The 249126-nt window shown below is 40.5% G+C and overlaps 1 protein-coding gene across 4 annotated transcripts; it reads left to right on the forward strand.

The window, feature by feature from the left end:
• The first annotated feature begins 39703 nt into the window (after positions 1–39703).
• Positions 39704–241227, forward strand: SLC24A3 (solute carrier family 24 member 3). 4 transcript variants are annotated; one of them, XM_042465485.1, is made up of 17 exons: positions 39704–39942; positions 79898–80035; positions 176797–176873; positions 190938–191012; positions 192484–192568; positions 195525–195628; positions 204387–204461; positions 207610–207635; positions 208753–208806; positions 209877–210022; positions 211491–211651; positions 212960–213233; positions 213963–214129; positions 215892–216006; positions 219248–219360; positions 229004–229070; positions 230016–241227. In XM_042465485.1, the coding sequence occupies exons 1-17, from the start codon at positions 39810–39812 to the stop codon at positions 230036–230038; spliced, it is 1833 nt and encodes a 610-aa protein (XP_042321419.1). In that variant the 5' UTR covers positions 39704–39809; the 3' UTR covers positions 230039–241227. The 4 variants fall into 4 exon arrangements, with proteins under 4 accessions (XP_042321419.1, XP_042321420.1, XP_042321422.1 ...); XM_042465486.1 differs by having other exon boundaries at positions 209877–210010; XM_042465488.1 differs by lacking the exon at positions 39704–39942 and adding an exon at positions 71715–71781.
• The last annotated feature ends 7899 nt before the right edge of the window (positions 241228–249126 follow it).

A 249126-nucleotide genomic window follows, 5' to 3' on the forward strand; every position in this document is an offset into this window, starting at 1 on the left:
ATGCACAATGCCTATGACAAGAAGGTGATTTTTCTTGTGGCAAAAATAGCTGCATAGGATTGAAAAGACTGTGCACCCTTCCCCCAAGATCTCAGTTATTCAGCTAATAATTCAATTCACACATCCACAAGGCAGGCCTTAGATGAACAACCATTCTGCTCAAAATTAAATAATCTGACAAGGTGAGGGGATGTTCTGGTTGTCAACTTTTGGATAGCATTAACAAGTGCATGTGGAATTGATAGGTGATCCAGTGGGTTGTAGTGGTTTGAGTATTGGACTAGGAGGCTGAGGTTTAAATGCCCATGCAGCCAGCAAGTCATACTGTCTCACCCTAAGATGAAAGCAATGGCAAACCTCCAAATTAATCTTATCAAGAAAATATTATGATAGGTCCACATAAATCAGAGCTTGAAGGCACATAATAACAATAACAATACAGAGCTGGTCCTTTGATCACACAATGCAGTACAATACCCTCAGTGACTTGTGCAAGAGAACATAGTACTGAATTGTGCCTCAAGTCAATATTTAGAAGGGGAAAGGTGCCATTTTATTTTTATTTTATTTTATTTTTACTTCAGACATCCAACTACGTCTCAGTTTAGCAAGCCTTCATTCCATTGGCACCTGTGTATGGTTCTATGCTTTTTAGTAGGAAAGATTCATGTTCACATTGTTCATGAAACAGAATGAAGTTTTGTAATGAAGTATTGGTGATATGAATGTGGGAAGGTTTGGGGTTCTTTGCAATTTGTAATTCATTGCTTAATAGTGGGCAAGGTCTTTGGTTACAGCATTCAACAGATATACGTACGCCAAATGACTTTTATGTCATTAAAAAGCTGTATCTAGGGAAAATGTGAGAACAGCAACTGTTGTCTCTGAAAGAACTAAAGAAAAAGGAAGCTGTCAATGTAGTTTCCTGCAGAGCTGCCATTAGCAAGAAAGCCTTTATTTTGAGTCTCTAAGCAACCTACTCATAATGCTTGCTCCTATTTATGATGTATTTAAGCCATTATATTTTAAAATCTATTCCTGACACATTCTACAAAGCAGTGACTTTAAGCAGAAACAAGAAAATGCAAACATGCATAAAATCCTCAGAAGCATTGCATGATTTCAGTGGGCAATGCCATTGGGCTTAGTTCATATAACAAAACTTAACCCCTCATAAGTGCAATTGTCTTAACATTTTTATCTCACTTTTCATCCAAGGTGTTCAAAGTAGCACATAAAGCACCCCCTTTCCCATTATCCTTACAACATTCCTGTGAGGCTGATTGGGTGGAAAGAGAGTGATGGACCCAAGATCATCCATGTCTTCATGGGGATATCGATCTAGGTCTCCCTGGTCCTATTCTGATTCTGGGTATCTCTAGATGAAGGAATCCTCCCACTAGCAACTGTAAAGCACTGTGTTACTATTCTGTATTTTTCTCTTTTTCTGTGCCAGAGAGAAAGATGGTAGAAACGATGTTAAAAACAAAGGAAGGTTATAAACAGAGGACAGTGGCATGTATATAAAATTTTGCGAATGAAGCAGGATGGTGTTAGGATAAAAGCCCCATCTGGATACATGCATTGCACCTAACCACTGCTCTACAACAGATATAACACCATATCTTTAGTGTCACTTCACCTTCAGCTCCAGACATCAAGTTTATCATAGTCAGATGATTCCAACCTATGCTGAATTAATCCACTGCTGGTGTCCTTGTACAAGATCATATACCAGTATGTCAATTTTATATTTAGCTTTCACTGACCTCTGTTAATTTAAACAAATTGAAGGTGAGGTTCCCATTACTCCCCACTTCACCAGTAAATGTTACCAACATGTATCAGTTTGTATGCATTTTGCCATCCCTTTTTTGTTCTTCACAGGTTCTTGTGCTTAGCAACTGACCATCTTCAGAAAACAATGGATTTGCACTATTTCTCTGTGTGGTTTGGATGGCATCTGGTTTAAGTTTCCCTTGTCAGCAGAGGGACAGGTCTGGTAGTCCTGGCATATCTTGCACACCTTCAGCCCTAAGTGAAAACCATGACTGACATTTTGCTTGTTCCTCTTAGCAGTGAGCCACAGGTAGCAAGCACACAATGATGCCCCAGTTTGGGATGGAGATAGGAAGAACTTCAAACAGGAAGAGGTTACCTATCTTCACAGCAATGTCAGTGTGCAAATATCCCATTCCAGTACATAATGAACAAGATCTATCTTAACTCCCTAGAGCAAACTTAGGCCTCATACAGACAGGCCAAAATAAAGCTGCTTTGGGTCACTTTGAAGGTATGCTGTTTAAATGACGCACACATCTTAAGAGGCCAGAAGCTGCATGAAAGCTGCGCTCCAGTACTTAGGATTGGAGCGTGGCTTTGGCATGGCTTCTGGCCTCTTAGGACACATGCATCATTTAAACAGCATACCTCCAAAGCTTTATTTTGGTCTGTCTGTATGGGCCCAATATCTGAGAGTCGTCACTGCTTAAAAAAAATGCAAACCAAACAGCGGAGTTTGTGTACATAAATGGGACAGATCAGCACATGGGGATCAAAAGTGGTGTTTAGGGGAAAGGTTTGCCTATATGCAAATAAAATCAACTGGTATTGCATACTGCCCTGTTCCTTATTAATGATGCTTCTCCTCCTCCCCCCTTTTTTGCCCTCCTTTTTCCTGAGCAACCTGGGATTTTTCCAGCATTGCCTCTAGTAATGCCACATGACAGCTCCATGACCTAGTTGCTCCCAGACATTTCTTTCTTCAGTTCACTCTCATTGTTTGCAAATTTGTGTTTCAGATTTCAAAAGATAGTGAGAGGTTGTGCTAACATTTGACAGGTATCGGGCTAAACATAAGGGATGAACTGAAAAGATATAGAGCAGCCAAGAGGGAAGCAAACTTACTCTTCCCACCACAGGAAATCTTGTAACAATCCCCCTTATTATCCCTATTCCACTGAACTGATTGCTGCTGGAGACACCAGGAACAGTCTAGGCCAATGTTCCTCATTCCTATCTGATATGGGAAACTAGGTTGTGCAAACGTTTGACAGGTATTGGGCTAAACATAAGGGATGTACTGGAAAGATATTGAGCAGCCAAACAGGGAAGCAAACCTACTCCACCCAGCACAGGGAATCTTGTAACAATCCCCCTTACTATCCCTATTCCATTGAACTGATTCCTGCTGCAGACACCAGGGACAGCCTAGGCCAATGTTCCTCATTCCTATCTGGTATGGGAAACTAGCATACACACACACACACACACACACACAGAGAGAGAGAGAGAGAGAGAGAGAGAGAGACTGGTATCATATCTGTGCGCATTGGCTATAACTGTTTCTATCATTCCTGGAAACCTGCAGCCAATGGCTCATAAATTGGCACTGGCCCACATGGACCACCACACTGATCTAAACTGCCAAAGCTAAACTATCTGAACTGGGTTGTAGTTTCAGTATAGTACATACCATTCGGAACATCAGTAATAACCAAAAATTACACTATCGGTGACTGGCACAATGAAACACATAAATCCATATTTGGACACTGCATGAAGATGTGGTCCCATTTAAAGAGTAAGCTGACTTGGGTTTATTATTATTATTATTATTATTAGTGATCTGCCAAGGTATTGAATCCCATAAAATGGCTTACAATATTGTGGCTATTTATTATATTGTATTATAGTATTGATATTTTTACTTTTATTTTAAAGGAACCATAACAAATCCAATCCCATATTTTGGCTGGAAAATGTTAGTATATTTTCACTGTTTGATTCTATTTTAACTGTGGTTTCATCCAGAAACAGCCATATTCAAATAGGACAGAGATGCTCAATTTCTCTGGAAAATCAACAAATTACCTGGTCAGTCACAGCTTCATAGGAAAAATTGTCACATAATTTCCAAACTATTGGGGAATTAATCTGATCAGGTTGTACAAATGCTAAAACAGTTGTTAAAGCCCCAAATGATGCCAAAATGTTTTTGTATTTCAAATGGGTAAAAATGTTACTCTGTGTCAGCAGAAACAAAAAGGACATTTATGTGGCCCTTTATTAAGGACTGATTGATTCATTATGGCATAATATTTTGCAGTTTGGAATCCAATTCATCAGATGTATATTATTCTGAGTTTGCCAACTCACATTCACAGTGGTGTGAAGAGAGAAGGAAGTAGCAGTTGAGATCACAGGGAAATGAGTTGCCAAAAACTCAGACTGCTATACTACTGTTAAAACTTAAGTTCAACAACTTCAAGAAGCCACTTAGCACAATTTACAGATTCTCTCTTTCTCATACTTGATTAGCAGATCTGTTTAATGGAGTTGTTTGAATTATGAGCAGTAATAACATAGCATAACCAACCAACTGTATTATGTAAAAATATATTTCAAATGAGACATATTAGGCAAGATCTGACATTTTCTTTTTGCTAAAAGCCAAATTATTGCATTAGTTAAAAATAGGCACCAAAATGAGAATTAGTCTTTCTGTCTCAGCTTACATTAGAATGGAAACTGACAGCGGTAGCTAAAAATATAATAGCACCCACATTATTGGTACCCAAAATCTAGTTAAATGGTTTAAAAACAACTAGTGGCTACACTCCTTGCCTTGAACACTTCAGGGTTCAAATATTCTCTTCCTGAGATCTCTCTCTCTTGTCCACTCTCCCATCATCCCGCTGCCCTGAAAGGAAGCTGATGGCAAATGTGATGTTTCAATGTTTTAGATGGCAAGCATCATGCGGTTTGCACTCCTGAGGACTTTCTGCACTCCACTGTTCTTTAACAAGGCAGGTCAAGCTCAAGTTTGGTCAAAGGGACTCCAATTTTGGTTCTTCTCCCCCATTTCAAATACCAGCCCCAGTCCTATAGCCAGCTCATGTCAAAATTACAGCTGTAGCAATTCACAAATGGCCACGCAAATGGAAGTATTTGTTTAAAGACTGGTTGTGTTTTCAGAAATGCGTAATGGGAGAAGTCAGGCTGAAAGCAAACTATTGCAGATTATAATACAGCAGCTACTTTCATTTTTAATAAATATGTATAATGTAAATAAATATCTGCTCCATAAATCTAATGAAAGTGCAGCTCATCATTTCTGGAAGAGCATGGTTAGCAGCAATAATTCACAAAGCTTAATGGCATAGTAATGAGTTGTATGGACAATCACTCATAATGATACTCTCATAACAGGACAAAAAACAGTCAGTCATTCCTAATACATTTGTCTTATTCATTTGCCTCAAAATGACTACCGCTCTATAAACCTGAGCAATACATGTCCAGATGTTGCCCTAGAGTGAGAGCAGCTGAAAATGCAGTAAATTATGGATATGTTTTTCATACTTCCACATACACTAATAACTGCAAATCTTCTCTACGCTAAAGGGATAGATGTAAGAACAGCTTAGCTCAGCCTGGTGAGTGGGAGCTAGACTTAGGCATGCTTAAAGCAGAACCACTGAAATAAATGAGAATCAGTTTATCATTCATATAAATTGCATTGATTTATACAGGTCTGACTCAAGGTTTGGAAACAACCCTGCACTATACCTTCTTGAAAGAAACCCTACCCCAGTGGAAAGATATTTTTGCACACTCCTCTAAAAGGAAGAGAAACCCCATAAGAGGATAATAATATCTGTTGGCCATATAGACAAGCAGTATTTGTTGTTGTTCATTGTTATGGAGTAGGCTTTGACTAAGGCAGGCTTATACATGAGAGCTCTCTAAAAGCCCCAGTCATCAATAACCCTGTTGAGGTCATGCAAAGTCAGTATATTAGTCTATAATTGTTTGACCTCCTGACCATATTGGTCTCTAAAATTCTAATTTCTCCACTTGTCAGATCATTGAAGAATTGTGGATTGTTGGCTTCATTTTGGGAACATACACATTCTAAGCCAAATGTTTGTTATTGGCAGTTGGGTGTACAGATAATGCGATGGGTAGGGTATGTACCTAAACATATGGATGACATTTGTCTGCAGTGAAGTGAAACTGAGCACAGGGATTGATACATCCTGTCATTCTCTGTAGTCGTGACAGTTCAATTAAACCTTTCAGGCACGGTTCTACTAGACCTGTGGGGTTTTTTAATTAAAAGCTGAGTGTACTCGTGGGTGGCTGTTGGTGAGTCACCATAGCAATCTTTGTGGCTGCTTGAAGGTGGCTAGCAGTGAGGTCTGACATTCACCTGGTTACCTCCCACTCACTCTAGGGTTTCTCTGGAAATGTACAAGTTGGACTGGCTTAGGTGTTGTACATTTTCCCATACGTAAAACTGGTTGATCTTCCAGCAGGAGACTGAAACTGACAAAGGAGCCCTCTAGGCTACAATATGATATTCAAAACACTCCTGGCTGCAGTTATCATTTATATCAAAGCAAAATATATGTGGTGGAAACATACAGTTTGATTGGGTTTTAAATTATTTTATTTTATTTTGGTTTGTTTTAAGGGAACACAGGAAGTTGCTTTATTCTGAGTTAGACCATTGGTCCATCTCACTTTTGTTCTTCACATGGCCTGACAATGGCTTTCCATCTGTAAATATGGAATATGCCCACATAAGCTATGCTTCCCCCCCCCCCCAAGTGTACACTTTGCAGACAGTGAAGATGCCTCCGTACCCATTATACCAGGCTCCTGGTATAATAACCGTAAACTCACTTCTGGATTGTTCAAAAGGGATTTTTAGCCAATGGGGGAAATAATTGAAAACAAGCTATTTCAAGTAAAACAGGCAAACAGGTTTTTCACATCTCATGCAAATAAAAGAGAGACTTTGCTTGCCCACATGACCTAGGATAGACACTGAGATGGCAAGTCTTGTCCTCAGAATATTAAATAAGTATCAGTATATCAGCAAAAAATGCTTGGCTTTAGAAAAAATGGAACCACATGGGTTAGTTGAACAAACCTTTAGAAATCCAACCAATACACCAATTCAACCAACATCACAGGGTGTTGCAAAGTTTCATTATGATCTGCGTATTCCCCAGAGCCAACCCAGGATTGAAGAGTCAACTTGCATAATCCCCAGAAAGAAATCTATAATATGAGTCCCTGAAGTGTGGGCTCCTTCTGACATGCCATGAGGCTATGTTTGATAGAACTGCTCAGCAAGTGGTCTCAGTAAATGACAGCACTTTCTGGACAAAGTAGGCCTGCAAATGCTAGCTTCTTATCATTGCCTCGTTGTTCTTCACCTATTACTTCAGTTCTTGATTTTTCAGACTCATCAGCCTGACACAAGAGGAGCATTCCGTCTTGTCTTGGAAAGAGTTGGAAAGAATCTTCCTACACACTTTCCTGTTTGGGGGCATGAGGCAAGGTATCAGCACCAAGGACAGTGTTCCAATTCTAGGTTTCATCTTTCCATGCTTCTCAAACTCCTCCCCACTGAAGATGTGCATTAATAATAATAATAATAATAATAATAATAATAATAATAAATTATTTATTTATAGTCTGCCCAGTCACAAGGAATCCGGACAGATTACAGTAATAAAAATACATAGAAAATACAATAAAATTCAAACTTAGTCCCTTCCCATCCCCCCATGCAATACCAAAACTACAATTAAATAATCACTATTTAAAACACAATTAAAATGCAATAGTATTAAAATTAGGGGAAGAATTGGTGGACAGAGCGACATAAATCATAGTATGGGGGGAGAGGGGCTAGGTTGGAAAGGCCTGTCGGAAGAGATCCATCTTAAGAGCCTTCTTAAAGACTGTAAGAGTAGAAATGTGGCGGATCTCCTCCGGAAGGTCATTCCACAGCTTTGGAGCAGCAGTGGAGAAGGCCCTCTGGGTAACGGATGTTAGCCTAGATTTTGTCGTCTGAAGTAGAGTCTTCCCCGAGGACCTTAGCGTGCGGGACGGACAGTATGGAAGAAGGTGTTCCCTTAAGTATTCTGGACCCAAGCCATGTAGGGCATAGGAAGGGCAGGCTGACTTAACCGCCTCTTTTGGTACCACCATCTGCTATATTCTGGGCTTCTGAAAGCAGATCTTAAGAGCTGCTGAATTTGCTCTATCCTTAGATCAATCAGCCCAAAGTACCACCCCCCCCTCGGATGGTTTTCCTTCCTGGAACAGTAACAAAAATAAGTATTTTCCTGTGTGGCTTCCACAGACAATACCCCCCATCTTAATTTTCTAATCTTACATTAACAAGTCAGACTTGTAACTCAATGTTTCAATTTTTAGGGTCTTAGCTATCTCCCCGCTCTGCCTAGCATTATTTAGTTGGGCTTACATGGATGTCTGTGTGCTCCCCTAGTTTTTTTTTTTAAATAAGGTTTTTATTTATTATTTTAGATCCTGGGTCTCATGTCAGCATGCTGATACTTTCTGCATATTTTCTAGCAGTCCTGGTTTGATGCCCACCCTAACAGCATGCAGTATCTGAGTGACACCCCAAGGTTTTTTAGAGTGGCTATGCTTAGGTCATGAAATATGTAGATTAGCACTGCAAACTGCTTCTCAAGACAGAGGGACAACAAGGTCAAAAGTCCTATTATGGAAGGGGGATCAATTTTAAACAACTAGGGATTGCAGATATAAGAAACTTAATCTCCCCATGTCTGCCAGAGTTTCTTATGTAGGTCCATCAGTGGTATGCAAGCCGCTCCTAGCAGCAGGCTTTAGGACCATAGCTTTTTTTCCTCCTTGCTCACATCTGGCCTGAAATCCATTCTGAGAAACAAACTTATCTTTTAAAAGTTCACTAGTTCATTATTGCTAACAAAGACAGGAGGTCCTGTGCTTCAGAGATAGCTATTGATGAAATCACTTGATTCTTGTACTATTCGTGGTTAAAATGTGTCAGAAAGTACATGTAAAAAACTCATATCCTAAGAACAAGGAAAACAAGTCACAGGAGATCCGGAAGACAACTGACAACAGGAAACGTGAATATTTCCTGCAAGAGGAATGTTCTGAGCTGCCAGTTTTAGCATTTTCTTTTTCAAGATATGAGGCCCTTTCACACATTTTATAGCACTATAATTCCACTTTAATGCTATGGGACCATCCTATGGAATCATGGGGTTTGCAGTGTAGGAAGGAGCATATAGAAATCTCAACCAGAGAGTTCACTAAGTAACTCTCACCATACCACATACCCCATGATCCCCCAAGGTACAGTTATGACAATTAAAGTGGAATCATAGTACTATAAATGTGTAGTGTGACAGTGCACATGGACAGACATGATAGTTATTCCACTGCTTTCTCTGTACCTGCTTGTCAGACTCTGGCAGAGACTGCCATAAAATGGATTCTGTAAATTGGTTGTGTAGTATTATATCTGATTATGGAGATATATAGATCATAGAATCATAGAATCATAGAGTTTAAGAGTTATGCAATATGTAGAGTGGTGTTTATTGGGAATGGTGAGAAGTATAGTGTTGTATCAAAGAGCTACTGGTGGTTCAAAGGAGAGATAATTGCTTGGCTCAAGAAAGCACACGTCTGCGGGATGGTTTTCCCAGGGGAATCTCCTGGGGAAAAAGACAGAGACAGAATCCAAAATGTATGAAGGGGGGTGGGCACATAAGACATATAAGGATGGGGTGCAAGTATGTTTTAATTAGTAAATGAATTAAAGTAAAGCCCATGAAAATGTAGGAAGGCATTGTTAACTCTATGTTTGCAATTGTAAAAAGATATTAGAGGGGATATTATATATGTCTGGAGAAGATATATATCCTTCAGGGTTACACTGGGCAGTGAGTGTAATGGATTTCTGAGGACGGATGAAGGATATAGACAACTGGGTAACACACTGAAAGTACCAGAAGTCCAAGTCAAACCAAGCAAAATCTTCCTTCAGAGACAGCAGAACATTATTTAGATCCACTTTTCTTCTTGAGTGGAGTGTCTTAACAGTTTCTTCCATTTCTGCACAAGGAAAGGCTCCTCTAACTCACCACTTATTGTCATGCAATTGCCCAGCAGAAAGTACCAGACTCCCAGTATGACTGGCAACACTGAGCTGACAACATGCTGGGGCAACACCATCATTGTAACAGTAACCACCATGTCTTGAGCTGCTCCTGAGTGGTGTTGCTACCTTTGAGGACCAAAATCTTTGAGAGGAACTCAGTACTGAGCTTAAGCATGGGAGGAAAAGGAGCAATGGTATGGTCAGCAAATTAACAGAACACTTGTCCTGTTTGATCTATTCAAAGGTTGGCTAAGATCAAGTGTCAAAGGTACAAGGACTCAAAGCCAGGACTCTGCTGGACAGAAACCTCAACTAGAGAGTGAAAACTCCTGTAGACTATGATGGTTTCCTCCCAGTCATCAAACCTCTGTTGATTCTTCACCAAAAATCCAGGAAGACAGAACTAGGACGGACTAATTCTACACAAAATCTTGGATTATCATGGTTTACCAAATTGACATTTAGCAACAGCACTTGGTGGTGTGTTGACATAATAACCAGAGTAATTGTGGATGGGAAGGGAATGGATGCTATATTTCTATGATCCTTCTTACACTCAACCAGCTTGTCCAGTTCCCATTACCATGTCTTCCCCTGTCTATTCTTGAGATGCCACATAGGAAACTGGTACCATTCCTAAGAATGAGGGTGAACATGAAATTTTAAACTAAGCAGGAACAAAATACTAACAAAATGTGTCATAAAAATGAGATAGATCAAGTCAAACAAACAGAAAATAGATAAACGGAATAAAAAGCGGCCCCTCTTCTACTTCATCTCTCTCACATAAGTTCCAAAACTGGTCACTCTTTAAAATCTTCCCTTCCCAATAACATTTGTTAAAACACACATTTTAGGGGTGGTGAAGAACACGAATGTTTTGTTAGTTGTAGGGTGTGAAGCAGTTATATTAGTTTATTGCAGCAGAAAGAAAGAGTCTTGTGTCACCTTAAAGCCTAACCAGTTGTACAGTGGTGTCATTTGTTTTGCTAAATGTTTTGATACACCAAGTACAAAAGTGTAAGCTTGAAGTAATTGGCCTGTAGTCAGCAACACCAGTGCTAACTCTTAAAGTCTCCTGTGGGCATTAGTGGAGAAATTTGCTGTTGGCTCCTTGTCTATCGCGTGCGACTGTGGTTTCGTACTGCTGTTGCTGCATGTCATTTCTCATTACTCTTTTCTCTCAGCAGCCTACATAGAAGCATAGGGCACAAATGAAATTGACATAAAAATTCCTGGTACTCCCTACTGGGCTGCTGGTCTCTCGAGATGTGGTTCAGTGCACACGGATGGTCAGGTCCCTCCTGTGGTTGCATTTTGACAGGGCTTGTCATGCTGGTACATAGATCTGGAACTCTAACCTAAGGGGAAAGGGAACCATCACACCCTGATCTATGAAGAAACATCAGCAGACAGCTCTGTGGGGGTTTGAGAAGCAAGAGACAATGTGTTGAGAAGACTGGTAGGATAAATGGCCGGAAGGCCCTTTTACAGTTTTTTCTCTTCAGTCTTTTCTCCAAAAATAAGCCTGCATTAGAATTGCAATTTAAAAATGGAAGCTATTGAATTAGTGGCTAATTCTCTAAGCAAATTATGCTGGAGAAGTGATTCAACACCAGATCCTGCAAAATTTCGTATACATTTCTACAAAGATCCTCTTTCCTCACGAGCACTCAGTATTCAGCGTCTAAAAGTGCAGATGAAGGAATGGTGTAGCTGTCATCAATGCCAATGTTGAAAGGACAGGACAAACATGCATTGCACCCAGCAAATTAGGATGAGCAGGTTGGTAGGGAATCAGATCCTGAAATCTGAGTATTTGTTGGCGCTGTTAGCAATGTTCTCCTGGGCTCAAAAAAATAATTCAGGAACTGTTAAATGAACTCAGAGCAGGAGGCAAGTGTCCATTTTCTTCTCTAGATCAGAACATAATTCAAGCCACAGAAGAATTCCTGGTTACCCTCACCTCCGCATCTTACTGCCACTGCTTTCATTACCCAGATACTCTTCCACTTCCTAATGACTGGAGCAGCAGCAAAGGCCACACTTTCTCCATACCTGCTCTAAATACCCAAAATTTAATTTAGGCAGTAGCATGAAGTGATATGACAAGTCAGTGCAATTAAATAGTTTTAATGCATCCAATGATAATAAGAATAACCTTTGTTTCTCCATATTGCAATATTGCACCATGCTGAGTGTACACTGAATGTCCAAGCTTATGTTGAAGAGCCATCACAGTGGCTGTTCCCAGCTTCTGGAATTCTTTCCCATGGGGGGTGGTTTGACTGGTCCCCTGTCTACTCTCTTTCTGCTGGCTTTTTTTTTAAAATTTAGGCAGGCCTTTGGCACTTAAGTGTCAGAAAATTCTTTTTAATGGAGTTTATTTTGTTCAATGTGCTTTTAACTTGGGTTATTTAGAGTATCAGGCCCCAAGTATGACTGGTTGCTAGATGAGTATTATCTTCATCTGATGTGAAGACACAACAATCTTAGTTTATGACCAGCTCTTCAGTATTTGTCCTTTAGACAGAAAATCAGCAAAGAAAGACTTGAAATATAAAATCAGGGTATCACTGAAGGTTTGTAGTAGTCTGTAAAGAACCTTTCTGTCCCTGACAAACTTCCACATGCAGTGTTTTGAATTTCAGTTTTGCTTTCTTCTGATCTTCTGGATGGGTTGGTTGGTTAGTGATAAATGAATCCTACCACCATCTAGAGCACTATTATCTGTTCTTTTCAGTTTGAGAAACTTCATTTATGGGCAGGCCCCTAAGTACTGCTTCCAAAGTGTCACATAGTAAGCCTGATGAATCCAGAGTTCTCTTTATATAAGTGTCTAATGGAGTCACTCCTTTAATCAGCCAACAATCGGCCTATTATGTGTCCCAGTCCACTGCTCATTTGAAGGGACAGGACCTGCACACCACTTTTTAAAAGGCTTGTAAAGATCTTCTTCAGCCTACACAGATCTCAAACCAGAAAGTGATCAGAGCTGCTAGAATTACTTTCTTTCAGGAATTTCTTGGCTAACAAAATCCACATGCCTATGATGGAGAAAGGTAATCTGTTCACCAAGCACCAACAGCCATAGAGATCTGCTTTCAGAGTCTGGCTGCTTCTTGTGTGGATTGCCATTCAGTTTGCTGCCTTATATCATCATGTAAATTTAATAAAATTACATTAAAACAAATTAATGCAAAATGGAAAATTAATTATGAAGTATTCTGGTATTGTTAATTTGGGTTAATGTACACTTTATGTAATACAATTAGGTAAATATAACTTCAATCAAATTTAACAAAATAAAAAATTAATACATTTAGGGGGGGGGGAAGCAAATAAAATAAAAATAAAAATGTGGTCCATGAACTCTTGGGCACCCCAGAATGTGGTCCCTAGCTTGGTTGCAGTTGCCCCACCCTGATAACCGGAAATTGCAGTAAGTATAACAGGAAATAAAGTTAGTCACTCTCTAATAATTTCCAGTGATATTGAGTTGTGAATCATAGTTACATAATGTGTAAGTATAATATAATATTATGATGTGTTCTTTTTTTGCATTTGTTTTTATTAATTATATAAAATAACATAAAGTATTTTATACGACGTCATTATGATGTGTTCTTGAGCATTACTATTTTAAAAGAAAAAGTGGTACCAGAGTGGAAAATAACATGGAAAGAATAGGAATCTTTCCTTCTCGAGACCACTTGAAGGCTTTTTTGAAACTGTATTCACACTTCTTTTCACTAGCCTCCACTTGTCTTACAATTTCCATTTTAGTGGCCAAACATAGATCTCTATTTCTTTTTTCAGCACACTGAGATAGCGATTGAAACAGGCTTATTTTTCTCCTCTTTTCTCTTTGTTTTGCTGTACACTGCCTTGCCTTGCTTAGTTGTAGGCAGGCACACACAACTACAGTAGGACCAGCTACAGCAGAATGCTATTCTTTCCTAGTTCAAGCTTTATTGCTGCTGTGCCCTGCCTCTAGGATCCTGGCATGACTTCTGAGTCTGAAAGCTCTGACAGAGAGAGTCTGAGAGCCCAGGGGACATCCCAGGGCTGCAGCCACAACTACAGCAGCCCTGGGAGGTTTGCTTGCTGCCAGCACAGGTACATGGTTCCCTGCACCCATAACCCTCAGATGAATAAACATCTTTGTCTTTTATCCCCCAGATCCAGGCCACAGCCAAAGCCTGCAGATTCTTCTTCACAACATTGCCAAAATTTATCCATTTCTCTTGGCCTCTACTGCCAAGACTCTGGTCCATGCTCTGGTGGTCTCCTGACTAGATTACTGTAACCTTCTTCTAGCAGGGCTTCCTCTTTCTCATCTTCGCCCTTTAATTTCCATCCAGCATTCAGCAGCACGCATCATTATATCCGCTTGCCGCTTTGACCATGTTTCTCCTTTATTATCATCCCTTCACTGGCTGCCTTTCCCTTCCGTATTCAGTATAAGCTTCTATTGTTAACTTTTAAAGCCCTGCATGGGCTGGCCCCTCATTATTTATCTGAACTTCTTTCTCCTTACTTTCCCACTTGTACCTTCCATTCTAGTAGTCAAGATCTGCTGTCCCAGCCTAGGATTTCCACTGCCCCATCTCGGATTTGTCCCTTTTCACTTGCTGCCCCTCACTCCTGGAACCTTCTTCCGTGACCCCACCCCCATGGCACCATTTTGGTGCACACCCGTTTACATGGTGCATGCCATGGTGACACCACTGTGGTGCAGTGCCCAAATGGCACAGCATGGCAGGGGCATCATCATGGTGTGCTGGAGGGCCTATGACGCCCTTTCCAGGATGTTGAAAAGAAGCTGTTTTTCATGGCTTCTTTTTGTATCCTGTGAAGGTGTGCGGTTGCCGCAGCCCCAATCCAGGACGAAAAGGGGCCGCTGTGTAGCCCCAAACTTATAGATACCCACCCCCATGGAGAGACACCAGGAAAAAGAACGATGCTGGCAAAGTTTAAATAAGAAGCATTCTGCAAATAGAGAAAACCTGTGACTCAGCACCTCCCTCAGTCCAGTATGGCTGACAACCATCCTTTTCCTTGGGAGAAAACCACAGTGGTACCTTGTTCTTCGATTCATTGCCTGTTGCCTTGGACTTTGCCTGGACTCTAACTATTCATTTGGCTTATCTTTCCTAGATTAAAAACTCTCTCATGAATGATCCGGAGTAGACTTTACTACTTCTGCTTTTCTCCTGATGCCTTGGTAAGCTTTGACTCTCTCTTCCTCTCTAGAGTTGCCATCTTCACAAGATGCTGAGGCTTTGTGTTGCGAGTCTGGTTAGTTTTCCGAGAGTAAAACAGGTCAATTCAATTGTTTACTTCAGATATGCTGCTGCACCCCAACACAGAAAATATTGTGCTTTTCTAGCCTTCTTTCACTCTCCTACCAAAGCTGATAAAATTTTTGGCTAGAAAGAGGATGAGAAGGAACATGTGACTGAGTTGGTGTAAAAAAACTAAACTTTATAGAACGAGCTTCTTTGCCAGAGGCTTTGTTAATTGAGGTATTCCTGTAAAAGATACAAAACCAATAACCCCTGTTCAATGAGACTCCTTTGTCTAACAATTTGTAATGCAGATCTAATAACAAATAGACTCCTGATAGACCAAAACCTCTCCTACTAGATAGGTAACTATTCATTCTCTCTCTCTCTGACCAAAGATAGAATCACAAACTTTTTAGTTTCTTCTCATGAGGAACGTGCGCCTCACAGGTCATATCATTCTCCCTTCTAACATTTTACTATCCAGGTGTCTACAAATATAGGTTGACTTACAGTTGCCAGGCTGGTTATATTGCACAGAGAGGTGGGGTATAAATAAATTTTATTCTTTTTCTTACAATTAGAGGTTAATTCTGTCAGCCATTGGAACCTATTAAATTGCTATGTGGAAAAACCTGTATTGTTGCTCTTTCCTTTTTGTTGGTGACTATGCAAGGGTTTGCCAAAGCATAAGGGTCATCTAGTGAAGCAACTGGAGGCAGTGCTACTTCTTTTGGTATGGAAACGGCCAGTACCTCACCAAATCTGGCTTTGTACCTTAGCCAATTCTATGATGCTCTCCACCTTCTTGAAATATTAATTTAAAGATGGAGCCTCATCTGTATCTAATGATACTTACTCTGAAAGTTACAGTATACAGTAGGTCTTTTCTTTTCTTTTCTTGAGAGTATAAGGAGGCAAATCTTGGAATACCGGGAATTTGTTGCCTTGTAGATAGTGAAGGTCGTTCAAAGCCTTCATTATCTGGCATTTCGTCAGCTAACCCCATGAGATGTTGTGCGGTATGCTGATATGAGTGTTAGACTACAGTTTTGGAGACTAGGATTTGAACCCCTGTTCAGCCCACATTTTCTCAGCTTCAGAGGGAGGCAAGGGCAACCTTCCCCCCCGAACAAATCTTGCCAAGCAAACCCTGTGAAATGTTCATCTTAGAGTTGCCATAAGTCAGACATGGTTTGAAAGTAAGAAGCAACAACTGCATGATTATATCTCAGGGATTTAAGGCTTTTTTTAAAAAAATCTGGGTCTCAAAATATGGCATGCTCTTTCAGTATTGTTACTTAGCAAGTTGACTGTTTGGCACACTTCATTTCTGCAAGTAAACCAGGAAGATGATTATATTACCTCCCCCCTTTTCCTTCTCTGGAATATTCTTGAGGTGTACATTCATCCTTGTTGTGTGCTTTCAAGTCATTTCCAACTTACAGCAACCCTAAAGCAACCATATCATGGGGTTTTCTGGCAAGATTTGTTTAGAGATGGGTTGCCTTTGCTTTCTTTTAAGGCTGGGACTTCCCCAAATTCACCCAGTGGATTTCCATGGTTGATCAGATATTCGAAATCTGATCGCCAGAGTCACAGTTCAGTGGTCAAACCACTAGGCCACACTGGTTCTCTTCATCCATCATATGAACCCCTGTTTTCCAGGGGCCCACTCAAGCTGTGCAGTTATGGCACTATTATTCCACTTAACTGCCATGGTTCCATCCTATGGAATCCTGATGTTTTTAGTTTGGAGAGGCACTAGATGAGTTCTTTTGCTCCTTCCTTAACTACAGATCTCAGGAGTCCAGAGGACAAAACCATAGACGTTATAGAGGAATAATAGCACTATAATTGTGTGATGTGAATTAGCCCAAAGCCTTTAGAGTGCAGAGATATTGTCTCGGCAGTTTTAATTTTGATTGAATGTTAGACACATGTTTGCAGCCTCATTCACTACTATTTTGATGCCTGCCACTTTCACTGACATTTTAGTCAATTACATTTTTAGTCAATTTCAAGTCTATGAATGAGAAAGTAACCTTCCAAGCTCTCTGCAGCTCAAAGCTTAATTACAGAAGCATATTCCTAAAACTGAGCACTTGGTTCTTATTTCATTACTCCTTTGGTACCCTTTCCATGTTGCAAATCTCTGGGTCTTGGTCATGGGCTGAAAACCCCAGTTACTATAGGACAGGAACTGCTAAGCAAAGTTCTGTTCCAATAAAGATTTCAATGTTTCAATCTTGAGTGGAATTTTGCTCTTTAAGTTTTATCCATGTTAGAATCTGTCCGATTTTGTCAGTTGAATTTTCTTGGCAGAAAAGGGAGTAATCAAACCACAAGCCCATCTTGATTGCTGATGGTCCTGCCTTCCAGCCCACTTTGTTTTTGAACTTCTATCCTCTCCTCCATGCATTTGGTACAATTTCATGTCTGAACATATAATTGCTGCCATCAAATCTAGTTCGGCCATCAGGAAATCTTCATACCCTTCCTTTGTGCTGCTTTTCTTTCTTTTCTCATTGCCTTCCTCAAGACGTTTGCTCTTGTCATTCTAGCAGACAGGTGTACTTTATGTAGGTAACCTATTGGATGACATACCAATGAAAGTGTGAAAAGAGCCAGCTGAAAAGCATTGCTTTGAATTTATGGCAGGTGCTGTTATGAAAGTTCTCTTGGGGTTGTGTGATCAGTGACGATCATGGATTGAAACTATCCTTCAATGCTACAGCCCTCAAATGACAAACCTGCATGTGGGGACTTGTCCTCAGTTTTCTGAAGCTCTCTTGCTTCTACACTGAAATTCAAATTTGAAAGATGGAGTAATCAGGCAATTTAAATAAACTGCATTATGAATGCATTCAAGGCTCCAAGAGATTTAAAACAAGTTTGGGAATGAAGAACGGTTGTTGCTAGTGCCCACTATTATTCCTGTTGTACACACACACACAGAAAAAAACCCTCTCCAAATTTCTCTGCCTTTTTTGGGGGCATTATTATGTGTGAGAACTGCCCCATTCCCATCGCTATCTTTGTTGTGACAATTAGTTGTATATCCGAGAACATCCCCCTAGCAGAGAAACTGGCCAGGTTGACTCTCCTGTGCTTTGTTGACAGTCTCATTCATGTAAGCTAATTTAATTACCAACCATGCATATCAATTTGTTCATTGTTCATCAAAACTGAATCATGTCTCTATCAGTTTTAGGGTGGGAGAAAGTCGCCAACAAGCAGATGGGATGGAAAAAGAGAGGACTGAACATCTTACTTGTTCTCCTTGTCAAACTATATACAGCATCCTGATATGTGTTGGTTGTTCTTAAAAGTTGAGAGGCAACTGGGGGATAGGGGTTTGCTGCCAATTTGATTTGAACACAGTGCACATGTATGTGTGACTCCTTTTGTCATTTTTGTTCTCTTAAAATGCCCCTCCACAAGTTGTTTTTCTCCTCTTTGGGGGAAAATAAATCCTTCTTGTAGGAGGAAAACCGCAAAAGAGAAAAAGGTGTTGCATATATTTGTCTCTGTTATATGCTAGTTTATTACCTGAAGGAGCATTTTACATGAGGAGTATTCAAAGATATGTATCCTCGCTACATCCTTTCGAACACAGTCCAGATTGAAATGTAAAAAGTAAGAAGGAAGGAGGAGAAAAAGAAGTGTGGCAGCACCTTTAAGGCTCTTTTTAGATAATCAAAACCTCAGATATAAAGCATATATATATATATATATATATATATATATATATATATATATTCTGCTTTTTTCTCAGAACTGGGACCCAGAGCGGCTCACAATATTAAAACAACAGTACAATTAAAAACATAGAAAACTGATACATTGAAATCAAATTACATTATTGCAATACTGAAATATTTAGTTATGTGGAACAGAATGTAGCAGGACCGAGAAATCCAGAACGTAATGGGATCTTATTACATTCTATCCCACTCCCATAACTGTATAAATAAGTTTTATACCTGAGGCTTTAATACCATTGGTACTGCATTCGTGAAATCTCATGCAAAAATAAAAACCAGTTAGTCTTAAAGGTGATGCCACGTTGCTTCCTCCGCCTCTCATTCCTCATTTTCATGCCACAAGAGACAAACACAGCTACTTCTTTGAAAACTATCAGACTGAAGTGGTACATTTTTTTATATCAAAAGGAAAATATGGGCGGTTGGAGCTGAACTGGGTAATTGGAGCTGAAACCTGTCCTCTCCCTCGCCTACATTTTTACCACTCTGCTGCTGCAGGCATTTTCCTACCAGTCTAGCATTATTACTATGATAATTACTGAAGTGCACAGCACTGGAGAGATATGTACCTGAACACATGGGATCATGATGAGAGTAAGGCTTTAGCTCCTCCTCCAGTCATGTACCCAGTTTTCATGTGAAAATCAGAGCTCTTCCCCATGGCTTTAGACATAAATGGTACAAACACACGAATAAGCAATGTGGCTGCCCCCTGCCATGTCTAATTTGCCACCGAACTCTTTGCAGCTGTCATGATTTTCATCCACTCACTGAATTATCCAACCTGTTCTTCTAACCTACTTTTGAGCATTTGTACTAACATTTTATGTACAGTTCTTGCAAGGTCACTGTTAACATCTCTACGGCCTGGGCCTCATGTCATGATCTTTGAGGCTGAATGGCATATGTTCTCATTTGAAAGTGTGATTTTAGTTTTGACTTTTTTCAAAGTTGTATTTTTAAAAAGGCTGGAGCAATGACATTGCCACTTTAACAAAGGACCACAAACATTGTTCCCCAGGAAATGAGAAGTTAGGGAAATTTTTGTAGCCTCCCTTTCTTCCCTGGAGGGTAGAGAGGCAAGATGACTATGTAGATATGAAAACCTGTTTTTATATACAAAAGTACAGACTGAAAGAGAAAGTAGCACAGTAATAACCAGCACAAGACAGATAACATGCTAGTCTCATGCTGCATCTGCACTGCAGAATTAATGCAGTTTGACACTGCTTTAACTGCCAGGGCTCAAAGCTATGCAATTCTGGGGTTTGTAGTTTTGTGAGATACAGTCAGCCCTCCTTATCCACAGATTTTTTTTATCCATGGTTTCAAGCATCCACAGCTTGAAAATATTCCAAAAAAGTATAAATTCCAAATAGCAAACCTTGATTTTCCCTTTTATATAAGGGACACCATTTTGCTCTGCCATTATATTTAATGGGACATGAGCATCCACATATTTTGTTATCCATGGGGAATCCTGGAACCAAACCCCAGAGGGTAACAAGGTCCCATTGTACTTAGCCTTTACTCTCAGGGAGCTCTGGAGCCACAACAAACTACAAATCCCAGGATTTTATTGAGCCATGGTAGTTAAAGCGGTGTCACACTACATTAATTCTGCAGTGCAGATGCAACCTCAGTCTATAAACACTTCAGAACTCAAAGTCTGAACAGTTAGCTAGGGTCAGAACATACAAAAGCTACATCTTTCTGACCAGGAAATTCAAAACTAGGGCTCAGTAAAAACTATGCATTTTATGAATATATTTAGAAGCATCAAATCAGTCTTTTTTAGGGATGTGTGTATATCTTTGTAAAAAAAAAATTCACTTGTTAATTTACACTGCCTTCACTTGCTTTCACCTTCAACTGGTTTCATTTCCCTTCAATGTCATCATCAAATAGCCAAATCTAATTGGCTATGTTAATAATGTCAGTCTTGATTAACTGGGTTCAAACAAGTGTCTAGTTCAAGAATGCTACTGGAGATATGTTGGTTGGTTGGGTGAGAACAAACAAGGCTAAAACAATTCACATTTATCGGGAATAAAAATACTACTACATTAACATGGCAAATGTGGATAGTCTAAATGATAAAAACAGGCTATATGGTAAAACTGGATAAATAAATAAAGTTCGATCAAACTACAGCAACTCCTTGGGGGACAGCATGTTTTCATGTGCATGCCAGGGAAGATGCAGATATATCTACTAAGAGCTGATTTCCCATTCTATAGTTCATACCAAAGCACTGAGTAGAGGTTTGATGTAATGTGTGAGCATGACACTGGTAAACAAACAAGCTGGTTTGGATAAAGATGCTGCTTAGTCAACTTAAACTGCACCCATGAATCACTGGGATAATTGTAGCTGAGTGCCACCTTCAACAGCTTTCAGTTTCCAGTGAGAACATGCAACTTTTATTACCATATTAAATTTAGCCTCGATGACTTCCCTTTGTAATCAGCAACTCAGGGTGAATGCAGACATCTGTTGACCAAGTATGTGGCAGACTGGTATGTCTGCAGCTCCATCCCTGCAAAATAGGTCAAGTTGTCGAACACCTTGCCTATAGTCTTGAAAGCATCTTTCATGTTGCACATAAAAGAATACAGGCTTCTATAAATGGAGAGGGATTGGCTCCTTCTCCAGAGTTTCCTTTCCACTCTTTAACCAGGTTAGTGCATTTTTTGTTAAGCAGTCTGGTTCATGGATTGGGCCAAATCTTTGTTTAGGGACAGACAACTAAAGTAACTCCAAATGCCAATTTACTGTATTTATAAGAGAACCATATGAAGAGGAGCACACAAATACTCAATTGCTTTTAATATTTCCCCCCCTGAAAACAAGGAAACAAATCATTATCTGCTGCTGCTTCTCTTACCTCCTCTTTCTATCCCTCTTTTCCCCCAAAAATTGGCGCTCAAAGCGGCTTAATTTATCAAGATTTTATGAATAACTCACCAAAGCAAATTTCAGTTGAGGGTGATTCCTGAATGTTCTTGGACATATCTTAGACCAGTGTCACCTCGTGGCTATCCAGCTGAAGGCAAAGGAAGCTTCATTTAGAACCAAAGGTATGCCTCTGACAGTGAAATTACACTGCAGAAATAATGCGGTTGGACACCACTTTATGGTTTCCTACAGAATGCTGGGATTTCTAGTTTTGTGAGGCAATAGAGTGGATGCAAGCTACAGGAAAAGAGATTCCACCTCAACATTAGGAGGAATTTCCTGACAGTAAGGGCTGTTTGACAGTGGAACAAACTCCCTCAGACTGTAGTGAAATCTCCTTCTTTAGAGGTTTTTAAACAGACGCTGGATGGCCATCTGTTGGGGATGCTTTGATTGAGATTTCCTGCATGGCAGGAGTTTGGACTGGATGGCTCTTGTGGTCTCTTCCAACTCTATGATTCTATGGCCTGTTACAGACTGCCAAAATAAAGCTGCTTCGGGACTCTTTGGAGGTATGCTATTTAAATGATGCATGCATCCTAAAAATCCGGAAGCTGCACCAAAACTGCACTCCAGTGCATAGGAATGGAGTGTGGCTTTGGCGCAACCTCCGGACTCTTAGGACCCATGCATCATTTAAACAGCATACCTCCAAAGAGACCCAAAGCAGCATTATTTGGGCCGTCTGTAACAGGCCTATGATTCTATGTTTTGCTAGAGTTTTGGACCTCAACTCCCAGAATCCCTCTCAATTGGCCAAGATTTTCTGGGGCTTCTGGAGTTGAAGTCTAAAATATCCAGAGGACCAAAGATTGAAGCATTGCTCTTGTTCATATTTTTCTGTTTTCCACACTCTTACTTTGCTTATTTCCTTAATTTCCTCTTTGTCTCCATGCTCCTTAAAACTCTTTGGGAATTGATATTATTTTAACTGATGGATTCCCTTTTTTAAAAAAACTATCAGACTAATTGGTTCTATATTATTGATTTTAGCTTGTTAGTTTTATCTTTGCAGTGTAATCCTATACAGACTTGCCTGAGAGTCAATGACATTGAACTCAGTAGAGGATTACCCTATTAGTTGGAAATTCTGTCTAAATAAGATTACTGTGAAAAGTAAAGGTGTGTAAACTGAAGCTCTTGGGAGAGTGGCCAACAGCAGAATTGGGCACTGTTGAAATTTAGAGAGGTGGGTCCCAAATGTTGACCTGTTGGGCATCGGCACGATGGGCAGAGGCTACTGGTGGGTGATTGTAGGCTGGCCAGCTCCTGATGAGTCTGGCTTCATTTCCTGGTCTTCCCAGCAGCAGTTTTGAGACTCTGGCAGACTATCTAAACTTTACAGATGATTTCGAAATTTCTATATCATTATTTTATTTCAAGTTCACTGGTTTTCCAACGGATGTTTAAAGCAATTGACAAATACCAAGGGAGACAAAAACATATATGGAATATATGGAACATTGTCACCCTAGTATTATCCTGGCTTCCCCCCAGATTATTTTGATCTGGAACTGATCAAACCTCTGGCAAGAGGGATCTGTCCCATCCCCATCAATCTGCTATATGGGATGAAAAGGGAAACAGAAAGAGAATGTGGTGTCAGAAGGAGCGGAAAGGATATAACAGAGAGAGAGAAAGAGATATGGACAGAAATTTTGGAATAAAATGTATGGTTCTGTTCCCACCCATGTTTTGTATGGTAGTCCCATTATGGTGGAAGTGGTGGTGGTGGTGGTGGTGGTGGTGATTATGATGTATTTATTCTGAACATTTATACTCCAGCCTTCTGAACAAACAACCACCATTCCAACTTACACCAGAATGTAATAATAGGAAGACAAACAAGCAACCAAAAGTGATGATTTTTTAAAAGCTCTGTTCTGCAACCAGTGCTGTTTTGTTATCAAAATACATTAAATTGTGAGCCATATAATCAGCAAGAGAATAAAACTTTACACTCAGCCAAGAGATGGCTAAAAAGTTTTTTTAAAAAACCTTTTTAATAGGAATCTAACTCAAACATTTTCTCAAGCAGCCTATTTATCAGGTTCTGCTTTGCCTGGGATCCCTTGATCAAAACATTTGGGTCATCTGTTGCTTTCATAGAAACCATGGCAACAGTACTTCCAGTAAGCTGGTCCTTTTTCATATCTACCACTGCATATGTGTAGAGTGCCATCTAATAGCATTTTTCCCCCAGGAAGTTTTCAGCATTCTCTGACTTGACCCTCAGAGAGATGGGGAAAGAACTCTCTGAAGCACATCATGATATGTTTGCTAAGCACTTTGAGGATAAAATTGCTCGCCTTGGTTTGAACATAATTAGCTCTGCAGATCAGTCATGGTATTTTTCTAGCATAGGATTTGGGATGGGGGGTGGGATTTCAACTATTGCATGTTGAAGAATCAGACAAGATTTTTGCAACAATATGGGCCACCCCATCCTTGCTTGTCCCTCATCCCTCTTGGTGTAGAACATCAAGCAGAAGAAGATATCTCAGTTGTAGTCAGGAGGCAACAATGTTTCTTGATGAGAGGAGGTAGATTTAGGGCCTGAACAGACAGGCCAGAATAAAGTTGCTTCTGATCACTTTGGAGGTATGCTGTTTAAATGATGCATGCGTCCTAAGAGGCTGAAAGCCACGCCAAAGCCACGCTCCAGTCCTAAGGGCTTTGGTGCAGCTTCTGGCCTCTTAAGATGTGTGTGTCATTTAAACAGCATACCTCCAAAATGGCCTGAAGCAGCTTTATTTTGGCCTGTCTGTTTGGGTCCTTAGGACTCGATTGTGGCTTTGGCGCAGCTTCCGGACTCTTAGTACGCATGCATCATTTAAACAGCATACCTACAAAGTGACCCAAAGCAGCTTTATTTTGGTCTGTCTGTATGGGGCCTTAGGCAGGGTACAGACCGCCCAAAAAGGGCTGTCTGCCGCGCCTTGTTTTGCTGCACAAGGAAGCTTCAGTGGACAAACCGCACAACTTCCTCATGCAGCAAAAAGAACCCACAAAAAGCGGGGTCTTTTTGCAGCACCATTGTGACAATAGCATCGCAACGTGCAGAGGCTAAGCATCCGTTGCATCAAAATGGCGGTGCCCATCTGTACAGGGCGCTGCCATTTTGATGCCCTCGTCACATGCGAGGGGTGAGGGGCATCGGCAAGCGCCGCCCCTCGTATGTGACAACAGCGCTCCATTGCACCCGTCTGTATAGTGCCTTCGTTTCCCTGAAAAGGGCATTGTGAAACCACTCAGAAAGAAACCCTTCCTGAGTCCTAAGGATTGCAACTGTGATTAGCCAGTCACACACAACCTCTTTTGGGGACAAAGTACCTAAACAGGTCAAAGGTTTTGATCCCCAGTTGTGAGCCTTTGAAGAATAGAACTATTAGAAAGGTTGCTGCAAGCCACTCTGGGCTCATGGAACAGCGTAAGGGATTAAATAAATTTGTCATTGCTTTGAGCCTTCAAGTGGATTCAAATTTATGGTGACCTTATCAACCCAGGGAAGAATTATTCTGAGGAATGTGAAGTCGAAGGCTTTCATGGCCGGCATCCATAGTTCTTTGTGGGTTTTTCGGGCTCTGTGGCCATTTTCTAGAAGAGTTTATTCCTGACGTTTCTCCAGCATCTGTGGCTGGCATCCACAGATGCTAGCGAAACATCAGGAATAAACTCTTCTAGAACATGGCCACAGAGCCCGAAAAACCTACAAAATACTATTCTGAGGAAGTTTGCCATTGCCTTCCTCTGGGACTGAGGGAATGTGACTGGAAACCATGCCCGTGAGAAGCAATTTAGGGAGCTGGGTATGTTTAGCCAGGGGAAGAGAAGGTTTAGAGGTGACATGATATCCATGTTTAAATATTTGGAAGAGTGCCATACTGAAGATGGAGTGAGCTTGTTTTCTGCTGCTTCAGAGACTAAGACATGGAGCAGTGGATTCAAGCTACAGAAAGAGAGATTCCACCTCAGCATTAAGAGGAACTTCCAGATGGTAAGAGCTATTTGACAGTGGAACACGCTACCTCTGGGAGTGGTGGAGTCTCTTTCTTAGGAGGATGGCCATCTGTCAGGAGTGCTTTGATTGTGTATTCCTGCATGGCGGGTGGTTGGACTGGATGGCTCCTGTGGTCTCTTCCATCTCTATGATTCCATAAAATGATCTGGTTTGGGGATTGGGGTATGAGAAGTTGTTAGTTCCATCTTTACTTAGAGGGCCGATCCCAGAAAATGGTACTCCAGAATTGTTGTTCAGCCCTGTGGCGCATGCAGCAGGAATCCCCCAGGTTCTGCTTTGGGTAGATGCTTTTTAGCATCTTCATACTGCTGACTGAGGTCACATGAAGATTCAGAGAGAGATGTCATCTCTGATGAAATACAGCTGTCTATTTGTTTTTCATTTGAGTCAGAAGAGTTACTATATCAGGGCCTACAATCAGTAATGGACTGTATGAGGCTATTTTTTTCTCTTTATCAGAGGGGGTAGATTTAGGGCCTGAACAGACAGGCCAGAATAAAGCTGCTTCAGTAGCTGAATGGTAGGTTGGAGATAGGGTTGCCATAAGTCAGGAGCTCCAAACTGGGACAAATGTAGGGCAACATTTTCAAATGGAGGACACATTTTATAAAAATGGAGAATGTGCAAAAAAAATTGAGGAAAGTGGCTGAAGCTCAATGACCCCCACAGAAAGTGACCAGCCAAAGACAGATTTTCTGCCCCTCTAAACATATCATCTCAATTTCAGCTAAAGGAAGGGATAGGCACTGCTAGGAACAACACCAGAGGAGGCCAAGATTGGTAAAAGTAGCAAAAGATAATGAAAGAAAATGAAACTACGGTATGTGCACATATTGGTTATAAGGAGCTATATTTTTGCAGGTTCCTTGGAACAGTCCCTCTTCTTTATTCTTGCTTGCTCCATTGTGTGGTTCAACCTATTTGAGTTAATTTGTAGGCTAACAGTGTGCAGAACAACCTGCTTTTTGAGAACTGAATTTATGAGCTCCTGGTCCATAATCATATGAGTCACTCAACATCTTTCTTAAGAGCATAAACAAAGCCTAATTATGTAGCTTCAGAGCCAATCATGATTGTCACATTTCCAGGTGTGCCTGCCTAAGACTGGGGAAGTGGCTTTGCAGTGATTCTGTAGTGGCACTTGTTGTAGAGTCTGAGTGCCCTAGTTGTCATAGGTACAGTTGGCCTTGTGTAATCTATCAACTTTGGAAAAAACCAGAGCAGATGAGTTCTTCAGGCTTTTCTCCTCTGACTTTTGTGGCGATAAACTTGTACACAACAGATCTAGCTTGAAATTTTATCTCAGCAAGAGAATATACGAAGCAGAAGTTGGTCTTGTCTGAAGCTACCATTACTCAACAGAAATAACAACAGCCATAGATGAAATAAATTAGATGAACATAAGAAAAGATCTGATGGATCATACCAAAGGTCTATGTAGCCTCAGCATTCTGCTTTCACAGTGGCTGCCCTAGTCCCTTGTAGGAAACCCACAAACAGAACAAGAAGCATAATAAAAATCCTCCTGTTCATCTTTCCCAGCAACTGGCACCCAGAAGTACAGTATACTATACATAGTGCCTCTGATACAGGAAATATATCACCAGGACTACTAACCATTGACATATGTGGACTGAAGCCAATCATTCAGATTGCCTTACCAAGTAGTAAAGAGGATAAGACTTCTTCCCAGCCTCCCTCAATTTCTCTTAACATGTGAACACAATAATATAACCTTGGGACCCATTTAAGTGCAGTGGCCATATTGACAATAAGGCAAACTGAGTGTACACTTTCATTAGTCCAACAAAAAAGGCACAAAAATCTCATCACAAGCTTTCACTGTCCTAAGATATGTTTCATATCATCATATAAGTCATAGTGCATCGTACCTGAGAGACAGGTGTGTGGTCAAATGTCTGCCTTTAACCATTCCTGACTAAGAGGTTATACAGTATACTCTGAGAGGTAATTTCATATCATTTATGATGTACTCCACTATTCCCCTTTCTCTATTAGAAAGAAGAAAGAATTCTGTCCAGCCATGTCAGGCTGCTGGAAACACCAAGACCTGTAGCTGCATAATGTTTTTGATAGGTCAGTTTGAATTTTCTTCTCAAGGACCTGCTACATACACTTAGGGTATATCTACCATTTTATGTGCTGTAGCTTCATCATATGGAATCCTGAGATCTGTAGTTGGGCAAGGTCATAAGTCTTCTCTACCAAAGAGTGCTGGTGTCTCACAAAACTATCTCTCTCCTCAATATGACATCCCTTCAAGTATTTAAACAGGGTTATCATATCATCTCTTAACATTCTCTTCTCCAGGCTCAACAGCCCTAGCTCCCTAAGCCATTCCTCAGAAGGCATGGTTTCCACACCCTTCACCATTTTGGTCACCTTCCTTTGGACACACTCCAGTTTCTCAACATCCTTTTTAAATTGTAGTGCCCAGAACTGACACAATATTCCAGGTGGGTCCTGACCAAAGCAGACTAGAGTGGCACTATTACTTCCATTGATCTAGACACTATACTTATATTGATGCAGCCTAAAATCGCATTGGCCTTGTTAGCTGCCACATTGCACTGTTGAATTTGTGGTCTACTTGGACTCCCAGATCCCTTTCACACATAGTCTCCTTAAGCCAGGTGTCACCCATCCTATATCTGTTCATTTCATTTTTCCGCCCTAAGTGCAGTACCTTACCTTTCTCTGTGTTGAAATTCATTCTGAAGTTTGATCCTGTCCTCAGGGATCCTGTCCTCAGGGGTTGAGAATCTTTGAACAAGAGCAGTGGTCCTCAGACTTTTTCAGGCCAAAACCCAATTTCTTCTTGGGTGACAACCCTAGCACCTCCCATGTGTATTTCTTGATACTAGGTCTATTGTCCTACTGCAAATTCAAATTTTGGTCACTGCTGCCTTTGAACCAAGTTACCTTGGAAGCAGCAACAAAGCAGCTGGCTGAGCAGTGACTGAGAAGCTTCTCACTTGTGCTGGCCTTGCAGCAAAGGCCAAAGTAGACAAGAAGTTTCTTATTTGCTGCTGACTGACTGCTTGGTTGTTGCTCCCTGGGTGACCAAGTGCAGAGGGAGAAACCCTTCCCTGGTGAGGAAGGACTCTCAATCCTTCTTCTTCACATGCTTTTGACTGGAGAGTGACATAGATGGGGAAAGGGAGAAATTTTAATTACTCAAGCCATTCCAAGGTGAAGGATTCTTTCCAATAATCAGCTCCGGATACTCCTCCCTGTCTTTTGCCACACAGATTCAAGTGCTCCCCCACCCCACAACATTATTGCTACTTCTACCTCTTCTCTCAGCCTGTCTGATGAAAGAAAGCAGAAACAGCAGTGCAGCTCCAACCTGCCAGCCAAATCCTGGCAAAGCTGACATAGCTGAAGCAGGGCCCCAAATCTGAAATCTCTTTTTTTGCTGCCACTTCTCCCTCACTGCTATGTGATCTAAGTCCTTGCTTCAGTCACTTTGTCTCCAAATGGTGCCATGCAAACCCATGGAAGCAATGTCCTACATTAAAGCCTCTGAAGAATTTCCCACCCACCACTGGTAGCAAAAGGCGTGGCTAAGGGAGTGAGCTCACTTGGGGGATGTGAAGAACAGGAGACACCACTATACAAAGTGATCAGCAAGGCTGTGCAGTGATTTTAAGGGACCCTGAAAAGATGTTTCATACAACCCTTACTCTCATCCTGGCCCTTAAAGCTGCTGATTCTCTTACCAAAGCGGAGCAAAGAACCTTTTAGAACTGATTTAAACTGCAAGTGGGAATGGCCCCCTAGTCTTTCTTGCACACCAATATTTTGACTGAAAGCCCCCCTGCTGCCCCCTTTCCCTCTCAATGCCCCCTTGGATTTTTCCCCATCCTCCAAGGGATCATACCACCCACTTTAGCAATCACTGAACTAGAGGAAGAAGTGTGGAGTCTGATGAGCAATAAAAAATCCGAAGTAACATAATATAGAGAAGTCAAGCAAGAGTAGTAAAGAGTAGGATACTTTTGAAGATAAGGAACTGAATCAAACTAAAGTGGTAATATGGACAGGATAACATAATGAATAAAAGTATATAGGCAGAATCAGAGAAAGAAATTATCTAAGATTGTTGTGGTGTGCCTTCAAGTCTTTTCAGACTTATGGTGACCCTAAGGCCAAAGAGTGTTCTGGAGCTGAGAGAGTGTGACTCACCCAGGGTAACTTAGTGGGTTTCCATAGCCAAATGGGGTATCAAACCCTGCTTTCCAGAGCTGTAATCCAACATTCAAACCTGTAAGCCATGCTGGCTCAAGCACTATTTATTTACTACATTCAGAGAGAAATAATTGTTATTTCAAGAAAAACTTGAAGAGAAAGAACAAAATTCCCACACAAGGGAATCCCCAAGGTCCTGTCCAGTCTTGGGCTGGAGATAATGAGGACTGCTTCTGATACTGGCAGGAAGGGAAACCAAGCTTCAGGGATGGGAGCCTCTATTGGCCATATTCAGACCCTCCAAGGGCAAGGGTCTCCTTAGAATCATAAAATCATAGAGTTGGATGGGACCAGAAGAGCCATCCGCTCCAACATCTACCATCCAGGACTACACAATAAAAGCACTCCTGAAAGATGGTCATCCAACCTGTTTAAACGCCTCCAAAGAAGGAGAGTTGCATACACTCTGGGGCAGCCTAGTCCACTGTCATACAGCTCTTGCCATCAAGACATCCTTCTATTGTTTATGTGAATTCTCTTTTTTTGTCATTCGAATCCATTGGTTTTTGCGTCCATCTTCTGAGCAGCATAAAACAAGCTCACTCTATGACCTCTTTCCCACTATCTTTTAAATTGGATTGCAAATCAGTTTGAACCAGTTTAAATGACCCTGGTTCGCACTTCAACTGAATTGCTGAAGTGATTCGGAGAGCGGGGGCCATGTGCCAGACCCATTTAACCCACGTCTTTTTGACGCTGATTTTTTTCAGCCTTTTTTTGGATAAATCAATTCCGCGCAAGTGTGAACCAGATGCGGATCAGAATCGATTTAGATTTGCCCTTTGGCTGACTGGAGTGGGTCCATTTTGAATCGATTCAAGTATTTAAATATTGCTACCATATTGGCCTTAAAGTTATAAACAGCTCGGGATTGGGTTGTGTGAAGGTTTGTCTTCATCTGTATGAACCTGTTTAGGATTGGCTACAGAGGGTACCAGTGGCTTAGGTCCCCCCTAGTAAAGTCCAGCAGGTCAGTGGTACAAGAGAACAGGGCCTCTTCTGTAAAACTGCCACACTTTTAAATGTCCTCCCATAAGAAGCCTGCCTGACTCCCTTTCCATTTTTTAATAAGTCTGAAAGAATGTGTTTCATTCCACATTCTATTTGCTGCTGTTTTAATTGCTACATTTTTTTGACTAAAAGTAACAGCTTGTGTTGTTTTAGTTAACTATTGTTTCCTGCTTTTAAGAGGGAGTAGAGAAATAAAAATTGTACTACCCTGAATAAATAACAAAGCAGGAAGAACAGGAAAGTTAGAGAGGGGAAATTAGAACAACCCCATTTAACTGTACTGAAAAGTCCCACCCATTGAGTACAATAACATTTCCATCCATGAACTGTGACTATAGCATTGCATTTTAATTTTAAAATGAGTGGATGAGTAATGGTGAATTGCCAGCATAGATGTGATAACTGATGCCAAAATAAAGAGGGCCTTATGGATAAAGACATAGAAAAAAAGAGCCAAGGAGCTAAAGCAGAGCCCTGGCAAACCTTGAGCTAAAGCAGAGCCCTGGTAAACCTTGATAGAAAGAAGAGAAAGAGACATTAAGAGAAACATGATAAGTACAGTTAATGAGATAAGAGGAAAATCAAGACAAAACACAACTATGAGAACTGAAATCATACAACAAAGAATGAATGAATAGCATGTTCCTGAAATACTGAAATCAGACTCAAACTTTATTAAAGTGTTTTGAGTCATGGAACTAGGGATGTAGCTATGGTGGCAAGGAATGAGGACAAAGTACTCCTGAGCAAGAATTCTGCCCTAAATTCAACTTTCCACCAGTTCTCAAATTTCTAGCATCGCAGTGGAGTGGAGTGCCAGTGTGGTGTAGTGGTTTGAGAGTTGGACTACAACTCTGGAGACCAGGGAACAAAGCCCTGGTTGAGCATACAAACCCACTGGGTAACCTTGGACAAGTCACACTCTCTCAGCCTCAGAAGATGACATTGGTATGAGCTCCCTGATGCAATCTCCAAAACAGCTTCCATGCATCCAGCTGCAGAAGCTGACCTTTGGTCAAATATTCTATCCCTGCAGTTCTCAAGGGTGACTGTTCCACGGGAACAGGATCAATCCCCCAAGCCCTTCCATGCAGAGCTGAAGGGAGGTCCCCTTCATGACCAACAGCATTAAACAGGTTGGCCCTGGCTTTTCCTTCATGGGCAAGATATGTTATGGCATCTTAAAGACAAACAAGTTTTGTTTGGCACAAACATTTATGGACTGCAGCCCACTTCATAAGACGAAGATCACACCAGGGGAAGTTAATTTCATTATGGGCTTGTGAAACATGTTAAGTCTTTTAGACTCTTTTGTTGTGTTGGTTGCAAAAGGTTAACATAACTTCTTGTTGTTGTGTGCCTTCAAGTTGTGTCTGACTTATGGTGACCCTAAGGTGAACCTGTCATGGGGTTTTCTTGGCAAGATTTGTTCAGAGGAGGTTTGCCATTGCCTTTCCCATAACATAGCTATACGCCAGGTTTTTTTTTCTGTCTAGGCAGATTCCTCCCCTTTGCAGGGTTAATCAACAGGATAAAGTGATGTTCTGGGAGTGGAGCTGGAGATATCAGGCACTCTGCTATGTTGCTACAGCCCTGCCTGCCACAGGTCAAGGCTAGATCAATTGGCAACTTCACATGTTGGTGATATGATAGCACTGTATAAGTATTTGAAGGGATGTCATACTGAGGATGGAAGAAGCTTATTTTCTGTTGCTCCAAAGAATAGGACACAAAACAATGAATGCACCTCAACATTAGGAGGAACTTCCTGACAGTAAGAGACAGTGGAACACACTCTCTCGGAGTGTGGTGTAATCTCCTTTGGAGGTTTTTAAACAGAGGCTGGAGGGCCATCTGTCAGGGATGCTTTGATTACAAGTTCCTGCATGGCAGGGGATTGGACTGGATGAGCCTTGTGGTCTTTTCCAACTCTCTGATTCTGTGAAAGCTTGACAAGCTAACAGGCAGTGATCCTTCCCCTCATTATTCTGAATTGTCAGCAGGCAGGCCCCTGAGGCTGCATAAAAGGTTGGCACTGCCAGGAAGTACAAAGGACATAGTTGGAGGTGTGGGAAAGGAGGGGAAGATAAGAGAAAAGGGACAAATAGGCATATGACCAGGCAGGACTGGCTTGGTGGGCAAGGCAAGCAGTGGGATTGACACATGGACTGTCAAAATGTGCTAGAATGGATGAAAAGGGTTAGTTGGCCCAGAATTGGCTCAGCTAGCTGGTGAGCTGTATCCTCAATTTGAACATAAGGCTTCCTGTATGGGCAACATGACTTGTTTTTCCCCATACAGGGCACGACCTGTAGTCTCTGTGCTTCCAGCCTATATATCACCCAGGAGGTCTTCAGGGTAGGGCAAAACAAATATCCTGTTGTGTGTCATGATTGCTGTTGTGGCTGAGGAGATAGGAAGTTGTCCTGTGGGGTGTGTAGGAAGAAAGTGCATCCTGGATGTCCTCTCTCTTCTTTTCTCTGTGCCCAGATTCTTCCCACCTCTAACTCCTCCCCACCTGGGCCAAGGTGAGTAGAGGCATGGTCTCTCCTTCTTCCTTGAAAGCTTCAAGTTTTCACCTGCTGCTTCCCAACCTCCTGCCCTATAAATAGGGTTGCCATAAGTCAGGACCTCCAAACCGGGACAAATGCAGGACAACATTTTCAAATGTAGGCCATGTTTTTTAAAATGGAGGACACACAAAAAATTGGATGATTTTTTTTAAAAATGTTAATATAAATGCATGTTTCTTAGGCATGATCAAAATGGAGGACATTTTGGCATTATTCCTAGACAGATGGCAGAAATGTACTTCCCTTTCTGGCCAAACCACACCTCTCCCCATTCCGTCATCATCACTATCATTTTTAAAATAAGGCAGACCTGTTAGCATCAAAAGCACCAAAAATACACAAAAAAGATACTTTGAGGGAAATAAACCTTTGGAAATGGGCACCCACCTCCTCCTGTTCTTCCTCTTACTTCCTCCTCCTCCTCTTCCTCCTCCTCCTCCTCTTCTTCCTCTTACTTCTTCCTTCTCCTCCTCCTCATTGTTGGTTGAATGGCGCTTTTCCCTCCCCCTGGCCCAGCGGCCTATCTTCCTCGGTCCTCCTCCTCCCAGTCCTCATCCTCCTCCTTCTCCTGCAAAGCTCATTGGCCAATGTCTGACTGGGGCTGGAAACAGGCCAGCCCCCGCTCTTCTGCCATTGGCCAGACAGCTTTGGGGACGCACGCTCCTTTTTAAGCCCCGCGCACGGGTACGCAAGATGGGCGAGCACCCGTTGCTGCCGGCTGCTGCCCGGGCAGGTGGCACAGCAGCTGTGCAGAAGAAGGAGGAGGAGGAGGAGTGGAGGAGGAGGAGGGCAGCGCGGCTGAGGAGGAGGTGGGTGGCCAGCTCAAACCCGGGATTTAGGGGGAACCGGGCCGAAGCGGGCCAGGTTCCCCCCAAAAGCGTGATTGTCATGGGAACTGCCGGGTTATGGCATCCCTGCCTATAAAGTAAGCCACTGCAGACTGGGCAGAACATCCCCTTCACTGTTAAGCCCTCACTCCTCTCAGCAATTTCCCTCCCCAGGTGACATTTGAACCTTGGTCCCAAGACATCTGTGTGTGCTCTTTGTCTTGATTTGGGAGGTGCATGGGCATTGTAAGGTGTGAGTACTGTATTTTCTGGCGTATAAGACTACTTTATAACCCAGGAAAATCTTCCCAAAAGTTGGGGGTTGTATTATATGCCGGGTGTCATCTTATAGGGCAGGTGCTGAAACATCTGAGCCGGACTGGAGAATCTGCAGTCGCTGCATATGTAACTGAAGGGCGGAGCAAGCTGCAGGCGTCCGGGACACCCGGGGTATGGAAAAAAGAACCGTGTTTGCAATACCACTCTGATAGTCTTGGAGACAGGGAGGGCTGGGCAGGCAGGGAGAGCTGACCAATCCAAGCAGGCTTTGTATACAACAAGTTTTCCTGCTAAGTACCTGCATGTCATTTGAATTAAAAAAAAAAAATCAAATCTGATTTAAAAAAAAAATTATTTGGCTTGCATTGGAAGAGGGGTAGTCTTATACAGTATATCCCAAACTCTATATTTTAACTGGAAAAGTTGAGGGTCGTCTTATACACCCAGTCGTCTTATACGCCGGAAAATATGGTACCTTTCCTTTTCTTTCTGTATTGTTGTGCTCCAAAACACTGTTTGTGAGATACAGGGATGTATTGCTTGCTTGTTTATAGAATGCCTAAGAATTCAGGGTTTCTGGGTGGTTTACCATAAAGAACTGAAACTATTAAAGTAAAATACAAGCATGAAGTCAAAAACAGAATAAAAGCAGCAACTGCATAAAACCAAAACAGAACCAAGAACAGGGGATAACTCCTGTGCAGAGAACTTTAAAAGCAGTGGAGATTTTAAAAATTGAAATAAAATAGAATTTTGGTTTGGAATAACAAGGATGTCACCTCGAGCTCAAAACACTGCAATGTATGTACCATGCAGGCTTCTCTTTAGAGATAGAATACCCTAATTAAGATCCAGATATCCAACCACAACCGATAGTTTTTAAATTGATTTTAATATGCTATGAGACTTTTATTGAATTGTGTAATATTGCTGATGTAATTGTTGATATACTGTATTGCTTGATTATTGTACTGCTTGGTATTGTACTGTATTGTATTGTGACATATGTCACATAACCGGTATATTGTGAACCGCTTTGATCAGATGGAAAAGCGGTATACAAATAAATTTATTATTTATTATTTATATTCTGTGTGAAGGGTTCATCACCTGGGTGCCACTGCTGAGAAGGCACTTCCTCTTGCAGCTGCCTCCTTTGGCAACGGTGCCAGGAGATCACATTTAATGAAACGGTGACACAGAGGTGGGGCTTATATGATGGCATGGCATCAGATGACCTCTCCCAGCAGTTTCATGTAGATGTTATACACCAGGGATGATAAATCAGAGCTTGTAGGAACCCATGGCTTAACTGCAAAGTGGTAGACTCCTCATCCCCAGCACAACTTTATGAAATCACCCATCCAAACATGAATATAGCATAGTTTTATTGAAGCCCAACCCAGACAACTTCATCCAGAAGCATGTCTGGGGTGATGGCATCAAAATTGCCTTGAGGTCCAAAAGAACCAGATGGGTTGCTTTCCCGTGTTCATTTTTTCATCAGTTATCATGGCACAAAGCAGATCAAGGCAGTTTCCATCCATAAGGGGATTTAACCCTACCTGTAGATGCCTAAAGACTAGCAGTAGCAGGCATGTTGCTGGGTGAGTTGGTGAGGCTGATGGATCAGGAATACTGTGGCATCATTATGTGTGCCGTGAGATGCAGGGATAGGAGCTAAGGTGTGTTAGCAGCTCATTAGAGCCTTCTACTTGTGAACTTTGTTGTCAGTCCAGTTCCTGATCGATGGGCACTTGAGACATATCTGTCATATGGATGTCACATTTTGATTTTCTGGTTCTCTTTTCTCATCTCTTCCCAGGCTCAGCATGTGCCAGATAACACAAACCTCCACCAGCACAGAGCTTTTGGTCCCCAGCATGATCTGACTGACTTCCGGATTGTTCTGCCAAGTAGTTTTGAATGGCAAGGTGTGTATCACATTTTTGAGGGTGAGGTTATTTAGAGCAGCTCCTTGGATAATGATTTCATACCACCAGCAGTGACTTCTGAATATAAACTATTTAGGTTTTGAAAATTTTAAATAGCAAGAGGATTATGCAAAGCTTCTATGAATATGAATGTAAGGTTGAATATTTTAAGGACATACCTTCACCATCTGTTGGTAAATATGGCTAATTAGGGTGCCTTTTTTTTAATTGTGGAGGACCCCAGGGAAGAAAAGTGACTTGAAATACATTTGGGGAGTGTGTTTGGAAAAATGTGGAAGAAGAAGAAGAAGAAATCAATAAATAGCAACACTGATTTACTGCCTTTTCTCTCACTCCTTTTTGTTGCCAGTCAGGCTCCACTTGGATGTGGAGACAGGTTTCTGTTGAAGAAGCAAGTTTCTTTCTCTCCTTTTTTCTCCAGCCAGGGCAGAATTTCTAAAATGAACATCCATCCAGCTTTCTCTGATGTGGCCTCTTTTGACTTGTTCACACATGCACCTCATCACCTGATGACGGCAATGTCATCAACACATATGCTACTCTCACCCTTCAAAGCGATGATTGGTATGTATGAATGAGCCCATTAGAGAACAGGAACAGGAACAATAGATTCAAACTGATTCCACCTCAACATTAGGAAGAACTTCCTGACAGTTAGAGCTGTTCAACAGTGGGATACTCTGCCCTGGAATTTGATGGAGTCTCCATCTTTGGGGGTCTTTAAACAGAAACTGGATGGCCATCTGTCACCGGGGGGGGGGCTTTGATTGTGAGTTCCTGCATGGAAGAATGGGGTTGGATTGGATGACCATTCAGGGTCTCTTCCAACTCTACAATTCTATTCTGTGACCATCAGGGACAGGGTATCCTCAGTCCTCATCCCGTGTACTCATTACCAGCAGAGGGCTGCCAGCCCCACAAGCCCCATTCCTTGCCAACAAGGAGGGATCAGTTCTGAAGTTCAGTTCTAAAAATGCATCTTAAAAATTATGTCACATTATGGGTGAAACCTGCCAGGTGGGTGGTGGTGACAGTGGGCACAACAAGGGCAGGCTAGACTGAAAAAGAAGGGGCTGTGAAGAAGGCAAGGCGACCCAATATCCCCACCGCAAAGGAGGACAACAAGGCACCACAAAATGGAGGACATTCATGCCACCGTTTTCCAAGCCCAGTGAGGTAGCACCTTCGAGAAACCAAATCACCCACCCCCTTGGAGGAGAAAGCACTCTGGATGTGCTCAAGGGAACTCTTTCTAAGATTCAACAAAGGAAAGCCCTGGTGGCACGGTGGTTAAATGCCTGTACTGCAGCCACTCACTCACAAACCACAAGGCTGTGAGTTCAATCAGGGTTGATTCAGCCTTCCATCATTTTGTATGTCACTAAAATGAGTACCCAGGCCACGTTTTCTTCCTCACCCTTTCCACCTCGCTACCTGTTCATGATTGTTGTGGGTGACTGCATTTCCTGGTGGCACAGTGGTTAAATGCCAGTACTGGAGCCCTGCACAGCCTCAAGGTTGTGAGTTCGATCCCAAGCAGGGCTCCAGGGTCAACTAACCCCTCCTTCCTTCCGTAGGTTGCTAAAATGAGTACCCAGATTGTTGGGGGCAATTAGCTTACACTTTGTAAACTGTTTAGGGAGTGCTCAAGTGCACTGATAAGTGGTATAGAAATGTACATTCTGCTGCTATTGCTAAAACACTCTGAAGGGGTTGGGGATGGACAGCAGCAGGGAGAGCCACTCCACCAAAAACATCTGAGGAAATGGACTTGAGTCTAGGAAAGCCCCTGCTGCCAACTTCAACTTCTTCCTTTCACTGACTCTCAAATGGGTTACAAGATGTCTCTCCACATACATTTGGGTACTGCATGACACAAATGTATCTGAGGAAATAGACTAAAGCTCATGTAGCCAACTTTCTTTCAGTGCGTCTCAAATGTGCCACAAGACCTGCCTCTCTGTACATTTGGTCATTCCTCAGATAAATTCAAATGTATCTGAGGAAAGAAACTTGAGTCTAGGAAAGCTCATGGGGGCAACCTCTTCCTTTCAGCGAGTCTTAAGGGGGCTACAAAATCTCTCTCCATACATTTGGACATTACACGACACAAATGCATCTGGGGAAGCAGACTTGAGTCTAGGAAAGCTGCGGCCAACTTCTTCCTTTCAGTGAGTCTCAAAGGTGCTACAACACCTCTCTCTCGCCATACATTTGGACACTGCATGACATAAATGCCTCTGAGGAAACAGAGTGAAGCTCATGTAGCCAACTTTCTTTCAGTGAGTCTCAAAGGGGCCACAAGTCCTCTCTGCACATACATTTGGACATTGCATGACATAAATGCATCTGAGGAAGTGGACTTGAGTCTAGGAAAGCTCATGTGGGCAACTGCTTCCTTTCAGTCAGTCTCAAAGGGGCTCCAAACTAACACTATATCTCCAGACTAACACTATATCTTTGAACCCCCCCCCCCAGCTCAGGGGGGAAGGGGGCTTTGGCAGAAGAAGACAGCAGCCAACCACCTACTTCCATCCCTCCCTCCCAGTCTCCCCTCTCTGAGGAAGCCCTCCCTCCCAGTGGCCCAAGTCAGTCTCTCTCAGGGGCTGGAGGGGGGGTGGTCTCCTCAGCAGCCAGAGCCCCATAAGCCCTCCCTCTCAGGGGGCGGAGCCTATCCCAGCGTAAGCAGCAGCCCCCTCCCCTTCACTCTCTCTCTTACCAGCCCTTAGTCCTCCTCCTCCTCCTCCTCCTCAGTGGCTGCTGAGAGCCCAGCCCATGGCGCAGCGCTTCCTCGCCTCCGCTGCCTTCCCGGCTCCTCCAGGAGCAGAGTGAGGGGCTCCCAGGGCTCTCCATCCTCCTCCTGCCCAGGGAAGAAGATGCTGCTGCTGCAGCCCAGGGGCCAGCCTCGTCGTGGGAGGAAAAGGCTGCTCTTCTGGGGCCACTTGGGAGTCCTGGCATCCATGCTGCTGCTGCTTGGAGGAGCCTTGGAGGGGCAGAGGGAGCCAGCTGGTGAGTGGGGCTGGGGAAAAAGAAGAAGAAGAAGGGGCTCCTCAAAGGCTGGCTAGGGCAAGCAGGAGGGGCAGGGACCCCCTTCTCCTCTCCCTGCCCCTCCTGCTTGCCCAGGCCAGCCCCTGGCATTTGGGAGAGACCACCACCTTCTTGTGTCTCTGAGGCTCCCTCTACAGAGCTTTCTTTGCTCTTACAGCTCTGACCTCTCCCCCCCTTTTTGCTCCCCACTTACCCTCAATACACACACACAGCCCTTAACCTTGGACCAAATCTGGAAGAGAGGACCCCCCTCAAACACACACACACACAAACACACACACACACACACACACACCCCTTAACCTTGGACCAAATCTGGAAGAGAGGACCCCCTCAAACACACACACAAACACACAAACACACACACACAAACACACACACACACCCTAACCTTGGACCAAATCTGGAAGAGAGGACCCCCCTCAAACACACACACAAACACACACACACCCCTTAACCTTGGACCAAATCTGGAAGAGAGGACCCCCCTCAAACACACACACACACAAACACACACACACACACACACACACCCCTTAACCTTGGACCAAATCTGGAAGAGAAGACCCCCCCTCAAACACACACACACACAAACACACACACACACACTGTGGGATAAGGTATTGCTATTATATTTGCTATGATGTATTTGGTAGGGGGTGGGTGGGTGTATTACTTATTTGCGATCCCTTTACTTTGTAATCCGCCTTGATTCTGCAAAGAAAAGGCGGGATAGAAATAAATCTTATTATTATTATTATTACTATTATTATTATACTACTCTGCCCTGTAGACCACAATTTGAACCTGAGTCAGTGACCCTGCGATGCAGCAGCAAAAAAGGCCAATGCGATTTTAGGCTGCAGCAATAGAAGGAGGGGGTTGATTATTATTATTATTATTATTAGCCTGCCTTCCTCCCAGTACGGTGATTCAAGGTGGCTAGATTAAGAGAAGTAATAGTGGCACTCTATTCTGCTTTGGTCATGCCTCTCCTGGAATAGTGTGTCCAGTTTTGGGCACTACAATTCAAAAAGGATGTTGAGAAACTGGAGTGGGTCCAAAGGAGGGTGACCAAAATGGAGAAGGGTCTGGAAACTATGCCCTGTTTATGTTCAGCCTGGGGAAGGGAAAGTTAAGAGGTGACATGATAGCTCTTTTTAAAGTATTTGAAGGGATGTCATATTGAGGAAGGAGCAAGCTTGTTTTCTGCTACTCCAGAGAATAGGACCCGGAACACTGGATGGAAGCTGCAGGAAAAAAGATTCCACCTCAACATTAAGAGGAACTTCTTGACAGAGAAGTGGAATAAGCTGCCTCGGAGAGTGGTGGAGTCTCCTTCTTTGGAGGTGTTTAAACAGAGGCTGGATGGAGGGTGCTTTGATTGAGAGTCCCTGCGTGGCAGAAGGGGGTTGGACTGGATGGCCCTTGGGGTCTCTTCCAACTCTATGATTCTAGGTGAAAGGAACTCGCCTCGCCGAGGAAAAAAACCCAGGAGAGAGCCACCTTATTTGTGGTGTGCTTTCATGCCATTTCCGACTTAAGGTGAACCTTTCATAGTTGGTTGTTTTTTTGGGTTTTTTTTTTTTTTGCAAGGTTGGTTCAGTTTGTTTTGCTTTCTTCATCCCCTGAGGTTGAGAGAGTGTGACTGGGCCGCTCCCAAGTGGGCTTCCATGGCTGATCTGGAAAGCATTGGTCTCCAGTGTCACAGTTCGCAACACTCAAACCATAGGGTCTCCATAAAGTCTCCATAAAGGACTTGAGAGCACCCAACAGCAACAACAAATGGATGTACCTTTGTGGAGACCTTCACCAGCCCTGGCCTTTGTGACTGGGCATCCTCCTTTTTTCCAGGACACAGTCTTCCATTTCAGCCTTCTGCCCAGGAGGAATTCCACATTAGGAGCATGATTAAGAAGGATGGATTTAGATTTATATGAGTGTTTTTAGCTCTTTTTTTTGGGGAGGGGGGTGTTCTACATTTCTTCTGGAAAGTCTTACATTTTTTTCCACAATGTCTTGTCCTCTGTGTAGAGGACTTCTGGTCCTGGCATCCTCCTCTTCAAGATGGCTGAGTGGTGTGTGGGTTTTAAAGGAGGAGAGGGATTGGAGGGACAAATCCCCCCCTTCAGGTAGCAGGGCAAGCCATCCATCCTTGGATTTTGAAAGGTTTCTCTTTTTCCAGGTAACCAGATATCCTCCTTTTCCAGGACATGTCCTATATTTCAACCACGTCCAGGACTAATTTCAGAATGTCCAGGAGGAATGTCAAAATGTTCTCCCTTTGGCGCATGATGAAGAAGTATGCACTGACAATCATATGAGTGTTTTGAGCTTTTCTTGGGCCAGGTCCTCCATTTTCCTGGTCTGCCCTGCTTTTTGTGGTGTCTTGCCCTCCTCTGTGGTTAGGACACTTGGTCATCCTGCCTTTTGCAGCCCCTTCTTCTCAGCCTCACCTGCCCTTGTTGTCTCCCTTCAGCTGGCAGGCTCTATCTGTAGTGTGGCTTCATCCCTCTTTGCTGGTAGGAAATGTGGTTTGTGGGGCTGGCAACCCTCTACTGGGAATCAGCCATCTGTAGTGCCATTGGACTGGCATGCCAAGGGGAGCTCTGAGGCACCATCATTGATGGGGAGGTGGGTGAGTTTGACCCATTGGGGGCAAATTCCTCCCCTTCCTCAGGAGTTCAGCTGGTATTAACTTGATGTCACATCTTTGGGAGTTTCTGTCTCATGTACTGAAATACCTTGAGTCAAATCCTGTCAGGTCTATTGGTGACTTTACATATCAGTTGATGCATCCCCACCCCACACCCTTTTTTTTGCATGTTCTTGAATTTCCTTGCATTGAAACAATCGTGTACCACAAGAGTGGGATTTGGCTGGGTTCCCAGTGATTTTAGTGGCCTTAAGTGCACCAAACACTGTGGCCAACCTGCATACATCATAATTTAAACAGGAACCCAGGCATTCGGCTTGTCATTCGATAAATCGTATTTGTAGGCTACATCTCAGTCTGCAATCCTGTACCGGAGAATGACTATACTGTACTGACGGGCTGGGGAATGACCCCATTTGAACTCAGTAGGACTTTTTAGGACACATTTTTAGAATGAAACTGTTGCTTAATAAAATCAACTATTTGATTAAAGATCTGCCCCCCCCCCACCCGAAGAGCTAAGGAAATCCTTATTTTTATTGGTAAAGGGGAAGAATGGGAACAGTGGGCTGGAAGCTTAGAGCTCACTCATGAGACAACATGTTGCTGGTGCTCACCAGATCTCCTGGAGGAATCAGCTTGCAAAAATGAAAAGAAAATTAGCTCCACCAAGGAAGGCAAGCAACATTACCTTCACTTCCAAGCGGACTGTAAGGCAACAATTCTCCCATTTTTCATGGGAATAGCTCTGTTGAACTTATTTCTTATTAACCTGATCTAAAAAAGATGCTCTGTTTCTTCAGAACATTATGCAGTTGCAGATGAATGAAAATTTCATCAACTGACCAATGGCTGAAAGTCCTAGGCTTGATGAACTCCACTTTCATTCATCAGGTGTCACCCTTAATTGTAAGCTTTGAGGAGTTTGCCCCTTGTGTAATAACTATAGTTAGCATGTCGACAGCTACACTGCACATATGTTTTATAGTCATCTTTATTGCAGCCCTGTAAGGTAGGTTATTCATATTCTTGTTCGTGTATAAGTCCAGGATTGTGTCTAAGGCTTGCCTAATAGCTTGGTGGCAAAGGGTGGAACCAAAATGACATACATTTCTCAGTCTCTTAGCTGCTATACTATGACAGCTCTTGTTATAACAATTCTTTCCCCACTGTCAAGTTGCCTTGTCAAGTCTGAGCTTCCCTAGAACCCAAGGCTTCCCGTCCATCGGTTGCATCAACCAGCCAATTTCAGTAGTGGTCTTATCAGCCCAAGCCTTCATTGGAGGATGTGGGATACAACCATGCTCAACAGCATTGTGGCAGCAGATGTGCATTTTCACGAGTTGCAAATCTCTGTTTTGCTATGGTTGCATAACTCTGGTGGAAAGGCTATTCATTAGATTTCTTTTGTAATCCCCTCTATGCTGTTGGATTTTGTGAAAGGAAAGGCTGTTTACAATGCATCACCTATCTTTAGACAAAGGGAAGCCCTTCTGAATTCAAAGGGGGGACCCATTGTCTGTCCCCTGTTCATATAGAGAGTGTCACCGAGTCACTGAGCCTACAGTTTTAGAAAAATGAACTGTCTGACACAGTTTAGTATTTTTGTATTGTGGCAGAATACAATGGAATTCTGAGCTAGATGATAGTTTTAAAAAAGAAACAGGGATAAACGTAGCATATCCAATTTAGTGGTTGGCAGACTGATACTTAATTCCAGTTATCTATGGAGTCTTTTTCATATAATTGCCATAAAAACACCCAGAAATGAAAATGCAATGATATGGGATTAATATTTGCATTTAAAGTTTGGAAAAACAAACATAAAGACAAAACTGTGTGAATCATTCCTGTGGTAGTATAATATGATACTTCCTTGTTTATTGTTGAGTGCTGTAAAGTTGTTTCCAACATATGGTGACCCTAAAGGAAAACCTAGTATGGTGTTTTCTTGGAAAGTATCTTCAAAGGGGGTTTGCAGTTGCCATCTTCTGAGACTGTAAGAGTGTGACTTGCCCAAGGTCACCCAGTGGGTTTCCATGGCTGAGCAGGGATTCAAACCCTGTTCTCCAGAGTCATAGCCCAACACTCAAACCACTACACCACACTGGTTCTATGTGCACTCAGTATGCACTCGGTATGGATTTATATAAGGAACATCAGACTTGCCTCCCCTATGCATTCATGAGCCAGCCTCTCTACATGCTGCCAATAATGTACACCTCTGCATGCACAGAGCCTTCTGTCATACAGGCCAAATGTAGAGATGGTGGATGACATAGAAGATAGGTGCAAAAGGATTAGCCTACACAAGCCTTCTCACGTTTTCCTAAAGTATAGGGGAGATTCACTCCTCTCACCTTAAAACATGTGCCTGGCTACTACTAGATGTATGCTACTGCACATTCTCCAAGTCTAAGCTTGGAGAAGCAATAGTCTCCCCCAGCACAACATTTGGTCACATGTGCAATATGGCTTGCTCTGTGCTGGAATGTGGGCCTCTAGGATGAGGTAAACTTCACACCTTAAGTGCCAAGATGTCTCCCAACAGCCAGAGTATTTTGTGGCCAACTGAAATGTGTTCCTTTGTCAGTCCTGTTCACATATAAGGAGATGTAGTGCTAACTTTACCATTGAGAATAATGTGCAGGATCCTTTTGTCACCTGAACCTTCCCTTCTGTTCTTTCTTTGCCATTCCCAGCTAAAAGAGGTCCAGTGGACCGAGATAGGCATTTGGCCTATAGTCAGTACTTCAAATCCCATTTTCTCACTGTTCTCAAAGGAGTGGACCTGGCAAATCATAGTGGTAGCACAGGGCTATTCCCTTGCCTTTTCCCTACCAATGCAGAGGCCTTCTGTGTTGTTATAAAACATAACAAGAAGTTTCCTACTGGGAGGGAATGTAGATACTGGAACCACTTGCTGAAAATAGCAGGGGTGCTTTCTGCAAGCCCACTAAGAAGATGTTGCACCCATACCATCTAGCTTCATACCAGATTTTTCTTAATAGGCCTTTGTAGTTCCACCCTGACTGGCATATCAGCGGAAGCCTTGAATCTGGAAGCACTTAATAGAGGGTCTCCTCTGGAGGAACAGAGTTTGATGAAGGAAAGCTTTGATGTCTGAGCAACTGCGCCATCTTCTAATAGGAGCTTTTCTACATGTTCTAGAGTACCGAAGGCATGAGATTTAGAGATTTCAGTACAATGCACTGCCTTTTCTTTTGGTTTAATGAACAAATCATTTAATGAATCATGATAAATTTCTAGATTGGGACTGGCCCTCGTATGAACTAAAGTCTGCTACCAGGGAGTTTATGTATGTGTCCTTCATACTGAAGTTATGTAAGATAATGGAGTGGTTCCCAGGATACATATTCAGCTTCATGAGATATTGATCACTTAAGATGAAGTGAGGCATTTTTTAAAATTACGCACCTGAAACTTTGAAATCTGGAGAGATTACCCCAACCTATGGCAGAAGTCTACAAGGAAACAGCTGCTCCCCCCTGAAAGAAGACCAAGATCTGATGCGTGGTAAAAGATCATGTGTTATAAATTGTCTTCAGCATCAGAATAACCTGCATGCATTTTGCAGGATTGTTGTAAAGTAAGGAGGGTAAATAAGAACACGGACATGAAAGGACTGTACAGAATGAGTGTGATAGCCATATACTTATTTTGAAGCAGAACCATGCATGCATTGTTTTTGAAATACTAAATATGACCATAAAGACCCAAGTAAGGTTATGAATTATAATACAGAGCAAGCACATTTGCAGAAAAAACTATGGTTTTGCTGATTTACTTCCAGATCAAATAAATTAAGCAGAAGAGCAAGAAAAGAGGAGATAAGCTTCACCTTCCAAAACGTTAACTGCTGTAGCTATTCATTTTAAGAGGAATAGCTTACATTGATTGAAAGTAACCTTCTGTTTAGCGTATCAGATACCAAGGTGTTGCAGAATATTTGCAAACATCCCAGCTTCTGAGAAGTTTTAAAACTGACAACACAGCGAGGCTATACCCCAAGGAGGTGGAAGATTTGTTTGTGTAAAGAAAGGCAGCAGAGAAAGCATTATGCACTACAGTCTCTCTGTATGTGTGTGTTTGTAAGAGAAAAAGAACACGTACATATATGAGGGTAGTATCATAGAATCATAGAGTTGGAAGAGACCACAAGGGCCATCCAGTCCAACCCCCTGCCATGCAGGAAATCACAATCAAAGCATACCTGACAAATGGTCATCCAACCACTGCTGATTAAAGACCTCCAAGGAAGGAGACTCCACCACTCTTGGAGGAAGTGTGTTCCACTGTTGAATAACCCTTACTGTCAGGAAGTTTGTCCTAATGTTGAGGTATGTGAGTGACATTTCAGTTATGCATACTTATAAGAACTGCATGAATGTGGTGTAGTATTTGTGTGGGGAGGAAAGGGGTGTTTGTGAGAGAGTAATGTGGAATGCATAAGACAAAATCTAATTTGCAAAATTTTCAGTGGCTGCTCCCACCCTGTGGAACTCCCTTCCATGGGAGACTTGGCTGGCCCCCTCACGGCTGGTCTTTCGCAGGCAGGCAAAGACATTTTTGTTTAAACAGGCCTTTTGAGATCTGGCAGGCTTGGTTTTATTGAGAGATGAGAGGGTTGGTCTTGGATTGTTAATTTTAACTTTGTATGTTTTCAATTTTGTATTTGTAATTTTTATATTTTATGATTTTAAATATACAGTTTTAATTGTGTTTAAGTATGTTAGCCACCTTGGGTCCCACTTTGGGAGAAAGGCAGGATAAAAATAAATAAATAAATAAATAAATAAATTCTAGAACTATATTTTTGTTATCTATTTCTTCACCAAAATGTGTTCAGGAACATGTTGACTTAGGACCATTTAAATTTCATTGTGTTTGTTTGGAGTAATTTATTTCTTGGGTCAGCATAAGTGGGACCCCAAATTCTTATCTTTGCCTGGCTTTTTTTTTAATGTGTTTTGCCCTGTTATGCTTTCCACTCCTCTGGCAGAGATTCCTAGTGCCCGCTTGCCTGAAGGGAAATATAAGGTCAAAAAAGTCAGGGACAAAAAAAACAAACAGTTACACATTTGCCTAGAGGACTTGTACCTGTATGAATGACTGCCCTTATGAAAGAGGCCGGAGTATTCTGTCTTTCTCGGTTACTTACTCATCACTCCTAAATTTCAGCTACCTCTGGGGATATCTGCTGAACAGAGTGCAGCAAGACTACAAAGTAGTTCCTAGATCAGGAAGAAAACAACTGATCTATAGCCAACTATGTAGGGCAATATTTTCTCTGATCTGCTTGGTGGGTTTTCCATGTTCTGGCTCCCTATGGTTTTCCTATTTTGATGTCAAAAGAAGTTTTGGAGATGAAACAGAGGCAGGAAAGAAGTTTTACCAGAGTCTGTGGGTTTTCTGTTTTTGATCTGCTGTGCTAGAGATTTCAGAAGTGCTCCTGGTGCACTACTGCAAAATCATGGTGTCAAAGGGCTGGCTTTTCCATCAGGAGCTTAAGTCATGACAGTTGGCCTTCCACATCTAAAAACAAGACAACTGAGAAGAGATTCATACGGTGCCTACTGCAATGGATCCCTCTTAGGGAAATGGAGTGGATGGATGAGTATTTTGGGTCTAGAGTTGAAAGGAATGACAGAATGCCTAGTTAGGTGGATCTTTCCCCTGCCAGCCATTCTTTTTTCTGTTAGGTAGATCCTGATGGACAGAATCTTTAATCAGGTCAATCTGTCTCACACTCCTCCTTGGTGACTGCTCCCAGGCTGTGGAATTCCCTTCCATGGGAGGCTATGTTAGTCTAGTCTAGCAGGCAAAGATCTTTTTATTCAAACAGGTGTTTAATGCTTAATTGGTTGAAGGGAGTATTTTAAGGGATGAGCGTGCTTTATTTTTAACTTTATTGTTACCTTTTTAGATGAGATTATACTTTTGAAATTTTAAAAAAGTAAAGGTAAAGGTTTCCCTTTGTTTAGTTGTGTCTGATTGTAGGGGTGGTGCTCATCTCTGTTACTAAGCTGGCTGAGCGAACATTGTCACATACAATTCCATGATCATGTAGGCAGCATGACTGCACAGAATGCTGTTATCTTCCTACCAAAGTGGTACCTATTTATCTACTTGCACTTTTACATGGTTTTGAACTGATAGGTTGACAGAACCTGGGACTAGTGATGGGAACTCACTCCGTCATGTGGCGCTTGGGTCTCAAACTGACAACCTGCCGACCATGCGATCATGAAATTTACTGATACCTTAATATGACAACTTGTTTAACTCAGCTCTAACTTTTTATTGCAAGGGTTTTAGCTTATCTTATTTTAGCCTTTTTGTACGCTGCCTTGGGCCCCATGTGGGGAGAAAGGCACTATAGAAATAGAAATTAACTAACTAAATTAGTCAATTCTGTCATTGGTACTTGTGTATGGGGGTAGGGTAGGGAATGTGAATTTGGAAGGGGAAAAGCTATAAAGGTTTGAGAAGTGTAGTGATAGCAACAACTTTTTAAGGAGAAGTGACTTCTGTAACTAGAACCTCTTTCAGACATACACAAAGGGAATTTCACACGCTTGAGGCACAGCAGGAACTGTCCCATCTCCAAACACCCACATGTTAGGTTGTGGGGATTCTGCTGCCATGGAGTGGAGAGCTGTGGACTTGTGTAGGTTTCTGCATGAGCTTGAACCCCAATTACATATGAACAATATATGATTAAATCTTCATGCACATAATGGGTGAGAGGGGCCAGTGTCTTTTTGATGAGTAGAAGTATCTTTTCTAGGGATAAGTGCCAGCTGTCTTCCAGACTTCTATTGTTTGTATCAAATTGTTTTGCCTTTCTTTTAACTTCTTTTATGTTTTTAATTTGCCTATTTCTAAGTGGTTACCTAAGGCAGAATTTCCTTGAGAAATGTCTGCAGAATGCTTATGCTGTAGGTATTTTACCTGAGAATAAACTTCCAGTGTAATTTTGGATTGCACGTGTGGGACATATTTAGTGACAACTCTGTGGTATAAACATGCTCTATGTCATTTTAAACATAGGGAACAGATGTGTGCTTTTATGTTGAATCATAACAAGGGAACCAGCTTTAATGGAAAAAGCAACAATTATCCCATTCTTTCCTATGATTTTTTTAAATACACTGGTGCCTCGGGTTACGAAATTAATTCGTTCCGCCATTCCTTTCGTAACCCGAAAATTTCGTAACCCGAAAAGGCTTACCGTTAGCACTGGAAAGCTTATAGCATTTGAATTTCGCGCCGAAATGAATTTCGTAACCCGAAAAATATTTCGTAACCCGAAACAGTTTTTGCCAATCCAACTTTTTCGTATCCCGGAAATTTCGTAACCCGATCATTTCGTATCCCGAGGCACCAGTGTACCTGAAACCTATCAGCATATTCCTTCTTAATCTTCTTTTTTCTTTTCTTTTCGGCTAAGCTTACCTGTTTCCATCAGGCACTTCCTTTTGTGTCCTTGCTAATTCTGAAGAGAGTGATGCTATTACTTCTGCAGTCTTACAACATTGCTCCTAGAATTGTGTCCTGGGATGGCCCTTTGAACTCGATCATCATATTTCTGGCTTGTGCTCAGTGTAGTTCCTGAAATCCTTCTAACAAGAGTTGCTGTCTCATCAGTTCTTCTTCCTGTGTAGTGTCTTGGTTTTCTTATTATCTAGACAGATCATTTGTATTGTAACCACCCTTCAAGGAATTCAGGAAAGTCTATATATAACTCATCACCACTTTGCCTTACTAGCCCCTCTTTTTGCCTTATTAGCACCTCTTAAAGAAAGTTTCCATTCGCTCCAGTGTGTGTTTCTGTAGATTTGGTAAATGTGCTATCCAGTCTTTTATCTAAGAGCTGATATAAAAATACAAGTTTCTTTTTCTGATTGTCAAAATCAACATTTCTAAAACCATATTTTAGAGGGTGCCATATTCAGTGGCTGCTGTCTCAGATTAAGAAACTCTATCAGAAACTCCATAGAGTTACTCCCAGACAAACTGGTCCAATGACCAAGTAAAAGGAAGCTTAAAATATCCATACATAGTGGACTTAGCGCAGAAACCCAACGTTTCTTTTTGTGATGTTTGGATATTCTATTCACAGAAACAGCATAGTGGGAAAACACCCATAAATAGGAAATGCTGTGTGAAATTAATATTTATGAGTAAATTAGAATCTTTTCAATTTGGAGTTAAGTGAGACAGTGGATTTCTTTTATATCACACAGGTAAAACTGGTGTAGCCTCCAAAGTGACCCAAAGCAGCTTTATTTTGGCCTGTCTGTATGGGCTTATAAGCCTATTATTGCTTCTAAGATTTCCTGGTCCTTGGGACACACAGTTTATATTATGAATCTGTGTGCATCTGTGTACAAATATATTTGTGTGTAGAATTCAAAGACATAGCTATGTTAGTTTGGCAAATCAGTATGCAAAGGGATCTTGCAGCGACTTTGAGACTAACTGAAAGAAAGAAGCTGGTAGCATGAGCTTCTGTAGACCTGAGTGTGTTTCCTCAGATGCATGGAGTGGAAGGTCCAGAGAAAAACCTATACATGCAGGCTGTGTGTGAGAAAGCAGTAGAAATGCAAAACCTGTGGATATGAATATCTCCATATTTATAAGCTTTATATTCTATGGACATTCTCACATAGAGCCTGCTTATATAGCTCTGTCCTTGGTCCCTCCACTCCATGCTTCTGAGAAGTAGACTCAAGTCTATGAAAGCTTATGCTATCAGCTGCTTCCTTTTTAGTTAGTCTCAAAGATGCTACAAGATTCTTTTGCATAATCTTTGTGTGTAGTGGTAGCACAACCAGTAGTTGTAATTAGTGATCAATGGGGTTAAACATGTTTCTAATAAATTGATTTTTTATCCATGACACTTTATGCCTGGGGTTTGTGTGTTTCTCCACAACACTGAAAGAGCAAATCAGGAGATTATGGGCTCCCACAGATGTGCCCCTGACCCATCTAGTAGCCACACCCCTGTCATCTGTGCATTTAGTCAGCACTGAAGACTAATGATCACTGCCTCTAGAGCTTCTCCATGTGTGGAGATGATATTACTTGGGTCAGAATCCTTTTTCTCATGGAAAAGGTCTACACATTGCTATATGTGTATAATGCTTGTCACATGCATGTAATCCCTGCACATGACATGTGCATGATGGCTTAACATACAGAAAGAGAGACACCTTACTGCAGCCTCTAAAATCTAGGCTTGCGGCGACCTCCCAGAGGGCATTTTCTGCTGTCGCCCCCAAACTCTGGAACGACCTGCCGAATGAGATCCGTCAGTTGACATCATTAGACAGCTTTAAAAAAGCTGTCAAGACGGATCTCTTCCGGCAGGCCTTTCCAGATTAACCATCCCGGCCTGGGCTCCCTGATCCCCTCTTTCCTCTCGTGGCCCCATCTTCAGTGATGGTTGAGGATCTCCAGAGGGACACCAGGGTTTTTAGTTTGTTTTAACTATATTTTATGTTTTGATATTGTGTTTTTAATCTGTCACATTTTTTAATACTTTTATAAGGAGGGGAGGGATTATAATGTTTTTAATTTTATATTTTACTCTGTTATAATCACTGTTGTCAACCGCCCGGATTGGTTCGCCACAGGGCGGTATACAAATAAATATTATTATTATTATTATTATTATTATTATTATTGGTACAGCAAGAATGGGGCTAGCCTGTATGGCCTCAGCCTGATTTTTCATGACGTTCCAATGCAGGAGGTGGTATTTGTTTGATTTTGTAAAGTTAAGACAAGTTTTAATAACTATTGTTTTCACTAAGGATACCACTCTTCTAAAGGCCTTTGAAAAGGGAAACTCTCCCTTCTTGTCACATTCTGCCCTGATTGAACCAACTATAACACTGTCTAAGTTAAACTGATTTAAACCAAGACCATTTAAACAAGCAGTTTAAATCACTAAAGTGACAGGGCTATTTTGTAGCATCGATTCAAACCGGGCATCCTATTTACACATTCCTTGGACACAAGATCACTCTCGGTTCAGAAGTGGCCCATTTGCTGAGCTTTTTCTAGAAAGAATCTCAGGCTGAAAATTTTCTGAAGCTTCAGAGGGCGAAAAAAAAAAAACTTAGGGAAGAGGATATTGTAGTGAGGCTGGCACTCTCCCTAATGTTTAATGGAAGAGAGGGATGTAAGCAAGGTAAGTGGAGGAAACACATCTAAAAGGAAGGCTGGCAGAGAAGTGTTTGGAATGCATTAGAGGTTGTAAAGGAGATATTTCCATTGTAAAAATTAATGTGAATTATAGTTTGCCTAGGCTTTGTTGCCATGATGGCTTTCCAAGGTTCTTATTAAGGGCACAGGAGAGGTCCTGTCAAATGATAGTTCCTAGGAAGCTTTGCACCAAGACTTTCCTCTTGGTAAGGATTTTGAAATTCCTGAGAAGAATTTGTGTCTGTCCCCCTAGTGTTGCTGTTTTTAGGATTAGTTTTAAGAGGTGGAAGCAGACAATACTGAACAGTCTGAGTTCTTGAAATCTGGTGACATCACTTTACTATTTGGTTGCTGTAACACTTAAAACATACTGGTTTACAATAAGTCCAAAACTTTAATAGAATCTGCAAGCTTTTCATTCAGCTAGTAACAGTCTCAGATGTGAAAGGAAGGTCTGAAGTTGCACAACACCTATAGTAGAAACATGGGATGTGAGACGCATCAACCGGGGAAGCTAGAAATCATAGAAGAAAAAGGGAAAATATAAACAATGCAACAAAGTAGATGGAGGGTAGGAGGGCCATTTTCTTTCAGATAATTATATAGTAAATGTGCATAACAATTTAAGAAGAAATGAAGTAGTAAAGTCGAAGACTTTCATGGCCAGCAGTCATAGTTTTTTGTGGGTTTTTCAGGCTGTGTGGCCATGTTCTAGAAGAGTTTATTCCTGACGTTTCGCCAGCATCTGTGGCTGGCATCTTCAGAGAATGCCAGCCACAAATGCTGGTGAAACATCAGGAATAAACTCTTCTAGAACATGGCCACCTAGCCCAAAAAACCCACAAAAAATGAAGTAGTGTTCGTAGTGAAGCATTATGTAGCAAAAAGCAGTCAGGGGATCTCCTATTCACAGGGCCACCATATATCAAAGCCGCTGCACCCCTTCTGAAAGAAATCCTTGGTCCTATACTATCCTTGGTTCTTCAAGGGGTGGCGGTGATGAAGAGCACATTTGCCAAACTACAATAAGTGAACCAGTGGCTATTCTTGAGCCAGTCTAGGCTGTGCAGGAGAGGACTTCCTCCTCAGGTATTCTCTATGGAGCTGTATGAATTGGTCTCCAATCTCTCCACAGTCAGTAATGGGTCAAGATGAGCTTATTTTTTTTCGTTTAAAAGTGTTATAAATTTCAGCATTTTTTATGGTTTTATTGTGCATCATGTCACCTTTATTTTATTTTTGTACACCATATTGGTGAGTTTCAGAAAGGCAATATAGAAGTACCATAAATAGGCAAAGAAACAAGATTCCCATCTGACAAAGTGGTCTGAAGTTCATCTTCTTCCTAATTAGTTTCAGAGATGTTACTGGGTTCCTTCATTTCTTTTTTATGATGAAATAGCAATAGCAACAGCACTTACATTTCTACATCACTTAAGAGTGAAGTCAGCACTCTAATCAGTTTGCAATCTGTAAGCCAATTGCCCCCAACAAACTAGGTTTTACCGATCTATGAAAGGATGAAAGGCTGACACGGCAATCTCCTGATGTTCAGCAAAGTTAGAAATTTTAACCCTTATGCACTGGGGAAAGCTACTTTAGCATGCTCAGAGACATTTTTAAAAAACTTTCCTCCCAGAACTCACAAGGAAGGAGATTTGCTATAGAGTGCAGTACTGTCACCTAACAATTTCCCTAGAGTTCAGCTACTTGCCCTGCAGAGTCCTTCTCCCAACTCAAAATGGCTGCAACAACAATAACAACAAATCTCTCCGTCAATCCATTAATTTCTATCATTAGGGTAAATAATCTAACATCAGGACAAAAGTGTTCCATGCAGTTTTGCATTGAACAGTGCTACTGTGAAGCAGGAATTATGTGCTCTGGTTGTCAGTCAGTCTTATTTGGGAGAAAGTGAACTTATTTTCATTATGTGTCTGTGTTGGACTCTAGAATTCATTTTGATCAGGAAACGCCCGACACTGCATCTGATTTTATTTCAGTTTTATTCCACCTTGTATATTTTTGGTGTTTGGATATTTGGATGGAACGAACTTTATTCTGTATGCAGAAACACTCCTTTGGACATAGGGCATTTGTACTGTATAGATAAATGAATTGAATAAATAAATAAATAAAAATATATTCTATATTATATTAGAACTGGGGTCAGAAAATAACACATAACTCACACAAGTGCAAGTTTTCTCCCCTATCCTAATGCATGAGGGTTAATTACTAGGCATGCCATTGGAAAATGCTGTACAGATTTCCTTTTTAGGGAACAGAGCAAGAGGTTTGAGGTGGAGCTGTTCTGTTGGGAGGGATGCTCACCCACAGCTGTTTTATCTGTTTTGAGTTTACAACTTGAATTTGCTTTAAAAAATAAACAGGAAAAAAAAAAAGCCCATACACATATGAAGATTTTGAAGGAATTTATTCAAAAAGCCCTATCTCCATAGAGAGTCCTCCTTTATAGCATCACTAAGTGTACTGAACAAATAAAATAAAGTAATTCTGCATCAAGGCAACACACATTATTTGCCAAATTCTCTGGCTGCGTGTGGTTGCCCAGTGTCTTGAGCAGGGTCTGTCTTTCCCAGCTCTGCAAACTTATTTTTGACCAGAAATGGTTAGCATGAGGATTGAACGTGGTAGCTTCTGTAAACAAGACATGACGTCTGCTGCTGGATTCCTGCATACATTAAACCAGCCTTGTGTCTTCCAGATATACTGTGTCAGACTACAACTTCCATCATCCCCAACATCTTGAACGACCATGTTGAGGGTTGTAGTTAACTAAAGGACACCAGGTTGTGTAAGTCTATACTGAGCAAAATGTGTATAAGTATGTATGTTTGTTTTTGCACAATGTCTCCTTCTGCTAGGATAGAAATACCAAAGATAAGAATTCTCCTAACCCTGTAAATTGTATGATTTCCCACAAATAGCTGCTATATTGTCTCAAAAGTGGCATTTCTTCAGCCTGGTCAATGCTTCTTTGGGGAAAGGCATTCACCTACTTCAGGAGCTTCTGGGCAGCTTTTCTCTTGCTGCTTTTTTGCGTTCTACATTACAGCCCTGCTAGTTAGTATCCTTTCCTTCCATGCCATTCAACCAAATAAACTGGCATGGTCTTCTCTTAGACTGCACCCAGCTGTGCCACTACTGCTTTCATGCTCTTGAAAATGGTAGGCCTGGTAGGATGGATGTGGTGTTATCACCAGTCCTGAAAATTCTTGGATTGCTTTGAAAGGACTTATTGAACATTTCACTCAGAGTTTCAAAGGTTTAATTTACCCCTGTGGGTTGACTCAGAGCTTGGAAAAATTACTTTTTTTGGTTTATGATGACTGGGATTTTTTTTTAATTGTGGCACCAGAATACTCTGACAGAGAAGACTAAACGTCTCACAAAACTACAAATCTCAGAATTCCATAGTATTGAGCCAAAGCAGTTAAAGCGATGTCAAACTGCATTATTTCTGCAGTGCACATTAAAACTTGCCCTGCTATGACTGTCCATAGCCTTCTCTGTTCCTCTATAAAATGCCTTTTAAAGTCATCATTCATTCATTCATTCATTCATTCATTCCCTTTCTCTCATTCTGGGACCCAAAGCACCATACAATATAGCAGTGATGGAGAACCTTTTAGAGACCAAGTGCCCAAACTGCAACCCAAACTCCACTTATTTATTGCAAAGTGCCACGTCCCTCTGGATTTCTAGTGACAAACTCTAGTGAAGTCTGTGTTGGGGCGATGATGCATGTGCCCACAGAGACGGCTCTGAGTGCCACCTCTGGCACGTGTGCCATAGGTTCGCCACCACTGCAATATAGGTTAAAACAAAATATGGCTAACAATATATTGTACAAAAGTTAAAATACCATTAAATACTAATTTTAAACAAGTGAAAACACATTAAAAGCATAGAGAAAGAAAGAAAGAAAAGTCTGAACACCCTATTTAAATAATCCTTCTGGGCCAACCTGTTAAAAGTTGTACTATTTAAATAAGATAAAATGTCAGGTGGAAATAAGAGATGAGAAGGGGAACAAAAAAACCTCCCTGGGGAGGAAGTTTCATAAATTAGGAGCAGCCACCAACAAGACTCAGTTCTATGTCCTCACTAGACAAGGCTGGGAGAGTGGTGAGACAGCAAAAGTTATCTCCTGAAGATTATAAGGCTTGTGCAGGCTTATATAGGGAGATATAGTTTTTCAGATGTATGGTTCCATTAAGCATGTCTCTTTTTTATTTTTAATTGCATTGGAGAAATGGATGATCAGGACCATGCCTAAGGCACAGAGGGAAAGATAAATCAGACTTCCCCCCTTCCTATAAAGTGTGATTTATCCCATGCTGTAACTGTCATTGGCACGTAATATATTACTCACAGCTCACAGGCACCACTCTTTACTCTGTCCCAGCTTGTTCTGCTATACTTCCTTGATTGCATTTTCCTGGTCAACTCTTCTTTCCACATCTGCCTTGCTTGTCTGGACAGCTTTCTGGGAACTGGTTTCAACTTGGCCTCAGCTATTTTGACTGACAGAACATTAAGATTTCAGAGTAGGATAATAGGTGGGAGCATTTTAAATAAATGGTTTGAAACGAGAAGGCTGCCATTAATTCCTCATTCCCATGCCTTTGTAGCCTGAGGCTTGGCTACTGTAGTGATTGAGGGAAGGGTGCATCCCCATTCCCCACTACATAACATTTAGTTTTTCATTTGTTTATTTCAATTTCATCATGGTTGGGGTTTTTTAACTATAAAAATGCATTATTTGTATTTGACAGTTGCATCTTTATGGATCATTTGATTCTCTTAGCCCAGTCTGTTAAACTCCTGTGAAGTAATTAGTTTTAAAGAGCACCAAAATAAGTTAAGGAAGACAACAGAAAAAGAAGGATCCCCATTCTAACATCAATATATATTTCAGCCATTGCAAATGAATCAGTGTTTTTTGGGGTGGGAAGTGAATCTCTATATGCACATAGATCTTTAGATGCAGTTCTGGAAGCCTTCCTAGTTGCCGCCCAAAGAAAGCCTTTTGTGTGTACAATTGTACTCAGGGTGGCTTTGGACAGATCTCATGAGAAGATCTGAAGCAGAGACTGTGTGCAAAATTGCGCACACCCTACAGAACATGCATAAGCACATTTGCACCCAATAATCCCTTTGCTTATAATTTCCTCTCCCTTCTCTGTGTTGTTTTCCCAGTGTTGAAAGTTATAGTATAAATTGTTTGGGGCAGGGATTATGTTTGGGCAGTGTCACCATGTAATGGGCTGTGCACAGTGATAGCAACGTATAATCAATGTGTAATGTTTTAAAATATGAGGCAGGATAGAAATTAGCGGCGTCCCTGCCACTGGTGTCACTGGATGTGGTGGGTGGTGCTTCAGAGGCGGAGCATCCACAAGGAGGCACCGGCACAGTCAGCCCGAACGCATGCCCATGCCCCTCCCTGCCATGGTCCCCATCGTTGCCTCCTCCTCCTCCTCCTCAGAAGAGAAAGGTGTGATGGCAAGGAACCCAGAGAAGCACGCATGCCTCCTGGTAGTCCTTGCCATCACCCCCTTCTCTTCAGAGAAGAAAGGGGAGGTGGAAAGGAGCCCAGAGAAATGCACACCTCCCAGTAGTCCTTGGCACAGCTCACTTCCCCTCAAGGGAAAAAGGGGTGGTGGCAAGGAGGTGCCGGGACACACATGTTCAGCCTGGCTCCTTGCCACAGCCGGACCATGGCAGGGATGAGTGGAGGGCCCAACTGGGTGTCACTCCCCTCTGTCATGTCACCCAGTGCGGTCTGCACCCTGCACCCCCTCAGTGATGCTACTGATAGAAAGATTGCAAATAAAGAAATTTATTTATTTATACAGCACACCCGCGGCAACTTCAGATTTGCCATCTACAGATCTGAGCTTCCGCAGGCAGCAAGCCCCGGTTTTTCAGTGGGTGGGTGTGCATGCTGCTGCGCATGTGGTGAGAGCATGTACGCATGCCCATTGAAATGAACACACATTTTTTGCTATCTATGGGGGGTGGGGGTGGTCTAGAATGGATCCCCCTGCAGATAGCATGGGATGACTGTATAGGATAATGGTGTCTATATGGAGGGCAGTCATTCCTATGTGTCGACATTTGCAGTGTAAAAGTCTGAAGACCAGCAATCCATTTCCAATTTTCTCGTGCTGTTCCAGGTCAGAATAGACACCATGACTATCATCCTGTTAAGCAGTTACGATGTTATAAGCAAGAAATTAAGATCTTGTAACTCTTTTGCAACCATATTTACAACCATGGAACCATTGTCATGACACCATCTTAAAATCCAAGCAGCTGTACTGAGCAATGGAGTTCCCTGGTGCTGGTGAGTATAGTGCTAATGGATGAAGTGTCCAGCTCTCTCCCACCAGTGTCCAGTTTCTGCTCATTGTATTGTGGTTCACTGGTGGGAGGGATCCAGCCATATCATACTTCCTAGCACCACAGATATCCTTCAGTTGGCGCAGCTGCTTGGCTTTAAAGGGGCCAGATCAGGAAATGAAGCAGAGGCTTTCAGACTAAGGGGCTTGATAGACTACCCCTTTCTGCTGCCCTTTTCCTTGCCAGATTGGGGCTGTGGCAATTGCATGCTGCACCCCCAATCCAGTGCTTTGCCAGCACTAAAAAGAATGGCAAAAGGCAGCTCCTTTTAGTGCCGGCAAAAAGGCACCCTTGCCACTGTCCTTTGATGCAGTGTGTCTAAATGCTGCACCAACGGAGCACCGTAACGAGCCCTGCTGTGTGGTTGGGTGCATGGTGTGACGCCGGGATCAGGGCACATGTCGTCAAAATATCAAGGTCTGTTTAGCCCCTAAGTTTGCAGATTTTCTACCCTACCAGCCAAGGGGATTCATTTTTCTTTAAATCCCAAACTGAGGGACTTGGTTTTTCTCTGGACCCTCACCCAGGGTCTGATTCATGGCAAAAAAGCCTTCAAAGTCCTTTCTTCCCAGCTTTCTCTGTAACATATATTCCTCTTTCCCAGCTTTATGAGATTTTGACCTTATATGTCCAGATAAGCCCCATCAGACATCAGTGCTCTGTTGGGGCTTTTCAAGTGGATATAGGCAGCTTTTCAGTAGAACAAGGCAATTCCCTCATTCTTAAGAAGAAATGGAAAGCATCAAAGCAAAACAAAGATGACTTCCAAACATCATAAATGGGATGCCCCTCAGTCTTTGCTATCTCTTAGATCTTTGATACTGAGGCTCCAATATTTTTTGATGTTACATGCCTTAATTAGATTGCTTAAATGCCCTAAAGGCACCAGATCCTGTCTGATCTTGGAATCTAAGCAGGGTCAGGTCTAGTTAGTACTTGGAAAAAAGGCTTGCAGGGAATATCAGGTGCTGTAAGTTACATTCAGAGGATAGCACCTGTATGTATTCATTGTATGAGAAAACTTTGTCAAATTCATGGAGTCTCCCTAGGTCAAGAGATGACCTGAAGGCACATACTTAATATGCCTTAATTATTTGTATTTGTAACCTGTTGTACCTACCACAGTTGCATTAGTTTACGAATGAAAACATACCAGTTTGGAATCATTTCTTATTTCATTTTCTCCCATAATATGCTTTGGTGATCTATGAGAGCATTATCTGTTAGTCGCATCACCAAATGCCGTCTTCTGGGAAGAAGAGTGGGAATGAGTGAGTATGGCTGTTAACTGCCTTCCGAAGCTGGCTGGTGTGCCATACTGTACTATACTATACACAGCAAGGTGTTGGCTACTGTGATTGCTATGAGGGGGGAGAGGAGCAGAATCATACCCACTCACATCATGTGTCTGCATTAAAAGTTGAACTGCCATGGAAAGAACTTATCTCATAAAAGCAGTAATAGAACAGCAGTAAGATTGAGAGCTTAGTAACAGGTTTTGTGCAACAGTGAAAAGGTTACTACATTAATGAATGGATTGCAAGGCAGCAGCAGAATGGGCACAATGTGGTGTGATAACCTGATAAAATTCCACTTTTCTAAACTCATGTGATAATGTCCGAAAATAGAATGCAGATAAAAATTAATCATGATGTTGATACTGAAGAAGTAAAAGGAATGAAATAAGCTATCACAGCAGTGAATTTAGAAAATAATTTACAAGCACTTGAAACAAAGTAAATAAAGGTACAGCTCCCTGTCCCATTAAAAGATCCTCCCATAAGAAATATTTAGTGGCCCAAGTCATATCTAAATAAGTTCTTGGCCTGCAGAGAGGAGACTACCCTAGACTCAGACTGGAGCAAGTTCCACAGTCAAAGAGTAGCCATCGAAAAGGCCTTCCTTCATGCCATTACCCAGTGTACTTGTGAGGGATGTGGAACTGAGAAATGCTTCCCTGCAAAATCTCAAAACTTAGGCAAGCTTCCAGGCATTATTGGTCACTTCCTTCTCTGCCTGTTGTGCATTTAAAAAAACTTACAAATGTTTAATAGTCTTTTCCATCTCTCATTGGAGCCAGCTGTGCCTATTGGGTAGCTTCCACTGAAACTCATTCAGTAGCTGTCATTGTCTCAGTAGATGGTTATGTGTACATACTTGTGTCATAAGTGCATGTATTTACATACATGTGTGTTACAGTCAAGCATGTGATCATCAGTCAGTAATTTAGTTTCTACAGACCCCCCCAAAAGGAGGCTTAAAAAAACTCTTGTTTGTCAACACAAATACCACAAATAACTTTAAAATAGGAAATCTTAGCATCTTCCCAAAAGGAAAAGCAATCACAAGGATCAGAAAACAAGGACTACCCCAGTTAATAAATAATGGAGCAGATAGAAACCTACTACTAATAATTATGTATCCAAGCATATTTAGTATGAATACTAACATCTGGTGCCAGAAAGCCTTTTAGTTTGGGCACCAGGTCCCTAAAAAGTTGGCCATCACTGGCTAGTATAACCACAGACTGCTGTTTACTTCAAAACAGAAACGTTATGACTCCAGTGCAGCAGCATTATCTGACTCAACAGTTGTACTTTGGAAATAGAAAAACACAACCTCATGATGGACAGTAGTGTTTCCTTTAGCTATGTAGCAGATAACTGAGGGGCGTCTCAGCAGTTGGAGGACTTGCAGTAATGGGAAAGTGGAAATGTATTGTTTGAATTCCTTCAGAACAGTGACATCAGAAGGGCCTGCTGCACCAAAGGCTCATCTGGTCCAGCATTCTGGCTGCCCCAATGCCCATCCTACAACCAAGATATGTGTGCAACAGGACTCTCCTGCTTATGTTTTCTAGCCTCTGATAACCAGTGCTAATTTATAGCTATCATGATTAGTAGTCACTGAATTTTTTCAATAATGCCTTCACACATTCCCTGGAGTCTGCTTTTACCTCTTTCTTCTGTTTCCCATTTAGCTATGTAACTGGCAGGAGAACTGAATTTGAATGAGAATGGAAAGCATACATAATCTCTCTCTCTCTGCATAAAACAAAACAAAACATTTTTAAATAGCAGCTGGAGATTCAGAAAGGTGTTTATAAGGGCCCCCAAAGTCTGACTCTCTGAAGCTATAGGCTGGTCCCTTCAGCATCTCCAGTTCTTTTTTGATTTTGCCCTTTAGCCACCTAGAGGTCTCATTTGCCATTTCAAACACAGTATATCCAAGACCAAGCTATCTTTCCTTCCAAGCAGCCTTCTTACCAACCCTTTTCTGTATCAGTCAACAAAATCGTCATCTACATCTGTTTATCTGGCACTCAGGCTTTCACTTCATTCTCAGTTCTTCTCTCCTGTTTGCTTTCCATATTTCATCTGTTGCCAAGACATACTGCTTTTCTCTGTACAACATTGCAAAAATCCACCCATTCCTTTCTGTCCCTTGGCAAAAATTCAACATCCTTCTTCATATCACTTCACTATGGACTCCACTTTATTTCATTCTCACAGGCAAGAATGAATCATTTGAAGTTTTCATCCTGCTGGAGGAGATTGCTTGAAAGTTGTGCGTTTTGATGGGTTTTTTTACATTTTGGAATTTTGGAAGAGTGAAATTTTGTTTTGTGAACTGTGTTTTTCATGAAAAGCCACTGTTGTCTGCACAAAAAATTATATTCTGGAACATTTTTCTCCCACTAAAAAGCCCCCCCCCCATGGGATGTATGGATAACCTGAGAACAATAACATTTGTTAATATACTGTACATACTCTATTCTTTCCTGGCTCTCCATCCCCTTCCAGATCCAGTGCACACTCCTTATCTTATGTTATGAGCTACCCCTTGCCTCTCCCTGCTCCTCTCTTTTAGTTGTTTACTGTTTGCACAGATGTGAAAAGTTGCTGTAAACTAGGTTGGACTGTTTGACCATTTAGCTCTCAGGTGGGAGTGGGCAGCGAAGAACTTTCTCCTTTCATCTTGATAATTTTTAAATGGTGAAAGTGAGCCTGGCACCTTGTGCCTGCTGATCAGGGTCTCTGCTACTGGGCTATGTTCTCATGTTTTTGTCCTCACCCTTGGTTTCTTTTGCTCCGACCCTACCATTACCATCCAATTGAAGGTCTCTTGTTCCTTTAAATGGGAAGTGGGGAACCTTTTACCCTTTCCCCCTACATGTTTTGGACTACATGTTCCAGAATCTCTTACTATTGGTCATGGTGGACAGGGCTGGTTGTACACCAAAACATATGGAGGGCCAAAGATTCCCTCCACTTGTTCTCCCTTGCCATCTTTTTCCATCAGCTGCCTTGCTGAACATGTATGGGATATGCCCTCTCTCATCCTTGAAGTCGCTCCTTAAAAACTACAGTTTCTGTACGGCCTTTGGCTCATCCCTCTAGTCTTCATTTCCAAGTGTAACCAAGCATTGACTGTGAAGTCAGCATAATGGCATTTCCCCCACCCCTCCATTCCCTCTGTTTCTGCACTGACTAGTTTAGATTGTAAATCTATCGGGAGTAGAGCCCTGGATTGCTGCTGAAATTAAATAAATAAATAGACAGACAGACTGTACGAAAATACCTTTTGATTCTATGTGAATACTTTCTCCTGACCTTTTCTGGGAGGCTGGTACTTTGCACCACGAGGAGCAGGGAAGAGGTGGAAAGCAGCACTCCTGCAATTCCACCATGGGAGATGTGGTACATGAGAGACAATGAGAAAAGCCAGCCTGACACTTGGAAGCTGCCAGATGCCAGAAATATCAACAATGTTTAGATTTTACATTGTTAACATACAAATCATTAAGGGAATGAGTGTTCTGATGAAAGACTTCTGTGTCCCCTAAGCAGCGATGAAATAGAGGAACAAAAAAATGCTAAAAATATCCAATTCACTGGTTCAATTCAATCAGCAATTTCTCCTTGCCTCCAGGAGGAGGAATTCAGTCACCTTGTTTCTAATGACAGCAGAAAGCTGCAGTGAAAAAAATGAATAGTCTTCCTGAAGGAGAATGCAGACAGCACAATTGCATGCTTTTCTAGTCAGAAGTAAGTCTTACTGAGTTCAGTTAGACTTACTCTCAGGTAAACATTATATTGTTGCAGCCTGAGGACATTTTTAAATAATGAATTTTAAATTAGTGTATTTTTAATTGTGTTTCTGGATAAGGTTAACGTATAATGATCATCTTAATCCCATGTTTATATATTTAACCTGTGTTTTTAAATGGTTTTATGTGTTAGTTATATGTTACATTTTAATGTGTTGTACCCCACTTCGGGATTCTTCTGGCTAAGTTGAAAGACAGATAATATATGTGCAATGTATGTTAAAGACAGCATGCATGAAATGGACAAAGCATCTGGGAATATCTTTTGACCAGTATATACAGGTTTTGACAGCAGTGTGGCATAGTGGTTTGAGTGTTGGACTATGATTCTGGAGACCAGGGTTTGATTCTTCACAGTGGTCACTTCACTGGGTGACCTTGGCAAGTTACACATACTCAACCACAGAAAACCCCATGATAAAAGCCTTAGGGTTGCCATAAGTTGGAAATGACTTGAAGGCATACAAAAACAACAACACAGATTTCACATATGCCTGTTACAGACTGCCGAAATAAAGCTGCTTTGGGTCTCTTTGGAGGTATGCTATTTAAATGATGCATGGGTCCTAAGAGTCCGGAGGTCGCACCAAAGCCACACTCCATTCCTAAGCACTGGAGTGCAGCTTTGGTGCAGCTTCTGGATTCTTAGGATGCATGCAGCATTTAAATAGCATATCTCCAAAGAGACCCGAAGCAGCTTTATTTTGGCAGTCTGTAACAGGCCATAATCAAAAGAACCCCTGTACTATAATTTTTGAAGAAAAACATTGGAAACTCTAATTTTGTTTACATATTTTAGGGTTTCAGAAAATATATTTTAAGTTTATAAAGTGTGAACAAACACACATCCCTTTGCAAATGTATGTATATATGTACTCATTTCTTTGTTCAACTAATAGCTGAACAGTAACTAACTTAAAACAAGAAGTCTAGTAAATATACTAAAACAAAATCAGGATAGCATGAATGACAAATCACAAATCTGTGACAAGAGCAGATTTTAGTAAGATGTCATTGGACAAGCAGTCCTGTGGCTTTAGCAAGTTGGCATGCAACTTATGCCAGTGTAATGTCAGTGGTATGACCACTAGCAGAGAAATTTGTAATGTACTTAAATCAATGAGGCTGCTTTGGAAATGCCTTCCCTCAGTTCAGATGAACTATTCACATGCTGAAGCTTGAGGAAAGCTTGCTGCAAAAGCTGGCTAGGCATAGTGCTCATTGGCTTGTACCATATCTCTGCAAGCCTTTCCTGAGTTTTTCAGGTTGTTTTGCAACAATGTTTTATATGTAACCACCTTTTCAAAGGAACAGCATTTGAATCTACACACATGCACATTGTTCTTCAAAACAACTTTTAAAAAAAATCAGACAGGCTGTCTAAGTCATGGAGAAGACTGATGACCAAAGTAGCGTTTGGCATATTGGTGAGTGTATCTATGTTACAAAGGTGGGAGGAAGCTAGGTACACACCAAAGGGAAATAATCTGAAACAACTCCGATCTATTCCTGGTTTTCTCTTTGCTTCCTAAAGCATTCCTGGTTCCACCAATCCCTTTCACAACAACCCCCTTCCACCTTTTAAGCAGTGTGGAAGAAGGCATTTTTAATGCTCACTTTTTATTACTAAGTTATAGCTGAAGATTTTTTTTAAAAAATAGAGATTCCCCCCTTTTTTCATTGTACTGATACATTGTATTTAGCACTAATGATAGTACACCTTTGATACAGAATAGTGTAAGGATAGTACGTGGAAGAAAACCATTGGGTACCAATGTACTCCGTTGGATTTTCACCAAAATTCAATGGGGAAACGCAATCACACTCGCATTAAAAATACATTTCTTGTCAGTTTGCTGCACTGTGAGCTTGTAATGATGTCACTGGCTTCAACGTAAGAGAACATTTATAAAGAATGCAACATATGAAAATGTAGTTGGTTCTTTTTAATGTTCACTTACTTGGATGTCAGCTTTGCTACTGAATCCATGTTTAGTATGTTTAGAGTGTAGATGCTTCTTTTTAAGTGAGGACTTCGGAAACTGACATTTGCCATGAACCTTCTCTCTTGATCATGTTCCTTCTCGCTTCTTAATCTCTATTGCCCCTGCCATTCTTTCTTCTCTTCTCCATATTATTAATCTCTCTCTTTCTACTGGTTTATTTCCTTCTGAGTTTAAAGATGCTAATGTCTCTCCAATTTTTAAGAAGTCCTTGATTCATTTTCTCTTCCTAACTACCGTCCTATTTCATTGTTGCCTTAATTTTTGAAAGTTTTCAAATGAACTGTTTATGTATGTTGCCTCGAGTTTCTTTCTAACAATTCTATAACGAATCTTTGTGGGAGAGAAGGAGGGCTGGCCTCTTCCTCTTCCCTGCCACCTCTTGCTTTTCCCTCCTCCTCTTCTTCCCGTTTCCACCTCCTCCTTTTTCTCCTCCTCCTCTGCTGCCCTCTCCCCACGGGTTTGCCATCCGCAGATGTAGAATCCACAGATGGCAAGTCTATGGATACGGAGGGCCTACTGTAATGTACTTTACCTGCATAATTTGTTATAATTATTGTATAGTTTTATATTTTATTATTCCTTAGATTGTATGCTTCTGGCAGGATTTAATGTTTTGTATTGATTGTATCTGTAAAGCGCCATGTAAACTCATGACACTATACAAATAAACAACATCAACAACAATATTAATATGCCCTAAAACTGTGTCTGAATCAGAAGAGAAGCAATCTGATGTACTAGAAATGTACTGAATACTCTTCAAGGGCATTCTACAGTCTTAAATAAAGGTATCAAAGTCTTAAACATGCCACCTATTCATTCAAATCCACAGAAGTTGGGGAAACGTGGTCACTTAATTCTAAATGACTTATACATATCTAAGGTTAGGCTTTCAAATAAACCCAGAAAACTCAGTAGCCCACAGGTAAAAAAAATACTATCCTATTGTCCTCATAAATTTCTATGCCTTTGTAGCATAAAAAAGGAGAAAGGATGGACTTTGATTTTTCTTTTAAAAAATGTATAAAATCCCATGCTTAGAAAATGTTCTGGTTACCATACTCAGAGCATGATCTACCAAAGTTGTCTAGGTGAATAGTTATTTTTAAGCCTAACCAACATGTCATTTTTGATTGTGAAATATGTAGATATGAAGAGAGCTTCACAGTTGCATTATGAAGATTTATTCTGTCCATTGAACCAGGAATGCACCTTGAATATTTGCTTTGAACTTTAACCGAGATCCTTGCTGAGGTTTCTTCTGATTTGCTGTATTTTTCCTTCCCAGTATTATTTAGATTTATCTAGTACACTTACACATGAAGCATTTCATTACTAAAATCTTGTGGTCACTGGAAGAAAGTCTACAGACTGTTTTTTAAAAAAATAACAAACAGTTATATCTGGTGCATACTGCTGACATCCCTGGAAGAAACAGTTCTCCATATCAGGCTATAATGAAGATAAAGTGAAATTATTGTGCAATTCTGATCTCAAATTACTCTGTGAAACTATGTACTGCAGAATTTAATTGGAGGCTTTTATTTTATTTTTTAAAATATTCTTTTTCTGTAAGAAGTGTTTCAGATTCTGTAGATGGGAGGGAGTGTTAATGTGGAAGGGCAGCAACCACATGCATTTTGACAATCACATTTGGTGATTCTTGGCTGTGTCACTTCATACGGGGATGTGGGGATGGGTAGGTTGTAGCTGTAAGTCTCTGTCGCCCAAAATAACAGGATCCCTTTGCCCAGCACATTAATATGTCAGAGAGACTAGACATTTTGTGTGTGAGAGGTTCTCTTGGGGAAGGGAGGCATCATTATTTAAACCTACAACCAAGACTTTAGTGCTTGATTCCATTGTATTTACAACTGTTTCTGTGGATACTGACAAAATAGCACGTTGGCACTGAAAGCTGTATATATTTTAACACAAGATTTACAAAAAGAGGATAAAATATAGGACATACAAATTTATAATGTTGAGAAGGTCTCACATCTATTAATATATCTTAATAATGAGATCAATAAAATATGACTATGATTTTGAGCATGTTTGTATTGGAATCTTTTAAGCTATATTTCAGCTCATTTCCTAGTAACCCAATACAGGAGACCTATAATTCTGCCTGATAGTTAATGGCAGTGAATAAGACCTTCCACAATACTGCTTTACTCAGAATATGAAAGCAAAATACAGTAGACTTGAAGGTGAAAAATCTTCACAAATCCTAATTGTACTTTATCTAGTTAAAGCCAATTTGACAACAACAATTAACCATTTTAAATTCTATGTACAGCAGTACCGGTACATAGAATTGCTGTTGTGATGGGAGATATTAAATAGATAAGACGACACCACAAAGTACACATATAGAAATAGATAGTCATCTTCTGTTTTTAAAATGACTAGAAAAACTTTGAGTTGGTGGGAGACACACAAATCACAGCCTTGGATCTTGGAACCCTTCCCTAGCTCTGTGGGACAGGATTGCTTTATTTTTCCCCTTTCTATGTACAAATTTCACCTTCTTTGATACACCAAAATGCTCTGTATAATTATATATGTAGACATTTTAAAAGAGGGGGAAATCTACAACTGTGTTCTTCCATACCAGTGTACTCTCAATGCTCTCTCTAAAGTTTCCCTTTCCCCTGCTTCTGTTAGGAGTTGCATTAAGAAAAGGGCTTGCCACTGTATCTTACCATTTTGTTGAAGGATTGGCTGGGTTTACACACGTTTTAGTAACTGCAACATGACAGGAGACGTGGAATATTCTAATTGATTTCAGGAGAATCAGTTCACACAGTCAGTGGTCATGTGTGAAGGGTAGAGCAGATGTGGCCAAGTATGGCCTAATGTGGTTTTTTTAATACTGTGATTTACATAATCTGTTACTATGCTGGCTAGGGTATATAGAAATTGTAGGCCAAAAATATTTGGAGAACCACAGTTGGCCACCTGTGTTGTAGCGAAATCAAGGGATTTTCAGGATATATCTGGACCAACCAAGCTATAGCTGGTTCTGATTCAAATTACCATATATACTCATGTATAAGTCGACCTCATATATTAAGTCGAGAGCAATTTTTGGGGCCAAAATCATGGATTTTGATATGACCCGTGGACAAGTCGAGGGTCAAACACTGGGGCATGTTACAAAAGATCCAAAGGGGGAAACAAAGCACCACTTCCCTCCATATATCTTCCTCTCTGGAGTGCTCCCAAGGGTCACAGTCTCAGCATGGAAAATGGGGAAACAAACCTTGGTGCACGTGCTCTCTCTCTCTCTCTCTCTTTTCCCTTTACCAAAGGCATCTGCAAGGCTCATGGCTTGCATAATGGGGTAGAACCCCTCCTCTCTGCCCCTCACTCCCAGGATTTCCAAGGTCCATGACTTGCAAAATGGGGTACAGACCTTTCTCTCTCTCTGCCCTTAACCCCCAGGATAGCCAAGGCTCATAGCTTGCAAAACGGGGTACAAGCCTGGGTATACACACACACACAATCTCTCTCTCTCCCTCCGTCCCTTGCCTCAGCAGCTGTCCGTTAGCTCTGGCTATGAGGAAAGGATGAGGGATAGCAGAGAGAGAGAGAGGTGAACACATGGGGACTCAAACGAGGAGCTGTTTAAAGATCCCTGGCTACAGAAGAAGGTAGGCACTTCTTTTAGGAACTTTATAAGCAGTATTAACTTATTGGCTGTATATAAGTCTACCCATGATTTTGGAGTCCATTTTGGGGCATAAATTTCTCGACATACAGTCAAGTATATACAGTACCCCTGAGAGCTGGTTCTGGCACAAAATATTCCTTTAGAGACTGGTTGAAATACTATTGCAGATAAGAATTTTCATATTATAACTCCTCCCATGTAAACACAATTTGGTTATGGTGCCTTATGCAAACATTTTTCACAAAATGCATAGCTAGACCACATGATACATTGACCATGCATGCCAGTTAGAGAGGCCATGAAGACTGTTTTGAATAAAACCTGCATGATGGCATACCCTCCCAACATTTCACAGAAGAAAATTGTGATACATGTGGCCAAACAACATCAGAGTGCAGTTAAGAAAGCAAAAATTATTAATGATGAACATGCAAGCTAGGAGAGTCTACAACAGTTTACTTTTGCCTGACCCTCTTAGGAAGGACAAGAGTCCATCCCTCCTTTCCTCTCCCAATGCAAACTACTTTTACTCTTTGAGCTTAGTTTTCAGCAATGAAAGTAATCTGAGAACAAAGATAGGAGGAGAAGGCAGAAATTGGGACATTTTAAAAGCAGCTGAAAAGGTAGGATAATAGAGTCAATTGTAACTGTTCCTGCCAAATACTGACAGTTGGAGGGTGTTAATCTATATCAGGTTGTTGGTAAACCATGAAATGTAAGTTTGGTTCCTGCTCTTTGCTTATATACTAGTGTGGATGGGCTTGTTGTTGCTGCCCTAAATACTTAAAAGGCCTAAATATTGTGAGAGGGCTACCCTGTCCAAAAGAAGAAATGTAGGCTGACATGAATGAGAAAATGTGTGCTTGGAAGTACATGACGTTTGAATGTAGCTGGCTATACAGGCGAGCCAGGGATTATGCCAACACTCAAAAGTCCTTTGTTGAAACTTGCAATGATTCTGCAATGACATTGTCACAAATAATTTCCTTTGTACTGTCTGACTAGCCACTTCTGAATGTCTCTTTCTCAACTGTTGTGTGCTCACATGAGCGGCTTCTTTCCTTTGTGTCCCTCTCCATAGTAACATGATTTGAGCAGATTATGAAACACTTCATGTTACTCTATGATATTGTTTTGGGCAAATGAATCTTCCCACCCTATGGAGAGTCTAGCTCTTTCCTATGTTTGTGGGTTGACTTTTAAGAGAACAGTTTCCTTATAGGGGAGAGTACTGGAGAGTCAAAGAAGTTGTTTAGATTGGAACAACTTTATGAGGACAACTGAACTTTGTAACCTTCCTAAGCCATGCCATTTACATTTGAAACCTCCTAGAAATATTTTCTAATAAAATCCAGCTTTGAATTGTAGGAACCTTAACATAAGTAGCAACCTTAACATACCTATATTCAGTAGTTGCTAGTTCGGCATGTATCTCTTAAGAGTTTGGGTTTTGCTTATATTCATGTTATTTCCTGTTTGTTCATCTTAGCCTTGCCCTCTTTCTTCCTAGTTGGGCATAGAGTTGGGCAACCCCTGAAAAGGGTATGACGGAGTGGCTGGAATCCTGAACAAGAGTGCTTGAATGTTTAATTTCTACAAGGAACATTGCTGGGGTTGAAGTTTGCTTCCCACTACCATTGTTTTAACATAGAAGCCAGCCATCTCACGGAGCAAGAGGCAGGTGAGGTAGCTGTCATTACGCAGTAGTTACAAGAAAACATTTTACATATTCTCAAAGGTACCCTTCTGTTAGGACATGATATTTTCATGGCACTCAAAGTCAGTTATTTAACTAATCCTTTCCTTTTGAGTCCTTGCTCAGATTAAGTCCTTGATAAAGACTTTTACCTCATTCATTTTGTTCTGGCCTGCCACTTTGGAGTTGCTATGCTTGCTGTATGAACTCCCTGAGGACACTCGTGGAGAAAAAAAATTGCTTTGCATCTCCTTAGTAATCTTTCAGTCTCATCTGAAGCAGCAAGTGCAGTCCTGCCGGAAAGAGGCACACGTTGATCCAAGGTCTGTTGCCTCATTGTATTGTTTTCTTCCAGAATGGTTCTAAGTAAACTGTCCATCATGCCAAAGATCCACAGGTTGACTCCTTTCATTTTGCTCAGGCCATTTCCCAAATGAGGGTTGTTTCTCATTTCTCCATGAAATCATTTGACCATGGTTCTTATGCAACGTAATCTGAGCATGGAAATGTTACCTTTTTGGGACTAAGGCTCTGAGACTCCACTTCTGAATGGGGGATTCTGAGAGTTTTAGCCCCTCAACAAAAAGCAAAACAAAAACAAAACCCTTTCTGAGGTGTTTATCACACAGAGCTTTTTGGAGATTTTGCAGCTCAGATCCGAGGTGACTCCGGGTCCAATGATGCGAATTCACGTTATAACGTGAATGTGTTATCAGATGAGATTCCTTTCTATGAGAGCTCCTTCTGTGGGGCTTCCACAGTGATTCCAAAGTGACCCCTCATTTTGGTGAAATCAGAAAAAAGGGAATTCACAGAAATTGCATTGAAGCTCACTTCGATTGCACTTCGAATTTGTCTGGTGTGGAAGATCACTCTGATGTCGCCCCCCTTGGCCCCCTGCATCCTGCTCCTTCATCCCCCTCTTCCTCCTTCATGCCATCTCATCCTCTCTGCCACCCATCCCATCATCCCCTGGCTGCTCCTTGAGCCTGATCCTGGCCCCAGTGACCCCCTACGACCTATCCCATCATCCCCTGGCTGCTCCTGCAGTCTGATCCTGGCCCCAGTGACCCGCTGCGACCTATCCCATCATCCCCTGGCTGCTCCTTCATCCCGATGAAGGATGACAGCTAAGGAAGGGGCAGGGAAGGAGGACAGCGTCCAGAGCCCCATTGAGCATGTGCAAGGGTGCCGATTCGAATCGTTGAACCCTCTGGTGTGGTATTACAATGTACACTCACCACGCTTTGCTTGAATACGCATCACGTGACGTGTCTGGAATTGAACTGACTCCGCTTCCCCCCTCAATTCGGAAGGGCAACAGAAAGGCAACCAGGTGTGGTAAAACATCACGTTTTAACGTCAATTCGCATTGCTAGACAGGAGCGACTCCAGATCTGATGTGAAAAAACATCACATTTCACGTTGCTAGAACAGGAATGATGGTGGATATGAGCTGCAAACCCCCCACGTGTGATAAGGCTCTGAGTCATTTCTGTGTTTGGTGTAAAGTTTCAGTCCTAGAGCCCCATCCACACACCCAATAAGATGTGGAAGATTATAACTGAGAGGCAACAGTAAGCAAAAAATACACTTCCACCAGCATTATTACATTGTGATCAACTGTAAGGAAATGTCCCTTTATGATACCAAACTGTCCCCCCCTCACCATGGCTGATTAGTAGCTAAGGTGGCCAGAGGAATAGGGCACAGATTTTTCTCTTCTGTTGGCAGCAGTGTTCAGTGGCTTCATATATTAATTAAGCTTAAAGTGCTCAAGCAAAGAGAAATAGCAAAGGCTTCACTTTAACTGACCTGTTGTTTTGCTAAGCCTGTGAGTAATTTGATATCTGACTTCTGTATCTTTAATAGTTAACAGATAACAATTCTTCAGTGCTGTATGTCCATCCATAGGAACATACTCGGACACTTCTCCGGCCTTCTACTCTCCACTGGCAGAGGATGTGGGGAATGCAGCCGAAAAAAATTGGGGTTGGGGTGAGGGGGGGAGATGTTGTGTAGGTCTATCTGGCACACCTTTATGCTACATTTTCCTGCTTCTGGATCTGTTACAGATACAGGAGCCCTGCCATGTACCCAGCTTGGCAGCTGTAGATTGTGAGGACCCACTTGAAAACATGCCTCAGTATATTTCAAACTGAACAGGAAAAACAGATGATTATTTGTACCCCATCAAACAATTGCACAGTAATATGCAGTATCTGTTCTGATTTAAGCAGATGCCTCATATATGATCAAGTCCAAATATTTACTGTCAGGCACTAAAAAGCATTACATACTCAAAACCAAATACCACTGGATATAGTCCATCCAAAAGTAGCCATGTTGGCCTTTTAGCAAATCCAGTAACATCAAAAATCCATTAAAAAATCCACCAAACATAAAATATCATTGAATGCTAATTGTTAAATACAGCTTACTGAATACAGTTTTTCATGCAAATAACCACTAAACTATTGAACACTATGGCCTAACTCCTATTTTAATCCAAACTAGAGGGCCTTTAGATCAATTGATTTACCTTGTATGTTGATTCACCATTCAACAACTCATTGAATGTGTCTTCTTTGGGACAAACCTACATGATGCAAGCCTATAACTGCTGTTAAATATCTAATATTTGAAATTAAATATAAACAATTGAGACTGTTATGATGTCAAAAATAGCTAAGAGATATTCGTTTAGGAATATTAAGATAATATTTTCTAAGTATATAATAATCAATTCAGCAAAGAAGTATTCTGAGGAAAAAAAAGGGGGGATGGGAAGACTTTGTTTTCATATTTGAACCAGTGTTATATAGCTAAGAATTTCATCTAAAAATCAGGTTGTTCCCATGCTCAAACGACTACACCACACTGGCTCACAAGGCAAAGCTTACATGTATCCAATATTGTCTATATAGTAAACTGGGAGTATTCTGTAACGAAGAGAGCCAATGTGGTGTAATGATTTCAGTGCTGGACTAGGACTCTGGAAGACCAAAGTTCAAATACTCAATCTACCATGGAAACTCACTTGGTGATCTTGTATACAGGGATGTAGCCAGGATTTTGGGCGCAGCAGTGCACACCATTCATTGTATCTAATGGAAGGGGGGATCCGGACCCCCCCTTGGCCTTATCCCTGTTGGATAAGTCATATTCTCTCATCCTCAGATAAGGGCAATGGCAAAACTCCTCTGGGCAAGAAAAGTCTGTAATAGGTTGGCCATAAGGTCACCATAAATTGGAAACAGCTGAGGACACCCAATAAATTATGTATTGAATTCAATAGGGCTTACCTTTCGAGAAGGCATGTAGAAGATTGTACTATATGTTACATCACCTGTAGAGTCCATATTTCTACACAGATGGAAAAAGCTGAGCTGTGACTTTTAAACTTGTTTCTAATACTTGTTTAAATATACTGTACAAGTGGATCTCCAATATAATGTCGTAATATTTTCTCTCTTTCTAACAGCTACTGCTGTTCAGTGAGGGTGGCTTTTAAAAGGGTGGAAGAGGAAAATTATACCTTTGTTATTCCCACCCTGAAAGTCTCCATCTGCATGCTGAAGATATATGTCTTTCACCTGACCGTTTTATAGCTATATTGTGGTGGAGGGTGGTTCTGAAGAGTGGCAAAATGAAGAGAGAGAAAGGCCTTTTGTTGTTTGTTTTCCTGAAATTCCCTTGAATAGTGCAGGGACCAGAGGTGGTTCAAAAAAAATTTTTTATGATACACATCTGCTAACCCATATACTGTACTATTGGGACTTGTACTGTCATTCAGATTGCCCAGGGCCCTTCTGAACACCTATAGAGGAGTATTGGCCTTGTGAAGAGAGTAGTCAGAGACTGTCTGTTAAATCTAGATTGTTTTAATCATTAATCAGGCATGATAAATGGACATTGTTGCCTTTTTTTTCTGGCCTGGTTCCTAGATTTTTAACAGCAACCTGACAAACACTGAAGTTTAGCAGATGATGTTTTTACTGGCATGAATGCAAGTGTTGTGGAAAACATCATTTATGAAATTTCTGAGTAGAGGTTGCTGCTAAGTCTACAACAACAGGGCTGGCAAGAAGGTGACTGCTCTCACAGCAACTTCTTCCACCTGTTAAAAACAAACCCATTTCTTTAAGTGTCATCTCATTCTGGAACCTATGTGGCCAGACCTGTCCAACAGCTCTGTTGCTGAGTTCAGTATTTTCCCCAGTTTCTGATAAGGGAAAGCCCAATGGGAAGGGAGACATAGGAGGAAGAAGGAACTGCAATGTGCTGAACTTGAGCAAGAAAGAGTGAAACTTTTTGTGTGTGTAATGGAAACTTGGCATAAAGCTCCACTAACTTTTTGCTGAAAGGGACTGAGCCATGAGCTGCATTACATACAATGGGCACCCTGCTGTTCTCTCCATGCTTGCAGCCCTGCCAGATGTTGCTGGCACATGAACATGCACTCCCTGCTTAATCAGAGCAACATGCAAGTTTCCAGGATGAACAGGCTCTGGCTGGAGGGGGAAAATCCCTTGGAGAGGTGCCATGTGTTTGTATTGAAGCTGCCAGCCCAGTTTTCCACACCAGCATCTCCTTTAAAGCAGCACAGAGAATGAGGACACTGCATAAGTCACAAACCCATAATAGTTCATCACTGTGCATATCTAGTGCCTTCTGTCTCAGGCTTTGCTCTCCTTTCCGCAAAACTCTTCTGGAAGGGCTTTAGCTTTTGCAGTCGAAGAGTGTTACCAACTACAAATCCCAGAGTTCAGCTTAGGGTGTGGCTTAAGTCCAGAACTGTATCTCCCTGTATGAACCTGCCAGAACACTAAGATCTTCAGGGGATGTTTTTTTCTTGGTCCCACCACCATCACAGACTCACTTGGTGAGGACACAAGAGAGAGAGAGGCCTCTCGGTGGCTGCTCTCACCCACTGGAATGCCCTTCCATGGGAGACTCAGCTGGCCCCCCCTCCCTACTTGCTTTTCATCGGAAAGCCATGATGTTTTTATTTAAGCAGGCATGTGATATATAGTCATGTCAGGGTGGTTTTATGTGTTTATAGGTGTGTTTTAGTCATGCTTTTAACTTGTATATATTTTGGTGTAATTTTATACTGTTTTTAGATTATTTTATTTGTTTTAAATGTTATTGTAACTATTTTTTTAAAAAATTCATCTGTGAGCCACCATGAGTCCCTTCTGGGAGAAAGGTGGTATACAAATGAAATAAATAATAACTAAATAAATTCCATTTCATCTGCTATGGTCCTGGCCTTAGGAGGAGAGAAGAACCACTGGATTTAATCCCCTTCCCCACTATCATTCTCTTCTCCTTTTGTGTCCTGTCTTTTTAGATTGCAAGCCTGAGGGCAGGGAACTGTCTAATTAACAATTTGTAAGCCATCCTGAGAGTGTGAGGTTGAAGGCTTTCATGGCCAGCATCCATAGTTTTTTGTGGGGTTTTCGAGCTATGTGGCCATGTTCCAGAAAAGTTTCTTCCTGATGTTTCACCAGCATCTGTGGCTGGCATCTTCAGAGAAAGAGAGCATTTCTAAAGAGTGGAGTATAAATACATCATCAACAACAAAAAATGTGTAGGGTGGAGCCATGGCAGTTAAAGTGGTGTCAAACTGCATTATTTCTACAGTGCAGATGAATCCATGGTTTGACTCACTGAAGCTTTCAAGCAAAGCTACCCTAATGTCAGGGCTGAAAACTTCAGTCTACATCCTTTTAATCACAGGTACAGTAGACCCACTGAATCCAATTTATTTGAATGGATGAATCTAGTCTAATTGGAACTAACCAATAGGATGCTAGCCATTGCTTCTAGCCCATCTACTTGAACCCACAATCGCCAATGCCCTTAAGCATACCCACAGCCTTAGAGCACCCCTGAAGCTTCCTACAGGAGTGGTCTGCATATTTCATGCCTCAGAAAGTAGCAAGGTGGAGGAGACAGCCTTGTGTCTTGAACTGGCTGTAAAACTATGTACTGGTTAATGAACTATGACAATGGCATTGCTCTCTTCAAATAGCCTACTCGCATTTAAACTGATTAAAATTAATTGATATATTTCAAAAATCAAATAATCCTTGGATACATATGCCTAGGGTTCACTTAGTATGCTTATACGTTTTTAGACATCCAGTAGACAAACACAAGCAGAAAGTTATTACAGAGAAATGCTTGTTAAAAAAGAGAACAAACTCACCATGGCTGGGTTCTATTTTGTCCTGCATTCTGCTTTCAAGAGCCTTTTAATGCACTTTACTTTAGTAAGTTGCTGTAGCTATTTATTTTGTTTAAATTCGCTTTGCAATTTCAAGCTGAGTTGACACTGAGGAAAGCAATATTCATGTGCACCAGTTGTACATATAAGAAAGGATCATGTAGCTCAGTAACCACTCATGTTTCATACATAAAAAGGTCCCAGGCTCAACCCGTGACATTTCTGTTTAAAAGTATTTAAGGTAGCTGGTAGAGAAGGAGCATTGCTGAGACTTAAGAAAGTCTTTATTGAAATTAATCAGTTTTGACTATTCTTCATCTTTCCTAACTAGATACTATTCTGGATTTCTCTCATGACAGTTGTTTTACCCATTCCCTTCTCCCTCAACCATCAGTTGCTTTGAGGTATCCTACAATAGTTTCTGCTGGGCTGAACTACAAGTCCTCAACCCCTATGTCCTCTCTTTTATGTCATTTTCTGGTTCCTGTCTCCACTAGGTGTATCTTCAAGTCTATAAAGCTTCCTAGGAGAAACACATACTTAATACACCATACTACCTTTTACTGGATCTATGCAGATCTCCTTAGCCTCAAAATATCCATCACCTCTGTTTGTCCTATCCATATACAGCACTGCTGCAGCATATATTTCTAAACATACAGTACTGTTAAAAAGGAGTTGAAGGTTTCAAGAAATCTCTGGGCCAGCAACATTTCATATAGAAAGTTGACAAACTCATCAACAGTTATCACTACCAGCTATGTAAATATCTGGGGGGAGGAAGGGTGATTCTTCAGTAGTACATTCTGGCTTGGATGTAGGAAGTTCTAGGTTCAATCTCTAATAGTCAATTTCCTTTCCTTCAGACCATGGCTCATAGTATTCCCTGGTTTGATTCTACATACCAGTTCTTATTTGTTGTTGTTGTTGTTGTTGTTGTTGTTGTTGTTGTTGTTATCTACCCTTGAGTCAATCCTGAACCATGGTGACCCTGTACATGAGACATCTCCAAGACTCCCTATGCTCCACTGCTCTTCTCAGTTCCTGCAAATTCATAGCCATGACCTCCTTAATAGAGTCCATCCATCTTGCATGTGGCCTTCCTCTCTTACTGCTTCCCTCCACCTTTCCTAGCATTATTGTTTTGTCCAGTGAGTTGTGCCTCCCTATGATGTGGCCAAAGTACAACAGCCTTAGTCTTGTCATCTTGGCTTCCAGAGAAATTTCTGGTTTGATCTGCTCTATGACCCAATTGTTTGACTTCTTGACTGTCCATGGTAACCTCAGCACTCTTCTCCAGCACCATGTCTCAAATAAATTAATTCTCTTCCTATCCGCTTTCTTAACTGTCCAGATCTCACATCCATACATGGTAATAGGGGATACAATGGCTTGTATGATTCTAACTTTTGTGCTCTGTTGTATGTCTTTACATTTTAGGATATTTTCTAGTTTTTATAGTAGTTCAATAAGAACAAGAAAATCTGACCTTGAATGCAGTTTATCCTGCCAGTTAGTACTCCCTCTCACTCATTTACAGTCAATATTTTCAGCATTATTCAAAACAAGCTTTCATGGGAATCCATAACAAAGGAAGAATTTCCTAAATTTTGCAGTAGATGGTAGAGGTATAAGGACAAAGAGATACACACATAAGAAGATTTGATCTAGCATTGTGGACTTATATTGACTTTCTGTCCATTCAACCCCTATGACATTTTTTTGGCTGATTATAGTTACTAAAGTAGAACTTAATACATTAGTAGAACCCATTGTCTACTTGCTTCTGTCTCTGAATGTGATGCAGTGCCTTACTGTTTCCTTCCGCCCTGAGTATAATATTTGTTTGGTTCTTTTTCCCTCTAGTTTATGATATTCTGAATTCTGCTTTGGAAACCAGTGACAAGTGGATTGGACGAAGGCTACTGGAGGAAGCTGAGGATAATGTCACAGATAACCCTGAAGAAACAGGGCATCTTTATTTCAAAAACTGCACTGAACCAGGTAACTTTGTCTTCTACCTCCTTATGTGGTTAGAGATGGGTTTGCCAAGCTATAGAGTTTTAGAGTTGCAGAATCATGGCTTTTCTGGCTTTTACATTTAAGTTTTTGATTATCGTGCCTGCATTTGAAATGTAAATGTTGAGCAATCTTTGAAATCAAAATGATGAGGCTGGTAGCGTTTCTGGTTTTCCAGTTGTGTGCAATAAAGTTAATTATATTGAAAGTTTTTGCCGAGTTTTTAAAAATGACAGTTATGTTGTACAGAGGTGGTCTTTCATTATATGAAAATTGTGTGAATGCTCCAAAGAAAAGAAGCAGTATAAATACATTTTGTGGGAAGAGTTTGATTGGAGAACAAGAATGGGAACAGACTGTGAAGTTATTTCTAATGTTTCTTAAAATGGAGCTATTTCTTTTTTATGTTAATTAAAATCAATAGCCCTCTAACTCTGTTGCACAATTATCAAAATAGTTATTGTGCATAAGACAAGATGGTAGGATTCTTCCTCCCCCCAATATGCACAGTCATGAATCATGTTTGCTGAGCCTGAAGTTATATTGTGACAATGAAAGCAAAGGTCAGGACTTAAATCAATGTTGTTGTTTTTTCTGGAGAGAAAAATAGAAGTCCCTCACAGCAAGGGAAGCAGCAAAGGCTTTTCTATAGTTGTCATCTTGGGATTATAAAGGTCAAAGGCTCAAGGGAAGGCTTGTTAAGTACAGTTCATACTTGGGCACTGTGCATCTAATTTGTTGTTTAATCCTTAATAATATTGCTGAGGCAGTTGACTGATCAATCCCTATTTTCAGCATCCCAAATTGAACCTCTCTCCCCCCCCCCATTTTTTTTAATGTGCATTCCAGAAGAGTATTCTTTCTGACAGACTCATTATACAACAATCTGCAGAAATACAGTATTTTCTTCTCTCTAAATCCTAACTCTTTGGTTTCCTTGACATATAGTTTTCATCCACACAAATTACTAAGCAGAAAGGAAATGCTTGATTTTATGGTGATCGTAGTTTAAAATGGAAGTTCAATCTATTTCTTTATTTATATGAAATGTTTATGTCAGGGCTGCGCAACTGTGGCCCAGTGGATGTTGCTGGTTTGATGCTCCAATCAGCGCTAGCAAACATAGCTGATGATGACACTTTATCAGAGTTACAGCTGAAAAATATCTGAAGCAGTAGTTCTCAACCTTTGTTCCTCTCAATGTTTTTGACTTCAGCTCCCATAATCCATCATCATTGGCCATGCTGGTGGAAGCTACTGGGATCTGAAGTAGAAAACAATTGTAAAATTGAATCAGGCATCTGAAGAACACTGGATACTTTTGCATCAGTTTCAGAAATCTGTGTTCTATATGGTTCTTATACCTTTGGTAGGTCCACCTTTTGCCATCACTATGAGGGTTTGAAATCACCTTTTGTTCAAATACTCTTTATCAAGAGTACAGATGATAATTGCAACACTTTTCTGTCCAGTGTGGACTGACAAAATGCTACTGAGGACTGGGGGCAAAATTCCTACATTTTTAGACAAGTTTTATCTGCTTGAAGACCTCCAGTGTGGGAGAACCCAGCCACTGACCCATTCCAGTAATTGGTTTCATTCTGAAACTGCTCTTTAACTTCAGCAAGTTTCCTTTAATATTCAACTTAAATTTACCGTACTATGAGATTTAAGTCCACTAGTCTTGTCCTGTGCTGTAGCAGTCACCTTTCAATTGTTTCTTCTTTAAGTTGAAGATAGCTAGGTCCTTCAGTTGTTCCTTGTAGGACTTGTTTTCCATATCTTTAGCCATCTTTGTTGTCCTCCTCCCAATTTGTCTTTGTCTTTCTTAAAGTGTTGCACCCAGAAAGGGGCATAGTGTTCCAGAGGAGATTTAACTAGTATGAAATAAAACAGAATAATTGCATTCCATTACTGGAAAACTATGGGTGAAATGCCAGGTTCTGTGAGTGAATCTTTTCCTCCTCACTACAGCCCTTTATGTCCCCACAAATTTATGTTCGGAGTAGATTTTAGGGGTGACCTTGTAGAGGAGCAGAAGCTGTTTTCATCATCAAGTTGGATTACCACTCATAGGTTTAATTAATGCAGCTTGAAAATGCACAACCTTTTTTTTCTTTTTGCTGTTTGATCTCACTGTTGACGAATGAGATTGTTTTCTGCAAACCCAGGAACTTTTTATTATGTGCTACTACTACTCTGTGCTTTTTAGTCACAAGCATTATGCCGTCTCCGTGAGACTTTTATGATGCTTCCTGTTCAGGGTGTCTAAGGAATTGCTGGTGAATAGCTTATTTTCTGGAGGGAATCAGGGCTGTTTTGCAGCCTAAAATGAAAAGAAAAATAATATCAGGGATCAGTGATTAAGGCTTTGCTCCCAATAATAGCAGCTGACATTAAAGGGCAATTCAGAGAGGCTATTCAAGAAGCAATTAACTGGCTAATAAGCATCAGTTGTTCCCCAACCATTCTGAATAAGAAACAGCAGTACAGCCTTAACTGCAAAGCAGCGATTTTTTTAAATTCATGTTGGAAGGGATCTTAGAACAAGACTGAACATTACAGAAGTATCTTGGTCATGGGGAAATTCATTACTAGATAATTCAATACTCTATGCTGCATGGAACCTCTGTGTTCTTTCAGTTTCCAGCCAATTGCAGAAAAGCAACTTTATCACAGTTTTTAAAACAAACCAACCAACCATATTCTCTGGTTTGGAAGCATTCAGTGATGAGAAAAGGTGCCCCCCTCCCCATGAGTTACCACTTATGAAGTTATTAAAGACGTATGAGATCTGAGAGCATTCTAACCATCATATGCTGTGAGTGCTTCTAAGATATTCAATCATAATGCTGTACCTTAGTATCTTTAAATAATTATGCATCACAAAACAATCTTAAAAATAATCAGACTAGAGAGTTGAAATATTGATACAGCTTTATAATAACAGGGGGAAAGTTTGTTAAACGTTTTTAAAAACCCACAATAATCTGCAAATATTTGCAGAATTATTTAACTGAGAGCATGGTTTTGCCAATAGCACAATGCATTATAAGACAGTGTTTGCTAGTTCATCCATTTAATTTACAATAGCTTCCCTAGCTATTATCTTTGTACGGTAGGATTATCTGTTTCAAAAGAGTGGAGATTCTGGTAAGTATCTGCATTTCCCTACCCCACCATCAGATTTTAATATTTTATTTTATGGAAGAGGTTTTTCTTAAAAAGCACATTCCTTTTTATTGGAACAACATTTTGTTGATATATGAATATGTGAGGTTTTGAATTACTCAAGACTTTCTGTCTGAAAGAGTTGGTATGCCTAAATACTAAAAATATATATATTTGTATGCTTCCATACTTTGAAAGAATGGATGAGAATATTACTCCATCCATTGCTTCCTGATACAGCATGTCCTTGGTCACAAATCTATACAGGCATGCATATTGGCATGTGTACTGGACCAATATAAAAATACATCCATGGACCTTGAGCAGAGAGCTGTCATGTACGTACAGGTTGTCTCTGCTATGCAAGAGGCAGTGAGGAGTTGTCTCAGAAATACATAGTGCCAAGGATACATACTTTGTCCTAGTAATGACAGCTACAGTAAGAAATTGTGAATTACCTACTGTTTTCCGTAGCAAATTAGGCCCCTAAGGCTTTAATACAAAGTCATGGCCTGACCTGATGCCAAAAAGAAATCAATGCAGTTGGGCCTCCAGGGAGAGACTATTCCAACTGTGGGGTCCTACTGCTGAGAAGGCCTTTTCCTGTGTCCATTGTGGTGGAGAACAATGGAGAGTCCTACCAGCAGGTATTGGTCCACAGCTTTGTGCATAGGAAACAGAGCAGACTGGTTCATAGTAATATCAAAAGAGTAATATCAGAAGAGAGAAAAGGGTCGGAACACCTGTTTTGGACAAGGGTATCCATATTTGCTTGAGAATTTATGGTGGACAGTGGCTGTCCCAACAATGGTGAGATAATTGCCAGAGTTTCAAAGACAAAGAGAACCTGGTGCTGCCCTTCATAGGTTTTGGATTTTAACTTTCATCATCCTCAGCCAACTTAACCAGTGGTCATGAATTCTGAGAGTTGTATCCTGAAACATTTGGTGGACACTAGGCTGTGAAATGCCCTACCCAAGGAAGTTAGGCTGGCCCCATCTCTTTTCGGTTTCAAGAAGGCAGCCCAAATCATGCTGTTCAGCATGGCATTCAGTGTCTGAAATGCTGTTTTACTTGTTTCAAAACTGGATTCTAGGATTAATTTTAGACTGTTTTTAGGAGTTTTTAAAAGAGTATTTTAATGTGTTTTAAAATGTTTTTATCTTTGAACTGTTTTGATTGGCTTGTCTTTGTTCATCACCTTGGGTGCCCTTGTGGGCTGGGATACAGAAATACTTTAAATAAATAGTAATAAATAGTACCCCTCTTCCCATTACTCTCTGATCATGGAAAAACAGGGATTCTTTGATCTGCTTGCCTCCAAGGAGTTGGGGTATGACAAAAGCCCTTAGAGAAAAAAGGGCTTGCCTAACAGCCTTGTAAGGTCCATGAGCTGAAAAATTGCCTTCCCTGCAAATTGTAATGCATGAAGTTATTTCCATTAAAATGATGCTTAAAGTTTCTCTTTTCTGTGGGATTGATGTTGCTATAATAAAAGGACCAAAAGCATTCTAGAGGCTTTAGACTTTCCATGCTGAATCTTAGGCCTGTTACAGACAGGCCAAAATAAAGCTGCTTCGAGTCACTTTGGAGATATGGTATTTCAATGATGCATGCGTCCTAAGAGTCCAAAAGCCACACCAAAGCTGCACTCCAGTCCTTAGAACTGGTGCGTGGCTTTTGCACGGCTTTTGGACTCTTGGGACGCATGCATCATTGAAATACCATATCTCCAAAGTGACTCGAAGCAGCTTTATTTTGGCCTGTCTGTAACAGGCCTTAGTATATCTCAGGTCTTAAGAAATGGTCGTTAATGAGTGCTTTTGAACGCCCCACCTCCAGGTGTGGGAAAGGAGTGGAGAATATTTACTTGCCAAGGCTTTTTGATTGGCCAATTTAGGTTATCTCTTGGGCGACCTGATTATTAGAAGTGTGTCTCTACATGTCTGAAGTTCCTGTGGTTTACATACTTGTATGAGAGCAACTTCTGCCAATTTGCATACAGTAAAAAACACATAGGTTGTGAACCTTGATTGCATTAGGTGATGGTAGCTTGCACGCTACTGTCTGACACGCTCAACCAGCACACATTTTGCTTATACAGGCTTCTAGAATGGAGACGTGAAACAGAGTGTTAGGGGTGAGGGCAACGAATAACATGCATAAACAAACACACCTGATCTTCTCAAGAATATTGCATTTTAGCAAAGGGACTTAAAATGAAACTAAAAGTAATTTTTTGCATATTGATTTTATTTTAAATAAATAATTCCCCCTTCCTAATTTTGCCAAATACAAAACAACAACAACAAAAAAACCCAAAAGAAAATTGCAGTAAGAATATTGAGTATCTTTATGAGGCGATACCAAATATAGACATCAGAAGAATGTAATGTGGTTACTGATCCCAGTAAAAGAAAGAAACAATGTTTTAAAAAATACATACAGTGCATTTGTATAAAAGAAAGAAGGAAAGAAAAGAAAAGAATATTACATTTTATCTGCTTCCTCTCATTCCCAACACATCATTCTGTATGTATTTTTACATAATGTTTTTTTCTATGAATTTTCAATTAAATTTTAAGACATAAGATTACTTAAAAGTGGCTTTCCCAAGTTAGTGCACTTTATATGTTTGGAATGGCTGTTCCCAGTATCCCTTTCCAGTAGCCCTGCTGGAAAGACTGGTGGGAGTTCTTGTTCTCAAATGAAGTCTGTTTTCTTCCCCTCTGCACAGAGGGTCCCCACATTGTTCACATGCTTTCAAGCATGTTGGCAGCTATGCAGTTTCCTTCTCAGTCAGCATCCACAATGCAGTAACTGCGTGAAACGATCTGGTCCAGTCTTTTCTGGGTAGGTGAATATTGCTTGGTGCTTAAGGTGTAACCAGTTTTCCAGCCTTGGAATTAAGGAGCTTGGGAAGGTAATGACTCGGTTTCAGATTTGGATCTTTTCCCCCCCCCCCTTTCCTTTTTTCCCTGGTTATTATACTAGTGTTGACTTTGTGCTGGTTGCTCCATGGAATGACTAACTCAGGTGGAAGTTAACATGGGTGGGGCTGCAATATGGGGAAGTAAGCCATTTCAATCTGCATCTGCAGAGGTACAGACAAGCCCTATAAAGCTAATAAATTACTATGCTTTGCAATTGGCTGGAAAGAATGTTAACATTGTGTATGTGTTGGAAATATCTATGTGTGGTAACTTTCTGGAAGGAGTAGTTTTTTGAAATTGATGGTACTGTACTGTATTAAAAACCAGCAGATTGTCTTAGACCTTGAGTTGGGATTGCTAAACATAGTTTCCAGTAACGACAGCATTTCTTAGAGAATGAGTTACATTTTTGCTAATGATAATAGTTTTGTCTTTCAATAAGCAATATGATCAAAGATGGGGAGCAGCACTTGCTGGAACTAACCAACACCATGCAACAACTTCTTGTTGTTGTTATTGTTGTTGTTGTGTGGCTTCAAGTAGTTTATGACTTATGGCAACCCTATCATAGGGTTTTCTGGGGCTGAGAGGCATGCCTTTGCCCAAGATCACCCAGTGGGGTTCCATGGCTAAATGGGGATTTGAACCCTGGTCTCCAGAGTCATAGACCAATGCCAAACCACTGTGCTACACTGGCTTCTATACAATCACTAGGCGAGAATTTGAGAATGCATGCTTCAAATTTATTTTCACCCTGAAGTTGATTTGATTAGGTCCTTGTGAGATACAAAACAATTAAATTAGAAAACTGAGATATATTTGTAAATGTTTTTTTTCCCTAAAAGTTTATTTGTCTGTTATTCATTTGTCCTATGCTTGTTAGTTTGAAATACATTTTAATTATATATATATATTGGGGGGGAGGAATGATGAGTGGAAATTACATGGATGGCACTCCCATCACAAAACATCTCAGGCTCATTCTTTTGGGGATGAGGGGCTCAATAGTGATAAGGGGGTCATATCAGTCCCCTCTATTTGCCACAAGAGAGCCCAGTGTATTGGAGGACTGGGAAGAAGGATTCAGATTCCTACCAGTGTTGATAGCTCCTGCTGTGTGGAAAGGAGCAGGAATGATTTGAGTGCATGGAGAGTAGAAGTTGAGCCAGGATAATGCCATAAAAGGTGGCGAGAGCTTGTCAAGAGCATCATTTCTTTCACAAGCACGTTCTTTCGCACCTTCTCTTCCTGCACTCCCTGCTTGTCCTCTGGAAGTGAAAAGGTAGTGTAGTTGCTTGCTTCATCAGAAATGCTGCTCTTTCTAGGAATTTGGAGAAGTACTTTTTGCTTGTACCTGCTGCTTATTTTTTAAAAGAAATTTTATTCAAAAGGTTTTAAAGTATTTAAAAGTTACAGAAGTTAGAAATAAGCATAAACACAAAATAAGTAAAAGAAAGAAAGAAAGAAAAAGAAATCAGGAAGCCCTGGGTCTTTCTTCTTCCGTGACCTTACTGATAAGTAGCTTTAGGTAAGCCATTCTCTTCCTGCCTTAGGTCTCCATCTAGATTCTGAATATTAAATGAAGATGATAATACTGACCTGTTCTTACAGGATTTCTGTGCACAGTCAATTCTAAGTGCTGATGATCCTGCTTAACTGAATTGACATTCAACATATTTGGGATGTTTAATTTAAAAAAAAAAATTGATCTATCCTGTTTAAAATGGTTCCTAGTATTTTGATGTGTTCATCATTTTGAGCACTTTCTCAAGGGAGTGTTTTTAGCCAAATAACAAAATGTGGCCACAGTTTGTGTGTGTGCATGCAACATGTATGATAAAGGAGCTACATTTGAAGAGTTGGTCAGGGGCTTGCACATGAAGTCTGCCAGTTCTGCCCTTGCGTCTTGATCAGTTAATCTGTTTGTCAGAATGGGCTTGGTAGAAGTGATTGCTCCACTGAAATGATATGGCCAGTGGCCACATGGATGTGGTCATGCAATCATTTATAATCTTATGGTACAGAATCAAAGCACTTGTTTCACTATGACTGTGGCTCTTGTTCCCTGAGGGCAGAGGTACCAAGTAGACCTGCAGATCAGAACTGGATTTGCTGCTGAATTTCTATGAAGTAGGGAGTAGCAAGAAAGTGTGAAGGCAGGCTTACTGCTGAATATAAAAAAACAAAAATAATGATCATGGAGTTGCTACATAAATTCAGCCTAGACAGTGAGAAAATCGAAATAGTAAGAGTCCTTGTACCTTGGATCAAGCATTGATCTGAAGAGAGACTGCAGCCAAGAAATCAGAAGACTAGGAATGGGAAGGGCAGCTATGAAAGAACTAAAAAGAATTCAAAGGAATAGGGTCAGTGTCGATTGGAGGTCAGCTAACAACAGGAAATAGGTGATTGAATAACAAGTACAAATAAGTAAGTGATTGTAATGTTGGAAGGCTCCATCCCTGCTTCTGTCAGTCTTTTCCCACCTAAAATTACTTTTTATGCCTTTATTAATGCTTAGCTTCCAGTCTCAGAGCTTTATCAGGAGAAAACCAACTCTAGAATTCAAGTGGAAACAAAACTTATATTAGTTTTGTTAGTGATAACTCTTGAATTTTTTTGTAACTTATTAGCATGTTGTTTTACAAGTAAAATGTTTTTTAACCTTAAAAATAGAAATATAGTCCAAAATGACCTCTTAAAATTTAAAGAAATGTTATTTATTACACCAAAATAATTGCACTTTAGATTTATTCCTCATTTTTTAAATTTAGGGTAAAGGAGAGCATTTTCTCCTCCCCAATACTAATTTTACTTATAAAATGTTTTTGCCAAGCTCTGGTATGAGGGAGAAATGCAAGGGACATCACTCTATCTACCCTTTCAGTAAACACATTCATGTACCCACTTTGGAATTATTAAAGCCATCACAGTGCTTCATCACAGAGCTGCCACCGTAGCATCTAGTAAACCCAGTGGTTTAGATGTTGTGATTCTTTTATTACTGATCATATTTTTATTGTTGTTTGCTTCCTTTAGTCCCAAGGTGGAAAGACAAGAGAAAGAAATTCAACAGAGCTGTGCTAGGGTTTTCCTGTGTTTAAATTTCCTCTTCTGAATGGCCCAGTTGTTTTCATGAATGGTCAAGATGCCAAAAACGGTTGGAATGACGTTATTGTTCCCACCTATATCTGACCACCATCCTCATGGCTGAGGTGTCTGCTGTGTCCAATCTCACTCACAATGTGAATTGTCTTGGCTCTGCCAAAGAGCTACAGTGCGTGTAATGAGACTACTGCGATCTGCGTACCCCCACCACCTCCATCAAATTCTCCATCATGGAATCATCTGATACAGTACTGGCCAAAAAGATCAATGCTGCAGTGGTAACACTGTGCTGTGGAAATGTTACTTGGGGGACTTGAGAAAGACCAAGCTAAAATTAGAGATTGGAAATGTTACTTTTTGGACTTTGACTAGGGTTGCCAAGTGAGGACTATCCCAGTCCCTGAGGTTTCAGGGCCAAATCCAAGACCCTTATGATGCCATGGGGGTGGGCCCTGGCGATGTTACAAGGGGCAGCCCCTGGTGATATTATTAATCATGAGACATTAAGGAAGCACCATAGTTAGATAGGCTGTACTATTAAAATAAATTTAAAAAGCAAGTGTAACAAATGAGGAATGAATACACACGCATACATGCACACATTTTTCAAGGCAATATTCTTGCCATGAGATCTTTTACCCAGTGACGGGGAGAGGATCTAGCCCCTGAAATATGCGAATCCTAACTACATTTCCCAGAATCCCATAGTCAGCATGGCAGTGTCCATGCCTAACTACATCTCGCAGAATCTCACAGTCAGTAAGGCCAGTGTCCATGATCTCTTATGTTCTGGCAGTTGTGGTTCAAAAAAGGCACAAAAACTTGGTGCTTATAAACAAAAGGAAATAATTTAGGCTAATATGCAGAATGAGTGAACTCGCAAGAAGCTTGTGATTATGTAATTGCAATCTGTTGGTTCAGGATTTTACCCTTGGGAGGCATGCACTAATCTCAAGTGAACACAGGGAGAAAATCCAAGAGGACACCCACTGTCCTTGAAAGACAAAAAACAGGGTAAATGTTCAGCAGTTGTTAAAAATAAACAAGAAAAAAATAGGCAAGTAGTCTGATCTCAGTCCAAGTTTCAAAGGAAAAACCTTGTGAAATCAGAACCAAGAGGCAATTTTAGCTCAAGTAATTAAGCACACTTCCATATCTGTCCTCCAGTTTTATTTAAGACATTGGACATTGACATTGATTTATAAATGGCAAAGGCGAGAGAAGGCTTTCTTTGCGATCCTTCCTTGCATGATTTATGGCAGATCGTTGGAAGTGATTTTACTTTTGCCTATTTTTTCCCTTCTCTCTAGCAAGAGTCCTTTAGAAACTGCCTGGCTTAAGTAGAACTGCAGTGTTGATCTGAAAGCAGCAACAAATACATCCAGCTTGCTCACCTGTAATTACAAGCAGCTTAAAACTCTTGGCAACTTTCATGTATGTTTATAGGAAAGTTCAGGTTTACCTGAAATTGGGGCAGTTATGACAATAACATAGCATATGATAGTTCATTTTCAATGTTTACAGGGATCCCACATCCTGACTTGCCTTCAGACAAGTGGGAGTGTTACATAAGGAACAGAGACAGAGGATCACCCCGGTGTAACATATGCAAAAAGGGCAGAGATAATTTTTATTACTAGTTATAACACCTTAGAAATACTTGGCAGAAAATGTCTACATGGCTCTAAGGGTGAAGACAGATGTTTCACAGCAGTTTTTTCATCTGTGGCTTGAATCCAGTCTTGCCATGTGTGCTACAAGTACACATATCAGCAGGTTGAATGCTGGATTGGTGAGTTCTTTCCCCGGCCAAGGTTGTGTGTCTGTAAGTCTTTAGCTTTATTCTTTCTCTTAAATTAATCTAATAGACTTTGCTAACTGGAAATGAGAACATACTCTTACAATTTCCCCCAAAATTAATAACTGCATTAAAATCATAGCACCCTATTTAGTACTCTAGATCTCTGTGTGAGAGTGATGTGCTGTTGTAATCGTGGATTCCACCTCACCCCATTTTAGCCACAGTTGTGCTCCCTGTCTGCAGAATTCCTCCCAACACCTCAGCCACCTTAGCATCAGAAACATGTAATTGTTTTGAAAGCAGTGGTGGTGAAAGGCTGTCAGGCCTAAAATACAGTTAGCCCTCCACACCCACAGATTCTTTATCCACGGATTCAACCATCCATGGCTTGAAAATATCCCCAAAAGATCTACATTCCAAAAAGAAAACCTTGATTTTGCTATTTTATTTAAGTGACACTATTTTACTTTGCCAATTGTATTTAATGAGATTTGAGCATCCATGGATTTTGATATCTACAGGGGGTCCTGGAATCATACCCAGCAGATACCAAGAGCCCATTATATTAATAATGATTTTCACTTATTAGTTTTATGGTAATGAACTATTCCTACATCACTTGGATTGACAGCATTAAGCATTAGACTACGTTGCCAAAACCCACCTTTGGGGTTGTCCCTCTTGCTTTCAAAGCTTGCTTCAGTTATGGAGTAGAAATTTGTCTTGTACCATTTCCCTGCTCAATACAACCCACAAAGTTGCAGTTTACCCCTAAAGCTGCTGCTGTCTATCCCCAAGGTGGCAAAGATATGTGTGTCCCAAACCTGGTGACTGGAAGGTGAAGCCAATGGGTAGGAGGCTAAAAAAAAAAATCAGAATCTTATTGTTCTGCCACCTGATATCAGTAGCTGTCTGTGTCATAAAATGTCACCAAGCCCTAAAAACATCTTTCCCCTGTGGACTCTGTAAACAAATTGTAGGGCTGTGGGTAAGAATGGGGGCATCAAGTGAGCATCTTAGCTGATCATTTTGGTTGGCCTTCTGATTAGAAAATTCACGCTGTGTTACAGAAGTGAAGACTCATAAGCTGGGTGGTGGGAATGTGTGGATCCTTTCAGTAAGCCTGGCTGACTGTAATAGAATGCGGAAATTACAGCAGTACAATTGGTGTGACAAGGGCTGTCAGCATTAAGTAGTTGAATCAGTGGTCCTTGAAATAGGAAAGAAATGCCAGCTTGTCGAGAGCAGTGAAGGCAGTCTTTCCCTCTGAGTCAGCCATGTGCATGTGCATTATGCTCATTTATGCTCATTCATTGTAATGTCACCAAGATTATCCCAAGGCAAGCAAGAGCCTGGCAACAACACATAAGACTCAGGGCATGTTACTGTCTGCATTGTCTGTCTGTGATAAATATGCTCAGTTATTCTGAAATCAAGGGAGGGTAATGCTAACCGCTCCTAAATGATTGCTGCTCTGTAGATAACTTTATATACTGTAGACCTACCAGTTTTGCTGATGGAGGGTAGTGATTAAGATGCTACATCATGGATCAGGAGATCTGCAGTTAAATTTTGCCTTGGCCACAAACCTTGGAGGCAGGCCTTTCCTTACAGTCATGGCCCTTCAACTGTTTAAGATGGTGGTAATGATAATACTGACCTGCCATACAGGGTTGCTATAAAGATTGAAAGAGGATGGGAGAACAAGAGGATTTTTACCGAAAAAAGAAAGGAATAATAATAATAATAATAATAATGCCACAAAGAGAGGTATCTCATCCAGAAAACCCTTTGTGATCTCTGAGGCCCATATAAAGATGTGGCAGGGGGTGAAGAGGACTAAGGAAGGAAGGATTGCTCAAGGTTGGAAGTGCTTCTGCTTTTGGAGAGGAACTTTTATTACTACACTTCTCTTAACAGAGAAAATTGAAGGTTTTTCCCAGAAGGAAATATTGACTATTGAAGGATTCAAATATTTTATTTATTTATTTGAAGTACTTCTATCCTACTTTTCTATACAACATCTTAGACATGACTGAAAATACAAAAAACATCAGATACATTGGAGCGGACGCTGATGAACTAGTTATGCTTTGTTGTGTGTCTTATGCTTTAGTCCCATGGAAATCAGTGGAAAGTTAGACATGGTGGCGCAGTGGTTAAATGCCTGTACTGCAGCCATTCACTCAAGACCACAAGGTTGCGAGTTCAAGACCAGCAAAAGGGCCCAAGCTCGACTCAGGCTTGCATCCTTCCGAGGTCGCTAAAATGAGTACCCAGACTGTTGGGGGCAAATTAGCTTATTTGCTAATTAGCTTACTTGCTGTTCACCGCTATGATCTTTGGAATAGCGGTATATAAATAAAACAAATTATTATTATTATTAAATCCCACTGATTTCATGGCGACTAGCATATGGCTAACACTGCTTGGATGTAACCCTATAAATATGTCTCTTGTGGGAAGATATGCTGGCATATAGCTTTGGCCTGCAAAGCATCTCTTTTCTAATACAATATGAAGTGAATTGGCTGTTATCAAAGCTTCAGACCCACTGTGGAGTATGATTAATGCTACTGTTGTGTAGGCTCAAAATGGATGCAGTTTTGAATCTACCAGAAGCTCTCCATATAAGGGAAATGCTGGGTACGCAAGTGAAGAGAGGGAATGGAGAGCAGTACAGTTTTGAGAATTCCACCTTATGATCAGCGAGTGACTTTATGAGGCCCTCCAGTTGTTACTTCCAATTCCTGTTCTACTTGGAAAAAAATGTTGAAATACAGAGCCCAGCCCCTTACAAACCTCATACTGTTTTTATTCATCATACCTCCCTAAACTCATACCTGTCCTTCAGAAAGTTTTCATAGAAGGTGTATGTGTGTGTGCATACACGCACATCTCTTAAATTTGGCTACTGTATGGCAACCCATGAAGGGATAAATGCACGTGTCCCGTCATGTTCATGCAACCTGCCCATAAAACCACACAGAAAGGAAGCTATTTTTCTTCTTTTTAATGAAAATTTCAGTGGTTCCTTGGGGGGGGGGGGGAAACACCTCTGCACCTATTTGTCTAGTGTGTCTAATTCCTTTAGAAGGGTCTACCGTGCCTGAAAACATCATTAATTTCTGTCAAAACATGCCAGAGCCATAACTGTTTGTTCTCTTTCCCCATTACAATGATTTGAATTTTCTGAAGAGAGTTTCTGTTTCAGATCCAAATTGAGGTGAGATGTCATTCTATAATGCCAAATGAAAGCAGGGTTCCAAAATATGTTTCTTTGTGTACAGACTGCTAGTTTGTGAAAGGCTTTTAATATTTGGGGAGTGAGTTTTGGGGGGGTTGGAATAACTGAGTATAGCATCTGGAAATGAAAACTTGACTTATTCCATTTGCAACCAAGACACACATTTTCAGCTGGCAGGACCTTCCAAAGATTCTTTGTCCTTGGAGTCTTAAAATCATGGCTATGCGTTCCCATGAAAACACACACTGTGCAGCAGTACACTATTGTTGCATTTGCTTCAGTAATGACTGCAGTGAAATCATTGACCTGTGGTAGGCAAAATGTCAGAATATGTAAAGTCAGTGGAACCATAGCTTACTACAAACTTGGATTTCTGTCCCCTTGGCAACAAATTGTGATTTCCTCTGAAGATACTTGGGTAATGCTGTAGTCTACTGGATCATTCAAGCTTTAGTGGGTTGTTGCTTCCATGTCAGCAGGGCAGTAAATCTATTCTGGGCTTGAGCCAAAACTTTGAAGGAACTATCCAAGGTACTGAGCACTGCCCCCCTCCCATAGGTTCAGCACCATGGATAGTTACTTTAAAATTTGGATTAAAACCATAAATGAATTCACCATCTGGTTGACATAGAAGCCACTAGGCTCCACTGCTTTTAAGTTGTTTTATTAATAAACCTGATTCTCAAGGTTAGTAGGAGCTTCTCAAGGTAGCTAGGGGCAAAGTGATCTGATCAAGATTTCACACTGAAAACTGTACCATAAAACATTTGCACAAAACTAATTTGTTCCTTCCTAATGAATTAACATTAATTTTTTCTCTTATAAACAACATTTGAGTTTTCATTTTCCACTTCCTACACTGTTTGGGACAAACCTTTCCTTTCCCCTTCCCATCTGTTTAATAAGCATTAGATTAAATTTCCTGGGCAAGGCCTTTCCTTTGCTCTGTCTTTAGACTGTACAAACCCTGTTGCTTAGGCAGACAGAATGAGGAGAAATACTGTATCAAGGAAAAACCTTGATGTCATTTTGTTGCTTCCATTTTATGATTCAAGATCCTTAATAATAACCCACATCTTTATTGTTTATGATCATGCAAGCTCTTCTGGGTTCCCCCCCCCCTGTTCAGCTTCAAAAGCAAGTGTGTGTGTGTGTGTAGGAAAGAATGGAGCTGCTGATCAGAAACAAATGGCCCAGCTGTCAAGCTGGATCTAAGCCTCATGCTTCTCTGGATTGTGGAAATTATATAAATGTTAGTCCTGTGGCCTACAGGAACCTCTTACGCATGCTGTTGCTTAAGTGGGCACTTGGACGTTCCTTAGACACAAAGCCATTCGCTTCAAATAGGGATCACACTAGACCTGACATATGGGACTGTGGAGTGCCTGGATTAAGTTTAATTCTTTTTTGTTCCTGCTATACTCCTAAAAGTGGCCTTTCCAGAGCTGCTATTTGCTTTTCAAGGGAAGCTCTTTGTTGTTGTTGCTGTTGTTGTCTGCCTTCAAGTCATTTCTGCCTTGTGGCGACTTTAAGGCAACCCTATCATGGGGCTTTCTTGGCCAAATTTGTTCAGAAGGGGTTTGCCTTTGCCTTGATCTAAGGTTGAGAGAGTGTGACTCAGTGAGGCCACCTTGTGGGTTTCTGTATCAGAATGAATGCAAAACAAACAAAGTTCTATTTGAATTTTCTATTGGACCTCAACAGACAGGCCAAAATAAAGCTGCTTCAGGTCACTTTGGAGGTATGCTGTTTAAATGATGCATGCGTCCTAAGAGGCCGGAAGCCATGCCAAAGCCTCGCTCCAGTCCTAAGGACTGGAGTGCAGTTTTGGCGCAGCTTCTGGCCTTTTAAGATGTGTGTGTCATTTAAACAGCATACCTCCAAGTGACCTGAAGCAGCTTTATTTTGGCCTGTCTGTTCAGGCCTTATTGTTTGTGACTTTGAGATTTGAGAAGTGCTCATATTGTTTCAGATGAAATAATACAGTAATTTACACTTAGTTATGCTTAGTTGGCCCTCTGTATCCACAGATTCTGCATCTGTGGATTCAACCATCCATGGATTGAAATATTTAAAAAACAAAATAAAACCCAGAAAGCAAACCTTGATTTTGCTAGTTTATATAAGGGACACAATTTTACTACGCCATTGTATATAATGGGAGTATCCACAGATTTTGGTATCCGTGGGGGTCCTGGAACCAAACCCCAGTGGATACCAAAGGACCAATAGTCCTAATCCACTCTGGGATTGAGATAGCTGCAGTGTAAGGAAAGAATGAATCATTTGGCCCTTTCAATCATAATTACTCTGCAAAATTGTTTACTGTCTAAAAAGATAATGTACCGGAAACTGTAATTATGTAGTTGTCTCTCAGGTGTGTCCTCAAGGCTTAACTCTACATTTAGTGGATGTCCCAGTGACCTAGTGAAGTTTGTAGGCCAATCCCACCTATTGAGACTAGTTACTAAATTAGTGATTATGAATAAACTCAGATTTTTTTCATTGACTTTTATTTACATTGGGTGTAGCTATGATGCTATCTGGTAGCAGAGCAATAATTAGCATTGATGCGGCACCTCAGAGAGCATTCAGAGCATTTTGCATATATTATTAATTAATGTATGTCCTTACAACAACCCTGTGCTGTAACCCATGAGTGTACTTACAGATTTACAATTTGGAGACATTCCCTACTTGGAATTCTCACTTATAATGATAAAAGAATATGTCTTTGTATGTGTCTGTCTCTAACATTGTACTAAGGAGATCACTGAGGATATATATTTTAGGAATGTTTGGATTTTGTTTAAAATGGATTAAGTTTAGTTAATTAAAGACCTGGGGACAAGGGATCTTTAATGCAGGTGGAGCTAGTGTCAACTAAATGAAATAGTCCTCGGGCAGGGGCAGGATAGTGTGCTTGAACTCAAACAAAGTTGTGTACTTTCATTAGTTAATCATGATAGGGTTTTAACTGCCCAACAACCATGTCAGGCTCTTTGAGGAAATCTTGAGAGAGCTGTACAAGCCACTGAGTTGCTCTTACAGAATAAAATTGTGATTTCTTTGTTTGTTTAAAATATTTAAAAGCTGCCTTTAAGTAGAACTGCTCTTTCAAGGCACATACCAGAGTCAAATAAAAATTAGTATTAACATCAAATAAATATGTATAATGTTTATTGTAATTTCTATTTTATTCTATTTTCTCCATATCTTTAATTTATTCTGTTTGAAATGTCCTGTTTTATTCTATTTACATAAAGGCAGCAATGATAACAGAACAAGGATCCAGTCCCTGACAAACTAAAATACAGTGCATTGTTACAGCTGAAAATCATAAGTCTATTAAAGCACTGCAAGAAAAATTAAAAGAGAACAGCACTGTCATCATCTCATTTATTAGACATCTTTTTCTGAAATGACTCCATAAATCTTAAAATTGTTAAAATATACATACAGATACATAAAATGTGTGTGAATGTGTGTTGATCTGAGGTGACCCAATCATGGGGTTTTCTTGGGAAGATTTGTTTAGAAAGGGTTTGCCTTTGCCTTCCTCTGAGGCTGAGTGAGTGTAACTTGTGCAAGGTGACCCAGTGGCTTTCCATGGCTAAGTAGGGATATGGACTGTGGTCTCCAGAGTTATAGTGCAATGCTGAAACAATTGCATCGCTAGTGCCTTTACATGAAATGTACATCATGTAAAATGCATATAAAATATACATATATTTTAAATATGCATAATTATGCATGGTCTTCTGTGCTTTTCTGCACAAAACCAGATACAGTACTGTACTGCTTTACTGAGGTCATAATATTCTCCTACTTGCTTTGCTCCGCTGAGATGTTAAACAGCTGAACAAGCCCAAAGTTGTCAATCCTAATTCTTCTTTTCTGCCACCAAAATCTGCCAAGAAGCTTGAGAACATATACATTCTTAAAAGAAATCCCGACTTAAAAACATAATCATAATAACAAATGCCATTTTGATGATGATTGCCGATACCTTGGAAAAGGTATTTTCCAGTCTGGGAAGCTATCAAGGAAGAAACTAATTGTGTGCTGAATTAAACTCAATTGTGCACCATTTCTTCCTTCAGATGTTTCCCAACAGAGGTGAACAGGTTTTAAAATAACCTGTATGTTGTGATGATGCATAAGTGATTTCTGAAGTCTTCCAGAAGTTATACGTACTGCTGAGTTCCTTTTCAAACATCTGTGCACAGGGAAATATCTGTATTTAGGAAATCAGGCCCAGCCCTGCTTCCCAGATGGATGTACTGTATATGAATGTCTTACTTTTATTCTTGAAGCTTTTTCTGTCAGATATAACCTTGTATTTCCTGCAGAAAGTAAAATGAATAACCCCCAAGGCTTCAAATGTTTCCTTATGAGCTCTATTCAATCAATCTCTGTTTGGGAAAATTCTGCCCATCAAGATCAATTGTACACTTTTTTGCTCAATGAATTATCTGCTCTGAGTTGTATTGTTGTCCCTTGGCACCATGCTCTCTGTCTGTAAGTGCTGGTCTGTAGATTTCTGTTGGACAAAGACAACCAATATGGTTAAAAGCATACTCCCTGAATTGTAGAACATCATTCTGGGAAGCATCTCCTAACAAACTGTTTTCAATTAATCTGAATGTTTCCAGAGTCTGCAATTATCCCTTCCCTGCTGAGCTCCTGGTGGGTTTATTGGGTAACAGTTAAATGTTCTGATAATAATGTTTGTTTCCTACTCTCATTGATATATCTGTCTGCGCCTCTAAAGTTCTAATACTCATCACTGGTGTAGTGAATCTGCTTTGGATTTTAATTTGAAATGTGAAGGTACTATTCAAACTGCTGATCCTTGTTCTCACAATAGATTCAGTATCTTAGATAACTCATTTAAGTTCAGACAAAAAACCTGGAGTGGATGTTCCAGACGTCTTGTTGCGTTCGTGGTGTTGTGGTCGTGTGCCTTCAGGTTATTTCCTACTTATGGCAACCCTAAAGCAAACCTGTCAGAGAGTTTTCTTGGCAAGTTTCTTCAGAGGCAGTTTGCCATTGCCAAACTCTGAGGCTGAGAGAGTTTGGCTTACCTAGGGTCACCCAATGGGTTTCATGGCTCAGTGGGAATTGAAACCCTGTTCTCCAAAGTCATAGTCCAATGCACAAATCAGACTGCTGACATGAAAGCTATCACGAACTACTGGAAGTTTCCCAGTGTGTAATAAAGTAGATGTATTTACTGATACCATACAAAAAGGTATGCACAGGTTTATGCTTTTCCATGTATACTTATATAGAAATAATGTCATGTGTGGAATGTCCCTAAGAGACACTTGTAGGTAGCCTGTTCACTAGTTGGGATAACCTGTTTGCACAAACAATACAATGTGTGAACTTCAGCACAACAACTTCACAGAAAACATAAAATGGTACTTTTGAAACTGTTAAAATTGTTCTGGTAACACGTCACTTTCTGATTTATTTATCATATTACTCACAGGCCGAACACTCCCATGAGTGGAGAAATGCCCCAACTAGTACCAGAGGCTATAGGAAACCCTGCTTGATTCATTGGAACCAGGGTTTATTGTGTATATCCTAAATAGGGTTGCAGCCCTAGTCATCTAAAATCTGTTTATAATTTTCAGAGCATCCTACAGTTTTCATCTTGTTTATCCTGAAGTGACCCTCTGACACAGGTTCCCCGTGTTGTGATTTATAGTGACTGAATCTGTGTGAGAGAATCTCGCCCAAGTAATCTAGCAGCAGTGATGAGATACAAACCCAGGCCAGCTCTGTGTCCATTGAACCACAGGGGTCCCCAGTCAAGCAGAATGTTTTGATTTTCTGCCTGCTTCACTTCCAGCTATTAGTTTTAGCCCTCAAACATTATTGGGCTGGCTTCTTTATGTCAATGGGATCCAGACCTATACACTGAATTCCTTTAGAGGACACTCCTTGGGCCCTATTTTTGGTGACCCAAAGCAGTACCATTACCACACATAGAAAAAATAAACAAACCTCACCACGTCTTGGGTGCTGTCTGAGTTGCAGCTTTGTTATGCTGCTGTTGTGTACCTTCAAGTCATTTTACAACTTATGCCTGCCCTAAAGTGAACCAAGATTGCTTCAGAGGAGATTTGCTGTTGCCTTTCTCTGATACTAAGAGAATGTGACTTGCCCAAGGTCACCCAGTGGGTTTCATGGCTGAACTGGGAATTGAACTCTGGTCTTCAGAGTCACTGTCCAACATTCAAACCAGATTAGGACCATTTTATCTCCCTCCTTGTTGGCTGAAAATGGGAAGAAACAATCAAAACTGGAAGCAGACCTCTAGTCACAACTAATTTCTATTTTCTAGTCTCTTTCTTTGTGTATCTTCTGGGATGGATATGGTTCAAAATCTGAGCCATAACTAATTACAGAGGCCCCTCCACATTAACTTGGGTTAGGGGTGAAGGACCCCAATTAATGTGAGAAAACTGCAAATAAAAAGAACACTGTTCTTTTTACCTGTGAGAACACTTCTGTAGGAATCTCCAGGTCTTTTAGTGCAGCTTGGTGGTCAACATCTGCTAGAACTTGATCATAGACTTGTTCTGGAGGACCTACAAATGCCTAGAGAAGTGTTTTCTCAAGAAGTTTTTGGTTCTCCAGCAGAACTCTATGGTCAACTTCTGGCAGAGTTTGTGCTGGAGGACCTAGAGATTCTTAAAGCGAACATATTAATCAAATCCACAAAAGTCAAAACCACAAATGTTGGAAGGCCAATTGTAGTTATTGCCCATCTCACAACACTGAGTGACTGATTGTTATGTAAGCCATCTGACTAATTGACTAACTGGATGTTCATGCACCATGGAAGATGGCTTTTATCAGGCTAAAAGACAAATGTTTTGCTCTCAAGTATGATACTGTACTAGTAAAATGATAGCTTCAGAGCTGTAGCCTGTGGCACCCAAAGAATACTGCAGTGTTCATTTAAAAAAAATCCTTGTTCATATGCCTGCATATCCATTTCTTTAAAATACATTTTTCTTTTGCTTAATGAAGCATTGTTTTGACCTTGGCTGCTTCTAGGTCCTTGCTTCTCTCCAAGCATTATGAGGGAAAAGAAAAGAGACACCTGAACTAAATAAGAAAGATGTATGGTAGGCTGAGATAGGGAAACGTCTTCCTCTGTTAACTTTGGGAAAGATTACCAGCCATCCTGGTAAAATAAGACCTGATATGGTGGCAGTTACCAGATTGAAATCTGTCCGGGTTCTTGTGGGTTATGATGTGAGGTGATGGAGATCTGTTATTGGATTGCCTGTCATCTCTTGACATATTGTCAAATAGCAGCCATGGTGGGTGGAGATGCTGTTTTTGGATTAGAACCATGCTGCTGGCTTCGTGAGTTGGTCAACCTTTCCCCCAGCATTTTATTTTCATGATGAAACAGGTTTCTGTAGTTTAACTGTGTTCTAAATAGTGGTTTGAGTGTTGGACTACGACTCTGGAGATGAGGGTTCGATTTCCTGCTTGACCATGAAACACATTGCGTGACCTTGGGCAAGTCACATGTTCTCAGCCTCAGAGGAAGGCAATGACAAACACCTTTGCACAAATCTTGCCAGGAAAATGCCATGGTACGTTCACCTTAGAGTCACCGTAAGTTGGAAATTACTTGTAGCTGAACAAAAACATCAAAACCTAATTGAGTCTTGAACTAGGGGGAAAGTGAGAAATAACAACAACAACAACAACAACGGCCTCCTGTAGAAATACAGTGTAGTGTTTGCTATAGTCATATTACTTTCCCCCCTAAAAGTCAAATAGGAGGTAAGACAAGAATTTTAAAGATACAATGAGAGAGAGAGCGCTAGCCAGTAGAATTTAAAGACATGCAAGGTTTAGGTGTGGATCCCCACATATTGTCTAGTTGGGCCGTGACTGTTTAGGATTTTGTAATCTAAATCGATATTCAATCCTTTTATTGCATTTTAAAAGTGTTATCTTTAAAGTTATGTATACTGTTTGTTAGAAGCATTTCAGTTTGCTATATATACCACAATTTGTGGAACCCATTTCCTGTTGTAAGATGAATTGCAGACCAGTGACCGGCAGGGGGTGGTGTTGTTGACCTGGTACTTCTGCACTGCACAATTTCTATTGAATCCTGCCAATAGAAGTATTCAGCTTCTGCTAGGGATTACTCTTCTTCCAACTCTCAAACTGCCTTTTCGGAGAACAGCCTATGAAACCAAAAATAGAGATAAAAGGCTGAGATCTGAAAGAAGACATTTCTGTTGCTGATTGATGTTAGTCCCAATGAATTAATTCTATGATGTAAGAGGCTCCCTATAAAGAGGAGAGTAAGGGACTACAGATTAAATTGATTAAGAAAGGATTCAGCTGAGCTTGGCTGGGTGTGTGGGGGGCAGGGAGACGTGGAGAGAGCAAGAGCGAGCTGGCAGGTTAGCGGGAACATTTGCTAGTTGTTTGAGACTGAAAGACAAAAATATTTATTAAGAATTACTGAAATTCTTGATGGGATGAATCAGGTGGGGGAAGAGGGGGGGAGTAATGCAGGGACTTTAGCGTGTGTGTGTCATAAACCTCTGCATCCTCTGTCAAAGACTTTGCTCTTAATGATGGGTTTGCCAGAGTATCTGGGGAGCACCATACAAATTCAACCTGCAATGGTTTCCCTGGGGGTGAGATTGGGGATGACAATGGTGTGGGGTTTTACTTGTGCAATAATCCCCATGTTTGGGGTAGGGGAGACATGTTTTGCCATGGCCAACCCACTTGTTGATTAGAAATGATTTACTTTGTTACATATAAACCTTGAATTAAATATAAGAAAATAATGAGAGTATAAAATAAGAGAAAAGAAAAAATAAGAGAGATAATTATGTATTATATAACAGAGAGGCCATTGGGGATACAGTTCTGAGGACTCAAACCTGCTCCTTGCCTCAGATAATGATGACCCCATTCTATTGTCTAGGCTAGGGTTATGTGGACCTCCAGAAGAACTTGTATTGCAATCCCCATCATTTATCATCATTTGCTTTGCTGGCTGGATACGAGGCATGCATCTTTGATTTCAGCCAGTATATTTTGTCCCATAAAATTCCACGGGAACTACTGAGAACTAAGTCCATTCAGTGGGTAGTTTCCTCACATTTGTGAGACTACAACTCTCATTATTGCTACCATATCGCCTTAGGATACCAGGAACTGTAGAGAGATGTATGGTTGTACAGTACTTTGGTTTCTGTTTCTTAGTTGCATTAGATCACTGGTGTTCAGCTGGTGGATTAGAGCCCATAAATGAATTGGGATTTGGCCTAAAGTAGGTCACATACATTGGCATCATACAGTCCAATCCTGTGCATTTCTACTCAGAGGTAAATAAGTACCTCTGAGTTCAGTGCATCCATTGACATTTTCTTCTTTATAATTGCTGCCCCCAAAGAGTGCATTGGGGATTGATGGAGGAATAGAGTAACATAAACATAATACAGTAATGTTCCTCTGGGAAAAGATGGAATATAAATAAAATATATTATTATTATTATTATTATTATTATTATTATTATTATTATTATTATTGGAGCCCTGGTGGCACAGTGGTTAAATGCCTGTACTGCAGCCACTCATTCAAAACCACAAGGTTGCAAGTTCAAGACCAGCAAAAGGGCTCAAGCTCGACTCAGGCTTGCATCCTTCCGAGGAGGTCGCTAAAATGAGTACCCAGATTGTTGGTGGCAAATTAGCTTACAGTTGTAAACCGCTTAGACACTGCTTAGGGGGTATGAAGCGGTATATAAATGAAGATTGTTTTGTTTGCTATTATTTTAAAAGAAATTAAGAATTGTTCCTATATGGAATATTTCATTTAAAAAAAAAGGGGGGGGGTGAAACCTCTGGTCCCCCAGTTCCACTCCTTCATCCATAAACCTTAGTCAGTATATCTGAAGGTGAGAGATGTTGGAAACTGTAATCTAGTAGCAACTACAGGATCGCCATCCCTTGCTTAAAGGTTTGTTTTTACTATTTGGTTAAGTGTTCTTCAGTGTGTATGTTTTTCTCCAACCACACTATACTCCTCCTTCATATCAGATTTCCAGATTAAAAACATTGCTTATAATGGTGTCCCTATGCTATTATTCTGCTACATGAGAAACAGCATTTGCTAATAAAAATGAGCAGTTGCTTTTGTATTTATAGAGTAATAATAAATAAATAAATAATACAACTTTTATTTTTATCCCGCTTTACTGTGAGGAGACAATCAAAGCAGCTCACAACATACTAAAATATCCACGCTCACAGCATGTCCCAAATTCCCCCCCTTAAAACAGGATTAAACATGTTACAATTAAAATATCTATTAAAAACACAATAAAAATATAACGAGGACAGAGCGGTGGGCTGATACATGATGTGGGGGGCAGTCATTCTGTGGCCGGACACTTTTATTCAGGAAAGGCCTGCCGGAAGAGATCCATCTTGACAGCTTTTTTAAAGCTGTCTAAGCTGGCAATTTGACGGATCTCGTCTGGCAGGCCGTTCCATAGTTTGGGAGCAATTGCAGAGAAGGCCCTCTGGGAGGTAGCAGTCTGGTTTTTCAAGGCTGCAATAGATTCCTCCCAGAAGACCTGAGTGCAGCCTGTGAAGGAATATAAGGTGGGCTTATGTGATCAAAACTAATTTGGGCTTGCTTTTTTTTCATGTGGTTCTTTGGTCATTTGAAAAAATTCTTGTGCCAGATTTTCAGTCTGATCCTGTCTGTACATGTTCAATATAACATCTCGTTGATATCTGTTAAATTAGATACCAAGAAACTGTCCTCAAGACTGTAGAGTTGGGTTTGTAGGAATACAAATAGTTTTTCATCATGTTGGAGCTCTCTGGCATGATTGCTTCTTTGTATAACATTACAGAATCTGCTCCTTCATAACTGTTTTGTTCAGAGCTTGAAAACATTTATCTTTTAAAATCTGCTGCCCATTCTGACTGGAGAACAGTAGTTGAAATGTAATGTATTCAAACTCTGTTTCTCTTTGCACGTTCTTTCATCCAGCATGCATGGGGATGCTCTTTTCAAGGCCCTTCTCCTTGTTGCTGTTTTATAACTGAACGCTTTTTATTGGCATACACTGAAGTAATTATAAAATCACATGGAAACCATCAGCTAAATAAAGATGGGGAACAATTTGGGTGGCCAATTGCAGAAAAGGGGAGGCCTGTTGCTTTAGCTTTCATGACAAATTACACCTGCTGAAATTCCCTCTTCTATAGTTATTAAATATTCAGGAACCCTGTCCTCATTTGCATCTGGCCACCCTAGGGACAGCTCTCAGTTGGTCTGCTCCAGACATGATGTATATTTAAACAGGGAATGGCACTTAAAAGTAACCACAGCAAGGAAGTGTGCGGAGGGGGGCTATAGTATGTGGATAGAAAACTCAAGCACCATGATACAAATGCTGAATACTAGTGTTATTTTGCTTGCAAAACAATGAGTCTAATTGTTTTTATTTGCATGTGTAGCGATGGACATCCTCCCCTCCCAGCCTCAACTCACTTCATAATTACAGTGGTACCTCGGGATACGAAATACCCAGGTTACGAATTTTTCGGGATACGAAAAAATCCCATAGGGATTTATTGTTTCGGGTTACGAAAGTTTTTTCGGGTTACGAAAAAAACTCCGGCGCTATTTTAAATGGAGCCGCGGCAGAGCCGCGGCTTTTTCCCCATTAGCGCCTATGGCATTTCGGCTTACGAAGGCTTTTCGGGTTACGAAAGCGGCCGCGGAACGAATTAAATTCGTAACCCGAGGCACCACTGTAATTCAGTTTTTCGGGTTCTGTTTATTTTTACGAATTCTCATAGAATTCTTTCCAGCAGAGAGTTCAGAAAAAAGTATACCGGTACCAATTCACTGGTTCTCAAGGAAATTTTGGAAGTACAGCATTTGCAGTTTTCTCTGCATTGTGCCCTTGTTTGTTGAGTTAAAAGACAGTGGGCATGTCTTCTAACATTCCATGCACCCTGACAGGTCTTAGTGATCTACCCTAGGAGATGGCCTGTTGAGACTCCTGGACCTCTTTTTTGCATTTGATATCATTGGTTGTAACATCGCTTCTCACAGGTATAACTGACATGGACAGGAGTAGGAGACACCATCTTGTGGTTGCTTTGGTTCTTTATGTTTGTATGTCTCCAGATGGTGCTACTGCTCAAACTGGGAGAGTCTTCTTTCACTTTGTATAATGTGATAAGAGTATAAAATGAGGCCTGCTGGAGCGAACCAATAAAAGTAATGGGCAGATGTGGTTGTCCTGGTGTTCAATTCCTGATCTCCTATCATCCTTCACCATTAGCTCTGCTGACTAGAGCTATTGGGAACTCCAGCCCCATGACATCTGAAAGGCTACTAATTATGCATCCCAGTCTAATTACTGTTTTGTTTCCAAATTCAGCCAGTTAGATACAACTGGCAAGCTACTAAGGAGCACATAAAGACTACCACTCTTCCCCATGGTTTTTGTCTCCTAAAGTTTATGATTTTTTAATTTTAATTTTAGTATTTGTTGATAACTTCATCTTGCAACTCACACTTGTGATGGCCAGATTAGGTGTTAACCACACTGTGCCAAATATGTGAGAAGCATTGGCTATCCCCTCTCACAGAAATATATTCAAGAAGGAGGACAAGGCAAGTATTTTGCAGTTTGGCTGTCAGATTTTCAAGATCAAATTTTGGTAAGAAATTTGTAAGAATATAAGAAAATATTTAAGAATATCAATGGCATGTGTATGCCTAAATAACCTAAAAGGCACTAGATCATGTCTTATCTTGGAAGCTAAGCAGTGCCAGCTCTGATTAGTACTTGGATGGGAGACCACCAACAAATACCAGATTCTATAACTATGGGCCCATACAGACAGGCCAAAATAAAGCTCCTTCAGGTCACTTTGGAGATAAGCTGTTTAAATGACACATGCATTTTAAAAGTACTGCGCTCCAGTCTTTAGGACCCAAAACAGCTTTATTTTGGCCTGTCTGTACAGGCTCTAAATTTCAGAAGAAGGCATTTACGAAGCCACCTCTGAGTATTCTTTGCCTTAAAAATCCCTATGAAATTCATGGGGTTGCCATAGGTCAGTAGCAACTTGAAGGCATGCACGCGCACATACACACACACACACACAATATTATCATAGGGGTTCCCTCCCTTTGGCATTCTGCAACTATGCGCCCAAGATGTGGCACTAGAGATCTCAGGTTCCACACAGCTATTACAACCAGCCCATATCATTTCCCCAGCAACCTTTCTGAAATATGACATTTGTCAGTACCAATGGTATGGTTCTAAAGTCCATCAGGACTGAGGCTTGGATCTCTTCAGCAGCCAAGGCTTTAGTGGAATTCAAATTAAGTATAAAAGTTTCATGAACTCTTCAGTCAATTGTTCAGAGCAGTATTAATCCCTTCGCTCTCTGCTTCTACTGTTATAGAAGCCATGGGGACCAGTGTAGCAGTAGGAGGCCTGCAACAACAGATGAATATTAAGAAGCTGCTACAATTGCACATCTTGTATTTTAGACCTTGTTTTGGGCATCTGTGTTTCTTTTTATCATTTTCGAAATTGTAGTCTTATCAACATCAGTGGTTATAAAACTTCCTGTCTTCAGCAGATTTCTCCCATATTTGTTTATCTGCAGAGAGGCTCACATATGGCTGCCATGGGGCCCTTCTGCCTTTTCACAATGTCCATATTTATGAAGAAGAAAATGTGGACAAACTGGAAATGAAATAAGATTTTTGTTAATTTGGAGAGAGCTTACAAAATATGAATGATCTATGGATGGTTTGAAAGGCTGACAGCCCTAAATGAGCTTGTTGGCTAGTGTACAACGTACTGTTTTTTAGGCCAGTGTAATTTGTAATGTGCCTTATGTATGGTTTATTCATAACACACACATTGCACACCTCCCAAGAAGAAACACGTGGAGAAGTGGATAAAATAAACATTATAGAGAATGAAAATTGTCTGGCCACAAAATGTGAAGAGGTGAGGTGAAGATGAGCAAATGGCAACCATTTTATTATATTGAATGCATGCAAAAGTATCTCAAACTGGGCTCTATATATTTCCCTATCAGTCTATTCCCAAACATGTTGTTCAGGAGTATCCAGTATCCTAAAGCCTTATGGAAAACAGAATTGGCATATGATGGTCAATTGACCAAATACTGTTAGATATGATATGGGGTGGGAGAGCCACAGCACAAGCCTAGATAGCACAACTACAAACCTGACTATGAAGCTCAGGTATCAGTGTTGCTGTTACTTTGTTAAGTTTATTTGCTTTCTCTTTTTAAAAAAGATTGGGATTCCGATATGAAAACTAAAGAAATGAACTGTTACAATGAATCGTTAACATTTGTAATATATGAATGTTTTCATTTATATTGGTACAAAACTTATAATGGCATTTGCAGTCTTTGTGATAAAATTTACTCTTATTTGGTTATTAATAGTATTTATTTCCTGTATTAGTTGCATGTAAATCCTATATTTCCTCCAGTGAGCTCAAGGCAGCATATGTCTGCCTCTACTCTTTATCCTCACAAAAAGCATGTGAGGTAGATCAGGCTGAGAGAGAGAGAGAGACTGGTGTAAGATCAGTTGATGGGTTTCATGGCTCGTGAAACTCCATGTGGGGACTAGATTGCTCTGTTTCCAGTTCAGTATTCTAATCACTACACCATACAGGCTTTACAAGACCACTAGTGGTAGTCTTGGAAGCTTCTGCTACCAACATGCTATTGTTTTGCATCCATTTACTTTGTTCACAACAAATACAAAACAGCATTATGTATCAGAAGAATTTGTTTCCTTTTATGAGTTGGAAGATGGCTTGTGGAGGGGGGCCTTGGACTAGCTGTGAAGTTCCATGGGGCTTCGTTTTATTGACATCTGCCACAGGGGTGGAAAGACTTTGGTTCTCCAGATGTTTTTCGACTTCAGTTCACAGAATCTCTTTCAATGGTAAGGGATTGTGGGATTGTTCAAAATGTTCTGGAAACCCAAATGGTTTCCAGCCTTGGTTTGCTACTAGGGGAGATCATGTGGCGAAGTGGACTAAACTGCATACAGGTGACATGTAGCTCTGCCTCTTTTTTTCTAATCCGAGTGAGGCAGTGGATTTTCTCGATCAGTTTCTGGCCATGGTGATGGGTTAGTGATGAGTACGCTAAGAAAGAGGGGATTGTAAGGATTGACTGCCAAAATAAAGCTGCTTCAGGTCTCTTTGGAGGTATGCTATTTAAATGATGCATGGGCCCTAAGAGTCCGGAGGTTGCGCCAAAGCCATGCTCCATTCCTAAGCACTGGAGTGCAGCTTTGGTGCAGCTTCCGGATTCTTAGGATGCATGCATCATTTAAACAGCATACCTCCAAAGAGACTCGAAGCAGCTTTATTTTGGCAGTCTGTAACAGTCTATAGTCTGCCAGTGCTTTTGGACCCAGCATAGTTACTGGAAGCTCCAAGAAGCCTCTTTTGCTTTTTCTGAACTTATCCATCTTGCTGGAATGTCTCCTGGTTGGCTTGCTACTGCAGTATGTTTTATGTGGAGCTGCTTGTGAAAGTGGTTCAGAAACTTCGGTTGGTCCAAAAATGTGAGACTGTTTACTGGGACTGAGCAATATTATCAGATTAGTGGCATTCTCAAACATCATCCAATACAGAGATCTTGTAGTACCTTTGAGACTAACTGAAAGAAAGAAGTTGGCAGCATGACCTTTCCTAGACTTAAGTTTACTTCCTCAGATGCAATGAGAGGAAGTAGGCTTCAGTCTACTTTCTCAGATGCCAACTTCTTTCTTTCAGTCAGTCAGTCTCATAGGTGCTACAAGATCTCGCTACATACTGATTCTACAGACTAACACTGCTATATCTTTGAATCATCCAGTACAATAATATTTTTTTTAAAAATACAAATTCTGTGATTTTATTAGAAACTTGTAAAAGCCTTAAAAGCATCTGATGAAAGCAGAGAAACTGCTGCTTTGTTTGCAGATGGTTTTTTTTATTTCTCATTAATCTGATAGTAATATTTCCTGCTCTAGAACAAATATTAACCAAATTTCAAGCATATATTGATTTAAAAATAAACAATGGTAAGTCAGAATTAATTTGTCTTATCATTCTCAATCAGAACACAAAGTTGTTCAAGCTATTTCTAGATTTTTTAAACTGTCCGCTTTTAAATGTCTTGGCATTTGATAACTAGAGACCCTAAGAAATTTATTAGATCTAGTGGGACTGTTAATCCCATCTGTAACTTGATTATAAAGTCATAAACTATGAACCAGACAATCAGAATAAACTCAGATTGTATCTTTTAGGGGAAATTGCCTGTAAAAATGATCGTATTTCCCAAATGTTTATATTTCAGTTGATTCCTTTAACTCTCTTAAAACATGGTAGAGCATTATTGGGGGGGGGGGCATGCAAATAAGAATAAAGAAACAAGACAAACTATAAAGCTGCTTTATGCTGACATAAAAGGAGCCCTGGTTGTATCTAACCTCTACATCCATTTTGCATCTTGCCAGATCAAAGGAATTATGCATCTTGCAAACAATAACCCAAATACAGCTTGGTTCCTCACAGAAGGAGATAACAGATAATATTCCATAGCAAGTAATCCCCTTTATTCAAATGATCAGGGTTTATGCTAAGCTCTTCTCTCAGCTGCACAAGAAGCTAACAGGCCAGTACCAAGGAGACACTTTTTGTTAAGCTACCCGACATTGTGTGCTATTTATGCTTGGTCATGCATGATACAGCCATACTGTAACCCCCCCCCCCCCCCAGAACAGGAGAAATTGGGACTTCTGGCTGTAGCGTGTTGTTGGTTTGTAAGAATCACTGGCGTCTGTAGTGTGTGTAGAGGAGAGATTCTAATGGCACCCCATATGTGCTACAATCAGGAAAGCCATGCTGTTCCCTTGCTTTCAAGGTACCAGGCTATATCACAACTTTGTTGTAAACATCCGCAGAAAATAACAGGAACGTGGGAATTATAGGAAAATAGGAGAAGTAGGAAAGGAAAAGATTGTCCTATAAGAGTAATGGAGAATGAACATTATCTGGCCACAAAATGTGAAGGGGCAGAGGTGAAGATGAGCAAATGGCAACCACAGCGGGTTTCTTCTTATACCATTCCCTCTATTCCATTTTATTATATTGAATGCATGCAAAAGTATCTCAAACTGGGCTCTATATATTTCCTGTAAAGCTGAGAAGCTACTCCCTGATTATACCTGTGAACTGTATGCAATACTATGGATAATGATGAGAGACAATGACTGGAGATACTTTGGCACTGTCTCTGGGGTGTGATGGCACTGTGGACTGAACCAGAACTGGTAAAAAAAATATGTAATGGTGAAAGTCATTACAAAATCAGATGATGGAAAGCTGGACTTTCTAGGTGCTCCAGAACCATGCAGCCACTTGCAACACGGAAGTTGGATAAAATTGGCAATGCTTGCAGCACAACAGCTGGGTCCAAAGCAGCATTTATCCTCCTTGGTCACAGATAGAAGGTTAGATACTTGGTCTCCAAAATATAATTTTATTGAATAAAAAATGAATCAGAAAAGGCCTATAAAGACTGAAAGGTAACAGAAGTCATTTTAATTTTCTATTATTTTCTTTTTTAAAAAAACTTTCCTCCTCAACTAGTTGTTATAAGAGATACCCTTGTTCCTTGTTAAAACCCATATTGTCAACCCATACTCTACAACATTGCACAGATGAAAACCAGAACACATGTGTCCAAGCAGCATCAAAGTGTGGTCAAAAGTTATTTCTGAGAAAGAACAGACAAGCTAGGAGAGGCTGCAGCAGTTTGCATTTGTCTGAAACTACAGGACAGGACTAGACAGCACCCTCTCCTCTCCTTCTGCTGAGTTAAACCAGAGATGCTCACCTCATGCCTATGTTGTAATACTTTTGGTGCCAAGCCCTCCCTCCTGTCCATCTCCCCTGATCCAGGCCTCGGAGGTAGAGAAGAACTGCTGGCCCTCTTCCCCTTCCCATCTCCCCTTCTCCTTTTGTGTCGTGTCTTTTTAGATTGTAAGCCTGAGGGCAGGGAACCGTCCAATTAAAAAGATTATATGTACAGCGCTGTGTAAATTTACAGCGCTTTATAAATAAAGGTTAATAATAATAATAATAATAATAATAATGTTTAATTCACCAAGGCTTTGTGGTTATTCTGTTTTTAAAACTAAGTTGATGCTTTTTAAACCCTTGCACTGCTGTTTCTCCCTCTTGTTGGTTTTACTTTGGCTTTATTCTGTGGCTCCTTGAGTTTGTTTCAGATTTTACTTTGCCTTATTACATTTACATATTTTATCATTCTGGGGGAATTCATAAAAATCCAATTCTTGGATTCACAAAGAATCTGAAGGTTTCAGAAATTTCCTCTCACTAGCCAAGATGGCAAGATTTTTTTTGCACGTTTTTGATTACTTTTTTTTTTCACATTGGAGGATTTTTTATAGGAAAAAAATATTTTCACACTTTCTATGAAAAAACCATGTTTTCCCCCCACAAATGAATTTATAAAAAAGGTTACAAATGCAATAAATAAATAAATTAATAAAGTTGGTGCAATGGACTATTCTCCCCATTCCCCATTATGGTATTTCCTTGTGAGTAGTATGAAAATGCAGTAAGTCGGTCAGTTAGGCAATAATTTAATCCAATATTTTTTTAAAAGGCTGACTGTACCAAAGTAGGTGCTGATTATGCCTAATTTGTATACTGACTCTACCTAAAACTTACAGTCACTAGCCTGTTTGCATGCTTGGTTCATTGCAGTGTTTTGTGCAGTTGTGACTTAATATTCTGGAAGAAGTAGATTTAGGGTGGTCTACACTGTGGAAATGCATTTGACACCCTTTTAAGTGCTGTATTTTCATCCTACGAAATCCTGGGATTTCTAGTTTTACAAGCTCTTTCGCCTTCTCTGCCAAAGAATACTGGTGGCTCACAAAACTACAAATCTCAGGATGCTGTAAGATGGAGCCATGGCAGTGAAAGTGGTGTCAAACTGCATTATTTGTACAGTGTAGATCTGAGAGAAACCCTGTTATCAAAGATCTTAAAACATGGACCTGATATAGTCTTCTAGACAATCCATAACCAGCAGTTTGAATTCTGCTCAGAAACACACTATGATCCCTCTAATCAGCACTGACCAGCAGCCTGGTCATAGCATTTTGGATTCACTGAAGCTTCCAAACACATTCCAAAGGCAGCCCCACACAGAGTTCATTACAAGTAATCCAAATGGGGCGTCATCAATGCATCTGTCACAATGGCCAGATCTGACTTCTCAAGGAATGGGCACAACTGATGCACCAGTTTTAGCTGTTCGGACACTCATTTCTGCTACTGAAATCTGAGCATCCAGGCTCAGATCTGAGTATGCCCAAGCTGCAAGCCTGAGATTCCAGGGGAAGTAATAGCTCCCATCCTGCACAGGATTTTTAATAATAATAAAAGCAGAAATAAGTAAAAAAAATAGTTACTGCAATTTAAATAGAAATACTCTAGCTCTCACACAGGTTTGGAAGTCTTGAGCCAGTCTTTTGCAGATGCAGTCTTATTATTATTCTTATTATTAAATGATAAGTCTTGGTAAACACTATAAAGGTTTCTGTTCCCCCACCTTAGGATTCTTTATTCTTAAACCAGGTTTGGACTGAATAGCCCTTCAAACAAAAGATACCTTCAAATGGAGGACTCTTCTCAATAACTTTACAAACACCTACCCTTAATGGAGGATTCATAGGTTTGCAAAATCACTTTCGAGAAATTCTCCACTTTTTAGAAATTAATATTTTGTACTGGTGATATAAACATAATGTAGTACTAGAAGTTATGTTAATCTATAATGTACGTATACACAAAGAAAGAAAGACTAAAAAGCACAAACAGTGGGAGGTGCTGTTTGGCTACTGCTCTGATTCAGATTCAGTTGAGGAGGGAATATTGGAGACAAGGAGACTAGCTTGTAGTCGGCATCTGTCAGTATCTGTGTGGCCATTTCTAAGTAGTTCTGAGATAAGTGGGGTTCAGCTGTGAGCTGTAATGATTTTGCCACATGGTGGCTGCTGCAGCATTCTTATACAATCAAGCTTGATTTTCACCTGCATTTTCCAAAACCAAAACCAATCCCTGCTGTCTGTTGCATTTTGAAACTGCTCTCCTTGATTCTTTTTTCAGGTTAAATACTGTAGACGACAGGTGGTAGAAAAATTCTCATGGCAGAGTTGAAATTACATATGCATCTCATGGTTGTTTTACTTAATGGCTTCTGCTTTTTCATAAATAAATGTGACTGCAGAAAAATGTGCCTTATGATAAGCGGGACAGTAGCAAATTTTAAAACATTTTGAGTTTGTAAACCTACCTTAGAGGATTTTTCTGTGGAAACCAATTGCTGCCTCAACTAAATCCGCTGATGACACATCTCCATGTTTTGCCATATAATGACATCACTTATGAAAAAAGAGTACAGTGGGCTCTGATTTTAAAAAGTAGAGGGCTTTGCAAATGAGAAGTGCAGAACCTTCCTGCCTCCCCAATGGTGGTGGGTAGGATCTTCCTTTTCCAGTCTGTGGTGAATCTGCTCTGGATTTTAGGTCTAGATTTTAAAGGAGCCACCCATAGTTGTTGTTGTTTGCCTTCAAGTCATTCCAATTTATGCCAACCCTAAGGTGAATCTATCACAGTGTTTTATTGGGCAGATTTGTTAGGAGGGGGGTTGACCTTGCCTTCCTCTCAGGTTGAGAGAGTGCGACTTTGCCCAAGATTAGCCACTGGGCTTCCATGACTAAACAGGGATTTGAACCCTGGTCTCGAGAGTTGTAGTCCAACTCTCAAACCACTATACCACTCTGGCTCCAAGGTAAATCCCGTCTTCAAAATAGGTATAATATCTTGGATGACTCATTTAAAGTCAGCAAATTACCCAAAGCATATACCCCTGGCATTGAAGTCACAAGCTGCCACTGCATTCATGATCTACTTCCCACAACCCCTTTTCCCAAATGGTGTTTTTCACCCATCCAAAGTTACTTCCCATACTTGGAGCTGGATTAAGAAGAGAATGAGGCTCACAGAAGGATCATGCATGGAACTAAGCCACAGTGTTTTTCACTGTTATACTCATTTTCAGTTTGTGGTAGGGTCCAGGACATTTATCCGGTTTTGGACAGAGCATGCCTAAATGCTCTAAAGACACCAGGCCTGTCTGATCTTGAAAGCTATGGAGAGTCAGCCCAGGTTAGTACTTGATTGGGAGATTGCCAGTGAATACCAACTGCCTATATTTCAGAGGAAGGAACAGGCAAAGCCACCTCTGAGTATTTCTTGCACAGGAAAACCTTATGACATTCATGGAGTTGTCAAAAGTTGACAGGTGGCTTGAAGGCACACACACGTGTGTGCAGGTACAAGTACACTCCTTGACATAGACATATATGACTTAAAAGATCACAGCACAGCCTGATGTCTTCAGCACCTTCCACAATGAATGTACCAGGCCAAAATTTGAAAAGCAACGGGATTTTTTAAAACAGAAGAGTGGTATATGATTGCAGTGTACTTGCTCTGTGCACATTCTTCATGTGTTACAGTAATACATACTTTATAGCCTAGAGTCACATCCCATGACATTTAGAAATTGATAAAGTGGCAGAACAATCTCAGAATGTATGCTGTAGAATGTTAAAGCTTCACAGAAGAGGCATTATGAATTCTAGTGAAACCTTTTTTGAAAGTTTTCAAAAAGTATTCTACTGTGGCGATGGTTTTCGTAAGTGTTGCTCTTGTTATGTACCATGAGGTCAACTCTGACTTATGGTGACCCTATAACAGGGTTTTCTTGGCAAGATTTGTTCAGAGAAGGCTTGCCATTGCCTTCTCTGTAGGCTAAGAGAGAGTGACCTGTTCAAGGTTACCCAGTAGATTTCCATGATTGATCAGGGATTTGCACCCTGCCCTCCCTAGCCCATCACTCAAACCAATATGACACATAGGCTGTCTTAGTATGTGCAGTGCCAAACTTCTGTTTCTTTATAATGAGGTTTAGATGAGCTATATACATGGAAGACCCTAATATGTGGGATTCCTCTAATCTGTGGAGCCATTTTCCAGTGATTGAAGCCACTAGTTCCTGGTTTTTGTCCTGTATATCAGTTTCTTGTGGGGAGTAGAAAACACTGTCACTGGAATCCAAGGCCTACATTAGTTGCAAGAGGAGACCCAACTACAGTAGACTCACTGAGCCAATGAAAATGCAGTAGAATCAAGACTTAAGCAAGTTTTATTGGTTTATGTATGGGCTGTGGTTTTATTCTAAATTAACAAATGGATTTAAGCCTAATGATTTCAACCCAACAAGCCTATAGTCCTTATTACTATTAAAGCTTCATTATCTAGGTATATCTATACTGCACACTGCACACTGTAGTATCCATGTGGAGCCACATTAACTGTCATGGCCATATCCAAGGAAATCCTGGGATGTTCAGCTTACAGAGAAGAGAATACCTCGAGAGCCATAGCTCAGAAAGAGTTCACTATTTTTTGATGTATATTAGATGGTCACTGCACATATAGTGCTCCTGTTTGGTTTAGCCATGACGGACTGGGTTTGATAAGTCAGGTTCCCTCCTTTCTGGGCTATTAATTCACTCATTCCTTTCCCGTTTATCCCTAACCTTAGCTAAGAATTACAGGCTGACTGTGATGTCTTCTTAACTGTGATGTGAAAGTAGAGTAACAACCATGGTTACACAGAGTGTGTGGCTGGAACTGCTCAGAAAGACAAGCATACCCCACCACCACCAATGGCTGGAATTTATGTACATTAGCTTTGTACAGTCCAGAGATGCCCTAGGGTCTAGAAAATAGCTGCCATCTCCTCACAGGACCTTGTTTTTCTCTCTGAGATTGTGTCAAGCAGCGACGTGTTCTGCAGGCAGATTGCAAAGGATCAGCAGGGCTAGTGCTATAATTTGTCTAATTTGCATAATTCATGTTGCTCCTGGTGAATTTGCAAAATTCAGTTTAGCTGACTTAGATCTTGAATTGTAAAGTACATTCCTATAGAAGACACTGAAATCAGAAGAATGTTTTAGGGCTTCAAATAATCCTGCTTTTCTTTTCTTTTCTTTCCTTCTTTCCTTCCTTCCTTCCTTCCTCTTTCTTTCTTTCTTTCTTTCTTTTTTTTTGAGAAAAAGAGGAAGAGAAAGGTATGAGCATTTTATGAGCCCTATCCTAAATACTCTAAAGGTATCAGATCTTATCTGATCTTGGAAGTTGAGCAGAGTCAGCACTGGTTAGTATTTGGATGGGGGACTGCCAACAAATACTGTACCAGGGGCTGTAGGCTGTATTTCAGAGGCAGGAATTGACAAAACTATCTGTCAGTGTTCCTTGCCTAAGAAAACAATGAAATTCCTGGGGTCACAATGGTATGAGAGAAAAACGTGAAGGCCCACACAGACATTGTGGAGGTCCTAGGCTTCTCAGGTTACACAGCCCATTTCCCTATATTGGCGCAAGCATATAAAAAGTGGAACCACCTCTGCTCGCCCATCCTCACTTGGAGTGTTTTTTCAAGCTTCTAGAAGAGAGTTGTAGCTTCAGGCTAAGAGTACATGGGGACATGTCCTTTGGCTGTGAATCTTTGAAATGCAATTGAATGTTTCTGTCTACTGTTGGGATCTGGCAGCTGATCAATCAGATGTAGGCAATGAACTCACCGGAGATGAATAACTGAGGGAGTGTATCAATTACTCACCAGTTTAAGGTGCTGCCCACCTGTGGATCATCTGGCGCCTCTGTACCCAGCAGGAACTCTTACGTAAGGGGTGGAGTCAAACAGTAAAAGAAAGGAATGCAGAAAATGAGAGGAAGAAAAACAAGGGGGGGGCACAGAGATGTGGAAACATGACAACTGGATGAAGCAATTCACTTCTTTTCTTCCTCCTAAACTCTCTGACCTGATAGCCTGAGGAACCAGTTGCCCTTCCCAGGATATTTGCAGTTCATTTTCATTCTCTTGCCAAGAGACCTGGACTTTTTTCCCCCCATAGGAAAGATAATTATGCCAATGTGTGGTGAAACACATCCCTGATAAATTGAAAAAGTGGGATCCCTTTCTGTAGTTGTAGTTGTACTTCTGCTTTACCACAGCAGGCTGCATTTAGAAGAATTTTAACCACCACAAGAAAAACTTCATTTCAAAGTTCAGAATTCCCTGTTGTGGGGGGAAATGAGTATATAAGCTTGCCTGGAGATTCCATTAAAAATCAGTCCAACATTTTTCACTGGGCTCAGGGACTCCCATCCTAGTGGTGGTGGCTGCATAAGAAAGATTGTACTTGCAGCCCCTCCTAGGTTTATATTGCTACCATTCTAAAAGATACAGACTCCTTTTCAAAAACCACTTCCTTGAGAAATCTTAAGTTCAGTAGCAATTTTTAATTCATCAGAGAGACAAGAACTTCCCACCATGTGGATTTTTATTCTATCAGACTAATTTCAGCAGACTCAAACTTTCTTTCCCCTCCCTTCCTGTCTGTCTTTCTGTGTCCTTCATACTGTATAAGGAGCTGTTGTCACACAAGAAGACTAAGATTGATGTTGGAGCCATAGTGATAATGGAGCAGAATCCACCTAGATTCTTTCTAGCCTTTGTTATGTGCAGGGAGAAGTGCCACTATTTTGATTCACCATTTCATTTCTTCTTCCAAACAGTATTTCCTTCTTTTTCCTGGGAGGTCTGAGTGTTGCATTTGTTCGGTAGACTGTTTAAGTGGATGAGGAGCTAGTCTCGATATTTTGTTGTTGCATGGCTTCAAGTTGCTTCTGACTTACAGCAGCCCTGTGGGAACCTATTATGGGTTTTCATGGCAAGATTTGCTCAGAGTGGGTTGTCTTCACCTTCCTCTAATGCTGAGAGAACTGACTTGCCCAAGGTCACCCAGTGAGTTTCCATGGCTAAGTAGGAATTCAAACCCTTGTCTGCAGATTTGTAGTTCAGTGCTGAAATAACTACATCACACTGGTTACTTCACATGTAATGTTACTTTAAGTATAGCTTTTCCCAACCCCATGCACTACATATGTGTTGGACTACAGTTCCCAGAATAGTAGTGAACTCTGTTACAGACATATTCAGCGGTAGCCATGTGGGCCATGCAGCTATGTTGGCCAATAAAGGTATCATTCTTTTGTGGATTTGGTATTTTGTTGTATTCTGTCACAGAATATATGAGAGTCAACTTTGGATTTCAGACTAGGAAAACTGATGTGCAAATTCTCACTCAACTCAACTTCTGAGCGCCGACCGGGGAAGCGTGTCCCTGTTGGTGCTCTTGGACATCTCAGCGGCTTTCGATACCATAGACCATGGTATCCTTCTGGGACGCCTGGCTGAGGTGGGAATCGGGGGCACTGCGCTCCAGTGGTTCCGATCCTACCTCTCTGGGAGGTCCCAGATGGTGCAGCTGGGAGACGTGTGCTCCGGCGAGCGGGCCCTTAAAACTGGGGTCCCTCAAGGAGCCATTCTGTCTCCCATGCTATTTAACATCTACATGAAACCGCTGGGAGAGATCATCCGGAGACATGGGGCGCGGGGTTATCAGTACGCTGATGACACCCAGATTATTTTCTCTATGTCTCCGACTGATGCAGTGACTGGGGATGGCGTCTCTCCTCTCGTGGCCTGTCTGGAGTCAGTAATGGACTGGATGAGGAAAAACCGACTCAAGCTGAATCCAGAGAAAACGGAGGTACTAGTGATAGGTTCCCCCGGTCCAGGAATGGCGGTGGTTCCACCTGTCCTGAACGGGGTCACGCTCCCTGTGAAGGACTCCGTGCGCAGTCTGGGAGTGCTTCTTGATTCGTCGCTTCATCTGACTGCTCAGGTGAATGCGACGGTCAAGAGCACTTGTTATCAGCTTCGGCTGATTGGCCAGCTGCGCCCATACCTGGACCGGAGGGACCTAGAAACGGTGGTACATGCTCTGGTAACTTCGAGACTAGACTTCTGCAATGTACTCTACATGGGGCAACCCTTATACCAAACTCGGAAGCTTCAAATGGTACAGAATACGGCAGCCCGGCTGGTCACTGGTGTATCCAGGACCAGCCATATAACACCTGTACTTAAAGATCTTCACTGGCTGCCTGTTCGCTTCCGAGCTCAATATAAGGCGTTGGTTATTACCTATAAAGCCCTAAATGGCTTGGGCCCAGGATACCTAAAGGACCGCCTCTCCCCGTACAATCCGCCTCGCACCCTCAGAACGTCTGGGCAGCAATTGCTGAAGGTGCCTGGGGCCAGGCTAGCTTCTACTTCTAGAAGGGCCTTTTCTACAGCTGCCCCAGCCCTTTGGAACACGCTGCCCACCGAGCTCCGCTCATCCACTACCCTGGCCCAATTTAGGAAGGAGCTCAAGACCTTCCTATTTAAGCAGGCATTCCCCGATTAAGATCCTGTGGGCCTCCCCTCCTCTTCCGTGGCCATGAGGACGGGCGATGGGGCTTTTATTGCTGCTTTTAGTTTTATTGTATTGATGTTTTGCTGTTTTTAATCTGTATTTGTGTGCACTTGTTGCACTTTTGTAAGCCGCCCTGATCTTTCTGGAAGGGCGGGATAAAAATAAAGATTTTATTATTTATTTTATTATTATTAACTATGAAATCCACTGGGTGACCTTCCGTCTCTCACTGTCACTCATGTTAACCTACCTCTCAGGGCTGTTGTGATGATAAAATGGGGTGGGGAAGAACTATGAATGATACCTTCAATTCCTTGAGGGAGAAGGGATATAAATATCATATGTTATTTGATGTTTCTTTAACCTATTGTATGGAATTAAATTTCCTGAGTAACATATCATTTACATCTTTGTTTGAGCCTGACTTCTCATCCATAACAAACAGTAATATGCACTCCATATTTTAAAAAAATATTAGACAGATGGCCCAGTTTATCTGCCCTTTGGAGCACAGATGACAGAGCGAACACAATTTGGTGCCTTGGTGCAACTAAGACAATGACATTACTTTGTCCTTGTCTTTTGTTCTAAAAAGCTAACTACTTGCTAATGTTTGAATGTGGGCATGTACAGGTATATTTTATTAAGACTGTCAAGTAATGTATAACAACAAGAACAACAATAGATTAATAATTGTTCTTTATAAACTGATAATTAAATATACGTACATGTGCATGACCAGAACTATTCATATAAATGTGTTGCTATTTTTGCAATTAAAATAATAGCAAATGAAATATGTCAGCTTGTGCTCTGAACATGTCAATCTGTTTGTCTACTGTCATTGTGTAATAAGCTTTCGATGCTCACTGGTTTAATGTTTGCAAAGTCTGATATCCCGCCTACATGTTGCACATACAATAGTAGCTTGACTATGGAAATTCTAAGGCATTCCTCAGCAATAGGCAGTGAAAGCCTGCCTGATGAACCTTGACTACCAAATTCAAGCTCCTTATGGGTACTGTTAGCATGTTTATTAAATTAGATTATATGAAGCCCCTCAATAGAAGTTCTGACACAAACCTGCACTGGGCTTCTTTCAGTCTAAACCAAAGGATGAACACAAAAGTGGAAAAGAGAAGATGGGCTGTGCTTCAGAAAATACAGTTAGCCTTCCATATTCACAGAATTTTTTATTCATGGATTCAAGCATCCACAACATGAAAATATTTTAAAAATATATAAATTCCAAAAAGCAATACTTGATTTTGCCATTTTATATAAGGGGTACCATTTTACTATGCCATTATATTTATGGGACTTGAGCATCCAATGATTTTAGTATCCATGGGGGGGGGGGGTCTTGGAGCTGAACCCCAACAGATACCAAGGGCCCACTATAGTGCATAGTTCATAGAATCATAGAGTTGTAAGAAATCCCAAGGGCTATCCAGTCCAACCCCCTGCCATGCAGGAATACATCATCAAAGTACCTCCAACATATGTCTATCCAGCCTCTGTTTAAAAACCTCCAAAGAAGGTGACTCTACCGCACTCTGAGGGAGTGTGTTCCATTGTCAAACAGCTCTGTCAGTAGCCAAACTACTGTTGTATGCGCAACATGTGGTTAACCCACCCTATCTAAATAGCATATGGTAGATAAAAGGCAAACAGCAACAGAAGCCACTGGTCACTTTTCTGTCTCCTTGCTGGTTTCGAATTGTGACTATTTTTGCCTCCTTTCTCTTAGGAGAAATTAACTCCTAAGCAGAAAGATAGTCAAACATAAACAACAGAAACCAATAGTCTTTGGTCTCTCAAACATTTGTCTGTAATCCCCTGGAACCTTTCCTGACTCCAGGCCTCTGAGTCTTAAGAATTCTTGGCAGGCAGGGCCTACAGGAACACTCCTCAGCCTGTACATCAGGAGTCAAGCTGACACTGAGCCAGTTTATCTATGGGATGTGGTGTGACTTGAATCAATGCATTTTTGCTTCTTGGATCAGTATCATTTGGGGCAAATTATAATGTATCCTTTTGTTGTCTGATGGTCAACTAGTAGCCTCTGACCCAAAGCGGAATTCCCTGGGTCTTTGATGGGCTTTTCAAACAGTCCATTTGGACTTTTCAACCAGCAGTGTTTTTCATGCACATTTTGGAAAGGACTACTGGAAAGGCTTGTGTGTCTCTGAAAGGAAACATGTTACTTGCTCTGCCACTCAACTGAATTCTGACTTCATGTGCTCCATTCCTCTGAAAGTGATATAAAGTCTATTGTAGAATCTGGTAATTTGGGAAGGGGGTGGGTTTTGCTAGTGCCACGGTGGTGTATTGGTTTGAATATTGCATTACAACTCTGTTGCTCAGGGTTTAATCCTCTGCTGAGCCACAGAAACCCACTGGGTGACCTTGGGTGAGTTACACTCTCAGCCCCAGAAAACCTGTGATAGGATCACTTTAGGATTGCCATAATGCCTTGAAGGCACTCAGCGACAGCAACAGTGATGTAAAAGTTGGCTCTTTCCTTCCTTCTTTCCTTCCTTCCTTTCATTGTACTAATTATTTGATTAAAGTTCTGCTGCCCTAGTATCAACACACAGTAATTAATATTGGCAAAGTCTCATTTGTTTAGTAATAGCAACTCATTCTCCTAGAGCTTGCCAATAACTAGTGCTTAATTTTTTAAAAAGGGTTAGATTCAGTACTCTTAGACCTGCCTTTTGCAGGAAAACAAGCAGTTTGAACATGCAGAGGAGCACTCGTATGATCCATGACTGACCCTTGACACTCAGTACAGTTTCCAACAAGCCTAAACCCTTAAAACAACTGGCATTTTGTTGATAGCCATGCTGTGATGGAAACAAGAACAAAATTTCCATGAAATTTAACTCCAGCTCTTCTTAAGTGCTGCCAAATGAATTTCTTACTGACAACACCCTTTTCATTGGATGTCTTGTACTTAAGCTTAACAAGAAAGTCTTCCTTCTTTCTCAGCATATCTGTAAAACATGTAACATGGAGAAGCTTGTATGAAGTGTGTGCTGACCATTGCTATACAGCCCAGCAATAAAAGGCTCATGAAACATGTCAGCAGGCCTCCATAAAAATGCTTTAAGTTTTGAGGCTAAGCTCAAAAAGACACACTGCACGTAGAGCCAGGAAACTCAGAATTGTGGTGATGTGTTTGTTTTTGTCTTCCTTGACAGCGCTAGATCTCTCTTGTTCTCTCCCCTACTTATTCCTTTCATGGCTGTGTTTATTTCAGTTAGTGGTGGTTGAATCTCACAGCATGGACCAGACTCTTCTTAAGTGGTGCCAGCAAGTCTAGTTCCATTGATTTATTTTGGAGCTGTGCAAAGAAAATGCTTTAGAGCATCTTGTCCCATCCTCATTAAGGGCGATGCCCCAATGTTTAAACAATTAATTGATTAATCAGTTAAAATCATTTTGATTGATTAACAATGTGTCCTGATTAATTGGACAGTAAAAATTTTTTTAACTACAAGTATTTAAAACTGCTAGTGATAGCTACAGTCTCGGAAGCATCATCTTTTTTTTCTCTCACAGAGAAGAGAGAATACTTCTAAAATACAGTTGTCTCTCTGGATTCATGGAGGATCTGTTCCAGGACCCCTGTGAATTTGAAATTTCATGAATATTCAAGTCCCTTCCCCTTCCTTATCTCCTCCTTTTTTGCCCCTCCCCACCATGCTAGCTTGGCCTCAGGGGTCTTCCCTCAGTCCGGAGGGAGGCAGGGCATGGGGTTTGCAGGAGCCTCTAATCCGCACTGGCCACCATGGGGACTCTGTTGTGTGCACACCACACCCCCTCCACTGCAGCCAATGGGTGTGCTTGCTAAACATCTCCTCGCAGCCAGTGGGCACGCTTGCTAAACATCTCTTCTCTGCCGCCCTGTGACTGGCTCAGCTGAGCCGGCCACAGGAGGGAAGGGAGGTGATGGATAGCAAGTGCATGCTCCATCCCCCCCCAATCCTGTGGCTCCCTCTGCTGTTCAGAGAGCAATGGGGCTGGTAAAGGGAGGAGGATCCTCCCTCCCCCAAGTGCCTTTTCCTGCCCCATCGCCCCCAGAACAGACGAAGGAGTTATGGGGCTGTCAATGGGAGAAGTAGCCACCTTTCCTCCAAGTCCCTTTGCCTGCCTCATCACTTCCAGGACAGCCAAGGGAGGGATGGGGCTGGCAAAGGGAGGAGGATCCTCTATCTCTCCATTTTACCCCCATTCTTCTGGAGCCAGTCAACTGAGCCAATCCCAGGGTGACATGTGAAGCAGGAAGGCATCCATTGGTTGTGGTGGAGGGGGACATGGCATACTCACACCAGCCCAGAACACCACTGGGAAGCCAGTCCCCATGGCAGCTGGTGTGGATTAGAGGCCCCGGCAGTCCCTGCACCTTGTCTCACTCCCTCTGGACTGAGAGAAGGTACCCTCCCGGCCCCTGAAGCTGAGCTAAGGTGGGGGGGGGGGAGGAAGAAGGAGGGACAGGATAGAGGGGAGCACGTAGGAGGAAGGAGGGGGAGGGCATATGGCAGCGACTTCATGAATAATCAAAACCACGAGTTCTACAGTGGCTTTGGTTACAGGCAATGTAGTGGCTTTGGTTACAGGTACATGCACTGTATAAAACTGTATAAAATCTATGGGGCTCTACAGGCATGCAGCTGCTCCTGTTTCAGCCAGATCGGGGCCATGGCAATTGCACACCGCAGCCTCAATCTGGCCTTTGTGGGTCGCAAAAAGGAGCCGTGAAAATGGCTCCTTTTTGTGCCCTGCAAAGAGTGCGATAGCAGCATTGCCGCAGCTTAGCAACACTACTTTGGGGCTGCATTGTATGTATGTAGTGCCAGAGGAGTGCCATGATGCTGTGTGCCACACGCTGCCCTGGGGGTGGAACCAGGCCATGCATCATGGAGACACTACAACCTGCTCCGTCTCCAGGCTGGCCCAAAGAGCCCATCAGAACAGCCCCCAACTGTCCTTTCCCCCTCTCCCTGTCAGATCTGTATTATCTTATGGAGATTTACTGTTAATTGTTTATTTCACTAAAACTGGTATAATTGCTAGACTAAGCTTTACTTGATTGAACAATTAGGAGAATGATAAAATGCACCCTGTATATGGTCTGTGTAAAATCTAAGCTAGGGCTGTCAGATGCCATATCGGACTCTAGCTATTGGGAGGTTATGCTCTAGAACCAAGAATCCTTGTGGTCAGTTGGTAAAACTGGAGAATTAAAATTGCACTGCAGAATATGCCTTTGAAGCATGGATTTGGTCACTAAGCCAAGAGTCAGTCTCAGGATGTAAAGCTCAAGCCCTTGGGGTACAGCCTGAAGTCTCAGAGCATTGTAGCTGTTCTTGAGCTTGGTAGCAGTGGTTGCAGCAGTGCTATCCTCAAGGCAGAACAGTGTGTTTCCTCTTATTATCCCTCAGCCTTTAAGGCTCACTCAAGCTGCAGCAGATGTAGAACGCTTTGACTAGTATTCTGAGTGAGGTGATCTACCAGCAACACATAAGACCTCTGCTGAAAGACCTGCACTAGCTATCCATCCACTACTATACCAGGCTCCCTAAACAACTTGAGGTATGGTTATCTCAGAGAGTGCCTTCTCCCTTATAGACAGAGCCATTTTGGTCATTTTAAGAATCTGGAAAGGCCTCTCCTGGTAGAGCTGAACTAAAATACAGAGAGGTGTGTGTGAACATATTGGCTTTTCCCAAAACACATGTGGAGTACATGTTAGTGTGGGATAAGAAGAGGGAACACATCCCAGATCCAATTAGATTGATGCTTTTTTCATCCACAATGCTATCCAAATATAAATCAATGTTATACAAATGTGTAACTGTATATACCCAGAGGTGGCTTGGAGCCAAAATCTTCCCATATTGTGCTGGTGGGCAATTGAAAGACAACACATCACAGGAAGACCAGGACTGTTGGCCTAGTTGTTTGGCAAGAAAGACTCACTTGTATCTTCTCACCTTTCCTTCCAGAGGAGGGAAATGGAAGCATTTGGTCCATATGGTGGTGCCATCATGTATATCAGATCTGACTGTCTACTTGGTAACAGTCATAATCAAATCTGATTAGTTATTTGGTGCCAGTTATCAAAGTCTTTGTTCATTACCATATTATCTGAGATCATAACTCCTTCAAATATTCTTAAATGATGCAAAAGTAGCAGCAGAAAATGGTAGTTATAGATGATAAATATGTGAATGGGCAGAAGTTCAGAGCTTTTAAAATGATACTTTTGTCTCTTGCTTCTCCAAATGACAACTTTTCACACTGAAAATCAAATCTTGCAGACATCCAGTGTTGCAGTAGCATTGACCTTGGCTTTAGAATGCTAACACTGATGTTTTCTCTCTTTGTTGTATGCCAAATCTGGACAGATTTAGCTTTTATTCTTCATTTTGCAGTATTCAGTGTCTTTCCTCTCTCGCTTATAGTTTGTGGTTGCATGGAGTCAAAAGTGCAGCAGCATCCTAGGCATCCTAGTACTCCTAGGATGGAGTTGCAGTATTATTAGTACTGTTGCAGGCTCTCTTGGGTTGCCCTTGTTTTCATTTTCTCTTTCTCCTCAATCTTTTCGGTTTCTGTATGAGTAGCTTTGAATAAAGTCTTCCGTTTCTCTTGTAAATGTTTTACGCTTCAGCTTTGTTTAGTTCAGTAGCCTTTGTATACTAAAACCTTTGCATAAAACATTTTAAAGATTTTTAAAAAATAGTAATATGGAATATGAACATATACAGAAACATACTGAATAATTTAAATGTATCTATAAAGAATCAATATTGCACTAAAGCTTCAGAGTCCTTCAGTGTCTTACCATCTTAAACCAATTAATTATATACACGTTTATAGAGGCACTTTTTGAATAACAATTAAAAGATATAAGCTACATGTCATTTTTAGAAGGAGGGTCAATCTTTAATACATTCTTTTTACATTTTCTATTTACAAGAACACACAAAAGTGAAAATAGACAAAAAATAAACACATAAGGGAGTATTCCCCTGTTAGCCCTGCTGATTTAAAACTGACTCCCAGTGACTCAGCTGACACTTTAATACGCAGTCTAGGACTTTTCTGTTCATTCAAATGAGCATAAACCGAGGAAGAATCACTGAATTAAACGAAACTCAGAGTCCTAACAATGTTTTTACCAGCACTAATTTTAGAGTATAATCTCTGTGAGCCACAAAGAGCAATTCTAATTTCATGCATTTCAAATGATATAGAAACACTGAGCCACTGACTAGTTTGTGCCTGAATCTCAGTTGCTTATCTGTTTTGAACATAGAATGTGATGTAACCAAGGGAGCATATCTATGTAGTTAAAACATATATAATGATTTCCCCATGTCTATGTGATTTTTATCTAAATATATGAAGCATACTGTATAAAATTATTAAAACAATGCAACCAGAAAAGTGAAGCCATCTGGAAAGGCCTGTGAATTCAGATTGCAACGAAGTTAGCACAGGATATATTTGGAAGGTATATAGGAAGTGTTGTATTATTTCCTGTGATTGTGTTCATAAACTATCTGTGTAGGCTGGGTTATGTAAAGTTCCATGGAAATCTAGGTGGTCAAAACACCAAGCTTTCACTGAGTTCTGAAAGCATATATACGGCCAAGAAAGCTCAAGGAGAAGCAATTTTCAGTGTTCCTTGGCAAAGCAGTGGCAATCCATGACTTGTGTCAGTTACTGTGGAAAACCTGTTGGATCATTCTGTCTTTTCACAGCAACCCACTTTTACCTGGTCCAAGTTGAACTTCAGGCTCACAAGACCTGACATCTGTCAGAATATCTGCCTCAAACTTAATCCATAAGTATGGTATATATTTGATAAAACAAAAGAACCACACAAGTCACACATAAAACTATTGAGTTCTTCTCACTAACTATAGTAATCAAAATTGAGATCCAAAGAAAATTTTTGATTGTATTTGTTAAATGGCTAACACATCTACTTTAGCAGAGAATGTATTTCTTCCCCTAGTATAGTCCCACCAAACCCTAAGTTTAATTTGGGCTTTCAAATTATTTGCTTTTCAATCCTGCAATCTAGTCTTCATAAGGAAATTGTTCATTTGGGCTGATAGATCTTTTTGCAGTTTCATTAATCTTTGTTATATTGTGCCAATGAAGATAGTGTGAGTCAGATTCTGTCACAATAGGGGTTTCTGGAACCAGCAAGACACCATTGACTGCATCAGTATTATCAAGTAGTATACACCAAAACTCCTATTTAGGCATTTTAGTCCTCTCACACAGTGTGGAAAAACAAGGATAAACATATGTGTGCATGCACACACATACACGATTTCAGTGACTTGGACAGTGACCATGTGCAGTGGGGGAACATACTCATGGAGGTTCCATGTGTGATTTACAGTCTTGATCTTTAAGGGCATAGGACCACTGCAGGTGGTCATCTCTTAACTCATGGAAAGTGACAGGGGAAGAGTTTGCATGTTACTCTCTCCTCTTCTACATCTCATGAGGAGAGTTCAGAATGTCTCAGTAGTTTTTGGTGTGTTTCACTCACAGGTTGGAAATGTAACCTTCTTGAACTACAGCCACCAGTATTTCCCAGCCCCCATAGTAATTGCAAAATTCTCACAGTTGTGTAGTCCAGGAAAGTAACTTGTCCAAGTGCTGGTGTCAAGCAATAGGTGATACCTTTCATGCTGTTTCAAGGAGATTGTGTCCTGATAAGATGTGTCTCGCACCAGCTTCACCAGTGCAATGAATCAAAGATTAATAAGATTAATTTAAATTACACTAGGGAAATGAACACCCATACAGAATGCAGTTAGCTTGGTATTCAGTACCCATTGATCTACATTCAGGCATTTCTCATTCTCATGAGAGGCAAGAAGCTGTTTTAATTTTCTTTTACAAGCAAGACATAAGGGTAAGAAACAATGATTCACTTTTTCAGTGAATTCTTTACTGAACTCAAATCTTTATCCAGGGAGCTCAGAACCAAAGCCAGTACTGTGTCCATTTGAACAGATTATAATGGTCTTGGAAACTGCCAGCACACCTAAGCAAAAAGGAGGGGAAAATGGTAAACAAGGCCTGCAGTGCCTGGCCACTGTTGCCAAAATTCAACTGACAATGCTAGCACTGGCTGTAATCCAACACACAGTTTGATGCACTGCTCATAGGGAGGGTGGAGGTTACACAGAGAGAAAAATAACACCAACAAAGCAATCCAGTAATGCAACCTCCCATCAAGAGCATCTCCCTAAAAAGCAAGCCACCAAACAGATAAAAACATTGTTAGATCAGTAGTTAATAACTGCTTATTTTTACCAGTGTTCCACTATCTTAAGAGTTCTCAAAGCATGAGGCAGTCTTCGTTTGCTGGTAGAGACAGAAATTCCTCTGTGAATACTCTTCTGATTTTCTGTGTCAAAATCAGGAAGGACCAGTGTGCAGACATCCACAGAAAGATCACTGTAAAGCAGCCAGAAACATCACTGAGAAATGCCCAAGGCAAAGAAGGAGTCAGATGAAGAAAAAGTGCTAAACATGTTTGAACTGTTCCTTACAGAAAAAGGATTTCTTACAAGATAATCTGTGAAATAAACAGAGGGGAGGAACTCTATCAAAGTAAAAATGTGGAAGTCCCTTGACATCATTGAGTTACAACGGTGCATTGGTCCTCATGGGAATATATCATGTACAACATGAAAACCTGGAAGAACAGTGGCATCCAATATTTGCTACTTCACAGAAAGATGTGCTGAGACTGTATGGACTCACAAGGCAACTGAGGCTAAGCAAAAAAGAAATTAGAATAATGCAATGTCTCTAGTAAATTGGCTCCTTTTCATGATATGGGAACTGTATTTGTTGAGCAGCAGTACAGACCAAGGATAGATTTATCCACTGATGAACTGTTGGTTGAGTATTGAGGTAAATGTCCATTCCAGCAGTAATGCTGCATTAAACTAAGAAACTGCAGCTAAAAAAAGTGATGGCAATTTAGTGTTATATCATATTCTTTAATCAATTCCATTTTGGGAGGAAAGGTGGGATATAAATCTAATACAGTGGCTCCCTGTAATCCACTGTGGTTTGGTTCCAGGATCCCCCTTGGATAACACAATCTGTGGATGCTCAAGTCCCAGTCAATATAATGGCAAAGCAAAATGGTATCCCCTATATAAAATGGAAAATCAAGGTTTGCTGTTTGGAATTTATGCTTCTTTTGAATATTTTCAAGCCATGGATGCTTGAATCGGTGGATAAAAAAATCCGTGCATAAGGAGGGTCGACTGTAAATAAAATAATAAATTAAATTTAAAAAGGAGACATTTACTTTGTCAGGCTACAGAAGTCAAATTTGATTACAGTGTGGCGACAATGCTAGTTGAATCATATTTCCATAACCAAACAACACAAATATGTGGTGGGCGAAACATTTTTCACTAGCTAAGATCCTGCAGAATATCTGCTACTCAAAGACCTAATGCAGTCTGGTTCATATGACAGAATAAGTCATATCTTTCCCCACCCCTTTACTTCTGAAGTAGGACAGTGGACAAGAAAACTAGTAGGTGGTGCACCACATGCAGAACATTTGTTTGCAAGGACCACAACACTATCAAAATGACATGCTCTAGTTATCTAAAGTGTGCCTAACACAAAGAATGGCCATTCATTAGAGAGCATTTTCTTCAGCAGAGCCTATTTTGTTACTGGAGTAGAAAATTGTCCCATGATACCATCAGTTTTAGGTCTTGGTGCAGATAAACAGCTGTGTTCCTTCGGGGTTTATGTTTCCTAATTTGGGGTTTGAAAGCAATGTTTCAAATTAGAAATAACAGTGGACACTTTTTAAGATATAAAAATTGTATTGTTGTTTTTGCAAAAAAAAGGAGGATTGACGGCTACTCAAACATTGTAGCATATATAAACATGTGTCTTCTGGTTCTGGATGTTAAGTACTGAGGATAACAATTTATTCTGTATCTATAAACACTGCTGTGCACTTCAGGCATATTTATATTCTGCAATACACAGGTTGAGTTTTCCTTATCCGAAATGCTTGTGATCAGAAGTGTTTTGGATTTTGGATTTTTTTGGACTTCAGAATACCTATATTTGCATATACGTACATAATGAAATGCTGGAGATGGGGTGCACATCTAAACACAAAATTTATTTATGTTTCATATACACATTATGCAGATAGGATGAAGATAATGCTGTACAATATATTTAATAATTTGGTTCATGGAACAAGGTTTGTGTACATTAAACCATCAGAAATCAAAGCTGTCCCTATCTCAACCACTCATGGCAAAAAGTTTTGGCTCTTGGAGTATTTTGGATTTCGGAATAAGAGAAGTTCAATGTGTTCAACGTGTACACAAATTCTTCTTGAGTCAAAAAATACTCAGATGTTTGTTTTTGTTTGTATTTGTTATTGTATTTGTTACTGCCTTTTTTGGTTTGCATGTTGTTGTTTTTTTAATGTGGCTGGTTGAAGGTTATATTAATGTGTACTCTTAAGTATGGCTGTTGAATCCTGATATATTTTTTATGCTCCAGCCAGAAGCTTATTTATTTAGTGATTAGACTTCAGGGAACTTTTTCAAACTCAGTTTTGTAAGTTCTTCAATATTTTTTTTTAAAGGGTAACAGAGAGCCTGAACTCTTGGCAAGCCCAGTTTTCTGCTGCTTAAATAACAACTAGTATACCATACTGGGAAAATTGGCATAAATGAGGTTCAGTGTGAATACTTAGAATTTTACAGGGATGTTCATAATTAGGGATTAAGTGGATGTCCCCAATGCCATTTTGTTGTTGTTCTTCGACTTAACTCTGTCCTACTTTCTGCTCCACTCACCTCCCATTTTCTAAAATTAATTCTGCAACGGGTGCATTTCATTTTAACACAGTTCTCAGTTTGTGCCTTTGAGGCTTTTTTTTTTTTTTTTGGGAAGCATTTTTCCTTAGTGGCTACTGCTTGTGCAGTAATACAGATGTACATTGATGTACATGATGAACCCACAGTTCAAGAAAGACAGTGACAAGCTGAAACATGTTCAGAGGAGGGTGTCTGGAGAACAAGCCCTGCGAGGGCCAGTTTAGGGGATGAGAAGAAATGGTGATATGAATGGACCACCACTTTCTATTGAATATTTGAACAGATACCATATAGAAGATCTTGTGGGCTTATTTTCTCCTGCTCCACAAACTACAACAAAAACCAGTGGGTTCAAATTAAAGAAGATTTCCACCTAAACTTTAGGAAGAACTTCTTGAAAGTAAGTGCTGTTCAAAAGGTGGCATGGACTGTCTTACAGGATTTATCACTTCCACCCACCACTCTGACCACATCTCTCCTGTGTTGGCATCCCTTCACTGGCTCCCCCTCCCTTTCCTCATTCAGTATAAGCTCCTGCTGTCGACATTTAAAGCCCTCCATGGACTGGCCCCTCCTTACTTATCAGACCTTCTTTCTCCTCACCTTCCCACCAGGGCCCTCCATTCTGGTAGTCAAGGTCTGCTGTCCCAGCCCAGGATTTCCTCTGCCCCATCTTGGATTCGCCCCTTTTCACTTGCTGCCCCTCACTCCTGGAACCTTCTTCCCCCACAAACAAGAGCCATCACTTCTTTAACCAGCTTCAAAACGGAGTTGAAAACCATCCTGTTCAGAGAAGCCTTCCCAGGCATCGCATAATTGTCGCTTACTATTTGATGTTCTTTTGGTGCCTGTTTATCAAACCATTTCCTGTATTGCTATGTACTGTATATGCATTATCCTACTTGTGAGTATGTATTTTCCCTGGAAAATGATTAACCATCCATTATGAAGCCAAGCCCTCCCTCCAGTCCATCTGCCTTGGTCCAGGCCTTGGAGGTAGAGAGGAACTGCTGGACCTCTTACCCTTTCCCTCCACCACTCCCTTCTCCTTCTGTGTCATGTCTTTTTAGATTGTAAGCCCGAGGGCAGGGAACCGTCTAACTAAAAAGATTGCATGTACAGCGCTGTGTAAATTTGCAGCGCTTCATAAATAAAGGTTAATAATAATAATAATAATTTCTTCATTTGTTTATTTTATTTCATTTCTATGCCACTTTTCTCCTAGAAAGGGATCCAAGGTGGCTCACAGATGAAATCATTTTTAAAATTAAATCAACTACACAAAAACAACATAAAAAGACTTAAACCATACAAAAATTTAAAAACGTATCTAAAGCACACACATGTACAAAAGCCTCCATGACACGATTTATATTAAAAGCCTGCTTGAATAAAAATGTCTTTGCCTGCCAGAGAAAGGAAAGCAGGGAGGGGGCCAGCCTAGCCTCCCATGGAAGGGAGCTTCAGAGGGTGAGAGCAGCCACTGAGAAGGTTCTTTCTTCTTCCTCGTCTCTGCGAATTACAGAAATTGGTTATTCTGCACCTGTACAGAGCCATTCAGAACCTTCTTAGAGCTATTAGAAGCATTTTGGCTTCTAAACCCCCACTTCCCTTTATCTGCTGCAGAAGCAGATTTCTGAGGAGAAATTATAAAATGGTCACTTTTGTGCTTGGCTAAGGCTGCCTTTACTGCTGCGGAAAACCTGTTAAATGGCTGCTCGTCTTGCTCTTGTGCCTGGCTAAGGCCCATCATACTTCTGAGAAGTTACTATATGGCTGCTGGCCTCTATGTCGCACTCTGCTAAGTGCCTTCATACTCCTGGAGAGGAGTTATATGAAAGATTGCTCACCTTGCTGTCATGCTTGGCTAAGGCCCACCACATTTCTAAGCCAAAGTGATTAAATGGCCACTCGCCTTGCTATAATGCTTGCAAAGGCCCATCATATTTCAGAGGCAAGGTTAATAGCTCTGTTGTATAAGCTCAACCTATTTAAGGCTCGTGGGCGATTGAGGGGGATCTACTTGGAGTGATCATCGGCTTCTCGTTCCCAGCCCTTCATCAATCCTTGTCAGTCCCTGATTCTCCGGGGTCAAACCAATTGGCTCGCAGGTGGTCTTATATGGCACCTTCCCCAAGCATCAGGTGCTAGCCAGGTCGACATCACGGTGTGGCCACAAACCATCCTGATCCTCCTTCGGGAGAATAAATATTAAGGGCCCAACATTGGTACCGTTCTCAGGTTGCACAGGAGGATTTGAATGAAGCTAGACTTTCAGTTTTTGAGCCCCATTATTGGTACCGCTGTGTGCTCTTTGCTCCCGTCTGGTCAATTTCAAAGCCGCAATTACCCCCTCTTGAGGTTCAGATTCGAAGTTCAGATTCAAGACCATAGTTGCTCCCTCTGTACCGAGGTCAACTACAAGCAAGCACTCTGTCGATTTGGACTCATGATTATTCTCTCTATATCAAGGTGCAGTACTGGCTCACGCTCTTCTGGATTCGGGACCATAGTGTTTCCCTCTGTACCAAGGACCACTACCTGCGATAAATTCTGCCAGATTCAGAGCCACCATTGTCCCCTCCTTTTCGAGGCCCATTGCAGCTCCTACAATTTGTCCCTTGAGCTGCTACCAGTAATCACTTGTTTGGCTCCGAGCCATGGTTACCCTGGCACATGCTCAGTCAGATTTGAGGCTGTGTTATTACCTCTATACCGAAGTGTACCATTGCACACTTCATACTGCCTCCCATTTCGTTTGAAACTGAACCCGTGTTTAAGGTTGCTCCCTCGATACCAAGGCATGGCATCATCATTGGCCAAATAGGTAGCATGAATATTCCCTCTTGTGCCAAGACCCGATATCATGGCTATCCTTATGTAGCTGATTCAAAGGATGTGGTTCTCCCTCCATACTGAGGGAATACATCACCATTCTCACGTTACATTCTTATAAGGACATGTTTTCCTCTCTGTTCACATGGTAATATATACAAACACCCTTGATGGCTTAAATTGTCCTCCATACCAAGGATGGCTAAACATCACTTAATGTAGACATTCAAATCTGATGTCAGAGTTGTTCCTCACAATCTTAGGACAAGTTTGGTTCTCTTTAGCTAGTTAGGGTCCATATTGGGAGAAAAGTGGGCCATAAATCAAATCAATAAATAACTTCCTCTGTCAGATTCCGACTCCCCGCTCAAAATATTCCTCTTGCCCTAACTGCAGAGTTTCCCTTACTTCTATTAATTTGACAACTTTCTTCTTACACAATCTTGTCTAGCATAAAGACTTCTCATGTTCCTATAAAGTGCAAGCTTTCATTTTTACTAATTAAAAATACTAACATTATAAATGATCCAAGAAAATAAAGAACTAAAGGAGAAATAAGATGAGTAGGATTTAATAGACAGGTGAGCAAAGTAGTCCAGCGCGAGCAAAGGAAACCAATTTTATTTTGAAGCAATTACAGAGCTTGTGAGTTTGTAATGGAAGAGAGATTGGCTTGGTAGTTTTGTTGATGGAGGTACATACAACACTCTCCTCTGTGGATTCAAGGAACTCATAAGGAGAGGCACTTGGCCATGTACAGTGGGCCCTTGTTATACTCTTGAGTTTGATTCCAAGATCCTGCCTGCCGTGGATATCAAAACCTGTGGATGCTCAAGTCTCATTATATATGTTCCTTCTATTTAATGGCAAAATCAAGGTTGTAGTAGGTGCCAAGCCATGTACGAAGCCACATAGCACACTTTATCACCACATAACACATACGATTCCCTCTATTGAACCTTCATTTGATTAAAAACAGCTTTCCATGCATACAGATGTACAGACAGCTTCCTCACACAAGGAAGAATCCTGGTCTCTTTTTATTATTATTATTAACCTTTATTTATAAAGCGCTGTAAGTTTACACAGCGCTGTACATAATTTTTTTTTTTAGTCAGACGGTTCCCTGCCCGCAGGCTTACAATCTAAAAATTTTTTGCATGTAGGAGCTCTGTTTGCATGTGTCTGCATACAAGGAGAAGCCCTACAAATGTCAGATGAATATTAGTTGCGATGAGTGGTTGAGGCCAGCTCATGCAGCCTGCAGTCCTATCCCCATCTTCATTCAACATGACAAGCAAAGTATGTGTGCATACCATTGGTCAATTAAGTAGAAAGTAATTATCAGTCATTTACCACTTCATTAGTTTCTCTTTCCGTTTTATCATCTTTGAAAGATCCTTGGCATTATTGTACACCTTAGAATACTTGCCTGGCTACAACTGCCCCCTATTGGGGCCACTTTCTGTTTGTCCTTAGTGAAAGAAATGGTAAAGGAAGATTTCGAAAGGCTTGATGGACAAAGGGGTTGTTTTCATAATACTGTCTGCCTAATTTTTCTTATGCAGACATTATTATGCTCTGTAATCTTTACTCAGCTGCAAATTAACTCTTCTTTCCTAAATTTCTTAATAATTTGTCAATTGTTTCCTTTCATGTTAACATTCAGTGGGAATATGCTTCTATTCATGATCCAACACATCACATGGTGGGAATCATAGAATCATAGAATTGTAGAGTTGGAAGAGACCACTAGGGTCATCCAGTCCAACCCCCTGCCATGCAGGAAATCCAAATCAAAGCATCCCTGACAGATGGCCATCCAGCCTCTGTTTAAAGACCTCCAAGGAAGGAGACTCTATCACCCTCCGAGGGAGTGCATTCCACTGTCGAACAGCCCTTACTGTCAGGAAGTTCCTCCTAATGTTCAGGTGGAATCTCTTTTCCTGTAGCTTGCATCCATTGTTCCGGGTCTTGTTCTCTGGAGCAGCAGAAAACAAGCTTGCTCCCTCTTCAATATGACATCCTTTCAAATATTTAAACAGGGCTATCATATCACCTCTTAACCTTCTTTTCTCCAGGCTAAACATCCCCAGCTCCCTAAGTCGTTCCTCATAGGGCATGGTTTCCAGACCCTTCACCATTTTTGTCGCCCTCCTTTGGACACGCTCCAGTTTCTCAATGTCCTTTCTGAATTGTGGCGCCCAGAACTGGACACAATATTCTAGGTGGGGCCTGACCAGAGCAGAATACAGTGGCACTATTACTTCTCTTGATCTAGACACTATACTTCTATTGATGCAGCCTAAAATAGCATTGGCCTTTTTAGCTGCCGCATCACACTGTTCACTCATGTTCAACTTGTGGTCTACTTGGACTCCTAGATCCCTTTCACACGTAGTTTCATTCAGCCAGGTGTCACCCATCCTATATCTGTGCATTTTATTTTTCCGCCCTAAGTGCAATACCTTACATTTCTCCGTGTTGAATTTCATTTTGTTAGCTTTGGCCCAGCTTTCTAGTCTATTCAGGTCATTTTGAATCTTGATCCTGTCCTCTGGGGTATTAGCTATTCCCCCTAATTTGGTGTCATCTGCAAATTTGATAAGTATGCTCCTAATTCTGTCATCCAGGTCATTGATAAAGATGTTGAATAGCACTGGGCCCAGGACAGAGCCCTGTGGGACCCCACTGGTCACTTCTCTCCAGGATGAAAAGGAGCCACTGTTGAGCACCCTTTGGGTTCGGCCGGTCAACCAATTACAGATCCATGTAACAGTTCCTTTGTCTAGCCCACATTTTACAAGCTTGTTTGCAAGAATGTCATGGGGAACTTTGTCAAAAGCCTTACTGAAATCAAGATATACTATATCCACAGCATTCCCTTCATCTACCAAGCTGGTAATTTTATCAAAGAAGGAGATTAGGTTTGTCTGGCATGACTTGTTTCTCTGAAACCCATGTTGACTTTTTGTGATTATGGCATTGCCTTCTAGATGTTCACAGACTCTCTGTTTAATGATTTGCTCCAGAATCTTTCCTAGTACTGATGTCAGACTAACTGGACGATAATTGTTGGGATCCTCTTTTTTCCCCTTTTTGAAGATGGGGACAACGTTTGCCCTCCGCCAGTCTGCTGGGATCTCTCCTGTTTTCCAGGAGTTTTCAAAGATTATTGCCAATGGCTCCGATATTACATTTGCCAGTTCTTTTAATACCCTTGGATGGAGTTCATCTGGTCCCGGAGACTTAAATTCATTTAGATTAATAAGGTGTTCCTCTACTATCTCTTTACTTATTCTGTGCTGAAATTCCCCTATTCTGTCCTCTGCTCCATTATCCTCAGGTTGAGCACCCCTTGCCTTTTCTGAGAAGACTGAGGCAAAGAAGGTGTTGAGTAATTCTGCCTTTTCTCTGTCTTCTGTTAGCATTTTGCCATCTTCTCCACGCAGTGGCCCTACCATTTCCTTCTTCTTCCTTTTGCTGCGGACATATCCAAAAAAGCCCTTTTTATTGTTCTTAACCTCTCTAGCAAGCCTGAGTTCATTAGCTTTTCTGACTTTACCCCTACACTTGGCTGCTATTTCTTTGAATTCCTTTTTTGTGATTTCCCCCTTTTTCCATTTCTTATACATGTCCCGTTTCAACCTTAGCTCAGTTGAAAGTTCCTTAGTCATCCATCCTGGTTTCTTGAGACACCTCCCGTTTTTCTTTCTCACTGGAACTGTTTGAAATTGTGCCTTCAGTATCTCTCTTTTGAGAAACTCCCATCCATCCTGAACTCCTTTATCTTTTAGTATTTCTGACCATGGAATCGCCCTCAATACTTCTCTAAGTTTACTGAAATCCGCTCTCCTAAAGTCTAGGATGCATGTCTGACTGAAGCACAAGTACATCTGGCCATCTCACTTGTATCAACCTTTGGCTGCCTTCACAGGGGTGGCATGTCCAAATATGTCTAATATATGTAGGCCAAAGCTGCAATTGATTGCCACAGAACAGATTACATATTCCTAGCCCATATTTGTCCTCAGATGGATGAACAAAATTGTGGAGGCAGGACTAGAGTACAAGCAGAGGAGGCAGCTGATTTCTTATTCCTTTCAAAAATGGGCTACATCAAGGAGGAAAGTACTGTACCATCTTTTTTGGCACTTTATTTTATGTACTTCATTTGGATTGTTTGTTAGGAAAGAAACTTTGGGTTTTGGTATAGTACATTGCAATTCCTTGATCCCTGTGATAATGATACCATATTAAAAGCCCTCTAACGCGACAATTCCAACAACACACAAAATGTGATCAGTAACTGAAAATGAGCACAAGGAAGGTATTTTAAAACCAGCATCTTTAAATATGAGAAGATGTTAATGCTAATTCCAGTTGATAAGAATATTGCATAGGTAAGGTGTATGAGAAGATAAATGTTCAGGGATGTTCCCGAACCTTAGCTGAAGCAAAGCAAAATGAACTAAAGAGAGACAACATGACCAGATAGTAGTCTTTATCATCCACACTTATCAGAATTTGCTTCTCAGAGCATGACCTGTGCTAAACAGAGGAGTGTTCCAGTCATGCTGTTGTTTTTCATGTGTTAATATTGAGCCTCACAGTGTGTAGTTACAACATGGCCAACACTATGAAACCTCTAGATATGAAACAATAAAGTAAATAATGTGACAGTAATAGAAAGAACAGCAATTAAAACAGCATTAAACCATGACAAGTAACAGGCAGCTTGAACAAGAGTAAAATCAAGTGAGCAGAGTGACATAGTGGTTTCAGTGTTGGAGTGTGACTCTGGAGATCAGGGTTCAGTTCCAAGCTCAACCATGTAAACCCACTTTGGGCAAGTTACATTCTCAAGTCTAAGGGGAAAGCAATGGCCAACCTCCTCCGAACAAATCTTGCTAAGAAAACTCTATGATAGGTTTGCCTTAGAGTTGCCATAAGTTAGAAACGACTTGAAGACATACAACAAAAACACAAAAGGCTTGACATTTAAATTCCAGAGCAAGTCATTTTCACTTTCTGCCCCTGGAAGAGTAGGGCAAGGAGCACAGCCTTGAGAAGAGCTTCCCATCATCAGGTCACTACAGTACAGAGGAGACAAGATGCATAGTCCCCTAAACAGGTAGTAGTGCCCAAAGAAATCTTCATCAGAGGCCCTTAAAGACTAGCTCGTACCCGTGCCTAGTCCCTACATTCAGCTGTGTTTAAGTGAAGCTCTGACCGCTGAAAGTTTCTGTTGGTCTCCAGAAAATTTGCCTGGAGACCAACAGAAAGTTGGAGGGGTTTATAGAACAATTGGCTTCCTTTTCCTTGTTAGTTGCTTATATTACTTCTTCTTTATTATCCCTAGGGGTTCTGAGGAGCAGAGGAAATTAGGAGTGAAAGGAAAGATAAGATAAGGATAGATGAACAGTGGAAAGGGGAAAGGCAGCCAAAGGACTCTGCACTCCATTCCAGAGTTTTCTGCCTATCTCTGGGCAGAATACTCAGAGCCTGGTTTACATATGGTTATTATTTATTTCTTCCTACTTAAACCCAGTGTCCTCCAGATTGGCTATGGTCCAAAACATACTGCAGAAATAATCCAGTTGGAGACTGCTTTAACTGCCCCGGCTCAGTGCTAGGGAATCATGGGAACTGTAATTTATTGGGACACCAGAGTCCTCACAGACAGAGAGGGATAAGTGTCTCACAAAACTCCAGTCCCCAGAATTCCCTAGCACTGAGTCAGGGCAGTTAAAGCAGTCTGAAACTAGGTTACTTCTGCAGTGTGTTTTGGACCTATAATGTCTGGGGATAATAGGACTTTCTCATATACATTGGACATCGTTGCATATGCTTTGTGTATGAGATGAGTATGCACATTTGACTGCACATTCAGTTGTACAGCGAATATAAAGTTACATGCTGTCTCTTTGGTGTAGGATCTTGGCCTATACTTCAATGAGTCTCCAATGTCAAGTGCATCTCTTGACTCCTCAGTATGTGGATTGTGGCTGTGGGTGAAGCAAGGTCGTAGGCTACATTCCAGTTGCCAGGGCTGTTTCTTTTCCCCAGTAGCTGATGCAGTTTTCCTGGACTCTGGTATGGAGCAGTAACACCAGCCACTCTAAGGCAGCCTGGCTAGGTGGAAAGGGAGCAGAGCTTAGGAGCAAGTACAGGCCTCATTCATGTTCATTCCCAGCCCATATAAGCTGCTTCTGCCCCATGGCAACTTTGATCATCCATATCCACTCACTCTCAGTGTTTGAGTTTTTGTATGTATAATTGCTTTGTTAGGGATTATCATGCTGTTAATGTTGATTGTCAAAACCTGGAGTGGTTTGGACATGACAGGTAGATTTCAGTTTGGGGGTACACAGTGTTCATATGCCCATTATACTGGTATGGGGATGTCCCTTTAGGGGACCTTGAGAGGATAGGCAACCAGATCATTTCCCACTTGGGGCAGATGTCTGTGTCTTATTCCAGATAGCAAGGAAAGCCCACAGCAGTTTCTGCCTGACTGGATTCCCATATCTGTCATTCTAGCACTATTCCACCAGTGGTCTGGATGAATGTGTTTCCACTGACTGCTAGGTGACTTGACCATTGAGAGGGTGGCAGGCATGTCAGTCTATGCCTGGACCTGGCCAAATCTATTTAGCTATAACCATTAAGGTTGTGGCCTTTTCCATGACAACAACATGCAGTCTATGCTCATTCTTGCTAATACACTCACTGCTGGTATTGCAAATTTTATTTGGGCACTGAGAGTTCCTAAAGGTGAAGGGCCAAAACAGAGGATATGTGGAATGTAGTACTGTACTATATTCCATGAGTATAGATTGTGCCCTAGTTTTTTGTTATGGACATATACAAAGGATTTGAAACAGCTACAGGGACTGGTTGTCAGTATTCTTACTGTGGCATGTGAAAAAGGTGATTAATTATTTCTCCCACACTATACTCCAATGAAAATCCTACCAAAACAACTATCTTCTAGAACAGGAAAACTGCTGCTGGAGACATTTTAAACAAAAGTCAGGCCTGGAATGCAGGAGGAAAGAGCGAAGGCCCTTTTCTCTGAACATTGCATCTGATCAACCCACTCATTCATTGCTACTATCGGGGGGGGGGGGCGCTATGGAAAATGTAATAAGCCATTACATGTAATAACTAGTTCTTAGAAAGACATTAGTCTCAAGTGAACAGTGACATAGCATTGCATTCCCACTTTCATCTCCCTTCTAAGATCTGGTTTTTGCCCTTTATTTTAAAGTCGGGTATGCAGAATTTACTTGGCAAAATACATATCCATTGTTAATGGTGTACCAAGTAACATCCAGATTTCATTGCAGTGAATATGGTAACTGGTGCACAGCCTATTCCCTATCATCCATTCAAATGCTCTTTCATCATTCAAGGTTGATGGTGTCATGCATGTATTTTATTATGTATACTGTGGAGTTTTTGAAATCAGAGAATGAAAAAGTTACATAGTTTATATTTGGAAATATATCTCCCACCACAGCTGGTATAACAGGGTCCTTGGGGCTTTTAACAATTAGCCACCCATCTGGTCAGTGAGAGAATAAGAGTCACTTTCAGATATTCAAGCAGGGAGGCTTGATAGTAGTTGGAGAGTATGGGTTTTGGTGGGGGTTTTTAAGTCACAAATGGCTAAGTGAATGAAAACTGGCTGGTAAATGTATTTGTGGACTAGAAACACTTGTAAGGTTGTTGGCAAGGCTAAAGTGAAGCATGAATCATTTCTAATTTTCAGTTTCATGGGATAATGTAGAGAGGACTATAATCTCATGACTTACTTTTCTTTTGAAATAACACAGGTTTGGGTGAACTAATAGCATTTACTAGTCATAATTTGATCTCCTTTCTTCAGTCACCTTTTCTGTGTTATAACAGCAAAGCATAGGCTTTGCTATGAATGGAAGTGAAGAGAGCTAGCAGTTTTATAAGTCTGCCTACACATCTTTCTTTATAGCTCAATTAAGTAAGTCCTCCCTGCAGGTCCGTGGGCCTTCAATGTCAGTAATAGCTTCTTAAAGCAGAAGGAAAGTTCAATTAGAGCCTCATGAAAAATAGACTTCTCAAGGATAAGATTGATTACACAAGAGCTTTTTTTATTCCTTGTCAGGAACATATGGTCAAAGAAGCAGTTTTATGGCTGCTAACCTAGGTTCCCCTGCCCATCCTTTCTTTTAAAAGGATTCTTGAAATTTACTTCCCCCCTGCTTTTAAAGCAAAATACCCATGAGAGAGCCAGCATGGTGTAGTGGTTTGAGTGTTAGACTATGACTCTGGAGAGCAGAGTTCAAATCCCAGCTCACCATGGAAATCCACTGGCTGACTTTGGGCAAGTCACATGCTCTCAGCATCAGAGGATGGCAATGGCAAACCCCCTTTGAAGAGACCTGCCAAGAAAACCCTATGATATGTTTGCTTTAGGGTCACCATAAGTTGGAAACAACTTGAAGACATACAACAACAAGATACTCATACCTCTGAGAAAGTGGTCTGTGCCTCCTAGGGAGTTTGGAGTGTCCTTTGCCAACTGGCCTCCTGTCATCCAGATGGCAGGGGTAGGAATTGTGCAGCTTCCTAATGTTGCTGAACTGCAGTTCTGAGCAGCCCTAGCCAGCATGGCCCATGCTGATGTACAGTGGGAGTTACTATACAGTGACATCTGTGGGACACACAGTTTTTGCCCATATACTGAGATCATATGACAGCTAAGCAAGTTAAGCCCTAAATCTCACAGAGGGAAGGTACCTGTACCTAGAGGCTGTATCTCTTCACACTACACATAAAGACCCCATATATGCTCAATAACATAACAGGGAAGTGAGCAGGTTAGAATCCTTTCTTTTAAGTACAGAGTTTTGTAAAAATGGAGAGTTGTTTGTTTGTTTGTTTTTTTAATGGATGAAATGCCATCATATGCCCATATTTGTAGAGTGAAGTGGTACTGATCAAAAACAGGTTTACTTTCAGAGAACAAGGGCTAAAGTGAATTCTCTTCTGTCTCTTTGGTCCTGTCTGCACTGGCACGGGGAAGCCCCTAGGATCCTGGCCCAGAGCTGCCCTGACAGCTGTTGACACATGCATCCTGCTGAGCCAGTCAGCATATCTGCTGCTCCCAGGAGTTGCTGCCAGTTCTGCTTTTGAATGGGTCAGACATCATCTGGTCTGTTCACACCAGAACTGGGGTTTGGGCCGTGCATTGGCCGGTCTCCCCACCAAGAGGATAGAGGGAGGTCATTTTTTTTTAGCTCATGCAGACTGGACTTTTGAGTAGAAATACCAGAGTTTTGAATTTGGTAGATATGCTCTGGGAAACCAACAGGGTCTGTTAAGAGGATAGGTTTTTTAAAAAAATGCAAATACTTTTATTGAAGCTAGAATTACAATATATCTGCAATAAATCATAGAACAAAATCTTGAATGTCATGCAAGAAAAGTCTGTGCATTACTGCTAGTCTGACTGAAGGGGTATGATTCTGTATGGCTTTGTTTGCTGCTATTTACTGCAGAATCATGTGGGTCTGCAGATGTTGTGAGCTGCATAGTCAGTGGGGAGAGAGGCTAGGAGATGAAGTTAAACGACATCAGGAGGGGCACACTACTCTTATTCCAGATACCAATGGAATAAAACAATTTAAGGGACAGAAAAATTGGTACAAATTGTAGAGGACTAATTAGAGGAAGAGGAAGAGGAAGAGGAGGATGCCTTTCTGCATATGACTGAGAAGTTTCCTTTTGCTAGTGCAATAAAAAGGCATCTGTCAGTCCTGTGGGCGAAGTCTGGAGCAGGTAGTGTATTTTTGTTAAGACAGATATCCTAACAGGAAAAGATAGTTCAAGATTAGATTCTGTCTGGTTTTTTTCTTGGCCTGATGCAATACTGTAGGCTATATTACAGAGGAAGAAACTGGCAAAACCATCTCTGAGTATCCCTTGCCTAAGTAAACTCTACAAAATTCATGAGGTTGCCATAAATTGATGGCTGACTTGGAGGCACTCACACACCCACAGAGCAAGAAATTGCAAACCCTGCCATGAGATGCTTGGTGGCTACCTTAAATTCATTCTGAGGTCTTTGAAGAATTCTCCTGCCCACTATGCCCTTGGATTCTACAGACTAACTGCACAGCTGCCATGCTCCTCCATGTAGTGAATATGTCCAGGCCAATAGTGAAACAGGAGATATGGTACACTGCAAAAGGGTGTTGTCACATGCCTTCAAATCAGCTCCGACTTATGGTGACAAGACTTTCTAGGTAAGATTTATTAGACGTTTACCATTGCCTTCTTCTGAGGCTGAGGGAGTATGACTTGCCTAAGATCATTCAGTAGGTTTCCATGGTTGAGCAAGGATTCAAACCCTAGGCTGCTGGAGTCCTAGTTGAACACTCAGACCCTATGTTGGTTTTCTTGCAGGGCCCAGTCAATAAAATAAGGGTGATAATTGTTGCAAGTCTAATTGCTGTAGGACTACATCTTACAGCAGCTTCAACCAGCATAGCCACTGATAAGGAATGCAGGGAGTTGCAGTTCAACAACATCCGGAGGGCCACATCAGTGGTGTTTATCACACTATACTCTTATAGTGCTACTATTCCACTTTAACTGCTCTAGCTGCCTCCTGTTGCATTCTGGTATTGGCAGTTTTAAGGAGGGGTATTTAGAATTCTCAGGCAGATAAGTTCTCTGCCTGAGAATTCTAAATACCCCTCCTTAAAACTGCAAATCCCAGAATGCAACAGGAGGCAGCTAGAGCAGTTAAAGTGGAATAGTAGCACTATAAGAGTATAGTGTGATAAACACCATTATTACCACTGCTATATAAAGAAGGGTTCTCCTGATTCCGTTTCTTCTGGTGTCTGCTTTCACTAACTAAAAATGCCAAATCTGCTATCTTATTTTTCTCACTTTGGTATTTATGTATATAACATTCATTGCTAATTTCATTAAGTCATTCATTGGTTCATTAATTCCTCTCCATTCTGATGCATACCAATTTGAAATATGTTTCCTCCTGGTAAAGCAAGATTACAACCAGAGGCTTGGTGGTTCACAGTCTTTGTCATTACGCTACACAAGCAATCTATCTTATCCCTGATCCTTATTTGGCATGGTTTGTATTCAGTATCATTCCAAAATTACCAATTGTATTATCATTCTATCTCCATTACATTAGGTTTGATTGTTTAAAGGCAATGCAGATGGTCATCAAGTGGAATTGATGGTTATCAAGTAAAATCCTCCCTGCCTGTGCACCTTCAAGTCACCTGTTGACTTATGGTGACCTCATGAAATTCATAGGTTAACTTTGCCAATTTCTTCATCTGACAGTAAGGGCTGTTTGACAGTGGAACACACTTCCTTGGAGTGCAGTGGAGTTTCCTTCCTTGGAGGTCTTTAAGCGGAGGCTGGATGGCCATCTATTGGGTATTCTTGGACTGAGAGTTCCTGCATGGCTGGGGATTGGACTGGATGGCCCTTGTGGTCTCTTCCAACTCTGTGACTCTATGATTCTACAGCACCTGATATTCATTGACATTCATTGACATTCTGCTATACAGATCTTTAAATGATTCAAAGGTTTCCCTTCTATCACCTCTAACTAATAAGGACTGTACTTTGTAATACATGACAGCCATTCTTTCCTATGTAGGAGATAGTTAAGACATGTGGCTGAAACAACACTGAAATAGGACCTTATGATCTCCAGTGCCTGGAATGAAGGGCAGGTTCTCCCCCCCACCCAACACACACACACACACACACCTTGGTCAAACTGTGCTTAGTCCCATATAAAATGGTTTGAAATGGGTTTGCAAACTAACTGTGATTGATGTGATATCTTTAGTGTAAAATCATGGTTATAGCCTCTGGCTGCTCTACAGTGTCGAGCAGATAGCAATAGCAAGTACATTTCTTTACGGCTTATCAGCACTCTCTAAATGGTTTGAGTGTGTAAGCCAATTGGCCCAACAGGCTGGTTACTCATTTTACTGACCCATGAAAGGATGGAAGGCTGAGTGGACCATGGAGCCCTGCAGGATCAAATGCACAACCTTGTGGCTGTGAGTGGCTGCAGTACCAGCATTTAACCACTGTGCCACCAGGGTTCCTTTAGACAAGATAAAAGTACACAAGTGGCTACAGACTAAGGTTTGCCAGTTACTTTGGAAGATGAAACCTATAATTAGTGTAATCCATTATTTGGTGTGATTTCATGTAAAGTATCTCCATAGGGCAGCAAACTCTTGCTTCATTTTCCAGCAGCAATTTACCGCTGAACTATGGTTGTACAAACTGTACAGTAAGCAGTAGAGAGAGATCCAGTATTAAATGAGCAGTAAATCACCAATGTGAACAACACATACCTTGATAAGCTTTCTTAATTGTTCCTCTCAATGCTTCAGTGAATGTGTGTGTATGGGATGGGGACAATGGTATTTCACCGATAGATCAGGTAGACTGTAGTGCACCTGATCTCCATTTCCTCACTCTCTGCCCTGTTCAGCTGCAGACAGTTCTATCTGTGTAAGTATGGCTTTATATTGTTGGAGCTTTTAAATTTATAGCTGAACATTCACAGTTCTGTGACACTGTCTCCTGAACATTCAACAAATTTATGAGGGGAATAGGTCAAACTGACTTCCAGAAGTAAGAAGTAGTAGTGGCACCAGAGAACAAGAGCAATATTTTAATGATTTTGTGAATGAAACAGAGTTTGTATACACTGAACCATCAGAAAACAAAAGTGTCACTATCTCAGCCACCCATGTGGATAATTTTGGATTTTGGTATATTTTGGAATTTGGAATTCTGGATAAAGGTTACTCAACCTGTACTGTGAAGACTGCAGAGGCATTACCGTATAAATTATTCATCTTCACACCACAGCTATAAATGAAGCCTCAGGGTGTGAAAGAGTGTCTTCTTGCCTTCTCTTTGTCAGAATCTTATCCTTTCTGATCCTAGCTATGAACTGTACTAGCCCTCTTTTTTATTATGAAGCATTTCCTTTTAAACTTGTAGAGTGACTCCAGATTTATGCTAAACGTTATGTCCTGTCTGACCTCCTGAGAAACAAGGAAGAATGACACACTTTGATCAGTTGCAATGGCGGAGAGGTAATATTTATTCAGCTCTTTCTGTTCAGACACAGCTGCTTTATATTCTAAAGTCTAATTGGTTGGCAGGGCACATGGAAACCTTGGATCATGTTTCTGGATTCTCTTCCTTGTCCCAGAGCCAGTGTAGTCATTCCATTCGAAGCATGCATCTAGCCAACATAAATGCAAGCGAATATAGGCATGTTGGAATGTATTGTAGTATAGTATTTACTCTGAAATTTACCCTTTTAAGTGGGCTGAAAATGTGCTAGTTTTAAGTTATGTTTGGCACAATCCTGTGTTTATTTACTCAGAAGTAAGACCTATAAAGCTTCTGAGGCTTACTTGTAGCTAAAGATTCATAGTATTCTGGCCTTAAAAGGGAAAATGAATAGAGTGAAAGAAATTGACAAGCACAGTTTTATCTGTGAAATCCGAATCGTGACTTTTGCAAGTTAAAAAAAATACAACACAATACATTTGCAAAATAAGATAAAAATATGATGTAGTCTGTTGCTGAACTCTTTCCATTACTATTGGTCTTTCACAATTATTAAATCATAACTCACACACTATAACTTTCTGCTAGTCCAATTTCAAACTGTTACCGTTGCATTTGTCTGTATCCTGTTTCACTTTGACACCACTCCCACAGCTATGTAACTGTGTTTTTATACCTGAGGCATTCACTTCATCAGTGTATCTGACAAAATGGATTGTAACTGACAAAAGCTACAAAAGCTCCCATTAAAATAAATCAGTTACTCTTTCCCTTTCTTTCTGTGCAGATACAAACTAACATGGGTGTCTTTTAGAAATTTTCTAGTCTTGATGTTTATCTGCTTCACAAACATTACCAATATTTTTTGAAGGGTTGCAACTGGAGCTACAGCTGGAGAATGCAGAATCCATCACCATGGTGGCAGCAGCTGCTAGGACATTGGGACTTCCTCCTCCCTTCCCTACTGTAGTCCTTCATGCCAATGCAAAGCATCTCTCTTGAGCAGGTTTTCATGGAACACCAGAGGAGGTATCTCAGGGCAGGGAGCAGTGGTGACTGTGAGTGAGGCAATTAATTCATTCCTGGTTTTAATCTGAACTTTAAAAGAGCCATCCAAGATGTTCAACCTATTTTGGGAAGTGGTGCTTTCAGACAAAAGCACAGAATTGATATACTGCCCTTGGAAGCCACTGGCTGATCTCCTTTGTCCTACCAATTGAAGCAGTTCTGACACCACAACAAGCTCATTCATAGAATCATAGAGTTGGAGGAGACCACAAGGACCCTGTCATGCATTCTGATTCGATTCAGATGATAAACAATTTCTTTCTTAATTGTTTATTTTCTAATCTCTTGCTCCATCTTATTATCCATTTGAATATGTTTAGGAACTTTTACCAATAGAATCACATTTCCAAAGTAATACAACAAGTGGAAGTCATATTACCTAACAGAGAACAGAGAGAATGCAGAACTACTCAACAACTTCTTTGCGTCAGTCTTCTTTGAAAAGAAGAACAGTTCTCAACCTGAAGAAAGTGGAGCAATGATGCAGCAGGAGAAATGCAGCGTGGAATAGGTAAAGAGGTAGTAGGAATACCTCGCCATTATAAATGAATTAAAACCTCCAGAGCCAGATGAACTACATTCAGGGGTATTAAAAGAACTGGCAAAGTAATCTCAGAACCACTGTCAATAATCTTTGAGAATTCCTGGAGAACAAGAGAGGTCCCAGCAGACTGGATGAGGGCAACTGTTGTCCTGCTCTTCAAAAAAGGAAAAAAAGAGGACCCAAATAATTACTGCCCAGTCAGCCTGACATCATTAGCAGGAAAGATTCTAGACCAGCTCATTAAATAGACAGTCTGTAAGCACTTAGGGGGTGTGCAGACTTCCCCTGAAAGGGCAGCCTGCAGCCGCCTCAGTCTTTGCTAGATTGGGGCCGCAGCAACCATATGGCCTTTCCGCGGTGCAAAAAGGAGCCACAAAAAGCAGCTCCTTTTTGTACCCTGGAAAGGGAGCTTTATGGCGCTCGTTTGGTGCTGTGTCATCTAAATACAGTGCCAGAAGAGTGCTGCAATGCTATGCACCATCTGGTGCGGTGCATGGGGTCACCCCGCCATGGGGGTGGAGTCGGGGCATGCGTCGTGTGGGGGACACACACCAACTCTTTCCCCAGGTTAATGGCCAATCTTCACAGCCCCCTTAGAAAGGAAAGTTGTGATTATTAAAGGTCAACATGGACTTCTCAAAAACGTCATACCAGACTACTCATATCTTTTTTGATGGAGTCATAAGCTTGGTAGATGAAGGGAATGTGGTGAATGTAGCATATCTTGATTTCAGTAAGGCCTTTGACAAGTTCCCCCATGATATCTTTGCAAATAAGCTAGTAAAATGTGGGCTAGACAATGTGACTCTTAGGTAGATTTTTGATTGATTGACTGACTGACCTCAAGGGTACTCAATAATGGCTCCTCCTCTTCCTGGGGAGGAGTAACTAGTAGAGTGCCACAAAGTTCTGTCCTGAGCCCAATGCTATTCAACATCTTTGTCAATGACTTGGATGAGGGTCTGCTTATTAAATTTGCAGATTAGACTAAATTAGGAGGGCTTGGTAATATCTCAGAGGACAGGGTCAGAATTCAATATGATCTTAATAGATTATAAAGTTGGCCCAAAATGAACAAAATGAATTTCAACACAGAGAAATGTAGGATACTACACTTGGGCATAAAAATGAAATACAGAGATATAGGATGAGTAACACCTGACTTGATGGCAGTACATGAAAAAGGTTCTAGGAGTCTTAGTGGACCACAGACTGAACATGAGTCAGCAATGTAATGCGGCTGCTATGAAATCCAATGCACTTCTAGGCTGCGTCTATAAGAGTATGGTGGCTAGATTGAGAGACGTGATAGTACCACTCTATGCTGCTTTGGTCAGACCTCACCAGGAATATTGTGTCCATTTCTGGTCACCACAGTTCAAGAAGAATGTGCACAAGCTGGAGTGTGTCTAGAGGAGGGCGGCCAAAAAGTTGAAAGATCTGGAAACAATACCCTATTATGAGCGGTTTTGGGAGCTGGATATGTTTAGCACATAGAAGAGAAGTTAAGGAGTGACATATTGGCTGTGATTAATTATTTGAAGAAATGTCAAATGGATGGAACAAACTTGTTTTCTGGTGCTCCAGAGCCCAGGGTACAGAGCAATGGATTCAAATTACAAGAAAACAGATTCCACCTCAACATTAGGAAGAACCTCCTGATGGTAAGAGCTGTTCAACAGTGGAACACACTGCCTCAGAGAGTGGTGGAGTCTCCTCCTTTGGAGATTTTTCAACACAGTCTGGATGGCCATCTGTTGGGATGCTTTGATTGTGTTTTCCTGCATGGCAGGGGGTTGTACTCGATGGTGTTTGTGGTCTCTTCCAATTCTTGTGATTCTATGGAAGAAAGAAAGAAAGAAAGAAAGAAAGAAAGAAAGAAAGTTATATACCTCAGCAAGTATCACAGTTGATGAGGAGAATTACAGGGAAAGGAGAGACAATGGACCAGATTTTCCTTCCTTCTGCCTAATTTGTGCAAGGTAATGATTGAAAGAGCTAAGCTGTAAAACAGAAAGTCCACAGTTTCCATCTCACATCATCCTACTGAGCAGGAGACTTTAGGCAAACCATTCATTTTGTTTCACATTCCCACCTGCAATATGAGATCTTGGCCTCGAGCTATGGGATAAAGGTGGGAACCTCAAACTCATATACATAATAATGTAATGATATGGGCATATTTTCCAATCTTCTACTTTATATGATTATTGTAAGGAATTTCACAAGATAATATTTGAAATGTAAACTGAACATTGCAAAGTACCTAAGATATTATACGTTATATTCTGTATTCCAGATTCGTTTGTTGCATCGTCACTGTAATCTTGTAATTATTGTAATCTGTTGTCTGATGCTTGTAATGTAATGTATAAAGTAGGTCACAGTACAAGGACAATTTAAAATGTATCTGCTCAAAGTGAATACATTCTCTCAGTGTAGATCCTTAGCCGAAATAGAACTTTTATTGGTAGGACAGAGGAAACCACAACTTTGCAAAAGTATAAAAGAAAATTCTTTAGAAAAAATAAAAAGCATCAAATCGCGATGAGGATTGAGTGTGCTCATTGACCATGAATGTGGACTGGCTGTTTAGAGGAGGACAGGAATGGAGGTGATGCTGTGGGCCAGCTCTATAGACATGTGTAGATCAGGAGCAGCCATTCCCCACAGAATCAAGGGCCCTGCCAGGGGCAGGGAGAAGTAGCCCATTCGCCAGTCTGGGCACCTAAAGTAACTGGCACCCAGAGGCCGGTGGCAGGACAAGCTCCATCAAACGCAGATGTTCAGTTCGAAAATCTATTTCACACCTATTAACTGGGTAATTCCGATTAGATGCCAGAGCATTTCCTAATAGCTAGTGCATGACAAACCTGATGAATACCATGTTTCTGCAGAAACCTCTCCTCATGGTACTGTATAATATTCTACTGCTTTTGTCTTACTTTCCTTCACTGCTTTTAATAGTTCAATACAAACAAAAAGAGGCTAGTTTCATCTAACTCTTCTATTGACTGAAGCCCAACAATGTCAGGAATTGGTTGGAAGAAAGTCATGGTTTCTGGGGGATTCCCCAAACAGAAATCACCCATGAATAAGTACTGGCTTGTTTTTAACCTAAATAGGCAGAAATTGGGACAGATATGTGTTCTTTGGTTGTCTGCTTACTTTTCTGTTAAAAGTGAAATATTTGAAAGATTGCGTGAACTTCATCCAGCATCATGTAATTGTCTGAGTGTTAGACTAGGGCTCCAGATCAAGGGTTGAATCCCCACTCAGCAATGGAAACCCATTGGGTGTCCTTGGGCAAGTCATGCTACATCAGCGTAAGAGGAAGACCATGGCAAATATCTTCTGATAAATCTTGCCAAGAGAGTCACCATAAGTTGGAGTTAACTTGAAAGCAAATAACAACAACAGATCAAGTGTGCATGTGTGAAGTTACCTGATGGTGCCAGATTTTCAAATTATAATATGTGTTTGTGGCAGGAATGTAACAACAGTGTTCCTTCTAGTAACTACAGGAAAATGTTGATTACTTTCTTCAGTTGGTTGTCTGTCTGAGCTTCTTCCAACATCCTGCTGCTCAAAGCTATGGTCTCTGATGCTTTGGTGTACTGAACAAGCCATTGTTTCAAGGAAACAGAGTGGATTTGAAGTCTGTATTCCTTCCAGTTTGTTTCATCTGCATCTTTTCTTTCACAGGATGTTTGGTGTATGCCAGCCTTCTTCATTATAAGGTTCTGTTATCTGAATATGATTGGGAGAAATGCAGAGTTAGTCCATCCAAAATCTAGAAAACGTTTGTCTACTTTTGTCCTCATTACAATAATGTAGCTTATGTTAAGCTCCTACCTCCACACAGGCATTTCAATGGTCTTTCCCTTACAGTCACAATCCTACATTAGCTATCTGTCTCCCTTTTGAATGAAGGAATGAATTTGAGCAGTGCCATCTCAGGGGAATCTTCCCAATGTCAGATGTTGTACTTGGAGAATATATGTGCTGTCTGCCAAAGGAATAGAAACAATCCATTCCTCCCCATAATGAATGAAAGCTGCATACAGCTGAACTACGTCATGCCTATGACTTTGCCAATTTTGACCTGGTATCAGATGCATAAAAATAGCTGAATGTGGTTGTGGTTGGTTTCTGAATGCAGTTCCTGTGGCTTTTTACAAAAAAAGAAAGCAAAACGCACCCTGTGAGATAAGACGCTAAAGGCTGGTGTATATATTAAGGCATTGTTCTTTAACTCCACTCTTGTTTCTCTTTAAATAAAGGACTACATTTTTCAAGGACATGTGTGGAGTATAACACATAAATAGCTAAACTGACAAAAATAACCTTTTAGAAGAATAATCTGCACCGATCAGTGAAACTGGGATTAATTTGAGACTTGCAATATGTTCAGTAATGGAGACTGCTTCATGAACTTCTCTGATGCAGCAGTCCACTGCTTGAATTAGTGTTGATGGAGAATATGTGGCAGGGAACAGCTCTCCCTCTTCAATTCAAGCTAACCCTGTACATTTATTTACTGTAATGACAATCTCAGTGTGTCCTTGGCTGACTTGGGCTGCAAATAGCAGCCTCAAGCCTAAAAGGCCAGCCTGCTGACTATGTCTGAATAGTACTTTTATGTCCTACCAGTGGCAAATACATTTATGTTCTATTTAGTACTTTTATGTCCTACCAATGGCAAGGGCCCGCCAATGGCTCTGTCTTCCATGGTGGTGGGATAGCATGCTTCTGTGAGGCAAGAGGCTATTCTGCTGGTAGCTGTGCTGCTGGTAGGCTCTTCCAGTCAGACAGGCTTTTGGTGTGGAGCCAGATGAAATGTGCCAAACAGCTACTGGCCAGCTGTAGTAGTGAGGGGAGTGATATTGGCAGAGGATGTCTCAGACACAATGACAGTGACATCATAGCTACCACTTGTTAGCACTGTGCAGAAGGAGGTGCATTAAACCTCTATTGAATGTGCTTTATCACAAAAGTCTTCTGAGACAATTCAAAATGAAACAAGAAATAGTTCTAGAAGATGAAACTTCCAGGTTGGATGGCACGCAGTAAGCTACTGGAGTACAGAAGAAGACAACTACAAGTCGTGCTGTGGCTAATGATGCAGCTAGATTCATGCTGAAAGGATATTCAGCTGTGGATTTGCATAAAGCTGAAAAAGAAAGTCCGAAGCAGCAATATATCGATTATAGGAGCATGGAATGTGAGAAGCATGAATCCGCAGAAGCTGGACATAGTAAAACAAGCAAACAAAAATAATAGAATGTATAAACATAACAGTACTTTGGGTGAGCAAGCTAAAGTGGACAAGAATGGGTAAAAGTGTTTTCTCAGGAAATAAAATCTAAGAAGCAGTGTGGTGGCATTAATAGTCAGGAGAGATGTAGCAAAAGCAGTCAAAGGATATAATGCAAAGTCTGACCAAATAACGTCAATAAGACTTGAAGCAAAATCCAAGTCCAAGCTTATGTCCTGACTACAGACGGAGAAGAACAAAACCTTTTTACCATATGTAGAGAAAAAAATATACATGGGCATCACTTAATGGTAGAAATCAAATAGATTACATAATGAGAAGACCACTGTAGAATTTAAAGATAATATAAAAATAGATGTGCCTCATTAAGCCTAATTGTCTTGGAGCCAGAAGAACTCTGGACAGAAGCCAGGGACATTAGGACAGGGAGAATTACAAAAAGACACTATCTGCAGCCAAAAAGAAAGAGAAGTCTTCAAGCAGTTAAGGACAGATGAGAAGCAACAGTAAATGGTGACAGAAATAGAGTCAGAATCCCGAATGCAATGGTTCAATTACTAGTTCGCAGGGATAAAGAGAACTACTATACTAGTCAATTCAGAGAAAAAAGAAAAACAAGAGACCTCTTCCACAAGATCTGAGAAATCAAAGGAAAAATTAAATCATGGGGAATATGTTTCATGACCAAGTAGAACTAAAAAGATGATGAAAACAATACATTGGTGAACTATATTAAAAGAGATGAAAAAATGACAAGTTTATTCAAAGAAGAACCATTTGAAGATGAACTTGACATTTTAGAAAATGAAGTAGAAGCTGCACTCAGAGTATTTGGGAGAAATAAAGCACCAGGAACAGATGGCATACCAATAGAGCTCCCTCAGTCTACACAAACACAACCTACTTTAGTTCTAACTACAGTCTATCAACATATATGGGAAACAAAACAATGGCTCACAGATCGGAAGCATTCCATATACATTCCAATCTATAAGAAAGGGAACACCAACGATTGAAGTAACAACACAACCATTGCATTAATTTTCCCATGCAAACAAACAAATGGGTCCTAGAGCAAATCAAGCCTGAACTCTCCCTAGAAGCCAAGATGACTAAACTGAGACTGTTGTACTGTATTTTGGCCATATAATGAGAAGACATGACTCACTAGAAAAGGCAATAATGCTTGGTAGAGCAGAAGGCATTAGGAAAAGAAGAAGACCCCATTACAGATGGATAGACTCCATTAAGGGGGCCATACCTCTGAGTCAGTAAGACCTGAGCAAGGCTGTCGGTGACAGAGTGACTTGGAGGTGTTTCATTCATGGCATAACCATAAGTTGAAGTCAGCTTAATAGCAGTTAACAACAACAATTGGGAAGAGGCAGGGTACAAGACAGGACATTTTCTATAGCCATGCCTTGGTTGGTTGTGGTACTCCCTCTATTTGGAGGTTAATGAAATTGAACTAAGGTGTTTTTTTTCTTGCTCCTTATTGCCAGGTTTCTAGTATTTTATGTTTTTTAAGCATTTTTTTCAAGAACAAAAAGTGTAATTCAACAATATTAAGAGGAAAATTGCATCTAGATCACTTCAGAGTCAGTGAGATTGTCAAAGTAGTTCTAGGAAGCCATTCTGCACTGAGAAACAGGCATTAATGTCAGTGCAAAGTGCCTTTCTAGAACTATAACTGAATGCATGTGGCCCAATGGGCCTAAATACCTTAAAGGCACCAGATTCCATCTGGTCTTGGAAGCTAAGCAGGTTCAGCTCTGGTTAATACTTGGATGGGAGACTGCCAACCAATGCCAGGTGCTGTAGGCTATATTTCAGATGAAAGAACTGGCAAAACCACCTCTGAGTATTCCTTGCCTAAGAAAGTGCTATGAAAATTATGGGGTTGCCATAGGTTGACAGGCAACTTCAAGGTTTGCACGCACACTCACGCACAATGGCCCAGGAGCAACAGAATCCTTATGAATGCAGAAATGAATATGTGTGTCCTATAGAGCAAAAGTACACTACACAGCTAGATTCTTTGACGTCTCTGATTTCTGTGCCAGCTTCTGATGTAAGGCGGTATTCCAGAACTACTTACTTTTCCCAATGTAATATTGTTTCCAACTTGATGGTCTCTAGTCAGCACCAAAAAGAAATGATTTATGAGGAAGGTCCTATTGTCGTCTTTAAAAGTCAGTATTTCCTGATTTTGGCTCTCTCTCTCTCTCTCTCTCACACACACACACACTACATACACACCATTCAGAATTTAGGGGATAAGTACACCCCATATGAATACAAGTTTCTAAATGAGAAGTGCCAGCCCTGTTGACAGAGAGGAAAATAAGAGTTGAGCAGGCACTGTGGAATTATATCCCAAACTGAAAACACATATCAGTAGCTAACATAGGTAGTGTATTTTAAGAAAATTAAGAGGAATTGAAAAGGTTAGCTCTGTTGCTTCTGGAAGAGAGAAAAGTTCTACCTGCTCATTAAAGCAGTTTCTCTCCTTTTTTTTTTCTTTTCTTTTCTTTTTTGTGGGTGATTTTATGCCAAACAGCTCTTTTATTCCAGCAGAGATCACTTGTAATGGTATACAGATATTATCACTGACTTCTCTTACTTAGGAGTAACAACCTCTTCCAAATTCTACCCTTTCATTTTTCAGACATCACAGGTTTGTTTTGGCCCCGTGTCCTCTCGGTTTGCAAACAAAACAAAGCAAAACACAAATATTCCATGCCATTCTGCAGTCCCTCCTTTCAGGATTAAAGGCAAGGTTTCCCTTTTAATCAACTGGGATGAAAACCTTCCATTCACTTGGATTTATATGAAGGGTTTTAGCAGCCTGCCTTATTAATCAGGCTTTAAAATATAGCACAGTTCTGAAACTTCCTGCAGAGAAGCTATTTGTTATTGGGATGAGTCCCCTTCAGAAAAGGGGATAAGGAATCCAGATCAGCCCGATCAAAGGCACTTCTGTAAGTAGGTCTGCTTTGTTACCACAGCATCATAGGAGCTGCACAATAGCTCACACCCCCTTCACTCGCCCACCACACTTCTGATAACACAGAAAATACAGGCTCGTGCGAGAAAGGTTTGTGTAGGACAGGCAACTGACATGTTTATAACCTTTTTGTCATTGCCATTGTGGGTGCAGCAACTTGATAGAGCTCAACATAGTCTTGTTTAACTGATGGGGAGAGAAAGGAAGAGTCCTTTAATACAAGAGTCCTTATATTCTATGTGAGAGGCTGCTAGGATCATTTGGAGATTCATGTATCTCTCATTCATCCTCCCTCTTACCTCAGTATGTGAGTAAATGCCTTGGTGCATGCGCTAAGAATAGGATGCAAGGTGGAGCCATGCACTGTTCATTCAGCTTGATGGGCACTGGTGCTTTCTGTGCATGTTGCAGGGGCAGAGAAAAATACAGGCTCTTGTGACTTCATGGAATCTTCTGGCTACATCTGCAAAGTAACAAAGAGGATACTCTTTGTTAATTGTCAAGCATTGGTCAAATAGTATTCACCCTATTTTTTAGTGTCTCCTTCACAATTTCAGGTAGCTCTTATGACGCTAAAGTACCTTATTGACCATAGGACCACCCTTCTTCACTTTTGTATGCTGGCCCTTGCGAGTTTGTATGCAGTGCCTTCCCAGACTCACTGCAGCAGCACTAGAGACCTTTCAGCAATCTTACTGCTGCAAGCATATTTCCCATAAATATTTAATTTCTAGCAATTAAGATTCAATTACTGCAGAGAACACAAAGCATCCCAACTGGTTAGGCATTATTTAGCAATTCCAGTTAGTCTAATTGTTCCAGCAGGCAGGTTAAACCAGTGGAGTTGCCCAGAAATTTATAAAGTGCATTCCCTAATGCTTCACTTTTCAGTAGATTGTTTTTAGTGGTGAAATGGGAACTAGTCTTTAAAAATTCACTAAATGAATTATATTGATTTGTTCTCCTAAAACTGCAGATCATATTATGTAATGAACATTTTATATTCTTTCATTAAAATACATGTATGCCACATTAGAGCAAATGCCAGGTATTAGTTTGAGTGTCATTCTAAGACTATGGGAGGCCAGACTTTGAATCCCCACTTGGCCATGAAAGCCCATTTGGTCAAGTTGTTGTCTTAGTGCAGTGGTTCCCAAACTTTGACCCTCCAGATGTTTTGAAGTTCAACTCCCAGAGGTTCCTGCCAGCTTGACCAGCATTTAGGAATTCTGGGAGTTGAAGTCCAAAATATCTGGAAGCCCAAAGTTTGGGAATCACTGTCTTACTGGAAACCTGCTCTGAACAAACCTTGCCAAGAAGACCCTGTGATCAGGTTGCTTTAGCATTGCCATCTAAGTCAGAAGTGACTTGAAGGCACTCAACAACAACATACCACATCAATTGCCATAATGCAAAATTAAAACAACAGCAACAAAAACAGCTTCATTTATATACTGCTTCATACTGAACTAACAGTGTCTAAGCGGTTTACAACTGTAAGTTAATTGCCCCCAACAATCTAGATATTCATTTTAGCGACCTGCCTGAGTCAAGCTTGAGCCCTTTCGCTGGAATTGAACTCATAGGCTTATGGTTTTGAGTGAGTGGCTGCAATATAGGCATTTAACCACTGTGCCACCAACTGGATGTTGGATGGCTCTGTAGTTGCTGATCACATTGGTAAAAATAACAATGCTGTACAATAAAATATACATTATTTCTGTATATTGCTTAATAAAAATTACTGTTTTATAGTGGTTGACTCAGACTGGATTGATTACAATAAACTGTAAAGAAGAACATACACACTACCTAAAATATTGAAACTGGTTTGTGGAGACACTCGGGAGTCTAACCCTTATACAACTAAAGATGGTGTTAAAGTGGTAAAAGCAGGTCAGGGGGCCTTCTGAGATTGAAAGGTAAAAGCAACCTAGGTTTTAAAGAAGCTGCTATCACAGTTATGTATTCCACTCTTCCTCCACACTGCCGTTCTTTGTTTTTTAATCTTCACAACCCTATCCATTGGCTTTTAGACCACAATGTCCTGCTTCTTAGGACCTGAACCTCATATCACCTGACTGCAATAAACCCTAGTACTAAAAGAGAGATATTTGGTAAGTACTAATAGGGCATAAAAAGATGAAATAAAACATTATACTTGAAATAAATTTACAAGTTGACTACATTGACTAAATTGAGGCTGTCGTATTTTGGCCACATCATGAGAAGGGATGAATCATTAGAAAAGACAATGATGCTAGGAAAACTAGCAAGAAGTAGAAAGAGAGGGAGGTCACCCACCAAATGGCTAGACTTGATCAGGGAGGCCATAGGCCTGAGCCTGCAGGACCTGAGCAGAGCAATGGAGAAAAGGGGGTCTTGGAGCTGCCTCATCCACAGGATCACCATGAGTCAAGGTCGACTCAAGGACAGTTAACAACAGCAAAATACAAAATTTAATTTTAAAAAATCACATTAAAAACATTACACCCATTTTAGAAAGCAGTTACAGTACAATACAGTGGCCCTCCACACCTGCAGCTTTTTTTCTTTTGTGGCTTTGGTTATTTGCAGCTTTGATTAGTATATTCTCTCTAGGAATCTCTAGGTCCTCCAGTTCAACACTGACAGAGTTGAGATGGAAATTCCAGAAGTTCCTAGAGAAAACACTTCTCTGGGCATTTTTAGGTCCTTCAGCATGATTTTGTGATCAACATGTGGCAAATGCTGACCATAAATTTGCTCTGGAGGAGTCCTAGAAAGGTAAAAGGAATAGTGTTGTTGTTTGTTTAATTTGTGGTTGTACCACATTCATGGGGGTCCTTCACCTTAACCTCAGTGAATGTGGAGAGACCACTGTATAATAATAATGATAAAATATAGTGCAACCCATTTAAAATATCTTCTGTAATAGCCAGTTAAGAGCCAAAAGCCTGCCTAAATAAAACCATTTTGCCTCCCATCCATAAGAGAGCAGAGAGGGGGCTAACCTAGCTCTCCCATAGTAGAGAACTCCATAGCCAGGGAGCTGCTACTGAGAAGGCTCTCTCCTGTTTTCTCACTAAATCTCCCTCCCTACAGCAACCAGTCTACACAGCACAGGGCCAAATCCCCAGGTTGAGTGTAGATTGTCTCCGCGACACAAGGCTAGTTCTGTACTGAGTTCACCCTTCCCCTCCCTTAAACAGTCTTAAAATAACATTATTCTTATTCCAGATTTTGCAGAAGAATCCAGAACATTTTGTAGCAATGCCAAGAGGCAGTTTACACACGTGTCCTGCTGTGTTGCCCGATGCCTCTACTGCTGGCATGAGTTACTCTCGCTCAGGTCCCAGTAAGGCACCCAGTCCTGTGATTGATGCTGGGAACCTCATTTATGACCCCAGAGGGAGTGACTCACACCAGCCAGAATACTCCAAAAGCAGCTGAGAGTATTCTGGCCAGGGTAGACAAGCCCTCTGAGAAACTGAGAGAAAGCTCTCCTCCGAGGATGTCAAAACTCAAGAGAGATGATTTTTCCGATAGTCTGGACCCAAGTAATATAGACCATATAAATGTCTGTTTCTTTAGGCCAAAAATAGTATTACACAAAATTCTGTGTTAAGCAGTCTCAACAGGCTGCTTAATTTTTTCCTTCCTGGCCATTTTTCTCCTCTCCCCAGTGTCGTTGTTATCAGGAGAAGAAAAGATACAGGGGAACCTATGTGTCTTCCCCTGCTGCGAATGAGAAACAAGTGAGGGGTAATGTTGAGCAGAGCAGCAGCAGGAAAGGACAGGACTAAGCCACTTCTCTGTCTATATTTACATGATTTTGCAGATTTCCAGCCTCTGTTACCCTAAACCATTGGACAAAAGAGTGATAGCACTGTTGTATCTACCATGGGTCTAATTCCTATGGGAAAATGAAAAGCACTGAACTATCTTGATTTCAGTAAGGCTTTCAGCAGAGTCCCTCACAATATTCTGGGAAACAAGATCGTAAAATGTGGGCTAGACAATACCACTCTTGGGTGGATTTTTAATTAACCGACTGGCCAAACCCAAAGAGTGCTCAGCCATGACTCCTCTTCATCCTGGAGAGAAGTGACCATTGGGGTGCCACAGGGTTCTGTGCTGAGCCTGGTTTTATTCAACATCTTTAGCAGTGGCTTGGATGAAGGAATAGGGGACATACCTATCAAATTTGCAGATGACCTCAAATTAGGAGGAGCGGTTAATGGCCAGAGGAGAAGGTCAAAATTCAGAATGATCTTAATAGATGAGAAAGCTGGGTCAAAACTAGCAAAATGAATTTTAATGAGGAGAAATGTAAGATACTACACTTAGGGCAAAAAACAAAAAATAAATGCACAGATATAGGACAGGGGACACCTGGCTTGACAATATTACATGTGAAAGGGATCTCGGCATCCTAGTAGACCATAAGTTAAATATAAGTCATCAGTATGATGAGGCAGCTAAAAAGCCAGTGCAATTCTAGGCTGCATCAATAGAAGTATAGTGTGTGGATCAAGGGAAGTAATAGTACAATTCTGTTCTGCTTTAGTCAGCCCTCACCTGGAATACTGCATCCAGTTCTGGGTATCACAATTTAAAAAGGATATTGACAAGCTGGAATGTGACCAGAGGAGGGCAACCAAAATGGTGAAAGGTCTGAAAACTGTGACCTATGAGGAGTGATATAGGGAACTGGGCACGTTTATCCTGGTGAAGAGAAGGTTAAGAGGTGATATGATAGCCCTGTTTAAATATTTGAAGGGATGTCATATTGAGGAAGGAGCAAGCTTGTTTTCTGATGCTCCAGAGACTAGAACATGGAGCAGTGGATACAAGCTACAGGAAAAGAGATTCCAACTCAACATTAGGAGGAACTTCCTGACAGTAAGAGCTGTTCACCAGTGGAACACAGTCCCTCGGAGTGTGGTAGAGTCTCCTTCTTTGGAGGTTTTTAATCAGAGAATGGATAACTATATCTTGGGGGTGCTATGGTTGTATTTTCCTGCATGGCAGAGGGTTGGGCTGGATGACCCTTGAGGTCTCTTCCAACTCTATGATTCATAGGAGCTGGATGGCACCATTGTGGGGATGACAAACTCCACAGATTAGATGGCCTGGCCTTCATGGAGGGGGTCCTGCTTTTTGAGACCCTTACTATATACTCCATGCTATCATAATGACATAAAAGCATGATTACTCAATTGTGTTTCACTCATTCCAATACTGTATAAACCTTACTATTTTAACAGAAGATTTAAGATGAACAAGCAACTTGCTAGATTTTGTCTGTGTGTAATTGTCATAGTAGTAGTAGTAGTAGTAGTTTATGCAGAATTGTCACCTAAATTATTATCCTTTATGAAAGTATTAATGAAGATAAGACAGAAGCCGGGGGAGGGGGGGGGATGCAGCTGAGGATATTTTGGAGGATACATAGACAGGGCTGGTGCTTCCTAATCACAAATGCCTTGTTTCTAAGCTCATTAGAATCAGATTTGGTGTTAGGGCAGAATCGATTTCCCAAATGCCATTTTTGCAGTCAATTTGCAAAGTATGCCTGCAAGCTGTGCCCACAACACAAATAGCTGCCAACCCTGATGTGCTTTCTAACCCACTTAGTACATCAGTGTAGCAGAGTTGGATTAAATTAATGTCATTTGGTGCGTTGTTTTTTAAAAAAAATACAGTTAACCAAAACCTTTTTTGCACAAGTCTTCATCGCATTATCCGTTTATGTTATTTGTATTTCTCAGGTGGAACTGTGACTTTAAAAGGTGCGACATTCTCTTTCATCACTTACATTACAGTTGGAAGGAAAACAATGAAGTGAATGATCACCATGGAAGAATCACACTTTTTGCTAATTAACCAGTTTCTCAACCCCCAAAGGAAGGCAGTGGTAAAACCCCTCTGAACAAATCTTGCCAAGAAGACCACACAATAACGTTGCCTTAGACTTGCCATCAGTTGAAAACAACTTAAGAGACACAACAAAGAATACACATTGATGTTTCATTTGTTAAAACAAGTAAATAATTGTACTGTATTCTCTAGTATCTTTGCCATGTCTGCTACTAAGAGCCAAGAGTAAAGTAGGCTTTAAAAAAAAAACCACTTCCCAGGTCCAGGATTTTCTGTTTAACAGATTTTATCCCATCTGTAAATTCACAGTCTCAGTCTCTAGGGTATATTTCTCACCTGATAGGCAGAAGGAACCTGGGTTTGCCAGTGAATGTACATTAAGTAACAATGCCACATAAGGACAGAGCACTATGACAGCTTTGTATGTAACAATTTGCAATTATGGCCTCAGATTATAAATTACATCTTTGTTCATTTTGAGGAAGGGGTGATGCTTGTCACCTTCCACTCCATCTGCACCCCCCTTCCTACTATTTCCCACACCATCCTTCAGGTTCCAAGAACAGATTTTCCCAGGAGGCTGCAGAAGAAAAGAAAAGCTCTGTTCTGTTAACATGAACTCTAGGGAAGGATGATTAGGAGCCAAGCATTTGTAGAGTGTGTGAAGTGGCTGTTGGACCATGGGATAAAGAGGCTCCTGGTAAAAATTCCTCTTATCATATGGCAACAGCAAGGAGTCTTTTTGCACCTTGAAGAGAAAACCATTTTATTTTGGTAGAAGCTTTCATGGACACTGTCCAGGTTATCAGATGCATAAACTGTTACCTGAGTTGGCCAGTTTATTTACCCATGCTTGAGTGGGTGGATGGATTGTAAACAGTGGACTCAGGGAGAATGGAAATCCTCGATGCAGTTTGTATTTTGTGTGTAAAACAGGGCTTGGTGGTGGCTAGTGTGGGGGATGAGTGGAAGAAAAATGTTTAGAGCCACAGTAAGCCTAGATGTCTTGTAGTTCATCCAAGAGATGCTGGTTAGCAACCCAGTGGCTATGGTCCAGAGTTTGGGGAATGCTGTAGCTTTCCTTAGCTTCTATGGCAGTTCCTCATGTACCCAGGAATTTTTTTTTATTGTGCCTACCAAGTGTTTTTGCCCTAAGGGAAGAGAAGGAAAGAGAAAATAGAATTATGCACAACACTGACATCTCTCCCAGATCACAGTTCATCTGTGTATTGGAGTGTTGACTTTTATTGAAACCTGACTATAATATCTGTTCTACTTTGGAAACTGAGTCTTGTAGTTGAAGTGTTGTTCCAAGTGGGGATGACAATTTTTACTTATTTAATTCTGACATGTAAGAATTAAACAATTTCAAATTTTTTCTAGTCTAACCATCTGGCATGGGATCTCTCTGTCTTTCTACTGCCTGCTACTTTTCCTAGCATCATTGTCTTTCCTAATGATTCATTCCTTCTCATGATGTAGCCAAAATATGACAGCCTCAATTTAGTCAGTTTAATCAATTTGTAATTATATTTCAAGTGTAATGTTTTATTTCACCTTTTCATGTCCTACTAGTACTTACCAAAGATCTCCCTTTTAGTATCAGGATTTATTGCGGTCAGGTGATATGAGGTCCAGGTCCTAAGGAGCAGGAAGCTGGGATCTAAATGGTGACAGAAGCACATAGTGAGAATGTTGAATTAGGGTGTTGTGGCTAGGAGTCATGCTTGATCAGGGCAGAAGATGATAGCATCATTACAAATAGGGAAAAGACTCTCTGTCCCTCGCATGTGGCCTGATAGATGTATGGTAAAGACAATTCTATCCCTTTATTCGTTTACCCTCAGATGGATTTTAAAAACTTAAAGGCCTAAATTGGGGCTTGCCAAGATCCTATGGTGCAAGCCTTAGATTCTGCAACGGGAATTGCAAGCATCTATAATGTACTTCATTCTTCTGTGTGTAGACTGGGGTGTGCAACTACTAGGGGTTGAGGGCTACATCCTGTCACCCTAGAAGTTTGTACTCCCATTTCTCCCTTTTCTTCATACACCCCCTACCCAAAATTAGGAGAGCCTGGAAAAAGTTTTTTGCCCCAAAATAGCCCACAGCACCACTCAAAAAAAGAGAGCCAGTGTGGTGTTGTTGTTTGAGTGTTGGACTATGACTCTGGAGACAAGGGTTCAAATCCTGGCTCGGCCAAGGAAATCCTGGGGCAAGACACATACACTCACCCTCAGGAGAAGCCAATGGCAAACCTCCTCTGAGCAAATCTTCCCAAGAAAACCTTATGGTAGGTTCACCGCAAGTTGGAAATGATTTGAAGACACACAACAACAAACTACTCAAAACCTTGGTCTAGAAGGATGCAATAAGACATCTTGATGCATTTGGATAGTGTTTTTGAACCTCCTCATCTTTTGACTGAAAAGGCATCAAAACGGCCCATATCACTTACCAAACCCAAAGACATCAGGATGCTGTGGGCCATTTTGGAGGGAAAGTGCTTGAAAACTCAAATTTGGAGGGTGACCTATGGGTGTTTGCAAAAATCATCTTAGGGATTGCTTGCATCCCATGAGCCATACTCTGCTCACCCTGGTGTTGCATTTAGGGGTGGTCTCAATGAGTTTAAGTGAAGCTGTAGCACTTTGATCTTTATAGCATCTTCTTGGTACCATTCTCCCAATGCATAGATAGTGATGATACTCACTGCTGACCACTCCCTCTGTCCTGGAAAGGCTATCTTGGCAGTGCACCAAGCCGGTTCTGAAGCCCCTTGGTTTCAGGAGGCTGAGTGTAAGGTAGGTGGGTGGAGAATGACTAGGTCAGGTGGGATTCCTAGATGCAAATATGTGAATGTATAAGATATGTGTATGCACACATCCTGTATCCATATTTTACATAAAACATTCTGTGTTGGCCGTTTAGTACATTAAAAAAAAATCCACCAAACAGTGATACCTTTATTGGCCAACCAAAATGCACAATATACTTGTTGCAAGCTTTCGAAGCTCCACAGGTTTCTTCATCAGGCAAGATGTTATATACCAAACAGGAGAAAAATTTGGAGATGTTAGTAAGATGCCTGTATTTTATTGTTTCTTTCCTTAGTTAAAATGGTAGGCCACAGGAATGGAGACATATTGGATTGCAAAAGGGGAGGCCTTGTTGGTATACAAATAGACTTTAAATTTTCCGGACTTTGAAAATCTCTATTTTTCCTCTTGTTTGGTATGTAACATCTTGCCTGATGAAGAAGCCAGTGGAGCTTCAAAAGCTTGCAACAGGTATATTGTACATTTTGGTTGGCCAATAAAGGTATCACTGTTTGGTGGATTTTTGTCCATATTTTACATGTTCAGCAGCAACACTGAATGCAAATCACCATGCATAGTGTTCTTACTGCAGATGAAATGGAAGCATGCCAAGAGTCCCTAATTAATGAGGGGATTATAATCCTCAGTTTCAGCTCTCTTAAACCTCTGTCTTATCCCTTAATCATATAAGCAAATCAGTAGTTGAAACAAGGCTAAAGCATGTGGGGCATCTACAATTTAGAAGAAAGACATGGTATGATAGTGTTTTATAAAATTATGAACGATGCAGAAAGAGTACATATATTTCTCCCTGCGTTGTACAAAAATTTAGAATTGACTACTGACTTAGATGGCTTTGAGAAAGATTGTGACAAATTCATGTTATGTCTGTCAGTAACCATCAGCCATGACATGCGAGGTATGAGGCAAAATGTTGCAGTGTCTTCTTACTTGATAGTAGAAGTGCACCTTCTCAGAAAGCTAGCCATCTAGTGAGTGATCCAGCCACACACTCTTTCTCAATATTACAAGGCTTATAGGAGAAGCTGCAAGAAGTTCTGGCAGACTGTCCCACTTCACAGTCATCTCTCTCTCACACACTCATGTTACAGAGAGTGCCATATCTACTGAGTGTACTTGGTCTTTATTGCTTGTTCCTACTTTGGCTTGGGATGGTTATGTTCCTCTTCACACTTTGGAGTTCACCTGAGCATGCTAATATTTCCCTGGCACCTGCTGCTAGTTCTGGTCAAGTAGGCAGTGAATCCACTTTGGGTTTCAGTGCATATGGTAGACCCTCCACATTCACTGGGGATAGGGGTGCAGGACCTATCCTGCACCCTGTGAAAATGGGGGGGGGGGGAAGAGACCAAAAATGTGATTATTATTTTTTAACCTGAGAGAACACCTCTGTAGGAGTCTCTAAGGTGCTTTCTGCACCGGCATTTGGGACGTCCTTCGGACGTCCCATTTTAAAAAAAGGGCGTCTCTTATAGACGCCCCTGGGCCTAGTACGGACTCCGTCCGTACAAGATGGCGGCGCCCCTTCTACATGGGTGCCGCCATCTTTACGTACTGGACGCACAGCGTCCAGACGTGTCGCGCCGCTTGTGACGTAGCGAGCGCGCCCCTGGCACCTCGCTACGTCGCAAACGCGATGGTAAAAGAAGCTCCATTTTGGAGCTTCTTTTTTCGGTCCGCGCGGGAGTCGGGCCGTCTGAAGGCTCCGGCTCCCCCGCGGACCTACTGGCGGCGGCGGCAGACCGCCGCAAAGCGGCGGTCTGTACCCCGCCACAGTCTTCCAATGCATGTTTGTGGTCAACATCTGTCAGTAGTTGACCATAGAATTGTGCTGGATGACTTATAAATGCCTAGAGACATGTTCTCTTTAGGGATCTCTAGGTCCTCCTATGGTGGTGGTTGGCCACAAAGTCATGCTGGAGGACCTAGAGATTCCTAGAGAGAGAATATGTGAATCAAATTTGTGAATAATCAAATCTGCAAAAGTCAAAAGCCACAAATGTGGAATGTCAATTGCACTTTAAAAGAGCTCTCCAGAGTGCTGGACTCTATCCCTGAAACAGGTTCAGCACTTTGGATAGCTCCTGAAGTTCATATTAAACCCCAAGTGGGTTCAACATCTCACTGATATTTGAGGCACTAGTCACTATTGTAGAGATGTCAGCGTGCACAGGTGAACTCCAAAGTTCCCAGTGGCTCTATTTGGCATAACTTCTATTACCACATGACTTTGCTATTACAAGGAGTGATAGATTCCTAGAAACTCTAGGTCAGTTCATCTCTGAGATTCTGAAGAATAAATGTTGTTTGTGTGTGCATGTGTGTGACATTCATGTTTGGTTTGTCAGTAACCTGGAGACATCTGGTTAGTCGCTGCTGGAAACAAGACAGGATGGCCCTTTGGTCTTGCCCTCATCATAGGTTCCTGTGTTTGTAAGTTGAAAGGCTGCTATCTCAGGATCAAACACCTTTTGCTATCAAAAGGCTGCTATCCAAGGATCAAAGACACATCCCTGCTTTTGCTCCAGCATACAAATCTGTACACCATTGAGGAAAATCTTCTGCTTGTAATTTGAGAGCAAAAATGCTTTGGATGAGAAGTAATGGAGTAGGAGAGCAGATAACACGACTTTCTTTTATTCTGTTTTTAATATACTGTATTAATATTATTAATATTAATAGTTTAGAAATTTTAGTGAAAAAAGTGACCCAAAAAACCTAAGTCGACTTATCCATGGGTCAATGTAAGTACTGTGCTTTAACTCTTATAAAAGAAAGGACCCATCTGCAAGTGAAAGCCAAGAGTATAATCTATCTTGGAAGCACTGACCTCCTTCTATTCTCTCATCCATCAAGCCTTTAGTGGGAGACACAGTTTTGCCAGCTGGAATTTTGTAAGTTCTTTGGCATCGTTTCCCTTTGTTTCCTCCTTTAGACCCTTTGTTATATGCCCCTACATTTTACCCCCGACTTATCCATAGGTCATATCAAAATCCGTAATTTGGGCCCCAAAATCTGCCCTTGACTTATACATGAGATCGACTTATAGTTTAGTATATGTGGTATATATGTATGCATGCAGTCACATTCTCCCAGCGTCAGAGGATGGTAATGGTAAGAAGAAACATGCTAAGAAAACCCTATGTTAAATTCATCATAGGTTCACCATAAGTCAAAAATTACTTGAAGGTACACAATAACAATAAAATATATGTATGTATGTTTATTCCACATTAATAGTAGCAGGTAGTAAAGGATATGGAAATAATCAATACAATAAAACAGAAGATCAAACAAAATTAGAGACACAACTGAAACAATTCACTTGAACCTCTATCATTATCTTTGATTACATTTGAACATTCCTTTGCTTGCTTTCTCTCTCCTCTTCATTGTTAAAATTGCTTAATAATATCTTCCTTATTCAAATTTTTTTATGTTTAGAGCTAATTGTGGGCTTGGTACAGATTGAAAAGCAGAACATGAAATAAATATAACTCCCATATTTGGACCCATTTTAGAGATAATTTTTTCCCCAATGTAAATAAAACAGCATCAGGCCACTGGGCCTTCATATTAGGAGGAAAGAGGTAGAAGGATTTTAGAGCAGGGCAGATCATGGGCCTATGTATAAGGGAAAGGGTTAGCAGATCATATGCAGTAGAGTATGAATCTACAGTCCTGCCCCGGAGTTCCTTTGTTTCATGAAGTTTCCTAAAATCAGCTGGATGCTGATTTGAATATAACATGAATATAATATAATAATTAATATAACATGAATATAATAAACATAGTCAGGGGTAGCGACGTTGACCATATAGCAAAATAAAACAAAATCCAAAATCCACATTAGAGCAATAGCTTTATTGGCCAGCCAAAAGCTTTGAAAACTCCACTGGCTTCTTGATCAGGCAAGATAAGTTTAAAAATCATATGGGAAAAGAAAAGAAAGGTGATGGTGGTGGAGTCACACAGGGTTATATTTTGTATCAGATGTTGTTTCTGTTGTTCAGTTGCTTTGGGGATCTCAGTGCAGGCACGCTGGAACCTAAGAGGAGTTACTTTACTGCTTTAAGCTTTATTGTCCTGTGTCTTGGTCCCCACATGGCCAAGAGGGGAGTGGCCTCGGTTTGCATTGAGATCCCTCCAATCGAACTGAACTACAACCGGAACAGTATCTGCTACAAAATGTAGGCCTGTGAATCCAAAACGGTCACTTTTATTTTCTTCTCCTATATAATTTTTATAAACATCTTTTGCCTGATGGAGAAACCAGTAGAACATCATAAGCTTGTATGATAAATATAAGTGTAAACAACTCTGATATTAAATAAATCTGATTTATACACTGGGCTCTAGTACAAGTTCTTAGAATTATTAATCATTATCATGATGAAAGTGCTATTGTGTAATGTTATAAGTAGGCTTTTCAATTGCTTACTAGATAAAGATGCTAAAGTTGCATAAATAATGTATATTGACAGTCAACTGATGTTCCTAGGGCTAGGAAAGGAGTCCATACTTACATCCAAAAAGAGCATGCAGTTTTTAGTTTGGATTGTGCCTGATAAGGGAGATATGGAACAGGTAACTGACAAGAGGCAGCCTTTCAGAACAGCAAGTTTTCTATTGGTTTATGGGAAAGGGATGTATGTTTTGATGGTGTTTTTAGCACTTGTCATAGTGCCTGCCTGAGTGGCTGCAGTCTTTTACAGGTGCTTTCATCTATTTGTTCATCTACATCTATAGTTAAGGAGCCTTTGTGGCATTGTGGTTTGAGCATTGGACTATGATGCTGGAGATCAGGGTTCAAATCTTTGCTTGGCCATGAAAACCCACTGGGTGACCTTGGGTAAGTCACACTCTCTCAGCCTCATAAACCCCTATGATAGGTTCATGTTAGGATTGTCATAAGTTGGAAATGACTTGAAGGCACACAATAATAAATCTACAGTGCATCTATTTGTAGATAAACAGCTGTTACAGAGACACCTCAAGTCCCTGGTATCCCCTCCTCGTGGAACACATGCCTGGGAACATCCTGCTATGCACAAAGGATCCTTCCTATTCTTTCTGTCCTGTCTATGGCAGTTAATAAGAGCCCTAAACATTTTGCAAAGAAGGAAAGAATTAGAGAACATCAAGAGAATAGCATGCAGTCAAACAGAAGAATAATGTGTAGTCTATTTGTCACTGATGTTTGTCATCCAGTTGGCTTTGACTTTTGGTGACCCTATCAATGAGAGGTATTTTCCCTGAACCTGAGTCATCAGCAACTCTGCTCAGATCTTACAAACTCAGAACTGTGGCTTCCTTGAATCAATTACACAAGCTTCCTCTCTTTCTGCTGCCTTCCACTTTACTAAACATTATTGTCCTTTCTAATGAGTCCTCTCATCTGATGATACAGTCAAATTATAATAGCCACAGTTTAGTCATTTAGAAGGCGGGAAGGGTGAGCATTTATCCCTCCTGCACTGAAAGGGGAGGAGTACCCACCTAAATGTTACCTCTCCTCTGGGGTGTAACCTGATGGAGTGTGCATCCCCTCACACACACCCCAGTGATGCCACTGCTCTGGGCATTTGCCTCGCTAGGACTGTGCTTCTGCCACAGCCCTTGCTTTGAGTGGTGTTTCTCAAAGGACTCACTGGGAGATAGATCAAATAGTCATATGTTCCTTTGGACTGAACCAATGCCACTAGGCTCCTACAAGGTGAATTCTGGGGCTGGTCCTTCAATATGAATTGTAAGACATTTGCCTGTAAGAGAATCCTATCTGGTGGGCTTCTCCCTCCCCACAAGTTTCAGAATTTGGTCTCCTCCCTTCCTTGGACTATGCTAGCTGTGGACTGGATGGCCCTTGAGGTCTCTTCCAACTCTATAATTCTATCTTCTTGCACTGGGTGGCTCTTCTGGAATTTGGCCCTTTCCTATAATGGATAACATTACTGGCCCTGTTTAACTAACAGCCAATTTCCTCTTGATATGGAAGACTGGCATCTTGGGGGCTTACTTTAGTGGACAAAGATACTTTCTTTTGTCTGCCCTGAATCTACTGCCAATCAATTTGATTGGATAGTCCCATCTCTTAGCACTATAAATAGCCTTTCTTTCCCCTTTCCAAACATCAAACATAGTTTTACAAACTCTGGTCATTTTCCTTCTCAGTTTTCTTTCATCCAGAACTAAAAAAAACCTCTGAATGCTTTAGCCTTTACTTGGATAGACAGTTCCTTTATCATTTTTATTTACTATTTTCAGTGCCTTCTCCAGTTTCTGTGCCTTTGGTATGAATCTGTGCACCAAAAGTAATTGCACTTGATTTTTGTTGTTATTGTTGTTGTTGTGTGTGCTTTCAAGTTGTTTCTGACTTATAGCGACCCTAAGGTGAATCTATTCTGGGGTTTTCTTGGCACCTTTCTTCAGAGGGTAGTTTGCCATTACCATCCTCTGATGCTGAGAGTGCGTGGCTTGCCCAAGGTTTCCATGCCTGAGTCAGGATTCAAACCCTGCTCTGCAGTCATAATCCAATGCCCAAACTACTACGCCATGCTGGCTCCCTGTTGCACTATAGATTTGCTTATAGGTTCCTTCCCAGGTTTCTGGGAAGATATTTCTAAAGGTGTTTTGTGAAGTGTGTGTGCAGGAGGGAAGCTCTGCTGGGTCATGTTTGTTCAACAGTGATCAAGGGAAGAGGAAGCACTCTGCTTGTGAGCATTGGGCCTCACTTGGCAAAATAAGCGCTAGCCTTTGCCAGCACTATAACTGGAGAGTGAATGCCAATGGCCAATGTGAACAGATGAAAACATTGGCTAGCATTCTTGTGAGAAACATGGAGGGAACACACTTTTCTGTACCAATTTCAGAGGTGCATGAGTCAGAGATTGAAGCTGCACTCATGTCCTGCTTGTGGGCTTCCTACATGTAGCTGGTTGAACTCAGTGAACAGAATGCTGTCGGATTTAGTGGGGCTCTTCTTGTGGTTTTAAGCTGATAATAGAGATTATTACATGGGGATTTTAATGCAGAATTAAAGCTGGATAATAGCGTATTTGGCCATATTTATCACTTGATGCTGTGTCCATCTCGTTGCTGCTTTGCATTCCAAATGTTGGTAGAGAACACCTTTTCATTGGTGGGAAAATTTGTCAACGGCTCCCAATATAGCTGCTTTCCCATTACAAATTCAGCTGGTCTAAGTCCCATTTGTTGTAGTTCTGTTATGCTGCTAGTCACATGGCATCAGTGGACATGAGTCTCCTCTCTCCTTCTCTTCTCCCCTACCCCATTCCCAAGAAGGCTAATTTCCTTTTCTTTCCTTTCCTTTCCTATTTCTTTTTTCTTTCTTTCTCTATTTTTATTACATTTCATTACTGTAATTGCTCAATTGCCTTAAAAATTAAAAAATTAAAACAAAAAGCCATGCTAAATAAGGCATAAGGCAGCAGGAAGGCAGGAGTCTGTGCTGATGAGAGCACATGGGGCCATAAATCACCAAAGCAGCACTTTTGCACTATTACAGAGAAGTGTGATAATGAATGCTTCTAAACTGATATTTTTCCATTTCCTTACACTAACTCAATAGTGACAAGACTGAAGGCTGGGATGATAAAGTCCCACGTCTGGTATATAACTCATAGTAGGGTAGTTTTTATGGAGCAGGTGGGTTTTAGTTATGTTTTTAACTTTTGTATGTGATTTTATATTAAGTGTAGATGTTTTTAATTGTTTTGAATTTTACTGAGATTTTAAATGTTTTGTCTGTGAGCCGCCTTCGGTCCCTCCGGGGAGAAAGACAGTATACAAATGAAATGAAATAAATAAATAAAGCATTGTAGCCCAAATTACCCTTAAATTACCCTGCATCAGCTTCTGGTAAAGCACAGAAGCACTTGAAGTATTCCTTGGTGGTGGTGTCCAAATATTGCATTCAGCCCCTCCCAGCCTTCAGAGACTTTTGATGTTTCTCATTAATATAATATAATTTCCTCTCAGTGAGACTAATGCCAAAGAAAGTGAGAATTCTGTTAGGGACATCACTTCCTTTGGTGCCCACTTACTGAGAAGCCCTCAGAGCTGTCCTACAGGACCATTCCAATGCTTTACAATGAGCTGGCAGGCTCAGAGAAGCATGTGTTACATCTCCATAGCCAGATACAGTGCTGAGATATGCCAGGGTCCTCCAAGGTCTGGCTATGAGGATGCAGCCACACCTTCTGGGCTGCTCACTGCAAGACACAGAATGGCTGTGCACAATAGCATCGGGGCTTTTCAGTATGCTATGCCGAGGATACATTTATGCTATGTAGGATGGAGGCCTGCGTGAAGCCAGCCATTTGGAATTTGTTTCAAACAGACTCATGTTAGCAAGAAAACTTGAAGGTTCCAGAGCAAATATTCTGTCTGCTATAATTGCCATTTCAATATTTTAATTTAGCCAAGGGTTGACAAGTGCTGGCTTTCCTATATCCAATGCTCTGATGATTATACAGGTTGAGTCTCCCTTGTCTGGAATTGCAAAATCCGAAATACTCCAAAATTGTCCACATGGATGGCTGAGATAGTGATACCTTTCCTTCCTGGTGTACACAAACTTTGTTGCATGCATAAAATTATTTAAAATGTTGTGTGTAAAATTAGCTTCAGGCTATGTGTATAAGGTGTATACAAAACATAAATGAATGTCATGCTTAGATTTGGGTTTCATCTCCAAGGTATCTCATTATATATATGCAAATACTCCAAAATCCAAACAAATCGAAAACACTTTGGTCCCAGGTATATTGGATAAAGGAGATTTAACCTGTAGAATCATCCTCAGATTATAGAACACTGAATTCAGAATTGGACGTGTCCAAGGCAGTTTTGGGACATATAATGACTGTGTTTGTATGACACAGTAAACCAAGGATCTATTGGGTTGAGTTATTGTTTTGTAGATGCTGTCTCCGGTTTGTTGGGAAAGAAGCAAACCTGAGCAGCAGCTGTATTTTCAATTCTCATGACACGATAAATAAACCAGTGATGTGAATCTGTATGATAGCAAGCTGCTGTCTCTGTAAGTGGGATGGATGGAGCAGCATGCATGAGCTACTTGTAACTTATAAGCCAGGGCTCTCAAGATTCACTGGCTTATTATCTCATGAGAACTGGCCAATGTTAAGAGTTATTGTAGCATCTAATTTCATCATATGGATTTATCAGAAAGGCTTGCAGTGGCCAAGAGGGAAGAAAAAAGGTTTAAAACTAGCCTGAATAGTATGCCATGGAGGGGAAAGTTCCATGATGGCAGTCTAAAGAAGTGCTTGGTTTGCCTAATTAATATAGCTTTACTACGAACTAAATGTTTCTGATAGCTTGATTCTTTGCTTTTTCCTTGCCAGCTCTCCATGAATTCCCCAATGACATCTTCACAAATGAGGACCGGCGGCGTGGAGCAGTAGTTCTGCACGCCTTTTGCGTGAGTCATTGTTTGCCTGTCTACAAATAATGTTGCTTGTTTGTTTTTCAAAAAGAAAATGCAAAAAAGTACATGCTTTTCTCATAGAGTTCTTCAAAATCAAAAGATAAAACAGCAGCAGCAATAATTAATAAAGCAAGCGGCAGCAAGCATTGGCCTTAAGTGCCCTCAAAAATATTTTTTTAAAACATCTATATTTTCAGGAGACAGTAAAAAGCAAAGGCCCATGACTACTACAGAATATAACAGTAATATTTATTTTTAATTCAGTGGTTCTCACCAGAGATTATTTCTTGATATGAAAGAATTATTCTCTAGTTGTGCTGATTTAGTTCTATAGTTTATCTCAATATATCAATGTTTATAATTCTTGGACTGAACAACTTTTTCATTTGAATTCATTTGAATTCATTATGGATTCACTGTCAAGTATCCTGAGGTGAAGAAGCCTCTGTTCTGACAGTCTCCAGGCTGCTTGGTCAATTCAGGCACTGAATTCCACTGAGGATTCTCAATTTGTTATTATGAACCATCTCATAGCTTGGAGAAAGTGGCAAATGCATTGAGTATACTATCTTTATATGAACATAGGAGCCCTATGGCTTGGCCAAGGGTTCAGATTAGCAGCCTTTAAGTATCTTCAATGCTGTCTTTTATGGTGAAAGCCATTAGTTTGGCAATTCAACCAGTGGTGTTCTTCATATGCTCTTATGTGAGCCATTGGAAGGCAAGATGGAAGAAGAAGAAGTAATGCAGTTCTCCAAACCCCCATGCATGATTCCAGAGTCCTTTCCCACACCACCCAACAGCCATTGTTTCATAATAAGTTTACTAATAAGCAACTGTTAGCCTTGGTCTCCCCTTCCTCTGCATATTTCTGTCATGTTCACAAGGAGTTTTCTGTCTGATAGCCTCTCAACTAAAAGGGATGGAAGGGACCCTAAAAGAAAATTGTTGGGTTGTTGTTGCTATTTTGTCAAATGATTCTTGCAGTTGCTTATCTTTAGACCAGACAGGCACAGAGCCCAGAATAGCAGCCAAATAATTATCCGTTAACCTAAATGTCACTTCGCAGATTTAAGAGATTTAGGAGATCCAAGATAGAAGTGTACAACTTCTGCAGTTGATGTTGTTACAGAAAATATTTATCATGCCAAGAAGCAGCACAGCTCTGGCCATATGGATATGCTCTTAAGTTGCCAAATGTCCCTTATTCTCAAGAGACATGCTTTATTTTATGGAAATATTCCTTATTTCAGGGCAGATAGAAATGTCCAAATTTGAAAGCTACACACAGATACCTCATAAGGACATGTTCCTTAGCTTTTGAGCACTCATCAGGACAATGATATTGTATATTTTTAAATTAATGTGTTAGAATAAGTCATGGAAAGAGAAAAGAGTGCACTGTCACAGGAATGGGAAAAATATGTAGTGTCATCTCCTAGCAATGATATTGGCAAGTCTATCTTTTGCTTCTCTGTGTAGTCTTTTAATTAATATTTTAATATTTTAATAAGAATATAAAATCCCCCACCAAAAAGCAATAGTAATAACTGGCAAATAATAGTCAACATACCATGTTGTCAATCAAATCTGTAACAATAATAAAAGAGAGTATGTGTCCTTGTGAGTGTGTCTCTCCAGCATAGCTCTAACAATGTTAACCTAGATGCCTGAAAGTGAACATAGATACTAATGGAACTGTAGCAGTAGGTACCATGTGGTTATTTTGTGCTTTTTAATTGGTTAATTTTAGTTAATTAAAATTTATCTTAGCCTGCAATACCATCTTTAGTCACTGTATTGAATTGCCCAACCTTCCTTCCTTACAAGAGAAGGGTTACAGTTAGGTCTGTGACTATTTTCTCTGGAGGGTCTCAAGACAGTGCTTCTCTCTGCAGGGCCCCAAAACGCTTCAAAAACAGTACAGTGGGCTCTTTGTTTTGGTGTGGATTTGGTGTGAGGGGCCCTACAGGCACCAAAAAACATGGACAATCACACCCCATATTATTCAGTGGTGGCCATGTCAATATGCACGCTTCAGCCCATGCATGTTCACATTGGCACCATTGAATAATATGGGGCATGGCAATCTGTGGGTGGTCAAACTAGCAAATCTGAAGCCCAGCAGTATGGAGGGCCCACTGTATGTGTAGGGGAGGGAAGTCCTGTTACCTAGTAAATGTGTTAAGTAGAAAAGGAGAATGAGGAGTTGGAAAGGCTAAACAAGTACAAGGAAGGAAAATAGGAGGAAAGGAAAATTTTAAAAAGAGCAAAGTGATAGAAAGAATACCAGGGTAGGGGAGAAACTAAGGGATATTTAACACTTAAATGCTAGTACCTTCCAAAAAAAAAACCCCTCTCTATTTATAGTTCTTTTAATAATCACCATGTAGTAATATGGTTGTTACAAAAATGGATGTTTTGAAGAAAAAAGCTGAACGGAAAGGATATTTAATTTAAAAAGAACTACCATCTGGTATTAAAGAAATCTGAAGGTATAAGCTTCTGGAGCAATGAATCTAGTGGGCCAGTTTTTCCATGGGATATTGATAACAAATATTAATGTAAATGGACCTGTGTTTTTTTCACTGATAAGTTTTTTTTAAATCTAGGGCGAAGTGAGATGATGGGTTGCTTCCTGTAGAGTAAATTATTAACCTCAGTGCCAACAATCAAGGTTATTGACTTGGGCCTCATTCCCACTACATAATAAACCGGTTTTCAAGCTGATCTGAACTATTTTAAATGGCCCTTGTTGGCATTTGTGGTGAATTTCTGGCACGGTTTGCTGAGGAGGGAGCAGCGCTAAACGCATTTAAAACAGTCCTTCTGGATCCGAGGCATTCCCTGCTTCTTTTGGAATGAATCGATTCAGCGCAAGTGTGAATGCGTTGTCTATTTGATTTGGTTTCTGTGGTGCGATCACTCCTGTGAGGCGACTCCATGTTGAATTGATCCATTGCTGAATGTGAATGTGAAGTGGATTAAATTGAAACAGGTAGCTTCGATCACGGCTCGAATAGTGTGAATGTCTATTTGGCACTAAATCGCTTCATTAATTCAACTAAAATGATTTATTTTGTAGCAGGAATGAAGCCTTGGTGTCAGATTTTACTTATCTCATGCTATTTTGGATTGTGTACCGTAATTCTTATTAGCAAATTATGTTTTGCAATACATACACAAAAAGCTCTTATGTAAAATACTGAAGACCATTTTCTTCTAAGCATAATAATAAGTGATTAATGAGGTAAGGTTTTAGAAATACAGCCCATTTGCACAAGAGTTATAAATGAGTTTTCAGACTTCTTGTATAAGGACATCCATTTTTGAACAGGTAGATATTACACACTACTTTTTATAAAGTAGCTTGGATCCTCTCTGCACTATATAACTTTATAGTAAAATAGGAAGCAAACACCAGTGATACATGACAGTAATACAAAACTATAAATATGTATCTGTTCCCTGAAGATGTGAAAAGACACATACATTACTATGTACTTGATAATCACAAAATTTCAGTTCAATAATTCCAGTTAACTACATTTAAAAAGTCATGTTGAGAGAAACTGTCCGGTTGCTATTTTGCTTGTTACACTAACCATATTCACAAAGATAAAGGGGCATCAGACTATAGAAAACATCCTTATAGTAAAACATTTGGTCCATCTAGCTCAGTAATTTCTATAGGGATTAATAGCAGCTCTCCAGTGTTTCTTTCCTAGGCGTGGATCACTGAATCTGGGACCTTTGGCATTAAAAGCGTCTACTTTGTCAGTGAGCTGTGGTCCCTTCTCACTTTCAACAATATCCGCAAATGTGATCAAAATGTAGGAATCGCCACACAGTTGTCTCTTTCACCTTGAGTATGATCCTTGGGAAACTGATATATACAGCAGAGTGCTTTGTAGACTTGAAAATTGTGTCCTTATCTTCCATCTAAATTAACATCAGTTTTAAAATGCAGGAAGACGTAATGAGATTTCTAGTCATTACTCTTTCTTTTGTTTCAGTGAAGAAAACAGTCTGAATTTGTATGGAATAATTTATTCAAATAACTGGATTTTTTTCTTCACAATTGTGCTATTGATACTATGAGGCTTCAGCCCTAATAAATAGGTAATTAATCTAGTCCTTGCTTATCTCCATTGCCTGTATAGGTGTGTGTTCTGTTTCATTTTCTGCAATCAAAAATCATATTTGCAGCAAGTCCTTGCTTGTTATATTCCAGCTTGAATCGTACATTAATATTTCTATGGCAGTAACACGTGTGTGCATGTGTGTGTGTTGTATACCTTCAAGTCATCTCCAACTTACGGCAACCCTAAGATGACCCTATTGTGGAGTTTTCTTGACAAGATTTGTTCAGATGAGGTTTACCATTGCCTTCCCCTGAAGCTGAGAGTGTGTCACTTGCCCAATGGGCTTCATGGCTGAGCTGGGAATTGAACCATGGTCTCCAGAGTTCAACACTCAAACTACTGTGCCACACTGTTTTAAACCTCTCCCCTTTGTGGCACATTAAATATGGAATTATAAAACTTGTCTTCATGACTAGCAGAAAATAGTACATCTCTGGAACATCAGGCTGATCAACAGGTAAATAGCATTTGCTTCTTGCACCCTAGCTTCTTCATTCGTTCTTCAGGTCTAGATTTGGGTCCTGATCCAGACACAAGCTTTTGTAGCGCTGAGCAGCTATTATTTTGTTTGAAATACCAGTTAGCTAAATCTGCTTAGAAAGAAAGACTCATAGAGTCACAGTGCTGGAAAGGACCTCAAGGGCCATGTTTTGCAACCCCATGCCAGTGCTGGAATCAATGGCCAAATAATCCCTGAGAAGTAATCATCCACCCTCTGTTTAAAAACCTCAGAAGGAGGAGAGTCCACCACTTTCCAAGACAGTCAAAACTGCACTGTTCAACAGATCTTACTGACAGGAACCTCTTCCTAAAGCTTAGGTTGAATATTTTTCTTCTGATTTCAATCTATCGTTCCATGTCCTAGTCTTTGGAAAACACAAATAAGTTTGTTTCATCTAAGGGGTGAAACAGACTGTCCTGAAGGGGTGGCTTCAATCAGCCTCTAACAAAACCAGATTTGAGCCATGGCAACCACATGCCGCTGCCCCAATCCAGCCAGAATCTGGCCCAAATAGAACAGCAAACAGTTGCTCCTAATTGGGGTGGATTGAAGCCACCGCATTGCTGCTTCAGATGGCTTCCAGCCAGCTTGGCTGCACTTGGTGTCTAAACGCCACACCCCCAAGTCACCCCAAAGCCACCCAGTGTGTAATCGTTGGTGTGACTTCCGGGTGACTAGGGGATGTTGTCCATGCAAACACATACCCCAAAGTCAGCTTGAAGCTGCCCGTCTGTTCCAGCCCACACTTGACATCTTTTTAGATATTTAAAGATTCTGTTCCTGACATCTCTCTGTCTATTCTTCTCCAGGATAAGCATACACAGTTCCTTCAAAGTTCCATATAGCTCTTGGTTACCATCTTATTCATCTTCCTCTGAACACATTGTAGTTTGCCAATATACATGTATGGTATAGGCCATGGTCAGAGATGGGGAAAGGTTTTTTTTAAAAAGATAACTCCCAGAAACCCATAGCCAGAATATTTTGTTTGTAATCCAAAATAATAACTTCTCCTTTCTCTGACCAAGGAAAGTGAAGTCTCTCAGATCCCTATAAGCTTTGAAAAAGGAATGCCTAGAAAGCTTGGAACTTCACTTTTTAAAAATAATTTACTCGAGCTACTTATTGTAGCTTTTGAAAAGAAATTTGATTCATTCTTTACTATAAAAACTAAATTTTGCAGTTCTTTATGTTACTTCTTGTTTCTTTGTGGGTTAGGCGGATAGGTGTTGAAGTTAGTATTGAAGTCAACGCCAGACATTTGCATTGCTGGAGGATCTTAATGTGTATAGTTTCATTATGCAGCCCACCACTCTTCCACCACAATCCCCTGCCCCTCCACTCCTACTCTTGAAGATTTCAGTCCTTAAAGAGGATGTGCTGATCATTCATTACACACCAAAACTGAGCCAATTCAAACATGCAAAAATAGCATCCTTTTGGGACTGTATCATTTCACCTGAGGAATCACAGGTCTGTATTTAAGGACTGAAGAAGGAACAGGGTACCTAAGGCACCAGTCTTCATTATGCAAAGCAGCTTCCCAATGCATTCTACTTCTGTCAGTTCCCATTCCCTTCACTGTTTTCTTTCAACCTGAGCTGGTGGTGATTCAGGCTCTCAAGAGGCCAAATTTGGCTGAGAGGTCTTTACTTAGTGATTCCTAATTATTCTTCAAGACTTCATTTTAACAAAGAGTAAGATGCCAAAGCTTGCTGTCCATGTCTGTCTCAATGAGACTCTCTCCCCACTGTGTGGGGATTTCTTCTGGATGCAGAAGAAATTTGTGATTTTCAACATAAAGGAGGCATTCTGTCAAAAACAATAAAAACTATACAATGTATATAGCTCTACAAATGTATCATGAGATAGGGTTTTGACTTAGCAGTCTACAGGGTTCTTGCCACTGCATAGAAGCATACAGATCTGCAATTCCCCAGGTGAAATGGTACAGTCCCAAAACCATGCTATTTTTGTATGTTTGAATTGGTTCAGTTTTGGTGTGTAATGAGTGATCAGCACATCCTCTTTAAGAAAAACCTCAGCAGAGGACAAAAAGGATGGCTGGGGAAAGAAGCCAATCAGAAGACTTTTACTAGTATAAGAGAGTTGGAAAATCATCACACTGTGGCTGCAAATACAATCATGTTCACTGGTTATTAGGTGCTAGATTTTGTAATGGAAACTCAAAGCAGCAGTGAAGCATTACAGTTTGGCTTGTAAAAGAGGAAAGGGCTGACTGAGGTGTTTGCTTTGCTTAGACATCACATCTTCTAGATTCCTAATTGAAAGGTTTTTTTTAAATCCATAAAGTTGCCTAGTCTTGGGTTTGACCTGGAGTTACCTTGTTTTAGTCTTCTTCTCAGGTTTGCTGGGGAAGAATGACATCTCGATTTCCTTGAATTCTGTGACCATTTGGCTCCATCCTGAGGCCCTAAGCACAGATAGACTCTTCCTCGAATGGGACAGGTACCGTCTTTTGCCCCTACCAAACCCTACTATGTCCCATCTGTATTGACCATTCACCACCTCCTGATCTGTGTCACCTTTTAGCTCAAAGGCTATAACCTCTTGCTAGCAATCTGAGATAGACCTTCCTTGAAACCTTCATTAGGGATCAAGCTGCTAAATCCACAGAAGTAAAATAAAAGCAAATAGTGCTCTACCAGAGATCCAGAGGGTGCTATAGGACACTATGGGGCATTAATATAATTAGTATTGTAATTAATAAGTATAACCTGAAGAGAAAAAGTTGAAAACCTCTTAGCTGCACTGAAAGCCAAATGAGTGGTAATACAAAAGATAAATAAACTTAAAAATAATATAAAACAATTTCTTCAAAACTTCAAACATAATGACAGTTATCTTCAACATCAGCACATCAGAAATAACAAAATTACTTCATAGTCACTCATTTCACTGGCACTGAAAGGCAATGGCCCTTTGGCACAGCCCAAGGATTTCAGGATGATAAATACCTAACTTGGCTGTTAATTAATATATTAATCAATCAGTCATTGGCTTCACAAAGGACATAGACTCTGGATCCATAAGAGTTGCTTTACTGCTGCTATTGGAGTCTAAATTTTTTTGCCCTTTCTATCGGTCCCCATATGGCCAGAAAAGAAGAGTGGCCCTTGCCTGCATTGAGTCTGTTTTATTGAATTAGGAGACAAATTCAGTCTCTAAATATTAGAGATTTTCTACTGTGCAATGAAAAATAGACATAACTGCAAGTATGGATTGGCTGCAGCTTCCAGTGCTTAAATACATGGCCTGATAAAGAAAGATCCATCTATATCCTTCAGAGTATTTTCCATGGAAGAAGCAGTACTCTTCAAAGGCTATGCAGACTATCATCTCCCCTAGGAGGCTATTGATTCTTAGTGGCCTGGTTACAAGTTAAGGATGAGTAAATGGAGGCCTCGTTGTAAAACTGGGTTTCTCCAGAGATTTGTTTTTTGTGCAGAAAAAACCTCACATGCATTTTTCACTTGGAATAATCACCAAACCATGAAGATTCTGGCCTGTCTAGGATTCTCCTTGTCAGGGTTTCCCAACACCTGAGAAGGCTGTTTTGTTTTATTTATTTATTTTACCATTTTTCACATCCTTTTGAACATACTTTCCATCCCTAATTGATAGTCCATCTAAACCAGGCTTCTCCAACCTGATACCTTTCCACATGCTTTAAACAATAGGTACTGGCATCCTTAAATAACCTGTTCAGAGCTATAGTCCAAACATATACACTGGGTACAAGAATGGGAATGTCTGCATCAGAAAAAGATGATCCTGGTTTTTTACACAGTTTGGTCTTCAATAAAATAATCTGTTGTTAAGAATTATGCATATTTATAGATTTGGCTTTTGTCTCTGCATGAGTAAAGACAGATTCTGGCCGTTCCTGGGTAGTTACTCCACCTAGTCCTAGGACTTTATTATGTGCAGCTTTTAAACTGCAATTATAGCCTTTGGCGATGCTTTTTACATAATGTTGTCTCTAAAGTATGGCTGCTGTGTCCTTGAAGCATGGTTAAGACTTCGTTCTTATTCACAGGAAATCTAATGCAATTGAAGTGAGAACAGGGCTTGTGTGATAAATTGCTTACTCCAAATATTCATTCACTGACCCAGTTCTCACATCACAGTAAATCAGGATTCCAGGAGACCTTGGTTTATTGTTTATGTGCAGTTGCTCCCAGTGTGAACAAGAGTGCCTAGACAAATCATAGCGCTCCCATCGTGGCAGATTTCTTGTGACATCTGGACTTAACAGGATTCAGCAGTCAGGCTTATCTTTCTTCAACAAAGCAGAGAAATGCACCCAGAAAAAATCATCGATTATTTCCATAGCTTTCTGGGGAGATACAAATCAGAGTGCTAGCTCTTGCCACTCGCAATAAACTATAGATGGAGGAGCCATAGATAACTGCAGGATAAGGTTTTGCCTTTTGCATGCCTATCTAGTTCCCCATTGTAGTTTTACCCCATTTCCACTTAGACATTCCCACTTGCAGCAGGAATAATCAACCAAAAGCACCAGTATGTGGGACTGTTCTTTAGAATTCTGGCATGTTGTGACATCTGGATGTGCTCATTGTTTCTGGTCAGTGGTCCACTCCTTGTCTGGTCCTGGAGGGACTTGGTTTTCAGCTCCTATATGCTCAGCTGCCTGTCATCCATGGCCAGCTGCCAGCCTCTCTGCATTTCTATTAATATCTTCAGGATTAAAAATACACGCAAGCAAAGAGTAGCTGTGAGGATGAATTTGCATAATCCAGACAGACAGAGGCACAATAGAAACACACATGATCATGGATATCAGGCGGCTATAAACTGACATTTAAGCAATATAGTTCACTACATTAACTTAATGATGCCATTTGAGTTGACATTCCATTTACAGAGTGATATTTGCAGTTTTATTTTATACTCACTACTGATTCATGACATTAACCACTTATTTTTGCAGATGCCGCTATTGTACATATCCAGCATAACTGTGTACTGTTTCCTGACAGGTGTTAAGCTTGTGGAAGGCTTGTCAGCTTTACATGTGTTTCTTGCACTTGTTAGATTGGAGAAAGCAAAGAGTAATACTATAGGCACCAGTATGGCTCTGACAACTTTGAATCATTATAGTTATAGCAAGGGCATGAATCATGGTAGCTCCGCAACCCCCACCAGCCCTACCCTGCTTATCTTAAAGTAAGGAATGCTGGGAGGTGCAGGTCAAGAACACCTGGAAGGGCACCATTGCCCATCCCTGATTTACAGGCAAATGTTATAGGTAAGTCTTGTGTTTACTAGCTGTATAAAGCACAGTGATTAGGAGTTGATAGTATGTCTCAAAACAGATTCATAATTATCATGTAATCTGGATTGTTCAAGAACTGAAATCATACATATAATTTTATAGAATGACCTTTCTTATTCTTATTTTAAACATAGTTTAAAATGTCATCTAGATTTATGGAAATTTAATCATTATTTGGCATCCAAAAAAAATGGAGTAAACATAGTGGCCACAATCCACTGCCTCTGAGGTCAGTTCATATAGTTTTGTGCTAATCAAATCTTCCTTTAGAGGAAAAAAAAAGCCTTGGGGAATGTGCTGTATGAATAATAGGTGGACATCTCTGCATCTACATGCAGAATTTACCTTCACAAACAGAGAATAAGCTCCTGTGCATGCCAGGGTTCAGGCTCAGATAATGTTGACTAGTATGCATCAGGTCCCTCGTCCAGTGGCCTGATACATGCACAGATTTCTGTTCAAATAGGTGGGGCTAGAGGAGCTGTTGTTCTACTCAAGTAAGCACCAATATTCCTGGGTCTGTGGGAATATTTTGTGCATGTCACGTCTCCCATGCAATGAGCTATTGGGCTAGGGTAACATCATGTTCAGCACTTATTTGATGTTTATTTAATCAGCATCTGACTTGCAGTGCTTATGCTGAATTTGTCTGAGCTTGGACAAGGACACTACCAAAAGCTGAGTAGCAGCAGTTAATGAGTCAGTTAAAATATTGTGCAGGTGCCTGGAATGTTCATATTTAACTTTATGTTGTTTTATTTGATGTTTTCAGTATTTATTGTGATAGAATATTTTTCTATTTTAACAAATATTTTTGGAAACCTCTTTGATCTTTTTGAGAATGTAACAACAATCAAAAAGAGCAGAAGAAAATGTTCCAAAGCAAGGAGGATCACACAGATATAATAATAAAAACATCATACAATTATAGTAGACATTATGTTATGCACAGTGTAAAATAGGATAGATATCCATATACAAAGAGGTGCATAATGCAGGAATTGTCAAGTAAATTGTTGTTGTTGTTGTTGACTGTCCTTGAGTTTATTGTGATTCATAGTGACCCTGTGGATGGGACATCTCTAAGTCCCCCTGTCCTCAAGCTCTCTGCTCAAGTCCTGCAGGCCCAGGCGTGTGCCCTCCCTGATTGGGTCTATCCATCTGACATGCTGTCTTCCTCTTTTTCTACTGCTTTCCACTTTCCTAGCATCATTGTCTTTTCTAGTGATTCATTTTACCTCTTGATATGGCCAAAATACCACAGCCTCAATTTAGTCAGCTTGTATTCAGAGTTACATCATTACGCTTTATGATCTTATCCAGTTTCTTCATAGCTGCCCTTCTCAGTCCTAGTCTTTTTCTGATTTCTTGACTGCAGTCTCCATTCTGATCAATATTTGAATCAAGGTACAAGAACTATTTAACTATTTCAGTTTCCACGATGTCAAGGGTGAATTCTTGTAGATCTTCTGTGGTCATTTTTGTTTGTTTGTTTTGTGGCTTAATGTTCAGCATTAATGTTCAGACAGCTTGAATTAAGATGCAAGTATTGTTTTCTGCATTTCTAGCACCAAACTAGCTGTGCAGACATATACCCCAGTACTGATGCTGGAAGGCTCCTTTAACAATGAGCTACGTCCAGGTAGTACGTGGAGTATACTGACTGGTGGTGGCACCTTAAGATGTATGTACTACAGGTTTACAAGTACATTCAGTTCATTTTGAGACATATCTGGACAGGGAGGGAGCAGAGCTTTTATGCTTATGAGATGGTAAGTTTGTTTTCCACTAGAAGTTTCAGGTGCGCAACCTGAGCCAGTTTTAATTTAGAGGATAGCCAAAGGCCAGATCAGCCAATACTCTGCTGCCTGGATACTCTTGTTGTAATTCAGATACTCTCATAATCCACTTCTTTTCGGCAGGGGTATCACTAGCAGGGGTGGGGGTGTAGGACACACCAGGTGATACCTTAAAGGAGGGTGACACCACTACTGCCAAAACAGCAGCCTTTTGCCATAAACAGGCTTGGGGGTGCCCTGCATCTCTTTAAAATGCTGAAGAGAGGGTGGGAGTGGGGTGAACCTCAGGGGAGTGAAAGCGGAGAGCTCCCAGGTTTTTTTTTAATTTAATTTTTTAAAATTGTATTATTTTAATTTTTTCTTTAAAAACATCACATCTTACAAAATTTTCAATTTAATCATATGAAGATATGTACATGTAAATACATTTTGGCTGTGCCAACGATATAATTTAAAGTTATAATTTTAAAGTTGCTAGTTGTTCCTGCACCAGGTGACGCCAACACTAGTGATGCCACTGCTTTGGGGCTTTTCTGCTAGCAGATCTCAGACATCAGATAGCTCTGCCATTATATATCTGAAGTCAGGAAGCAGAAGAAGGTTCTGCTAGCAGAAGATGTTTGCGCCTAATTTGTCCCCCTACAACTAAAACATTTTTGATATAAAATTGTTCTATTACTTGGATAAGTGTTTTCTCCTCTTGCAGCCAGTTGGCTGCTTTGTTGACTTCTTTGAGTGTATAGAACATGCCAGAATAAACTACTTAAAATTACAAGTCTGGGACTTATCATCCCAATCAAAGAAGTAAAAGACAGGGGCTATACAGATCATCCCACTGGGGCAGTCTGCAGCTGCCCCCTTTCGCCCAGGATGGAGGCCACTAAAACCACATGTCATGGCCTCCAGAAGGAAGATACCTCGAATTGCATCTTTTTGCATTCCGGAAGGGGAGCCATGATGTTTCATTCCTTTTTAACTTTTGTAAATTAATGTTTTAGTTGGGTTTTTTTTAATTATTGTAATCTGCCTTGGATCCTATTTTGGGAGAAAGGCAGGATATAAGTGCAATAAATAAATAAATAATACTATGGAAAAGTCAGCTTTAAAAACACATTTGCACTTACATTCCTGCCCCAGAATGTAATCCTTTCAAAACTACTTAAATTAAAAGTTGAAGCTGGGCAGGAGGGAACCAGTTAACCTTTCAATACTTTTGTAATCAAAAATATTTTTAGAAGTATTTTTATTGATTTTGAAACACCCATCAACACCATTATATTGAGAATAAATAGAATGAAATTGTTATAAGTTCATCTCTCTTAGTGCAGTCAATGTGGGGGCTTACTATACAAGTCCTCTTCTCCCAACAGTTGCGTAAAGAAGGGGGGTTGAAACATATGCATTCAGCGCCCCAGTGTTGGCTTGTCTTCAGAATTGTGTGACTGGGGCTGCTGCTGCCATTGCACTCTCTTTGGGAGTCCCCTTTAACCCTGCCTCATGATCTACCCAGCATGACTTTTAACTCACACAGTTCCAGAGGGTTCCACTACAGCAGCATCAGTTAAAAACAGTTTAAAGAAAGAAAGAGGGGACAAGGGGACAGGAGGGGACACTAATACCAATGACTGGTAATAATGCAACTATCCCAGCACTTGTCCTATTGACAGCTATTGCTGGGTTTTCCCCATTAATGAAAATGAATACCCTAATCATGGCTGGGGGGATGCAGCAGCTATGGATTGGAGACAGCGTGTGCGGATGCAGCTTAAAAAGAAGGAAAAAGATACAGTTTCACCTCAGAAAAGAGTAAAATCTCTGGCCGAGGAACAATAATAATTGTTTGTTATTGGGGAAATAAATGCATTTCAACAATATAATTATTTGGAATGGCTTACTTCTGAGGTCAACTGATGATTTGACATTTGATATCTAGGATTTGGTTATGACTGTTCTGGCTGCCACAAATGTGAGAAATTCTTTGTGTGATTTTTTTTTCTTCTGTCCATCAGAAATTGACAACAGTAATTTATTTAACTTTTTAATAAGTTAAATAATTAGTTTCCCCGTGACTCTTTATAAGAGACCCCAAGACCTACCCTGTCACTCAAAGCTATACTTTCCAGGGTTCCCTGAACAGCAGGAGTGATTATTAAATCAGCAGTTCTCTGGTGCAGATACTCTTTTGATGTCATTCCCAAACCAATATGTAAATGTGCCTTTAATTCTTTTAACAGAATTAAATTGGGATGTTAAATGAGTACCCTTTAAATGGAATGCTTTCTGTTCTCACAGGCTGTCTACATGTTCTATGCTTTGGCTATTGTCTGTGATGATTTCTTTGTTCCTTCATTGGAAAAGATTTGTGAAGTAAGTATCTGCTACCTTCTCATATTCATTAACAGAATGTATGGAATCAGTAATCTTTCCTTTGCAGACAGACAGACAGATGAAATAGTTTTCATGCAAGGGATATAAAAAATATTTGCAATGCTTCCCACCTTTGACCAAACAGAAGATTCTTGACAGCCCATAAGCAAATGTGAAAAGATGTGTTGTCGGCAGCAGCATTCCTCCCGATCAACCAAGAAAAAAACATTTTTGGGGCACAAAATATATTTTGCAATTAAAAAATGTACATTGTACCCAAAACATGTATATTTTGTGCAAAACTTTTGAATTTTTTTTGCATAAAGAAATACCAGAAAAATCAGCAAAAATGTATATTCTTTTACAAAGGGGCAAATAAGAATGGAAAAACATGTTCTTGTCTAACATGAACATTTTTAGGATTTTTCATTGTCATGCATAACAATGAAATAAATGAAATTTCACTTCTCTACTTCATAATCTGAAAAAATGAATGATGAAAGTAAGAACTTTGCTGGATCACACCATACTGGCAAGGCCAAAAGTTGGAAAACAAATAGCTTTCCTCTTATTGATTTCAAGAAAATCTGCAATAGTTTACGAAATGTTAACATGGAGGCTCATGATGAATATAATTTGCTTTGCTCTTCATGGATTTCTCTTACCTCATATAAAAGAATATAAGATACTGGCCATCAGTATATCCTATGTGTGGCATAGTACATGTCTTGTGGTGATGTTATATATTGGGTTCTTATGCATATCATATAAAGCTACAAGATACTGGATCTCTCTCACCTCAAACCTCAGATTCTTTAACACAGTTGTTGATTTAATATCTGTGGCAAATAGAGCTATTGGTATGAACAGTTCGGGGGGGGGGGGAAGATAGATCAGCTGATACACAGAAGGTGTGAGCAGTGAGCAACACTGACCAGCCCTAGGATAACAAGCACATGATTTGGCTTATTACACATGATTTCATGTATGTAGATGTTTCTAAAGTAGCATGAAACAGAACCATAAGGAGCAGCCACAACAGTGCAGTTCTGTTGTCACATTAATTGTGAAAGACTAGCCATATCCACTCAGAAGGAAGCTCTGCTAAAATCAATGGGACTTGTTTTTGTGTAAATTGTGGGATTGCAGTCCTAGCTTTGAATGGCACTCTTGAACAGGTGTGCTGCATGCCCTTTGAACATTTCATTGCTTTCCTATTTCAGAATTAAGGGGAAAACATGCTTAGAAGAAATATTCTTCCCTTCTTCTTTCCATATGGTCTGTTACTCTGTGCCAGTGATTCCCAAACTTTGGTCCTCCAGATATCAGCTCCCAGAATTCCTGACTATTGACCAAGTTGGCAGGGGATTCTGGAAGTTGAAATCCAAAACACCTGGAAGACTGAAGTTCGGGAACCACTGTTCTATGTTCTTTCCTTGTGGTGACATATTTTTTTTCCCTCCCTCCACAGCGCTTGCACCTCAGTGAAGATGTAGCAGGGGCAACATTCATGGCGGCTGGTAGCTCTGCTCCAGAACTGTTTACATCTGTCATAGGTAACTACTAAATCGCCGGTTTTTTGCTATCATTTGTGAAAACAAGCACAGCTGTTTATACTTTTGTTTCTGTCCTACAAAGGGATGTGCATATAAAAGAACAAACCCATTCTACCAGAAAAAGTGACAGAATCATACAGGACATCTGTGTTGTTCTTTGCCTATGCATTGAGAAATTGCTACAAAGCCAACCACATCCAGATGTTGCGAGATGCATTATGTTTATTAGAAGCTGATATTCCTGATGACAGATATAGTACGTTTGGAATAAATCCCAAGACAAATTTTGTATCCAGCCACACAACACAAAGCCTGCAAACTATATCTGTCTTTTCAGATACCTTTCAGAAATGGATGTAACCTGAAGAACACAGTTTGTTCTTCGGCTAGAAGTTAATTGGATGCCTCCGGTTTGTGGTTTTTTTGATTGCTGTGGCAAAGATAATGAAATTGTGGAAGCTTTTGGCTCATTTACAGAGCACTTTATTCGCATTCATAATGTTCCTGATATTTCCACAAATGATCTTGCATGTAACATTTAGAAGCTCTAGAACAGTGGTTCCAAAACTTTGGTATGCTAGATATTTTGGACTTCAGCTCCCAGGATTCCTGACTGCTGCCCAACCTGCCTGGGGCTTATGGGAGTAGAAATCCAAAACACATGGAGGATCAACATTTGGAAAGCACTGCTCTAGAAAGTGACAGAAATAGACTGGTTCATATGTTCCTGTTTTCCTTTGTTTCATCTGAAAGTAGGGGTGAGGGAGAGTGAACAGCAGCACATTTTCCATAGGATATATTTGATGAATACATAACATGGTAGAAGGTCAGGTTGAACAACAGGTGCGAAATCAAAATACCTTGGGAAAAGCTACGTTAAAAATTGTTGGCTTTCTTTTTAAGGAAATACAATTCCCTGCAGTAGTATTTGGATTGTGATTCCGAGAAGGAAGATGGACAGTATCACACTATGCCATTATAGTGCTGTTATTCCACTTTAACTGCTTTAGCTGCCTTTTGTGAATCCTGAGATTTGCAGTTTAAAGAGGGGCATTTAGAATTCTTAGCCAGAGAGCTCTTAAAGGTAAAGGTTTTCCCTTTGACAAAATTGTTTAGTTGTGTCCGATTGTAGGAGGTGGTGCTCATCTCCATTACTATGCTGAGGGAGACAGCATTGTCAAAAACAATTCTGTGATCACATGGCCAGCATGACTGCACAGAACACTGGCACCTTCCTACCAAAGTCGTACCTATTTATCTACTTGTACTTTTACATACTTTTGAACTATTGGGTTGGCAGAAATTGGGACTGGTGATGGGATCTCACTCCATCACATGAATACATCACATGGCACTTGGGTCTTGAACTGCCGAACTACCGATCTTGCAATTGTCAGAATCAGCGCCTTAACTGCTGAGCTATGACGTAGTTCAGTTCAGTTTGTAGTTTGGGCCTTATTAAACTACAAACCCCAGCATTTTACAGCAGGCAGCAATAGCAGTTAAGATGGAATACATTCGGCTGTCTGTATCCACAGATTCCTTATCCACAGATTCAACCATCCATGGCTTGAAAATATTTTTAAGACGTATAAATGACAAAAAAACAAACCTTTATTTTGCCATTTTACTGTGCCATTGTATTTATTGTATTTGATGTATGGGACTTGAGCATCCACAGATTTTGGTACCCATAGTGGGTCCTGGAACCAGTAGATACCAAGGGCCCACTGTTCTGGAGTAGTGTAAGGTGATATTGACCTGCTGTCTGGGTGTGGCAGGCTCAAGTACTTTGTCTCTCTTGGATTTAACTGGAAAGGAGCCAGCAGTGCACAGCAGTACTAAAAACTTTAAGATTCTTGTTATAATGTTTTGCAAAGTGCTCTTTGCTAGCACGTCCTTCTAGCAAAGAAGGTGAAGTCAAAATTTGGCATGTAGTGGAATCATCAGTCAGAACATCCTGCCCAGCAAATATTTGCTGATGTGCTTACTCTTTGGAATGGCCACAGGTACCATATAGTTTGGTCTCCAAACATTCTGACACATACAGTACTTAGATCTGTGCTGAACTGAAGTGTGCATTCCAGGAAAATGATTTTTAAAAAATGGGGGGCGGGGAAGAGTCTTGAAGAGATATATATTCATGTTGTTCAGATGAGCTGTTCTCTAACTGGCTTTTAACAAGCCATTTTTTCACAAATCTAGCTTTGATGACCTGTTTATAAGTGGATGAGATAGGAATTATTACAGATTATTTGGGAAACAAAATGAGATGTTATGCATGTTACTGACCGCTCACCAAAATCTGACAAATCCTTTAACAGCTCACTGGATTCAAGTAGGTTTAGTCTATTCATATTGCTGAATGAGGTGATATAGTGTTCTAAGGAAATGCACTGTACTGTTTAAGGATGACTGCAGTCAGGAGGAGAATGGTTCGTATTTCCAGTGTTGCCTATGAAACCATCCATATTCCCTGTAAGAAGAAATTGCCACAGTTGGGAAGGGACCTTCTTTGTCCCTAACAGTTTTTTTTATTGTTTGTTCTTTTCCTTTAATATGGTAATATTAACAATGACATCCCTTTCCTGCCTATACATATCTACATCCTGAAATGGCATAGTCCATTTTACCACCTCATTCTGACATGCCAACAGATGGTGATAAATCTTGGCCTTTATTTCACTTGCCACTAGTTTCCATTGTGCTTCCTACTGTACTGAATTCAGCAGCTCTCCTTCATGTGGTTGATCATGCATAAATAACCTTTGGGTTATTATACATCTTCTGTGCTTCAATCTCTGCTAAAAGAGATCCTCCACATCAAAGGTACCTGATGAAGAATACCCACAGCTCTTCCCTGTTAAAAGTGTGATTAAAAATTCTGCTTGTTTTTAGATAATACTGCAGCTTATACTGACTGACACAGAATGTCTTAAAATTATTTTCCCCTTAGGTGTGTTTATCACAAAAGGAGACGTTGGTGTGGGAACCATTGTCGGCTCTGCTGTGTTTAACATTCTCTGTATAATTGGAGTTTGTGGCCTCTTCGCAGGGCAGGTAAGAGATTTCAAGGAATTAAAAAAATAGTACTACAATTTTTCCCTTTCACTGCATGCTATAGCTTGAGCTTGAGGCACAGGTGCTGTGTACATTGGTGGTGCTATATATTTAAATTATTTAAATTATTAAGTTATAAACTGAGAAAATCTAAACCTGGAAATTTCCAATTGAAAAACTTACTACTGATATATCATCATCATCATCATCATCATCACTGAGCCCTGGTGGCGCAGTGGGTAAATGCCTGTACTGCAGCCATTCACTCAAGACCACAAGGTTGCGAGTTCAAGACCAGCAAAAGGGCCCAAGCTCGACTCAGGCTTGCATCCTTCCGAGGTCGCTAAAATGAGTACCCAGACTGTTGGGGGCAAATTAACTTACTTGCTAATTAGCTTACTTGCTGTTCACCGCTATGATCTTTGGAATAGCGGTATATAAATAAAACAAATTATTATTATTATTATCATGCTTTCCCCCCAAAACTGGGACTTAGAGTGGCTTACAGTTTAAAAGAACAGTACTATTACAAAAATACAAATATTGCCCTGGTCACCTGTATTGGATGTTATTGGCAGTTCAGAGTGCTTTATGTACAATCCTTTGCACACATTTGTAACATAGGTCAATATCAATATTCCCAAACTGCCACAAATGTATTAGGATTTCTTCTACACTGGTACTCTTTAATATTTCTTTGGCATAGAATTTTCACAATCAGCTGGAAATGGAATTAAAACACAACTTCAATACAAGGCTTAATAGAGCACTATAATATCCAGCAATGTCCTTCCCCATAGCCAAGATCTTTCTACAATTTCAATGGAAGTCAGTCCTGTTTCACATAGGTTCTTTCCAATGTTAATAAAAGTTTCCTGGTTACAGATTTTGCCCTTTTATTGCTTCCCGTTGAACACAGAAGCAGGATTACCAATGAATAAGCTATTAATTGACCCCTGAAAAGCATTTCTTAATTGTTTCTTATTTTTGGGTTTAGTGTTATTTTACTACATAAAACTGAAATAAAAACATTATGAGAGGAAATCATTAATTAAACATTCCATACACACCTTCTGATAAGAAGCAATTAATAGGTTATATACATTGCTAATCTTGCTGTCATGTTCCATAGGAAGCAAAAGTGCCTTCAGATATAAAGGTTTTGGGAAAAGGCATAGGAGCAATGAATAGCTCGAACAGTGTTTTGACACTGGATGAATTGAAGCTCCAATTGTGTTTTAAATTTAAAAATCACCACAAATTGAGAGATGGAGCTTGGAGCATTATTTTTTTAAAGCAGCATGTTTGTGGGAGCTAAACCATTTGAAAACCGATTGTGTTACTTTGATCTGTTGTTCTTGTTACAAAAATATATATTTTTAAAAGGGCCCAGGGTTATTTCTCAAAAGCAATTTTTAGATACATGAAGCTGATGTTACTTATTAAAGTAAAGGAAAAAAAGAAAAAAATTAACATGGCTGTTACCTAAATTGAAGTGGGTCCTGAGACGGCACCCACAAATTGAATTCAGTGGGGAAATTGATTCAGATCAATACAAAGCAGCAAGAGGGCTTCCTATTGCACAAAGACAGGAGTTTTAGCCTTTATATACAAGTTCTGAAGCCAAAGAACTCTAGAAGCAGGCTCCAAATTAATTTAGTTTAATTATAAAGAGGGGAATCAACACACACACAAAACACACATATACGAAATAACAGTGCAAAGGCAGTAAAAGATAATGGTTTTAGAGAGGCACTACTATACCAATCATGAAGCGTAGATCCAGTTGTGGAGTTAGTGGAATGAAGATGGCTCAGCAGCCACTGTGATATTGGGGTGTGTACTATGCACGCACACATACAACCCAGTCCAATTAAACATAATCTCTAGAAATCAATATAAGCCTATTTAAAAATATATTTTCATTGTACTGCAGACGAACAATAACTGCTACAACATAAAAAGATATAAAGGAATTCTAGCATCTTTGAGACTAACTGAGAAAAAGAAATTTCTAGCATGAGCTTTTGTGGACTCTAGTCTGTTTCACAGTCCACAAGAGCTTATGCTAACAATTTCTTTTTCTCAGCTAGTCTCAAAGGATTCTTATATATCTCTTTATGTTGAAACAGACTAATACAGTTGTGTTAGTATGTGTTACAGGTCAAAGAAAATCCATGCAGGAAAAAAAATCACCTGTAAGATCTGTGGTGGCATTTGCAGCCCTCCAGATGTTGTTGATCTGCAATCTTAGCCAGCATGGCCAGTGCTGGAAGACCATGGGAGTTGCAGTCCAAATACAATTACCAACTCTTGCGTTCAGTCCAGGAGATACAGAGAATTTAGTGATGTGACTGAAAGCAAAACATCTTTCCTCCTCTGGGGCAAATTTGTTTCATTTTATTTTATGATGACTAAGCAAAAGCAAAAACCGACAAAGACATTTTGAATGAAGGTAGGTGCAACTGGTAGTATTTGGGAATGTTTGGAACCACTACATCATACTGGCTCTGTTTTGAAAATACTCTTTTGAATTAAAAAAGAAAAGAGGATTGGATATGAAGTTGAAAAAAATGTACATTCATAATTTTAAAAAAGGCTAGCAGTGAAAATGAATCATAGGTGAGGAAGCAACACGGATTGTGTTCCTAGTTAAAGTGTGAAGCTGTGACCCAGTAGGCAAACTATCTGTTGTAATTTCCATTTAAATGTTATACGTATCTCTCTTCACCATTATTTCCTTGTTGTGGTATTGTCGTTATTCTCCTGCCATTAAACTGTTTCTGGTTAGGACACTACCTGGGGTGATAATATATTTGAATTTTGATACAGGGAATGGTTGGAGTCATATAGCCAAGTTAATAAATCAGATATATTGTAAATGGGATTAGAATCCTTACATAAAACTCACTGTGATGTCAATCACGTCAAAGAGTAAGGAGAACTATTCAAGGAAGATGGCATTTGATCTAATATGCCATCTGTCCTCTGGGCTGCTAAACCCAAACAGGCATATCACAGCAATTACACAAGAGCAGTTTTGCGATCGTCATGTAGTAATCTTGTGGAGGGCGATTTACTATGGGCATAGAAATAGGTTGTTAATTACATTATCTGAACTAAAAATAAGAATCAGGTATGGGCCTCAGTAACCTAAAGGCACTAGATGCCATCTGAACTTGGAAGTTAAGCAGGGTCAGCCCCGATTAGTATTTGGGTGGAAGACATTCAATGAATAGCAGTTGCTTTGGGCCATATTTTCAGAGGAAGGAACTAGGAAAATCACTTCTGAGTATTGCTTGCCTAAGAAAACCCTGTGAAATTCATGGAGTTGCCATAAGTTCACACACACACACACACACACAGAGTTTTAAAAGAAGGAAATGCTATTACATGTAAAAAAAAATGGTGCGGCCTCCGGGAGGCCTAAAAGGAACCCGCTCCCAGCAGGGGTTTTTTTAGGCCATGCACGTGGCGCTGTTTGGGCACCACGCCACATGGACATCATCATTGTGTGCTGTGTGGTCAGGGGCACAGCAAAGATGGCTCACAGACATCGATAGTAGAGCTGGGCATGAGTGGACACCCAGCGCTAATTTCAGCCCCAGGCCGGCACAAAACACCCATCTGTACCGGGCCTCAGTTCCCAGTTTTCTCACTAACCACTGGCCTTCCGTTCAGTAATGGACAGAGCTGGTACCAGCAGCAGATGCCTAATTTTTAAGTCTTGAATGAGAGTCCATTACTGCTGTATAGCATAGTTTGCAGTGCACCAGAGATTGAATGGAAGACATTTGAATCTACATATCCAGTGCTTTCTATCAGCAGTCAGTGTTCCTTGTGGGTGTCCAGACCTTAAAGGTGAGGTCTCTATTTCTAGGTTTCCCTGGACTTCAGTTTCAGAAAGGTACATGTGAGCCAAACTAGAAAAAGAGGCATAGATGATGTTTTAGAGGTACTGGGTGGTACTGGGTGAGAAGTCCCAAATGCTGTGTGCGTTAAACTTAGAGAAAGGTTGCAACCCTGAACTGGTTCCTAAAATGCAATAGGAAAGAGAGCAATCCCAATTGCATAGCGTTTCTACAAACAATGCTACTTTCATGGGGTAAAGTCTTATGTGATAAACCTTAAAGTTTTCTCTGAAACTTCTGAGAGAAATTTCAGAATGACCATCACAAAGTAAAATGGTAGGAGAGCCATCTGTTCCTTAAAAAAATTGTTTTGAGCTTCCTGATCTAGCTCTTTTTTCCTTAGTCCTACCTCTTTACAATAAAATGGGGAAATAAAGAATATTCTGAAAATTTCTTATTCTTGTTTCTTGTTCTCAATCAAGTATCTTGACATGTTTAAACACCCTGTTTAGAAGTTGACAACACCTTTAAGATTCTCACTTCCTGCATGAGAACAAGACAGCAAGCCCTTTATTTGTTGTCGATATTTCCACCATTTGTGCAAGATATCTCTGTGGAAAATAAGACTTTTCTTTTTTTGGAGCAAAGCAGACACATACAGCAAGCACAAAAGGACAGGATTTTGGAACAAAAAGATGCAGGCAACCTATTTCAGCCTTATCATAGTTTGCACAATCATAGTTTGAGCAAAAATGGTTTGCTCAAGTTTGCACCCCTCAAAAAAATCCCTTATTTTTTGCAAGTATTCTGAGAGCACAGAAAAAGCAAGACAGGTAAAAATGAGATAAACAAGAACGTCTGTTGCTCTGGTGAGAAAATAAATCCTCAATTGATGAGAGTAGAGGCTTCCTCTCCCTTTTAAGAGCCTTTACAGACTTTTCATATCTGGTAGTCCCAATCTAGATCCGGGCAGCACACATTGCTTGAGAGTTTGGGGAAGGAAATAAGTAGTCCTAAACTGACAGCTGTGCAATTTATCAGAGTGCAGTTTAGCCCTCATGTTCTGAAGTTATTCTTCTAACCATTTTGCTGCACCAAACAGAACTGACTTGGGAACTGAAATGAATGACAATATGTGGAAGAAATGTATTATTATCCAGCTGCACACAGACAGACAATGAAAATCCTGCTAGTCAGGAAGATTATTTTGCCACATGAAACTCTCCCTCCTTGTCTGTGTAGTGGTTGCAAAGTTGCAAATAAGCTTTGGCAAACCTGATAATAATATGCAAGTCTAAGATTGCGTACTTGATCTAGTGCAACTAATATATAACAATGAATTACTAAAGAACAGTATATTTAAAAAATAATAAAGAGGTTAAGATACATTTTTGATATGTTTTCCTGCCCAGTTGGCTTGCATGGCTCTTAATCTTTTAAGCTTTAATTTTACAAACTACAAGTAATTCAAATTGGCTCAGTCTTTGATCTTTGTTAACATGACTGTTTATATGAGATTCCTCCTTTGTAAATGATTTCGGGTGTGTTCATTTTGGTAGATAACACTCCCTCTCAGAAAGGTTATAACCTATAACATACTTAGCTCAATGTTCTGGTTATTTTAGAAAGGAAAATAAATTTAGTTTTATATAATACTGTATTTTCAAATATTGTCGGGTAGTTCTGCCATCGGCCCCCACTTCACTGGAGCTAGTGAAGTTGCTCATATCATTTAAAGAATTTTCTCTGGGGATCTTTGCCAAATGCACGATTTTGTTTGCGACACTGTGAATCTGACAGGAAATATCTTGATACCATATCCATACAAGCATGCATGTGTAAATACTTGCACACAGTGTGGCATATAATTCGGTGGATACCAGCTGCAATTTCAAATCCAGCAGGGGATTGGGGTTGTACACAGGGTCACACTACAGTCATGGCATTGCAATCAGTGACCATAAAGTGAAGAGCTATAACTCTCTTTCAGGCTGCTGTCTACCTCTGAATGCCTAGCTTGGTATAATAATGCATTACAAAGAAGAGACAGGGCAGAATCACTTGTTTCATTAATTGAGAAACAGAACCTCACACGTATACATTGAGTTATTTGACACATGCAAAGGATTTGGTAGAAAGGCTTGGGATCAATTCCCCTTTGCCTTGAACTTTAGAGGCTTTGGAAGCACACAGAAAGAATTATACTGCCTTTGAATGTCTGGAAAGCCTGGCCTCTGATGTAATGCCTATGACTACTTATGAGGCTGATACGTTCTGGAAGGACATGGGCCCACTTAAGTCTTATTTCCAACACATCTGAAGAGTAATTTGTAACAAACTTTTTTCATGACATCAATCTCCATCAGTGACTGAATTTTATGGCGGCTTCAGGTTATGTTTATTATTTATTTATTTTATTGTCATCCCATTTCTCTCACAAAATTGGACCCAAGCTGACTTACAATGTAGGTTAAAAGCAAAACTAAAACAATATGCAACACAAACATTTTGAAAACCTGTTAAATAGGCATTTCTGTTTAAAATTAATCTGAAAACATGTCTAAAACATAAAGATGGAATTTTAGCATATCCTATTAAAATCTTTCTGATTAAAAGAGAAAGGCCTAGCTAAATTAAAAGGTCTTTTCCCACTGGGCCAAAAGAAACTCCTATTGAAGGGAATTCTTTAGTCTGTTAGCAGCCATTTAGAAGGCTATCTCCTGTGTCTCACCAAGTGAATCTATGACAGAAGTGAGACCAAGAAGTGACATTATAGCCCTGTTTAAATATTTGAAGGGATGTCATATTGAGAAGGGAGCAAGCTTGTTTTCTGCTGCTCCAGAGAACAGGACCCAGAACAATGGATGCAAACTCCAGGAAAAGAGATTCTACCTCAACATTAGGAGGAACTTCCTGACAGTAAGGGCTGTTCGACAGTGGAACACACGTCTTCAGAGAGGAATGCAGGAAACTCAACTCTTTGGAGGTCTTTAAACAGAGGCTGGGTGACCATCTGTCAAGTTGATTGAGAGTTCCTGCATGGCAGGGGGGTTGGACAGGATGGCCCTTGTGGTTTCTTCCAACTCTATGATTCTATGGCGGGTTACAAACCGCCATTAGGGACGTCCTAAGGACGTCCCAGTTTGAAAAAGGGGCGTCTCTTCTAGACACCCCTTACCCTATCATGGACTCAGTCCGTACAAAATGGCGGCACCCTGTTCATACAGGCACTGCCATTTTGACGTAGCGGACGATCTGCGTCCGCACGTGGCACACCAGAAATGATGCCATGAGTGTGCCCTTTGGCACTGACGACACCTCTTCCGGGGCCTGAGAAAGCGCGATTTCCGCGCTCCTTCTCTGCAGCATCTGGGAGCCGCGCCGTTTAAAGGCTGCGGTTCCTGGACGCTGCAAGCGGAGGCAGAGCCAGACCGCTGCTTCTCAGCGGTCTGTAACGCGCCTATGATTCTAAGTTAACACCCTCCTTAAAATATGGCGTTTCAGATAGTCTGGATTCCAAGCACCTAGGGCTTTATGGTTCATAACCACCACTTTGAACTGGGCCTATGGAGCTATTTCTGCAAGGGAGTTATATCCTTCCTATATGGTAAGCAGCATGACTGCAGCACTGTGAACACAGAGAAGTTATCAAGTAGTTTCTCCAGGCAGCCCTATTGCACTAATCTAAACAGGATGCAACCAAAGCATATGTCACCATGGGCAGATCTGACATCTCCAGGAATGATTGCAGCTGGAGCACCTTGGCTACCATTGAAATCTCCACCACCAGACTCAGAGTTGAGTCCAGGAGTTACACCCAAGCTTCACACATGAAGGGATTGTAACCCCTTCCAACACAGGCTGAGTCCCTGTTCCCTCATCTACCCTGTAACCTGCCTTTATTTTTCCAATACTGCTATTATCTTTCTTCTGCTACCTTGAAAACAATGCCTTCTAATCTCTAGTGTGATGAACCTTCTCTTTGAAAATGGCTTTTGAGTGCAAGCTTCCCATTTCAGTTTAGAAAACTATTGGGGTAAAACTTTTAACTAGTGAAACTTTTATTCTTTCTCCACATTGTTCTTCTGGCTTGAATGTACATCAGGAGACAATAATGATCTCTTGTACATACAATAGCCTTGCATTTATTAATTTATAAATCGCTGAAGTTATTTCTAGAGTAAAGTAATAAAATAGGTGCTTTTTAACAATAGAGTCAACAGACTGACCATTGTTTTGGCATCCAGCATCCTCCTTACTGTTAGATAATGTCAGTGACTAGATGACAACCTCAATCTCATTTCATATCCTGAACAAACCATACAAAAAAGCAACAATCCCAAAACAAATCTGGTCTGCTTTACACTGCTCAAATTGAATGGAAATCCCTTTAGCACAAGAACAAGGACACAAAGCCTGGACAAGCTCTTTACCCAGTAGAGTCAAGCTGTCAAGTAGTGATTTTTAAAAGCCACTGAGGAGAAGTGGGCACCGCTGCAAAGTTTGTTGTTTCTACACATGCCCAACTTTCTTGGCCAGTAGCATACAAAATCCAAACTTGCCTTTTAACATCAGTAGCTGTTGCAGGCAAATCATGCCACTGTTGGGCTATAATAGACCTTTCAACATAATTTTCTACTTCACTTGATAAATACTTGTTAACAATTCCTCGTGTAGGATACAGTCATCTTATTTCAAAGTTACACTTTTGTTGAATAAAAGGCATTTTCAGAGCACAAAAAATACCTGTGGAAATGGAATTCTCCTAACTGAATAGTACAGCTGTAGTGACTGTATAAAATTATTTGCTTCTTAGGATAAGATGAGTAGCTCTTCCTTGGAGCTTGTTATTAATGCTCTTGGGGTAGTGCAATGCCAATTCATATTCCTTTTGTTTGCTTCCTCAGGTTGTTGCACTGTCAGCCTGGAGTCTCCTGAGGGATTCAACATACTATACCTTTTCTATTGTTGCACTTATTTTGGTAAGTGTCTCATGTTTCATCTCCTAAATAAGGATTTTTTTTTGCTTAGGTGTTACCTGCCTCTCTTCACATGATGCCTTTCCAAGGTTTTAAGCTATTGTACCAGTCCCAGGTAATGTTGTTAGTGTTCAGGGATGAGGAGAGTTGTAGTTTGAACTATCATCATAGAATCATTTATTCTGTTTAGAGGCAGCAGATTGGGGAAGCTTCCTCAAGCCCCCTTGTGACCCCAAATTAATCAAAACCCAGAAAGAAGTGGAGAAAATTGTCTAGTTTCAGTTTGGGTCATTTGTAAATTTATGTTTGGGTAGAGTTCATGGGGGGGAGCGCAAAACCTGGCAGTTGCACACCCTTCTTTTAGAGCATGTGTAGTCAGGAAACATAGACAGATAGATGTTCTCCCATATTGAAAGCAGCAGCAAATTTTACTAAAAGTGGCTGTCAAACTGTGGTCTGAGGGTAGCTAGTAGTCCCTGGTGTACTTTCAGATCTTTGAGCTGGTGATGAAAGTAAAAGGCTTGATTCACTTCACCTCTTGGCCCCATAATGTGATTTTTCTGTGGAAGGGACTGTTGATGACCTTGTGAGTCGGTGCTTCATTACTGTTGATTAATTGAATTTGTATTTTTTAAAGTATTGGGTTGAACATTTATATATTTCTTGAAGCACCTTTATGGTCAGATAATCCTTCATATTGTTTTGAAATCATTGCATTTGTTTCTGTATGACATTGACAGCAGGATTTGGCTGAGGAGGGAGACTGAGATAAAAATAAACTGAATGAATCATGGCAGCAGGCCAAATATTTCAGGTGGATGTACCTCTCTTCCAGGCTTCTTCTCCCTTGTTGGCTCACTATCAGCTCTGTCTCTCCTTCTTTGTATCTCTCATTTTGCTTCTCAGCTCCATGCCTTATTGAGAAGGAAGGGTCTTGATGTGCATGACCCACAGAGCCTTACCGCTTGAGATGATGTGTATGTTTTCGTGGAGGAGGAGGAGGAGGAGGAGGAGGAGGAGGAGGATCGAAATGAATGTAATGGCACTAGGTTGATGGAGAATTGGATACTAGCTATTCTGGGCAGTGTCCCCATTTATAGCAGCAACTAATCACATGTGTTGAGTACAGTACAGAAAGGTTACCATCCTTTTGCATCTGTCATATAATATAAAATTTCACTTTCTGGTGGTTTTCAACCAATTTGGGCTGGCAGGAAGCAGGGCACTAAAACCTGAGGAAGAACTGCATTCTTTCTGCCTGACATTGCATTGTCACATTTTGCCCTGACACCTTATTGTAGCATGAACATGTGTCCTTGACTATAAGCTGCTTCATAATGAGGTCTGTAGTTGTGGGTGACAGCTAAGAGCCAGCAGAGAAGCAGATGTGCTTCTCCTTCTCCCCCTGCCCAATCTGGCAGCAAAGGAAATAAAAGGCTAGAAGGGTGACAGTGCAAATATTTCCTCCTAAATATGCCTGGCTACTTCATTTGCTGCCAATTATTGCTGGGCGGAAAAGAAAAAGGAAAGCTGAGGCACAGAATATGAGTGCAACCTAGTGGTGACTGTGGAAGAAAATAATTATTTTCTCTGAATTCCAGAAAAGTTCCTTGCCTGGAAGAATGATGTACATATTACACAGAATAAGATGCTAAAATTATATGCCAGTGGAGAATTTTCATTTTTAAATACTTCTTCATAATAAAAACAACAACTCTGTGTGTGCATGTCTGTGTGCACACACATGCATATATGGATATGTCTGTGTATTAGAAAACACTGCGTATTGGGACAAAGGTATATGCACCCCTGATGTACTGGCTTACTTTACATATGTCCATACATGTGTGATGAAGAGTACTGAAACATATGATACTTTTTGGCATTATCTGAAATGGCACAGTCTAGAATTCTGTCACTCAGTATATGTTCCTACATAAATGATGGTCTAGAAAGTACTGTACGACACTATGCAGGATTTATTGCAACTTCACAGATGATTGTTGAATATGCTTCTTAGACATGTCCTGACACAATTATGGGTGTTGCAGTGTTTTCATTTCTCCTAAAAAGCAGCAGAAGATAGTGGCAATTAGATCAAAGCAGTCAGATCAACACTTTCTCTCCATTCCCTTTTCCTGATCTAAATAACACCATCTCCTGTATCACTCCTCTCATCTGTTCCACTTGCAGTCTCATCTCTCCTGCAGCTCTTAAGAAATCAAAAGGTCTTGGATTTTAATCCCAGGTCTCCAGTGTACCATTCCGATTGGCCTGGTGGCTTTGCTTTCTGTACCACTCAACTCTTTGGTTTCTGTAAAGGATCTGCACTGCTGAATGCCTTAATCAGGTTAAAGTTTGATTACACAAGACTGGTAAATTTGTTTTTAATTGGGAGATTGGGTGAAGTAATGAAACTATCATGCCAGTACAAGCCATGATGGTTCAGCTGAGCCCATTCCAGGAAGCCTGTAGCTCAGTGGCACATGCCTTACCAATAAAATTCACCCTTGGTGGCTCCCATGTCATTGGGTTAATGGATCTGTTCTGCAGTTTCACTCTGAATTTTAAAGTAGCTATTTAGAGTGTGGAACCCCTGTTCCCAAAATGGGTTTAGTGGCTTGGATAACTGAATAAAGTTTGGACTAAAACCCAGAACAGATGCACAGATCCACTTGTGGAGTGTTAGTGCACTTGTGGAATGTTAGTACCGCTTAGGGAGTGCTAGTTCACTGGTAAATGGTATAGAAATATACTTGCTATTTCTATAGATCCACTGACATTGAAGACACTAGTCTCATTGAAAATGACCTATTTTCCATTTCTGGCTTTTGTACTTAGGAAATGTAATCTCAAAACCTAATGTTATACTCATGTCTCCTTCTTCACTTTGTAATTTAGTTCATAGGAAGTGGTTAATAAAAAACCTTTTTATTTATAAATTGAGAAATGGCTAATGAGTACAGTAGTTACATGAAATTACTGTTGTTTAAAATATGTGCTGGTGCCATGAAATGTGTGATTTGTAGATGAGATGTTGGTTCTACAAGACTGTGATGGGAGATGCTATCAGTTTCTTGGTATTAAAAGTGTGGCTTGCTTTATATGCAGTCACACATGGTAATGCAGCTTCTTAAATTTTCCTCCACAGATTATTTATGATGAAAAAGTTTATTGGTAAGTACAAATTTTGTCATTTTCTGATTAATAAAAGAAAGATACACAAACTTTCTGTTTAAGCAAGCCTTTGATTTTTAATCACATGATGGAACAGTATTTTAAACTGGTATGCTATATTCTTACCATGTATGCCTTCAATTATGTTTTACATGCAGTTTAAATTGTTTTTAAGTATGTGGTTTTAATAGAACTGTTATTGAATTGTTTTTAACTTATGTCATATAACATTTTGGCTAAATTTTAGCAGGGACGGGGAAAGAATGACATATGGAAGACTGAAATAGCCAGGAACTCTGATCCACATTCTTATTCACAATTTAGTTGATCTTCAAATGCTCAGGAAACTACATGTCCCAGAATTCATTCTGTCTGGAACACAATTTCACTTGTTCGCAATAGCATACATAGTGCAAGGAGCCATTGGGCATATAGTTTCCAGAGCTCCAGACATGCCTATAGATTAGTCAGATATCTGAACCTCACATGCCCCAAGGTCCCTGACATCTGGGATATTATTGTTTCAACATTCAAGATGTCAGGGGGTAACAGAGGTTTCCCAAGAGCCTTCATGATTTCTGCTGTCAAAGGAGTACCTGTAGTGCAAGGATGGATGTAGGAGGGCAGTAGATTATACAGAGCAGAAAGAAGACATTTAGTATTATTAAATTATCACACAAGGGTGGAAATGGTTCTGTGAACCTGATGTTCCCAGTCCAAAATAACCTCTTCTGTGAGGACAAGGGCACACCTGGTAGACCAAGCCTTGATATATATGCCCTGATGTTTTAGGGACCTATCATTTGAAGCATTTCCAAGGGGAAAATACAGTCTTAAGACCAGGAGCTGGAAAGAATGGGCAAATTGTTCTCTGCTTGGATGGAGATGTTTTGCCCGCTGCTGTGCTCTGCCTTTCCCTGTTTTATGTCTGTCATGCTCCATCTTTGAGGCACCAGACACAAACCAGGTTCCCCTGAAAACAGAAGGTGCTGTACTAGTTCACTTTGTCTGGACATGACTAGACTTTTCCACCATACTCCTCATTTGGCAGCCATGTGCCAGGATTGCCTTCCTGGGTTTTAGGATTATCTTTTTTTTCTTTCTGATTTGGATGCAGGTGGGAGTCTTTAATTTTAGTGCTGATGTACGTCATCTACATTCTCATCATGAAGTAAGTATAATATGTCTTTGTTCATTGTTCAAGGGCATTTTTTAATTGTTTTTTAGAACATTCAGTGGGAGGGAGGATAACTGAGAAAATCAAGAGTGCTGCACAGTAGTATCATTGGGGTGTGTGGGGGATGCGGACTGCACCAGGTGACACCCCAGAAGGGGGTGACACCCAGTCAGGACTCCTACATCATCTTCCATGCTCTGTCTGCCATGCATATCTCTCAGTGCCCTGCGTGTCTCTCCATTCCATACATGCCTCTCCATCACCCACATGAGCATGTCTCTCCCTGCACACATGCACCACTTTATTCCTCTGCACATGCTCTGTCTTCCTAGCACCATCCCATTCTTTTCTTCATCTGCCCTGCCCCTGAAATCCAACCAGAAGTCCTGCCCCCCAGAAGTCCCACTCCCCACAGCTCAAGCCCAAGTTCCATTGTTTGTGTAATCATTTGATTTGGTAAGTGGTAAAAATTTCACTCCATATTCCTTTTCATCACAAATATGAGCTCTTTCCCATCCATTTCCCATGGAAGATTTAGGCCAGGAGCAGCATGTCAATTAATGATGCCCAGATCAACTTCTAGCCAAACTGAGTAGCTTTACCCACGAAGAGCTGAAGCAACCAAACTGGTGGTTATGAGTTATAATGAAGGCCACATCAAAGACCTTGGCCTTATTTCCTTTAGGCTCACATTTTGACATTTCTCTTCAAGATCCCTCCTGAAAAGGTGGAGGTAGCCAGAATGTAGTCAGTTTACTTATGTGAACTCTGCCCCATGTTTTAGTAGTTTTGATGAAAAATGGGGAGGGTGATTATTTGGGGAGTGTTAATAGGCAATTGTTGTTAACTGCTCTGTGGCTTTTTGAAATAAAAAACTGTGTAGACATGTCTTTAAAATAAAACAAATACCTGAGTTCAATTCTTGTGCTTTCTATTTTAAAAAACGAACCTTCTTTAATAAAACTCATAGACTCGATGAAACACCTGGAGTGAAATATAGTTCTGTTAGGAAACCTACCTGTTTGGAAGCTGTTGAACAGAAATCTCTTATTCTCTTTGCATAGGTTTAATGCCAGTCTACAACATATATTTGAAAGGAGGACAAAGAATGCAACAAACATGGTGAATGGATTAGCAAATAACACAGAGATGGATGACAATAGCAATTGTGATGCTACAGTGGTATTATTGAAGAAAGGTAACTGTTCCAGTAAGTTGCAATGCTTGCTTGTAGAATTATGCAACTCAAAAGCCATATTCCAAACAAGATAGGCCACAGTCCAGCTGTCTCATTTGCACTCTCATTTTTAATCATATTACCAATGACTTACAGGGTTTTATTAAAAACAAACAAACAAGACCAATGGTACTTAATTGGTACATAATACCAGGTTGCAAAGAAACACCCAAGATTTCATTTTTAAAAAAAACCTAAAACATCAGTGATATCATAGGAATGGCAGTTTTAAGGAATAAAAACAAACATTCATGAACACTGATGGGTGCAACCAGACCCACAGGACTGGTGGCCATTGTGTCTATTGCAAATCTACCTCCAAAATGACTGAATTTACAAACCACAATAGCAAACAGAAGTATGCTTTGGCCCACTTCACCAGTTGCAATAGCAGTTTAATTGTCTATGCTATACAATGCAAGTGTCCAAAGTTGCATGTGGGAAAGACAATACCTTGCAAAAAAATTATAAGATGATACCTGTTAAAGAGGGATATGTGCTTCCTTGGTAGGTAATTTTTGGATGTTACCATTCTGCAACAGACCTCAAATGTTGGGTTATAGAAAAAACAAAAAGAACAAAAAGAAAACTCTTGAAAAACAAAACAGAGTGGAGTTTAAAATAAAAATCTTTGGTTTCTGGAGGACTAAATGAAGAAAGTGATCTCCTCCCACTTTTGTAAATTCATCCCATCTATTTTTTTTTTCTAGTCGAGTTGCATGCTATGTCCTTGAAGGCTATCTCACTCCCTCTTCTCTCACTCCCCCTCTTCCTGGCCATCTGTAAAATAAAAAAACTGAAGTCTGGTTCTCTAGGTTTTTTTTGTTGGTCCAGCAAATGGAATGAGATTTTCTGCTCCAGAAATTTCTGCTGCTAATTTGATGTATTAGTATGTAAATATACAAATATACAAAAAGCAAAATACAAAAAGTATAATGTATAATGTATAGATATACTATACATTTGTATAGATATACTTATGTGTTGTCCTTTTGATTTTTTAATTTGTCATTTTAATTTTTGTTTGTTTTTACATAATCCCTGAAAAAGGACACCGCAGTATTTCCATAGCATGAAATGTGTTGGGCTTGTTTCAAAATAAAAAATAAAGACCATCTACAGAGCACCTGGAGATGTATCGCCCTCTTTATTCTTATGGACCACATTGGGCAAAAACTCTATTGGCTTAAGCACATTTCCAAAATCAATTCAGTTTCAAGTTGCAAGTTTTATCTTTTACAGCCCCCAAAAGTACATCTATAAAAGTGTTGTGGGTTTTAGAACCAGAGTAGCCTTTAAGTGTTTCTAAATATTAGGGAGAATTATTGGAAATGGTTGTTAAAGATGAAGACATGTTAAGGAACAACCATGTATGGTAGACACTTCAGATATGCGATGATGTGAAAGACCTTTTCTTTCCTACTCTGTTAATTATCTCTAGGAAATTTCCACCGCAAAGCCTCTGTGATCATGGTAGATGAACTGCTGTCTGCATATCCACACCAGCTTTCCTTTTCCGAAGCTGGGCTCCGGATAATGATAACCAGCCACTTTCCTCCCAGAACCCGACTCTCCATGGCCAGTCGCATGTTGATCAATGAGGTACAGTCCATGTTTTGTCCAAATGATGCTCTCCAAGCCTTTCTTTATTTCAGCTGTAAACTGACAAGACCTCTGTACCATTCTGTGTCTCCTCTCAAGGTATTGTTTAGAAGGGTGGGGTGAGTAGCTCAGCGCATTAGAGTTTGGGCTATGATCTTGCCAAGAACCTGAGATTAATTGTATCTCATACTTTTCCTCTTGCTCTCACCTCACTTTGAGTAGCCCACATCTTCATTATGTCAGGGTGGGACAGAGTTGTGTTCTGATTCTGTTTCTCATGTGAATATCCTGAGGGCAATGACTGGTAGACTAAGCAAGTGCCCAAATGAGCCATATTGTGGCTTAGAGCACAAGAGGGAAATCACAGGAAGGCACTGGCAGGGTGGAGGAGGAACTCTGGTCTGAGAGATTAGAAAGATATACCTATAGTGTGTGGAGAAATGAAAAAAAGCAAATCCCCAAGGGACACAGCTAAGTCTTGGCAGGAATTTAGGAATTTAGAAACATCATCCAAAAATAAAATCCTGTTTTGTTTCCAAGACAATGCTGCAAAATTGGTCACTTATGTTACTATATCATAGATGAGGAACAGAGATTACCAACTGACAAAAGGTCACGTCATGAGTTTTCCGTGATCAAGTTCCATTCCGTTTACCAATAACCCTATCGCCAGGTTATTTCTATAGAGAATGCAATGTGTATCTTATAGTGTACTAAATAGTCACATGATAAAATATTGCTTTCCTTCAATGGTGAGATATTTAATTTTTAGAATAAACTACATTCAGACATTGTTATTTGAAGTGCTGTTTAGGAGCCTTTAAAAGTAAGTCTGTAGTCTTTAATAGTTTATTCAGTAGATTTATCAATTAAATTAACTAAATCTCTAGGTAATTAATTAAAACAGTGGTAGTAAAATTTAAGAATACTTTTTTTTTTACTTCTTGAAGCTATTTTCGTTCTTATTAGATAATGTAATGCAGCATGTGAAGGAAAATATGGGATTCTCTTACGAAATGAAAGAAGCATTTTTATTGAGACTTCAGTTATATGCAACTGTGTTTATACTTCATTGATTAATTAATTGATTAGTCAAAACCACGTTGTAGTCAAAGCCAAGTTTTGTACATCAACATTGTTAGTAAAACCTGTAAAACCACAAAGGATGATACTAGTATATCACTTAGGTTAATCAAAATATTTATTGCCAGCATTTAATTTAGGCATTTGAGTTCAAAAATCTCCCTCCCTTTTAGTTTTTGTTTGTTTGTTTGTTTAAAGTACCTGTGTGTTTACATCTTCCACCAGAGGCAGAGACTAATAAACAGCAGAGTGTACACCAATGGAGAATCTGAGGTGGCCATCAAGGTCCCTGTCAAGCACACTGTGGAAAATGGGTCAGGGCCCAGCAATTCTGCTGACAGAGGTGCAAATGGAACTAGAAGAGATGAGGAGGCTGCTGTGACTGGTAATGAAACAGAAAATGAAACTGATGACAATGAAAACAATGAGAATGATGAAGAAGAGGAGGAGGAAGAAGAAGAAGACAACGATGGTCCTTACACACCCTTTGATCCACCATGTAAGGAATTCCTGGATTTCACAAATCTCTTTCTTTGTGTAACATTTCTTTTCCCACTGTTTCAAATAATTCTTGTGATCTCTATCTAGGCAGTTGGCAGGGATCTGTTTCAGATTATCACAGGTTATAAAGCCAGACAAGATAACTGAGGGGTTGGGAATGCCTACATGAGACTCCTCCTGCCCATCACACCTTTTATGCAGTCTAGCTAAAATTCATCTGAAGCACAGAATTTTCTGGCTCCTTTGAATCCTGGTGGTGGGGTGTAGTGAAGAAATACAGTACTCCAATCATGTAACATTTGGAAGTATTGCATTGTGACCAATAGTGATATTTGGTCTTGCAATATAATGTATTTTCCCTTTAAGATAAGAGGCTGTACAATGTATTAACCTTGTTTTATGTTCTAACTATACTTTTACCCTCTAAAACATGATAGGCAATATCACAATTATATGGGTCTTTGAGAAGAGTCAACAAGAGTGCTCACATAGGACAGGATAAGATAAGGGTGGGCTAGAAATCCCATGAGTTGCTGGGACTGGCTTTTCACTGTTTCATGTTTTGGTTCAGAAGTGAGCCAACTTTTCAGTTTTTCATTTATTTTGAAATATGGTATATGCATTTTCCCAACAAGATGCCTTAATTCTGCACTTCCAAACATTTTCATCATTTAGGAGAGTGTTGGGAATGCAGGAAGAAATAAGCTTGGTTCTCTGTTTTCTGCAGCTGGCGTGGTAGAAGTTCTTAAGTGGTTATTTACCTGGCCTCTGTCTTTGCTCTTGTACTTCACGGTGCCCAACTGCAATAAACCTCGCTGGGAGAAGTGGTTCTTGGTTACATTTGCCGCCTCTACAATCTGGATTGCAGCCTTTTCTTACATCATGGTGTGGATGGTATGTACTGGAGCCAAAGAAAGTTAGAGCATCATTAAGTATGCTAGGCATCATGATGTATTAGCAGAACTTGGGGGAAATTACTTTGTTGGGCCACAATTCATACAATTCCTCAGCTAGTATGAGTACTGGCTGAACATGATAACTGGGGGATTCTGGGAGTGGTTCTCCCAAAAAGTAACTTTGCCCAGCTCTGGTTATTAGGACTAACAGGACAAACCTCTCCACTGTACATTTAAGCAACACCCTTTTGAAGGCATTGCAGTTTATGCATTTCTTTTGTCCTTCTGACCTTTCCTGGCTATACTGAGGCCCAGAGCCTCTGCATTTGGAAAGCTCTGATGTCACTCTGTATTGCTAGGTAGGAGATTCCATAAATATGCATAGTTGTGGGATTCATATACGATGAAATTAAAATGCTGTGCCATGGTTATTTGTTTGTTTGTTGGATTTGTATCTTTCTCCCAAAAAGGGACTCAGATTCTTTGCTCAGTAAAGCTCAATTTTGCAACATGTATGTATATGTTAACAGAGCTCAGTTTCTTCATTCTTCATTACAAAATGCAACACCCACCCACCCAACAACAACAAAAGTAAAATATGTCCTATCACCCCTTTGCTTCTAGTTGCTTTTGCTATCCAGAAATTTTAAGGGTTATAGTGAGGCAAAAATAGAACAATTAAATTAGGAAAGATTTTCAAGAGAGGAGCTGAAGACTCACTGGACAAATTTCCCATTAATAAAACTAATTGGAAACATACTTTTTTATCCTTTGGATCAATGATTGAAAACTTACTCTATAAATGTCATATCATAAAGTTATCAAAGGAGAAGTGTCAGAGTATGTCTCCACATAGCCTGAGTGGTGGGCCTCCTGTTAGTCTATAAACAGATCTTTCATTTTTCCCACTAGAGAATCATCTTCAAGAGTGACAGGTCCTTGTTCCCAGCAAATGCTAGCTATGCAGACAGAACTCCTCCCACAGTATTTCTCCTTTTTAAAAATCCTAGGTGCCATTGTGATGATGATTACTTAAATGTTTACTAAGTAAACATTTTTAACTATAACAACATACTAGATGCCCAAGGTTTGGAAACTGGGATTTAAAGTCAGAAGATTGCTTGAAGCATTGCGGGGGGAAAGAGAATGATCGCAGGGATGTAGTTCTTCACTAATTTCATTTTCAAAGGAAGCAAAAAGTAATTGTAGCCATTTTTTTTTCGCTGCAAGAAACACTTTGAAAACAATGTAGTTTTCAAAGACTAGTTGCATTTAGGGAATTATTCTGTGAAAAATTCACATGTGGTTGTTCTGGGCAGATAAGAGCATTTAATGCATAATAAACAACACTTTCTGTGCAGATAATAGTATTATTATTTTATATGCAAAAATAATGCTCCATCCTGCACAAAAAATGCTGTTCTCTGTGAAAAATAACCATGTTCAAATATTGTGTAGCATAAGCCCTAACTGCAAAGATTCCCTTCAGTTCAAGGTTCTCCTTGTCAGGTTTCAGGAAATTCAAGAATGCTTTTTGGCCATTTTCCAAATATTTTCCAATATTCTTTCCAGTCTAAAAGAAAGAAAGGAAATCAAACACAGGATTTGGGGCTGGGTGTATGTGTCACTGACAGGTCAAGTGCTAGAACTAATAGAACTCATCTTGCTACAGGAAAACCTACAATGGTTTCTGGGGTAGGTAAATTTGTATGTACTATAAATGAACTTTAGCAGCCTGACAGTTTGTTTCAATTCTGCAGGTTACAATAATTGGCTACACTTTAGGTATTCCTGATGTGATCATGGGAATAACATTTCTGGCAGCTGGAACCAGTGTCCCGGACTGCATGGCAAGCCTTATTGTAGCAAGACAAGGTAGGTTTGTATTATGTTAGAATGTGGATGTTGAATTCCTGTTGAAGGTCTTTCAGAGAAAATCAATACTTTTGCCTTAAGGTAAAATAACCAACGAATGTGAGAAAACAGAACATGTGCTCCCATTGTCATGCAAGGGGGACACTGTTCAGATGCTATTAAACACTCTGCATTCCACCCAGAGAGAGACAGGGATTGGGCTCCAAGGTAGCATTTTCCCTCAGAATAGGTAGAAGATTTGAATGAATGGAGGGCTTAGATTTGCTAATTTCAGTGTCTCAATTGCACTGCAGAATTGAACCTGTTTCATATGCATTTAGTAAGCATCCATTCATATACTTACTAAGTATAGTGCAACGAGTTAGAAAAACATTTCTCTAGACTAGATTCAGAATAAAACTTCAGATTAGATTCATTCTCAGATAATGAAACTGATGAGAACTGAGGGGCAAAATAGACCACCCCTTTGCGCCGCCATCTGGGCAGCTTCAGAGCTTGGCGTTTTGATGTCACACATTCTGAAGCCACCTGGAATCCGGCTTCCATCTGCCCAGCTTCCCACATGGGGGTCAGCTTCCGGGCATCTTGGGGGGGGGGGTGTGTGGTGGTTACACACTGCAAGCCCTCAACATGTTGGGAAGCCTCCACAGGTTCGTGGAAGAGTCACTAAAGCCAAGGCAGCTTTTCCACAGCCAAAAAAGTAGCGGTTGAAAACTGTTCCTTTTCCAGCTGACACCATGGTGGATTGGGACTGCAGTGTGCAGCTGCCACAGTCCCAATCCATTTTCAAGTGGGGCAGCTTCACACCACCCCATTCGGGCCATTTATTTCGGCCCTGAGTTAACTGTGGGTTTGTTTTTTTCTAGCTGACTGTTTTTGTGACCCACAAGCCCTTCTTTTTCACTTGGCATTCTTCAGCTTTGTACCAAATTAGGGGTCGGGGGGCCCTTAGCTCCCAAAAGCAAAGAAACAAAAAAAAAAAAAAAAGCCCTTGGGAAACCTGGTTCATCCAATTCTGAGAGGAAAGAAAGTCCCCTGTGCCATTAGAAGTTCTCTATTCATAAGGCAGGGGAGTTCTGTCATAAAACCTTTTATGTAAATGAATGACGTGGCTACATGTGACTTTATTTCTAGCATCCAATTACTAAGGGTATATTAAAGAATTGGAAAAGGTGCAGAAAATAGGGAATTGTAACTTATGTGGTTATGAGGCATGGCTAAAGCATCTGAGGGTTTTGTGTTTAGAAAATACAAGAGAAAAACAACGTAAGGGTGGAATAGTATGAGAGAGAGATTTTTAATCTCTCTCTTACTTGCAACACTAGAACTCAAGGCCATCCATTAAAGTCTATTGGCTGTAGTTTCAACCAACAAAGGAAAGTAATTTGTCATATTGTGCATTATCTTAGGAAATTTGGTGGCACAAGATGTAGTGGTGCTAACTCACTTGCAAACGGGATTTAAACATACAGTATTTACAGAGGAGAGCTCTGCCAGTGGATATTGATCCTGACAGTAACATCTGTATTCAGATGGAATGCAGCTTTTACATATGTGCTGCTAGCAAGCAGAACACTGTGAATAGTTGCCCTTGTGGCACAATGGTTAAATGTCTGTACTGCAGCCACTCACTAACAAATCATAAGGTTGTGAATTCAATACCAGCACCAGCCAAGGGCTGAGGCTTGACTCAGGCTTGACTTGGATCCTTATGAGGTCACTAAAATGAGTACCCAGCTTGTTGGGGGCAATTATCTTACACATTGTAAACCACTTAGGGAGTGCTTAAGTGCACTGATAAGTGGTATAGAAATGCTATTGCTGTTGCTATTTTTGCCTTTCTTATGAGCATCTTGAAAGCAACTGGTTGGCTGCTGTGGGAAACAGAGTGCTATACAAAAAGAATCTTTATATGGTTCTGACTTTTGTTAGCCAGCATTTTTATTCAGGACAGTAACACAGTAGGCCATCCATCCATGACTTTACAAGAGATTCTACATCCATGGATTCAACCATCCACATTTGAAAATGTTCCAAAGTTTTTTTCCAAAAAGCAAACTTTTATTTTTTGCCATTTTATATAAGGAACACAGTTTTATTACCCCATTGTATATAATGGGACTTGAATACCAACAGATTTTGGTATCCATGAGTGGGTCCTGGAACCAAACCCCCAGATACCAAGGGCCCTCTGTACTGACAATGAAGAGAGAAAGATGGGGCATTGTTTGCTGTTGGTCTGGTTTTCTAATCATAAGCATGATTCAGTCATCTCCATAGGTTTCCTGACTTTTGGTGCAAAGAACCCTAGAAATGAGATCGCTGAGGACAGGCAGAGAGCAGTTCTGTAGCTATTTGTTGAGTTGTTTCCCTCTTTCTAGATCAGTGTGGCCAGGTTTGGATTACACTCGTCCCTCCACATATGCAGCTTTGATTTTTACAGATTTGATTATTCACAGATTTTATTAATACAGTATTTTCTCTCTAGAAATATCTAGGTCCTCCAGCGCAACTCTGTGGTCAACTTTAACCAAATGTTGCACTGAAGGACCTAGAGATTCCTAGTAAGGACATTCCATTAGGCATTTGTAACTCCTCCAGTGCAATTCTGTGGTCAATGTCTGGCAGATGTTGACCACAGAGTTCAACTGAAGGACCTAGAGATTCCTAGAGAGATGTTCTCTCAGGTAAAAACATAGTGTTTTTGTTATTTGCAGTTTTTCCACATTCACAGGGGTCTTGTGCCCCGAATCCCAGTGAATGTGAAAGGATGAGTGTATATTTGATCCCTTCCAGCTTAATGGCTTTGATTATGACTTTGAAACTGTATGCTTCTGTGATAAGATTTTAAGACTGGCATATACTCCAACTGAAATACAGTTATGGATGTTTAAAATTATTGAATCCAGTGAGCAAAGCAAACTGGTGTGGAATGTTTTGCTTGGGCAGCACACAACATTTGTGCGAACAAACAGCCAAGCCATAGAATCATAGAGTTGGAAGAGACCACAAGGGTCAGCCATGATCATGGAAGATTTCATATAGATAAATATTGAACTTCTTACTGTGAAGTAGTGAACCTTCATGTATTAGAAAAGAAGAAGGAGCAAGGCAAGTGTAATAAGATAGGATTTATAATTTTACAAAGAATATAAAATTAATAACTCAAGGTGAAACAGTCTTGCTGTATGAGCTTTGCTCTGTAATAATTCTGAATTACTGTGATTCTTTGTTTCTGCAGGAATGGGTGACATGGCTGTGTCAAACTCCATTGGGAGCAATGTTTTTGACATTCTGATTGGTCTTGGCCTTCCATGGTCTCTGCAGACACTGGCGATAAACTATGGCTCCTCTGTAAGTCATTTGTTTAGCTGAACTCTGTTTTCTTGGATGCACATTTCTTTTTCATGTTAACAAATTCTCCAGAGGTTTTTGAGTGAGGTGTGCATAGAGGTTGCCATATGAGTGCATAGATTACTATTTAAAAATATAAAATCAGTAAGAAGATATCCATTATCAGATTCTGTTGGCACTGGATAGTGTACTACTTATTGAGTAATACAGGACTCTTGGTCATGAAGATGAGCTCAATATAACTTGTAAGTCTTCATCTCATATAAGCAGAAATTGCTATAAAATATTTTCCCCCTTCTTTTGGATTGACATGGCAGCAGCTATGTATATTGAAAATATCTAGATTACCACATCATGTTATCCGGTCAATGTATTTAGTGAGCAGTTGATGATAATTCATTTCTAATTATGTATATGTATAATGAAACTGAACACTTCTCCTGTATTAAGGAACAGATTGAAATGAACAATGAATTCGTATAGTTGTCTAATGATGTAAATGTGGAAGGGTTTGTAAATATTTTAGAGCAATGGTGGGTAACTGGCTATTGTTGGATATTGTTGGTGATGGTGAAGGAGGAGGAAGCATCCAAACTATTGCCACACTTCCTTTATCAGTTGTACGCTGATAAAGATTATACAATGCAGTCTTAGCTGTTAGGCCGAACCAGAAGTCATTCATACATTTGTATGATCTATTCCCCCTTGTATTGGAATATTTGCATGGAACTCTGCTTCTACCTGACCCTAGCTGAACTTAGGAAAATGCATCTAGAATTTGGAAAGCTTCTTCCGCCAGAACCATTCCAGCTGGTTGTTGTGCAGCTTCATTATATATTGGTATGGAAGAGTTGCAACTGGGATCTTCATATTTTCTGTTTCCCTCCCTGCTCTTTTCTCTTTTAGTATCACATGGTTCATGATAAGCCACTGTTTCTCAATATAAATTGCCTTGTGTGCTTTGGCAGAACATAAATACATAAATGTAGTCAGTAAATAAGTAAGTGCATTGCAACCATGAAATTTGTTTACGAGTGGGAGGAATCTCCCTTCCTGAAAACTTTTCCTGAAGTGGCTAGACAGCCTCAATCAGGACTGGCTTGTTTAGGGATAATTAGGCATCATTAGTCATAGAATGAATCCAGTCTGTCAGAAACCACCTGGATGTTAATTCATTCTACGTCTAATGGAATGCATTAAGGAGGACTAGGACTAAAGAGTGTCTGAAGCTTTTTAGCATGTGCAGCTGAGAGAGTATAATTGATAGTGAATCTATTAAATAGGCAGTGCTTAGAATTTTATATGCTAAAAACCACAGTATGTGTTCATGCTTACCACTTAGAAGCTCTGAATGCTTGGTGGTAATTGTGTGAAACCACAGGACCACAGAAAGTTGTAAATGACAGGAGGGAGTTATTCGCAATCAGGCAATACATGCTGTGTGTTGGGGGAATTCATGGGGGGAGCTAGGAGTCTGGACCCCTTTGCCCAGCTCCCCTTGGTGACACAGGGACCCTGGTCCATTGTCCCACCTTGTTTTTCCCTCTTTGTGTAGTCACCTGGGGCTTTTATGACTTTTTCTTGGAAGCATCTGCAAGCTTTAGCACATCAACCCAACTGGCATCTCATTGAACAATTGCTTTTCAGGGTCTCTGCTACCATCACACCATTAACCTTTTCTTTATTGGGGGGGGGGGAACTAACCCCTCAGTGTGTTGCCTAGATAATGGGAGATCTCAGTGTCACAACAGGAAGCCTCCACTCATATAGGCCACTACAGGGTAGGCGTAATCCCTAAGTGCTGTAAGTGGGACCCTTTGCTAGCTGGAATTAGCCAGATTGCACATTAACATATGTGGACTTCCTTGTCCTATTTGTCCTCTGCTTCTCTGCACCCAACCTTAACTCACTTCCAGGGACTTTCCCCCATGAGTTGGCAGGATTCCATACTTAATCAGTTTGTTGATTGAAATATCATGGGAGGAGGCTTATCAAACGCCCTGCTGAAATCCAGATAAATGACATCCACAGCTAAACTAATGACCTGATTTTGTTTTAGGTATAAGATTAGTTTGACAGGATTTTGTATGATCAATTCTTCCCATGTTCTATCCAGGAAGTCCTGTTTTCTGCGACCTTGAAGAGACTCAATACATAGCTGTAGTGCATTGACCTGCTCTTCCAAGAGAGCTACCGATTTGCACATGCTGCAGGTGTAGTTGCTGATATTTTCTGGCAAGAAGACAAACATTGTACATATATAGCAGCAAAGAATTACGGATCCTTCTGCCTCCACCTTTGCAGTTATTTCTCTCCCCTTGCTCCCTTCTTTACAGAGTCCCATTGCTTCTTGGTTTTTCCCATATTCCTTGAAACTTTCTTCCAAGGTAGCTCTGCTGTTCTTATGAAGTTTAGTTGGATCAACCCAGTTGCTCCAGGACTGCCCCAGCATCACCTCTGAGCTAGGCAGGTACCTGCACTCCCTAACTGGTAGCATGTACTGGAGAAGAACATGAGGGCAGTGTGGCTGGCACATAATTATACCAGAGAAGTCTTGTGTGTTTTCCCCTTTTTCATCTCTCCCTGACTCTTTGTGTGTGTGTGTGTGTTGTGTTTATAACAGAAATGTGCACAAACATCTGTTTTAATGAGATCATTAAATATAATTAGAAAGGTATTGCTTTTCCAAGCAGGGAGACGAAATGTAGAATACTAGATCTTTTCCATTTCTCGCAGCCCATCTCTGTTACTGATCCTTTCTCTGTCACAAATGAGCCACCTCAGGAACTTTCTGAATCCTTCTACCACTCCAGCCCCCTCAAGATTGTATGTTCTGCAATGTTCTGTATTTCAATATGTATAGATGAACATACCATGTGTGTGTGTGTGTGTGTGTGTGTATGTGTGTGTGTGTGTGTGTTCAGCATAACACAAAATCTCCACAATTATCGTTCTACATGATCGCAGCTGTTTTCAGATAAAATGCCTTTTATAGACCATGACCTTTAATAAATTACAAAATTGTTGTTTCAAGTTGTCCATCAGAGTAGAGACACTAAATAGGAAGTAAGTGTTGGCTTGGCCTCAAGATCCATAGTATTACCAGCATCAGGGATCAGAAATATGCTTGCATTTGTGGCAACAAAGAATGCTTTTACATATACAGAATCTGCAGCAAAATTTCTTTTGGTGATACAACTGGTTCCTTGTCTTCTCCTGTGCCCATTACTACAACAGAAGTGGGGGGGGGGGAATTGTGCCACTGTTGTATTTTCTGGCTTTTTCCCCCCTTTGCAGATACTGTTGCATTTAAGCTTTTCTGTGCAAGTGGCACATCAAAGGAGGCTGGGTGAGCTACAGGGATATTGCAGTGTGTACATAGGAAGTGATACTACTTTAATAAGTGGGGAAAGCCTCTTGGTTATGGCTGATACTTTCAGTGGGCTTCTACTATTCTTCATTTGGTGGAAGAATGTGTATGCTGTCTTTTTCCATCATTGTGATCATGACCTCTTAGATGAAATATGAGCATGGTTGTCCATTGAGGTATTCCTGCATCATAAGTGCATACTGGATGGGAGCATATTCTTTCCTCACAGTAGGAGAAATGCTCAGTCGGTGACAGAGATCGAAGTCCAAAACACACTGCAGAAATAATCCAGTTTGAGATGGCTTTAACTCCCCTGGCTTAGTGCTATGAAATCCTGGGAACTGTAGTTTATTGTGGCACCAGAGCTCTTTTACAGAGACAGCTGAATGTCTCACAAAACTACAGTTCTCATAATTTCCTAGCTCTGAGCCAGGGCAGTTAAAGTGGTGTCAAACTGGATTATTTCTGCAGTGTGTTTTGGACCAGAGTGTTCCTTGCATGTGACATCTGGAATCCAAAAGGTCTGGTGGTCTTATGGAAGAGTAAAAACTAAAAGAACTTTGTCCAAGCTACCATCAGGAGAGAAAGCTTTTCCCTCTGTATAGAATGTAACTTCCCAATCAGGGCCCAGAGAGGCACAGTCTATTTGTTTATGAGTGGGAGGTAATAGCCTGTGTTTTTAGCCATTTTTCTTTAGCACCACCACTCCCCTTAACTTCTCTGTCAGAAGTCAAATGGTGGAGAAGTTAACTGAAGAGTTAGCTGAAGAGAACCACAGCATGCAATCTAGGTAGCAGTGTCTATTGCAGACAGCAGGAGGCAGTACTGCAATGTAGTTCAATCCATTTGTTTTCCCCATGAGTTCATCTTTGTGTATATGGACATTTTTTCCTCCCTTCATGGATTTTTCGGCTGTGATGTGAACTGCTGTGTTTAATTCTACTGCCTTTGCGCCCGACGTGGCACAACTGAGGCATGTCAAGCACACCTTACTAACACTTCAACTCAAGGTTAATTGCCTCTTTATTTGTCAGTTGTAGGAGAAATGTGCCAACACAATTTTCTCTCTCTTCCCCCCTTTTTGTCTTTGCCCAGTGAGATCTGGTCTTTGTTCCAGGAAATACAGCTGTGATGTCTATTGTGGGCAGCCGAGCTTCCTGACAAAGTGCATTCCACCCAAAGCTACAAAGCTTGCCTAGTGTCCTGGAGAATGTTCCCCAGGGAATTTTCCTCCAAGGGAAATCAGTCCTTTTTGTTTATTTAAAAGACTTTAAGATCTGACAGTCTGGCATAGCCACAAAAAACAGTGTCTTCAGGTTTATAGCTGCCCTAGGCAAATTAAAACCCTTCCTCTCCCCCCCCCCCCACTTGTTTGCTCAGTACCAGAGCAGTTCATCAAATAATAAAGTTGGCCAGAATACTTTTTCTTAAATCTATTTTAAGTGCCTTGTCCTTAAACAAGCTCCCTTTTAACAGGGCACTAGCGCTAGTATTGTCTGCTTTGAAAAGCTATGGTTCTCCAGGGTGTCAGGATCTTGGGAGTTTATCACACGGGAGGCTAAGTGCCTAAATCCCATTCAAAAATGGGATATAAATCCAGGAAAAATCCTGTAAAAGCAGGATCATTTTCACACTCATGAGGGGCACTGAGCATTAACGCAAAAATAAACTGCACAGAAAGTGGACAAAATAAGCCATTGTTTTACTTTTGGGAGAATCCCGAAAGTAAAAAGCAGCCAATTTTGTCCACTTTCTGTGCAATTTATTTTTTTTTGTGTTAATTCTCAATGCCCACACTTAGTGTGAAAACAATCCCACTTTTGCAGGATGTTTTCTCTTTCTGTATGCAGTAATGTGCAATGACATATGAAAATGATCCCACTTTTACAGGATTTCTCTGTATTAAATCCCATTTCTGCACAGGAAAAACCCCATGTGATAAACTCCTTAGTGTCTTTCCCATCACTTCACCCTTTTAAATGGATGGGTGGAAAGTATCCCCTCTAAAGAAGGTATGAAATAAGGAATGCAGAAGGGGTGAAGTGGTGGAAAATGAGACTATTGGTCTCCAGTAAGAATTCTCCTCCCTTCACATTTTTTTCCTTCAGTCCCCAGATTTATAGCACTTCAGTAACTTCAAACTTCCACTATATGTTCAGAATAAGAGTTAAGCTTCCAAAGAAAAGTAGAAGGCAAAGTTACCAAGGAGATGTGGACACGGCTAATATAAAAGTTCTAAGTGTGAATTCTTTTCAGTGTCTCACTCTCTGCAATGCTAGAAATTTGGGAACTAAAAGAAAATTTCATGAGGGGTTAAGAATTTGCATTTGGAGGCCCCACACACACACACACACATACACATAGCTGCATTGCTGAGGACATGGTTTCCAAAATCACCAGTAGAGGGATCATCGTTTTCCCTAGAATGCAGAAATTGTTCCAGAAGATGAGATAACAAAGCAACTATCTGAGTATCCCAGGAAAAGTGCAAACTCTCATCTGTAGAGCTGAGCTTGGCAGTCCTGGGATCCTTCCTCTGAAAGTGGTGGTCCATCTCTTTCCTCTGTGGCTGAGCTAGTCCTACAGAGGAAGCACCCAAAGAAACTGAATCTGATTTTTCCTTGAACAGCCATCTGTTCATCACTTGATGATTGCAACATTCACTTATGGCTTGCATGTGTGAATGAGCTACTGCAGATAAAACAGTCATCTCCAACACAATGTGTTTCAGGGTGCCATGGTCCCACATTACATTGAGGGATTGGATTTTTCCTCTACAGTTCAAACTAAAACACAGGCCAGATTCACCACTCGACTGCGGTAGAAGCCACCAACTGTTACTGGGGAGGAGGATAAAGAAGAAAGGATGCTTGTCAACCTCTAAGCATGTCTTTGAATGGATCTTGAGAGCAGATGCGGTAGAGAATACATTTGTACTCAAGATATAATGTTCTGTAATTCACTTTGTAAACTACACTGGAGGAATTCATGATACTTACTATATTTCTATGTACATACCTCATTACCATAAAAGTCAAATGGGAGCAGATTTCAATGAGCCAGTAATCATAGACTGTTCAGATGTAGGAATCATATTTAACCCTAACTATCAAGGTACATGAAAAGAGGTTCCACCTAAATATTAGGAAGTACTTCCTGACAGTAAAAGCTATTCAATAGTGGGATACTCTGCCTCGGAGAGTGGTGACATCCCCTTTTTTGGAAGTTGTAAACAGAGGCTGGATGGCCATCTGTTGGAGGTGCTTTGATAGTGTCTTCCTGCATGGCAGGAGGTTGGAGTGGGTGGCCCTTGGGGTCTCTTCCAACTCCATGATTCTATGATCAACACAGACTCTGTTTTCCATTTGTTACCATATGCTTCTTTACATGCGTAGCTGCTCTATATTTGCTGCCAGTATGTTACTTTTTAAAACCTACTAAGAAAGTCAACTGATGATCAAACATGCAGTACTATTTACTGAGTTGCCACCATAGTAAATCACTTTGATGCAGAAAATTTTGATTTGATTTGCTTGCTAGACTAAGAACAATTTTACTAAGGGAAAAAGTCCAGCTGTCGAACAAACAAGAGACACATTGTTAGTGGTGCCTGAACTTTTATCCTCAGAGTTATTCTGTGGTGACAGATGAATGCTTTTTCTCTCCTCTTTCTGTACATCTGTCAACCCAGCTGAGCAACCAAGATCTGGAACGCATCCCATCACCTTTAGAAGAACAGTGTTCTACTCTGGACCCTCAGAACAAATGGCAGCCTGCCATTCCAAATACTCTTGTACTCTAACCAAACAAAAACAAGCCGTCCAATATGAGATGATGTAGCTTCTAAAAGTGCTTCTGAAAACAATTGCGTTTCTTGTAAATCGACTTGCTAAATATACAACTCCATCAGTAATCGCACAAACAGACTTAATGTAGAACTATTTAAGACAGGAAGCAAGCAATAATTTTTAGAGGGTTGAAAGTTGTTTGAGCGACAATTCACTTACCAAAGTTGACCATACTGTCTAGTCATACTGTCATAATCTTTTTCTGGTCATACTGTCATAATCTTCACAGAAATAGGTTTGGCTGGTTCTTGGGGGGGTGGGTTTATCAATGTTCTGATAATCCAGAAGCAGAGGGGGGAAAGTTTACATATCACCAGCAGTAAACCCTCTTTCAGGACACCTTCAGCTCTGAAAAGCTACCACCAGATCTGCCAGTAGTCTCAATGTGCCCTTTTATGTGCCTTTATTTCTACCACATAGTATGAACCAGCTCCTAGTTATTTACATCTTCATATCATATACATATGGTGGTGGTGGTTGTGTGCCTATAAGACATTTCTGACTTATGGTGATCCCTAAGACGAACCTTTCATGGGGTTTTCTTGGCAAGAGTTGCTCAGAGGGGGTTTGCCATTGCCTTCCCCAAGGCTGAGAGCATGTGACTTACCCAAAGTCACCCAGTGAGTTTCATGGCCAAGCCTGGAATCAAACCCTGATCTCCAGAGTCATAGTCCAACACTCAAATCACTACACCATGCTGGCTGTCTATATACCTATGAAGCCAAGTGCTAAAATATCCAAATATTTTACTTCTGAAGGTGAAGATAGATAAGACTCTTGCAGACTGAATGCCTGTGGAGAAGGGCATGGCTAAGAGCCATTTGCCCAAATTCTGTATTTTAAAAATCTATTAAAGACTCATCATTGCTGCACCCAAAATATTTGCTAGCATTCCACCATTATCATTATACTTACTTAATACTTACAGAAAATTGATGTAACATTTGTCTGACAATGCAGTCCTATATATATCAACTCAAAAGTAATTCCCATGAGAAAGTTGGTTAGGATTACAGCCAAAGAGATTGATCTGCTAATTAAAATGTCTCTGCCATGAACTCAGGACCTTTTCCTAGGCAGGCCACTTCTTTTTAGCCCACCACATCCAATATAGGGAGAAGAATTGCATTGCTAAGTTGTGGGGGAGTGGATGCAAAGCTACACAGAACAGAATTCCATGGATTGGATAATCCTAGATCAGGATTAAGACGTACTGTATATTTTAATGTCTACACACACAGAGAGAGAGATTGAGATTGAAGTGATCTGTATTTTATTTATGAAAACAAGAAATGTGTTATTTTTATTACTTGAACTGAGAGATTTCTGTCCAAGAAGGAAAATGGAGTGCTGGTGGTAAATTTATATTGTATACCGTAGCAACCTTGAATCCCATTTTTGGAAGAAGGCAGGATATAAATCCAGTAAATAAATAAAGTATGTTAGGAAGAATAAAGGAAAATGAACAGTAAAGCAGCTTGAATTTTAAAAAATTGCAAGATCTTGTTCACTTGTGTATGATTTCATACTGCTTGTTTAATTTACATATGACTTTATGCTGTTACAGTAGTTCTCCTTTTTATAGTGCTTGTAAAAGCCTGATTGGCTAATGTAGAATAAACTTCTTTTTGTTGTTGTTCACTTGATGCATACATTTCAGTGCTAGCCATGCCATAGGAAAAGGAAGGGTTTTAGTTTGCACAGTACCTACAGTTGTGTACAGAGGAAGTTACCAAACATATGTTTCTGTTTGTATATGGCACGTCTGGAGTCTTAATGAGTGGCTCCAGCCATTACACCATTCTGGTACCCAATGTGAAGTGTTCCCATACTAGGGTCATCTTCATCACAGTGGCAGAGCTAGTGGGAGAATTCTCTGTGCTATGTGCCAAAAAGTCATGATAGCAAGCACCATGTTATGGCCACAGTGAAGGATCAGTTATAGCACAGGGAGTGTATTGATCTGTGTGGAACATGGATACCATAAAGGTAGCTCCTGCATACATGGGGGAAATAGATTTGTAGTGGATGGGTCTTTCAGTGTTAGCTATAGTAGTTAGGTGGAACCTGTATATTAAGAAAGCAACATGCCTCTTGAATACTAGAACCTGGTACTAAAATATCTTCCTCATTGCCGACTCCACTGCATCAGATGATTCTGACTGAGTCTTTTGTCCTTCTACTGTGGCTACTTCTGTATTTCTATTCTGAGAATCTGGAGTGTTTTTTAATCAAGTAACACCAGGAGTTAAATACAACTTCCTCTTTGACATTAAAAGGAAGTGGCATATTCTTATTTCATTTATTTCTTCAAGGATACATTTTTATTTTTGTTGTTATAGTTGTTGTATAGGAGTTATAACTGCAATTTATTCAAACCAAAGTGAGTGACAGAATTATTAAACAAGTTGCATTAACTTTTCAGATTCAGTTGAACAGCCGAGGACTTATTTATTCTGTGGCTTTGTTGTTGGCATCAGTTTTTTTTCACTGTAAGTATCCTTTTATTGAGATTCTTCTTGTTGTTATTGTTAATTGTATTCATATTCCAACTTTCCAATTTACATAAATTTACCATCCACCCATGTACTCATGATGCCATATATGACTCTCTACTTCATCATTACAAGTTAGGCAGAGAGAGAGAGAGTAACCAGTTCAAGGTTATGTTCATGGCTCAATGAGGACTCTCTCAACTTGAATCTCCCAAGACCCATTCCAGCACAGTTTTTAAGGGGGGGGCTACAAAGGGTGAAATTAGGCAATTAATATAATAGATGTACTGGTTGATGCGTTTGCAGCAATTGCGGAAAATTTCTTTTCAACACCAGGAAGGCAGCAGTATTTAGGGTAAAAATACTTATCAATAAAGAGTAGCAACAACTGTTCGTGGATCAACATAAACCCTAAACAAATGTCCATCAGTTGGAAAATTTACATACGTATATGTATACCACTTATCCCAAGTTTGCCTGACCCATACTATCCATGTAGGCATACAAATACAGCAGAAGCCCAAAACAACTTTATACAGATACAGAAGGGCTGTGCAAGCCAATATGAACAAGGGGACATGCAAATCTTCCATAGGTATGGCATGAATTACTACAGACTTGGTTATGAACACTCCCATAGCCCAGAGAATCTGGTCCAAAGAATGATTATTGCAAGAAAAATAACTAAACTAAGTGGCCCTCCATTTGTTGTTGGCCTGCAGCTCCCAGCATTTCTTGCCATTAGCTATGCTTAGTAGAGCTAATGGAAGTTGCAATCCACCACCTCTGAACTAAATATTTTTAGGAGGTAAAGCATACTCACATCGATGGAAAGATGAAAGTTCATGTTGGCACCTATATAGGGTTAGGTCAGTTCAAGCTTCATTCATGAAAATCTTTGTGTGTGTTCATAGAAAATAATATCTTTTTGTCTATTTGTAGGTGTTTGGTGTCCATTTGAATAAATGGAAGCTGGATAAGAAGCTGGGGTTTGTGTGCCTTTCCCTCTATGGCATCTTCTTGTGTTTCTCCATCCTGACAGAATTTAATGTCTTCACTTTTGTGAATTTGCCGATGTGCAGAGATCACTGATCTCATGGACAGACTGCTGAGAGGCAACTTCCTTCTTTACCTGTGCAATATGAAACATGGCTGGCATCTCCAAGCAGTGTGTGGTGCCCCATGAAGGCCGTGAAGTACACCTCACTGTTTGTCAGTTCCTCTTCCTGTCTCAGTTTAGCCTCTCTCTAAGCCACCCCTTCACACATACAGGCACACACTTGGAAACCTCCTGCGTTGATGTGAAGATTTACAAACTCAGACACTCTGAATCATGGTTGGCAGACTAAGTAAACTAACTTCTACCTGGCACTGAGCTAGAGAAGCTGAACTACAAGAGGGTGTTTTTTTTCTTCTTTTTTAACTTATTTGATTGAAGACTAATCTAATTTATGAACTGAGACTATAGCTAAGATACAAAGAAGAAGGTACATTGTGTTGGGTGCTTTCTGAGGAAAAGAGAAGGAATCTGTTTTATTCCTTTTTCCCAAACAAGCTGTCTTGCAGCTTCCTAACTTTTACAAATACTTATTTTCATGGGATGATCCAAAACTCACAAACGGCGCTGTGGGAAATGAGTTCCAGGTACTTGTTAATAGAAATGGACCATGTACTTTTGAAAGAGATCATGGCGGTAGTGCCAAACAGCTTCCTTACACGAAGTGATGTATCACTTAGTAAGATGTGAAAGGACCTCGAACTGAATGAAGACTATACAGTTGAACACTGCTGCCATTTTTTTCGTAAACAAAAGAATTTTATTGCTAACTTGTTTGTTGTATTTCCAAGCAATAGTTTTAGACCTACCAGCCTGGGAAGGTTAATGAGGTGAAGTCCTAGTTTTTAATTGTCAGTAATTTGAATTTGAAATGCAAGGTCAGAAACAAAGCCTGGACTGGACTGACCTCTTGTGGTTTCTCAATATTTATAGTTTACACAGCACTTTTAGATTGAAAAGTGTTTTATGACCCATACCTTGTTTGCACCGGCAACAATCCTGCAAGGTAAGTCACTAATAGTCCCATAGGAAATATATTTCAAATGTGGGAGTTGAGGCTGAAAGTGAATGATGTGCCAAAGGCCAGTGAATTCATCTAGGATCAAGCTAAGGTTTGATCCAAAATAGTTGTGGTCCAAGTCAAAACTCCTCCTCTTGGATCATCAGACTGGCTCTCAATGTACAGGAGACAGAGAAGGGGCATCTCAAATCACATTATTAATTGAGAGGGATAAATAAGCACATGGCACACACTTTAAAAAAATTAGTTGTAGACACTGGTTTCTGAAAGGCATATTTTGCACAGATATTATAGCTGAGGTTATCATTTGCCACTTTGCAAAGGATACACTGGACCTGGGTAGGTTTTCTTCCCCTCTTTCAAAAGACTCTGGCACAACTCACTGGGAATTACTCCTCTGGAAGGTTAGTACTGGGAGACCATCTCACTGGATTGTGTCCTCTTCCTGATACAAAGTTGCTTTAAACTTATCCTGTGTCTTCTTGGAGGTTGGTGGAAGGTGGGGAGTGTCACTTTAAAATCTGAGATTTAAGTAGTTTAAGATGGTTGTGAAAGATTTGCCGTTCAGTATCCCATTGGATTCTACTGTCATTTGGTGTAGTCTGCTGTATTCATATTACAAATGCATTACACCTCAGGAGAAATAGCCATCAATGTCACACTTGCATAGTTAACAGAACTGTGCATTTCTGATTGTCACATTAAGAACTTGGCTTTTCTGTTAAAATTTATATGTAAATTTTGTTTGTAATGAGGGATCCCCCCCCAACAAATGTTTGAGGTGTATTTTGTCTGTAACCTACGAAGTTCATTATTAATAGAGAAGCAGCAAGCCTCTACACACACACACACACACACACACACACACACACACTATACATACTCTATTGACCCACCAATTTGCACTTTTACATATATATGATTATTTCAAAATGAATTTCCTTGAGATAAATAGTGTTAAATAAATTTTTCTAATCTCTAATCCCTTTATCACAGCACCTTGCTTTCTCTTATGATGTCCACAATGAGTACTCAGTAGTTGCAGTAGTTTCCCTTGTATCTTTAGTCAGCTGCTCCCATGGCTGGTTTATAGGCACCCTAGTACAGTAACTGCACAGAGAAGGGAAATGTTGGTTCACCTTATTTCCATTCTGTTGCCCATCTGTCTGTCCATCCGTCTGATTGATCCCCTGTCATGGAAGTTCTCTGTGTTGCAAATTCTAATCCCTGTTTTAGAATATACACATTTTGTTCATGTAGGGAATTAACCACCAGGCTTTTTCGATTAAAGTGAGCATGTCCCAAAGAACAGACCTAACACCAGTGGCCCATGATGTGAATGTAAGGAGGGGTTTCACTCTCCCTACCCTTCCCCCCCCCCCCCCAAATATCATGGGCTCTTGTAGATTGAAGGGAAAGATTAGTTGTGATAATAAATTTGTTTTGGGGAAAATGTTTGTCCACTATTGGCGATCTTCTCATCTTCAGCTGATATACTCCTGAAAAAAACAGCATTTCCCAAAACATAGTCTGGAAAGCAATGCTCTTTCTCATACTGTCTTAGTGAAATGTTTAATTAAATCAAATAATTGTTACCACTCACTATATTTCCTTTAATCAGAATAATTTCCGTACCCAGAAATACATTTTAAAGCTTCTACTTTTTCCATGATTGCACAATAGATCATATCTGGAAAACAAATCCACATCAGGATGTGATAAATCAGAGTCTCTTTTGAGGATCTGTAGGGCAGCTCCAATGGAGCCAGTTGGATCTATTTCTGTGAAATAGCTTTTATCTACCCCCATGGCTCTACACTATATTAACTGCACCAAAGGGATCTTTCATGTTGGAGGGAAGTCAAATAATAGGTGTTAATGTAGCATTGAGAGTGCATTACAAACTTGTTGGGTGTGCACTGTGAGAGCAAGTCAGGAAACAGCTGATTTGATTAGGTTTGGGGTTTGAGAAAGAGAGTTGACAAGCCATACCTGAATTTAAATCTGAAGGTTGTATTCTCCAAAACAGCATCTCTAATATCTCCTGCCAGAGCTGAAGCCTACAAAGTAATAAAAAGAGAGTTCTGCTCCAGATAGTGAAACAGTGCAAAAGGCTAGAACACTCTGTGCAAGACCTGGGCTCCTGTTAGCACATTACTGGTCTGTTGTTTCACACAGGGTCCTCTCTGTTCTTGAAGAAGACTCTTAGACCATTCTTGCATTACACAGTTATAGTACTGTATTCCACTTTAATTGCCTTGATGACATCCTATGGAATCCTGGGGTTTGTAGAGCAATTTGGCTAACAAATCTAAATGCCCTTGCTAAATTGTCAATCCCAGGATTCTATAGGATGTTGCCATGGCAATTAAAGTGGAATATGATGTTTTAACTGTGCGATGTGTTAGGGCTCTTAGGTCTGAGCATACACAAAAACCTAATTAATTTATTAAGAGGACCTTCCTCTGAGGCTATGACTGTGAGGAATCCAGGCAGAGGTCAGTGCATGCTGAAATGTTTGTGTATCTTGAGTGAGAGATCAGCCATCACTCCATTTTGGATTCACTTTATGGAAGGGGACTCGATATAGATTTGATTGTGGCAAACTAAATGGCTATAAATATTCACACAACACATGTGCAACTTTCCAATCTGCTTTCTGAATATGCATAATTGATTGTGTTGTTTGGCCCTTACCGCTACTACAGGTAGCTTTTGGGATGACCCTATTCCCTGCTCCTGTGGTGGCGAACCTATGGCATGCATGCCCTTTCTGGCATGCAAAGCTGCCTCTCAGGGCACATGGGTTGGGGAGCTTGAGGCGGCCACAGCAAGTAGGGGCAGGGCACGTGCGTATGAGCATATATGGCCCAGTTCCTTGTCATGGCTCAGTTTGCCTCAGGAGAATCAGGCCACAGCAAAGAGCCAGGCTGAGTGAGTGCATGGGCCCTGTCCCTCCTTGCTGCTGCCCAGTTCTCCCCTGAGGAAAACTGAGCAGCAGCAAGGAGAGGCAGGGGGAGTGCCATGGCAAGGAGCCAGGCTGATCATGCGCAGACCCCCCCGAACTAGGTTGCAGAAAGGGGGGGGTAGGGAGGTATGCATGGCCAGCCAGCTCCTTGCTGTGGACCAGTTCTCCCATGGAAAATTGAGCCACGACAAGGAGAGGTCCTTTTGGGTGGAAATCCTGCCCCTTTCCAGTTGGAAGTCCTGCCTTCCGCACCAGGTGACACCTAACCCCAGTATGCCACTGGTCTCCATAATCCAGAAATGAATTGTAGGCACACAACAGCAACAACCACTACCAAGTCCCCTGGAGTTCAGCAGGGCTGACTTTCCAGGTGACTGGTGCTGCGCAGGCTGGCTTTCCTTTTCTGCAGGGGCATATAGTTACCAACAGGAAGCTGTGTGGATTCGTCCCAAGAGACATCCCTGATGCACAGTCCCCTGGGGAACACCATTTCCTCCTCCTCCTCTCAGACATTGGAAAGGTTGTGTGTTTTGTTGTTGTTGTAGTATTCTGAGGTATGTTGAACTGGATTAATTTTCCCCCCTGAACACCCCTTTTGTGTTGAGTGCCAGGATTGCGACTGGCATGTGGCAAGGAATGTTGCCTTCTTTACCTCAAACACACCTTTACCTGCAGGACTGGTTTTCTGACCTCTCTCTTAGGCTGCATCCACAAAGCAGAAATGATCCAGTTTGACACCACTTTAACTGCCATGACTCCATGTTGTGGGATTCTGGGAACTGTGCTTTTGTGGGGTGTAATGAGGCCATCTGCACTGTAGAAATAATCCAGTTTGACACCACTTTAATTTCCCCGGCTCCATACTATGGGATTCTGGGACTTGTCATTTGTTGTGGTGCCAGAGATCCCTGACAGAGAAAGCTAAATGTCTCACAAAACTGCATATCCCTTAATTCCAAAGCATTGAGCCATGGCAGTTAAAGCGGTGTCAAACTGCATTAATTCTGCAGTGCAGCTGTAGCTACATTCTTGCCAAGATATGCTTTTAAACTTTCTCTGTAGTGCAATATAATTGCAGAGGAGACTCATAATTTCTTTCTAGGAAGACTCAGTTATTTTGAGCTTTTGTTTGGTCAGGTCCTCTATTTTTTTTCCTTGCGCCCCCAGAAGTCCCACCTCTGGAGGTCCCACCCCCCAGAAGTCCTGCCCACCTTGGCACCGAGTCACACCTGGTGCAAGAATGCCACTGAGTTTGTGCACTCGGCCTCTGAAAGGTTCGCCATCACTTCCCTACCCCATCCTAACAATATTGAGAATACTGAGGAAATAGAGATGAATAATTGACAGCTCTGCTTCATGCTTAACTCTGGTAGTATTCTGTGGTTATTAATGATGTGTTTTACTCTTCCAAGGACTTAAGAGACTTCGCTCCCTGTTTCAGAGGTGGATGTGGGGGGGAAATGTTCAGGACATGGCAGGACTGTACAGATGACCGCTTGCTGAGTGGTTGTATGAACACTATGATGAGTTAGAATTTGACATAAGATGCTCTATGTCATCCACCAATTGGGGTACAATTTTGAGACTTGTGTGTCCCATTGAAATGAATGGAATTTATATAGGAATGAGTCAGATATGCAAGCAATTTCATTATTATTTATCTGTAGATTTTTCTATAGCAGTGTTTGCTATTGCTCCTCCCCCCTCAAAGTACAAACAACATGATAAGTTTAATTTGGAGTGGAGATGTTTCTTTGGTGTGCAGATATTCTTTGCTTCTAAAGTCAAAATCATGGAATAACCAAGTTGAGTGTAGTTTTAACTCAAGTGATGTGTTTCTAAGATCAACTTTGAACTACTAAATGGTATCGCTAACAGCTACAGCCATGCAATCATATTGCCTGCCAAAGTAGACAAATAACAGTAATCCCTTCATACAGAACATGTTTTCTTAGATTTCCTCTTGACTGTTATTTGAAGCAATGATAGGGAAATCAAGAATTTTCAAAACCTTCCCTATCACATTTTTTGGTGGAATCCAGTTCTGGACACGTCTTTCTTTTGGCTGAGCAAGAAAGTCACCTCTATTCTTCTTGAGTGTACACACAACATGTAGAAATGAGGAAAAAGCAATGTTTACTACTACAATGTTTATACTAGATACGAAGAACACCGAAAAAGGTGAAAATAGTCTATTAGAAATCCCATGCTTAGTTATGCATACTTTAAATCTCTCACCTCCTCAACACTGCAAAGGCAGCATTCAATCTTTGCAAATGCTTTCTTTGCAGTGTTGGGGTGAGAGAGATTTAAAGCATGGCTTACTAAGGAAACTGTGAAATTAATGGGGTTGTCAACTAGAAGGCACATGTACACACACACAAACAATCATAGGATTGAAGTATTCTCATCTTTTTTCAGTATACTTTGTACCCTATATATATGGAGGGAGAAAGAGAGAGAATACTTATGTAAATGGACAAGACTTGCATTGCTTCTTTTAGAGGCTAGACAGGAACCATGCCAGCTAAACGTCTAAAAGTCAAGATTTTATTTAAAATGATCTAAAGCTCCTGCTTTATGAGTTAGCAAGCAGGCATTTTACAAACGGCACTCGCTCAAGTCTCAGAAGCTGTGATGTGATGTTGGACCCATTGCACTGGAGGAACAATGCAGATTTTTAGTCACAGCCCCCATTATCAAATGTTGTATGACACTCAATTGGAGAGGATCTGATAAATATGTGTATACCAATCCTGTCCAGAAATAATTCTGGGCTGAATATATTAGTCCCCTGGTCATCTTCTGGATGCTCAGAGAATTAATCTGGCCCAGGTACAATACATTCCTCTAGCACAAACAAGGGACATCATTTGTTTTAGTGTACAGTACTAGAGCCTGGAATCTTCCAACCCTTCTGTGAACTTTGTGAACTACAAACACTACTGTTTCCTGTTTTGAGTAGAGATTATTATTACCCAGTATGTGTTTACTTAAAAGTGTGTACCGCTCAGCTCAAAATAGTTTACTCCTAAATAACTGTGTTGGGCTGCTGGCTTAGCCTAATAACCTTTGGAACCAGGAGCAGCAAATTTAGTCAGACAACCAAATGTTATTAGATACTTTCCCAAAATAATCTGGTTATTTACAGTATTTTAACATAAGAAAAAAATTCTTTTGAGATAAAAGTATAACATTTGACACTTCAGTGTTTGTTATGAAATATTTGTTAATGACAGGCCTGTTGGCCCATCTATTTGGCAAAGTGAGGCAGCTGTCACAGGTGGAAGATACTAGAAGATATGAGACAGCAGTAAGATGGTTAGGGCAAAGCCATAGGTGCTCTGCAGCCTGCCTTGCATCCCCCTAAACTACCTTGCTGCCCTCTCATATGGTATATGATGTTATCCCACTCTCACTATTGAAGTGAAGTGAACATGCGAGCTCTTGCCCATGTTAGTCAATGTGCAGCAATGAGGACACATCCACATAATGCGATTGTGTGCATGCATCACCATTGACTAATATGGGGATGACCCATGGGAGCTCCAATCCATGGGTGGCTAGCCTGCCAATATGGCAGGCCCACTGTATATAATGGGGACGGGTGCCATTTTAGGCCTCAGAATATCTTGGATCAGCCCAGGCTAAGAAATGCTATTTCTTTTTAAATTGCTTCAAAGGACATACAGCTATAGATCTAGAAAATATTTTTAGCTCCTAACACATCAGAATTTTCTATCAGTATGTCAAATTTACATATTTGATAGTCACATTCCATATGATTTAGACATGGAGCATAATGAGGTAGAAATAATGACATATCTGCTTCCAGCCTAGGCAGATTGAAATGGCTAGGCCTTTGCATACATCAAGCTCCATATGGTTAGTCAGTTCCAGGACTGTGTGGGAGGAGGTTGCTGTCAGTCTTGTTCTTGATTTACCTACACACCCCTTGTGTATGACTCTATAGTTTTGGCAGCCTTTTCTGTGGCTGCCAAAATTGCGTCAATGACAGAATGAGCATCCAGAGAACTTGGCTATAGGGTTGGTTCTGTACCACATAAATCTGCAAACTCCCCCTCCCCTTCTTTTGAAACATATGGGACAAGTTGCTCAGACGGCAAAGCTCCATGTCTAAAACATAATAGGATGTAGTAAGCAGAATTATTGATCCTGGATGTCAACTGATTAAGTAGTTTAAATATTGGATCGTTCCCTAAATATTTTCCCCATATTCTTTGCAAGCATCTGAAGAAGGACTAGGCAAGAATCTCTCTGGTATACTACTTTTCTACTTACAGGGGGCTTGATATCTGAGTTGGTACAAACAGATTTGTATAATATTGACTTCGTAACATACAAATCCCTCCCTCCCTCTCTCCAACTTAAATTGGGGCTTCCAAGTCTTACTGCCTGTGTTAATGCTCTTTGGAACAGACTGTCACTGATGGGATAAGACATCAATGTCTTGTAATTAATTGCTTACCAAATTGTTTTCAAATTTACTATCGATGCTTATTTAATATTTATGGTGAACTGTTTTGGGCAGTGTCCATCCACCATGGTGGAAAAAACACCATATTAAACAACAGAAAACTGCAGCTTAAATCATAACAGCCTACCAACACACCACAAGGCACAGCAATTTTCTGCTGCTGCATGTGTCACTCTCACCCGATTTTTATCCTTGGATACCTGAACTATGAAGCAAGCAAAATCAATTTTATTTCTTTGTGCATTTTTGCACTATAAAAGTTGACAGGGAGAAAGATCTGACCCATAGGATACAATGCTCTAGCCAGTTTTCTTGCGGAAGTCACACTGAAATGAAGTGGAGGTGAAAGAACTTTCCAGACAGTTATCAACCAACCTCTAGGGTTTTTTTCCCCAATAATGAAGGGTGTCTGTTACTTCTAGATGCCTACAAGTCTGCAAAGTTTTAATGTATTTTTCATTACTGGAAATGCAGTAGATTAATTTTTATTAGGCCGTGGTAGATTTCTCTATGCTCTGGCCACATCTACTAATTTACTTGAGGGAAATAGGTTAATTTAAAAAATATCTATTATTTGTTCACTAATTAATGCACTTGCAGGGGTAGAGTAGTAATATAGGAGCAGCGGATGTTCTTGAACTCCCCATGAAAAGGGTGGGATCAAATTTGCCCTCCCACTCATGGGTTGTCAATGTGCTTCGCATTTTTGTGAAACAAAAACAGCCCAGCTCAATCTTTGCCCTTGATACAGCTCTAGTCATATAAAACTAGATGTAAGAGATCAGCTCCATGGTCTTTGATGCAAAGAGCTTCTGCAGCCTTGGCTACTTCAGCTAGGTCAGTGTAGTGTATCCTTTTTTTTGAACATTTGCAAGCCGACTATATAGTCCAACAGCGAAGGGCCGACTGTATAGTCCAACAGTGACTAGTATTGAGGAACTAAGCTGATGTGGTTGAGGAAACCAACCTTTTATGCATAAAACACTAACATTTAAAACAAAATGTGCATGCAGATAAGGTGAACTGGACACTCCTCATTGAGGTAGTTCATTGTTCTCTGTCATTTCAAGCCCTCTTCTGGGCAGGTTGGGAAAGATGTGCCAGAAACATCTAATAAGGTTGGTTCTACTCCTCTCACTTGCACATCCTTTTTCATGTTAAAATAGGAGTTCCTTACCCCTTATTTTATCCTTGAACAAGGCAGATACATGGAAAGCCTGGCTGTGACTAAGCAGCTCTAAGTCGTCCCAGTAGAATTCTTTGTTAGTAGCACTGACCCACTGAGTCATATCACAAACTGCTTATGACACTCCTTTCCATTTCAAAAGCATGTTCCTGCATGACATGATGGTGTGGTGTGGGATTGGTACTGTTCAGAAGGGGGAGGGGGGATCTAAAGTGCTTGTGGTATCAGGAAGCTAGTTTTAAAGTTTCAGGGGTATTGGCCCTGACCTCAAGCATTTTGTTGAAAGTAACTGTTGGCATAATCTTCCTAAGTTAAAAATGGAGTGAACTAAGCAGTACTTGAGAGTCTGCAGGAAGAGGACCCTGCAGCCATTCACGGCCACAAGGTTGTGAGTTCGATCCCAGGCAGGGCTCCAGGGTCCACTCAGCCTTGCATCCTTCTGTAGGTTGCTAAAATTCATACCTAGCTTGTTGGGGGAAATTAGCTTACATATTGTAAACCTCTTAGGGCGTGCTTAAGTGCACCGAAAAGCAGTATGGAAATGTACTTGCTATTGCTTAAGTTGTAGGACACAAAGCAAGCGGAGAAGCAATGATGGCTGTCAAAATGGGCGGTTTTAAACGAGTCTGAGATGACTTCATGGAGGATGGTAGAGCTATCAATGGGCTCTAGTCAGGATGATAGGATACCTCCTCCAAGACTTAGAGGCAGTGCATCTGGGTATATGCTGCCGCAGAATACAAGAGGGAGACTGGCCGTTCCACTCACATCATGCCAGTGGGCTTCCAACTAGGCATCTGGTTGGACACGATATGAACAGAATGGTGGATTGGATAGACTTTTGTTCTGTTCCAGCTTGCCTCTTATATTTTTATGGAAAAATATGACAATGTGGCACATATTCTAAGTACCACTGCTGAACAAGAATACGTTGAATTTCCTCATGATGATGATGATAATGATGATATACCCTGCTCTCTTCCTAGGGGTACATTTGAGCAACTATATGGGTGAATGCTATAGTGAGGCAATGTTTGAAGTTCCTGTGAAGCTGGTGCATTTTCTTCCTAGGCTCGTGAGAGAGATACTGTATATTTGCTGAAAAGAGGCATGATTCCCATTCTGAGGTGTAATTTAAGGGAACACATGAACATGTATTGCAATGTAAGCCTTCCCTTTGGTTTGATTTCCCTTTTCACACATACTTTTAAGGGTACCTTCCTACATATGATAGTTTAAGCATACGCTTAACATGTAAAATAGAGACAGTTCTTACACACTGTGTCTGCTTGTACTTTTTAAAAGCAACATGGTAATGCTAAAATGTTAAAAAATAATTACTGAAAGTACTTGCTTATGCCAGTCTCAGGAATGAGAATGTTATCAATGGTTTTTTTTGTTGGGTTTTTTGGGCTATGCGGCCATGTTCTAGAAGATTTTCCTTCCTGACGTTTCGAAAGCATCTGTGGCTGGCATCATCAGAGAATTCTCTGATGATGCCAGCCACAGATGCTGTCGAAACGACAGGAAGAAAATCTTCTAGAATGTGGCCGCATAGCCCGAAAAACCCACAAAAAATCATGGATGCCAGCCATGAAAGCCTTCGACTTCACATGAGAATGTTTCCTCCAGATGGTTTTTTTTTTGTCTTTTAAAATAAATCCCTTCCTTTCAGAAAGTTGCAATGTGACTAACAATGCTAAAATATAACTAATACCTAGTATACTAGAATGATCTCACTCTGTCACAAGTAAAGCCCTACTATTATGAATATGCAGAATTCAGCCAGGGGCATCCTTATCTTTCCATGATCAATTTGAAAAGCTTTCCAATTTTTTTGATGTATTTGAGAAATAATACTAAATATTATACTAAGCAATAAAGTTACATTGTTGGGGTAATCAAGCAGTCTCTTACATACAGGGATGTTCCACATTGATTTTAGTGAAGTGCCATACATACAAAGAGGGTCATACATAAAGTTGTCCCCCTGCTTCTATCCTGATCACATATGTAAACCGGAAACCCACTTTTGCATGACTTCCACATGTGTCGTTCAATGTACAAAAGGCTTTAGATTGCTTGACATTCAGAAAAAGGTAGACATTTCAAAGCCTAGTACAGACAGGCCCCGTACAGACAGGCCAAAATAAAGCTGCTTCGGGTGACTTTGGATGTATGCTGTTTAAATGATGCATGCCTCCTAAGAGTCTGGAAGCCACACCAAAGCCATGCAAGGACTGGAGCATGGCTTTGGGGCTACCTCCAGACTCTTAGGAGGCATGCATCATTTAAACCTCCAAAGTCACCCAAAGCAGCTTTATTTTGGCCTGTCTGTACAGGTCCATACATAGCAAAGTAAGGTACTCAGATCCCAGGATGGTAGCGTCACTTTACTCTGCAGTTGTGTAAGACACGCACACCTGCCTGGAACAGAGGGAAAACCCTGGCACACCAGGGAAATTTATTGTATTCAAGTTTACTCCCCTGCTGTACTAGTTTTCTATTTTTAGGGAAGGTGGTGGTTGTTGTTTTTAACCCTCTTCTGCAGTCAAAAGTGGCACAAACCATTCTGCCATTTTATTCCCACTTCCTTCCATTAAGTGTAGATGAAGCTTAGTTAGATACTCTTGAATTCAGCTTTAAATAAGTAGAACTCAACAATACCTAACTTTTCCTAGGTTTTCAATGCCACATTGCTATCATTTATGCCCTGGGTTTGATAGTGGAGATCAGAGGAAGGACAAAGGACAAGGGGGAGACTCCTCACTGATTTATACTTTAGGAGGAATACAGATTGAGGCATCCAGGTGGGGGGGAAGGAGAGAGGACTACATCTAGTTTCCTCCCCTGTCTCATTGCACTGTCTTCTAGGTCCCTCCTTGTATATAATCCGAATTTTTATTGACGGAGCTGTCTGACCACAGATGCTTCAGTGTTTTTGTGGTCCCTTGCTTGTAAGTGGGTGTGTTTTACTGTAGCATAAGCACAGATCTTTGGTGCCACAATCTGTTTCATTCTGTTTGGTCTTCCTCCATGTCTACAAATGTTTTGTCTCACACTGTAATTGCATGCTAGGAGGTAGTTTTAGAATTTACAGAATAGTGCAGGACAGATGGAATTAATCTATTTGTTTCTTTCAGCCTATTAATGGTTTACATATCAACTGGTAGCTAGAAAATAAGTAACTGTATATTTTGTACTTTTACGATATTAAAGTTCCCAAAGGACAAGGTAGCATTTTTGAAGTGGAGCTTGCACTAGGCACAGACAAAATTGATCTTCTTTACCTAAATCATACCTGACCTGTTTGGTATGCAAAATGAGTACTGCCCATCGTTTTAGTGCAGTCCACCAGAAGACAAACACAGGCTATTGCTAACCCGGTTTGATAACTGCTTTCCATAAATACTTAAATGCTCTTGAATAGTGGACATCCTGCACTAAATTATATTTAAAGCAAATCAGTTGTACACATAGATAGTTGGACATATTTCTGTCCTTATTTTTTTAAAATTAAGAGGCATAGATTTATATTCTGCTTTGTACCTTACACCCTTTGTATTATATGAAGCCCTACTACCACACTCTACCCCATGGTAGCTGGCTGCCATCTGAACAGAAAACAAGCTGGTTATGGCTGCTGTTGAGCTGATAACTGTTGCCAAGAACTAAGAAAAATTCACATTTATAAACATAGAATATGACAATTACTAGTTTTTCATATTTGTATCAGGAAATCAATGAAAATAAAGTACGGCAGAGGCGTGTATAATGTGTCAGATCTAGTTGGGCATATGTTATCTTTGTAACTTTTGTAGTATTTTTAAAGTTAGTGTTATTGCTAAATTGACATTTTCATTCTTTGACTATGAGGAAAGATTTAATTTGTGTGCAGTGGTCTGGACAATTATTTGTGTATTTATTTTATTTATTTTTAACAGAGAATGTAGGTTTTGTATCAGGGAAGCCATCCTTATTGTGGAGGATATGTATACAGATAATTAAATTGGAGCATCTGCTTTAATTTTATAAGAACACCACTCTAAATGAGCCATCTGCTTTTGTGCTTTCCTGTATCAAAGCCCCACAAACACACCAGGCACAATAGGCCAGGAAGATGTCCTGTGCAAACATCAAGGAAATGCTAAGTGTGTAATCATTTATTACAAAGGCCATTGTGCAAGATAATTTTCTGGTGGACTGTGGCTTTTTGCATCAATTGTGCCAACTTCTGGTTTGATTTTTATAAAAAAAAAGCTATTCTATGGCCTTTGGCATCATTTGTGTCAGCTTCTGAACTGATCCAAAATAATCCATTGTATTACTATTTGACTTACTCATATATATGAAATAATTCGCGCACACACACAGCCTAAAGCTGACACACCTCTGTATGGTGCATATTGATTGTACCTCTTTCCTGCTCTCAATCTATATTTCTGTTTTGTTTTTTTAAATACGCAGCTCAAGGTACTAATGGCTCAGGTTTTGGTAGTACTATCGTGTGTGCATGCATGTGTCGGTAAAAGGCACCAAGGGGTCACTTGTCTCCATCCCCACAACCCCTTTCTTGTGAACCCTGGTGTTTCAATAAAAATGAGAAAAAAATTAAAGAAACCATAGAATGTTTTCAGACCGATTATTTATCTGTGTTTTCTGGGACCGGATCTAAAAACTACAAAATTAAAGCATTTGCATTTTACAATTAGATTTGTCCAGCAGATCGGTATTCGCAACGATAGAGGAAATGTTTGACATCCCATGAATGACCTAAAATGTGGCAGAAATTTATTTTCTTTGTCATTAGAAAAAGAAGATATTTCTTCCATACAAATGGTTTGAATAGCTTTCAGCCCATTTCCGGTCAGACTCATACAGAAACTGCACATTTGTGATGATACACAAACAAGCAAAAATCCAAGTGGATTTATGTGGACAGACCTACTGCTATTTCCTTCTGCAGCTTCTATTGTAAATGAGGAGTGGGGAGAGTAACTATGGGTTCTTACTCTCACGTCTAATCCTCACATGTAGAACTCCTAAAAGGCCACGTAAGCACTGAAAAAATGGTTCATAGTGAATGTCACCAAACCCCTTCACTCCGGAAACTGGACTTGTGAAATGTTGGGGGTTTGTAGTAATTACATGGGTAATTACTTACTTCTTAGCAACTGTGTGAATTTGATTTTCCTGTAGTACATTTTTAATGTGATTATGCAGTAAAGAAGGGCAAAGAATTAATCATGTGGCATGGATTTTACTGGAAAGTTCTCTGGTGTGAGTTTCATTGAAAGAAACAGGAACAGTACAAGAAGAGTATAGTGTTGTTATGCAGACCTTGCATAATTCAAGTGGAATTTGCATGGGAACGCCTCTTAGAGAACTGTGCCTGTTACATACGTAACATAATATGGCTGGCATCCTGTTGATGTTTTACACATACATAATTTCCATTACACAGATGGTTGTACTTTTGGGGGCATTTAGTAAAGCTTGTATTAAACTCACAGCTGCATAAGCAGAATTCTACAAGTGTAACCATTTTATATACAGCTTCACACTCTTGGACTCTTGCATAGCTATTTGCTAGTGCTTTCAGTGTACCACTTGATTCACTGGGATTGTGGAAAGAGCCACTGTGCATCCCCCATTGCACAATGCAACAATATTCAGGTACATGGGTAGGTAAATAAAAATAATAAAATAACTTTTTTATTTATATCCCACCTCATCCGAGAGAACCAGGGCAGCTTACAAATTAAAACAGTACAGTTCTATATCCCAGTATCCCACCCCCAACCCTAAAATAACAATTGAACAATTCACAGTTTAAAACATACTTTAAAATAAACAAATCAAACAGTGGCTATAACAGATTCAGAGGGGTAATGAGTTCCGATTTTTGTGCCTGTTATCTATTTGGGAAAGGCCTGCCGGAAGAGATCCGTCTTAACAGCTTTTTAAAACCTGTTTAAGTTGGTAATGTGACAGATCTCCTCTGGCAGGCCATTCCATAATCTGGGAGCAGCTGGCAAAAAGGTCTTCTGGGTGGTTGCAGTCAGCCTGGTTTTTATAGGCTGTAATAAATTCCTCCCAGAGGACCAGAGTGTGCAGAGAGATTATACAGAAGGAGGTGGTCTCGAAGATAGGTTGGACCCAGGCCATTTAGGGCTTTAAAGGCCATAACCAACACCTTGCACTGCGCCTGGAAACTAATGGGCAGCCAGTGGAGCAATTTTAAAATAGGTGTAATATGATTGCTTCTGGCTTTACCAGAAACCAACCTGGCTGCCATGTTCTGCACTATTTGAGTTTCTGAACTAAGCACAAGGATAGCCCCATGTAGAGTGCATAGCAGAAACTGAGTTGTGAGGTTACCAGCGTGGGCACCATAGTTTCTAGGTCCCTCACTTCCAGGAAAGGGCGCAGCTGGCGTATCAGCCAAAGCTGATAACAGGCACTCCAGACCGTCACATTTACCTGATTTGTCAGTTGGAGCAATGAGTCTAGAGCTGTGAACACAGTCCTTTGAGGAGAGTGTGACCCCCATCTGGGAGTGGAGATTTTATCCCAATACCAGGTTTGGGGCCCCTACTGTAAGTACCTACGTTTTGTCTGGATTAAATTTTAATCTGTTTTTCCTCATCCAGTCCATTACTGCTTTAAGACATTCCAGTCCAACCCAGTCCATTACCGCTTTAAGACATTCATTGAGAGGACTGAAGTCAAAGCTGGAGACTGAGACATGGAGAAATATATCTGAGTGTCATCAGCGTACTGATAACACCCCACCCCGATGTCTCTGAATGATATCTCCCAACGGCTTCATATATATAATATAGCATCAGTATATATTAAATAGCATCAGGGATAGGATGGTGCCTTGAGGGATGGTACAATTAAGCTCTTTGTTTGCTGAGAAAATGTCCTGAACATCACCCTCTGAAATCTGCCTGAGAGGAAGGAATGGAACCATTGCAATGCATTGCCTCTAATTCCTAACTCGCTCAGGTGTTCCAAGAAGATGTCGTGATCAATTGTGTTGAAAGCTGCTGAGAGGTCTAGCAGCACCAACAGGGTCACACTACCCCTGTTGATGCCCAGACAAAGATCACCAGCTAAGGCAACCATGGCAGTCTCAACTTTGGTATTCAATACAATACAATACAATTTATTGAGTAGCCCAAGGGCCGTTTCAAAATACTAGTAACATAATAAAAATCAGTATCACACAGCTATATATAAAATGTAAATACAGTGCACTAGGTGCAATAAACCTCCATACAATATAAATACATATGCATAACCTATGCGTGCACCAGAACCAGAACATGCACTACTTGTCTACAGCTTATATATATAAGTGATATATAACTTTGGTATTCAATAGAAGGGAGGTACATTACAACCACTACTTAGTAATGTAGTGTAGATTTACAATATTTAAACACCATTTAAGGTCTCAGGCAATTTTTTTTCACTTTTGAGAGTATGTGATGGAAAGAATATTTGAAAATATCCAAAAAAAATGGCTGAAAAAAATGGACTGAGGAGAATCAGTTTTGAGACGTCTTCTGCACAAACTTTCCCTATGGTTCATTTGCTTTGAAAACAGATTTTCTACACAGGAAATGCTTTATCTGTGAATAAATTTCCAGTGCACAAGATGCTGTTCCCTGCACAGAAAATAATGTCTTCTCCACAAAACAACTACATTTGTGCAGAATAAATCCTGAATTATGTGGTTTTCACAGACTTTCTGGCAGCTAAAATTGCTCATTGCTTCTTTCAAGAAGAAAATTAGTGAAGAATGGCATCCCTACACATCATTCTGGACATTAGAAAGGGGACAGAAGAACTTTTATTAGAATTTAAGATAGTTTTTATATTGCTTTCAACCTTAGGGGACCACTTAATACCGCTGGGTCTCAATTCTAATTTGCCTTCTGGAGGGACACTCCGCTCTGCAAAATCAACTTGTGAAACACATTTTAATGTCAGAGTTACAGGTAGATGGTCACTTTCAACTCTATGTTCTATTTTGCATCTAGGTGTTACAGATAATAATTTATATGAAATCAAGAAGTAATCAATGGTGGAGGATCCACGGTTGGACACAAATGTATACAGTATTCTCCTTCATCATCTCCTTCTGTAGAACCATTCATTATAACTCCATTTAACTTATGAGATAGTTCTGTAAGATAAAGACCAGCCCAATTACATCCTTTATCTTTTGACTGTCTATGGGGAAGGACTAAGCCTAAATCTATTTCAGGCTGAGTGGGACCAATTCTTGCATTGAAATCTCCAGCCAATATCAGGAGAACTTCAGGATGTTGAGCTAATGTATTAGTAATATAGGTTTCTAATTTTAACCATGTGTTTTTTAACACTTCTTTTTGACGTATAGGAGGTAGATAAACATTTATTATTAGCAGCCAAATATCATTAAATTTGATTAGTAAGGAAGAGGCCAAATTTGCTAGTGGTGGGATGGAAAAAGAAACATGTTTAATGCTTGTCGAAATCAGAATGGATAGTGCAGCCCAATGAGGAACTCACAGACAAGAAAGGTTTCTTTGAGCCTTGTCCTCACTAGTCTGCACCAGCTTTGAAAGTAGTAGTAAGATTTATTCAGTTGTTGACTAGCATACAAAATAACTTGAAAAATTATTATTGCAAAATACAATTATTAATAATTGTTAAAAACAATTTCAGATACAAATTCATTGTCATGTTATACAGATATCAGTTTTCACCAACCAACTGGGAGCATATTTTACACTTGCACAAAGTAATCTAGAGATACTAACAGAAAGAAGAATATAGTTCATTAACAAGAAATTTATTCCCTTGAGAAGTCAGCACTTTGGTTTCACTAAGGATTGCTGTTACTGTTTCCAAAAGCTTTTAAAATGAACCTTGCCCTGTAATCCTAAACACACGTATTGACTGAGTTCAGCTCTGAATAAATCTGCTTCGGGTCACACTGTTTAATACAGTTTCATTTCCCATCTGGAATATACAGAATGGAATTCATGATCATGATTGATGACTGCAAGCTTAGAGGGCTTTAGAAATGGGTTATGGAGGCTAACAATAATGCTTGGTAAAGTTGTAGGAAAAGAGGATTGGTAGCTGCAGCCAATCAAGGAAGCTGCAGTCCTGCATTTGCAAGACCTTAGCAAAGATGTCTTTGAGGTCTCTTGCTCATAGGTTTGCCAGCCATATGTCAAAGATGACTTGATGTCAATTAACATGGGACCATTATTATTATTATTATTATTATTATTATTATTATTATTATTATTATTATT

Source organism: Sceloporus undulatus, chromosome 4 (genome assembly GCF_019175285.1).
Source record: "Sceloporus undulatus isolate JIND9_A2432 ecotype Alabama chromosome 4, SceUnd_v1.1, whole genome shotgun sequence".
Taxonomy (NCBI): domain Eukaryota; kingdom Metazoa; phylum Chordata; class Lepidosauria; order Squamata; family Phrynosomatidae; genus Sceloporus; species Sceloporus undulatus.

Coding starts and splice junctions, on each gene's coding strand:
- SLC24A3 (XM_042465485.1), top strand. CDS start 39,810: ATGCTGCTGCTGCAGCCCAGGGGCCAGCCTCGTCGTGGGAGGAAAAGG. Junction 176,874..190,937: donor TAGTTCTGCACGCCTTTTGC/GTGAGTCATTGT, acceptor CTGTTCTCACAG/GCTGTCTACATGTTCTATGC. Junction 213,234..213,962: donor CACACCCTTTGATCCACCAT/GTAAGGAATTCC, acceptor TGTTTTCTGCAG/CTGGCGTGGTAGAAGTTCTT.